Below are 214,994 nucleotides of genomic sequence, written 5' to 3'. Positions count from 1 at the left end.
GAAACCCTGTGTCTTCTGTTTGACTGGGTTTGAATGGGTTATTTTTACACCACTTTTGCAGGGAGAGGAGGGGCACTGTCTTATCATTATTACTTGGAGATTGAAGTCCAGAGTCCCCATTTGGCCTTTGTTGACACCTGAAGGGCTGGGGCTTCTCCTTCTGCTGGGCAGACCATCCCACTGGTCCCCACTGACACTGCAGGGAATGGGGAAGAGCCTAATGACTGGTCTGTGGGAACTGGCCTCTCTGACATACCCCAGCGTGTGGTGTCTTGTTACAATCTCATGAGGTTGGAAGTCTAGGTTTCCCTCTTGGCCTTTGCTGGTGTGGATGTGAGTGGCTCCACAGTTTTTCAGTGGGCGTTTGGCTGGAACAGAGTGTTTATTTTTTATTTTTATTTTTTTGTAGACTACCCCCTTTCTGTTTTTTTGGCTAGATGGCAGACTTCATCAGAGCTTATTTTTTGGTCTATGCATGCTGGTGCTTCCAGGTTGCTGACCTAGCATCAAGTCTGGGATGCAAAAGGTAAAAAGAAAACCCATGGAATTCACTACCTTCTTGTTTGTTGGGTCGTAGCCAGTGTGCTTTCTGTTTTCCATCTTTCAGAATTCTTCTTATGTTTGTTCTACATATAATATCCAGGGTTTTCAGTTGTATTTAATGGGAGAAATAGAGAAAAGTATGTCTATGCCATCTTCTCCCAAACAGAAGTCTTCTTCCAAACAAACAAGTCAACATACAAACATATTGTATATCTGTGTATGCTATAGATGTTTAGGAAAAATCCTGAAAAGGGAGAAAAACCACTAATTTGGGGAAATACTCCCAAGTCAAAAAAACTTGAATTGTTTTTTCCTTTCTTCCATTCTTTGGGGGAAACAGGATCAAAGAATTTCTAATTGGATTTTGGCAAGGGTGACAGACCTCTTGCCTGGTGGCTCAGATTGTAAAGAATCTGCCTGGAATGCGGGAGACCCAGGTTCAATTTCTGGATTGGGAAGATCCCCTGGAGAAGGGAATGGAAACCCACTCCAGTATTCTTGCTTGGGAAATTCCATGGACAAAGAAACCTGGTGGGCTACAGTTCATGAGGTCACAAGAGTTGGACATGACTGAGCAACTCACACACACACACACACACACACACACAAGGGTGACAGATTGAATCCTCCCTGTGTTGCTGAAAATTGTAAGATTCTGCTCCAAGGAGCGATAAAGGGACCAGATGCACAGTCCTTATTGCTGTCTGAGAGGAATTCCCTGCTGTGTGTCCAGGCGATAGAGTTAGGTATCCAAATGTACATTGGGTTTATACGCAAACCTAAATTGGTAGTGGTGGCCATATCTAGATTTCATTACTCAGAACACTTTGAAAGCAAAGTGAGCTTTGTCCAAGTATATTAGATGGAGACAGATAAAGCTTAGATGAATCCAGGTTTTTGATTGGCTCCATCTACAAAAACATCTTTCTTCCCTTGCCCAGTTGTCTCCACCAGTGATGTCAACTGAGGGGGAAAGGATCATGGGTAAACACACTTAATAAGCCCTTCCAACTGTGCATATGTGAACGCTGTACCTTGATTTGCAACTTCCAGAGCATGGACATTTCCATTACACTGCATCTTATGTCATCAAGCTGGTTTTAGAAAAGGCAGAGGAACCAGAGATCAAATTGCCAACATCCGCTGGATCATTGAAAAAGCAAGAGAGTTCCAGAAAAACATCTATTTCTGCTTTATTGACTATGCCAAAGCCTTTGACTATATGGATCACAATAAACTCTGGAAAATTCTGAAAGAGATGGGAATACCAGACCACCCGACCTGCCTCTTGAGAAACCTATATGCAGGTCAGAAAGCAACAGTTAGAACTGGACATGGAACAACAGACTGGTTCCAAATAGGAAAAGGAGGATGTCAAGGCTGTATGTTGTCACCCTGCTTATTTAACTTACATGCTAGTACATCATGAGAAATGCTGGGCTGGTTGAAGCACAAGTTGGAATCGAGACTGCTGGGAGAAATATCAATAACCTCCGATATGCAGATGACCACCCTTATGGCAGAAAGTGAATAGGGACTAAAAAGCCTCTTGATGAAAGTGAAAGAGGAGAGTGAAAAAGTTGGCTTAAAGCTCAACATTCAAACGAAGATCATGGCATCTGGTCCCATCACTTCATGGGAAATAGATGGGGAAACAGTGGAAACAGTGTCAGACTTTATTTTGGGGGGCTCCAAAATCAGTGCAGATGGTGATTGCAGTCATGAAATTAAAAGACACTTGCTCCTCCTTGGAAGGAAAGTTATGACTAACCTAGACAGCATATTAAAAAGCTGAGACATTACTTTGCCAACAAAGATCTATCTAGTCAAGGCTATGGTTTTTCTAGTGGTCATGTATGGGTGTGAGAGTTGGACTAAAAAGAAAGCTGAGCACCAAAGAACTGATCCTTTTGAACTGTGGTGCTGGAGAAGACTCTTGAGAGTCCCTTGGACTGCAAGGAGATCCAACCAGTCCATCCTAAAGGAAATCAGTCCTGGGTGTTCATTGGAAGGACTGATGTTGAAGCTGCAACTCCAATACTTTGGCCACCTTATGCAAAGAACATCATTTGAGGGTCATTTGAAAAGACCCTGATGCTGGGAAAGATTGAGGGCAGGAGGAGAAGGGGACGACAGAGGATGAGATGGTTGGATGGCATCACCGAGTCAATGGACATGGGTTTGGGTGGACTCCGGGAGATGGTGATGGACAGGAAGGCCTGGCATGCTGCAGTTCATGGGGTCACAAAGAGTTGGACATGACTGAGCAACTGAACTGAAGTGAACTATGTCATCAAAAAACCAAAGAATCAAACCAGATAAGGAAATTCCTCTTTCCCAACTTTTCTCTCAACAAACAGCTACAAAGTAACTCAACACCTACAAAGTAAGGACATGCATATACCTAAGTGAAGTTGTGAAAGAAATTAGTTGCACAGTGAATGAGACAATAAAAACTAGATAAGATTGTAACTTGTAACATCAGTTAAATCAAATGGCTTTGGGGAATCCATGACACAGGAGACAACTTCATCTTTAAAAATGGGTTGAGAGTGTTTGCTTGTGACTGAAACAGCATCATCTTGGGAGTATGCAGGTCCTAAGTTTTGTCTTATCCTCTGTCGTCCCCTTCTTCTGCCCTCAATCTTTCCCAGCATCAGGGTCTTTTCAAATGAGTCAGCTCTTCACATCAGGTGTCCAAAGTATTGGAGTTTCAGCTTCAACATCAGTCCTTTCAATGAATATTCAGGATTGATTTCCTTTAGGATGGACTGGTTGGATCTCCTTGCAGTCCAAGGGACTCTCAAGAGTCTTCGCCAACACCACAGTTCAAAAGCATCAATTCTTTGGCACTCAGCTTTCTTTATAGTCCAGCCCTCACATCCATACATGACTACTGGAAAAACCATAGCCTTAACTAGACAGACCTTTGTTGGCAAAGTAGTGTTTCTGCTTTTCAATATGCTATCCAGGTTGGTCATAACTTTTCTACCAAGGAGTAAGCGTCTTTTAATTTCATGGCTGCAATCACCATCTGCAGTGATATTGGAGCCCCGCCCCCCCCAAGTCTGACACTGTTTCCACTGTTTCTCCATCTATTTGCCATAAAGTGTGGGACTGGATGCCATGATCTTTGTTTTCTGCATGTTGAGCTTTAAGCCAACTTTTTCACTCTCCTCTTTCACTTTCATCAAGAGGCTCATTAGTTCTTCTTCACTTTCTGCCATAAGGGTGGTGTCATCTGCATATCTGACATTATTGATATTTCTCCCAGCCATCTTGATTCCAGCTTGTGCTTCAACCAGCCCAGCATTTCTCATGATGTACTCTGGATATAAGTTAAATAAGCAGGGTGACAATAGTGTCTCAAGCAGCCTTGATGTCCTCCTTTTCCTATTTGGAACCAGTCTGTTGTTCCATGTCCAGTTCTAACTGTTGCTTCCTGACCTGCATACAGGTTTCTCAAGAGGCAGGTCGGGTGGTCTGGTATTCCCATCTCTTTCAGAATTTTCCACAGTTTATTGTGATCCACACAGTCAAAGGCTTTGGCATAGTCAATAAAGCAGAAATAGATGTTTTTTCTGGAACTCTCTTGCTTTTTCAATGATCCAGTGGATGCTGGCAATTTGATCTCTGGTTCCTCTGCCTTTTCTAAAACCAGCTTGAACATCTGGAAGTTCATGGTTCATGTATTGCTGAAGCCTGGCTTGGAGAATTTTGAGCATTACTTTACTACCGTGTGAGATAAGTGCAACTGTGTGGTCATTTGAGCATTCTTTGGCATTGCCTTTCTTTGGGATTGGAATGAAAACTGACCTTTTCCAGTCCTGTGGCCACTGCTGAGTTTTCTGAATTTGCTGGCATATTGAGTGCAGCACTTTCACAGCATCATCTTTCAGGATTTGAAATAGCTCAACTGGAATTCCATCACTTTCACCAGCTTTGTTCACAGTGATGCTTTCTAAGGCCCACTTGACTTCACATTCCAGGATGTCTTGCTCTAGGTGAGCGATCATACCATCATGGTTATCTGGGTCATGAAGATCTTTTTTGTACAGTTCTTCTGTGTATTCTTGCCACCTCTTCTTAATATCTTCTGCTTCTGTTAGGCCAGTACAATTTCTGTCCTTTATTGACCCCATCTTTGCATGAGATGTTCCCTTGGTATCTTTGATTTTCTTGAAGAGATCTCTAGTCTTTCCCATTCTATTGTTTTCCTCTATTTCTTTGCACTGATCACTGAGGAAGGCTTTCTTATCTCTCCTTGCTATTCTTTGGAACTCTTCATTCAAGTGGGTATATCTTTCCTTTTCTCCTTTGCTTTTCACTTCTCTTCTTTTCAAAGCTATTTGTAAGCCCTCCTCAGACAGCCATTTTGCTTTTTTGCATTTCTTTTTTTGGGGGATGGTCTTGCTTCCTGTCTCTTGTATAATATCATGAACTTCCATCCATGGTTCATCATGGCACTCTGTCTATCAGATCTAGTCCCTTAAATCTATTTTTCATTTCCACTGTATAATCATTAGTGATTTGATTTAGGTCATACTTGAATGATCTAGCGATTTTCCCTACTTTCTTCAATTTAAGTCTGAATTTGGCAATAAGGAGTTCATGATCTGAGCCACAGTCAGCTCCTGGTCTTGTTTTTGCTGACTGTATACAGCTTCTCCATCTTTGGCTACAAAGAATATAATCAATCTGATTTTGGTGTTGGCCATCTGGTGATGTCCATGTGTAGCGTCTTCTCCTGTGTTGTTGGAAGAGGGTGTTTGCTATGATCAGTGTGTTCTCCTGGCAGAACTCTATTAGCCTTTGCCCTGCTTCATTCTGTACTCCAAGGCCAAATTTGCCTGTTACTCCAGGTGTTTCTTGACTTCCTACTTTTGCATCCCAGTCCCCTATAATGAAAAGGACATCTTTTTTGGGTGTTAGTTCTAGAAGGTCTTGTAGGTCTTCATAGAACCGTTCAACTTCAGCTTCTTCAGCATTACTGGTTGGGGCATAGACTTGGATTACCATGACATTAATGGTTTGCCTTGGAAACAAACAGAGATCATTCTGTCGTTTTTGAGGCTGCATCCAAGTACTGCATTTTGGACTCTTCTGTTGACTGTGATGGCTACTCCATTTCTTCTAAGGGATTCTTGCCCACAGTAGTAGGTATAATGCCATCTGAGTTAAATTCACCCATTCCAGTCCATTTTAGTTTGCTGATTCCTAAAATGTCAACGTTCACTCTTGCTATTTCTTGTTTGACCACTTCCAATTTGCCTTGACTCATGGACCTAACGTTCCAGGTTCCTATGCAATATTGCTGTTTACAGCATCAGACCTTGCTTTTATCACCAGTCACATCCACAAGTGAGTGTTGTTTTTCCTTTGGCTCTGTCTTCATTCTTTCTGGAGTTGTTTCTCCACTGATCTCCAGTAGCATATTGGGCACCTACCGACCTGGGGAGTTCCTCTTTCAGTATCCTATCCTTTTGCCTTTTCATACTGTTCATTGGTTTCTCAAGGCAAGAATACTGAAGTGGTTTGCCATTCCCTTCTCCAGGGGACCACATTCTGTCAGACCTCTCCACCATGATTTGTCCATCTTGGGTGGCCCTACACGGCAAAGGATGAAATTGTTGGACGGCATCACCGATTCAATGGCCATGAATTTAAGTAAACTCCTGAGTTGGTGATGGATAGGAGGCCTGGCATGCTGCAGTCCACGGGGTCATGAAGAGTTGGACACGACCGAGTGACTGAACTGAACTGACTGAATGGAACTGAAGTTTTGTCTTGGTCTCAGATCTCTGACCTTTAAGTATCTGTACAGTGGTTAAAATTTAACCCAGTAATTTGGACCTACCTGAACCAGTAAATTTGTTTTACAGATGTATATATGTGACAATATGAATTTAAGTGTTTGATGTATAAGAGAGTCTAATGTATTAACCTTCAATGTGGGAAGTAAAGTTTTAGCCTTGAGATTTTAAGATGACTAAGATAATTTGAAAAATGTTTATGTGTGATGTATTAGACTTACAAGGTTGACTCTAGGTTTAGAAATTTTGCCTGTAGGGTTGTGTAAGCTCTCAGGCATTTAAAGTGCTTAAAAGGGACTTGCTTGGTGGTTAAGAATCTGCCTGCTAATGCAAGGGACATAGTTTTGATACCTGGTCCAGGAAGATTTCCCATGCCTCGGGGCAACTTGGCCTATGTGGCACAGCTGCTGAAGCCTTCACACCCTAGAGCCTGCACTCTGCAACAAGAGAAGCCACTGCAGTGAGAGGCCCATGCAACGCAGCTAGAGAGTAGCTCCCACTTGCTGAAACTGGAGAAAGCCTGTGAGCAGCAACAAAGACCCAGAACAGCCGAAATTAAATACAAATTTTAAAACGTGCTTTAAAATATGTGTATTAAATGCCATGTAATTTAAAATATTTAAGGAAATAATTGAGTTTTTTTTTTTTTTCACCAAAGGGTAAATCTAGCATAATGCTTAATAGCAGGGATTCTGGGAGCAGGTTTGTAGGTCAGGGATCATCAAACTATGTCCTATTGTCTGTTTTTGTACAGTCTGTAAGCTAAGAATGGCTTTGACATTTTTTAATGGTTGAGAAAAATCCAAAGAAGACTAATATCTTGTGACATTAAAAAATAATATATAAAACTCAAACTTCAGTGTCCATAACAAATTTTACGGGATGATAGCCATTTGTTGTTCAGTTGCCAAGTCATGTCCAACTCTTTGCCACCCCATGAACTGCAGCACTCTAGGCCTCCCTGTCCCTCGCTATCTTCCAGAGTTTGCCCACGTTCATGTCCATTGAATCGGTGATGTCATCCAACCATCTCATCCTCTGTTGCCCTCTTCTCCTTCTGCCTTCAATCTTTCCCAGCATCAGGGTCTTTTCCAATGAGTTGGCTATTTGCATCAGGTGGCCAAAGTATTGGAGCTTCAGCTTCAGAATCAGTCCTACCAGAGTATTCAGGGTTGATTTCCTTTAAGATTGACTGGTTTGATCTCCTTGCTGTCCAAGGGACTCTCAAGAGTCTTCTCCAACACCACAGTTCAAAATCAATTCTTCGGTTCTCTGCCTTTGTGATGTTCCAGCTCTCATACCTGTACATGACTACTGGAAAGACTATATGGACTTTTGTCAGCCAAGTGATGTCTTGGCTTTTTAATACACTGTCTGGGTTTGTCATAGCTTTTCTGCCAAGAAACAATAGTCTTTTAATTTCATGCTTGTCACCATCCATAGCCCTTCCTTTATGTACTGTCAATGGCTGCTTTCATGCTACAACTGAAGAATTGAATAGCTGTGACAGAGACATATACTTGCCAGGATGAACGTATTTTCTGCTTGGCCCTTTACAGATAAACTTTGATGACCCTGGTGTAGGTTCAAAGCACAGCTTTGTTACTTACTAGTACAAGCTTGGCACGTCACCTAACTTCTCTGTGCCTCAGTTTCCTCATCTGTAAAATGGGTATGACAATAGTTATTATCATGAGAATTAAATAAATCAGTATTTGAAAAATGCTTCAGAATAATGCCTACTGCTACTGCTGCTAAGTTGCGTCAGTCGTGTCCGACTCTGTGTGACCCCATAGACGGCGGCCCACCAGGCTCCTCCGTCCCTGGGATTCTCCAGGCAACAACACTGGAGTGGGTTGCCATTTCCTTCTCCAATGCATGAAAGTGAAAAGTGAAAGTGAAGTCGCTCAGTTGTGTCCGACCCTCAGCGACCCCATAGACTGCAGCCTACCAGGCTCCTTCGTCCATGGGATTTTCCAGGCAAGAGTACTGGAGTGGGGTGCCATTGCCTTCTCCGGAATAATGCCTGGTGCATAGTAAATGCAATGTAAGTGTTTAAAAATTGGAGAAAATTTAGCTGCGTGTTTTTGGCCAAGTCTTATTTGTGAAGTGAGACCACAATTCTTACTTCATAGGGGTACTATGCAGATTAGAAGTGTTAATGCACATAAAATGTTTAGTGGGATGTCTGGATTTTAGTAAACATTCAGTAAACATCAGTAATTATCATTGTTACCATTCTCCTGCAAGTGGCATACATAATGAGTTATTGCTAATCAGTTACTAAATGCCTAGCAGAGCTGAAGGTGATGTGTGTGCTATGCCTTGAATGGTACTGGGGTCTGGTTGCTTTGATTTTTCTGACATTCTACTGTATCAATGTGCTTTCAGTTAAACATTGCTCTGTCCAGGGATCCTCTTTTTTTTTTTCTTATTTATTTTTATTGAAGTATGATGGACTTCCCTGGTAGCTCAGTGGTAAAGAATTCACCTGCCAATGCAGGAGACATGGGTTTGATCCCTGGGTTGAGATCACCTGGAGAAGGAAATGGCAACCCATTTCAGTATTCTTGCCTGGGAAATCCTGTGGACAGAGGAGCCTGGCGGGCTGCAGTCCATGTGGTCACAGAGTCAGGCACGACTTAGTGACTAAACAACAGCAACACTGAAGTATAGTTGATTTACAATGCTGTTAATTCCTGAGCGACCCTCTTTTTAAAGTATGCACTTTTCAAAGGGGGCATCCCTTCCTCCTTGGCATGGTTTAGTTTATTTCAGTTCAGTTGCTCAGTCATGTCCGACTCTTTGTGACCCCATGAATCACAGCACGCCACGCCTCCCTGTCTATCACCAACTCCCGGAGTTCACTCAAACTCACGTCCATCGAGTCAGTGATGCCATTCAGCCATCTCATCCTCTGTCATCCCCTTCTCCTCCTGCCCCCAATCCCTCCCAGCATTGGAGTCTTTTCCAATGAGTCAACTCTTCGCATGAGGTGGCCAAAGTATTGGAGTTTCAGCTTTAGCATCATTCCTTCCAAAGAAATCCCAGGGCTGATCTCCTTCAGAATGGACTGGTTGGATCTCCTTGCAGTCCAAGGGACTCTCAAGTCTTCTCCAACACCACAGTTCAAAAGCATCAATTCTTTGGCGCTCAGCTTTCTTCACAGTCCAACTCTCACATCCATACATGACCACTGGAAAAACCATAGCCTTGACTAGACTGGCTTTTGTTGGCAAAGTAATGTCTCTGCTTCTCAATATGCTACCTAGGTTGGTCATAACTTTTCTTCCAGGGAGTAAGCGTCTTTTAATTTCATGGCTACAGTCACAGTCTGCAGTGATGGTACAGGTATTTGCTTTACAGTGGCAGCCTGAGAACAGAGTCAAGGCAAGGAGTCTCAGATTTTCCCTGCCATTCTGTTCCCCTGAGGTGTCAGAGCAGCTTCTCTACCATCAGGGACATGTTTACACAGCCTTGCCCTTATGGTCCGTTGGGGCTTCCACCTTTGAAATCTATCCCAGGGACGGGGGAGCCTGGTGGGGTCGCACAGAATCGGACACGACTGAAGTGACTTAGCAGCAGCAGCACAGCCAGGAAGCAAGCTTGGCCCAGGGCGCCACCTGCTGATAACCTTCCTCTCCTGCACCCTAGGCTGGGATGGTACTCTTTTTTTTTTTCCCTTTTGGCACAAACTTGTCCTTGCTCAACTGCCCACAGCCTTGAGCACCTCCTGCCCTTCTTCATGACGTTAGGACACCCTGGGACTTGGAGGCCGGTGAGATTTCAGGGTTTGTCTTCCAGTATCCTTGAGGTTTGACACCAGAGTCAATTTTGTGGCAGATGGTGGGACCTGAGGCTTATTCTGTGATTAAAAATCGTTTCTTGCATTGATAGTTGTGCTTTCCCAGTCTGGGACCGTGGGAATAGGTCACCACGGTGACCTTGACAGGTGGCGACAGAGGAAGGAGGGGAGAGAAGTGACTCACTGTGCACCTTCCCTGTAGGTTACCAGCTTGAAGTCTCAGGATGTGTTGGACGCTATTTTAGTCACCGGAATTTGCTGTCATTTTGTGCTATTTTCCCCAATACGCAGATGTGGCTGAGGGATTCGGGGGCAGGCCTCTGTCACCATGGAAACTGTGACGCTGTCTTGCTAGGGGCAGTTTGGAAGCGGGGAGGCCTGGAAGGCTGGGGAAGGCCTGGAAGGCTGGGGAAGGCCCCGGATTTGACCTCCACTATTCCTGCGTTAGAGCCTTTCTCTAAAACCGAGACCCAGAAAGGGAGGGAACATGCCGGGGTCACAGTGCGCCCCCCGGGAAGAGGCAGAACGATCTGAGCCCACGATCCGCGTGCTCGGCTTCCCCACAAAGCCCAGGAAGCCCTCCTTGCTCCATTCTTCTTTGAGATTTACATCAAATAAGTCCTAGCGTCCACGATCTTTTCGAACGCTCGCCTAGTCGACGCTCCAAGACTTTCTCCTTTAAGGCGCTCTTCCCCTTTAAGACCCATGACTCCGCCCATTACGCTGCGCCGCATACTTAAAGCCCCGCCCCCCTCCAACAGCTTCCGCAGGACAGCGGCGGCCGCGCGACGGTCACTGCCCCTTTAAGCCCTAGCCCCGCCCCTGGCTCCCCGCCCCCTCCGCTCCGGTCCCCTCTGGCCAGCACCAGGTGCCGGGCCTGATCGTGCGGCTCCGCGCGCGGCGGTGAGCTCTGGGCCCCGAGGGGCGCGAGGACACCTTCCTTGTCTTCCCCCCGCCCTTGCGGTGTCCTCGCGGGGCGCGGGGGCGGGGCTTGAGCTACTATCGGGGCGGGAGAGATGGGGTGCTAGGAGCGCGGGAGGGGTGGGCCACGACCGGCCGAACAGGGGGAGGGGCCCAGGTGACTTAGGGGGCGGGAATGGCCCCCCCGCGGTGCTCGCCTGGCTGCAGGGGTATGGGAGCCTGGACTGACTGCCCCGCGGCGTGCCCCCTCTTCCTTGCCCGGCCAGTTTCCGCGTACAGCTCAGCTGCGGAATGGTCACCCTTGGTTCCTAGGGGTCCAGGCCCGTCTGTGGGGGACGGTCGCCGTCCGTCCCCCTGCCTGAGACCGCAGTCGTGGAGGCCGCTGGAGAGGCCCCGGCGGAGCGCGGCAGCCTTTGAGAGGGGCGGCAGCCTTTGAGAGGGGCGGCAGCCTTTGAGAGGGGCGGCAGGAGGGCACCGGCGCCCCGACTCCTGGCAGAGGTGGGGGCAAGCCGAGAAGGCGCAGTGGCCCGCGGCCAATCACCTGGGACGGACGTCTGCCTGCCTCCCCCAGATCTGGGCAGAGTTGTGGGTTGGGGAAGGGTTTGGCTCTTGGACCTCATGTCCAAACCTCTGCCCATCAGAGAGCCGGCGGTCACCATGGCAATGCGGGAGCTGGTGGAGGCGGAATGTGGGGGTGCCAACCCACTCATGAAGCTGGCCGGCCACTTCACCCAGGACAAGGCCCTTCGACAGGAGGGCTTGAGGCCCGGCCCCTGGCCTCCAGGAGCCCCAACCTCGGAAGCGGTGAGTGCTTTTGCGGTGGAAACCCCAGTGGCGACTTGGGATGGATTGTCCAGATGCACGCTTTGGGATAAATGCTTGCTTTATTGTGTTTCAAATAATAGCAGTTACTGATGAGTCAGCTTTACTGTATTAGGCGTTGAACGACTTTGTATAGCAGAAGGCAACCATTTTGTAGATGAACAAACTGAGGCTCAGAGACGTTTTGTCACTTGCCCAAGGTCATGTGAATGGAAGAGCTGGAATTTTTACCCAGGGCTGAGTTATGGGTCTGTGGTCTTCACTACTGTATCATATCATCTCTCTTTCTTTTGTCTTAGGTCTCTAAGCCTTTGGGGGTAGCCTCTGAAGATGAGGTAAATATACCAGTCTCTCCTGTCTCATTTTTTGTTTGCTCGCTGTATTTTTACTTTAAACTTGGCTCACACGTATTTCAGTCTGCAGACTTCCCTGATCCAATGAGAGTTGCCTCAGCTTTCTTGTTTGTTTTTGCTTCTTTTTTTTAACTTATTTGTTAACTGAAGGATAATTGCTTTACAGAATTTTGCCGCTTTACGTATTCTTTGAGTGCTTCCAAATCTATGGGTTCTGAGTTTCCCTTTCCTTGTGTTTGACGTTTGTGTCCCTCATGGAATGGGCCCCTGTTTCTTGCTGGGTTCGCGTTACCATCTCTCTTCTGACAGTTGGTGGCTGAGTTCCTCCAGGACCAGAATGCACCTCTCGTGTCCCGTGCCCCTCAGACCTTCAAGATGGATGACCTCCTGGCTGAGATGCAGGAGATTGAACAGTCAAACTTCCGCCAGGCACCCCAGAGAGGTGGGTCCAGGTTCTGGTGTTAGGGAGGGGAATCACCATTTTCTGGGCAGATGGAGACAAAGGGATTTTGTATTTGGAAGCTGCTGATATTGGGGCACTGAGTTATAGAAGGAGACAAATAGAGTAGAGTGTTTTCACATGTACTCAGGGCTTCCCTGTTAGCTCAGACAGTCAAGAATGTGCCTGCCAATGCAGGAGATGTGGGTTTGATTCCTGGATCTGGAAGATCCCCTGGAGGAGGAAATGGCAACCCACTCCAATATTCTTGCCTGGAGAATCCCATGGACAGAGGAGCCTGGCGGGCTACAGCCCATGGGGTTGCAAAGAGTCGGATACGACTTAGAGACTAAACAAGAGCAGCAACAGGGCTCCTGAGGCCTGATGGAATGATGTGTATTCTCCTCAGCTCTCTCTCTCTCTCTCTCTCAAGCTCCTGGTGTGGCAGACTTGGCCTTGTCCGAGAACTGGGCCCAGGAGTTTCTCGCAGCTGGAGACGCTGTGGATGTCACTCAGGAGTATAATGAGACTGACTGGTCCCAAGAGTTCATCTCTGAAGTTACAGGTGAGGCTTGTCATGGGAAAATCTAAAATAGTTCCTGTGGTGCAGGGTTCTACACGGTTATCCTCATTGATGTTTTTTTTTTTTAAACCCGCATTCATTTTAATGTATAGAGTGATTTCAGCTGCTTATGACCTTTTTGAACCTTTATGACTTTTCTATAGGGCACTGAACCAGGTTTCTCTTAGATGGTAATAGGGAATTGAAACTTATGCAGAGGAGTGGGTTTGAACTGGTTGAGAGACTGGGAGGAGAGAGAGAACACGAGGAGTTAGGTTTTCTTCTTTGTTACCTGGAACTTTATTATTGTAGTTTGGTGGAGAGGATCCACGGATTGGATGGGTAGCAGTGTTGCCTAGGAAGAAAGAGCTGTTCACGGCATCCCTGGGGATTCTGGCATTAAGTCGTCCTGAGCGGGGCTGGAGCCTTGGAAAATGGAATTGTGGAGTTCAAAGGCTTGAAGTGTACGGTCTTGGTGATGATAATAAAAATTAATAATATTAGGTAATGTTTACTTCGCCATGAGCTAGGCTTTGTTTTAGTGCTTTAAAGGCATTGTCCATTTAATCGCCCTGAAAGCCCTTGAGGTTGTTACTGTTTTTATTCTTAGTATATAGATAAGAAAACTGAGGCTGGGGGATTAAGTAGTTTGCCCAAGGAATCATGGCTTTGTAAGTGGTGGAGTTGGAATTGGACTCTGGGTTTGAATGATTCCAGAGCTGGTAGGCTTACCCATAGCAGGCCTGCATCTTAAGCTCTTCAGGGTCCCAGCCTAATTTTCCATCTTTGAGTTGTCCAAGGTCATCGCACCCTGTGGGACTGCTTTTTCTCCCTTCAGCCTGTCTGAGGACAGGCCTGAGCAAGGGCCTTCTCTTCAGCTTTGCTTTTCCTGATTGCTCTCAAAGTGAGCACTGTTGGGCTATTTCCATTTAAGAAATCAAGAATAACAGGAGAGATAAAGGGAGAAAGTCACAAAGATTCTGGCCTCTCAGGGTCCTCCTGTCATCATAGTTACTGAATTTTCATGACACAATTAATGACCTAATGGGTGCCTCCCACCCCCGATCATTTTTATTGTCCTAAAGATAGACCTTCCTCTACGCACAGGAGAAAACTCCCCAAATCTAGCAACTAAAATAAAATAAAGCTGCTGGTCTCTTTTATCATGACTCCCTTTCGCTCTTTTACATTGGAGTTTAAGGAAGAATAGTGAGTGTTCTTGGTTTCTGGGCACTTTATATTCTCAAAGCCAGTTGAGCTTCCCAGTGACAAAAGGTAGATATTCTGCCCGCATTTTATAGGCATGGAAATTGAGTTTTGAAAGGGTTAATATTTTGTCTGATTATCATTCAGTAACAGAGATGATACTCAAACTTATGTCTGACTCTAGGTCTGTACTTAGAACCATTACACTATCATTGAGAATCTTCTTTGGAATTGCCCCAACTGGAAAATCTGAGCTTTAACCATAAAGTTCCCTCCACCAGACTAGTACTCACCGTTTTGTACAAACTTTAGCTTTAAGTGCTGTCTCTTATTACAGAGATACTTCTGTTATAACTCATGAGCATCAGTCATTTTTGATAACTCAGGATGAGTTTTTAGTTATTATTGATGAGATTTTTGTTATTACAATTACTCAAGTGCTTGGAGCCACTGAAATCTTCCTTATCCTGTAAATAAAGAGCTACTTTAGAAAACGTGTTGGACCTGTTTTATGTGTTAAATTCTCTTTGGGAGATCTCTTTCTTCCTCCTCTTGTTTCCTGGAGGCAAGGATGTGGAAAGCTGGAAAGGAAAGTTGAGCTATGTGGGATCTGTCTTCGTATAAATGCTCTGTTGCAGTAGTGTATTGCTTTGTATGTAGTGGCCCTTCAGGATTTATTGAATGAAAGAGTTGAGATTTGGCAGAAAGAACTAGAAGGAACTGACTTCCTAGTACAGTCCTTTGTGGTATCTGCAGAGATTTGGTTTCAGGACCCCTGTGGATACTCAAGTCCTTTATGTAAAATTGCGTCATATTTGCATAGAACCTAACCTCCCATATTCTTTAAATCTCTGGATTAATTATAATATCTAATACAGTGCCAATGCTTTGTAAATAGTCGCCAGCATGGGGCAAACTCACGTTTTGCTTTTGGGAACTTTTTGGAATTCCCCTGCCCCCCCACCCCCTCTGAATATTTTCCATCTGTAATTGTTTGAATCTGTGGATGTGGAATCCCTGGACACTAACCTCATAGCATTTATGGCTGATATTTTCAGAATAGTGACATAGCCTGTTTCTTTGTGGATAAGTAGACTTCAAGATGAGAGAAGGTTATATTCTTTAAATGTTTATTATTTTTAAGTCTCCATTGTAAGGATTCCAGAATCTAGTTTAAAAGGAAACAGTTTTTTCTTGTTTTAATGTTGTATTTGGAAATATAGTTCCTATGGAAGTTGCAAAATACACGTACAGAAAGTTTCTGTGTGTCTTTCCCTCTGTTTTCACCGTTGGTCATATTTTGCATTTGTTTGTTATGTGCAATATCAAAATCAGAAAATTGCCATGATCCATGTGTCTTATTAGATTTCTCCAGTTTTACTTACTTTTATTTGTGTGTTTATAGTTTCATGTAGTTTTTTCACATGCAGATTTGTGTAACTATCACTGCAGTCAAGATTCAGAATTATTCCATTACCACATGAAGCTCATTTTTTAGTCCGATGTATTTCCTGATGGAACTCCAACCCTCCCCTCTTGTTTGGCAATCTTCTGGGCCACATAACTATCTATCTTGTGATTGCTCAGCTCTAGAGACGAGAAACATCTTTAAGGGGTTTTGAGTTTAGACTGCCTCAGGTAACGTGGTGTGTGGGGTTTACATGACAGTCATGAGAGATAAAGCTGCTCTTTCATAGGAAGACCAGTGGCCAGAATTAGCAGATGGTGATTGGCGACAGCTCTCCCCTTGATAGCAGCAGAAAGGCTGTGGAATAAAAGGAATAATAATCTCATTGTGATGTTTCCACTTTTGTATGGCTTTGCCTTGAACAGGCAGGAATGATGATAGTAGCTTATACTTGTTACTCTGTGCTTTACACTGGCATTATCCCATCTGGTCTTCACAAGAATCCTGGTGAGGTAGCTATTATTATCTCTATTTCACAGATAAGGACTTAGAAACTTAGGGGGTTGACTGATTCGTGGGGAGGGAGATGTGGGGCAGGAGACGCACAGTGAGTCAGTGATAGAGTTGGGATCCGAGTGCAGGTAGGCTGACCCTAGAACCTGCCTTCTTTTTTTCTTTTTCTTTTTTAAGTTTAATGAGTTAATTTGGCTGTGTCAGGTCTTAGTTCGCGCACACAGGCTTCTCTCTGGTCATATCGAGAGGGCTGCAGAGTGCGGGATCTGTAGCTGTGGCATGCGGGCTTAGTTGCTGCGTAGCGTGTGGGATCTTCGTTTCCCGAATCAGGGATCAAACCTGTGTCTTGCGCGATGGAAGGCGGATTCTTAATGGACCGCCAAGGAAGGCCCTAGAACCTGCCTCTAGACCACTGTGTTATTTAGCAGATGTGGAAACTTCCATAGATAGAGGTAGGAAATTCTGAGTTTTTGACTGTTGAGTTGGCGTTCATGTTTCTAGATGAGATGAACACACACTGAGAATTGAAGTGAGGTGGAGGCTCTGAGTCAGATGTCTGGTATCTAGGTTAGGTTGCTGGGTATCACTCTAGGATCTCCTGACTTTGGATAGTCCCTCCCACTCAGCAGGCCTTAGGTCCTTCAATCTCACAGGCAAGCAGATGGATCTGGTTTTCTATAAGATTTTCTCAAAAAGCATTGAAGGCCAGGTAGTATTCTTTTGATTATTTTATTTTACATCCTTTGTTGGAGTAGATTCCCAATGCCAGAAAATCTTGAATCTCATGGCTAGTATGGTTAAATACCAAATTACGGCTCTTTGATGATGATGCATCTCTGGGATTTTTTTTTTTTTTCCCTAAACTTCTTGTCCATTGTAGAGTCTGGGTCATTTTGTATTTTTTTTTGTCGCTTCTTGTCCTATAAAGGAGGATTGCACAGAACTGGTGTTCTCTGTAATTCGAGGGGTATTTGTGGCCAGAATATGCTTTTGTGAAACATTCCAGCTGAAGGCATGACTGGAGGGTGAGGAGAAGGGACTGGTTATTTTTCAACAGAACAGGATAGGGGTATTAGGCATTTCCTTATTAGGTCTCCAGACTTGAGCCAACAGTCTAGCTGGGGCAAAGGAAAGAGAAATGTTGCCTGTAAAAGCCAGTGAGGGAAATCAGGATATAAATGTTAGGAGCTCTTGAAATTAAGAGACCAAGTCCATGATCAAAAAAGTTGTCAACCGTATCTTTCATTTTACTGTTAATAAGTCACTCATTATTTATGATTAGATGATATCTGTGAGTCTTGATTTTTTTTTTTCTTTTTCAGATTTTGGCATTGTTTTCTCAGATGTTGAGATTAACTTGTTGAAATTATTCAGACAGAGTGTCAGTTCAGTGGAATAGAAAGTTCTGTTATAAATCAATATTGAGAAGGTCACCTTGCCTCCTTGGTGCTAAAAGTGGTGACAGAGCTTCAAAAGACAGGATGACCGTGTGTAAGGGCAAGAGGGCAGAGCAGAAGGAAAGAAGACCACAAGCCCATCATTCACTTCGTGTACTAAATCCTTAGGGCCCCTTTAAATCCTTTAATCTGTCTGTCTCTCTCTCTCTTTATTTCTGGCCTCAGAGTAGTAAAGAGCAAAGTCCTGCAGGTTGAGAAAAGTTCAGCAGCCTCATTTGTTATGTTTATTCTGAGATTGCCTTGTTGCAACCTTTGTCACGAGAGCTTCTGAGACAATTTCTGGAATTAGACTGAAAAACGTAGCTCTCAAAACCAGTCAGAAGTGACAGAAGTCAGAATAGTGTTTATCCCGGGGTGGGGTGGTTGTGGGGGCCTGTGAGAACCCGCGAGGAAACTGGAGACGGTCCATGCCGTGGTCTGGAGTGTGTCCATAGGTAGAAATTAATGACGCAGCACACCTAAGTCTGGCCTGCTCTACATACTTTCATGTCTGTATGTTACATCTCAAAAAAAGGTCCAGTGGGCAGAGTGGACCCATACATCTCTAGGTCTGACTCCAGCATTCTGCTCCTCAGATTCTCTTGGTGGTACATTATGTTAGGATGAAATGCGAGCCTCCTGTGGTCTGGAGGGCGTGAACTGTATAGACAGAGGACAGACAGAGGCTTGATTAAGGAGTGGGAGCGCCCATGTCTCCCTGGTCCCCTGAGGTCCCCGCATCACTTCTGAGGAAGCCGGAGGCCCGGCGCCTGGTGTCTTAGTGAGCACTGTTATATTTCAGACAAAAAGGGTTTGGTCCATAACCCTCTCCTGAGCCGCCTCATTTGGTCTCCTGTCCCCAACTCAGTACATTTGTCCCCCAGGCCCCTGGGGAGTAGGTTGGATATTGAAAACTTGGTAGTGTTTTCTTTTGACCAGGGGCGTCTGTGGGATTCTGCCTTGACTTGGTTCATATTCTCCCCTTCCTGCTCCCTTGCTGACTGCTCACTTCTCTGCTCCTTGCAGACCCTTTGTCCGTGTCCCCGGCCCGCTGGGCTGAGGAGTACCTGGAGCAGTCAGAGGAGAAGCTGTGGCTGGGAGAGCCGGAGGGAACGGCTGCCGCTGATCGCTGGTGAGTCCAGCCTCTCCTCTCTGGATGGGCTCTGTGGAACGAGCAGTGGACAGTCCCCTCCCTCAACCCCCTGTCTGCTCCTGTGCCCCCAAGCTCCTCCATCCACATCCTCAAACCTACTTGCAGCCCCTTCATTACCTACCCTAAGGCTTCCACTTGTACTATTACCCCAGTTCATTTATGTTTCAAATGAAATTGAATCAAGAACCCTAAGTATTGTACCAAGAATTCATAGCTTTATCTGACGCACCTGTTTCCCTTTAATTTGGAGCCTGCTAACTGTCTGTTCCTTCTCTCTGTCCCAAAGATGGTTTGGGGAAGAGAGAGGTAGAAGCGTGTAGCTAGTGCTCTGCCCCTCCTGCCCAGAGGTCCTTCTTTAATGTAAAGTGGAATTCGTGGGAGTGTGGTCACCCTGTCTGTTCCCCGATGAGAACTCTAACTACCGCGGGTGGGGAGGGGGGAATGGTGAGGGCAGGGTAGTGCAGACCCACGTGTACAGTTAGCGCATCTTCGCCTGCTCCAGGTATGATGAGTACCAGCCCGAGGAGGACCTGCAGCACACAGCCAGTGACTTTGTGGCCAAGGTGGATGACCCCAAGCTGGCTAACTCTGAGGTGAGCTGCATCTCACCGCTGCTGCTTCATCCGAGAAGTCAGGGGAGCCCTTTCCTTACCCCCGTTTAGTTTAAACAGAAAGAGCTGGGACCCGGGGTCCAGTCCTTCCTCTCTGGGGAGCAGAGACTTAGGGCCCTGCCTCTTCCCCCGAGTCTTCTTGCCTGCACTTCCTTGCCTGCTAACCCTCTGTCCTTTCTGTGCCATCTCCCATCTTGAGAGCCAGAGATCCCCCTCTCTTTGCTCTCCGCTTTTTCCAGGGTCCTTAGCATATCTTGTCTGAAGCTAGAGGTGGTCCTCAGGGGGAGGGGTCAGCGCAGGCTCCTCTGGGCATGGTCGAGAGGGCATACCTGCAAGTCCTCTCCCAAGTGGCCTGTGTGTATCTCTGTGCCCCAGTTCCTGAAATTCGTGCGGCAGATTGGCGAGGGGCAGGTGTCCCTGGAGTCCGGCGCAGGGTCAGGCCGAGCTCAGGCAGAGCAGTGGGCGGCAGAGTTTATTCAGCAGCAGGTAGGCTCCTGTCACCTCCCAGCCCCACCCCGGAGCTGCTGGTGCCCCCGGCCGTGGGCTCTGGGGTCCCAGAGGGTGAAGGGAACCTATTGCCAGCTTGTTTGGTAGCATCCAGGTCCTGAGTGGGCGGGAAAGAGATTCTGAGAATGTTCTTCTCAGAAGTACCCAGATTGGTGGTGTCCAATGGGTGTTCATTGAGTGTTTAGTGGGTAGAAAATTGGTGGTGGTGCTATGACCAGCCTGCTTTGTTACAGGGCACGTCAGAGGCCTGGGTTGACCAGTTCACAAGACCAGTAAACACGTCTGCCCTCGATATGGAGTTTGAACGAGCCAAGTCGGCCATAGAGGTGAGAACAGCTGGCGAAGTGTGACCAAGCCAGGAGGAAATGCTCCTGTGGAGAGAGTGGGTGTCCCAGCGCTAGAGATGACAGACGTTGTATTTCATAACGTTCTGGATCATCTGTGTCAGAATTACTTGGGATGGGATGTGAGTGTGAGTGATAGTCACTCAGTCGTGTCTGACTCTTTGCAACTACATGGACTGTAGCTTGCCACACTCCTCTGTCCATGGAATTCTCCAGACAGGAATACTGGAATGAGTTGCCATCTCCTTCGCCATGGGATGGTGTGGGTGCCTGTCAAAAACACCAGTTCCTGGGCCTCCCAGACCACTGAGTCAGGATCTGGAAATAGCATCTGGGAAGAACAGCAAAGGAAAGCTCTCCGGTGATCTGAGACACGTGGGAAAGGAAGAGCTACTGCACGGGGAGCCCGTTGCAGTGGCACTGAGAGCGGGGCGGGGCCGTCACAGTGGACCTTCTTCCCTATCTGCCCTCCCTCCCTTACAGTCTGATGTCGATTTCTGGGACAAGTTGCAGGCAGAGTTGGAGGAGATGGCAAAGCGTGACGCTGAGGCCCACCCCTGGCTCTCTGACCATGATGACCTCACGTCCGCTTCCTATGACAAGGTGAGAAGTGGCTGTTTTCACATTGCAGGGTTTCCTTCTTTTATTGTCTCTCCTTTAATCCTGAATTTGAAGGGCACCCACATTTAAATAATCATTTTCTTGAGCCCCCTTCCATGAAAAGGAAGCCTGGATTACTCCCTAGCCTGCTAAGTCACTTCAGTGGCGTCCAGCTCTTTGCGGCCCCATGGACTATAGCCTGCCAGGCACCTCTGTCCATGGGATTCTCCAGGCAAGAATACTGGAGTGGGTAGCCATTCCCTTCTCCAGGGGATCTTCCCGACTCAGGGAGCGAACCTGCGTCTTTTAAATCTCCTGCATTGGCAGGTGGATTCTTTACCATTAGGGTCACTCCATGTTCTTCTCCAGTCATTGAAAGTATTCTTTATTCTTGGGATATAAAAGTTAATAACAATAATAAGTGACATAGTACCTGAAACAGAGGTTTGCACATGATGCGTTAAGAGCAAAGAAGAAGGAGCTCTGCTTTGGAGGTTGGTTGAAAGCATTTGAAGAACATTGATAGCTCCTTTGGTAGAAAATGTTAGGTAGAAGGCCATCTCTGCCCTCCAACTTAGTATCTATTTACTTATTTGTTTAAAAAAATTAATTTATTCTTTTGGCCACGCTGCAGGGCATGTGGAATTTTAGCTCCCCGACCAGGTCCCCTACACTGGAAGGCGGACTCTCAACCTCTGGACTGCCAAGGACGTCCCTGTTTTTAGATTCTTGAACCCTGTTTTGACATCATTGATACCTTGGGTGGGATATTGCAAAATTAGGATTAGAAGCATTGAATTAATGTTCCACAAAAATATGCTAAACTTTATTATCACATATGAACAATCCGGATTTTATCTGCCTTTTGCTGTTATTGAATTATATGTCAGTAGTAGTGTGTTTTTTTGTTTTTTTTTTCAGATGTGGTTCTGACTCTGTCAAGTGAATTCATGGGTCTCTGAATGTAAAGTTTTTTATTCATGGTCCTTAAATTTGCAAAACTGCAGCCATACCTTGAGCAGCTATTGTAGACTGTTAAAATGAAGGCCAAAATTCTGTGATGGAATACACTCTACTTGGTAGTGATCCTGAGTGTGCAGTATGATCCTATGAAAGTTTGAGCAGACCAGACAGTGGATCAGGCCTAATGGTTAGACTTTTTAGGCTGTAACAGTGATCCCAGGCTTAGCCTGTATCTTGTAGGTTGTCACGGGCTTCTCTGGTGGCTCAGACAGTAAAGAATCTGCCTGCAATGCAGGAGAACCAGGCTCGATTCCTGAGTAGGAAAGATTCCTGGAGAAGGGAATGGCTGCCCACTCCAATATTCTTGCCTGGAGAATCCCATGGACAGAGGAGCCTGGCGGGCTACAGTCCATGGTGTCACAGAGTTGGACATGACTTAGTGACTGAGAAACAACATCCCAAGTCCATCTCCTGTATGTCGTATTTCTTAAATCTCCATTGTAATTATTTAATTTTTATCTGTCACAAATAATTTGCATCTGATGGCTTACAGTGGTTTAGAACTTTGCTGGCAGGAATTAAGCATTTCTGGTTCTTGAGCTCTTTCACAATGATAGTGAAGAAGGGCCTCATCTATGTTCTTATTTCATAGTTTTATTCTGGTTTGTCCTTAAGTGTATTCAGAAAGGGCCTTGTCCCGTGTTTTGTATCTTGTCTTCATTCTGGTGTGTTGTTTTGTGGTGGTGACCCCTGCTCTCCTCAAAGGAGCGTTTTGTTCCCTTGTCACAGTCACACGCTTGCTAGGAATCCAGTTTACCTAACACCTCTCTGCTGCGTGGACGGCCCCAGGACAGAACTCAGCACAACAGCATCCTAACCCCTCAAATGAGAACACCTCCACTAGAACAGGATGTGGAATTTAGAACAGGATTTTGGAATTTAGCTTTCATTTACTATCAGATACAGATTAATACTAATAACTTTTAAGAATGAAACTGGAGAATAAATTAAGTTTTTCAAAGTGCTTGAACACATACTATCCTGTCAGTATGCACAGGACTCTGTGAGCTGGGTGAGAGTTGCATTTGAATAGCAGAGCCTCAAATCACATTTCCTTTATATATTATCTCACTATTGCAAGATAACAAGAAAAGCCCTTTGAATAGCTAAAGAGAGCTTATCTCATACCCTAAGCAGATCCTGTTAAGAAATGTGCTCTGTCCAGTGCTGAGGAGTCAAGGATGTGGAAATATCAGCCAATAAAGACTTCCTAAAAATAAGTTTAATTGCAGTGTGGATCAGAGTTTGCCAGGCTTTCCAGCTGCTGGGAGCAGGGTAGCAGCATGGGCTGACTTTATGTGGTTGCGGACAGTCTCCTTCATGACATGAAGGGTTTGCCAGCATTTCTCCGGATCCCTTTGTGGAGGCCCTCCGCTTCCTCTCCGCCTCTTGCCTGTCCTGGTTGTCATCTCTCATTCCCACTGCTCCGTAGCGGCTCCCTCTGAGATTGCTCCTCCTGAGACCGGGTCTCACCTGGCTCCTCTTCCTTGTAGGGGTACCACTTTGAGGAAGAGAACCCCCTGCGGGACCACCCCCAGCCTTTCGAGGAGGGGCTGCGGCGGCTCCAGGAGGGGGACCTGCCCAACGCCGTGCTGCTCTTCGAGGCAGCCGTGCAGCAGGACCCCAAGCACATGGAAGTGAGCGGCTCCTCCTTCTGACCTGATTAGAGAGGGCTCCGCCAGTCTGAGGGAGGCCCCGAAGCGGGTGGTGCACAAGGGTTAGGGTCTGGGTGACGGCCTCGGGTGGGGGCCTGGGAGTGAGATGGTGAGTCCATGGGGAGCCAGAGGAAGGGACAATGACTACACGGGTGTTGAAATCTGGCATCTTCTCTCTAGGCTTGGCAGTATCTGGGGACCACCCAGGCAGAGAACGAGCAAGAACTTTTAGCCATCAGTGCGCTGCGGAAGTGAGTACTCTGAAGAGAGGCACGGGTCAGGGAGGGGTGAGGTGGTCTTGCAGCTCTACAAACAGCGTTTAGAATGACAGGTCCTGGTCATCTTTCTGGCCACTAACGAGCTTTTTTTTCATGATGAAACTCTAAGGTTTGGAGTGAACTTGGGAATAATTGTCTCCATTCCCTCCCCAGCTTTTGGTTTTATTTGGGGGACCCTGGCTGATTCCTCAGCTGCTGAAATGTCCCCTTTCTCAGATCTGTGACTTTATTAATGACCCACCAGTAGGGAATTCCTCTGTATCTGGATGGAGGGAGTTGGCAGGTAACTCTCGGCTTGGATTGCAGGGTGCCGCTGCTGAGACCAGCCCTGTCCCTCTCGGTCCAAACAGGTGCCTGGAGCTAAAGCCAGACAACCGGACGGCCCTGATGGCACTGGCTGTGAGCTTCACCAACGAGTCCCTGCAGCGGCAGGCCTGTGAGACCCTGCGAGACTGGCTACGCTACACGCCGGCCTATGCCCACCTGGTGGCACCTGGGGAAGAGGGGGCCGGTGGGGTGGGCCTGGGCTCCAGCAAGCGCATCCTGGGGTCCCTATTGTCCGAGTGAGTGAGGGGCTCCTGGGGTGGCTATTTGTGACCAGGGAGAGGGAGGACCTGGACAGTGGAAGTTGGAGTAGATTGCCGCTCAGTTCTAGGGGATTGGGAGACTCACAGTTGGAAGGAAGGAAGGGTGCAGGTGGACGGATGCATCGTGGGCTAGTTACGGGAGTACTGGGAATATAGACGTATCCATCCACCTGCCTTTCTGCATCTTTGTCTTCCTCACCCAGCTCCCTGTTTCTTGAAGTAAAAGAGCTCTTCCTGGCTGCTGTGCGCCTGGACCCGACATCCATCGACCCTGACGTGCAGTGTGGCCTGGGGGTCCTCTTCAACCTGAGCGGGGAGTATGACAAGGCGGTGGACTGCTTCACCGCTGCGCTCAGTGTCCGCCCGGACGTGAGCATCTGGGGAGGAGGGGAGAGAGGCCCTGACTCCGTGTCCCAGGGAGGTGTCATTTGATGGGACCTTAGTGTCACGGGGTGTTTCCTTCCAGTTCTGCGTCCTGGTTTCCTTGGGAGAATTGGGAAGGGAAGGGTGGGAGTCCAAGCTCATCTGGGCTTAGGGGAGTCTGCAGGGGTGAGTGGAGACAGGAATGGGATCGTAACACGCTGGAGAAATAGAGTGGGGAACCAGGGGAGATGGGGCAGAGTTGGATCTGAGCCTGGCTGGTGTTTCTAACCCTTGGCCATCTCTGTCTTAGGACTATTTGCTGTGGAATAAGCTAGGGGCCACCTTGGCCAATGGAAACCAGAGTGAAGAGGCAGTAGCTGCATACCGCCGGGCCCTTGAGCTCCAGCCTGGCTATATCCGGTCTCGGTACAACCTGGGCATCAGCTGTATCAACCTTGGGGCCCACCGGTAAGAGTGTCTGCTGAGGAGGGAATGAATGAATGAATGAATGAACAAATGAACAAATGAGTGAGTGAACAAATGAATGAGTGACTGAATAAATGAATGAATGAGTGAATGAACTCCTCCCTGCCATGGGCCCTGGCTCCTCCTTCTCTGATCTGTTACTTGACCACCAGGCCCAGCTTGCTTTCTCCCCTCGCCCACTGACTTGCCTCCTTCCCTGGGTGTCCTCTCACCAGCTCTCATGCTTCTGCCCTGCAGGGAGGCTGTGGAGCACTTTCTGGAGGCCCTAAACATGCAGAGGAAGAGTCGGGGCCCTCGGGGTGAAGGGGGTGCCATGTCAGAGAATATCTGGAGCACCCTGCGTCTGGCCTTGTCCATGTTAGGCCAGAGTGATGCCTATGGGGCAGCCGATGCCCGGGACCTGCCCACCCTCCTGGCGATGTTCGGCCTGCCCCAGTGACAGTGGGATGAGCTGCCCTGCGAGTGTCTGCTTGGAGGGGTCCCTGCGCTGGACATGATTCCCTCTCCCCAAATGGGCCTACCAAGGGGGCGGGCTGATGACCACAAGCGGTACCGCCTCTCAGGGACCACCTCCGCGTAGGGGTGGGTAGTCTGCATTCTAGTTCCTGCATAATTGTAGGAAAGGGAGCCGTGTCATTGGAGCCCTTGGTAATTCAAGGGCTGTCCGTCCAGCTCCCTATCTCTGCTCATCATGCCCTTTCTTGGTGCTGCTTTTTGGTTAGGACCCAAAGATAGAGGGTAACTGTTGTCATCAGCTGCCGTTTCTGATGGGTCTGCCACATTTGTAACATCTGTCCTCCCCCGACCTTTCCCAGGAGTTGATAATCACGCAGCCTCCTCAGGCAGTGGTGTGGGGCAGGTCCTACCGAGCACCTCTGTGATGACCGTGTCTAGGGCGGCATATGACATTGAAGTGTTGATCTGGCTCAGCGGAGCCAGGTTTTTAGGGGTACCTGTGGTTCTGTCATCCTTGGACCTCCCCTGGGTGCAGCTTGGGTTTCCTGTTTGCTGCTGCACACAGTGATGGGCATCATTGCAGGAGGGGTCTTCAGGGGCTACCGGGGTCAGTTGCTGCAGAGTGTTTGGGTGGGGGGAGTGGGGAGCAAGGCTTGTTGTGGACTGAGCCTCAAAGGGACCAGATGGGCTCAGGTCCAGGGCTCTGGTCTGGGGCCTGTGGAGGGAGGACAGAGCAGGGACGAGGACCGTCCCGAGTATGGCCATCCCCCTCCGCGTAGAACGGCCTGTGAGTCAGAATTGAGCCAGCTCTTCTGGCAAGCTAGTTCAGAAATTGCCACCTTGTCAGATCCCCAACAAAGAGAGGATTCAGCTTTACCTTGAGCCTCTGCCTTCCTTCTTCCCCCGTACCACCTCCACAGGGGGAGAGTGAGCATGGATTCTGCCAGGAGACACACTCACCCCAAAAATGCCTGAGGTGGCCACGAAGCCGCTTGCCTTGTCTTCAGTAGCTAATGACCAGAGAGATTTTTTTTTTAAACTACCATGGTCCCAAGGTTCCATCCTGAAATTTATTTTTCTTTGTATGAATATGTGTAAATGATTTAAAAAATAAAGGTGTAAAATATTTGTATGAAGAATAAATGAAACTGACATGGCTTTGAGTCCTGCTACTGGGTGTGCAGCTGGTGTGGTGGGAGGGGAGTCGCTGTTTGAAGTTGGTGTTCAACAGTTTTTCTCTCTTTATCTTTCAAATTCTCACTGGAACATTGATTACCCAGCATCTACCCAGTAATTATTCAGCACCTAATACACGGGAGGTACACAGATGAGACGGTCAGGGTCGCTGTGTTCATGGTGCTGATGGTTTAGCAGGAGAGTCAGGTGTTTAGCAGTCACGCATTTTTTACTTGTGTTACTTCAATACAGAAAAATATGGGGTACAATATAATTGCTTCGTATTTTTTATTACAAATTACTGCATGGAAAGACTTCAGTAGTCTTTTTCAATGCTTAGGGCATTGAGATGCCAGCATTTCAATGTGGGCTTCGCCGGGTTTTATCAGAAACTAGAGACATATCAAGATGGGTCTGTATCCTAGGGAAAAAAATTTAAAATATGCATATTTATATTTGGAGGTAAATGTCTATGGCCATGTTAGAATTTGAAATGTCTAAAAGAGAACTGGTTCAGTAATCCAGACAGTGAAATATTATTTAGTTATTTAGTTATATTTAGGGAACAACATCCAACGACAAAGCTAACAATATAATGAGAAAGAAAAGGTTAGCAAACATTTTACAAGTCATCTCAAGAAGAAAATGCATTGAAAAGAAGAAATTACCAGTATGTTAAATGTGTCAAGATTGTGAGGAACTTTTGCCCGGCTTTGTCATACTTCTCTTTAATTTACAAATTTCCTTAAGTGCGTGTGTAATACTTTTATAGAAAAAAAACAACATTATGGGGAGGAGAGCAGCTGTTGCTGCCACCTGGGTCTCTGAAGGGCAGTGGTGCAGGGCCCACAGGTCTGGGAGTGGGCTGGGCAGGCTGATACAGAAGTTTGTGGTGTGGAGATAAGGAGACGTGTCTGGCAGAGTAAATAGCCTAGGAGTTGAGTTAACTTCTGGTTTAAGCAAAATCTCCAGGTTGATCTGCTTGCCTTGTGTTTGGCAGCATGAAGATGTCCACGTGGATGCTTTTCTCATCAAGGCCAGATGCATCTTGAGGCACATCAAATTCAGCCAGTATTTATTGAGCCCCCATCATGAACCAGATGCTTTTGGGTACCAGGGATGCAATTCACAAGGCAGACAAGGTCCCTGCTCTCAACTAGTTGGCTAATGTACTAGTTGAAGGAGCAACAGAATAAACAAGTAAATAAAACCTCAGGGACCTCTCTGGTGGTTCAGTGGCTAAAACTCTATGCTTCCGGTGCAGGGGTCTTGGGTTTGATCCCTGGTCAATGAACTAGATCCCACAGGTTGCAACTAAAGATTTCTCATGCTGCAGCTAAGACCCAGGGCAGCCAAATGCACAAATAAAAAGAAAACCTCAGTCAACGTGCTTTGAAGAAACAAAATCGCACATTGCACTAGAGAGTACAGTGGAGGGTTTGTGGGGGCAACGTTAGACAGTGTGGTCAGGAAAGGCCTTTGTCAGGAGGTGGTCTGAGTGGGAGGAGCCAGTGGTATGAGGGGTTCTGGTGGGAGCCTGGTCGAGGTCCCAGGAGGAATGACAAAGTCTCTGATCTGAAGCTAGAAGAGCCGGTGCAGTCCAAGGGGAAGGAGCTGGAGTGCAGGGAGAGGAGGAGTAGCAGACAGGACGGAGGTGGTCAGGAGCAGTGATAGCTGGGCTCTTTTTAATTATGGTGGAGAATTTCAAGCTTATTCTAAATTCCACAAGAAAACACTAGAGAGTTTTAAGCAGAAAAGTGATATGGTATGATTTAGTTTTAAAGTCTGGGAGTGTCCATGGTGGCTCAGTGGTAAAGGATCCGCTTGCCAATGCAGGGGACACAGGTTTGATCCCTAATCTGAGAAGAAGCCACATGCTGCAGAGCAACTAAGTCCCTGCGCCACATATATTGAGCCGGTGCTCTAGAGCCCAGGAGCTGCAACTACTGAGTCCACATGCAGCAACTCCTGAAGGCCGCATGCCCTGGAGCCCATGCTCCCCAATAAGAGAAGCCACTACAATGAGAAGCCCGAGCACCACAGTTAGAAGGTAGCTCCTGCTCACCACAACTAGAGAAACCCCGTGCCACAGTGAAGACCCAACACAACCAAAAATAGTAAATAAAACAGACAGCTCTGGTTGCAGGGTCTAGGCTGGAGATGGTGTGAGGATAGGGATGGGTGGCAGAGAGATGGAGGAAACAGGATGGATTTTGTAGGTACAAAATCCAGGTACAGCTGTTAGAACTTGCTGCTGGACTGGATATAGAGGGTGAGGGCAGGAAGTGAAGGCTGACTCCTTGGCTTTTGGCCTCAACAACTGCAGGAATGGTGTTGCCCTCAGTAGAGAAAGGGGAAACTGGGTGGAGCAGATTTGGGAAGGAAAATACCAAGTTCTATACGGAACACATGTGATGGAGGCAGAGATCTCTCCAAGTATAGCCATCAAGAATCGATAGATGAATTGTGTATGTAAGTCTCGGGAAAAGTCAGGGCTTGGTATACAAATTTCAGAGTCTTATTTATATAGATGGTGTTTAAAGCCCCAAGACTGGATATGTTTGCCTAAAAAATTCATCTAATTTCTTCCTCCCTACTGGCTCTTTTAGGCTTTCCTGCTGGCTCAGTGGTAAAGAATCACCTGCCAATGCAGGAGATGTGGGTTCAATCCCTGGTCCAGGAAGATCCCCTGGAGACGGAAGTGGTGACCCACTCCAGTATTCTTGCCTGGGAAATCCCATGGACAGAGAAGCCTGGCGGGCTAAAGTCCATGGGGTTGCAAAAGAATCAGACATGACTGAGCAACTGAACAACAACTGGCTCTTTCATTTCATTAAATAAGCATGTGCAATTATTTCTCATGCTAAACGGGACAAAAGTGGAACCGATCCCCTGATCAATCAGCCAAACAAAATAATCTTTTCTCAGCCATGAATACCCCCACCCCCAGCCTGGCCCCTATCTCAAGAAGCCAAGCTCCTTCAGGATCCATGCTGAGTCTGATGGAGCAGGGCTTGCCTTGACCATCAGGGGTGTTGCGGAGGATGCTGACAGATGATGAGCTGCTCCCTGGCGACTGCGGGTGTTGCATGCTTGTTGGCCCTGCTTTCATTTATATGGGCTAGGAGGAAGGGGGAGAGTATTGGAACAGAGCTCGTCCATGGCTGATTGATAAGACAGTCAGAAGAGAGCTTCACAAACCACACACAGGATTCTCAAGAAAATGTCAATAGAGCCCAAAGGACTTCTTCGGACTAATAAACATTATTTTTTAAAAAAATTTATTGAGGTATGGTTGATTTGCAATGTTGCGTTAGTTTCTGCTGTACAGCAAAGGGAATCATTTATACATATACATATATCCACTCTTTTCTTTTCCCACATAGGTCGTTACAGATTATCGAGTAGAGTTCCCTGTGCTATACAGTTGTTGTTCAGTTGCTCAGTCGTGTCTGACTCTTTTGCAACCCCATGGACTGTATCCCGCCAGGCTCCTCTGTCCATGGGATTCTCCAGGCAAGAATACTGGAGTGGGTTGCCATTTCCTCCTCCTGGGGATCTTCCTGACCTAGGGTGGGCCCACATGTTTCCTACACTGGCAGGCAGATCATTAACCACTGAGCCTCCAGGGGAGCCCAAATACAGTAGGTGCTTATTACTTAACTATTTTGTATATGGTAGTGTGTACATGTCTATCCCAATCTCCCCATTTATCCTCCCCCTTTGCCCCTGGTAACCGTAAGATTAATAACACGATTTTCTAAGTGAAAATAAAATAGAGAAAAAGAGGACGATCCTACTGAGAACCAAACTGATGGTCTGAGAAGCAAGCAGAAACTGTAGAAAGTTGTAAAAAAGCAGACATAATAATGAGGGGAAAGACAAGGGATTGGCTTGACAGATCTAGGAAACCTAATGTGTAAAACTTAGAAATTGCAAAAGAAGAATAAATGAATAAGTAAATTAAATGAATAATGAAAATTGTCCTGGGGCTCATGGCTCAATTAAAAAGCTCTTACAGGATCCTACCAACCCAACTGACGCCAGGAAGCACAATTTTTAATTAATCTTAAAAGCTATACTGAGCCATATATAAGATTAATTGAAAATTGTGCATCCTAGCGTCAGTTGGCATGATGGTAGGAATAGCAGAGGCTGTTTGGAGACACTTAATCGTAAGAGCAAGGCAGCCATAATCACTGTAATAGATGGCAAGGTTGGAGTGGAAATCGGGTGACCCTGACCCATAGGAAACTAGGGCAATAACTAACAGACCGTAGCGTTCCATGGAGTGAGTGGTGGATAGTCCAAGAGAGAATTGCAACTGGCTGACGTCAGTTGCTGAGATGGAAAAGCATGATCCCGTGACCAGGTTCAAGGTCTTAGTTATTGATTGAAAGGAAAGCTACTTTCTTTTGAAAGGAATCCTGCAATGCTACCACAAATACATTGAATAAATACTCTCCAAATCCTCTCTGAAGAGACCTGTGGCCTTATATCAGAGTACTCATATACTAGGCAAAGGAGAACACCCAGATTTTCAAGGGACCTGCAATGCCGGCAGTGATCTTGCCTGGTAAACTGAGGAGTGAATGGAAGCTGGGAGTAAATGGAGTTGGGACCCAAATCTTCCTCCTAGTCGATCTAATGTGTTTCTTTCAGCATCTAGCTTTTCCTGACTAATGCAATTAGGTAATAACTAAAACCATCCTTCCCTCTAGTTTCCCAGATTGGAAACCTTCCTTCCCAACTCTCCCTCACTCCCACATCCCATCAGTTACTAAATTGTGACTGAGCCTTCCTTATTCATTGTTTGAAATGATCAGTTATGTAACTCTTGCTACAAAGACTTCATTCAATTTAACATATAATTTATGAACACAATCAAGAAATTCCTTTTAACTTCACAAGAATGCTATCAATGACATTGAAACTCTGTGCTTCCCTCTGTTTTATCTCCCTGCCTTTTCCTCCGAAGTACCCATTATCCTACTTTTCACAAAATATTTTATCACACATTTATGCTTCTCTAAACAGTAATGTGTTTATTTTAGAGTTTTCTAAAAATGATATTCTATTGTAGTTTCTGAGATTAGCTTGTCTTCATTTAACACAGTATTTTGCAACCATTCTTATTTTGGTGCAAAGCTGAAGTTCACAAATATTACTCAAGTTCTTTGTTCATCCTTCTGTTGATTAATATTTTGGTTGCTTCCACTTTGGGCTATAATGAATTAATTATTGCTATAAAATATTCTTGTTGCTGCCTCCTGGTGCACATGGGCAAGAGATTTTTGAGAATATCCCAAAGAGTAGAATTATGAATGTTTAATCTATAAGATAATGCTTAATTGTTTCAAAATTGAGTGTGCCAACTTCCATTACCACCGGCAGTTTGTAAGAATTCCCGCATACAGGGTCTCATTGCTATCTTTCTAAATTCCATATATATGTGTTAGTATACTGTATTGGTGTTTTTCTTTCTGGCTTACTTCACTCTGTATAATCGGCTCCAGTTTCATCCATCTCAACAGAACTGATTCAAATGCATTCTTTTTAACAGCTGAGTAATACTCCATTGTGTATATGTACCACAGCTTTCTTATCCATTCATCTGCTGATGGACATCTAGGTTGCTTCCATGTCCTGGCTATTATAAACAGTGCTGCGATGAACATTGGGATACATGTGTCTCTTTCAATTCTGGTTTCCTCGGTGTGTATGCCCAGCAGTGGGATTGCTGGGTCATATGGCAGTTCTATTGGCAATTTTTTAAGGAATCTCCACACTGTTTTCCATAGTGGCTGTACTAGTAAAAATCGAATCACCAGTCTATGTCCAATGCAGGATACAGCATGCTTGGGGCTGGTGCACGGGGATGACCCAGAGGGATGTTGTGGGGAGGGAGGTGGGGGGGGGTTCATGTTTGGGATCGCATGTACACCCATGGTGGATTCATGTCAATGTATGGCAAAACCAATACAGTATTGTAAAGTAAAATAAAGTAAAAAAAAAAAAAAGAATTCCCACTGATCTGTATTACCCCCATACTTAGTGTTGCTGGATTCCAACGTGTTCTCTAACTTGGTATTAACCCTTGTTGTTCAGTAGTTAAATGGTGTCCAACTCTTTGTGACCCCAAATGCAGCATCTTAAAGTTTTACTCAGGCTGTGCAAATGGGCTAAGTTAGTAGTCTATGGAATTTATACTAATGACTAAATTAAGAAAATCATTAAAAAAAAGACATTATTTGAATAATTAAATTTAAATATTAATAGAATAAACTTATTTAAACATCCATGTGCCCACCTACATACTTTTATATGCTCTTAATAATGACAAAGGTAATAACTTAATCTCTAAAGCAAGTATAAGTAATTTAGGATGTTTTATTTAATCTAGGCTTTTAGAGAGAAAAATTCAAAGTCTTACATAAGGGTTAATGCCATATTTGCATTTTTATTTTACAATGTGGGAAAAATCAGAACAAAAATATACAGAAATCTTGTATGTCCAAAGTTCATATACCAATTTACTTCAATTTGAGTGAATTTGGATTAAAATTTAATTCTCATTTATTTTTGCTATTGTAACTTCTATTTTTTGATTTTAAGATCTTAGGACAAGAAGATTTTAAAATATCTTTCAATTTGCAACAATACATTTGAAGGGAATTTAGACCTGAAATCTTCTGTATTCAGTTTTATTTTCTCTTCAGCCGTTTATGGCTGATTGCCCATTAGCTTATTGTCCATTTATATTTCTTTTGCACTTTTTTTGGGAACAGTGTGGGAACCCTGAGCTCATAAAACCAAAGTAACATTTCTTTGTTTTTATCCAAATGCCCTTTAAAGGATATTTATAAAGAATTTATTAAGAATTTGTTAGTTTATATACACGTGTCCATACGTATCTAGTTTTTTCTTCTTGTCAATGTAGTATTTACTTCTAATCAAAGGATTTAAAATTCAAAGCATTTCAATGTTTCATTTGAAAAATTCTTTTCCAAGTAGAAAATCTCATCATTTTAAGATTTAGTTCTATGGGAATTCCCTGGCAGTCCAGTGGTTAGAACTTGACGCTTTCACTACCAGGGTCTGGTCTGGGTTCTATCCCTGGTTGGGGAACTTAAGATTTAAAAAATGAGTTAGTCTTATGAACTATTAGTTCATAGGAGATACTAATATATTTAATATATTTGGGCAAACTGGAGTGTAGCAACGTAGACCGTACTTTCATTTTCCAACTAGAAAGTGAGTGAAAGTGAAAGTCGCTTAGTCATGTCCGACTGTGATTCTCTAGGCCAGAATACTGGAGTGGGTAGCCTTTCCCTTTTCCAGGGGATCTTCCCAACCCAGGGATCGAATCTATGTCTTCTAGTATTGCAGGCGGATTCTTTACCAGCTGAGCCACAAGTGAAGCCCAAGAATACTGGAGTGGGTATTCTATCCCTTCTCCAGGGCATGTTCTTGACCCAGGAATTGAACTGGGGTCTCCTGCATTACAGGTGGATATTTTTTTACCAGCTGAGCTATCAGGGAAGCCCTTTCAACTAGGAAACTTCTCAAAGAGCCGGTGTACTTAAAGTTTGGTTGGATATTTAGATTTTGTTCAGGTCAGGTCAGTTCAGTTCAGTAGCTCAGTCGTGTCGGACTCCAGTCCTAAAGAAAGGCAATGCCAAAGAATGCTCAAACTACTGCACAATTGCACTCATCTCGCATGCTAGTAAAGTAATGCTCAAAGTTCTCCAAGCCAGGCTTCAACAGTACATGAACCATGAACTTCCAGATGTTCAAGCTGGATTTAGAAAAGGCAGAGGAACCAGAGATCAAATTGCCAACATCTGTTGGATCACTGAAAAAGCAAGAGAGTTCCAGAAAAATATCTACTTCTGCTTTATTGACTATGCCAAAGCCTTTGACTGTGTGGACCACAACAAACTCTGGAAAAGATTTTGTTGGAAGATGTATTAATTTTCTTTCGCTGCAAAACAAAACAAAACAAAACAAAAAACACCCCAAAACTTAGTGGCTTGAAACAACAACAATGCTTGATTTCTTCTTCTTTTTTTCTTTTTAACATATGTCTCCTCCCTCCCACCTCCCAACCCACCCCACCCCTCTAAAATCAGGTGCTCTGCGCTTGATTATTTCTCACGATCTGGGGGTTGGCAGCCCAGACAGTTCTGCTGTACTTACTTGGGTCCCTTCATGGGGCTGCCCACAGTCATCTGATGGTTCACGCAGGGCCCATGATTGTTCAGGGTGTCAAAAGGGAACCAATAGGAATTACAAGACCTTTTATGACCAAGTTTCTGGGGCTCACACAGTCTGACTTCTGTCACTCTTTACTGGTCAATGCAAATCATTTATTTTACAAAATTATACGTGAAATGTCGATTCAAAGGTGTGAAGAAATAGACTTTGTCTCTTGATGAGAAGCGGTGACACATTACAGAGACGTAGACACAGGAAGTGTGAGTTCTTTTCTGGTTTTCAATATAACTCATTTTTATTATGAGCCAAACTCATGAGTAACTTTCATTATACCTGAGCTGCTTTATTTACTCCACAATAGTTTAATAGATGCTATTCAGAAAAAAATAGTGCTTGAGTAAGCATGACATATTTTGTCCCCAAATATATAGTCAGAAAGTTTGGAAAAAATATGAGTAAAATTAACATCTATTATAAATCAAAACATGTCTTTTATAATTGCCAGAGAAGAAACTCCAGAAAAAATAATATTATTCACCCATTGCTAGATAAAAAAAATCCAAACTAATCAGAAGAATGACATTTTAGCTATGAAAACATAATATTTAAGACAATTAAGTTTCAAGTTTGTATTCTAAATTTTTTACAAAGGGTGAAATATAAATACAGATTTAAGATAGTAATCGCAGTTACTATCACATGTGAATCCTCAGGAAGTGTGTTTTCTTTGAGGACTGTGTTACAATGATCTACCACAGTAGCCTTTGAGATTTCTTCCAGGATATATGTAGAATGCTTAATGGGCTTTCTTATATCATCCATAGCAATTGAGGCATTTCTTGGCCTTTAAATTTAAAAATATTCTAGAGACAGGCAAATGAATCTCAATCAAATTTTCCTTTAGTGGAGAATATACAAATGGGTTTTGTTCAATTTATCATTTCTTATTTTTTTAAATCGTTGCTGTTCAGTTATTAAATTGTGTCCAACTCTTTGTGACTCCATGGACTGCAGCATGCCAGGTCTCCCTGTCCTTCACTGTCTCCTGGAATTTGCTCAGACTCATGTCCATTGAGCTAGTGATGCCACTAGAAAAAAATTTAAATTGAAGTGGTAGTTGATTATAATGTTTTATTAGCTTCAGGTATATTGTACAACAGAGTGAGTCAATTTTTTTGCGGATTATACTCTATTAAAAGTTATCACAAAATAATAGCTATATTTCCCTGTGTTGTACAAAATATCCTTGCTGCTTATCTATTTCATACAGTATAGTTTTATCTCTTAATCCAATACCCATATCTTAATTTTCTATATCTGTGATTCAGTTTCTTTTTTCAATTTACCCATTTCTTTTCTCCAGAAATATATCACCACTGCAGATACTGCTTTAGAGTCCAAAGGCTGGAGTTCCCTTGCAGTCCTGAAATTGCAGTTTTCTGCTCACTGTCTTTCAATGTTCCCAGGCACTCATATAGGGAAACCAACTCCCAGTTGTTCAAACAATAGATGAAAATTATTAACGTTTGGTCACATTGGCCATTACAGGGAGTCTTGTGTTTCAAAGAAAAGAAAAGAAATAGTCCAATCAGGGGGAAAATCCTTGCCCATAATTTCAGGAAAAAATACTTAAACAGAGTGTCCTAGGATTTCTAATAAATCACACATTTATCCCACACTTTAATGCAGTGGGGCCCTTGTCGTGAGAAAAGGCTGTCACCTAAAGTTGTGTCTTTTGTTCTCCTTTAAGTTCTATTTTGGGCTTCCCAGGTGGCTCGGTGGGAAAGAGTCCACCTACCAGTGCAGAAGATGTGTTCGATCCCTGGGTCGGGAGATCCCCTGGAGGAGGAAGCGCCCTGGGTTGGGAGATCCCCTGGAGGAGGAAGCGGTGACCCACTCCAGTATTCTGGCCTACAGAATCCCACGGACAAAGGAGCCTGGTGGGCTACAGTCCATGGGGCTGCAAAAGAGTCGGACACAACTTAGTGACTAAAGAACAACAGCAACAAATTCTATTAATATTCCAGTAAAAGTTTCCTAGCAGTCTGGGAACACTCACACCTCATTCCTGCTGGGCAACTTAATCACAAATGTCACAAAGAAAGAAATTATTTGTCTCAAGTTGAATAAATGTGTATCTAACTTGATAGCATCTTCAAATAATTTTGAAAAAATTCAAGAGGACAGAGCTCAGATCACTTTTCCTCTAAACTTGACTCCACAGGCTTCATCGGTTCAAAATATTTATGTGCTGATGCCACGAACGACATCTGGGAACCCCCACTGTGCAGAAGAAAACTATGACTGCACCACTGTTATATATTTGAAGTCCTCTTACATGCTGATGGTTCTCAAAGCCAAAGTAATTTCAAGTTCTTTGGACCAGGTTAAGGTAAGCACAAGTCAGACCAGCTCCAAAACTCACAGAGGAAAACTCATTTTGGAATCATCATCTTCTGCCTTTTAATCCTTCCCAATTTAATCAACCAGTTCAAGGAACCATAGGTTAAATTAGAACCAGTTAATCTCAGTCTCTTTATTTGAATAAATGATCCAAACATAAGAAGAAAATATCACATGTTTATGATCCAATAAGAGGAAGAAAAAACCATTAGAAGGAATCCAGACCGTTTGCTAGTGCCAACCCCGAATCAACAGCAGATGGCGCCAGAGGACTTTGGTAGGACCCAATAGCTTTGCTACCATCTCCAAGATTACCTTCTATTTCCCACACCATCTACCCAGGATTTCTAGGGAAGGAGTCATGGTTCAGATCATAGACTGTGGAGTCAGACTGCCTGGCTTCACAATACCGCATTTGCTAGCTGGGTGACCTTGGATGAGTCTTGAACTTGGTTTTCTTCTTTGTAGAATAGAGATGTTAAAAGCTCTATCTTGCAGGATTGCTGTGAAGATTATGTGAATACTTACATATAATCACAGCCAATGGCTTCTTGTGTATAATAACCTTTCAAAGTGTTGTTTGTTAGTGGACACACAATATAAAAGGAGGCTCCCTGGTGGCTCAGAGGTTAAAGCGTTTGCCTGCAATGCGGGAGACTAAGGTTCGATCCCTGGGTCGGGAAGATTCCCCTGGAGAAGGAAATGGCAATCCACTCCAGTATTCTTGCTTGGAGAATCCCATGGACGGAGGACGGTGGGCTACAGTCCACGGGGTCACAAAGAGTTGGACACGACTTCACTTTCACACAATATAAAAAGAAGTTCTGTTGCTAGAGCAAAAGCATAATATTTAGGAGGGTGAGCAAAAGGGTAAATTTTGCGGAAGATCGAAATTAAGTTGCTATCAGAATAAAATTGACTGTCAGTTCTCTCTGTAAAGTGTCTTTTGTAAGCTTCTTGAAAACCAAAAAGTAAAAACCTACTTCAGACACGCAAAAGGTAGAGACTGCTAAGTCGCTTCAGTCGTGTCTGACTCTGTGACCCCATAGACGGCAGCCTACCAGGCTTCCCCATCCCTGGGATTCTCCAGGCAAGAACACTGGAGTGGGTTGCCATTTCCTTCTCCAATGCATGAAAGTGAAAAGTGAAAGTGAAGTCGCTCGGTCGCGTCCGACTCTTAGCGACCCCATGGACTACAGCCTATGAGGCTCCTCCATCCATGGGATTTTCCAGGCAAGAGTACTGGAGTGGGGTGCCATTGCCTTCTCCGAAAAGGTAGAGAGAAGGTAGAGAGAAGCACATCAAAGCACACCATCCTCCAAAATTATCAATTCACAAAGGAAGGAAGTAAGGAAGCAAGGAAGAAGCAAGGAACTAAAATTTGGGGGCAAGAAACCAATAGGATGGGATTAGTAGTTCCTCAGTTCAGTTCAGTCCTTACCTATCAGTAATTATTTTAAATGTAAATGGGTTCAATTCTCCAATCAAAATAGAGTGGCTGAATGAATAAAAAAACAAAGCCCAGCTATATGTTGCTACAAGAGAGTCAGTTCACTTTTAAGGATACATATAGGCTGATTAAATAGATGGACAGTGATATTCCACGAAAATAGAAACCAAAAGAGAGCCAAGGTCCTATACTTATATCAGACAAAATAGACCTTAATTCAAAAGCTATAAAAAAGAGACAAAGATGGCTATTATGTTAGAGTAAAGGGTTCAATTTATCAAGGATAATCAATCATCACTATATATATACATCCAACATCAAAACATCTAAATATAAAAGCAAGTACTAACATCTCTAAAAAGAGAAATAGATTACGCTACAGTCAGGAGGCTAAGAATAGTCAATGGGGAGAGGATAGTCTTTTCAACAGAAGGTATTGGGAAAACTGGATAACCTTGCGCAAAAGAATAAAATTGGATCCCTATCTTACTCAACACAAGCATATCGACTTGAAATGTGTTAATATTAAAGACTGAAATGTAAGATCTGAATCTATAAAACCCTAAAAGAAAACATAGAGGAAAACCCCATAACATTGGTTTAGGCAATGATTTTCTGGAAATGACACCAAAAGCAAAAATCAAGTGGGACTACCTCCAGCTGAAAAGCTTCTGCTTTTAAATGAAAATGAAAAGGCAGCCTGTGGAAGGGAGGAATATATTTTCAGACCATATATCTGACAGCAGGTTATTATCCAAAATATGTGAGGAGCTAATATTATTGCATGGCAAAATAATAAATAACCTGATTAAAAGATCTGAATAGACATTTTTCCTCCACCAGAAAAAGACATACAAATAGCCAAGAGATACACAAAAGGATGCTCAACATCACTAATCATCAGGGAAATATGCATTAACGCACAGTAAGATATCATCTCACATTGTCAGAATACCTGTCATCAAAAAATCAGGAGGTAAGTGTTGGTGAGAATTTGGAGACAAGGGACCCTTTAAGCACTTTTGGTGAAAAAGTAAACTATTGCAGCACTATGGAAAATGGTTTGGAGTTTCCTCAAAAAATAAAAGCAGAATTACCATGTGATTCAGCAATCTCACTTCTGGATATATATTTAAAGGAAATGAAATTATTATTTTGGAGAGGTATTTGTAACACCATGTTCATTGCAGCATAGTTCATAATAGGCAAGACAGGGAAACAACTTGCGTGTACATCACTGGAAGAATGTTAAGGACAATATATACATGTACATAAATATATGTGTGTGCACATACACACAGAGTGGAATATTATGCAGCCATAGAAAAGGAAATCTTGCCATTTGAGACAACATGGTGGGACCTTGAGGGCATTATGCTAATGTAATAAGTCAGATCAAGAAATAAAAATAGCTTTTTTCCCACCTGTTCTCTGCTGGCTATACTTCTGCTCCCCAGGTTGTTCTGGCATCTGGGCCCTGCTCGCTCACCATATCCTGCTTTCACCATATCCAGCAACTCACTCCGCATCTTGAATCTCCCCAAGGCTTGGAGCATCTTGGTGGTGCGTCTTTGTGGTGCCACCCCAGCTGAGGCCTGGAGTGTGTAGTGAGTCAGTGCAGACCCAGCCCTGCGTCTCTGCAGCTCCATTGAGGCCACCCCCTCGAGATGCCCCGGGAAGTGCTGGGTGGCCGCCATGGGCCGTTGGTACTGTAGGCTGCTCCTGCTGCTGCTATTCCTGGTGCCAGGCTCCAGCAGCGCCCCCGAGAGCACCTTTGAGCTGCCTGACAATGCCAAGCAGTGTTTCCACGAGGACATCACGCAGGGCACCAAGGGCACCCTCCAGTTCCAGGTAATCACTGGTGGTCACGGTGATGTAGATTGTTGATTAGAAGATCCTGATGGTAATGGTTTGTACAAGGAGATGAAGAAACAGTATGATAACTATACCTTCACAGCCTCCAAAAACAGGACATACAAATTTTGCTTCAGCAAAGAATTTTCTACTTTCACACATGAAACTGTATATTTTGATTTTCAAGTTGGAGAAGATCCACCTTTGCTTCCTGGTGAGAACCGAGTCAGGACTCTTACCCAGATGCAATCTGTCTATGTTTCAATTCAGGAAGCTCTGAAATCTGTCATTGACTATCAGACTCACTTCCAACTTAGAGAAGCTCTAGGCCGAAGCCACGCTGAGGATCTAAATACAAGAGTGGCCTACTGGTTAGTGAGAGAAGCCCTCATTCTTCTAGTGGTTAGCATAGCGCAGGTGTTTCTTTTGAAAAGCTTTTTCTCAGATAAAAGAACCAGGACAACTTGCGTTGAATCTTAACTACGTTTTGAGAATTGATGCACCATTGCCATTGTAATATTGCTGTCCTCTAATTAACTTTAGGTAGGAAGAACTTAATATTGGGAACATTTTTAGAATCTTACTCATAGACTTGTGGGGTTGGGGGGAGGGATGTACAATGCATATCCCCAAGCTGTGGAAAGGACACCTTTTTTTTTATTTGTAAAGGTAGAAAAACTCTGGGGCTTATTTTGGGCTATTCAAAAATAGTTAACACAACGATCTACACTTTTCTGGGTTGTTTCTATCTACTCTTTGCACACTAAACTTTGGTCATTTTGACACCTTTTAGCTATTTAAGAGTACTTTTCTTGTAAGTTGTGGATATTTTAAAAGCCTCTAGTTTAATGTCAACATGTGTTGTGGAGGAAGAAAATTACCTTTTAGTCGTTTATAGTAAATAAAGTTTTGTTTTTAAGAAAACCAAATGTGATTAACTGTAGCCCAAGCCCTATTCTTCACTATTTTAAATCTACCATAGAAATGTTAGTTAATATTGATAAAATTTTAAATTGACACATCACGGTTTAATTTTTTTCTCAGTAGCTTGGAAAATGTCATTTTTGTTCTTTAGGTTTATTCTATGATCTATATAACCAGTTATGTTATTTTTTTTTCATAAAGATATTCTGACCTCATAGGAGCAAGTATGTTTCAGTAACATAATAGAGTTTACACAAACCTTAAAAGTCAGACTGAATCGCCAGTCTATGTCTGACGCAGGATACAGCATGCTTGGGGCTGGTGCATGGGGATCACCCACAGAGATGTTATGGGGAGGGAGGTGGGAGGGGGTTTCATGTTTGGGAACACATGTAAGAATTAAAGATTTTAAAATTAAAAAAAAAAAAAGTCAGACTATTGTTAACAGGTAGAATAATTACAGAATAATTTAAGACACTACAATGGGGAGCAAATGACATGAGAAAACTTTTAGTGAGTTATCAGCACATGTTACATTTTCAGTGCTTTTACAAAGAAAAAAGGTGATCTGTTTCATTATAAACATTTGACTTGACTAGTTCTTGCTCTAATGTGGCTTTAATGTCTGTTGTTAATATAAAAGTAAAAGTGTAAAAGTGCCATACATTTTATTCTAGTGGGTGTGATGCACTGAGAAGTTAGTTTCTGTGGTTTTTTCTTTCTTTTTCTTTTTGTTGTTATAGTTTTTATTTTTTTTTTTGTCTTGCACATGTAATTTATACAATCTCTGATTTAGCAGCCCTATGGCAGAAAGTGAAGAAGAACTAAAGAGCCTCTTGATGAAAGTGAAAGAGAAGAGTTAAAAATGTTGGCTTAAAGCTCAACGTTAGAGAACTAAAATCATGGCATCCGATCCCATCACTTCATGGCAAATAGATGGGGGAACAGTGGCTAACTTTATTCTTCTGGGCTCCAAAATCACTGCAGATGGTGATTGCAGCCATGAAATTAAAAGACGCTTGCTCCTTGGAAGGAAAGTTATGATCAACCTAGACAGCATATTAAAAAGCAGAGACATCACTTTGCCAACAAAAGGCTGTCTAATCAAGGCTATGGTTTTTCCAGTGGTCATGTACGGATGGGAGAGTTGGACTATAAAGAAAGCTGAGCACCAAAGAATTGATGCTTTTGAACTGTGGTGTTGGAGAAGACTCTTGAGAGTTCCTTGAACAGCAAGGAGATCAAACCAGTCCAACCTAAAGGAGATCAGTCCTGGGTGTTCATTGGAGGGACTGATGTTGAAGCTGAAACTCCAATACTTTGGCCACCTGATGTGGAGAGCTGATTCATTTGCAAAGACCCTGATTCTGGGAAAGATTGAGAGCAGGAGGAGAAGGGGACAACAGAGGATGAGGTGGGTGGATGGCATCACTGACACAATGGACATGGGTTTGGGTGGACTCTAGGTGTTCATGATGGACAGGGAGGCCCTGGCGTGCTGCGGTTCATGTGGTTGCAAAGAGTCAGACATGACAGCGACTGAACTGAACTGAAGATGATTTAACAATTTAGAATGTTGTGCGTGTTTTTCTTATTTGGTAATCTTCATTGGGTTCCTTGGGTTGTACTGCATTAATGAGTATTAAATGGTGCATTTTCTGTACACCATAGGGTTTAGTCTGTGTTTGTAGTTTATAACTTGTATAGATTGAGCTGATTGAAATAAGATTTTGCTCCAAGTACTCTAGGATAGAATACAAGATGATGCAAAATTGTGTTTAAAGCTCTTATGCTGTTAAAAAAAAAATTACGACGGCTTTTTCCATGTTTCTCTTCCCCACCTAAAAGTGAAGAGTGCTGGCAATGTGAATGGCATATTGTTAGGACTTTGGTATGTGGTGCCAGAGAACACTGATTGGATAGCAATTTTAGTCACTTACCACCATGGACTAGAAGTTAGCTCTTTATTCTTAGTTGTCTTAAAATGCACATACACGTCTACATATAAGGGCAAGATGAATTCAGGTTGTTCTGCTTGCTAATTTAAAATGCTACAGTGTAGCAAAGGATGAACATATTTTCAACCCTTTAATTCTAAAATGTTTGAAGACCAAATAGCTGCTCCTTGAACAATATTTATCAATGGATTAAGCACTGAAGTTTAAGATTTTGCAGATTTCTCTGTTGGGGTTCTTATATTGGAGTTGTCCTACAGCTTTTTAAGTGTCCCTCTATATTTAGATATGCAAATTTTAAACAGTAATGTTAAAGTGATAAACCTGAGAGTATGTTAAATGTCGTTTTCTGGTTGCCTGCCTACTCTGTTGTGTTCAGATAGAAAGTGAAAGTGAAAGTGAAGTCGCTCAGTTGTGTCCGACTCTTTGCGACCCCGTGGACTGTAACCCACCAAGCTCCTCTGTCCATGGGATTCTCCAGGCAAGAGTACTGGAGTGGGTTGCTGTTTCCTTCTCCAGGGGATCTTCCTGACCCAGGGATCGAACCCAGGTCTCCTGCATTGCAGGCAGACGCTTTAACCTCTGAGCCACCAGGGAAATTAAGATAGTGTGTTCAGATAGTTACACCATAAGTTTGGCATAGATAATGCATTTATTTAATCTGTGCCTATCAAAACTTCATGATATTTAAAGATTATTACCACAAATAACCTGTGATGAAACTATTGCGGTATATTAAAAAGTTTTAAATTACCACTGTTACTTGTTGTAGAAAATAATACTGACTTAATCTAGTCTGTAACTTGTTACAGTTTGATGGCTTGTCTATACTTAATAGGTATGTATATAAAAATTAGAAAATACATATCTACCTGCATTTGATTACTATGTAAACTTTTCCTTCTCCTATAGAATTTGTAGCTCATCTTTTTTCTTTAATCCTTTCATAACTTGTTGCAACAGTTTGAATTTCTCAAATGTTTATATTTAGACACATGGCTGAGAATACTTGCTTAAACATCATTAGCTGTATGTATTTTTAAAGTAGAATAAATAATGGGAAGGGACTTGATATGCAAGTTTATACTAAAATTCCAACTGTGTGAAGATACATTTAAAGATATTACTTTGCTAATAATCTAAACATTCTTTTTATTAAAGAAGCAGGTGGTCTGGGGTTCACAGCTTTCTTCCTGGTTTGATGATAATCAACTTTGAAAACACAGTGGACTGAAAAGCAATTTTATTCTTTTAAAGATTTCCTTTAAATCTCTGTACTATCCATTTTTGCTTCAGTTTGTAAATGTGTAACATTTTTTTGTTAAATAGGACAAAGCAGACCCTATGACTATTGTTTTCAAAAATTAAACAAACATATATATATATATATATATATATATATAAAGAAATAAAAATGCAGTACGACTGTTTTGCAGAAAGTTTTCACTTTTGTCTCAGGTTCAAAAGATTTTTTAGCAAAATAAGCCACTCATTCTGTACAAATAAATAATATTTTTTAGAGAATTATCTAGCTTACTTTCAACATAATAACATTAAAAGAAAAGAGAAATAGAAGAGGACACATCACTAAATCGGTTTTTGACCAACATCCAGGCTTAAACAGCGCTGGAAAGTCCTGTGACACAGCACATCTGGAATCCCCACTGGGAAAAGGTCCTAGGCAGCCCATCTGTCCATTCCACGGGTGAGGCTTCGGACTGCTGTCTGTGGGCTCCCGCTTACAGTCTCCAGGCTGCAAATGGTATCACCAGCCTGTGAGCAAAACTGCAGCTCTGCTATTACATTAATTATTATTATTATTTTTTACAATGCTGTTTGCTTTGGTCTGCAAATCTGGGAATGTAGTTAAGTCCCCAGTTGGCTAGATTCTCTCCAGGGGCTCAACAAACCCCGAGATCCGCCCTCTGTCTATCTATGGTGCCTCTCAGCCAGCACTCACAGCAGGCATGGCTGACACAGGAGTAGTCAGGGCCGGGTCAAGCAGGTTAGAAGCAAGGTCTGAGGCCTGCTCTGCTTTGCCTCTGAAGCCTAAACAAGACTATCTATTTAATTTCCCTCACTTATATGTGGGATCTAAAAAAGCCAAACTCATAGAAACAGAGCCTAGGATATTAATTGACAGGAGCTGGCTTTGGGGGAAATGTGGAGATGTTGACAAATGGGTACCGATTTCCAGTTATAAGATGAATAAGTTCTAGGAATCTAATGGACAGCATGGTGACTATAGGTAACAATATGGTATTATATACTTGAAAGCTGCCGAGAGAGTAGATCTTAAAAGTTATCATTGTAAAATTAAAAAATGGTAATTATTGTATTGTATGTGAAAATCGCTTGGTTGTGTCCAACTCTCTGCAACCCCATGGACTGTAGCCCACCAGGATCCTCTGCCCATGGGATTCTCTAGGCAAGAATAGTGGATGGGTTGCCATTTTCTCCTACAGGGGATCTTCCTGACCCAGGCATCAAACCTGGGCTCCCACATTACAGGCAGATTCTTTACTGTCTGAGCCACCAGGGACATTTTGCAATATTTACTTATATCAAATTATCATGCTGTACATCTTAAACTTACAAATAGGTCAATTATATGTCTAAAGAACTGGGGAAAAAAAAGAGTTCCTATTTTATTTTAGGATGGGGAAATGTTATATCGCATGGGGCAGAAGCTTCTGGGTACTGAGAGGCTGGGTATGGAGGTTTTACTGGGCTAGTCATGCTGCTTAAGAGGGCTGAGGACCCCATGGATTTGGATGGTGACTATTAACATATAGTTAATGATATCAGCTCAGCAATACATGAACCATGAACTTCCAGATATTCAAGCTGGTTTTAGAAAAGGCAGAGGAACCAGAGATCAAATTGCCAACATCTTTTGGATCATTGAAAAAGCAAGAGAGTTCCAGAAAATCATCTATTTCTGCTTTATTGACTAAGCCAAAGCCTTTGACTGTGTGGATCAAATAAACTGTGGAAAATTCTGAAAGAGATGGGAATACCAGACCACCTGACCTGCCTCTTGAGAAATCTATATGCAGGTCAGGAGCAACAGTTAGAACTGGACATGGAACAACAGACTGGTTCCAAATAGGAAAAGGAGGATGTCAAGGCTGTATATTGTCACCCTGCTTATTTAACTTCTATGCAGAGTACATCATGAGAAAGGTTGGGCTGGAAGAAGCACAAGTTGGAATCAAGATTGCTGAGAGAAATATCAATAACCTCAGATATGCAGATGACACCACCCTTATGGCAGAAAGTGAAGAGGAACTAAAAAGCCTCTTGAGGAAAGTGAAAGAGGAGAGTGAAAAAGTTGGCTTAAAGTTCAACATTCAGAAAACTAAGACCATGGCATCTGGTCTCATCACTTCATGGGAAATAGATGGGGAAACAGTGGAAACAGTGTCAAACTTTATTTTTTTTGGACTCCAAAATCACTGCAGATGGTGACTGCAGCCATGAAATTAAAAGACGCTTACTTCTTGGAAGGAAAGTTATGACCAACCTAGATAGCATATTAAAAAGCAGAGACACTACTTTGCCAACAAAGGTCTCTCTAGTCAAAGCTATGGTTTTTCCAGTGGTTGTGTATGGGTGTGAGAGTTGGACTGTTAAGAAAGCTGAGCACCAAAGAATTGATGCTTTTGAACTGTGGTGTTGGAGAAGACTCTTGAGAGTCCCTTGGACTGCAAGGAGATTCAACCAGTCCATTCTAAAGGAGATCAGTCCTGGGTATTCATTGGAAGGACTGATGCTGAAGCTGAAACTCCAATACTTTGGCCACCTCATGCGAAGAGTTGACTTATTGGGAGAGACTCTGATGCTGGGAGGGATTGGGGGCAGGAGGAGAAGCGGATGACAGAGGATGAGATGGCTGGATGGCATCACCGACTCGATGGACAAGAGTTTGAGTGAACTCTGGGAGTTGGTGATGGACAGGGAGGCCTGGCGTGTTGCAATTCATGGGGTCTCAAAGAGTCAGACATGACTGAGTGACTGAACTGAACTGAATGATATTGTGCTGTGTATTGGAAGTTGCTAAGAGAGTAGATCTCAGAAGTTCTCATCACAAGAAAAAAACTGTAGCTATAGTGTGATGGATGTTAACCACACTGGTGCTAAACATTTTGTAACATATGCATTCAGTAATCCCCACTTAACTGCAGTTTCCCTTTCTGGTGGTTCAGTTACCACCAGAAAATAGCAAATGGAAAATCCCATAAATAAATAAGTTAATAAGTTGCAAACCATTCACTGTCCTGAGTAGGATGATGAGATCTTGCACCTTCTTCCTTCCTCCAACCTGGTGTATGAATCAACCATATGCAGTTGTAGGTGCTACTCACCATTCATCGCTTAACAACCATCCTCAGTTACTAAATTGACTGTCTGGACATCATCATGCTTGTGTTTAACTTATGTTACTTAAGGGCTTCCCTGATAGCTCAGTTGGTAAAAAATCCACCTGCACTGAAGGAGATTCTGGTTTGACTCCTGGGTCTGGAAGATCTGCTGGAGAAGGGATAAGTCACCCACTTCAGTGTTCTTGGGCTTCCCTTGTGGCTTAGCTGGAAAAGAATATGCAATGAGGGAGACCTGTGTTCAATACCTGGGTTGGGAAGATAGAAAAGGGAAAGGCTACCCACTCCAGTATTCTGGCCTGGAGAATCTCATGGGCTGTATAAGTGGATGGGGTCGCAAAGAGTCCGATATGACTGAGCGACTTTCATTTTATGTTACTTATAATGGCCCCACAGCACAAGAATAATGATGCTTGCAATTCAGATATTCTCTTACTGTGCCTAATTTGTAAATTAAACTTCATCACACATAGGTATATATAGGAAAAAGCAGTTTGTAATAGGATTTGATACTGTCCATGGTGCAGGTATTCTCTGGGGGTCTTGGAATGTATCTTCTGAGAATAAGGGGAGACGGCTGTATATCAAATGATTATGTTGTACACATGAAATGAACATACTATTATATGTTAATTGTAGCTCAATTACAATAAAAATCAGGGAATAGAGACAATGGCTGAAGGGGCATCTAGGGTCAGAGACCCCGTCTTCATGGGTGAGACAGAGTCGTTGAAGTACTGGAAGGTGAAGTGTTGGCCTCCTCCTTAAAGTGTTATGATGGTAAATCTCCTTAGTATGGGGACCAGAGTGGATTGCATCTGGAGAATCTCACCAGAAAATAATTCAGAAATCCTCAGGGCATCAGGAAACGGATTTGGTCCTAAGCCATGCAGCTTCCAGAAAGCTACAGGTTGGATTCCTCACCCTAGCCTCCTCCAAACGCCCTCACTTTCTTCCAGTGAAGCACTCTTGGGACAGAGAGAGGTTCTTCACTATTAACCTGTGTTCCAGGGACTAAAGCACTCCGTTTCTGTAACACACAGTTTATATTCTTCTTACTTCTCACTTGACACTTTTTCTACCATCCTCTAAATAATCTTGAGCTTCTGGTATTGATGAGGTTTGGTACAGATGCTTCACTGGTTGTATTGTTTACCCAGGCTTCAGCCCATCGTCCTATGGTGGGAGGAGGCAGATTCAGTTTTAGTTGCAGTCTGTCCATATTGACCATACCATTCAGGCATCTGCCTTCCTTCTACTTGAGGAATACCACTTTTTTTAAAACATGTATTTTGTGTGATGTGAGGATTTCCATGGGCTTTCTCTTCCTTCAGGAATCATTCTGATAAATTCATATAAAAGATGATTCTGGATTTCTAGCTGGATTCTATAATTCACTCTCTTCTGGGTTTCAATATCTTGATTCTTTCTTTGTCCTTGTAGCTCTTTGTCTCTGGAAAGTGATATTTAGGACCCATAATTCTTTGTGCTAAATCTCCCTGACTGTTTTCCCCAAACCCTCCAAGTACCTTTCTGCTAAGAGTGTGGATGGTATGGTGGCATATTCTTGGTATTTCTACTGAATGCTTTGGTAAGCTAAGTTGGTTTCTTGTTACTATATATAAATTTTACAGTTTACCAGTTTTGGAAAAGTTCATATAGAAAAGCCTTACCAGCCACTCTGTTTCCTAAAATTTGGAAAGTCATGCAAATTCATGGCCAAAAAGAACTGAAACTGGACTTTCCTGGTGGTACAGAGGATTAAAATTTGCCTGCCAATGCAGGTGACACAGGTTCGATCCCTGGTCTGGGGAGATTCCACATGCCGTGGGTAACTGAGCCTGAGTGCCACAACTGCTGAAGCCTGGGCAACCTAGGGGCTCTGCTCTGCAAAGAGAAGCCACCGCAATGAGAAGCCTGCGTACCAGAATGAAGAGTTCTCACTGCAACTAGAGAAAGTGATCACGTAGCAACAAAGACCCAGCACAACCCCAAATAAATAAATTATAAAAAAGGGGATATGAGACTTTAAAACAGGTTATCATTTTTTAAAAAAAAAGAACCCAAACTTCCTGTATTTGATCATGAACATCTGTGAAATTCAGACGATAGAGCCAATCAGTCAATTAATTAACTAATTAATTATTACCTTCCCTATAAGGTTGCCTGTCTCTGCAGTCTTACTTGGATGGATGCCTCAAAGCCCTGTTTCCTGGCCCTCTCTCATACTTTGATTTCTTTCCTTCCCTTCTCACAGTTAAGGCTACATCCTGCTACATGACCTGAGTTAATGTAGTGACGTGTGTGTATGAGCATTTAATTTCATCTTTAATGACTAATTTCTCTCTGCCTTGGGAAAACAGCAATAAGTTACAGATCAGGGAGGTCCAGACTTCTTGGGCCACTGAGTCTCCTGGGAAAATCCTAGCAATTTGTCGGGACTAATATGTCCTGTCTCTGTAGCCTGACCCTCCTGCTCCTCCTCTGACCGGTTGTGCAGAGCAGTTGAGCTGTCTGGGTTCTAGGGCATTCTTTGAGATCAGATCCAGAGGGCTCTCCTCTTGTAAAGTGAAAGACTAATGAAGCTGTTTTTGTTTTTAAGCAAAAGAACTCTTCCTGCTCATCTTCTTCCTGATGTTACATAGATGAGGCTGCAGTACTTTTTTAATTGCAGTTTTTCTTCCTGTGATGTTCCTGTGTGGTTTTTACTTGAAAAGTAGCCAAATGATAAATCACATATAAATATCCTGTCTCCTCTATCAGATCTGATAAGACTTAGTAAGAAGCCACATGGCCTCCACCTTCTGGTATATTGTGGTTTGTCTTGTATATCTTTCGAACCTGAGATTTGCAGAACTGGTTGTTACGTTAGCAACAAGCTGCTTGTTTTTGAACATTAAATTTGCCTTACTAATTGCTGAAATCCTATGTTTTTTAAAAAAGTAATTATTTACTTATTTTTATTTTGGATTGTGCTGGGTCTTTGTTGTTGCACAGGTTTTTCTCGAGGTGCAGTGAGCAGGGCTACTCTCTCACGGGCTTCTTATTGCAGCGGCTTCTCTTGTTGCAGAGCTCGGGCTGTAGGGCTTGCGGGCTTCAGTAGTTGCAGCTCATGGGCTCAGTGGTTACTGCTCACAGACTCTAGAGCACAGGCTTGGTAGTTGTGGTATACGGGCTTAGTTGCTCCAAGGCATGTGGGATCTTTCGATCAGGGATAGAGCCTGCGTCTCCTGTATTGGCAGGTGGATTCTTTACCACTGAGCCACCAGGAAGCCCCTGAAATCTTATATTTTTAAAGTGAAAATAGCAATAACCTATGTAATGTCCTAAAAATATTCCTTCTTATTTAAGGGAATTCCTTTTAAATGTCTAGCACAGTGCCATTCAGTCATTCAATAGACATTAGTTGTGGTGGTGGTGGTTTAGTCCCTAAGTTGTGTCCGACTCTTGTGATCCTGTAGACTGTAGCCTGTCAGGCTCCTGTCCGTTCGATTCTCCAGGCAAGAATACTGGAGTGGGTTGCCATTTCCTTCTCCAGGGGATCTTCCTGACCCAGGAATTGAACCCAGGTCTCCTGCATTGCAGGCAGATGATTTACCAACTGAGCTATGAGGGAAGCCCCCTGACATTAGTTGCTGCTACTGCTGCTAAGTTGCTTCAGTTGTGTCCGACTCTGTGCCACCCCATAGACGGCAGCCCACCAGGCTCCGCTGTCCCTGGGATTCTCCAGGCAACAACACTGGAGTGGGTTGCTATTTCCTTCTCCAATGCATGAAAGTGAAAAGTGAAAGTGAAGTCACTGAGTCGTGTCCAACTCTCAGCGACCCCGTGGACTGCAGCCTACCAGGCTCCTCCGTCCATGGGATTTTCCAGGCAAGAGTACTGGAGTGGGGTGCCATTGCCTTCTAGTTGAGCATCTATTAAATTATAGAGAGTGGCAATACAGAGCCAGTCTCCTCGAAATCTGGTTTGGGAGATTAAGTGGCACATAGCAAAATGAGCTGTAAATTTCTGGGGCAGGAAAGAGAGACACTAGGGAGTCATACTCAGACTTTTCATGCCTCCACTTACAAGTGACACAGGTGACACCACCCACGTTTCACTGGCCAGAATGAATCACCGAGGACTAGAAAAATAACTATTTGATGAGCATTACTGTCTAAGCCACATCCTTCAGTACAACCCTTGGTAGCACTGCTGTCAGCTTTTTCATGCCTTGGAGAAGCTTCTGAGGTACAGCTTTGTGCAGAAATTGAACGTGATCTGACCCTCCCCGAGTAGGATTTGAAGGCTTTTCTCTGTGATTCCTTTGGCTGGTGTGTCTCTGACTGCTTTGGTAATAATTATCTCGCCGATTCTAGGTTCACACTCCCTGCTGAAATCAATTTTTCAGCAGACATCTTTGCTGTTTATCCTTCCAAGATGGTGTTTGGGACAAGGGGGTTTCTTACTCCCCAGTGGCAGTGGGGAAGTGTCCTTGCTCTGCGTGCTCTCCACTTAGAGTCTGCTTGTCTTTGATTTAGTAGGTTTGATCTGGTCTGGTCTCTGGGCATCTGATGCTGGACCTGTGGAGAAATGAATGAGGTCAATTCAGGGCCAAGCTTTTTGTTAGATGTTGCTGATCATAGAGTACAAAGGGCTGAACAAGGATGATGGGCTGGACCTCAGCCAGCTCATGACCTTGCTCTCTCCTTCACGCCCTTGTGATGAAGTGGTCTTTGGTAAGGGAGCTTTTACTAATCCTGGTACCATCCATGCAAGGAACACAGATGGTGAGGTGGGTCTCCAATAGTTTGGTGTAATATTTCAATTAATTATTTCCTTTTAAAGTTATATAAATCATTTTTAAGTCAAAACTATTTTGTAATTTAGTCACTGATTTGTCCTGAGGAAATGTTGCTCACCAAGGATGCTTAATTATTACCCTCCTCAGGAAAGAGACTAACTTAGCATCTTAAACTTCCATTTTTGAATGTGCAAACTGGGAATAATACTGCTATATTACAATGTTGTTGTAACATATTGTACTGCCTTCCAGTCCACCAGGCCAGTTAAAGTTGTCTTAAGTCAAAGAACAGAATTCTCTCTGCTCTTTACTTCTGCACTTCTCAGTACAGAAACTGTTGAACAAAATGTTTTTTAAAACAAAATTTTCTTCCTGTTACAGTCACGTGTGGTTTGGATTGAAAATGTGACAAATGGTAAATAGATCAACATCCTGCCCTCTTGGCCATATCTGATTAAGACCAGAACATGAGACTTCATGGTCTTCACCTGTCAGTGAGCTCTGGTTTGTCAGCTGTATATTTGGATACACAGATATGTGCTGCATCTATGCAGTTTTAGAACTGGCTGTCTCAGCACTGCTCTGAGAATGGAGTTACCTTTGTTTCTGGTTATTGGAATTTACTGCATTCATTGCAGAAATGTCAAAGCTGTATTGAACTGTACATAGCTCGTACCATTTAATAGTATTGAAATGCCATTACAACAAATGATGTAAATTGCATTGTGCTTTTAAGCCCTCACAACAAGTTGAATTATGTTTTCGAAACAATTCTTTTTGATAGGGATGATTTGTGTAAAACACTTCTCAATATCATTCATTCATTTATTCAACAGACATCATTTGGCATTTTAAATTATCCAGGCACTGGGGATATGGGGTTAAATTAGACACAGAACTTTTACCAAGTATATTCCAGCTTATAAAGCAAAATGAGCAAGTGCACAACTTAATTCATGACAGTGCACAGATGGCAAGATAGTTTCATGAGCAGTACAATGGTGGCACAGGCTTCCAGCGTGGCTCAGTGGTAAAGAATCCACCTGTAATACTGGGAAACGTGGGTTTGATCCCTGGATCTGGACGATCCCCTGGAGGAGGAAATGGCAGCCCACTCCAGTATTCTTGCCTGGAGAATTCCATGGACAGAGGAGCCTGGTGGGCTACAGTCCCTGGGGTTGCAAAGTGACTGAGTGACTAATGCTTTCACTTTCACTTTTCTGTCTGGGGCAGTTCCTTTAACTTATATTTTGTATCTTCTTTAGGTATGCTTTATAGTACAGCTGTGTTCAGAATCCTACCAAATCAAACCCTCAACATACAAAGGGGGAACATGTGCAGTTTAGAAATGCTTCGTCTTTCTAAATTATGTATTTTCTTCTTGGGACTCCAAAATCGTATTTTGGAGGGCTAGAGTTGAATGATGACTCTTACTTTCTCTTTATTTCCCATAACAATCTCTTTCTCTCCCTGAAACCTCATTTGGTGACTAGCTGAAATGTAATAAAAGGAAAGGGATTTAGCATGTCTAAAAGCCCCTTATAGATAATGGCATTGAAACGTGTATACTATCATGTAAGAAACGAATCGCCAGTCTAGGTTCGATATAGGATACAGGATGCTTGGGGCTGGTGCCCTGGGATGACCGAGAGAGATGATATGGGGAGAGAGGTGGGAGGGGGGTTCAGGATTGGGAACTCATGTACACCCGTGGCGGATTCATGTCAATGTATGGCAAAACCAGTACAGTATTGTAAAGTGAAATAAAAAAATAAATAAAAGCCCCTTATATATACATATTGTGTCTCTGTATTTATGTATCAATATATTCATCTATCACCATCAATCCATCCTTAAATCTACCTAATCAATTTCTTTAGTATCTATATTTCTATTGTAATTTATTTCTTCATAGTTCAAACAATGAAATTCCAATGTCTTCATCAACAGACCATTCTAAGATGTTTAAATATGAAAATAATATTGTGATCATTTAAAAAATACCATGCACTTAGATTTCACTTGACCCTACCTTCCAGGAATTTGTCATTCCCAGCTCTGCCGCCTTGTGGTCTTCCTGTAAACTGCATGCTTACAAAGTGGAACCTGATAGCGATTGATATTCGCTGAGCAAGGTAATGCTCAAAATCCTTCAAGCTAGGCTTCAACAGTACGTGAACTGAGAACTTCTAAATGTACAAGCTGGATTTAGAAAAGGCAGAGGAACCAGAGATCAAATTGCCAACATCCACTGGATCATAGAAAAAGCAAGGGAATTTAAAAAAATCTACTTCTGCTCTATTGACAATGCTAAAACCTTTATGTGAATCACAACAAACTGGGGAAAATTTTTAAAAAGTGATAGGAATACCAGACCACCTTACTTGTCTCCTGAGAAACCTGTATGCAGGACAAGAAGCAACAGTTAGAATAGGACATGGGACAATGGACTGGTTCCAAATTGGGATAGGAGTACATCAAGGCTGTATATTGTCACCCTGCTTATTTAATATATATATACAGAGTACATTATGAGAAATGCCAGGCGGGATGAATCACAAGCTGGAATCAAGATTGGTGGGAGAAATATCAACAACCTCAGATACGCATGATGATACCACTCTAAAGGCAGAAAGTGAAGAGGAACTAAAGAGCTTCTTGATGAAAGTGAAAGAGGAGAGTGAAAAAGCTGGCTTAAAACTCAACATTCAAAAAGCTAAGATCATAGTATCTGGTCTCATCACTTCATGGCAAATATATGGGGGAAAATGTGGAAACAGTGACAGATTTTATTTTCTTGGGCTCCAGAATCATTGTGGATAGTGACTGCAGCCACAAAATTAAAAGATGCTTGCTTCTTTGAAGAAAAACTATGACAAACCTAGACAGTGTGCTAAAAAGCAGAGACATCATTTTGCTGACAAAGGTCTGTATAGTCAAAGCTATAGTTTTTCCAATAGTCATGTATAGATGTGAGAGTTGGACCATAAAGAAGGCTGAGCTTTGAAGAACTGATGCTTTTGAATTGTGCTGAAGAAGACTCTTAAGAGTCCCTTGGACAGCAAGATGATCAAATCAGTCAATCCAAAAGGAGATCAATCCTGAATATTCATTGGAAGGACTGATGCTGAAGCTGAAGCTCCAATACTTTGGCACCTGATGTGAAGAGCTGACACATTGGAAAAGATCCTAATGCTGGGAAAGACCGAGGGCAGAAGGAGAAGAGGGTGGTAGAGGATGAGGTAGTTGCATAGCATCACTGATTCGATGGACATGAATTTGAGCAAACTCTGGGAGATAGTGAAGGACAGGGAAACCTGGCATGCTGCAGTTCATGGGGTTGCAAAGAGTTGGGCATGACTTCGCTACTGATCAATATCCATGTAAGAAGCTGAAACCCTCATGTGTTGGGCAAGTGCACTGATACAGTGAGTGGACTATGATTTGACCTTGGACTTCTCTTGTAAAAGTTAATTTTTACGTATTCGGAACTCAGAAGGCTAGCGCCCACCGAGGACTATGTAGGGAACTAGGTAGAGACTATGCAGCATGTCTACCTGAGTAGCGGGCCAGCAGTGAGCCCTGGAAAATGTCAGAGGCACAGACTGAAAGGAGCCATCAGCATAGACGTCTCCTCTGCCTGGAAAACTCCAACCCTGCCACTCCTGGGAGAGACAGTAACCTGGACCTGGAGTGGAGTGAGAGAGGGAAGCTTATTTTTTCCTTTTGCTTTTTCAAGAAGGTTGAGTGATTCATAGGAGAACAGATAGACTTCTGGGTGCTATATGGCAATATGGTAAAAAATGTAATATTTCTGAAAAATAATGAATTTCTATTCTGCAAATATAGTAATTTCTGTTCTGAGTATCAGTTTTAAGTAAATAGTCTGGACTGTGGACAAAAGTTATGTTAAGCAATTTTTATGGTAACAGGGGATGTATGCTAAGTCACTTCAGTTGTGTCCTATTCTATGTTACCCTGGGGACCATAGCCTACCAGGCTTCTGTCCATGGGATTCTCCAGGCAAGAATACTGGAGTGGGTTTCCATGCCCTCCTCTAGGGAATCTTTCTGACCCAGGGATTGAACCCATGTCTCTTGAGTCTCTTGCATTGGTCGGTGAGTTTTTCAGTTCAGTTCGGTTCAGTCACTCAATCGTGTCCAACTCTTTGTGACCCCATGAATTGCAGCACGCCAGGCCTCCCTGTCCATCACCAACTCCCAGAGTTCACTCAAACTCACATCCATCAAGTCGGTGATGCCATCCAGCCATCTCTCCTCGGTTGTCCCCTTCTCCTCCTGCCCCCAATCCCTCCCAGCATCAGAGTCTTTTCCAATGAGTCAACTCTTCACATGAGGTGGCCAAAGTACTGGAGTTTCAGCTTTAGCATCATTCCTTCCAAAGAAATCCCAGGGCTGATCTCCTTCAGAATGGACTGGTTGGATCTCCTTGCAGTCCCAGGGACTCTCAAGAGTCTTCTCCAACACCACAGTTCAAAAGCTACCATTAGATTAATTACATAAAAATGAAGATATGGAATTTTCCTTTCCATCTTCCTTCATATCCTTTTCAGTTTTTCCTTTTTCTCTCTGATAATGATTGATAAATTATTACCATTAATGGAGCTAACTATTAATACAGTAAATCCCTTACATATGAACCTTCAAATTGTGAACTTTGAAAGATGTGGACATGCATTCCCATGTCCAAACACGTAAGGTAGTTCACCTGTCTGTTGTACATTGTCAGGCGCGTGCATCCTCTACAAGTGGTTGTGCTTTTGTGTCCTTTATTGTACCTGTGTAGAGTATAGGCTTCCCTGGTGATCAATTGTAAAGAGTCTGCCTGACAATCCAGGAGACACACGAGATGAAGTTGCCATCCCTGGGTCGGGAAGATCTCCTGAAGGGGGAAATGGGACCCACTCCAGTATTCTTGCCTGGAGAATCCCATGGACCGAGGAGCCTGGAGGGCCAAAGTCCATGGAGTCTCAAAAGAGTTGGACATGACTGAGCCCACATGTACGTGATCCAGGACCCAGTCTCCAGATCATTCTGAGAAGGAGGGAGAGACCAACAATTTCATCCCCCCAACTTGATGGTTCCCATCTCTCCCTCTCCACACTCACCTGTGGATTCTCATGCTTTTTTTCTGCTGGCCTGATAATTATTCTTGAATTTCAAGCCTTCTTGGAGTTCTCTGCTTCCACCCAGAGCTCAGTCCCAGGGAATATCAGTGCCTGATTCCACCAGAGATAGTCTATACAGGCCAACCAATCCCACACCCTGACCCTACCAGATCTCATAGTTTGTGGGGATCAGCCAGGATGATCAGGGGAGAGAGAATCACTCATGCTTTTTGATGTGACTTTTCTACGCCACCCTGGTCATGGCACCTGGTTCTCCGGGACCACAGAGGCAGGAGGTCAAAGGACCGTGTTGCTCATATAAGGAGATTTTGAAGATTCAGAAGCTCATTGGTGTCTGAGCTGCAGAAAGGGGCAGATGCAGCCTCTGATAGTGCCTGAAATGGTGAGAGGTGTCGCTATTGGCTCTCAGGAGGAAGGGTGTAAGGGGTGGTCTATATAGACCCCAGTTGGCACCCTGACACCTTCCCACAGGCTGATCCTGCAGCTGGGACTGTGACCTTGAGGACGTGGGGTCAGGATGGCTCTGGGCAGACACCTCTCCCTGCGGGGACTCTGTGTCCTCCTCCTCGGCACCATGGTGGGTGGTCAAGGTAAGAGCTGCCCTCTGTTCTGGGTCCACAGCAGGAGTGGACCCCTTGGTGAAGGGAAAGGTGTCTGGAGTTCTGGAGCTGAGCCTCAGTGTTTTTGACTAAAAAGGAGCCACGGTGACTGTGAATACTGGTCTGTCTCCTGTGCGGGGTCCACTGGTCATAGCAGCAGATTTTACAGAGCAGTGGGGTTTTGTCTGGACTGAGCTGGGTCAGCCTGAGTCCCCTCCACTGTCTCCCTTGTTCTCAGGGAGCTTCTAGGGTCCCAGTGGCTCCCAGTGTGTGGAAGGTCCAGCGACTGACCCCAGCTGGGACTCTGGGCTGTTCCCACACGCTCCACGTGCCTGGTGTGTGAGCACTGCCCCTGGGTCCCCGTGTTTCCTGTCTATGCTCCTGTGGGCTCTGTGCTTGTGTGCGCGCTCGCGTGTGTGTGTGTGTGTGTGTGTGTGTGAGAGAGAGTATGTGTATGAGGGTGACTGAAGAGTGTGTGAGGGTGAGTGAGGAGTGTGTGAGGGTGAGTGAGTGTGTGTGTATGTGTGTGTAAGGGGGGTGGAGCCTGTCTGTGTGAGAGGATCTGGGCTGCTGAGCAGGGACTGTGTCTGTTGGTCTGTGAAGCACACAGGGTCCCACAGGGCTGGGTGTCACGGCCACTGCATGTGACCAGATCAGAGATATTTTGCACCTGCCTGCCTCTCTCTGGCTCCTCTCCCCCATCCCCTGGGCTCTCCTTTGCTTGTTGAAGTGTCTGCCCAGCACTGGGCTCTGTGAGAGACTCTGCCTGCTGGCCTCGCCTGTCCCCACCAGGTGTCCACTACAGAGCAGAGAAGCCCGTGTTCAGGAGAGGGGACCTCTTGTCTGTAGAGATCAGTTAATGTGCAGCCCAGGTGTATAAATTCCCGAGTCTCTGCCCTGGTGTCTGTGACATTTCCTGATGTGCTGGGGGCCTGGGATGGTCCTTTCCCCTCCCAGGATCTGCTGTGGCTCTGTAGGAAGCTCTTTCTCTCTCGTGCCCTCTCCTGTCCCTCCCTGGAGCTGGTTTCCCTGAGTGAGAGAATGGCAGGGGTCAGGGATGGGGCTGCAGAGAATCTGGTCTCCAGCCTGGAGGAGGCGGCTCTCAGATGTGGGTGCTGGTCTGCTGAGACTCAGTGCTGCCCTGTCTTGTCTCAGAGCTCACTGTTGTCCCCTAGACCTCAGCCTCCAGTCCACAGCTCTCCTCAGGAAGGCCCCTCTCTTCTTGTATCTGCTCCTTGAGTGCTGAGCAGATGCTCAACAGTCTCCTTCTGAGGACCTCTGGTGGGCAGAGGTGGGTTTTGGTTCCATGAAGAGGAAGATAATGGATGTTCTGATACAAGCTCCCTGTCCTTACTAGGCAAACTGTAGACCATTTCCTCAGTAGCTTTTTAAGAAGCAAGAGTGTTTCACCAAAGCCCTTCATTTTCTTTGAAACAATACCATTTAGAGTTATCCTACTAAAATTTTAGTCTTCATACAACATTGGACTTGCTCCCTTTAATATGATAGTCTTGGTTTTTCTGAGCATCTGATGATTTCTGAGCTGGGCACACATTATAGAAGTCTATTGAAATTCATGTTGGATGTAGGCATAAAATTATCCTGCAGATGCAATTTATGCCATTAGACACAAAAGCTTAAACCCTCAGTATTAAATAATTTAATATTAATATATATTATTTTGTAACCTGTTTCTACAATCAGTAATATATTTTGGACATTTTTCTATATCATTACCTATTCTTTTACACACTAAAATGTTTTATTGCAGAATTTAAAAATACAGGATATAATAGAAATACTATTGAAATTTTTAATTGCCTCCAGTTAATTCATTATATGACTGAAATGCAATATACTCACTTAACCATCTCTATTGGAAACTTAGTTGTTTTCAGTGTTTTTGCCATTATGAAAAAAGTTGCTTTGTACTTCTTTACATTTAAGTAAGGACCATCCAAAATTGTTTCTCTTAATAATATACTAAAAGTGGAGTTTTGATTTGCATTTCTCTAATAATGAGCAATGTTGAGCATCTTTTCACGTGCTTATTAGCCATCTGTATATCTTCTTTGGAGAAATGTCTCTTTAAGTCTTCTGCCCACTTTTTGATTCTGTTTTTTTTTTTCTTCTGGTATTGTACTTCATGAGCTGCTTGTATATTTTGGAGATTAGTTCTTTGTCATTGTTTCATTTGCTATTATTTTCTCCCATTCTGAGGCTTGTCTTTTCACCTTGCTTATATTAATAGTTTCCTTCATTGTGCAAAAGCTTTTCAGTTTAATTATGCCCCACTTGCTTATTTTTATTTCCATTACTCTAGGAGGTGTATCATAGAGGATCTTTCTGCGGTTTATGTCAAAGGGTGCTCTGCCTATGTTTTCCTATAAGAGTTTTATAGTTTCTGGCCTTACATTTAGGTCTTTAATCCATTTTGTATTTATTTTGTGTACGGTGTTAAGAAATATTCTAATTTCAAATTTCCCAGCACCACTTATTGAAGGCACTGTCTTTCTTTATTGTATATTTTTGCCTCCTTTTTCAAAGATAAGGTGCCCATCAGTTCAGTTCAGTTCAGTCACTCAGTCGTGTCCGACTCTTTGTGACCCCATGAATCGCAGCACGCCAGGCCTCCCTGTCCATCACATTTCTCCCGGCAATCTTGATTTCAGCTTGTGTTTCTTCCAGCCCACCGTTTCTTATGATGTACTCTGCATAGAAGCTAAATAAGCAGGGTGACAATATACAGCCTTGATGTCCTCCTTTTCCTATTTGGAACCAGTCTGTTGTTCCATGTCCAGTTCTAACTGTTGCTTCCTGGCCTGCATACAGATTTCTCAAGAGGCAGGTTAGGTGGTCTGGTATTCCCATCTCTTTCAGAATTTTCCATGGTTTATTGTGATCCACAGAGTCAAAGGCTTTGGCATAGTCAATAAAGCAGAAATTGATGTTTTTCTGGAACTCTCTTGCTTTTTCCATGATCCAGCAGATGTTGGCAATTTGATCTCTGGTTCCTCTGCCTTTTCTAAAACCAGCTTGAACATCAGGAAGTTCACGGTTCATGTATTGCTGAAGCCTGGCTTGGAGAATTTTGAGCATTACTTTACTAGCGTGTGAGATGAGTGCAGTGAATATATATATGGAATCTAGAAAGATGATATTGATGAACTTATCTACAGGGCAGCAGTGGAGATGCAGACATAGGGAACAGATTTATGGTCACAGTGGTGGAGAAAGAAGGTGGATGATTTGAGAGAATAACACTGAAACATATACATTACCATATATAAAGTAGGTAGCCAGTGGGAATTTGCTGTATGACACAGGGAACCCAAAGCCGGTGCACTGTGACAACCTAGAGGGGTGGGATGGAGAGGGAGGTGGGAGGAAGGTTTAAGAGGGAAGGGATACATGTATACTTATGGCTGATTCATGTTGATGTATGGCAGAAGCCATTACAATATTGTGACTGTTCAGTTGCTCAGTCCTGTCTGATTCTTTGCAATCCCATGGACTGCAGCATGCCAGGCTTCCCTGTTTTTCACTAACTCCCAGAGCTTGCTCAAACTCATATCCATTGAGTTGGTGATCCAACCACCTCGTCCTCTGTCGTCCCCTTCTCTTTCTTTCTGCCTTCAATCTTTTCCAACACCAAGGTCTTTTCCAGTGAGTCGGCTCTTCACATCAGGTGGTCAAAGTACTGGACTTTCAGCTTCAGCATCAGTCCTTCCAATGAATGCTCAGGACTGATTTCCTTTAGGATGGACTGGTTGGATCTCCTTGCAGTCCAAGGGACTCTCAAGTGTTTTCTCCAAAACCACAGATCAAAAGCATCAATTCTTCATGTTTAGGTAAAAGACAACCAGGACACCAAAAGGGTGTCTAACAGGCTTTTAATGGTTAGCACTACCGGGCGGGGTTCCCGGACCCGAACGAGGCAGGTCGAGGAAGTCTGCGCCCCGGCCGTGTTGGGGGTGGTTTATATACATTTGTTTCGAGGGATGGTCAGGCTAGATCGCTGAAAAAGTTACGGTTAATGGACGGGGGTTTGGATAGGTTGCCAGGCTGAGGTGTCGCGGGCTGACAGGTCCTTCTACGTGGTAGGGGTGGGGTGGCTTTAGCTGGCGAAGTGTGCTGTCATTGATCCCCAGGATCTGGGAGGCTCCTTCCATTAGGGACTTCCCCCGCCCGCGGGAGAGAGGAGGGGTGGCCCATGATGGTCCCGGGGTCCGGCCTTACACTTCGGTGCTCAGCTTTCTTTATAGTCCAACTTTTGTATCCATGAAAATGTTAGCTTCCACATAACCTCACCAACTTTGTCTTCTTAGGAAGTTTTAAAGTCTTAGCTTGTTTTTATAGCAAAAACTCATGTATATTAACTAATTTAATCCTTTATTTGTGAATTATTTTCTCATGACATTTGTTCTTTTCAACTTGCGATGTTTCTCATATTTTATTTTATGACTTATATAGAAGCTCTTTAGACTACTACTATCTACTACAACTACACTACCACCTATACTGCATTCACTTATATGAACTCATTTGAGTGCACAACAATCCTACAAGGAAGAATATACTTTTTATCCCCCGAAATAGATCACTGAGGCAAAGCAAAGTCACTTGCCCAAGGTCAGTCAGTTATAAGAAGTACAGGCAAGACTTGAACCCAAATAGTTTGGGTGCATGTCTTTGTCCTTATTGAATTATTCCATTTATAGGCTGAAGATGTTTCTTTCAGTCTATTGTTTCATTTTATCTTTCCCTTGTTTTCAGTTTCATGGGATTTGCTTTTTCTTTTCCTTTTGGCTTGTACTACGTGGCACGTAGAATCTTACTGTCTGAACCAGAGATTAAACCTGCACCCCCTGCAGTGAAAGTGCAGAGTCCTAAGCACTGGATACTAGGTAAGTCCCTCATGGAAGTTTCTAATAATATTAATTGCCTATTGAAATTTCCTGTTGGTTAGCATCACTGACTCAATCGACATGAGTTTGAGCAAGCTCCAGGAGATGATGAAAGACAGGGAAGCCTGGTGTGCTGCAGTCCATGGGGTCGCAAGAGTCGGACATGACTGAGCAACTGAATAACAACAAAAATTTCCTGTATTTGTTTTTACTTTCAGAGCCTTGTTATGACAATTCTTTACCACATCAAGTTTAAGAAAATTATTTTATCCTTACTCTTATAATTTTGTGAATATATTTAAATATATTTCAATACTAAATAACTGTGTAAGTTATTTTACATATGATGTCAAGTTCTATCTAATTTTATTTTTTCTATATCATACCTGAATGGTTTCTTATTCTTTTCTCACTGATTTTAATGCCACAGAGAAATGCACTAAATCACATCATTTCCACATGTTCTTTTTGGAATTTATTTAGACTTTCACCCACAAATGTTTATTGATTTAAAAATGGGCTGTGTGCTCAGAGGCTCAGTTGTGTCTGACTCTATGACCCCATGGACTGTAGCCTGCCCGGCTCTGTTCGTGGGATTTCCCAGGCAAGAATTCTGGAGTTGGGTGCCACCTCCTACTTCAGGGTATCTTCCCGGCCCAGGGATAGAACCTGCATCTCTTACCTTTCCTGCGTTGGCAGGAGGATTCACTCGTGTGGTATGAACTCCATACCCTTTGCAGTTCCCCAGATGCTGAGGCCCCCGTGGTGATGAATGAAGTTCCTGGCTCATAAAACTTATAGTCTAGTGCAGCTGGGCACCAAAACAAGAATTTATAATAAACTTTGATAACTGCCATCAGTTGGGACATCAGCAGGCTTACTTAATCTAGCTGGGAGAAGCAGAGAAGGTGTCCCTAAAGAGGCAAAATTTAAACTGAGACTGCATTCTAGAAATGAAGTTATTCATTTAGAATTTATAGTAGTGACAGTAAAGCTTTATATATAAACTCATATGCATGAATGTTTAGTATATGTCAATTGTATATAATATAATTTATCTAAATTGCTTATTTCAAGTATTAAAGGCTGAGAAATATATTCCAAGCTCCCATTACCATTATTCCTCTGTCAATTTTCCCTTACATTCACAAAAGTTTTAGTCTATATCCAAGCTTTATTGGGATATAATCACCATATAATAAGGTATAATTGTAAGGTGTACGGTGTGATGGTTTGAAATACATATATACATTCTTCAAGGAAGATATACAGGTGGCCAAAAAACAGGTGAAAATATGCTCAATGTCACTGATTATCAGAGAAATGCAAATCAAAACTACAATGAGGTGTCACCTCACACTGGTCAGAACTGCTGTCATCAAAAATCTACAAACAATAAATGCTGGAAAGAGTGTGGAGAAAAGGCAACTCTCCTACACTGTTGGTGGCAATGTAAATCGGTGCAACCACTATGAAGAACAATATGGAGATGCCTTTACAAACTAAGAATAGGACTACCAGCTGGTCTGGCAGTCCCACTCCTGGTCATGTATCCAGAGAAAACCATAATCTGAGAGTATACACGCACCTTGGTGTTTATTGCAGCACTATTTACAGAGGCAAGACATGGAAGCAAGCTAAATGTCAATCAACAGAGAAATGGATAAAGAAGATGTGATATTATACAATGGAATATTACTCACTATAAAAAGAATGAAATAATGCCATTTGCTGCAACATGGGTGTAGGAGATTATCTTACTAAGTGAAGTAAATCAGACAGAGAAAGATGAATATCACATATATACAGTGGTACATTACTCAGCCACAAAGAGGAGTGAAATTGGGTCATTTGTAGAGATGTAGATGGATCCAGAGACTGTCATACAGGTGAAGTAAGTCAAAAAGAAAAATGAATATCATGTATTAAAACATATACATGGAATCTAGAAAGGTGGAATAGATGATCTTATTTGTAAAACAGAAACAGAGACACAGACATAGCGTGGACACTGGGGTGGGGGGAGAAGGGGCTGGGATGAACTGGGAGATTGGGATCGACATATATACACTATTGATACTCTGTATAAAATCGATAACTAATGAGAACCTACTCAGGGAACTCTACTCAGTCCTCTGTGGTGATCTAAATAGGAAGGAAATCCAAAGAAGAAGGGATATATGTATACATATGGCTGATTCCTTTGCTGTACAGTAGAAACACAACATTGAAAAGCAACTATACTCTGATTAAAATTAATTTTAAAGCCATACAAATGAACTTATTTACAAAATAGAAACAGACTTATAGATACCAAAAACAAACTTATGGTTACCAAAGGGGAGACACCGGGAGTAGGGGAGAGACATAAATCAGGAGTCTGGGATTAACACACACACACCCTTCTATATGTAAGACAGATAACTGCATGAACCTACTGTATAACACAGGGAGCTCTGATCAGGATTCTGTGATAATCTATACAAGAAAAGAATCTAAAAAAGAATGAATATACATGTATATAAACAAATCACTGTGCTGTATACCTGAAACTAGCACATTGTAAATCAACTATACTCTAGTAAAATTAAAATATTAAAAAAGAATATATGTATTATGGAATGATTACCACAATTAAGTTTACTAACACATCTATCACATCATATAATTATTTTTTCTGTGTGTGTGTTACAAGTACTTTTAAGGTTGACTTTATTAGTAATGATCACGAATACAATCCAATATTATCAGCTAGTCACACGTACATTCCAGCCCCAAAGCTTATTTATGTTATAAGTAGAAGTTTGTACCACTTGATGATCATCATTCATTCCTCCCACCCTCATTCCTGCCTAGGCAACTACCAATTTACCCTCTGTTTCTATGAATTTAGTTTTTTTTAGATTCCACATATAAATGAGATCAAAGAATGTTTTCCTTATTTCATTTAGCCTCCTGCCCTCCTACATTAGTTATATGTTGCTTCAGACTACTACAAAACTTGGCAGCTGAAAGCGGAAAACCTCTAGCATCACATGATTTCTGTGGGCAGGAATTGACATGACTTACCCGGGTCTCTGACACATGATGTCTCACAAGGTGCAATCATCTGAAGTTTCAACCACTCAGACCAACTCACCTGGATGTCAGCAACGTTCAGACCTTGCTGGACTGTTTAACTGAGAGCCTCAGTCCCTTGCTGGCTGTTGGTTAGAGGCCTGCCTCAGGTCCTCGTCATGCAGGTCTCTCCATAATTAGGTCATACCATGGCAACTGGCTTCAACAGAGCAAGACAGAGAGCAAGACAGGTAGCAAGGGGGAAACCAGAGTCGTCTTGAATCCTAATCTCTCAAGTGACAGTGTTTTTGTTGTTCAGTCACTAAGTCGTGTCCAACTCTTTGGGATCCCATCAGGCTCTTCTGTCCATGGAGTTCTCCAGGCAAGAATACTGGAGTGAGTTGCCAATTCCTTCTCCAGGGGATTGTTCCAGTTCAGGGATTGAAACCCTATCTCCTACATTGATTGGTACACAGATATTTATTTTTTATACATTGAGCTGCCAGGCAAGCCCTTTAAGTAACATAGCTTTTGTCAAATTTCATTCGTTAGATGCATGTTACTAGGTACATTTGAGTGTGGCGATTACACAAGGACATGAACACAGGTGGCAGGAATAACTGGGACACTGTAGAGCCTGTTCCCCAGCCCTCTGTTTCTGAGCTGGATGAGATGCTCCCTATGAACAGGGAAGGAGAGGGAGGGTTCTTCCCTGGATCCCGGGCTACGAGCTGTATTTGAGATGGGGAAGCTGTGCCCTAGTAGCCTTGGGCACATCTACAGGGAGGGCAGCATCCAGAGTCTCTGAAGGCCTGTCCTCGGTGGTGTCCCTGGAGCTGGTTCTACAGGCTCCTGAGAAATACCTGGTACCTCCCGTCCTGCTCCATGTTCAGTGATGGCACACTGAGAGTGAAAGGTTGTTGTTGAATTCCGACGCCAGGATTCTTGCCCCCCGGAGGAGAAGAATTCAGTCCTGGGGCCAAGAATCCCGGCGTCGTAATTCAACAACAATCTTTCATCTTGGGGGCTCGTCCGGGATCCTTCAGGACAAGGTAAGGATGCTTGGAGCTCTAGTTCTTTGTTCTCTTAGCGAACATGTTTTCTGCTGTGCTTTACTAACTCTATGGTGTGCTTGTGTGAATGAATGACATGCCCTGTGCAAAGCAAGTGAGGAGCCTTGCTCTGCGGTTCCACGGTGATCTCATACGGCTTATGGCAGAAATCTGTCAAGGGTTTATACTGACCTGCCAATGCCAAGAGGCAGCCAATGACTCCTTTAGGAACCGACCAGAAATGGGCAAAGCATGTGGACCAAACTCTCCTTTCTTGGTCAAACTTTTCAGTCTCTTTGACCGTTTCATAACTAAGTTGGCCTAAAGCTCAACATTCAGAAAACAAAGATCATGGCATCCTGTCCCATCACTTCATGGGAAATAGATGGGGAAACAGTGTCAGACTTTATTTTTTTTGGGCTTCAGAATCACTGCAGATGGTGACTGCAGCCATGAAATTAAAAGACGCTTACTGCTTGGAAGAAAAGTTATGACCAACCTAGATAGCATATTAAAAAACAGGGACATTACTTTGCCGACTAAGGTCCATCCAGTCAAGGCTATGGTTTTGCCTGTGGTCATGTATGGATGTGAGAGTTGGACTGTGAAGAAGGCTGAGCGCCCAAGAATTGATGCTTTTGAACTATGGTGTTGGAGAAGACTCTTGAGAGTCCCTTGGACTGCAAGGAGATCCAACCAGTCCATTCTGAAGGAGATCAGCCCTGGGATTTCTTTGGAAGGAATGATGCTAAAGCTGAAACTCCAGTACTTTGGCCACCTCATGAGAAGAGTTGACTCATTGGAAAAAACTCTGATGCTGGGAGGGATTGGGGGCGGGAGGAGAAGGGGATGACCGAGAATGAGATGGCTGGATGGCATCACGGACTCAATGGATGTGAGTCTGAAGGAACTCCGGGAGATGGTGATGGACAGGGAGGCCTGGCGTGCTGCGATTCATGGGGTTGCAGAGAGTGGGACATGACTGAGCGACTGAACTGAACTGAACCTAATCTATCAGATCATAGACTTTCAAGGGACTTGTGATCTATACTGTTACTGTGTACTGTGGCTTAGGTCCCAAACTTGGATTGGTAGTCAAGAAAGCGCCTAGCCTCGCTAGGAATCGAAAGTTCAGAAGCTAGATGGAGCTCTAGCCCCAAGAACATCCCGGACGAGCCCCCAAGATGAAAGGTTGTTGTTGAATTACAATGCCGGGATTCTTGGCCCCCAGAGGAGAAGAAATCAATCCGGGGCCAGAGATGAGGCTTGATCGCTGAGAGCTTTTGTGTAACAAAGTTTTATTAAAGTATAAAGGAGATAGAGAAAGCTTCTGACATAGGCATCAGAAGGGGGCAGAAAGAGTACCCCCCTGCTAGTCTTTAGCTGGATGTTATATAGTCATCAGCAGTCTGTTAATGAAAGAAAGGAATGTCTCAAAACTTAGAATGGCACCAGGCCCCTCACCCATAAGATGTATTTTGGGATAATCTTGGCTCCAAATGGTCATCTTGGGCCATAAAAGGATTAACTTGAATCTTGAAGAAGGGCAGAGCACCATACAAATAGTGTCGTTTACATAGATTAGAGTATAACAGACTGGTTTATCAAGTAGGTTCTGAGCCCAAAAGGTGGAACCGACTTGAAGACAGAGTTTGGGGTAAATGCATAGTACATTAGCATAGCTTAAGATAAACATTTCCATAAGATAAAGGCATTGGTTAACTTCAAGTGAAACCAGGTGTCACTATGGCAACACAGAATTTTAAGAGAAACCTCTTTTTAAATTTATATAGAGAAGGAAAAAAATATCGCTAGTTTGTTTCTTCCTGCCGCTTAAGGGAGATAAAAATGTCTGACACTTGCAGGCTATTTCCTCCATTTGGAGACCCCTGGCCTTCCTGCCTGTTACCCTCTCAAGAGCTTAGAGTTGGACATTGTAGGAATATTTGTACCACAGAAGTCAAGAAATGCTATTCACAGGAATTTTTCCTCTCGGACAACTCATTTTTAAATACTTATCAGCACACCACTACATGGTCTCCTAAAATCTCTCCTGTGTCCTGTGTCTGTGTCTCTCTAGCAACTCTGGAGCTGAGGTTAAAGGATGGAGCCCACAGCTGTGAGGGGAGAGTGGAAGTGAAGCACCAAGGAGAATGGGGCACTGTGTATGTTCAGTACTGGTTTCTGGAGGATGCAAATATGTTGTGCAGACACTTGGAATGTGGAGTTGCCACTGATGCTCCCAGAGGGTCTTATTTTGGACCAAGACTTGGCACTATCTGGTATTTCTATCTTTTCTGCAACAGGACAGAGCCTGAATCAACTTTGAATATCAATAACTGTGTTCAACCTGATTTTAAAAACTATACTCATATCTTGTCTCATGACCAGGATATTGGAGCAGTCTGCTCAGGTAAGCCCTGTCTGGTCTGGGAGGGGATATCCAGCAGGAAAGACCTTGGTCTCATTCCCAGAATGATCATGGGAAAACCAGATCACAGACTTTAGAGTGTCCTTGGGGGAAGACTCTGGGCACGGTGGTTCCTGGATCGTGAGGTCCTCAAGAGAGTGAAAGGGCTTGCTTGGCCCTGGACAGTATAGGCTTCAGACCTGTGGACAGTTGGACTCTTCACATCTCTATGATGTGTCGTAAGAGGCAGGGAGGTGAAGTCAAATGTTACAAAGAAGTACAACCGCTGAACTGTACTTTTATATAAAAGTATGATGAATAAGTTTCATCTTGGTAACTGCTTTTTATTCTTTTGGGATGACCAGTCAGGTTTGGCCACAAGAGAGGACATAAGAGAGGGGCAGGCACACATGGTTTGGTATGCTCTCTGGTCTTAGAGAAACAGGGTCACCAAAGGAACGAGGGAACCATATCAGGGAGGCTGCAAGGGAGCTGTCTCAAGAAAGCACGGAGAGCCAAAAGAAAGAGTCACACAGACAAGTGACAAGTGACAACACTGGGGTCAGCGTGCAGTTACACAAGGAAAAAGCACGAGGGTATTTCACTGGTTCACTTGAATGTCACTAGATCACATTCAGGGCCAGAAGGAGGATTTGTGGCAGCAGCTAGAGTCATCTTACAGGTGCACCTGGGTGGGGAGCTCACATCCCATTAATGGGGATGTTGGCACAACAGGGAAACATGACTAGCAAAACACGTACTAAGGGTAGTGGGGCTAAGAGGACCTGAATGACTCATGAGATGTGTTCAGGGCTAAGTGTGTTTGACCTGTGTCAGGGTGGAGGCAGTGAAGACAGCAGTGAAACTAGGGTTTGAGGAGTCATCACAGTATCTCCCCGAGATGTTTCCAGTTGTTACCACAATGGTGGAAGAGACACCATAGACATTATTCCCATTAGACCAGGTGAACTAGAGGAAAATCAGGTTTCACAGTGAATTCCTAATGTAGGTGGTTGAGTCTTTGAAAATGGTCAGCCATCTGGTGGGTGGGACAGGGGGAGCCCTGAGAACATCTGCAGTAGGTTTCTAGCAGCTCGTAGCCAATCAGCTCTTTTGGGGATGATCTCTGCAGAAGTGATTTTTCCAGTCTCACCCTCAGCAGATCTTTGATGATACTTGTTGAGACCCCCTAAGAAAAGAATTATTTTCATTTTTAAGTTACTTTGAAGTATGGATGACATACAACTTGAAACTTAGGGAGGTAAGTATACATCTGTGAAATCATTACCATGATGTGTGCATACACCTATTCATCACTGCAAATATTTTCTTCTGTTATTATTATTAAAAATAATTATTTTCAAGGGGCATTTGAATTTCAGAAAGAAAATTTTCTTTTACGAAAACCTATTTTCTTGCATTTCAAGTAACATTCTTTATTGTCACAATGCCCTAATCATGATTCCAACTGCAGGCGAACTGGTGGAAACACTATATAGCAGTCTCTGCTTTATTTTGATTAATCAGCTTGTAAATGAAAATGGAGTGTGCAGTGTTTGAACTTTGTGAGATATTGAAGCCTCTAATATTATTATTTTAAGAAAAATGATGTCTTGATGGGCCTCCCAGGTGGCGCTAGTGGTAAAGAATCTGCCGGCCAATGCAGGAGACATAAGAGATGTGGGTTCGATCCCTGGGTCAGGAAGATCCCCTGGAGGAGGAAATGGCAACCCACTCCAGTATTCTTGCGTGGAGAATCCCATGGACAGAGGAGCCTGGTGGGCTAAAGTCCATGGGGTCTCAAAGAGTTGGACATGACTGAAGCGGCTTAGCATGTAGGCATGTAATGTCTAGATATTAATTTCTGGTTAAGATACACTTGAAAATTAAAAGGATGTTCTGGCATTTAAACCTTGATAACAGTTTTTACTTCTTAACACTGCTTTACTTTAGGCTTTCACGTACTTATGAACTGTTTTTTTTTTTTTTTCCTCTCTCTGCTAATCTCTTCATCAGTTTTCTCTCTCTGGTCTATCCCTTCTATATTTTCAGAAACATGTCTTAGTGATGTTTGAGTGGAGGTAGGCCAAAGTGGAAGAAGAGAATAGCATGTCTGTTCAGTTCTCTAAATGAAACTGAAGTCTTGGAGTTTCTTCTTCTTCTCAATTTTAGGAAAGTGGATGTGAAGGAGAGTTTCATCCCCTTTACTGGATTTTTGGAAGTGAAGTACTATGTTTAGGAGAAATCCAGAGCAGAAACATGACCTGAGAAGGATGTAGAGGGGCTTGCATGAAATACAGAGAGGACTTCAAGAGGTTCAGAGAAAATTTGGGAGGGGCTTCACAAACTGAGGACTGTGGTGCTGAAGTGCAAAATGGTGAGGAGATGAAGACGCAAGGATTGCAGGAAGGGAGGTTGGGAATCAACATCCAGGTCAACTCCCACATTCACCACAGCCTCCGTGTTACACTTCCTTCTGCTCTCATTCCTTCCTGCCCTCCCTGTCTTTATTTTGATGTGGGAGTCGTTTCTGAGCTCCATGAAAGAGCTGGCATTTCAAGGCTGCAATTTTCATTGTGAGACATTTCTGTAGTAAGGATTCTATTTCTTTAACAAATACAGGACTGCTCAGATTTTCCAATTTTTGGTAGTTGTATTTTCAAGTAGTTTTTAAGGACTCAGACCAGTTTTCAAATTGGGATAAAATTTTGTTTATATCTCATATCTTTTAAATATTGGTAACGTCTATAAGGGTTTCCCTGCTGGCTCAGCCAATAAAGAATCTGCCTGCAGTGCCGGAGACCTGGCTTCGATCCCTGGTTTGGGAAGATTCCCTGGAGAATGGAATGGCAATCCACTCCAGTATTCTTGCCTGAGGAATCCGTATGGACAGAGGAGTCTGGCAGGCTACAGAACAAGGGATCACAAAGAGTCGGACACGACTGGGTGACTAACACTTCAAATTCAAAGATCTAAAATGTTAACCCCTCTTTCATTTATGGTGGCATTAAATTTGTGTATTCTCTCCTTTTTTTTTCTTGATTGAATTTTTTTTTGCTAGAGGATTATCAGTTTTATTATCCTTTCAAAAAGAATTACCAATTGACTTTATTGATTTTATTTTTTGTGTATGCTTCCTATTTCATTGATTTCTGTTAGTTTTTACTCTTCTCTTTTGTTTTGATTTCCTGTATTTTTATAGATTCTTGAGATGGAATCTTAGATCATTTGCTCTCAGTTTTATTTTCTATTATAACATAGGTATCAAGGAAGCATCAAAGCTATAAATTTTCTTTTAAACACTATATCAGCTGCATCACACTGATTTTGAAGCTACATAATTTCTTTTGCATTTTGTCATCGTGAAATGTTCCTTTTTTCTCTCTGAATATATTCTTTGTTCTATAGTCTTACTTTGTACAATATTAACATAGATAGTATAGTTTTCTCTGATCAGTGTTTGCATGGTTTATCTTTTTTGACCTCTATAATATGTTTCTGTGTTTATGTTTGTTTTTGTATACAGTTTATGATTTTTTCTTATTTTTGTCTAGTCTGATTATCTTGCTTTTATTTGGAATGTTTAAATTATTTAAATTTAATACAATCCTTTATATAGTTGGGTTTAAGTTTACTAACTTGCTGTTTGTTTTGTTTTCTTTGTTCCTATTTTAATCTTTAATTGGATGTTTTTAATATTTTATTTTATGCACTTTATTGGTGTATTAGCTATGCTTCTTTTTTCAGAGTTTACCATAATGTTGAAATTGTTACTCTTTAATCACATTTTTCTTTAAATTATATCATGTCTCTTATTATATAATGTAAGACCTTGCTATAGTATACTTCTGTTTCCCTGTTCTTATTATTTGTGCTACTATTGTCACACATTCTACTTGTAAATATATTATGAATTTTATAATATAATGCAATTGTTTTTGTCTTAAATATTCTAGTCTTTTAAAAATGAGGAAAAGATTTTCAAATATTTACTTGCAGAATTATCATTTAGAACCACTCTTGTAGCTTTGGGGAGATTCAAGTTTTCTTCTATTTTTAATTTCGTTTAACTTTTAGACTGTTAGATAACATTTTTGTGTAGTATAAGTCTGGTGGTCTCAAATTCTATCATCTTTTATTCATCTGAAAATACTTTTTCTTTCAGTTTTGAAAGTTATTTTCAAAAGTGTCTGAATTCTAAGTTAATGTTCCCCGCCGCCCCCACCCCCATACTTTAAAGATGTTTTTGCATTATTGTTCGGCTTGCATTACTTCAAACAAGAAGTTCAGTAATACTTAAATTTTTTCCCTTGTACATAGTATGTCAGTTTTTCCTGACTACTTTTAAGATTTGTTTTGGTTTATGAGTGGGTTTCAGCAGTATATTATCAAGTGCCCTAGGTGGTTTTATGTTCATCTTGCTTGAGGTTTGTTTAGCCTCTAGGATCAGTGGGTTTATAAGTGGGTTCATTAAATTTGAAAAAATTCCATCTATCATTGTAAAATATTTTTTCTACTCATACCTTATACTGAATCTCCAAATAACATATCTTACTGAAAGGTTGTTGCTGAATCATGACGCCGGGATTTTTGGCCCCCGGAGAAGAATTCAATCCGGGGCAAGAGATGAGGTTTGATCACTCAGAACTTTTGTGTAATAAAGTTTTACTAAAGTATAGAGGAGATAGAGAAAGCTTCTGACATAGGCATCAGAAGGGGGCAGAAAGAGTGCCCCCCTGCTAGTCTTCAGCTGGATGTTATATCGTCACTAGTAGTCTGTTAATGAAAGAAAGGAATAAAACTCAGAATGGCACCAGGCCCCTTACCCATAAGATGCATTTTGTGATAATCTTGGCACCAAATGGTTCATCTTGGGCCGTAAAATGATTAACTTGAATCTTGAAGAAGGGCAGATCACCATACAAATAGCTTCATTTACATAGATTAGAGGAACAATATCTGAGTATACCATACTGGTTTGTCAAGTAGGTTCTGAGCCAAAAGGCGGAACCGACTTGAAGACAGAGTTTGGAGTAAATGCATAGTACATTAGCATAGCTTAAGATAAACATTTCCATAAGAAAAAGGCACTAGTTAACCTCAGGTGAAACCAGGTGTCACTATGGCAACACAGAATTTTAAGAGAAACCTCCTTTTAAATTTTTATACAGAAGGAAAAAATATTGCTAGTTTGTTTCCTCCTGCCACTTAAGCTAAGTCACTTCAGTCGTGTCCGACTCTGTGCAACCCCATAGACGGCAGCCCACCAGGCTCCCCCGCCCCTGGGATTCTCCAGGCAAGAACACTGGAGTGGGTTGCCATTTCCTTCTCCAATGCAGGAAAGTGAAAAGTGAAAGTGAAGTCGCTGAGTCGTGTCCAACCCTCAGCGACCCCATGGACTCCAGCCTTCCAGGCTACTCTGTCCATGAGATTTTCCAGGCAAGAGTACTGGAATGGGTTGCCATTGCCTTCTCCGCTTAAGAGAGATAAAAATATCTGACACTTGCAGGCTATTTCCTCCATTTGGAGACCCCTGGCCTTCCTGCCTGTAACCCTCTCATTACATGGTCTGATATTCCGCATGCCACTAGTTTTCCACTCATATGTTTCTGCCTTTTTTCTCTATTTCAATTTGGATAGTCAATTGCTATGTATCAAATTTTCAGTTCTTTTATTCTGCAATGTCTAGCTTCTTGTTAAGTTAATCCAGAAAATTTTTCATTCCAGATATTGTATTTTCCATTTTGGAAGCTCAATTTGCTTACTTTTTTCTAGTTTTTTTCTCTATTTGTTTTTATACCTCACTGTGTGTGTTAGTTGCTCAGTTGTGTCTGACTCTCTCAGTTCAGTTCAGTTCAGTCGATTAGTTGTGTCTGACTCTTTGCAACCCCATGAATTGAAGCATGCCAGGCCTCCCTGTCCTTCATCATCTCTTGCAGCTTGCTCAAGCTCGTATCCATTGAGTCAGTGATACCATCCAATCATCTCATCCTCTGTCATCCCTTTCTCCTCCTGCCTTCAATCTTTCTCAGCATCAGGGTCTCTCTTCCAATGAGTCAGTTCTTTGCATCAGGTGTTCAAAATATTGGAGTTTCAGCTTCAGCATCAGTCCTTCCAATGAATGCTCAGGACTGATTTCCTTTAGGATGGACTGGTTGGATCTCCTTGCAGTCCAAGGGACTCTCAAGTGTCTTCTCCAACATCACAGTTCAAAAGCATCAATTCTTTGGCGCTCAGCTTTCTTTATAGTCCAACTCTCACATCCATACATGACTACTGGAAAAACCATAGTTTTGACTAGACAGACCTTTGTTGGCAAAGTAATGTCTCTGTTTTTTAATATGCTGTCTGCTGCTGCTGCGTTGCTTCAGTTGTGTCCAACTCTGTGCGACCCTATGGACAGCAGACCCCCAGGCTCCTCTGTCCAAGGGATTCTCCAGACAAGAATACTGGAGTGGGTTGCCATTTCCTTCTCCCAATATGCTGCCTAGGTTGGTCATAACTTTCCTTCCAAGGAACAAGCATCTTTTAATTTCATGGCTGCAGTCACCATCTGCAGTGATTTTTTAATCCCACAAAATAAAGTCTGTCACTGTTTCCACATCTATTTGCTATGAAGTGATGGGACCAGATGCCATGATCTTCGTTTTCTGAATGTTGAGCTTTAAGCCAACTTTTTCACTCTTTTCTTTCACTTTCATCAAGAGGCTCTTTAGTTCTTCTTCACTTTCTGCCATAAGGGTGGTGTCATCTGCATTTCTGAGGTTATTGATATTTCTCCTGGCATTCTTGATTCCAGCTTGTGATTCATCCAGTCCAGCATTTCTCATGATGTATTCTGCATATAAGTTAAATAAGCAGGGTGACAATATACAGCCTTGACATACTCCTTTCCCAATTTAGAACCAGTCTGTTGTTCCATGTCCAGTTCTAGCTATTGCTTCCTGACCTGCACGCAGATTTCTCAAAAGGCAGGGCAGGTGGTCTGGTATTCCCATCTCTTGAAGAATTTTCCAGTTTGTTGTGATCCGCACAGTCAAATGCTTTGGCATAGTCAATAAAGCAGGAATAGATGTTTTTCTGGAACTCTCTTGCTTTTCCAATGATCCAATGGATGTTGGCAATTTGATCTCTGGTTCCTCTGCCTTTTCTAAATCCAACTTGAACATCTGGAAGTTCACAGTTCACGAACTGTTGAAGTCTGGCTTGGAGAATTTTGCACATTACTTTGCTAGATTGTGAGATGAATGCAATTGTGTGATAATTTGAACATTCTTTGGCATTGCCTTTCTTTGGGATTGGAATGAAAACAGACCTTTTGTCTGACTTTGTGTGACCCATGGATTGTAGCCTCCACGCTCCTCTGTCCATGGGATTTGCCAGGCCAGAATAGTGGAGTGGGTAGCTATTCCCTTCTCCAGGGCATCTTCCCAGCCCAGGGATTGAACCTAGGTTTCCTGCATGGCAGGCAGATTCTTTACTTTCTGAGGGCTTCCCTGATAGCTCAGTTGGTAAAGAATCTGCCTGTAATGCAGGAGATCCTTGCTTGATACCTGGGTCGGGAAGATCCTCTGGAGAAGGGAGTGACTCCGGAAGATGGTGATGGACAGGGAGGCCTGGCGTGCTGTGATTCATGGGGTGGCAAAGAGTCGGACACGACTGAGTGACTGAACTGAACTGATTTACTGGAAGGACTGATGCTGAAGATGAAGCTTCAATACTTTGGCCACCTGATGCTCAAAGTGGACTAACTATAAAAGACCCTGATGCTGAGAAAGATTGACGGCAAAAGGAGACGTGGTTGGCAGAGGATGAGATGGTTAGATGGCATCACCGACTCAATGGACATGACTCCAAGCAAGCTCAGGGATATAGTGAAGGACAGGGGGGCTTGAAGGACTAATTTCCTTTAGGATTGACTGGTTTGATCTCTTTGTAGTCCAAGGGACTCTCAAGAGCATCAGTTCCTTTTGGTGTTCAGCCTTCTTTACGGTCCCAGGCTCACATCAGTACTTGATTTGTTCCTCTAACTGTTATGCCCAAGTCGCGAAATCTCCCAATGACCACCAGGGAGCCGATATCCGATGCAAAAGCAAGAGTTTTTATTACCAAGCTCAAGCTGGGGCTCCCACCGATACTGACACAGCGGCTATAGGGAGGAGCCCCGGGTTTTGGATTACATTGCTTATATAGGGAGTAGACATGGAAAAAAAGGATTTCTAGGTAGGGGAACATCTGATTGGTTACTTTCTTTCAAAGGGTTGTGTGTTGATTCTTGATTGGTCCCTATTGTCTAGGTAGGCCACAAGTTCCTGAGCGTTAAGTCAGGAGATTTTGGTCTGGGGTCCGATTGGCTCATGGGTGGTGGGGTGAGGTCAGGTGATTTCCAAAGGCTCTTAGATTTCCAAAGGCTCTTTTCCCAGAACCTTACAAAATGGAGTTTTTCTATTAACAAAATGGAGTAGCTTAGGTCCTTCATTTCCCCCTTCTCTAGGATCCAAGACAGACCCAATCATGGGCCTGGGGTCAGCTCTATATTGTCTTGTGCTAAGGGGACCATTGGTAGGGCCACATATTGGGATCTGAGTACCATGAGCTGCACCGTGTTGATGTGGCTTTTAATGAAGGCCACCAGTTTGTTTAGTAAGCATGGCCCGAAGGTGAGTATTAGTAACAAGATAATCAGGGGCCCCACCAAGGAAGATATGAGAGTTGCGAACCAGGGGGATGAATTGAACCAGGATTCAAACCAGGTTTGAGACATTTCTCTTTTTCTTTTTCTCTGACTCAGCCCTTCTCTTTTCTTGGCCAGGGACTCCCTGACTACTCCCGAGTGATTCACATAAAAACAACATTCTTCTCCTAAAGCAGCACATAGGCCCCCTCGTTGGAGAAAAACCAAATCCAACCCCTTTTTATTCTGCAGTACCACTTCCACCAGAGAACTCAGTGACTTTTGGAAGTAGCTGATTGAGCTTTCTAGTCTTTTAATATCAAGATCAATGGCTGCTCTTAGGCTAGAATAGTGTCGATTCTGCACTATTAAAGAGGATATCTCAATTCCTGCCCCGCCCGCCCCTAACCCCAGTAGGACTGTGAGGGTTAAGGCTGAGACTGGCTCTCTCTTGGACCAGTGTGAAGCTTCTAGTTTCGGGAGGATTTCATCATTGGAGTGATAGAACAGTCGGGGGACTAATAGTACCAATACGCAGAAATCTTTGGAGTCATTTAGCACCTGCCTGTGAATACAAGGGGCTAAGCCTGTGGAGCAGGCCCACCAATTTTCCTGGGGAGGCACCAGGTACCCAGTTGTCACTATAGAATCTGTAGAATTGCAGAGGTGTTGGTAGGTTTGGAGGACATTTCCTATGCAAAGGCCCCGCCCGGTTACTCGTTGGAGGGTTAATCTGGCGTCTCCTTTCTGCTGCCATCAGCAAGCTCTGTGGTTTTTGGTTTGAATGTAAACTCCCGGGACAGCTATACCTTCATAATAGGGGGGTTTGATGTCATAACATAACTGGCAACTGCTAGTCAGGTCTGGGCGAGTGGAATTTAGGACCCGATAGGAGTTGATTATCATATTAAATAACGGGTCCTGATCGTCCTTAATGTTAAGTCCCGTAAGGCTTACTGGAGGGGAGTTGTTTGTATTAATAATGTAGGGCCTGGGAGGGGTTTGGGTAGGTTCTCGAGCAGGGGTGTGGGTGGGCTGAATGGGGGCATGAGTAGGGTCTCATGGCACTAGGACTGAATTGGGCCCTATGCCCTGATTTGGACCAATCTGTATGGGTCCTACTTTCAACCTGATGGTAAACAGCAACCCATTGTCATATCCTGACTGATATAGCCGGAGGCCCCAGGATTGTCCGGCTTCCCAACCGGGGAATTTTTTCCTTCAGTTGAGAATTTGAGCCTTACCGGATTGCAAAGAAAGTTCATACAAAGCCCAGTTATGAGGGACCCCCTTCCATGTCCTCCAGTTGACCCAGTGGGCCCCGGAATGTGACCCAAGGTAATCAAGTCACCACGAATAGGGGGCTCCCAATCGACCATCCCCGTTGACTTGCATCCCCAATCGGCACAATAAAACTTGTCAGCCCCCCAGCGGTTATTGACGGTCGCCCGGTCCCGTCTCCCTCCAGGGCACACGTAGAAGTGTGTTTCCCATAAGCTTGCCCATTGGATGTAGTGGCTGCACCCAGGCCCTGAGTTAGTGGGGGGCCGAGTATTACACTTATTAATGCCAGCCCCACATTCGGGCTTGCTGGGCATCTTTACCTCCCATTTGCCAATGTCCCAAGATCCCGCGGCCAGAAGACAGAGGTCGAATTCCAAGTCCGGCCACCAGGTGTTTTTGGGATGAATGGCCGAGGTGGAGTTAATTACTTCTCCTGTAGTTGCGCTTAGAATCATCCAAGTCAGGTTCATTGGTTGATGAGGGTTAGTGGCAGCACTAAGCCATAGAGACAACAGTATAAACAGTACTTTTATTGCCTTTGTAGCTTGAGTTTGAGTGGATTTGTTTTGTCGAGCTTGGTCTTCCACTGGGGGACGAATTCTTCCCTTAGGGCGAGCAGGTCCGCAGGCCGTACATGGGTGTATTGAACCCAAGTGGATATGCCATCAACCTTGAGAGCAGTGGGTGTCATCAAGACAACTAGGAAGGGCCCTTTCCACCTGGGTTCTAGGGTCTCTTGATGATGGCAGCGCATGTACACCCAGTCTCCTGGCTGGTAGCGGTGGGGTTCAGGTGGTGGGCCTGATTCATATAATGCCTTGAGCCTCTTCCACGTGTCCCTGTGGGAGTATTGTAAGGACCGGAGACGAAAGAGTAATCTTTAATCATCTATCTCTTTTAGCACCTTTATTTTTAGGTTAGGAATTATTGGGGGAGGTATCCCATACATAATTTCGAAGGGGGTAAGTCCCAGTTGGTAGGGAGAAATTCGCACCTGGTATAGGACAAAGGGGAGGAGAGTCATCCAGTCCCCGCCAGTCTCAGCAACTAGTTTTATTAATGTTTCTTTGAGTGTTCTATTCATCCTTTCTATTTGTCCTGAGCTCTGGGGCCTATAAGTGCAATGCAACTTCCCCCTAGCCCCCAAAGCCCGGGCTACCCCCTGGCTTACCTGAGATACGAAGCCTGGCCCATCGTCCGACCCCACCTGTGCAGGAAACCTGAACCGCAGCAAGATGTCTTCAATCAGCTTTTTGGCCACCACCTGTGCTGTTTCTCTCTTGCTGGGGAAAGCTTCTACCCACCCTGAGAAGGAATCTATGAATACCAGTAGATATTTGTATCCATATTTACCCGGTTTTACCTCGGTGAAGTCCACCTCCCAGTATGCTCCTGGCCAACTCCCGCGTTCTCTAGACCCGTGGTTGGCTGGATGATGGGCAGCGTCGGTGAGCTGGCAGGCCTTGCAGGTTGATACGATATTTTCTATCATTGATCTGACGTCTCTCATGGTAATCTTGGCATGTCTAATCAGGTCCTGCATCTTGCGGGTTCCCAGGTGAGTGGTGTGATGCATCCCTAGTAACACCTGCTTTCCTAGTTCCTCCGGGAGGATCAGGGAGCTGTCCGCTGCCCACCACCTGGCCAGTTGTTGGGTCACAGGCAAACTTTTTATCCAGTCTGTCTCTTGGTGAGTAGTTGGGTAAAGCTGGCAGAACAGGGCTCCCGGGGTCAGGCAATTGAAGGGTGGCTTCTATCACGGTGCCCTGGGCTGCATCTCGGGCTGCTCTGTCTGCCAAGTTGTTTCCCTTTGAGGTCAGGGTGTCTGACTTTTGGTGTCCTGGGCAGTGTGTTATGGCTAGTTTTTTAGGCAGCCATAATGCAGCGAGGAGGGCTTTTATTTCTTCTTTGTTTTTGATCGTTTTACCCTTGGCCGTGAGGAGGCCTCTCTCTGTAGATGGCTCCATGTATATTATGGGCAGTAGCAAAGGCATATTGGCTATCGGTAATGATGTTAAGTTTTTTGTCCTTCCCCAACTGGAGGGCTTTTGTTAGGGCGATTAGTTCAGCCCTTTGAGCCCAAGTGCCCAGAGGTAGTGCTTCCGCCCACACGATTTGGGTTTCTGTGGTTACGGCTGCCCCTGCATACCTGAGCCCATCTGGGACAAAACTGCTTCCATCCGTATACCAGGTAACTTCAGCATCCGCTAGAGGGCGATCTTGCAAGTCCTCTTGCGTTCCATGTACCTGGGCTAGTATGTCGCTGCAGTCATGGATTGGGGCTTCCAAATCCAGGTTAGGAAGCCGTGTAGCCGGACTGAGAGCAGTAGGCTGCAGAAAGATGATTCTGGAGGGGTTTAGCAGTAATCCCTGGTAGTGGGTCAGCCGAGCGTTGCTGATCCACCTATCTGGGGGTTGTTTTAGCATGCCCTCAATGGCATGGGGGGCGGTGATATGCAGCTCTTGCCCCAGTGTCAGTTTATCTGCATCCTTGACCATTAGGGCCACTGCTGCAATCATGCGGAGGCATGGGGGCCAGCCTGACACCACGGGATCTAGGCGTTTCAACAAGTAAGCCACCGGCTGCTTCCAAGGTCCCAGATGCTGCATCAGTACCCCTTTTGCCACTCCTTGTTTTTCATCTACATACAGGAGAAAGGGTTTTGTAACGTCAGGCAACCCTAGGGCGGAGGCTGACAGCAGGGCCATTTTAATAGTCTTGAAAGCGGTCTCCATCCGCTCCATCCAACTGAAAGGGGTGGTACTTTTTGTGGCTTCATATTAGGGTTTAACCAGTTCCGCCTAATTTGGCATCCAAAGACGGCAGAACCCAGCGGACCCCAAAAATTCTCTCACCCTTCGAGGTGAATCTGGGGTAGGGATTTTAAGTACCATCTCCTTTCGTGCCTCTGACAGCCATCTCTGTCCTTCCTTTAATACATACCCTAAGTAGGTGACCTCTGGTTGGCATATCTGAACCTTTTTGGCTGAGGCTCAGTACCCTAATTTTCCAAGGGTCTGCAATAGTTCTAGGGTGCCCATAAGGCAAGTCTGTTGGTCCTTTGCTGCAATTAAGAGGTCATCTACATATTGTAACAAGGTTAGTTGGGGGTGTTGTTGTCTGAACTCACCCAGGTCCTCATGGAGGGCCTCATCGAAGATGGTGGGAGAATTCTTAAATCCCTGTGGCAGCCAGGTCCAGGTCAGCTGGCCGTTGATTCCTTCTTCCAGGTCAGATCATTCAAAATCAAAAGGTCCTGGCTCTTGGATGCCAGGGGGAGGCTGAAGAAAGCATCCTTTAAATCTAAGACCGTATACCAGTGATGGTCCGGTGGGAGAGAGCTCAGGAGGTTGTATGGGTTCGGCACAGTAGGGTGAATATATAAAACTCGGTAGTTGACTTCTCGTAAATCCTACACTGGCCGATAGTCACAAGAATTTGGTTTTTTGACAGGGAGCAGGGGGGTGTTCCAGGCCGACTGGCAGGGTCTCAAGATTTTCTGGGCTAGGATCCTGCGGATATGGAGGGTGATCCCCTGTCGGGCCTCCAGGGTCATGAGGTATTCTCGGACTCGGACGGGGTCGGCCCCTGGCTTGAAATCTATATATATAGGAGGGCGGTGCCTGGCAAAACCGGTTCCCCCTGTCTCGGCCCACGCCTCGGGGAATTCATCTAGCCATTTTCGAATGTCTACTGGAGGCGGTATAGGTTTCTGGTGCAGCCGATATTCATCTTCTAATTGGATGGTCAGTACTTGGATTGGTCTGCCTGACTGGTTGAGTATTTTAATTTCTCCTGGGAGGAAATGAATCTGGGCCCCCATTTTGGTCAACAGGTCTCTTCCCAACAGTGGGAAGGGGCATTCCGGAATGACCATGAAAGAGTGGGATACCCGGCCTGCACCCAAGTCCACTGATCTTCGGGTAGTCCATTGGTATTGTTTCATTCCAGTAGCCCCCTGCACCCAAGAGGTCTTTCTGGCCAGTTTTCCCTGGGGCTCTAGCAAAACTGAATATTGAGCCCCTGTATCGACAAGGAAGTCAATTGGGGTCCCCTCCACTCTTAGGGTTACCCTGGGTTCGGGGAGGGGCACTGAACCCTGTCCTCCCTAATCGCTCAGTTCTTCAATGGCCAGGATGGAGGTCTTTCGTGGTTCCCTCTTTTTCTTAGGGCATTGCTTGGCCCAATATCCTTCCTCTTTACAACATGCACATTGGTTTTTTCCTAATGCTGGTCGCGTACGGGGACAGTTCTTACCTTCAGCAGCCAGGCGGAGCTACTGGCGCTCCCTCTCTCCTGAGTCAGGAACTGTTGCAGCCAGCAGGATGCGTGCCATGTTATGGGTTTGACGATCTGCCGCTTTGGCTTGTTTTTCCTCGGGGGTTTCTCGGGTGTTGTAGACTCTTTCTGCTACTGTTATTAAATCCTGGATACTCTTTTCACCCAGGCGTTCAAGTTTTTGTAACTTCTTCCTAATGTCGGGAGCCGCCTGGTTGACAAAATGCATTATCAAAGCAGCCTGAGTGCCTTCTGCTTCTGGATCCATGGGGGTGTATTGTCTAAAGGCCTCCATTAGCCTCTCCAGGAAGACTGCTGGACTCTCGGTGGGGCCCTGCTGAACATCTCCCACTTTAGCTAGGTTAGTAGGTTTCCATGCAGCTGCCTTAAGCACCCCCAGAAGAGTCTGGCGGTAGACCCGGAGCCTCTCCTTACCTCGTGCCATATTGTAATCCCAGTCAGGTCGCGATAGAGGAAAGGAGGTGTTAATTCCATCTATATTAGTGGTGGGTTCTCCATTTGCCCCTGGGACCCTTTTATGGGCCTCATTCTCTATTCTCTCTCTCTCTTCTGTGGTGAAGAGAATCTGGAGCAGCTGTTGGCAGTCATCCCAGGTGGGCTGATGAGTAAAAAGCAGTTTCTAGAAGATTGGTTAAATCTCTCGGGTTGTCTGAGAACTTAGCACTTTGGGATCTCCAGTTATATAGGTCACTAGTAGAAAAGGGCCAGTATTGATGAGGTTGGTTTCCTGCCTCATCGGGGGGGCCGGCCACTCGTAAGGGGAGGGCAACGGTTGAGTCTGCCGGCCCCTCTGGGGACCTGGCTCGCCGATGGCAAGTATTTTGTGTGCCCCCCCTCCCCCACCGTGTGTTTCGTCCCTGGGTGAAGGAATGACAGGGGCCGGTGGCGGTTTGGGGGGTTGGTAAGGGGGAGGAAAGAGAAGTTCTTCTTCTGGTCCCCCCTGCAAGATAGGGTATAGCAGTGCTGTTGGTTCAGGTTCCTTGGGATTCTTCAGGTTCTTTCCTACATGTGTCACCAACACCTGAGGGGTAGAAAATCCCTGTTGAGGCAAAAAAGGTTTTACCCAAGAAGGGGGGCGCAATATGATATTTTCCCACACTATGATATAGGGAACTTGGTCAGGGTGTCTGATCCACGGTCGGAAGATGATATCCTGGGCTCGGTGTACAGTTCCCAAGTCAAAGATGCCTTCTGAGGGCCAGCCTACATGGAAAGTTGGCCATTCTGTGCTGCAAAAAGTGATTAATTTATTCCTTTTAATTTCTACACTGAGGTCATGAGCACGCATCTTGACCTCCTTAAAATTATCAGTAACCAAGGATAGAGGTGTGGGGCTAGAATGGTGTTGCCCCATCATCCCTGGATCAGTCAGATGTTGGTAAATTAACACAGACAATATGAACAGCCACACAGACAGACAGAGAGACAGGAGAAATACACCTCTGGGAGTCTGGAGGCAAAACCGAAAGATGATGGCCTCCGGCTGTTCAGCGGGAGCGACCCACTGTCGTCTACAGAGAACAGGGGGACTCCGTCCCCTCCGAGAGGGTCGGGGACGTCTCCCAACGACCCCCACCAGTGACCCATCGGCGCGTCCGCCTGAGTCATATACTGGTCTCAGAAAATAGGCCCTGTCAGAAACGAAAAGAAAGACAGAAAAATCTTACTGGTTGCAGATGACTCTCCAGATCGGTCTTCCCGTGGAGCCAGTGGGAGATCCCGGACGAGCCCCCAAATGTTATGCCCAAGTCGCGAAATCTCCCAATGACCACCAGGGAGCCGATATCCGATGCAAAAGCAAGAGAGTTTTTATTACCATGCTCGAGCTGAGGCTCCCACAGATACCGACACAGCGGCTATAGGGAGGAGCCCTGGGTTTTGGATTACATTGCTTATATAGGGAGTAGACATGGAAAAAAAGGATTTCTAGGTAGGGGAACGTCTGATTGGTTACTTTCTTTCAAAGGGTTGTGTGTTGGTTCTTGATTGGTCCTTATTGTCTAGGTAGACCGCAAGTTCCTGAGCGTTAAGTCAGGAGATTTTGGTCTGGGGTCCGATTGGCTCATGGGTGGTGGGGTGAGGTCAGGGGATTTCCAAAGGCTCTTGGATTTCCAAAGACTCTTTTCCCAGAACCTTACAAAATGGAGTTTTTCTGTTAGCAAAATGGAGTAGCTTAGGTCCTTCATAACAGGACAATTTGAAATAACCTGTTCTTAAGTTTGGAGAAGGCAATGGCACTCCACTCCAGTACTCTTGCCTAGAAAATCCCATGGATGGAGGAGCCTGGTGGGTTGCAGTCCATGGGGTCACTAAGAGTCTGACACGACTGAGCGACTTCACTTTCATGCATTGGAGAAGGCAATGGCAACCCACTCCAGTGTTCTTGCCTGGAGAATCCCAGGGACGGGGGAGCCTGGTGGGCTGCCATCTATGGGGTTGCACAGAGTTGGACACGACTGAAGTGACTTAGCAAAGCAAAGTTTGGTGATCCTTGGTTTTGCATGATACAGTTTGCTTGAAGCACTCTGTTGAATTTTTCACTTCAGTTATTGTATCCTTGAATTCCAGAAATTCTGTCTGGTTTCCTTTTGTGTTTTCTGTTTTTCAGTATATGTCCTGCCAAAGCGAGCACTGTGTTTTCCATTTATTTATTTTTATTAAACTTTGCCATTTGTTCGTGTACTCTTTTCCTGATAGTACTTGATTATCTGTTTGTGTTCACTTACAGTCACTGAGTTTGACACAATGATTTTAAATTTTTTTGTCAAACAGTTCATAAATTTTCATTTTTTGCAGGGTAGGTTGCTGGAGACTTACTGGTTTCCTTAAGTGGTGTCATATCTTCCAGGTTCTTCATGATCTGTGTAGGCTTGCATTAGTGAGTGTGCATTTGAAGGAGCAGACACTTCTAGAATTAACAGAATGATTTCAACAAATAAAGATCTACTGCCTTGTCCTTGAACCGATAGGACTGCCCCTGGTCTTGTGGTCCCCAAAGCTGGAGTCAGGTTACATGGCTGCTGTTGGGGCTGCTGTTGCGTCTCTGGTCAGTGGCCCTGTTCGCAGGTGCATGGATGGGTGTTGCTTCCTCTGGGTGCTGAAGTGGGCAGGATTGCCTCCCTTGTGTGGTAAAGTGAGGCAGAGCCTAGGTTGCAGAGTGCACTAGAATCTGCACTCACACTCACGTCCACAGTTGACAATCCTGTTGCCAGGGATGCCAAATGGTGTGGCATTTGGATGTCTGGGCAGAGAGGACTGCCCAGGACCAAGTGGTGCAGGGTTGGCGCCACATCAGGGAGCAGCTTCTGTGTTCACAGTTCTGTCTGGAGTTGGCAGGCATGTAGCTGGGGACACTGTTTCTGTGGGAGAATGAGGGTTGGGGAACCTTCGTTTTTGTCATCTCACTGATGTAAGATATAAACACAGAATTAGCACAATGATAGAATTAAAATCAATTAATATCACTCCTTAGCATTTTCTATACTTCCTGTCTCAGAAGAAAAACCTGTATTAGGAGCTTTCTGGCAAACTCACTGTAAACTTACACTCTTGCAAACTCATGTAAACTTCAACTCAGAACTCACTCTCTCCCAGGTTCATTGACAAATCCCAGGGTTTTAAGAGAAATATCTAAGACCACCCCTTGTCTCTCCTGTGACTCTCTGAGCTTACTTAACATAACAGATTAATCTTTTCTCCCATTTAGGTCATCTAAGAAATTCTTGGAATATTTTGCCATCAAAAATTATCAGAAAAATAAAATTCAGTAGCATAAAAATGGATTAGTTATTATGTCAGTATTTCTTCTCTTGGGCCATCATCCATCTACAGGTTGGCATGCATACATGGATCCAACCTTTATGCTTTTCTCTACCCCAAGCCACTTGAGGAGTGGCTCATGGTGGAGAAAACTGATCAGACTATTAGCCCCACAAGTCTTAGGAAAGCTTTCTAACTTTGTCTAGATGATAGGTCTCTACTGTCTTATAGCCATTTTGCTCTGGGTTAGTTCTGTTCTTCATGTCTCTATACTCAAGTTTGAGTGCCCACACATTATGCATTATATCTTTGGGCTCTATAGGTCCCAGGCTCCTAAATGAAAAATATACTTCTCCAACTAATGCTAAAATATACATTCCTGGTGTTCAGCGATTACAGATGATCTGTCTTGGGCCCTGTAGTTTCCTGGCCTCTAGATAAGGAATTCATATTTCTAATCAACATCAAAGGATATATTTTTGGGATTCAGTCATTCTAAGCTGACCCTGCTTCTGGGTTTCTTTTCAGAAACTTGCTCATGAAAATGCAACTCTGACAGTGACTTTTAAATTCTTTCTTTATGCTCCACTCCTGGAAAAGAAAAGCTTTCACATCATTGCCTGTGACATATTGTTTTCAATTGTCAAGCCAGGATCATGAATACTTACTGGGTTTTTTATTGTTTTTCTCTTAGGATTTGTGCGTTTGGCTGAGCACAAATGGACCCTGCTCAGGACGAGTAGAAGTACGTTCTGGAGAAGACTGGATCCCAGTGTCTGATGGGAACTTCACACTCCCCACTGTGCAGGTCATCTGTGCAGAGCTGGCATGTGGCAAAGCTGTGTCTGTCCTGGAGCACATGCCCTTCAGAGAATCAGATGGCCGGGTCTGGGCTGAAGAGTTCAGGTGTAAAGGGGAGGAGCCTGAGCTCTGGTCCTGCCCCAGAGTGCCCTGTCCAGGGGGCACCTGTCACCACAGTGGAGCTGTTCAGGTTGTCTGCTCAGGTGAGATGCAGATCAGGAGTTTAACTTCCCTGCACTCTCTGTTAAGGTGAGAAAACATGAGATTTAGTTGAAATTTTGTCTTTTCTAACCAGCATACACAGAAGCTCAGCTCATGAAAAATGGCTCTTCTCAGTGTGAGGGGCAGGTGGAGATGAACATTTCTGGACGATGGAGAGCGCTCTGTGCCTCCCGCACTGGAGTCTGGCCAATGCCAATGTTGTCTGTCGTCAGCTCTGCTGTGGAGTTGCCATCTCCACCCCAAAAGGAGCAGAAGGAAGTGATTAGCTCTGGAAAGCCCAATTTCACTGCTTGGGTAATGAGTCCTTCCTGTGGGAATGCCCTGTGTTTGCCCTGGGTGGTCCTGACTGTTCCCATGGAAACATGGCCTCTGTGATATGCTCAGGTAAGAGAGAGAAGGGCTACTGGTACCCAGGATGCTCATGGAGTGAAATGTCCTCAAGAGCAGAGAGAGAGGGAAAACTGGCTTCAGAAGTTTGAAGTTTCACAATGAAATACAGGTTCCATTGTTATTCACTCATTTTTCAGATCAGGGGCAAGAAGCATTAAGGGCAACACATTTGTTGAGTAAACATGGCTATTTAAGTATAATCATGGAGAGGGATGTATAAGAAATAAGTATATATATCTCAGTCAAGGTAGTTTTTTTTTTCTTTCCTGCTGAATCATGTGAGAATTACCATACCCATCAGATTCCTTTACCATTTATCTCACCATGTATTTCTTAAGTACAAAGACATTATTCAATTTCAGGAAATTCTGATTTCACAAGTTATTATTAACTGTTTTTTTTTTTTTTCTGAAATACATTTGAACCTGAAGTTGTTTTCTTTTGGTTTCATAGTAGGAAAATTTAAATACAAATTCTGTATTTTTTAATAAGTCAGAATTATTCAGATTTTCTGTTGGTTCTTGTGTCATTTAAACTGGTACTATTCAAAGAATTTTCACTTTAGCTAAATGTTTAAGTCTTGGTAAAGAGGAAATGATGTCAGCATCATGGTGGTATAAGATATCCCTCCATTTGCTTCTCTCTATAACAAGTAATTAACCATACATCCACGATTAAAAGAGCTTCTGTGAAAGTTGTGGGATCCAACATGAAAATGATCACCCACCTGGGCATCCAGTAATAGGCAGATAGACATTGGTACAGATTGGACTCAGCAGAAACTAGTGAACCTGTCCCAATCCCCTGGGCTATGGTCATGCAAAATCTGGAAAAACCTGGTGAGTGCTGACTTGGTTAGTCACCTAGGAAAACTGTTAGAAGTCCAGGATTCCTGAAGGGAGATTTCAGTACTCTGTTGAAGCCAAATAAAAATTTGAATGATTGGAGAGGATTAAAGAATTTTGCCAGTGCTGCCCCTCACTCCAAGGTGACACAGCATAAACTTGAACTATCCAGTGGGGCATCTCCAATGGGGGAAAAGGAGAACAGTGAGCTAGTGCCCACTCAGTACTTCTGGGGAGACCAATTTCTCTCAAGCAAAACCCAGAGTTCTGGGGTTGAACCTCCTTGACTGTGGGCAAAGAGGAAACATGAAAGGTCATTAAAAATGGCAAAGGGAGTAAAAGGGATGCAACTTAGTACTGACTATGCTCAGGGCTTGAGCAGGAAGCCCATCCACAAGCCTCTAGGAGAATGTCAACAGAAGTCTCCCTCTCTAGGCCTGTGGATACTAGAATTCCCTGAGTACTAAACTCATACTTACTGTCACCGTTCTGACAGCTGCTTTTGTATGTTCCCAAGTGTGGAAATGAGAGCAAACTCCGGTACATGGAGTGATCTTGAAAAAATAGACTAGAGTCTGTGGGCAAGGAGGTAACCATAGACTTGAGATGTAGCACAACATTCTGCAAAACAGAAGAGAGGTTTCCAACTGCCTGGTGAGTTGTAAGCATCAGACAAGGCATAAAAGCTTGTTTCTGTTACAAGAAGGAACAAGAAATGTAGAGCAAGTGAGTCTATATAAGGTCAGAGAAGAGTACACACTCCCTTAAGGTAATTAGTAAAGATTTGATGGGGTGTCTTCTACATCTAAAGTGAAAGCAGCAGGGAAAAATTGCAAGGAACTTGAAGAATCAAGGAAAGATGTCATCGCCAAAGAGTAACAGTAACTTTGCAAAACTGACAAAGATACACATGTCAATGACATGGAACTTTGTGATCCAGCTCGTAAAGAATCCAACATAGCTGTTTTGAGGAAACTGAATGAACTACAAGAAAAGACAGAAAGACAATTCAATTAAGTCAGGGAAATAATAGATGAACAAAATGAGAAATTTAATAAAGAGAAGTTATAAAGAGAATGAAATAGAAATTCTGGTGCTGAAGAATTTAATAAATGAAATGAAAAAAAATGCAATAGAGAGCATCTACAACAGAGCAGATCAAATTCAAGACAGAATCATTGGCTATAGGGTATAACCTTTGAAATAATCAGTCAGTGGAGAACTAATGGAATAAGTAAAAAAGAACAAAGATATCCTATGTGATTCATGGGTCTCCATCTGACATATAAATATTATTAAAGTAATTGGGGGTCTAGAAGAAGAGAGAGAGGGTGGGAGAAAGTGTATTTAAATGAATAATAGCTGTGAACTTTTCTAACTTGGGGAGAGGCTTGAAAATTCAAGTTGATAACGCTAATAGGTCACCCTACAATCCGAATGCAAAAGACCTTCTCTCAGAAACACTATAATTAAACTGTAAAAAATCAAAGATGAAGAGTCATAGAAGTAGCAGAAAAATTACTGAATAAAGAGGAATAACTAAAGGAATATAACGTGCTGTTTTAAATCTGAAACTCCACTGGTCACATGCAGGACTAGCTTGTTCACATTTCTTAGGGCCGTAGATTGATGACTTATATATAGTTTATCCACATACACAGACTGTCTTCATGAATGATCAATGAAGCATAAAGCAAACATAAGTGGTTTTTTTTTTAATAGTAGCAAAATATAGGGAAAATTTGGAAAAATTCCACTTATCATAGTATAAAAAAGTGAAGTCGCTCAGTCATGTCCAACTCTTTGGGACTCCATCTACTGTAGCCTACCAGGATCCTCTGTCCATGGGATTTTCCAGGCAAGAGTACTGGAGTGGGTTGCCATTTCCTTCTCCAGAGCGTCTTCCTAACCGAGGGGTTGAACCAGGTCTCCCGCATTGCAGGCAGACTCTTTACCATCTCAGTCATCCGACTCCCTTTATCATAGAATGAAGACTGTTGAATATGTAGGAAGAAACTTAACAAAATATCTAAAGGACTTTACATTGAAAGTCACAGAGCATCTAAGAAAAGAAAGATGTATACCAGGTTCATGAATTTGAAAACATAAGAGGGTTGTCAATTCGCTTCAGCTGATCTATATGATCAATCTAATACTAATCAAAATCCAAGCAATATTTTTGTAGAACTTTATAACTCAATTCTAAATTATATACTTAAATGTGAAGGAACTAGAATGGACAAAACAATTTTGAAAAAGAAGGGCAAAAATAGAAGCAAACTAACTTCAAGTTTCCTGCAATGTATCCAGAGCAATGTAGTCATTGAATAAGGATAGCTAAATATATCAACAGAACATAAAAGTTCAGCAATAGAGATCCAAATCCATATATAAGTTGAAATTCTACAAAGACACAGAGATATTTCAAAGGGGAAAATATAATATTTTCAAAAAATCATCTGCTAACTGAATATCTGCATGGGAGAAAATGAACTGTTATACTTATTTCACATTGTTAAGTCCCATTCCCCCATCTTCACTCTGCAGAAAACCCCCAATCCATCAAAGTAGCTGCAATAAATGGTTATTCTCATAAAAATTCAATTATAAAACTTGTAGTAGAAAATATAAGAACAACTATCATGATCCTGGAGAAGGCATTAATCGTTAAAAAATGAGAAGTGATTTTCATCAAAATTAAAATGCTTTTCTTTTTAAAAGAAAACATTAAGAAAACGAAGAGGCATTCCACTGATAGGAAGAAATTAATTGCAATAAATATGTCTAACAAAGGACTTGTATCCTGAGGAAGCGAAAAATTTATAACAGAAAAATAAGAAATACCCAGTTTAAATGTGGGCAAAAGGTTAAGAAAGATAATTCCCTAAAGATGATATACAAATGGCCAATAAATAAATGAAAAGATACTCAATATCACTAGTTATTAAGGAAATTCAAATTAAAGCATGAGATAAATTCACAAACTAGAATGACTTGAGTTAAGGAGACTGACAATTCGAAGTTTGGAGAAGGATACTGATCCACTAGAACCTTCATATACTGATGATTATAATGTATAAGAAAACGGCTCTTAGACAACTTTATGTTACTCAAAATTTCTATTACCCAAGAGGAATGAAAAGATATGTCCATAAAAAATTTAAGCTAGAAAAGTCAGAATATTTTTATTTAAAAGAATAATATACCACTCTAATTTTCTTTAGAGAAAGAATGGAAAACAAATTATGGCATATTCAACAATGTGAAGGTTTAAACAATACAAAGAATAAACTATTCATAAATCCAACTACACAGAAACTCTCAGTGCGTGCTAACTGAAAGAAGCCATGTGAAAGGGATTACCTATTGTATGATTTTATTAAATCTTAGAAAACACAACTAATCTATTGTTGTAACCTGGAAAGGTTAGTTTAAAATTTACATTGAATCTTCCTGTGTGACTTTAACTCTTTTTTGTTATTGTAAACCTATATGATGGCCTGCCTCAGGGAGATAACTTGAGTTGTCCACCTGTGAAGAAACGCTGGGCTGGATGAAGCACAAAATGGAATCAAGATGGCTGGGAGAAATATCAATAACCTCAGATATGCAGATGACACCACCCTTACGGCAGAAAGTGAAGAAGAACTAAAGAGCCTCTTGATGACAGCAAAAGAGGAGAGGGAAAAAGTTGGCTTAAAACTCAACATTCAGAAAACTAAGATCATGGCATCTGGTCCCATCACTTCTGGGCAAATAGATGGGGAAACAATGGAAACAGTGACAGACTTTATTTTGGGGGGCTCCAAAATTACTGCAGATGGTGACTGCAGCTATGAAATTAGAAGCTGCTTGCTCCTTGGAAGAAAAGTTATGACCAACCTAAACAGCATATAAAAAAACAGAGACATGACTTTGCCAACAAACGTCTGTCTAGTCAAAGCTATGGTTTTTCCAGTGGTCATGTATTGTTGTGAGAGTTGGACAATAAAGAATGCTGAGCGTTGAAGAATTGATGCTTTTGAACTGTAGTGTTGGAGAAGACTCTTGAGAGTCCCTTGGACTGCAAGAAGATCCAACCAGTTCATCCTAAAAGAAATCAGTCCTGAGCATTCATTGGAAGGACTGATGCTAAAGCTAAAACTCCAATACTTTGACCACCTGATGTGAAGAACAGACTCATTGGTAAAGACCCAGATGCTGAGAAAGATTGAAGGTGGGAGGAGAAGGGGACGACAGAGGATGAGATGGTTGGATGGCATCACTGACTCAATGGACATGAGTTTGAGTAAATTCCAGGAACTGGTGATGAACAGGGAGGCCCAGTGTGCTGAAGTCCACAGGGTCACAAAGAGTCGGACATGACTGATCGACTAAACTGAACTGAACTGAACTGAAGGAAATGAAACTAATACATCCCCCTGCCTAAGGACAGCCATTGTAGGGGACATTTGCAAGGGTTGATAGTTTTTTTACTTTGTTTCCTCACCTCTCCCTCATCTCTGATCCATAAAAGAGCCTGACAACCAGGCCCTGACAAGATGCTTATTTTGAGGTGCTAGCCTTACACCTCCCCACCCCCGCAACTGTCTTCCCCATTAAAGTCTCTTCCTTGTCTCAACAGCTCGTCTCTTGGATTCATTGTTCTGTTGTGCGGTGAGCAGAGTGAGCTTGGATTCAGTAACACTGTGATAGAAGATGGATCAGTATTTGCCTGGGTCTGCGTTTGTTGGGCTTTTATTGGTTGCAAAAGGCATGTAGGAACTTTTGGGGTAATCCTATATATGCTGAATTTTAATTGTGGTAGTGGTTACACTGGCACATGTGACTGTCAAAACTTATGAAAATATGCTCAATATATTTTGTTGTGTGAATATTATACCTCAGGAAAGAAGGTTTTACTATCTGTCTTCTGTTTTAGCTTAATTCCACTTTAGTAAAAAAAAATATTAAAAAAATGATTTTAGTCCTTAAAATGTTTTTTGGATCCGACTTTTTGTATATGATAAGCCCTAGTAAATGACCTGTAAGTGCTTGGAATAAGGTGTATTCTGTAATTTTGAGATGTATGTTTGTTAAATGTGTTAGCTTAAAAAATAGTCACAACCTAAAAAAAAAAATGTCACAACCTAGAAGTTAAGAGTTATGTTCTATTTGGTGGGAATTCTCAAGACTTTGAGCCTGGCGGACAGCATGTCAAGCAGCCTCGAGAAACTGCTCCAAGGAGGTGGGGAAGGAGTCAGGTTATATCGAAGTTGCAACAAAGGAGGCGGGTAGTCTGAACATCCAAGATTATTGTTCATTAAGGAAAACCAGATAACTTATCACTCTTCTGTACATGGGAAGATGCAAGCAGCCAGGCTCACTGAATTCATTCTTTTTATATGCATCTCAGCTATCCGGGGCCAGGATCCAGCTTCTTGATTTTATTACATCCTTAGTTCTCTGCTCACTGCTCACTGTGGGGAGTTGAGGTAGCTGATAGCTGCTGGATCACAGGCATTATTCTTCCTTTGGGGCTTCCTTTGTGGTGCCCTCCAGGCTCAGAGATTCACATTTGGAGGCTTCCAATTGCTGATGGCTCTGACATTCCTGTTTACTGATGTGGCAGGACATACTCCATTTTGTAATCACACCGTTCACATCTTCTAAATATTTATTGATTGGTTTTACTGCTTCACTACTGAGTTATTGAGGCTGAGAGTGTTTTCTAGTTACTGTTCCCATGAAACAAAATTACTTTAAAATCTAGTCACTTAAAGCGACCATTTTTTTCTGCATAAAACAGATCACCGTGCATTTTTCCTTCAGCCCCAGTGGTATTTCCTCACTTCCTTTCAGTCCTCATTGACAGCACTGCCCAAGCCCATCAAGTTTCTGCTAATAATCTCCTCCACCCCATCTAGCTTCTGCCTGTTACTTTGGCCCAAAAGCAATGTCACCAGTTTTAGGTGGCATCCCAAATTTGAGTCATTATGGATAAAGATGCTATGCATATGCATATACAAGTCCTTTTGAACACAATACACACACTTTATTTGTCTTCATAAATTCTTAGTGATATAGTAAGTTTAAGTGTTTAGTTACTATTGCTGCATAACAAAATTTCCCTCAAAACTTACCAGCTTAAAACTCCTTTTAATCTTTTCTCATGATTTCCTGCGTAAAGAATTAGGGATGTGCTCTGATTTGTATTGTCTTGGAGTCTTATCAGGTTGTAGCCCAGTATCAGCTGGGGCTGACATCATCAGAGGACACAACTGGGCTGGGGATGCAGGATGGTTCATGGACAAGCCTGGCAGCTGGGTTGAACTGGATGCCCAGAGACCTGCACATGACAGTCTCTGCAGGACAGTCTCAACAAGGTAGATTTGCCCTAAAGCAAAGTCCCAAGTGATTACACAGGAAGCTGCCTGAGTTTTCAGACCTCCTGCTGAGAGTCAAGCAATGTTACTTTCACTCCCTTCTATTGCTTACTGCTGCTGCTGCTGCTGCTAAGTCGCTTCAGTCGTGTCCGACTCTGTGCGACTCCACAGACAGCAGCCCACCAGCCTCCCCCGTCCCTGGGATTAGGCAAGAACACTGGAGTGGGCTGCCATTTCCTTCTCCAATTCATGAAAGTGAAAAGTGAAAGTGAAGTCACTCAGTAGGAATTCACAAAGGTCAGCAGAGCTTCAAGAGAAGGAGTCATAGATCTGAATTCTCAGTGGATATGACAGTAAAGATTTTGTGGATATGTTTAAAAACTTCCAACTCTCCCAGCCCTCTGATCATTGCTGTTTCTGCAGGAAACCAGACCCAGGTGCTGCCCCAGTGCAACGACTTCCTGTCTGAACCAGCAGGCTCTGTGGCCTCAGAGAAGAGCGCCCCCTACTGCTCAGGTGAGGGTCCCCTACTGCTCAGGTGAGGGTCCCACAGGACAGAAGACCCTTTTCATTCCCGGGTTCAATGCCCCATCGTCTCATTTCTCTCTCCTCAGACAACAGAGACGTCCGCCTGGTGGACGGAGCTGGTCGCTGTGCCGGGAGAGTGGAGATCCTTGACCAGGGCTCCTGGGGCACCATCTGTGATGACGGCTGGGGCCTGGACGATGCCCACGTGGTGTGCAGGCAGCTGGGCTGTGGAGAAGCCCTTAATGCCACGGGGTCTGCTCACTTCGGGGCAGGATCAGGGCCCATGTGGCTGGATGACCTGAACTGTGCTGGAAATGAGTCCCACGTGTGGAGGTGTCCTTCCCGAGGCTGGGGGCAGCATGACTGCAGACACAAGCAGGACGCGGGGGTCATCTGCTCAGGTCTGCGCTGCACACTGTCCTGTCTGAGGGTTGGGTGGAACCCTGGAGTACGGGGGTCTGAGCCCTGAGGGAGAGATGCTGAAAGGACCAGAGTAGAAGGCTTCCTCCCATTGAGGCTGACTTTTCAGCAGACGTGAAGACGAGGTGCTTTCACTTCCTCCTGCAGCAGCTGAGATTCTGGTCTTTTCTTCCCAGTAGTGTTTCCTGGCAGAGCCGTTTCTCAGTTTCCCCGTGAAAGCAGGGCTCTTTCCTCTGTTCCCTGTAGTAGTACAGTCTGGAGATCCTGTTGATGTTTTAATGAAAGCACAGACTTACTCTGTTCAGCTCTGTATGCTAGGAGTCTGACGAGGGTCTCTGTGGGCCAACATCCCAGTGTCCACAGGGCTGAGTTCCTCCTGGAGAGTCTGGGGAGGACTCCTTTCCCAGCCTTTCTTGGGTTCAGCGTGGCCTCATTCCTTGTCTCAGAGCCCTCTTTCTTCTTCTTCAGACAACATTCTCTCCTCTGACCTTTCTTCCATGTCTCATCTCCCTCTAAACACAGTCAAAAAGAGAATTCCAGTTTTGCAGATGGTAGGTCTAAGGATGTGATTGTGTGTATGCATGTTGAGTTTCTTAGTCATGTCTGACCCTTTGTGACCCCATGGACTATAGCCCGCCAGGGTTCTCTTGTCCATGGAATTCTCCAGGCAAGAATACTGGGGTGGGTTGCCATTCCCTTCCCCAGGGGATTTTTCTGACCCAGGGATAGAACCTGAGGCTCCTGCATTGTAGCAGATTATTTACCATCTGAGCCATCAGGGAAGCCCAAGAATATGGTTATATTGGGTTTACTTGGTTAATGTATAATGTTTCAGGTTAATATCACCATCCCAAGGTCCTAAGTTTCTAGTCTATCTAAAACTATCTGCAAAGTCTCTTTTGAAATGAAAGGTAACATTCACAGCTTCCAGGGATTAGGACTTAGACAATTGTGGTTTATTATTCTGCCCATCTCCCCAATATCCACATCACTTCCCTTTCACATACTCTTTTAGAGGTTTTTTCATAAAGCATGATTCAGCTCCCCTCCCTATAGAAGTCCAGGTTGGTCTTCCTCTCTGTTTGTATCCACTACATCATTGTAGTAGAAGTAGAAAGACAGACATTAAAGACAAAGTCAGTTGAACTGGAGACAAATCTTGTCTTCAGTCCTGTCACCTAGTGGGTATCTCCTCCTCAGCAGCATCAGGAATTTATGGTCACAGTTTCTTGAGAGGAAACCCAGAGCACCAAGTGGAGTGCTGACTGTGTCCTTTCTCCTCCTATTTCAATCAGAGTTCCTGGCCCTCAGGATGGTGAGTGAGGACCAGCAGTGTGCTGGGTGGCTAGAAGTTTTCTACAACCGGACCTGGGGCAGTGTCTGCTGCAGCCCCATGGATGATGTCACCGTGTCCATCATCTGCAGTCAGCTTGGCTGTGGGGACAGCGGAAACCTCAACTCATCTGTTGCTCTTAGGGAAGGTTCTAGACCCCAGTGGGTAGGTGGAATCTGGTGTCAGAAAGCTGATACCTCTCTCTGGCAGTGTCCTTTTGACCCTTGGAAATACACTTCATGCTCTCCAAAGGAGGAAGCCTATATCTCATCTGCAGGTGACTTACTGTCTGTTTCTGTGTCTGTCCCAACCATGTAGGGTGTTGTTAGACTGATTTTATATTTTCCAATCTAAGGGATGAGTTGAAACTGAGTCTACAAAATGTGCATGTGTGTGTTTGTGTGTCTCTGTGTTTGTTTGTTTGCTTTTGTTTTGGGATGTGGAGACTGGTAAACAAGTAAATAGAGAAATTTTTTTCAACAGGTGCAAAGATGCAGTGAATGTCTCAGCCAAGTAGATAATGAGCCTATGTTTACACCTGTTGTTTGGACTGAGCCAAGGACCTTAGATAATATTATTTGGGGACAGGACCACCTCCAGCTATTCCTGCTCCAGTGTTTCCTTGCTGTTTGCAGGAAGAAGACCCAAGAGCTATCCAATTGCTGCCCCCTGCACAGGTACATCAGTCCTGCCCCCTCCCCTGTGGCTCCCAAGGTCTCCTTCCTCCCACCAGGGCAGTCACAGGAGGGGCTGCTGCCTTTTCAGACAGAGAGAAGCTCCGACTCAGGGGAGGAGACAGCGAGTGCTCAGGGAGGGTGGCTCCTGGGGCACCGTGTGAGATGACTTCTGGAGCCTGGCAGAGGCTGAAGTGGTGTGTCAGCAGCTGAGCTGTGGCCAGGCCCTGGAAGCCATGTGGGCTGCAGGGTTTGGTCCTGGAAATGGGAGCATCTGGCTGGATGAGGTGCAGTGTGGGGGCCGGGAGTCCTCCCTGTGGGACTGTGCTGCGGAGCCCTGGGGGCAGAGTGACTGCAAGCATGAAGAGGATGCTGGCATGAGGTGCTTTTGTGAGTGAGGGGCTCGGGGTCCACCCTGATTGAGCTGGGGCATTATGGGGAGTTTGTATCCAGACAATGTCCCAATGCTCGATGACCTTGTGACATGGAAGGAGGGTCTTCTGGGCAGCCCAGGTGGGTGTCTCTGCCTGCCCTCCTCGGACTTCTGGTTGTCACCACCCACTAGCTGTACACGTCTTCTCAACATCAGCAGACTCCACTCATGCCCCAGGCTCACAGAGGTGTCTCTTCAAAGTGGCAGGATGGCCTCTCACAGCCCTGTGAGCCCCAGCCTCTGTCTACACTGCAAGAGCCAGGCCTGTCCCTTCTCAGCCTTAACACTGGTCCCGTGGGTGTGGGAGGGTCATTCTGTGTGTTGTTTTTCTCCACTTTAGGCTTCCTGTCAGATGGTGAGGACAACAATGACTCCAGATCTGCTCCAGGTAATAGAGGTGGACCTGCTTCAGCTGAGTGTTGTGGAGGAGAGTTTCCCTTCTCATAGAGAGGAGATGTAAGGGGAACAGTCTTCCTCTGATGGACCAGAGGGATCCCCTGTGTCCAGATAGGGTCTGTCCTTCTCCTTCTCTGGCTGTTCTGTGATGTCTCACATCTGGGTTCTCTGTGTTCAGAATCATAAGTGACACACACTGGTTTTAAAAATAACATCTGTAAAGCAGTTTATCAAAATATTTTAGTAATGTTCAATGGTGGGAGAGTTGCTTTCAGATATATATTTTCAAACATGAAATATTAAGATATGTAAAATCATGTTTTGGTTTATGGACACATCAAAATGCAACATGGTCTTAGAGAAAAAAATCTTTTGAAACAAGGAGTGACTGGTGCCTCTATTTAGCAGCTCAGAAACTCTGGGTCAGAAGGGATCTTAGGTATTTCCCAGACCAACCCACTTACTGTGGTTTCATCTGACCACTGCTCTGCCCTCAGAAGCCCCAGATCAGAGGACTGATGCCCCTGGTGAGGATTACAATGATGCTGAAGAGGTACCAGTGCCTGGGGCTCCTCCTGCCTCTCAGGGGAGCAAGGAAGAAGTGTCCCAAAGAAAGAAGGTGGGATGAGGTCTCAGACACATGAGTAGGATTAGCTGATCCCCTATAATCTTTGGTCTCTGTCTGGGAAACGGTGAATTTGAGCTCCTCAAGGCCAAGCCTCTCTACAGTTTCAAAACATGGGTAATCTCGTGCATTTGATGGGCTTCCCTGGTGGCTTAGGTGGTAAAGAATTTGCCTGCAATGCAGGAGACCGAGGTTTGATACCTGGATCAGGAAGATCCCCTGGAGAAGGGAATGGCTATTCTCTCCAGTATTCTTGCCTGGAGAATCCCAATGGACAGAGGAGCCTGGCAGGTTACAGTTCATAGGGTTGCAAAGAGTCAGACACAGCTGAATAACTAGCACTTCACTTCACAACCGTATGCTATCTTTAATGATGTCAGACTCCTTGGGGATGAGGAATCACTGTATTTTTAGCATTTATGTCTCCATAATGCATGGAGATGGAGAATGCAATGGCAACCCACTCCAGTATTCTTGCCTGGAGAATCCCAGGGACAAAGGTGCCGGGAGCCAGCGTGGAGAATCCCGCCCATGGCAAAGGTCATGAGGAAGAGGCGTGACTGGCAAGATCAGGCCTTGAGGGACATCCCCTGGACCTTTTCGAGCATCTACCCCAGAGTCTGTCTGCTTTATTGTATTATGCCTGTCACCAACGTTTCTGACATTAACAGGGGCCTATCCCCCGCCACCTTTCTCTGGAAAAAGTTAACTTAGAGCTCCAGTTAATAAGCCTCCTGGGCCTAATAAGAGTGTTTCAGTCTAAAAACCTGCCTGACAAGTTTATCTGGACTGTCACAACCACATGTAATTGTTCACAGCCTCCCAACTGTGAGACGCACAAGACGCTTTAAACTTTCTAAATACAAAGCCTTTTGGGAAGTTAGAAATTGTTAGTGTAGTATTAGTGAATGGTTAGAATAATGTCGGTGGAGGGTTTCATTGTGAGCCAATATTTGCTGCTAAGTCTCCATATCCCTTGCCCTCTATATACATTAATTGATATAGCTGATATATGGAAAAAATAAATAATATATCTTTGATATTAATCCCGTTAGACCTTAGGCTAGTAAATTCTTTTCTTGATTATAGCCCACTACACCCTTACCCTATAGGAATGTAACCTTATCTAGTGCTTTCGAAGAGTGGCACCTGACTTAAGAAAAGTCACCTTTGGAGAAAATAAGTTTTCTGGTTGACTAATCATCTTCAGAAAGGGTCATAAAATGTTAGCAGGCCTCTTGGCCAGAAGATGATGTAAATCACCTGAGAACTTTGTATATTGGAAGGAATGCAGAAAGAAAGCGTAGTCTCAATAAGGGTCAGGACTGCTGACCCTGCATGACTTTGTATTATCCATTGAACTCTATATATAACTTAAAGTATAAAAGCTTCCCTGGAAAATAAAGAGACAGACCAGTTTCTTGGAAATCTGGTTCCCCCCATGTCTTCTTTTCTTTCTCTGCTTTTCAGGCTAATTCCTGCCTGGAGCACAGAGGCTCGCGGTGTCTACTTATTTGCCTGGGCTTCTAAGACCTGAACGGGAAGGCGCTCTGCATCTTCACTCCCTCGGGAGACTGGGAGGGCGCCTGCAGCCTACATAGACAGTGCAAGTCCCTTGTCTCAGGGCTTTATTGGCTTCCTGTGTAAACCAAGGAATTTCAGCCTCTTTTCTCCTCTATTTTCTCCACTACACTATTCTTTCCTAATCTCTCTTTCTATCTCTAAATAAATAATCTCATCTAATCACCAACGCCGTCCACGCTTCAGATACTCTGGATCCAACCGGAGCTGGACCCCGGCACAAAGGAGCCTGGTGGGCTGCTATCTAAGGGGTAGCACAGAGTCGGACATGACTGAGGTGACTTAGCAGCAGCAGCAGCAGCAGCAGCAGCAATGCATGGAGAAGGGAATGGCGACCCACTCCTGTACTTTTGCCTGGAAAGTCCCATGGACAAGGAGCCCAGTAGGCTACAGTCCATGGTGTTGTAAAGAGTCACACTCGACTGAGCAACTTCATTTTCACTTTTCACTTTCAGGGATTGGAGAAGGAAATGGCAACCCACTCCAGTATTCTTGCCTGGAGAATCCCAGGGACAGAGAAGTCTGGTGGGCTGCCATCTATGGGGTTACACAGAGTTGGACACAACTGATGCAACTTATCAGCAGCCACAGCTCTATAATGCAACATAAATTTTCACTTTATATGTGATATGCTTGCATTAAAATTTATAGATTAGGGACTTTTCTGGTAATCCAGTGTTTAGGACTCTGCACTTTTACTGCTACGGCCTGGGTTCAATCCTTGGTCAAGGAACTAAGATCCCACAAGTATTGCGTAGTGGCCAAAAGAAATAGATCGCTTATAGATTAATTGAGCATATTTACCAAATCCAAAAATAGACAAGTGTTTTTATAATATCTCTGTGCTTCCCTGTATATGAAAGATAGAGATTTTAAAAATGTATTGCAGTATTGAAATTTGTGAGGCATTCTGATAATTTAAGATGTGCTCTGTTTATAAGGTTGCAATGACATGTACAAAGTCTATGGTATATGGTGGCCTTAACATTAAGCCATGTTGGTGGATCATTGTGTCAGGAAGTGTGTGATTTCCTTGGTTCTGTCTCACTGCAGCAAAAATTTGAAGTGACAGATGGACCAGAGTTACAGCTCAGTTATATTTGGCAAGCAAAAGAAAATACATCCTGGAGGTGTGAGGGCAGGTTGACCCGAAAGAAGCAAAGAGAGGCAATGAGAGAGGCTCAGTTTTGGCTCCTCTTTTTATGTTTTGTCTCCTCCCCTGAGCCTGCCCTATGTAAATTGGGCTAGCCAGCAGGGCTGTTTGTTTCACCTGAGGTTCTCACTCCAGTCCTTGGACCTTCTTTTGTTCTATCTTCATGGGTTTTTCTCTTCTTTGTCTTTTAGACATCGCTATTCTTGACTCCTTTTCCCCATTCTAACTACCTAACAATTGATTCAGAGTTTGTGATCAGCTAAGGTCTAATTTCCTCCAGATATTTTAGTGGTCAAGAGAAAACATTCTTTCTCTGGAAAGGAGTATTTCTCCATCTGAGGGCCTGTGTGGTCCCTGGGGAGGGGCCATCTGTGGATGCACCCGTGATACTATTTGCGGACATTTAGGAACATGCATCAAGGCTACTAAGAGCAGAGTTGGTTTGTGAGTGAGGAACTCAGAACTTCCTGTCTCCACTCTCCATCTAATTGTGGTTTCATGTTTGTCAGCTGTGAAAGGAGAACATTTAAATTCGTTGTTATGCTCTTACCATTCCTGGGCACTTTGTTGCTGATTGTGTAGCCTGAAGGCAGGTCTTCACAGAGCTCCTGTGTGAGCACAGGTCTCCTGTGATGCAGGGTTTCCACATGAGCTGAAGTCCCAGAGAGCACATGGACTGGATCTGAGAGGACAGCTGGGATCCATCCTCACTGTAACTGATGTGAAATAGTCTGAGCCTCCCTGCCCACCCCTGGGTCCCAGGGATGGTTTGTTATCACAACTTGCTTAACTAGCTTCCACTGCACTGTTTGGTCCCCTTGTCTCAGTTCTAATCATAGTTTTCTTTACTACTTCAGGCTCTTTCTGAATGTCTTTAGAGAGGAAGCTGATCCTGGGGAAGGAGAAGAGAGCCCCTGGCTGCTCCAGGGGGAGAAAAGGGACCCTGGATACAATGATGTTAAACTCAGTGCCCCTGGAACTTCCAGAGTGACTTTCCTGTGATTTGTATTAAATACAAGATGATGCCTCAGATATTCTAATTGTCTGTATTCAATAGAGTAGTGCTGACTTGTGATTGTGTTATATGGAAATTGCTCAAAGTGAAATATTCTGAATAAAGTAGCTTTTTTTGCTTTGTTAATTATTACCAAGCTCCATGTCAAATGCTTTTAGAGGATTGGTCTTAAACACCATTTTCCTCAAAGGAAATACATGATGAGTGCACTGCCCTGATTTCTCACCTCCTTCAAAGGCTAGTGAGGGCATGAATTTGCCCAGGATCACAGATGCTCCAGGTCACTCTTGCTTAGAAAAAGCATCTAAACTTGGTCCACATTCACACCCTCCTTCCTAGCAAGATGACTTTGTTGACCAAAAAATATAGTCAGAACCTGGTAGAGTTATTTTATTTGGTGGGAATGCTTAGGACTCTAAGCCCTGGAGTGCTGGGAGCCAGCGTGAGGAACTCCGCCCATGGCAAAGGTCATGAGGAAGGAGGCCTTGGCAAAGGAGGGATCGAGCCTCAGGAAACCCCTGTTCCTGAGCATCTACCCCCGAAACCAGAGTCTACCTACTTTACTGTTTTATGCTCTCACCTATACCTCTGACTTTATGGGGGGCTGACCCCCATTACCTCTCTCAGAGAAGGAGTTAACTTACGGCTCCAAGTCAATAAAAATTCCTGGGCAGGACAAGAGTGTTTCAACTTACGAACTCCTCTGAAGGTTATCTAGCCTGCCTGTACAGGTTCGTCCGGCCACATGTGATTGTTTACAGCCTCCCAACAGTGAGAGGCACGAAATGTTTCAGACTTACTAAAGGCAGATTCTCTTGGGAAGTTAGAAATTATTAGTATAGTGGGTTGATTAGGAATTATATTGGTGAAGGGTTTTTCATTTGTTGTGCCAATAATTGCTGCTAATTCCCTGCCCTGGGTATGACAAACCTCTCTGCTGACAGACTAGCTTGTGTGACAACGTCTCAACCATAACAGCACAGAGAGCTTGGAGTATTTTGAAAGTCTTAATTAGCATAGGGCTTTTCTCATTGTTGAGTCAATGATTGCCGCCAGGCATTCATATCCTTAGGCACCTGGGAATATATTAATGTATTTGGAATATAGAAAAGGAAATATAGTAGTTTTTAATGTTAGCAACACTAGACCTTTTGAGTTAATGAATTTTCTCTTTCGTTATAGATCACTGTAATTTTTTATAAATCACTGTGTCCTTGCTATTTAAAAATGTAACTTTATCACTATCTTAAGACTAAATAGATCTTAAGGGGAACATCGGTGAAGTGTTTTCATTTGTTGGGCTGATGTCTGCTGCTAAATCTCCATATTCCTTGCCCTTACTATGAATACAACTAGCATATAGGAGAAATAAGTATTAACCTTTAAGATTAATCATGTTAACCTTAGGTTAAATAAATTCCTTTCTTAGTTGTAACCCACTACACCATCACCCGATAGGAATGCAACTTTATCTGTTACCTTTGGAAGGTGGAGCCTGGTTTAAGAAAAAACACCCTTGGAAAAAATAAGTTTTTTGGATATCAGAAAGAAAGGATCATAAAATGTCAGCAGGCCTCATGGCCAGAAGATGATGTAAAACTCCTAAGACCTTTTTTTTTATACATTTATGTGAAGCACCTGATTTTGATAAAGGTCAGGACTGCTGACCCCCACGTGTCTTTGATATTTCCATTTGTCTCTATGCGTAACAAAAGGTTACCCCAAAATAAAGAAATCGGATCAGTTTCTGGAAAAACTGGTTCCCCCGTGTCGTTCTTTCTTGCTCCCTGTTTTTCTGGCTGAATTACCATCTGGAGCGTGGGTGCTCACCATGTCTACTTACTTGCCCTGGCTTTTAAGTTCCACACGAGAAGGAGCCCAAGGAGGGGCACCTTCCGATATTCAAGTGGCGCCGGTGGCCCAATGTAGATGGTGCAAATTCCTTGGCTTGGAATTTTATTGGTTTCCCATGTAAACCAACTTATTCAGCCTCTTTTTCTCCACTAATATTTCCTACTACATTATCTGTTTCTAATCTCTCTATGTATCTGTAATTAAATAAGTTGTTTCCTAGGACGCTGACTCTGTCCCCGGTTCTAATTACCCTGGACCCACCGGGGCTGGACCCCATCACTGGAGACAGCATCTCAGTAGCTCTGAGAAAACTGCTCCAAAGAGGCAGCAGGGGAAGTCAGGCTATATACAAGTTTGCAACAAAGGGAGCAGGGAGTCTGAACATCAAAGATCGGGTATCAAGTTAAGGAATGTAGCGTTCTATGTATGGGAAGATGCAAGCATCTGGACTCACAGGATTCAATCCTTCCACATGCAGCTCAGCTATCTGGGGCCAAACCTGGTTCCTTGTTCACCTTAAGGAGCAGCAGACGGCTGCTTCTTGCATTCCCCAGCTCCTCAGCAATCACCATGGGAGTTGGCAGCATCCCCTGGATCAGTTTTGGGAGCCCTCATTCACAACTGGAGACCAGAAATCACTGATGGCTGTGACGTTTCTTGTTTATTGATATGGCAGGAGATATTTTCATTTCACAAACTCATGGAAAAAACCCAATCCTGAACATTCCTGTATGTTCTTCCCTGAGATGTCACATCACCTGTTTTTAACTTGTTCTTGGGCACCAGACTAGGATGTGGGTTTCAAAGTGGGAATTTGCTGGTGGGAGAGAATGGATATAGCTTTCCTTATCCTGCCTAAGTGTTCATGGGTCAATTAAAACTCTAACTCTAGGTAACTACCTCTGCCTTTTCATCTTTCTTTCCCTAGGTTACTTCATCGGTTTACTCAAGCAGATATAGATTTCTCCCTGCTCTTCTCCCATGTCTAGTTGGTTATCAAATCCTTATGAATCCAGTCTTTCCATCCCTGCCTACAATTTCTTCAGAACGTTGCCATTTCTTTTCTGCCCAATAATCTATCCTTCTGAGTAAATTATATCAGCTCATATCTCTCGCTAGTTGATGGAGGGCAAATTGGTGCTCATTCACAGCCTGAATCCACGTGGGACAAGAGGGCAAGAAAGTGGAGACCTAGACAGAGGGGATCCAGAAGAAGGGATAGTTGTAAAAATCAGGTAGTTTTGTCTATTTACGTCTCAAAGATGTGGATGGAGGGGCCTGATATGATTGAATTCTTAAAGGAAGAATTTCAGACTAATGGGCTCCTCTGGAAACAAACTGTTTCAAGATTACTTTAACCTGGTTATGACTGAAAAAGTAAATGTGATCCTGCCTGTGATTCTTCAGGGTAGAGAGAGCTGTCATGTTCAGTTCTGTTCAGTTCAGTTCAGTCACTGAATCGTGTCTGACTCTTTGCAACCCCATGAATCGCAGCATGCCAGGCCTCCCTGTCCATCACCAACTCCCGGAGTTCACTCAGACTCATGTAAAGCAAGTCAGTGATGCCATCCAGCCATCTCATCCTCTGTCGTCTCCTTCTCCTCCTGCCCCCAATCCCTCCCAGCATCAGAGTCTTTTCCAATGAGTCAACTGTTCGCATGAGGTGGCCAAAGTACTGGAATTTCAGCTTTAACATCATTCCTTCCAAAGAACACCCAGGGCTGATCTCCTTCAGAATGGACTGGTTGGATCTCCTTGCAGTCCAAGGGACTCTCAAGAGTCTTCTCCAACATCACAGTTCAAAAGCATCAATTCTTCGGTGCTCAGCCTTCTTCACAGTCCAACTCTCATATCCATACATGACCACAAGAAAAACCATAGCCTTGACTAGACGGACCTTAGTCGGCAAAGTAATGTCTCTGCTTTTGAATATGCTATCTAGGTTGGTCATAATTTTTCTTCCAAGGAGTAAGCCTCTTTGAATTTCATGGCTGCAATCACCATCTGCAGTGATTTTGGAGCCCAGAAAAATAAAGTCTGACACTGTTTCTACTGTTTCCCCATCTATTTCCCATGAAGTGATGAGACCAGATGCCATGATCTTCGTTTTCTGAATGTTGAGCTTTAAGCCAACCTTTTCACTCTCCATTTTCACTTTCCTCAAGAGGCTTTTTAATTCCTCTGCACTTTCTGCCATAAGCGTGGTGTCATCTGCATATCTGAGGTTATTGATATTTCTCCCAGCAATCTTGATTTCAGCTTGTGTTTCTTCCAGTCCAGCATTTCTCATGATGTACTCTGCATGTAAGTTAAATAAGCAGGGTGACAATATATAGCCTTGACGTACTCCTTTTCCTATTTGAAACCAGTCTCTTTTTCCATGTCCAATTCTAACTGTTGCTTCCTGGCCTGCATACAGGTTTCTCGGGAGGCAGGTCAGGTGGTCTGGTATTCCCATCTCTCTCAGAATTTTCCACAGTTTATTGTGATTCACACAATCAGAGGCTTTGGCATAGTCAATAAAGCAGAAATTGATGTTTTTCTGGAACTCTCTTGCTTTTTCAATGATCCAGTGGATGTTGGCAATTTGATCTCTGGTTCCTCTGCCTTTTCTAAAACCAGCTTGAACATCAGAAGTTCACGGTTCACATATTCCTGAAGCCTGGCTTGGAGAATTTTGAGCATTACTTTACTAGCGTGTGAGATGAGTGCAGTTGTGCGGTAGCTTGAACATTCTTTGGCATTGCCTTTCTTTGGGATTGGAATGAAAACTGACCTTTTCCAGTCCTGTGGCCACTGCTGAGTTTTCCAAATTTGCTGGGATATTGAGTGCAGCACTTTCACAGCATCATCTTTCAGAATTTGAAATAGCTCAACTGGAATGTAGGAGTGGCTAAATAAAGATTACATTTCACAACAACTCCCTCTCTGACAATTACATTGTGGACATGTGGAGAGGCTGCTGAACTAATATAAGACCTGAGAGTGATGGCCTGGTTGTGAGTTGAACCCACCCAGTTCCTGGCTGATGGCTCTGCATGGTGTCCAGGGCTCCGACCTACAGTCACGCTTGCAGTCTTCATAGTTCTAGGCTGTGCTTGGGGATTAGAAGATGTCCAGGAGTTCTCCCAGGGCAGCTCACATGGCTATTCACCACTGGGAAGTGATGAAATAAATGACGTATGATGAAAGAAATAAAGTATACCCACCAAGAAGCTCAGGGAACTCCAAAAAATGCAGATAGACGATCAAATCCAGGGAAAGAATATGTGAACAAAATAAGATTAAAAATTGATCATTTATTATTATTGTTTTCAATTTTTGGTTTCCCTGGGTCTTTGTTGACACCCGTGGGCTTTCTCTAGTTTCGGCAGGTGGGCCCTGCTCTTCTTTGTGGACAGCAGGCCTCACCGTGGGGGCTTCTCTTGCTGTGGAGCACAGGCTCTAGGTGCACAGGCGCCCGTAGCTGTGGCATGCCGGCTCCTATTGGCAGTGGGCGGGTCCCAGAGTGCAGAGTAGTTGTGCCCAGGCTCTGAGGTGCTCTGCAGAATAAATTCAGTTTTTTATTTATTTATTTTTCTGTACAGAGACTGAAATCACAAAAACGGAAGCAAACAGGGAGTTTGCTGATGGTTTAGTGGTTAGGATTCGATGCTTTCACTGCTGTGCCTGTATTCTATCCTGGTCAGGCAACTGTGCAATGAGGCAAAAAAAGAGATCCCTCAAGCTGTGCAATGAGGCAATGAAAGAGAAGGAACCAAACAGAAATTCTGTTGCTTAAGATTACAATGAATGAAATGCAACAAAATAAAAAATGCTGCAGCGAGCAGCAGCAACAGCAGAAGAATCTTTGAAGCACAAGACAAGAACATTGAAATTAGCCAGCCAGAGGACAAAGAAGAAAAAAGAATGAAAAGGTGTGAAAGAACCTGTGTGAACTTTGGGATAATGTTCACAGTAATAACCTGCACATTATTGGAGTCCCAGAAGGAGAAGAAAGGGAGAAAGGGACAGAGATTGTACTTAAAGAAATAATAGCAGATAAGTCACACATCTGATGAGACTTAGGCATCCAAGTTCATGGAGCTAATAGGTCACCCCTCAGAGTTCACTCAAAATGATCGTCTCCAAGATACATTGTTTATAATCAAGCCAAAGAGAGAATTTTAGAAGCATCAAGGTAAGAGCAAATGTTCACAAAAAAGAAATTCCCTTGAGAATATCAGTGGACTTCTGAGAAGAAACCTGTCAAGCCAGGAGAGAAAGGGATGATATATTCAAACTGATGAACGTAAACCTGCCAGCCAAGAATACTTTTCTCAGGAAAGTTGTCTGTCAGAAATGAAGACGCAATAAAGACTTTCCCAAACAAACAACAGTTGAGGGAGCTCACCAACACAGGTTTGCCTTACAAGATTGCCGAAGGGAGTTCTTCAAGCTAAATGAATGATGTTAATTATTACATGAAAGAAGTGAAATTATATAACAGACTTGTAAATGTAAATATGTAATCCAATACAGAATACACTGAATATGGTAGTGTGTTAACCAGTTAGCTCTAGTCTAGAAAGTGAAAGTGAAAGTGAAGTCGCTTAGTCGTGTCCGACTCTTTGTGACCCCATGGACTGTAGCCTATCAGGCTCCTCCGTCCATGGGATTTTTCAGGCAAGCGTGCTGGAGTGGATTGCCATTTCCTTCTCCTGGGGATCTTCCTGATCCAGGAATCGAACCCAGGTCTCCTGAATTGTAGGCAGACGCTTTACTGTCTGAGCCACCAGGGAAGTATTAAAATAACTATAGAGAAAGATATTTTGTTAGTGATATACAATATAAAGAGAGGTAAATTCTGACATCAAAAACAGAAAGTGTAGGGAGGGGATCAATAGGTAGAGCTTTTGTATGTGATTGAAATTAAATTTGTTATCAGTGTAATAGAGACTACTGTGTCTATAAGATATTTTATGTGAACCATGTGGCAATAAAAATGTAAAAACCTACAGTAGATTCACAGAAAGTAAGGAGAAAAAAATCAAAGCACATCATTATCCAAAATCATCAGTTCACAGTTCTAACTGTTGTACAGAACAGTCGAGTTGTCCTGCTCTCTACAGCATCCTTCAAGATCAGCCCCAGAGGACTCTCCTTTCACAAAGTGAAAAACTAATTAGTCTGTCTGTTATTATAAGCCAAAGAACACTTTCTGCACCTCATCTCCTTCCATATATCATATAGATGGTGCAGCTGTACTTTTTTAATTGCAAATTTTCATCCTGTGACATTCCTGTGTGGTTTTTATTGAAAAACTGCCAAATGATAAATCATCCCAATACCCTATCTCTGTTGGTTCTGGTTAAGACTTAATAAGAAGCCACATGTGAGTGTGTTGTGGTTTGTTTTGTGTATCCTTAGACACAGAGATTTGCAGAGTTTGTTGTGATGTATCTGGTGGTGATATGCACCTTCTTTTTGAAAATCAAAGTTTGCCCTGTTAATTGCTGAAAGCATTTGCCTTAAAAAAAAAGGTATCAATTAGCTAAATGATGTCCTCAAAACTAGTTCTTTATATTTAAGATACTTTCTTTTAAAAGTCTCGCATAGTACCATTCAGTCATTCAGTGAACATTAGCTGAGCATCTATTAGTCAAGGCTATGGTTTTTCCAGTGGTCGTGTATGGATGTGAGAGTTGGACTGGGAAGAAAGCTGAGTGCTGGAGAATTGATGCTTTTGAACTGTGGTGTTGGAGAAGACACTCGAGAGTCTCTTGGACTGCAAGGAGATCCAACCAGTCCATTCTAAAGGAGATCAGTCCTGGGTGTTCATTGGAAGTACTGATGTTGAAGCTGAAACTCCAATACTTTGGCCACCTCATGCAAAGAGCTGACTCATTGGAAAAGACCCTGATGCTGGGAGGGATTGGGGGCAGGAGGAGAAGGGGATGACAGAGGATGAGATGGCTGCATGGAATCACCGACTCGATGGACATGAGTTTGAGTGAACTCTGGGAGTTAGTGATGGACAGGGAGGCCTGGTGTGTTGCGATTCATGGGGTTGCAACGAGTTGGACATGACTGAGAGACTGAACTGAACTGAACTGAGCATGTTTTAACTTATAGAGAGTGGAAATACAGAGCTTATACACAAGAACAGGCCTCACTCCAATCCTGGGCCTTGGCAGTGCCTCAGCAGATGCCTGCAGCTTGTAGGAGCCTTGGAGAGCATGCCCAGATGCGGAAGGATTCAACGATAAGGAAAAGAGAATCTGTTCACAGACTTTTAGATTTTAAAGGAGGAACACATTTTGCTGTGTTTCCAGTGTTCTTAAGCTGTTCTGCAGCCTGGACTCAGCTGCACCAAAGCTCCATGTGTAATAGAGCATCAGTTCATAGAGTTCAAGTCTGAGCAACCACTCAGCCTTTGAACTATGAGTGCCATCCCAGTGGCACTAATCTTAGGTTTAAGAGGCTTAAGAATGACCACCCACAGGAGCTCAATAGCTCTGGAGTTGGTCATTACATCAACTCTGAGCAGAGGTGGATTAATCATGAAGCTAATGAAGCTTCACTTTCACAGCCTCTCCTTACATCAGCCCCTTCCAAGTCCCATGAGGGAAGCCCTAGGGCTGTGCTCACAAGGATATAGGTTTTGAAAACAGCCATTTTCTTGAGATGAGGAAAAAAATCTCAGGAAAATCATTTCTTAACCAAATGTGAAGTAGTTTATTCAGTGTGTGGAGCACTAAATCCAGGAATCAAATTTGTTCAGGAAATCAAGAAAAGACAGGGGGCTTAGAAAGTACATGCTGCTTTTTCATTAGTACAAGATTGGTAGAAGGTAAAAACAGGATCAAAGATGATGAAGTGACTAACTCAGAGGAAAGAAGAGCTGTTTAAGGATGAAGGTCAAGGTGCTAAGCGACAAATTCGGGAAACTGAGCCTGACTGTCAGCACAGAGTGATGTAAAGGGAACAGGAGATGCACCAGGGGCGGGTGCAGTTAGACAGGACTTGCATTAGTTGTTGGTCAGTCAGAAACGGTGACTGAGAAACAACCAAGCCCAACAGAGGAAGCAAGGTGGGGCCTGAGGGAGCAGCGTGGGATGAAGACACAGAAGGAAGGGGAGATCCAGGAACGGACCTGCTTCATGTGACAGATTCTGTCTTCTTTTCAAGTCTTTTTTCTCCTCTGTATCCATCAGAAGAGACTCTGCTCTGCTGCTGGAAAAAGTGACCCGCAAATCTCACACATACACACACACACTCACGCACACACACACTCACGCACACACACACAGACACAAATGCACACATATACACACACTCATATACACATACACACACACACATTCATCACAACCTACAGGTGTTTGTGATCAGTGTGACTCTTGCACATGCACCATCTGGAACATGCAGCCTCTGGGGCAGGAAAAAGAGAGAGACTAGAGAGTCACACTTGGGCTTTTCCGGCCTCCACTCAGAAGTGACACAGGTGACAACACCCATGTTTCATTGGCCACAATGAGTCACCGGGGAGTAGAAATGCAGCTATTTGATGAGTATCACTGGAGAAGGAAATGGCAACCCACTCCAGTATTCTTGCCTGGAGAATCCCATGGACGGAGGAGCTTGGTGGGCTACAGTCTATGGGTCGCAAGGGTCGGACACGACTGAGTGACTTCACTTTCACTTTCACTTTAGTTTCACTGTCTATTCACATCCTTCAGTAGAACACTTGAGAGCAGTGTTGTCAGTTTTTTCTCACCTTGCAGAAACTTCTGAGGTACAGCTTTGTGCAGAGATTGAACGTGATCTGACCTTCTGGAGTGGGCCTGAAGGCATTTTCTGTTTGGATCCTTTGGCTGGTGTGTCTCTGACTCCTTACTCCACCTCAGTCTGTGCCGGGTGGGGTCAGTCAGATTTGTGCCCCCACCACCCTTCCCCACTCAGTATCACTCACTGCATAGTGATTTTCAGCATTTGTTCATGCATTCATTTCTTATCCAATGTTTGTTAAACTCTTTCTCTGTGTCTTTATTTGACCTTACAGAAAGATTGAAGAACAAGACACAATACTTGCTCTCAAGAAGCCCCCACTTTAGAGACAACAAGAAAGTTTTTACAGATTGAAGAGACACAGCAGTAATTTTGAGCTGGAGGAATTAGAAAGAGTTCACAGAGGTGCCAACTCTGTGCATCTAAAAACAGGGAAAGATACACATATTTTCTTTCTGTAGTGGGCTTGAAAATACGTCCTGTAGAATTCAAATATGCATAAATGTAATATTCACTAGTTTTATAACTGATTTCATCTTGTGCAGTAGCAAGTGGTGTTTGCATGGGTTGAAAGTTCCACAAAGTTAACACAGACTCTCCCATTTAAAATTTGTCCCCCAAGTTAGCTCAGGTTTATGGTAATAATATTCTTGTCAACTCTAGTGGAAGCTCCCTGCTGAGACTGGTTTTTCTGTATTTAAGGAGACATCTTCTTGTCTCTCCTCCCCCAGATGGTGTCTGGGGTGGGAGGGTTTCTTCCTTCCCAACAGCAGTGGGGAAGTGTCCTTGGTCTGCATGCTCTCCACTTAGAAGCTGCTTGTCTTTGATTTAGTAGCTTTGATTGCTCTGGTCTCTGGGTATCTGAAGCTGCACTATGGAGGAATGAATGAGGCCAATTCGGTGCCACTCTCTCTGTTAGATGTTGCTGGTTATAGACTGCAAAGGGCTGAAGAGAGATGACGGGCTGGACCTCAGCCTGCTCATGACCAAGCTCATCACATGCCCTTGTGATGAAGTGGTCTTTAGTAAAGAAGCCTTTACCAACCTTGGTCTCATCCATACAAGGAAAACAGATGGTGAGGTGGGTCTCCAAACGTTTGGTGTAACAGATCAATTAATTGTTCCCTTTAAAAGTTGTATAGCTATTTCTTGGGCTTCCCTGGTGGCTTAGAGGGTAAAGCATCTGCTTGCAATGCAGGAGAACTGGGTTCGATCCCTGGGTCGGGAAGATCCCCTGGAGAAGGAAATGGCACCCCACTCCAGTCCTCTTGCCTGGAAAATCCCATGGACGGAGGAGCCTGGTAGGCTACAGTCCATGGGGTCACAAAGAGTCGGACACGACTGAGTGACGACACCTTATAGCTATTTCTTAATCCAAAAATATTTTGTATATTAGTCACTCTGATTGGTCCTGAAAATGTCCCTCTACCAAGGATATTTAATTATTAATTTTCCCAGCAAAGAGATTACTGAACCTCTGAAACCTCCATATTTTCATGGTGATTTGGGCATAATAATGCTACATATTGTATTGCTTTACAATCCATAAGAAGAAATAAACAGTCTAAGTTAAAGAACAGGATTCCTCCTGCTCTTTACTTCTGCACTTCTAATTCAATACAGAAGCTGTTAAACTAAATTTTTTTATGACAGAATTTCTTCCTGTTACAGTTATGTGTGGTTTGAACTGAAAATATGCCAAAAGATAAGTATATAAACATCTGGACCACATGGCCATATCTGATTAAGACCAGAACAGGAGGCTTCATGGTGTTCACCTGTCAGTGTGCTGAGGTCTGTCTTCTTTATCTTTGGATATAAAAAGATGCAGCATTTATACATGTTTAGAACTGGCTCTCTCAGCACTGCTCTTGGAATGGGGCTAGCCTTGTTTCTGATATTGCACTTGACTGCATTCATTGCAGAGAAGTATAGAAGTGAACCATACCTAGCTTATGCCATTTAGTCATATTGAAATAGCATTACAACAAGTGACACAACCTGTATTGTGCTGTTAAGTCCTCACACCAAGTTAAATTATATCTCAAAAGATTTCTTTTGATTGAAATGATTTGTGCAAAATACCTGGCTGACATTCATTCATTCAGGTATACAATAGACATCAGTTAGGATTTTTAATTAGCAGGCATTGGGGATAAGGAGGTGAATTAGACACAGAACATTTACCAAGTCCATTTATAAAGTAAAAGTAGCAAGTAAACAACTTAATTTATGAGGTTCACAGTTGGTAAGGTCGAGGTTCATGAGCCTCTCTCTGGGGCACAGGGAGAAGGGGCGATGTGTGGAAGACTCACAACTCTGGCCCCAATCACCGTCACAGCGTGTGGTTCCTGGGAGAGTTCTGACAGCTCCAGTCAAGGCTCCAGGTAACAGAATTGAATTCCCATTCTAGAGTCCTGGGATTCCTGGGATGGGATGGAGAGAGGGGCCCTAATATTGCTTCTCTGCCAAGACGAGGTACTACCGTTGACTAGTGGTTATATCTCTTACTAATGCCAACTCATTTAATTCTAAACAAAACTCTGTCATCTATACACAAGTATAACTCTCCTTTTACAGACAAAGCCACCATACAGAGAGTGTAAGGACCCTGTTCCAGGTCACACACAGGGTATGTGGCTGAGCTCTGAGTCAGGCCGGGGCAGACTGGTTCCTGAGCCTGTTCTCCTGACCCCTGGAGTTCACATGGACACAGCTAGGTTAGTGTCCTCCCTAAAGCTTTCCTCCTTCAAATCTTGGATGAGATTAGACCCTGAGATTTCCTTATGTGTCAGAGAAGACGAACCTTCATCAGAGGGCGAGTTGGTCCCTGCTGACCCTGCATCCCCAGCTCTGGGGTAGAGGGTGCTCCCTGAGCACAGCCTGCCAGTGCTGGCTTAGCCCCTCCTTCCAGCCCACTCCATCCTTATAGCAGGGTATGGAGTCCCTAACAGTATGTTACCTGCGAGGTCTCCATCCTGAGGTGAGACCATGTGTACCTGGTTCACTAAATGCGTCCCTGTGTCATCCTGTGGGAGGAATGACTGGACTCCAGGAAGCGCATCCTGTATCTAGGTGTCTGTCTGGTGGTTTCTGGTGATGCTGTGGAGTGGAGTCCATAACTGGGTAAAGAGTGGTGACTCTGGGCCCCAGGGGGAGTAGAGCATCGACTCTAGTGACTGAGCATGTCCTGTTCCTACTCCAGCGCCTGAGTTTATGTTCTGGTTCTGACATTTATAATCAGTGATTATCACTCCTGTGTTAAGCATCCAGAAGGAGATGGGGTTCATGTACAGATGGGGGCTTGGAAGTCAGAGGAACACAGGACAAGGAAGTGTTATAAAATAACAGGTTAATATCACCATATTTAGAGGGAGAAAAGCATGTGTTCAGTTGACTTTTCCCCCTTTCTGTTTACCTGAGTCTCAAGTAGGAAGGATGGGTATGGCAGGACAGAGAAGCGGTGTCTGCTGACCGGGATGAAGGGTCCTGCCAGTGGGGGATGTGACAGGCCTGTGGACTGGTCCACAGCTTCCCTCCGTGTTGGCTTCATGAGACCTTCAGGTGTGGGTGGGGGAGGGTGTGAAGCCGTGTCGGGGCTCTGGTGGGCACTCCGGGGCATGTGTGTCACAGACGGGTCCTTCCCAAGTTTGTGCTGAAATGAAGAGAGTCAGGGTGAGGGGGCCTCAGGGTGGGTTCGTGTGGACCAGAAGGTGCATCATGAGAACCTTTAGCCCTAGGGAGTATGAGGAGTGAGGCAGTATGTTAGTGACCTTGAATTTCGATGGGGGAGCTCTGTCTTTCATTGTTACTGCCCTTCTCAGTCTCTATACTCATCCCTGGGCTGCTTTCTGGAGAGCATCTGGGAGCTTCTCTGATCAGTGGGACACGGCAAGGCAGCAGTGGCCACTCTGGACATCAGCCCCTTCTTTGGCTCTATGCCCTCAACCCACCTGGGCTTCCATTCTTGCCACCACCTTCCCTCTTGAGCTCAGAACGAATGATCCCTCTTCTCTTTTCTGCTTCATTCGCCTCTTCTTTGCCCCTTGCCTGCAGCCACTGTGCAGCAGAATACTTTCTATTTATCCTTCTGTCTGGGGGTGGTTCACTTAAATAATAATTTGCATCTTCTTTAGTTATGGCTTATAACACAGGTGGGTTCTAAATCCTATCAAACAAAACTCTCAATATCCAAAGGGGGAAATCGTGAAGTTTAGAAAACGTTAATCTTTCTAAGCTACATATTTTCTTCTAGAGATCCTCACTCCTATTTTGGAGGGCCAGGGTTGAATGATGACTACTCCTTTCTCTTTGTTTCCTGTAGCAGCAATCTCTTTCTCTCCTGAAGCTTCATTTGTTGACTAGGTGAAAGGGGTATTTCACATAATAGGAAATGCAATAAGGGGAAAGGGATTTAGCCTGTGTGAAAATCCCTTATAGGGTTTCCCAGGTGGTTCAGCAATAAAGAACCTGCCTGTCAATGCAGGAGACACAGGAGACATCGGTTTGATCCCTGAGTCTAGAGGAACCCCTTGAGAGGAATCCCATTTCTAGAGAAATGGCTACCCACTCTAGTAGTCTTGCTTGGGAAAGCTTATGGACAGAGGAGCCTGGTGGGTTACAGCCCAGGGGTCACAAAGTGTAGGACAGAACTGAGCAGAAACACACCTTCTCCAGGACCCAGTCTCCAGATCATTCTGAGAAGAGAAGAAAGACCTGCAGTCTCATTCCCTCAACTTAATGGTTTCCACCTCACCCTCTCCATGGTCACCTGTGAATTCCTGCAATCCTTGTCCTCATTTTCTGCTGGTCCAATAAATATTCTTGTATTTCAAGCCTTCTTGTAGTACTTTGCTTCCAGCCTGAGGTCAGTACTTGGAAGATCAGTGTTTGATCAGAGTTATTCCCCACTGGCCGATTGATTCCACAACCTGACTCTGTGAAATCTCACAGTCCTTGGGGATCGGCCAGGGTAATCAGAGGAAAGAAAGGTTTTCTACGCCAGCCCTGATTATGGGGCCCGGCTCTCAGGACCACGGAAGCAGGAGGTCAAAGGACCGTGTTGCTCATATAAGGAGATGTTGAAGATTCAGAAGCTCATTGGTGTCTGAGCTGCAGAAAGGGGCAGATGCAGCCTCCAATAGTGCCTGAAATGGTGAGAGGTGTCGCTATTGGCTCTCAGGAGGGAGGGTGTAAGGGGTGATCTATATAGACCCCAGTTGGCACCCTGACACTCCTCACAGGCTGATCCTGCAGCTGGGACTGTGGCCTTGAGGACGTGGGGTCAGGATGGCTCTGGGCAGACACCTCTCCCTGTGGGGACTCTGTGTCCTCCTCCTCAGCACCGTGGTGGGTGGTCAAGGTAAGAGCTGGCCCTCTGTCCTGGGTCCAAGGCAGGGGAGTGGACGCCTTGATGAAGGGAAAAGTGTATGGAGTTGTGGAGCCTCAGTCTTAGTGTTTTTGACCAAAAAGTCGCCACTCTGACTGTGAATACTGGTCCGTCTCCTGTGTGGGGTCCACTAGTCATAGCAGCAGATTTTACAGAGCAGTGAGGTTTGGTCTGGACCGAGCTGGGTCAGTCTGAGTCCCCTCCGCTGTCTCCCTTGTTCTCAGGGAACTTCTAGGGTCCCAGTGGCTCCCAGTGTGTGGAAGGTCCCGCGACTGAGCTCAGCGGGGACTCTGGGCTGTTCCCACATGCTCCACGTGCCTGGTGTGTGAGCACTGCCCCTGGGTCCCCGTGTTTCCTGTCTATGCTCCTGTGGGCTCTGTGCATGTGTGTGTGTGTGTGTGTGTGTGTGTGTATGTGTGCAGGTGAGGAGTGTGTGAGGGTGTGTGTGTGTGAGAGTATGAGGAGTGTGTGTGTGTGAGTGTGTGAGGAGTGTGTGAGTGTGTCTGTGTGTGTGAGGAGTTTATATATTTGTGTGTGTGAGGGTGTGTGTGTGTGAGTGTGTGAGGAGTGTGTGAGTGTGTCTGTGTGTGTGAGGAGTTTATATATTTGTGTGTGTGAGGGTGTGAAGAGTGTGTGAGGGTGTGAAGTGTGTAGGTGTGTGTGTGTGGAATATGTGAGAAGTGTGTGAGTGATGTATGAGGATGTGTGAGGAGTGTTTGAGTTGCGTGGGAGATTGTGTGTATTTGTGTGAGAATTTGCGTGTGTATGTGGGAGTGTGTGAGGCTGTGTGTGCAAAGGGGATGGAGCCTGTCTCCGTGAGAGGAACGGGGCTGCTGAACAGGGACTGTGTCTGCTGGTCTGTGAAGCACTTGGGTGTCCACAGGGCTGGGTGTCACGGCCACTCCTTGTAATTGGATCAGAGATAATCGTGCCCCTGCCCGCCTCTATCTGGCTCCTCGCCCCCGTCCCCCAGGCTTCCCTCTGCTTGTTGACATGTCTGCCCAGCACTGGGCTCTGTGAGAGGCTCTGCCTGCTGGCCTTGCCTGTTCCCACCAGGTGTCATTAGGGAGCAGAGAAGCCCGCGTTCAGGAGAGGGGCCTCTTGTCTGTGGAGATCAGCTGATGCATAGCCTCAGGTGTATAAGTTCCGGAGTCCATCCCTGGTCCCCGTGACTCACTTCCTGATGTGCTGGGGGCCTGGGACAGTGCTTTCCCCTCCCAGGATCTGCTGTGACTCTGTAGGGAGCCCTTTCTCCGTGCCCTCTCCTGTCCCTCCCTGGAGCTGCTTTCCCCTGAGTGAGGGCGGAGTGTGTTTCTAATCCTTCCTCATGGTCTGCAGGGTTTCTTTGGACAAATCCGCTGATCTCCTTATGGGAGTCCTCTTGGGTGACAGAACTTTTTCCTTCCCTTTGTACTTTTAGAATTCTCTCTTTCTCTTTGCATTTGAACAGTTTACTTGGTGAGTCTTGGAGAAGGTTGTTTTGGCTTGAAATTTTGGGGTGACTTATTAGCTTCTTGAACTTAGATGTCCAGATCTTTCCCCAGGTTTGGAAATTCGCAGCCTGTCTTTCTGTTTTAATTATTTACTTTTGGCTGTGCTAGGTCTCCTTGCTGCCGGCGGGCTTTCTCTCGCTGCGGTGAGCAGGGGCTGCTCCTCGCTGCAGTGCACAGGCTTCTCATTGTGGTGGCTTCTCTTGGTGCAGAGCACAGGCTCTGGGTGCACAGGGTTCAGCAGCTGTGGCACGCTGACTTAGTTGCTCTGCAGCATGTGGCATCTTCCTGGACCAGGGATTGAACCCATGTCCCCTGCATTGGCAGGCGTATTCTTATCGACTTCACCACCAGAAAAGTCATCAGCCGTTACTTCTTTTTTCCTTCACTTCTCCTGTGACTCCATTCAATACATTGTTTCTTTTTATGGTCTACATAGGTCCCACTGCTTTCTATATTCTTTTCATTCTCTTTTGGTTTCTCTAATTGGATACTTTCAACTGATCTTTCTTCTAACTTTTTCCTTCTTTTTCTCCCCTTTTCCTTGGTCAAGTTTGATGTTGAATCTCTGTATTGAATTCTTCAGTTTACTCATTGTATTGTGTTCATGCTAAATCGCCTCTGTCATGTGTGACCCCATGGACTGTAGCCCACCAGGGTCCTCTGTCCATGGGATTCACCAGGCAAGAATACTGGAGTGGGTTGCTATGTACTCCTCCAGGGTAGCTTCCAGACCAAGGGATCGATCCCGTGTCTCTTACATCTCATGCACTGGCAGATGGGTTCTTTACCACGAGTGTCACTTGGAAAGCCCATTCATTTATTATTCAGCTTCAAAATATCTGGTTAGTTCTTTTTTTTTTTTTTTAAGTATATGTATTTATTGCTCTTATTTTATTTGTATTATTTTCCTGTTATCAATAAATATTTGAATTCTCTTGTAACTCTCTGAGCATCTTTTGAAGTATTATTTTGAATTCTTTGTCAGGCAATTCTTGGATCTCCATTAATCTGAGCTGGTTACAAGAGGTTTACTGTATTCCTTTGGTGGGATTTTGTTTCCTGGATTCTTCTTGATGTCTTATTCTCTTGTAGATGTCTGCACATTTAAAAAAGCTGTCACCTCTGCCAGACTCTATGTCCTGATTTCAGTAGGGAAAGCCTTTCACTTCTGGGTAGAGGAACACTGGAATGTCCTCCAGGGTGCCAAGTGCAGAGGCATAAGGTGGCATTGGGTCTGGGAGGGCATGAGGCTGTTTGGCTCAAGCTGCTGACATTCACAGCATCGACAACTGTGTGGTGTTTGGCAAGTGTTGCAGGGGGTCTGCTGTCACTGGAATGGTAGTTAGTGTTCTCAGCAGTGCCTCCGGCTCCAGAGCCTAGGGATCATGGCCAGCAGTGCCGGTGGCCAGAGCCAATGGTGTGCACACACTTGGCTTTGGGGGCCTGTTGCAGGTGCCTCTGTGGGGGAGATGATGGTTGCAGGTGCTCAGGTTGTGGGAAGGCCTAGGAAGGCAGCAAAGACTGAGACCAACAATGGTTCATTGCTCAAACTCATGTCCATTGAGTTGGTGATGCTCTCTAGCATCTCATCCCGTGCTGCTCTTCTCCTTGTCCTTCAGTCTTTCCCAGCATCAGGGTCTTTTCCAACAAGTTAGCTCTCTGCACCAGGTGGCCAAATTATTGGAGCTTCATCTCCAGCATTAGTCTTTTCAATAAATAGTCAGGGTTGATTTCCTCTAGGATTGATTGGTTTTATCTCCTTTCTGTCCAAGGAACTCCCAAGAGTCTTCTCTAGCACCACAGTTCGAAAGCATCCATTCTTTGGTGCTCAGCCTTATTTACTGTCCAACTCTCACATCCATACATGACTACTGGGAGCCATCATCTGTGCTGGTTATTAATTCTTTCAGGGGTAAAATCTGCTGCCTCTGTCTGCAGAGCAGGTCACTGTGAAGTGTGATTTCTCCTGCCATGTGGTTTGTATTGGTCCTTTGCTCTTCTTTCTTATGCCTAGCCAGCTCTATAAGACTGGCTCATCTTTGCAGGTCTGCATGAAGAGAACCTGAAGCAGGACTTTCATATGGTTCCCCTAAAGGCTAGGGACACTGGTTACTCAGCCTGCTCTTACCCTCCTGGTGAGAGGAACTCTCCTGGCACCCTTGACACTGAGTGATTCTGGTTTGGAGGATGTAATGATGCCTCCAAAATGATAGCATCTTGGCGTGGTCAAACTTCTTAGGGTACTCCAGATCTTTCTGGAGCTGTTTTTGTTACTGATCGCTGTCTAAGTTTGGTCTTTTTTAAGAGGATGGAGGCTGCTGTCTCCTACATCAGCATTTTGGTAATGGTACATTTGAGGTCTTTATTCTTTGAGTGTAGAATTTGAGATTGGCAATTTTTTTTTTCTTTCAGTAAATCTAAGGCTTCAGTCTACTCTACCCTGACATCTGTTTTTGTTCTTGGGGTTTTAGATGTTAGTATAGATATTTCTCAATTTTATATACCTGGTCTTTATCTTAGTAATTTTCTTTCTGTCAATTTTCTGCCATTATTTCCCATTTTAGTGAAAGTAAGCTAGGTATGGTGTAGTAAAAAAACAAGATGTGTCCTTATATAACATGTTCTGTTCACTTTGGCAGGACTTCTGCTATCGTAATTCTTCAAGCACTCAGGTTGTTGAATTCTCCACCATTGTATTATGCTCCCACTGCAATACAAGGCTGCAGTATTTGCTGTGGTAGAAAAATATACTGGCTCTTAAATGTTTCCATGTGGAAGTGACATCATTTGTTCTGCCACTTTGTTGAATGAGGCAGATCACATGGTTATGCTTAACTTCAAATAAGTAAGGAAGTATTACTATTTCCACATGCTCACAGAAAGAGAATTTTAAATGTTGCTGAACACTAGTATTGTCTCCATCTATAATATTCCTACAAATGAACTCCTTTTTAACACAGAAACCAGAGTCGTCTTAAAACTTAATCGCTAAACTGACATCTGATAACTTTTGTCAAATTCCGTTTGTTAGATGCATGTTACTAGGTACATTCGAGTGTGGATTACACAAGGACATGAACACCAGGCAGCTGGAATAATTGGGACACTTCAGAGCCTGTTCCCCCAGCCCTCTGTTCCTGAGCTGGATGAGATGCTCCCTATGGACAGGGAAGGAGAGGGAGGGTTCTTCCCTGGATCCCAGGCCATGAGCTGTAACTGAGATGGGGAAGCTGGGCCCTAGTAGCCTTGGGCACATCTACAGGGAGGGCAGCATCCAGAGTCTCTGAAGCCTTGTCCTCGGTGGTGTCCCTGAAGCTGGTTCTAGAAGATCATGAGAAATACCTGGTGCTTCCCTTCCTGCTCCAGGTTCAGTGATGGCACATTGGGAGCTTTGAGTTGGCCATGGTGGGAATGTTTATATCACAGAGGTCAAGAAATACTATATCCCATGCACTCTTTCACTCCTCAGAGAACTTAGATTTTAAATATTATATCACTTCAAGCCTCCTAAAATCTCTCCTGTGTCCTGTGTCTGTTCTCTCTTGCAGCTCTGGAGCTGAGGTTGAAGGATGGAGCCCACCACTGTGAGGGGAGAGTGGAAGTGAAACACCAGGGAGAATGGGGCACGGTGGATGATGACCGCTGGAGATTGGAGGATGCATCTGTAGTGTGCAGACAGCTGGGGTGTGGAGCTGCCATTGGTTTTCCTGGAGGGGCTTATTTTGGGCCAGGACTTGGCCCCATTTGGCTTTTGTATACTTCATGTGAAGGGACAGAGTCAACTGTCAGTGACTGTAGGCATTCTAATATTAAAGACTATCGTAATGATAGCTATTACCACAACCGGGATGCTGGAGTAGTCTGCTCAGGTAAGTCCTGTTTGGTCTGAGAAGGGATCTCTAGCAGGAAAAGCCTCTGTCTTATCACCAGAATGACTCGAGATTATGGATTATAGCCTTTAGAACATGCTTGGGTGAAGGGTCTGTGTGATGTGTCACAGAAGGTAGAGAAGTCAGGTCAAAAGTTTCATATAGATACAGCTGCTGTGTTTGACCTCTGTGACATCATCTTATCATGGTAATTGTTCTGTATTCTTTGACATAATGGTCAGTACGGTGTGGCTACACGGTGGGGGAGGGGTGGTCACAGGAGAGTTGTAGGCAACAAGGTTTATCATACTCATAGGTCCTAAAACTCAGAGTCACACACTCCATCAGGTTGGTATGTGGGGAATGTGCCAATAGAATAGGCTCAACCAAGCAATGGTGACACAAAAGGGCATGTGCAGCCGTGGATAAGTGACTATACTGGGGGTCAGGGTGCAGTTACACAAGGAAAAGGTGTGAAGGGTTTTTGCTGGTGCATTTAAATGTCTCTAGGTCAGAGTCAGAGGAAGCCAGAAGTGGGACTTGTGGCAGAAAACAGTCTCATCACCCTGGTGCACCTGATCAACTGAGTGGGGAGCTCACACCACATTTGCAGGGATGTTGAGGGAGCAGGGAAATGCAGTCTTGAAGTTTACAACACAGCAGCTGAAGCGCATCACGTGTAAGAGGCAGTGAAGCTCAGAGGACCTGAAGCGACTCCTATGAAGTGCTCAGTGCTGTCTATGTGTTTGATGTGCCAAGGTGGATGCAGGAAAGACAGCAGTGAAACTAGGGTGTGAGTGGGTGGTCACAGTATTTGGCAGAGGCTTCTAGGTGTTATCATAATTGTGGATTGGATGTCCAGGATATTAATCCCATCAGAGCAGCTGGACTGGAGGAAGATATTGTCAGTTATCACAGTGAGTTCCCTCAAGTAGGAAGCTGGTCTTAGGCAAGAATCACCCCATCTGATGTGATCATGGGACAAGGGAGCCCTGAGGACATCTGCAGTAGGTCCTTAGAAGCCACAGCCAATCAGCTCTTGGGTGTTTATGTTGAAGATTATCATTGGAAAATTGATCTTTTCTAATCTCACCTTCAGCAGATCTTTGATGACTGTAGTTGAAGCCCTTAAAAAAACAATTCTTTTCCTTTTTAAAAGGTACTGTATTGAGGTATGACTGACATACAGAATTGCTTGATAAGTATGCATTTGTGAAACCATTATAGCATTTATATCATAAATCTATTCATCTCTTCAAAAAGTTTTCTTCCATTCTCTTTATCATTCTTATTAAAAATAATTATTGTCAAGGTGCTTGTAAATTTTAGTTAGAAACTTTTGTTTTAGGCAAACCCATTTTCTGGCATCTCAAGTAACCCTCCTCATTGTCACAATGTCCTAATCATGGTTCTAATGCGGATAAATTTGTGGAAACACTACAGGTGTCTCTACCATATATTGATAAATCAGCATCTGGATGAAAATGGAGTGTGTGATGTTTGAACTTTCTGTGAAATTAGAACTCCCAATGTTATTATCCTAAGAAGATTGATGTCTAGTTATTAATTCCAGTTAAGATACACTTAACAGTAGAGAAGTGGAGAGTGCTCTGATATTTAAACCCTGATTGTGGTTTGTACTCCCTGACTACCATTGCTCTAACTTAGGCTCTCATATTTTTATGAATGGTTCCAGGTTCCTTCTATTTTTCTTTTTGTCACAGTTTCCTCCTCTTGGTCTGTCTTTTCGGTATTTTCAGACATGTTTTAATGATGCGAAGATAAGTTAAAGTGGTGGTGATTTAGTAGAGATAAGATTAGAATAGCTTGTCTTTTCATTATCTCAATCAAAATTGAACTCTTGGAGTTTCTTCTGCTTAATCTTAGGAGTCAGGTACACAAGAGAAATTTCAGCCTCAGTAGTGGATTGTTGGAAGTGGAGTGCTGTGTTTAGGAGAAATCTAGAGTGGAAACAATGGCCAGAGAAGAAGGTAGAGAAGCTTGTTTGAAATAAGGAGGAGATTTCAATGAGGGGCTAAACAAATTGAGAAGGACTGTGGTGCATGTGTGCTAAGTTGCTTCAGTCGTGTCCTACCCTTTGTGACACCATGGACCCTAGTCCACCAAGCTCCTCTGTCCATGGGATTCTCCAGGCAAGAATACTGGAGTGGGTTGCCATTTCCTTCTCCAGGGGATCGTCCTCACCCAGGGATCAAACCTGGGTCTCCTGCATTGCAGGCAGAGTCCTGATTATCTTCTGAGCCACCAGGGACTACAGTATTGAAGTGCAAAATGGTGAGGGGATGAAGATGCAAGGATTGCTGGAGGGGAGGGTTGGAAAGATGCAGGTCAGCTTGTACATTCACCACAGCCTCTGTGTTACACTTCCTTCCTGCCCTCATTCCTTCCCTCCCTCTCTTCTTTTATCCTGTTGTGGGAGTCATTTCTGAGCTCTGTGGAGCTCATTTGGAGGTTGCAGTTTTCTTAGAGGAAAGTTTTTATAATATGGATTCTGTTTATTTAACAAATATAAATTTACTCATATTTTTCTCTTTTTTTGTATCAGATTTCGGTGAGTTATATTTCACAAGTAATGCGTTTTCAAGGACTGGTCCCACTTTACAAAAAATTTTCAAATTAGAATAACACTGGTTCATAATCTCTTATCTTTAGATGTCGGGAAGATCTATAATGACATTCCTCCTTTTGTTACTGGTGGTGTTAGTTTGTGTTCCGTCTTTTTTCTTAATTGGTTTTGCTAGAAGATTATCTGTGTTAACGTTCTTTTTAAGAGAATCACTAGTGGACCCTATTGATTTTTTTGATTTGTATTTGCTTTCTGCTTAATTGATTTCTGTACTCAGTTTTCACTCCTCTTTTTCAGTTATGATTTTCCCTGCTAGCTCAGTTGGTGAACAGTCTGCCTGCAATGCAGGAGACCCCTGTTTGATTCCTGGGTCAGGAAGATCCCCTGGAGAAGGGATAGGCTACCCACTCTAGTACTCTTGGGCTTCCCTTGTGGCTCAGCTGGTAAAGAATCTGCCTGCAATGCGGGGCACCTGAGTTCAATCCCTGGGTTGGGAAGATCCCCTGGAGAAGGGAAAGGCTACCCACTCCAGTATTCTGGCCTGGAGAATTCCATGGATTTTACAGACCATGGGGTCACAAAGAGTCAGACACGACTGAGAAACTTTCACTTTCCAGTTATGATTGTTGTTGCTTTTATAGATTCTTGAGCCTTGGATCATTTTCTTCTGTTTCTATTTTTATTCTAATGTAGGCATTAAGGAAGCATCAAGATTCTAAATTTTCTTCTGAGCATCACTTTATTAAGCTACCAGTTTAGCTAGTATATAATTTTTTTTGTATTTTATTACCATAAAATGTTTCTTTTTCTCTGAATGTATTCTTTGTCTTATAGTCTGACTTTGTATGATATTAATATAGATACTGTATACAGCCTTCTCTGATTTGTGTTTGCATAGCATATAATTTTTTACCTTTTTAATATGTTTCTGTGTTTATATTCAAACACATATATATTTATAGACAGTATACTGTTATGTCTTATTTTATCTGGTCTGATCATCTTGTTTTTATTTGGAGTACTTAAATTATTTACATTTAATGTAATTATTGATATAATTGGGTTTAATTGTACTTGCTTGCTATTTGTTATATCTTTGTTCCTATTTTAATCTTTGAGTATATTATTTTATCTTAAAACTCTATTGGCTTATTAATTGTATCAGAGTTTTAGGTGATAATAATTTTGAATTATTTTTTTAAATTTTAAAATAATTTTTATTTAATTTTGGCTGTGCTGGGTCTTCATTGCTGCATAGGTTTTTCTCTAGTTGCAGAGATCAGAGGCTACTCTCTAGTTGCAGGCATGAGGTTCTCATTGCGGTGGCCTCTCTTGCTGTGGAGCACAGGCTCCATGGTGCTCAAGCTTCGGTAGTAGTGGCCCCCGGGCTCTAGAGCACAGGCTCACTAATTGTGGTGGACGGGCTTAGTTGCTCCGTGGTATGTGGGATTTTCCTAGACCTGGGATCGAAACCGCATCTCCTGCATTGGCAGATGGATTGTTCACCCCTGAACCACTGGGGAAGCCCACGTTGAATCACTAATCTTTAATTACATTCTACCTTGAAATGATGTTACGTCACAACACGCAATGTCAGTCACTGTAGTTTTCTTCCACTTTGGTCATTGGTGCTATCACTGTCACACATTCTACTTATAAATTTATTATGAATCTTATAGTTTGTTGCTAATATTTTTGCCTTAAATCTTCTATCAGAGAATCAACATTTAGCAGAGACTCTATACCTTTGAGTGGATCCCTGTTTTCATCTGCTGTCATCTCCCTTTAGCTTGAAGAACTTCTGAGGCGGTTTTGTGTAGCTGTGTCTCCTGGCTTCCAGTTCTATCATTTTTCATTTACCTGAAGTCAACTTAATTTTCATTCAGTTTTGAAAAGTATTTTTATAGGTGATTCAATTCTAGAGTAACAAGTGCCCAACCCCAATACTTTAAATATGTTTTTACAATGTCATCTGACTTTCACTGCCTCCAGCAAAAAGTCAGTAAATAATACTTATCCTTTTGTTTGGCTGTATATAATCTGTCAAATTTCCCTGGCCGCTCTTGGATATTTTTGTTTGTTTGTCTGCCACTGAATTTCAGTATTTACATTGTCATGTTTTCTGAGAATGATTTCATTACCTTTTTCAGGGTTTGTTTAGCTTTTTGAATAGGTGGGTTTATAGTTTTCAATAAATTTGCAAAAAATTTCATTTATCTTTTCTTAATATTTTTCAGCACAGCCCTTATTCTGAATCTCCAAATACACATATTTTATATATATTTTTATTATCCTTATGCACTGTGTTTCCATTCATATTTCTCTGCCTTTTTACTCTCTTTGGTTCAGTTTAGATAGTCTCTACTGCTGTGTTTTACTTCCCAGTTCTTTTATTCTGCAATGTCTAGTCTCTTGTGTAACTAATCCAAATAATTGTTCATTCCAATGGTATATTTTTTCAGTTTTAGAAGTCTCTTTTGTTTATTTTTCCTAGTTTTCCTCCCTGTTTATTTTATTGTTCATTAAGCATATTGATATTAGTGGTTTAAAGATCTCTTCAGCCAATTCAGTCATTTCTGTAATTTCTGAAGTTGATTTAAATGATTATTTTTGGAAATTCTAATAATTTTTTGGTTGGATGTTGGGCATCACTAAGCAGTCCTTTACCAGTAAGAACTTTAGAAATAAATAATCAGAATACAACTAAAAATCAGGGAATTGTACTTGATGAATCAAATAAAGTTTTTTCATTGGGTTATTTTCATTCTGTCCAAAATGTGTTCCTCTGATGACCAAATGATGAACTTTGATTTTGGTTTCTCTCCTTTAGTTTTAAAAGTTCCTTGATCTCACCTTGCCTGCCATATGCCCCACCTACACCCTACTTCTACAGCAGTAGCTATCCTTTCTGATTTTCTTTTCCATTCATCTGTGTCTTTTAAGATTGTATTTGCTTATCTGAAGTGGGAGAAATGAAAAAGGATAGCAGATTAAGTGGTAGATGGGAGGAGCAGAGGGTGATGTAATATGCTAACAACCTGTTCAACAAGTGTTTCCCACAAATATTTACATATTTTGTCCGTATTGAGGCTTTTTGAACTTGGAACTCTCCAAATTATGGCTTGTTCGCTCACTTCCTCCTCCTTCTCCTTCTTCTTCCTCCTTTTAGAATTGTAAAACATCTATGAAAGAAATTAAAGACACCACATTAACAAATTGAAAAATAAAAGCAATATGATTATCTCAATAGATGCAGAGAAAGCCTTTGACAAAATTCAACATCCATTTATGATAAAAATTCTTCAGAAAGCAGGAATAGAAGGAACATAACAACATAATAAAAGCTATATATGACAAACCCACAGCAAACATTATCCTCAATGGTGAAAAATTGAAAGCATTTCCCCTAAAGTCAGGAACAAGACAAGGGTGCCCACTTTCACCACTACTATTCAACATAGTTCTGGAAGTTTTGGCCACTGCATCAGAGCATAAAAAGAAATAAAAGGAATCCAAACTAGAAAGAAGAAGTAAAACTCTCATTGTTTGGAGATGACATGAACCTCTACATCAGTTCAGCTCAGTTCAGTTGCTCAGTCATGTCCGACTCTGGCGACCCCATGAATCACAGCACGCTAGGCCTCCCTGTCCATCACCAACTCTCGGAGTTCACTTGGACTCGCGTCCATCAAGTCAGTGATGCCATCCAGCCATCTCATCCTCTGTCGTCCCCTTCTTCTCCTGCCCCCAATCCCTCCCAGCATCAAAGTCTTTTCCAATGAGTCAACTCTTCGCATGAGGTGGCCAAAATACTTGAGTTTCAGCTTTAGCATCATTCCTTCCAAAGAAATCCCAGGGTTGATCTCCTTCAGAATGGACTGGTTGGATCTCCTTGTGGTCCAAGGAACTCTCAAGAGTCTTCTCCAACACCGTAGTTCAAAAGCATCAATTCTTTGGCGCTTAGCCTTCTTCACAGTCCAACTATCACATCCATACATGACTACTGGAAAAACCATAGCCTTGACTACACGGACCTTAGTCAGCAAAGTAATGTCTCTGCTTTTGAATTTGCTATCTAGGTTGGTCATAACTTTTCTTCCAAGGAGTAAGCGTCTTTGAATTTCATGGCTGCAGTCACCATCTGCAGTGATTTTGGAGTCCAGAAAAATAATTTCTGTTTCCATTGATTCCCCATCTATTTCCCATGAAGTGATGGGACCAGATGCCATGATCTTTGTTTTCTGAATGTTGAGCCATAAGCCAGTTTTTCACTCTCCTCTTTCACTTTCATCAAGAGGCTTTTTAGTTCCTCTTCAATTTCTGCCATAAGGGTGGTGTCATCTGCATATCTGAGGTTATTGATATTTCTCCCGGCAAACTTGATTCCAGCTTGTGCTTCTTCCAGTCCAGGATTTCTGATGATGTACTCTGCATATAAGTTAAATAAGCAGGGTGACAACATACAGCCTTGACGTCCTCCTTTTCCTATTTGGAACCAGTCTGTTGTTCCATGTCCAGTTCTAACTGTTGCTTCCTGATCTGCATATAGGTTTCTCAAGAGGAAGGTCAGGTGGTCTGGTATTCCCATCTCTTTCAGAACTTTTCACAGTTTATTGTGATCCGCACAGTCAAAGGCTTTGGCATAGCCAATAAAGCAGAAAGAGATGTTTTTCTGGAACTCTCTTACTTTTTCCATGATCCAGTGGATGTTGGCAATTTGATCTCTGGTTCCTCTGCCTTTTCTAAAACCAGCTTGAACATCAGGAAGTTCACAGTTCACGTCTTGCTGAAGCCTGGCTTGGAGAATTTTGAGCATTACTTTACTAGCATGTGAGATGCGTGCAATTGTGTGGTAGTTTGAGCATTCTTTGGCATTGCCTTTCTTTGGGATTGGAATGAAAATTGATATTTTCCAGTCCTGTGGCCACTGCTGAGTTTTCCAAATTTGCTGGCATACTGAGTGCAGCACTTTCACAGCATCATCTTTCAGAATTTGAAATAGCTCAACTGGAATTCCATCACCTCCACTAGCTTTGTTCATAGTGATGCTTTCTAAGGTCCACTTGACTCACATTCCAGGATGTCTGGCTCTAGATGAGTGAACACATCATCATGATTATCCGGGTCATGAAGATCTTTTTTGTACAGTTCTGTGTATTCTTGCTACCTCTTCTTAATATCTTCTGCTTCTGTTAGGTCCAGACCATTTCTGTCCTTTATCGAGCCCATCTTTGCATGAAATGTTCCCTTGGTATCTCTAATTTTTTTGAAGAGATCTCTAGTCTTTCCCATTCTGTTCTTTTCCTCTATTTCTTTGCATTGATCGCTGAAGAAGGCTTTCTTATCTCTTCTTGTTATTCTTTGGAACTCTTCATTCAGATGCCTATATTTTTCCTTTTCTCCTTTGCTTTTCCACTCTCTTCTTTTCACAGCTATTTGTATGACTTCCCCAGACAGCCATTTTGCTTTTTTGCATTTCTTTTCCATGGGGATGGTCTTGATCCCTGTCTCCTGTACAATGTCATGAACCTCATTCCATAGTTCATCAGGCACTCTATCTATCAGATCTAGGCCCTTAAATATATTTCTCACTTCCACTGTATAGTCATAAGGGATTTGATTTAGGTCATACCTGAATGATCTAGCGGTTTTCCCTGCTTTCTTGAATTTCAGTCTGAATTTGGTAATAAGGAGTTTATGATCTGAGCCACAGTCAGCTCCTGGTCTTGTTTTTGTTGACTGTATAGAGCTTCTCCATCTTTTGCTGCAGAGAATATAGTCATTCTGATTTTGGTGTTGACCATCTGGTGATGTCCATGTGTAGAGTCTTCTCTTGTGTTGTTGGAAGAGGGTGTTTGTTATGACCAGTGCATTTTCTTGGCAAAACTGTATTAGTCTTTGCCCTGCTTCATTCCGCATCCCAAGGCCAAATTTGCATGTTACTCCAGGTGTTTCTTGACTTCCTGCTTTTGCATTCCAGTGCCTTATAATGAAAAGGACATCTTTTTAAGGTATTAGTTCTAAAAGGTCTTGTAGGTCTTCATAGAACCGTTCAACTTCAGCTTCTTCAGCATTACTGTTTGGGGCATAGACTTGGATTATTGTGATATTGAATGGTTTGCCTTGGAAACAAACAGAGATCATTCTGTCGTTTTTGAGACTGCATCCAAGTATTGTGTTTTGGACTCTTTTGTTGACCATGGTGGCTATTCCATTTCTTCTGAGGGATTCCTGCCCACAGTAGTAGATATAGTGGTCATCTGAGTTAAATTCACCCATTCCAGTCCATTTTAGTTCTCTGATTCCTAGAATGTTGACGTTTACTCTTGCCATCTCTTGTTTGATCACTTCCAATTTTCCTTGATTCATGGACATAACAATCCAGGTTCCTGTGCAATATTGCTCTTTACAGCATTGGAACTTGCTTCTATCACCAGTCACATCCACAGCTGGGTATTATTTTTGCTTTGGCTCCATCCCTTCATTCTTTCTGGAGTTATTTCTCCACTGACCTCCAGTAGCATATTGGGCACCTACTGACCTGGGAAGTTCCTCTTTCAGTATCCTATCATTTTGCCTTTTCATACTGTTCATGGGGTTCTCAAGGCAAGAATACTGAAGTGGTTTGCCATTCCCTTCTCCAGTGGACCACATTCTGTCAGACCTCTCCACCATGACCTTCCCGTCTTGGGTTGCCCCAGGGGCATGGCTTAGTTTCATTGAATTAGACAAGGCTGTGGTCCTAGTGTGATTAGATTGACTAGTTTTCTGTGAGTATGGTTTCAGTGTGTCTGCCCTCTGATGCCCTCTTGCAACACCTACCATCTTGCTTGGGTTTCTCTTACCTTGGGCATGGGGTATCTCTTCATGGCTGCTCCAGCAAAGCACAGCCGCTGCTCCTTACCTTGGACGAGGGGTATCTCCTCCCACTGCCCTTGATCCTCTATATAGAAAACCCTAAAGACTCCACCAGAAAAGTGCTAGAGCTAATCAATGAATATAGTGAAGTTGTGGAATATAAAATCAACACACAGAAATCCCTTGCATCCCTATACACTAATAAAGAGAAAACAGAAAGAGAAATTAAGGAAACTATTCCATTCACCATTTCAATGAAAAGAATAAAATACTTAGGCATATATCTACCTAAAGAAACTAAAGACCTATATATATAAAACTATAAAACACTGGTGAAAGAAATCAAAGAGGACACTAATAGATGGAGAAATATACCATGTTCATGGATCAGAAGAATCAAATTAGTGAAAATGAGTATACTACCCAAAGCAATCTATAGATTCAATGCAATCCCTGTCAGGCTACCAATGTTATTTTTCACAGAGCTGGAACAAATAATTTCAAAATTTGTATGGAAATACAAAAATCCTCGAATAGCCAAAGCAATTTTGAGAAAGAAGAATGGAACTGGAGGAATGAACCTGCCTGACTTCAGACTATACTACAAAGCCACAGTCATCAAGACAGTATGGTACTGGCACAAAGACAGAAATATAGATCAATGGAACAAAATAGAAAGCCCAGAGATAAATCCATGCACCTATGGACACCTTATCTTTGACAAAGGAGGCAAGAATATACAATGGATTAAGGACAATCTCTTTAACAAGTGGTGCTGGGAAAACTGGTCAACCACTTGTCAAAGAATGAAACTAGAACACTTTCTAACACCATACACAAAAATAAACTCAAAATGGATTAAAAATCTAAATGTATGATCAGAAACTATAAAACTCATAGAGGAGAACATAGACAAAATGCTCTCTGACATACATCACAGCAGGATCCTCTATGATCCACCTCCCAGAATTCTGGAAATAAAAGCAAAAATAAATGGGACCCAGTTAAACTTAAAAACTTCTGCACAACAAAGGAAACTATAAGCAAGGTGAAAAGACAGCCTTCAGAATGGGAGAAGATAATAGCAAATGAAGCAACTGACAAACAACTAATCTCAAAAATATACAAGCAACTCCTGCAACTCAATTCCAGAAAAATAAATGACATGATCAAAAAATGGGCCAAAGAACTAAACAGACATTTCCCTAAAGAAAACATGCAAATGGCTAACACATGAAAAGATGCTCAACATCACTCATTATCAGAGAAATGCAAATCCAAACTACAATGAGGTACCATTTCATGCCAGTCAGAATGGCTGCAATCCAGAAATCTACAAGCAATAAATGCTGGAGAAGGTGTGGAGAAAAGGGAATCCTCTTACACTGTTGGTGGGAATGCAAACTAGTACAGCCACTATGGAGAACAGTGTGGAGATTCCTTAAAAAACTGGAAATAGAACTGCCTTATGACCCAGCAATCCCACTGCTGGGCATACAAACCGAGGAAACCAGAATTGAAAGAGACACATGTACCCCAATGTTCATTGCAGTACTGTTTATAATAGCCAGGACATGGAAACAACCTAGATGTCCATCAGCAGATGAATGGATAAGAAAGCTGTGGTACATATACACAATGGAGTATTACTCAGCCATTAAAAAGAATACATTTGAATCAGTTCTAATGAGGTGGATGAAACTAGAGCCTGTTATACAGAGTGAGGTAAGCCAGAAAGAAAACCACCAATACAGTATACTAACACATATATATGGAATTTAGAAAAATGGTAATGATAACCCTGTATGCGAGACAGCAAAAGAGGCACAGATGTATAGAACAGTCTTTTGGACTCTGTGGGAGAGGGTGAGGGTGGGATGATTTGGAAGAATGGCATTGAAACATGTATAATATCATATATGAAATGAATCACCAGTCCAGGTTTGATGCATGATGCTGGATGCTTGGGGCTGGTGCACTGAGATGGCCCAGAGGGATGGTACTGGGAGGGAGGAGGGAGGGGGGTTCAGAATGGGGAACGCGTGTATACCTGTGGTGGATTCATGTTGATGTATGGCAAAACCAATACAATATTGTAAAGTAATTAGCCTCCAATTAAAATAAATAAATTTATATTAAAAAATATTCTGTGATAACCTATATAGAAAAAAATCTGAAAAAGAATGAATATATTTATATGTATAACTGAACCAGTTTGTTGTATGCTTGAAACTAACATAACACTGTAAATCAACTATAATCCAATAAAATTTTAAAGGGAAAAACAAAGAAATTAAAGACAATATAATCAATGGGAAGTCATTCTGTGCTCTTGTCCTGGTGAACTAATATTGTTAAAATGCCTGTACTTGTCAAAGTGATCTACAATTCCTATCTAAATAGTAATGCAATTCCTATCTAAATCCCAATGGCATTCTTAATAGAAATAGAGAAAACAGTCTTAAAATAGGAGTGTGTGGTTTAATTTTTATATATATATATGAATTTCCTGTTTCCTTATCACTATTGAGTTTTAGTTCCATTCCATTATGGTCATGAAAGATACTTTGAATTATTTTAATATTTTTGAATTTGTTAAGACTTATTTGTAACCTAGCCTGGAGAATATTCCATTTGTGCTTGAGAAGAATGCCTATTTTTCTGTGGTTAGAATTAGTACAATGATAGTATTAAAATCAATTAGCATTTTCTATGAGTCTTGTTTCAGAAGAAAAACCTTTAACAGGAGATGATCTGGAAACTCAGCTGTCTGGTAAGCTCCCACTGAGAACACACACTCTACCAGGTTCCTTGACAAATTCTAGGATTTCCAGAGAGATGGCTGGGCCTCTCTCTCTATGACACTCTGACTTTTCTTAACTCATCTTCTTTCCCACTAAGGTCACTGAAGAAATTCATGGAATTTTTGCCATTGAAAAGACAAGATGTGATGACATAAACATGAATTAGTGATAGCGTCTATATTTCTTCTCTGGAGCTGTCACCCAACTACAGGTTGGCATCCCCTCATGGATCCAGCTTCAAGACTCTCCCTCACCTAAGTCACTTGAGGACTAGCTCCTGGGAGAGAAAACTGATCAGAATATTAGCCCCGCAAGTTCCAGGAAAGCTTTCTAAGCTTGTCTGGATGCTAGGTCTCTCATCTCATAGTCCATGTTCCTCTGGGTGGGTTCTGTTCTGCATATCTCTACTTTCAAGTGCCTGCATATTACACATTATCCTTGGATCTGTAGGTGCTAGGCTGCTAAGTGAGAAATTTACTTCTTCAACCAACTGAAAGATGTGTTTCCAGTACTCAACCATTCCAATGATCTGAATTGCACTCTGTAGTTTCTAGGCTCCTAGACCAAGGAATTCAGATTTCTAACCAGTCTCAAAGTGTATGTTCTTGGGATTCAGCCATTCTAAACTGACCTTGTAATCCTCCTGAATTTCTCTTTAGAAACCTGCTCAAGAAAATTCAATTATGACACTAACTGTCAAAGACTCTCTACATGCTCCACTCCTAAAATGAAAAACTTTCACTCCACTGCCTGTGACATGTGGTTTACAGTTGCCAAGTTAGTACCATGAGCACTCACTGGTTTTGTGTTTCTTCTTAGGGTTTGTGCGTCTGGCTGGAGGGGATGGACCCTGCTCAGGGCAAGTAGAAGTGTATTCTGGAGAAGCCTGGATCCCAGTGTCTGATGGGAACTTCACACTCCCCACTGCCCAGGTCATCTGTGCAGAGTTGGGGTGTGGCAAGGCTGTGTCTGTTCTGGGACATGAGCTCTTCCGAGAGTCCAGTGCCCAGGTCTGGGCTGAAGAGTTCAGGTGTGAGGGGGAGGAGCCTGAGCTCTGGGTCTGCCCCAGAGTGTCCTGTCCAGGGGGCTCTTGTCACCACAGTGGAGCTGCTGAGGTTGTCTGTTCAGGTGAGCTGCAGGTCAGGCCTTTCACCTCTGTGAACACCCTGTTCAGGCGAGAAAGTCATGTGATTTTGCTGAAACTCTGTCTTCTTCTACCAGCATACTCAGAAGTCCGGCTCATGACAAACGGCTCCTCTCAGTGTGAGGGGCAGGTGGAGATGAACATTTCTGGACGATGGAGAGCGCTCTGTGCCTCCCACTGGAGTCTGGCCAATGCCAATGTTGTCTGTCGTCAGCTTGGCTGTGGAATTGCCATCTCCATCTCCAGAGGACCACACTTGGTGGAAGGAGGTGATCAGATCCTAACAGCCCGATTTCACTGTTCAGGGGCAGAGTCCTTCCTGTGGAGTTGTCCTGTGACTGCCCTGGGTGGTCCTGACTGTTCCCATGGCAACACGGCCTCTGTGATCTGCTCAGGTAAGAGCGTGGGACAAGGGCTACTGGTACTCAGGATGCTTCTGGAGTGAAATGTCCCCAAGAGCAGAAAGGGAGGGAAAATGGACTTCAAAGTCAGATATTTTGTGGTGAAATATGGATCTTCTCATTGTTCCTTCATTTTTCAGGGCAGGGCAAGAAGTGTGAAGGGGAATAATATATTTTTAAGCTACATTGTTGCTCACATGTAATCATAGAAAACAATGTATGAGCAGTAAGTATAGACCTCAGTATGAACCCCAGCCCAGAGCAGCAAAGAGAATGTCACTGTCGTCCCCTCTCCTCGACAGGGAAAAGTGCTTACCGAACTTCTACTAATGTAGACAGTTTTATCAATTTCTGAACTTTATATGAAATGATGCAGCATGTTGCAACTTTTGTATCTAATTTCTTAGACTCAAAATTATATTTGGGATTCACTCATGATGTATATTGTAGTACTTTATTTTTTTTCATTACTGTAGAGTATGCCTTTGAATGATCACATGGCCATGTACTGATCAATTCTACAGACAGTATAAATCTGAGTTGTTTCCAGTTCTTGACTATTACAAATATGATACTACAACTTACCATGACAATGTCTTTGGATGCAAATATGTGTTACTTTCCATGTTTAACCCTTAGTCATTTATTTTCTTTTTCTTAATGAAATGTTGTCCTTTGACGAACTCATTTCTTAATCTTTTGGAAACATAACTTGCCAACTTTTCCCTGTACATTTAATGCTTCTTATAGCCTTTAGCAAAGAATGTTTGCCTGCTCCAAGATCATGAAAACATTCTCTAAGAGTGTCTTATGGAAATTTTATTATTTTTCTCTTGCATATAATTGTCCATTCCTTCTGGGATTGATATCAGTGTAAGATAAGGGTCAGGTTTCATATGGACATCCAATTGGCTCAATCTTTTCCTGAAAAGATTCTTTTCCCCACTTCAGTGCCGCCTTCATCATAAGCAGGAGGGCAAATATGTCTGTCCTTTTAAAGACTCTCTATTCTGTTCCATGTTATCATTTGTCTATCCTTGCACCAATACTGCATTTTCTTAATTATCACAACTTTTTCGTTGTTGTTGTTGTTCAATCGCTAAGTCATGTCTGACTCTTTCTGACCCCATGAACTACAGCTCACCAGGCTTCCATGTCCTTCACTATCTCCCAGAGTTTCAAACTTTGTAGTAGGTCATAATAATTTTAATTTACAAGAGTTACTTTATATTAACTCCTCTAACTTTGTTGCTTTTCTTACCAACTGTGATGGTCATTCTTGGTTGTTTGTATTTTGTATAAATTTAGAAATCAGCTTGTCATTTTCACCAAAAGAAAAGCTTAAGGGTATTTTCATTGAGATTAGATTTAAAAATTTGAGAGGAGACAAAGAAATTTGAGGATGACTGACACTGACAACGCTGAGTTTTCCAAATCATTGACATAATACATCCCTCCATTCAGTTAGATCTTGAATTTCTCTCAGAGATTTTGCCCATCTTCTACTAGGATTTCTCCTAGGTATTTTATTTTTGATATTATCACTACTTTTTTTGTGAAAGTATCCTGGCAATGAATTCTCTTTGTGTTGTTTTCATCTTTTAGTTTTTTAAATTTTGATGTCATTTGAGACATTAAAATGTTGGGAAAGTAATATAAAAATTCCTTTATGACCTTTACCTGGGTTTCTAAATGTTAGTATCAATATTTTGCTTTAATCTCTGTGTGTGTGTGAGTGTCTTTCCTTCTCGATTCCCCTTCTGCCCCATTTCTTCCTGAATAGGTAAAATCTTTCTGAATTAAGTTGAAGCCATGATGTTCCTTTACCCTTAGGACACTTCTGGGAATTTCCTTATAGAACCAGAGTTCAGTCAAGTCTTTAAATGACTTCAGCCCCAGGTGACATCTAATTGCAGCACTGAAAGACCCAACTGAAAGACTGTCAAACTGAGTTTATTCCTGATTAGTGACCCAAAGGCATAAGCAAAATGAAGTATATATTCTTTTTCTTCAGCTAAAAGTTTTGCCTTATTATATTGATCAAATTGCTAACATCCATTGAATCACAGAAATAGCAAGAGAGTTCCAGGAAAACATCTACTTCTGCTTTATTGACTATGCCAAACCTTTGACTGTGTGGATCATAACACACTATGGAAAATTCTTAAAGAGATGGGAATACAAGACCACCTTACCTGGCTTCTATATGCAGATCAAGAAGCAATAGTTAGAACTGGACATGGAAAAACAGACTGGTTCCAAACTGGGAAAGGAGTATGTCAAGGTTGTATGTTGTCACCCTGCTGTGAAGTCGCTCAGTTGTGTCCAACTCTTTGCGATCCCATGGACTGCAGTCTACCAGTCTTCTCTGTCCACGGGATTTTCCAAGCAAGAATATTGGAGTGGGTTGCCATTTCCTTCTCCAGGGGATCTTCCTGACCCGGGATTGAACGCAGGTCTTCTGCATTGCAGGCAGACGCTTTACTCTCTGAGCCAAAGCGTCTGCCTATATGCAGAGTATATCATGTGAACTGCTGGGCTGGATGAAGCATGACCTGGAATCAAGATTGCCAGGAGAAATATCTATAACCTCAGATATGCTGATGACACCACCTTTATGGCAGAAAGCAAAGAGGACCTGAAGAGCCTCTTGATCAATGTGAAAGAGTAGAGTGAAAAACCTGGCTTAAAACTCAGCATTCAAAAAACTAAGATCAAGGCATCCAGTCCCATCACTTCATGGCAAATAGATGGGGAAACAATGGAAACAGTGACAGACTTTATTTTCTTGGGTTCCAGAATCACTGTAGATGGTGACTGCTGCCATGAAATTAAAAGACATCTGCTCCTCGGAAGAAAAGCTATGACAAACCTAGACAGCATGTTAAAAAGCAGAGACATTACCTTGCTGACAATTATCCATTTCGTCAAATCTATGGCTTTTCCAGTAGTCATGTATGGATGTAAGAGCTGGGCCATAAAGAAAACTGAGTGCTGAAGAACTGATGCTTTTGAACTGTGGTGTTGGAGAAGACTGTTCAGAGTCCTCTGTACTGCAAGGAGATCAAACCAGTGGATGCTGATGGAAATCAGCCCTGAATATTCATTGGAAGGACTGATTCTGAAGCTGAAGCTGCAATTCTTTAGCCACCTGATGAGAAGAACTGACTTGTTGGAAAAGACCCTGATGCTGTAAGATTGAGGGTGGAAGAAGAAAGGGATGACAGAGGATAAGATGGTTGGATGGCATCACCGACTTGAGGAACATGAGATTGAGCAAGCTCTGGGAGTTGGTGATGGACAGGGAAGTCTGGTGAGCTGTAGTCAATGGGGTCACAGAGTTGGACATGACTGAGTGACTGAACTGAACTGGGCTAAATTTTGGGGGAAAATCTTCCATACAACAGTGTAACCAGAACTCTTGTTATGTGACCTGAATTTCTAGATAGTAGAATATCCTCTGATCTTGCACTGTGATATTTCTATTTTATGCTGAGCTAGTGCACAGCTACTATTATTCTTTAGTTCTTAATTTCAGCTGACACATTTTAAAGCTTTAGAAGTACTTCACTTATGTTATCATTTCTCTGCAAAGATACACATTTTGTCTATTATTTCCATAAACACTTTAATTGTGGCTATTTAAGTTCTCTGTCAGGTAAATCTAGCAGCTGAAAAATCTGGGAAATTCTTTCCAATGTCTCCTTTTTCCTTTCTGTTTTTCACGAGATCTATTTTTATTTAAGTGTTTGTTTTAAAGTTAGACATTGAAGAAATTGTAGAAATGCTTCAGAAGAATTTTGTTTTGCTTTTACTTAAGGATAGATTTGGCCTTCCCGGGTGGCTCAGATGGTAAAGAATCTGCCTGCAATGCGGGAGACCTGGGTTTGATCCCTGGATTGGGAAGATCCCCTGGAGGAGGGCATGGCAACCCACTGAAGTATTCTTGCTTGAAAAATCCTATGGGCAGAGGAACCTGGTGGCTATAGTCCACGGGGTTCACAAACAGTCTGACACGACTGAGCGACTGAACTAACTAACTAACCAGGTCATCATTTCCCTTATTTCAGTTTCCTGTTCTTCATCCCTTCCAGACTTCTGATCATTGTTGTTTCTTCAGGAAACCAGACGCAGGTGCTGCCCCAGTGCAACGACTCCCTGTCTCAACCTGCAGGCTTTGTGGCCTCAGAGAAGAGCGCCCCCTACTGCTCAGGTGAGGGTCTCACAAGACAGAAGACTCTTCATTCCCCAGGTCAAGGCCTCATTGTCCCATTTCTCTCTCCTCAGACAGCAGGCAGCTCCGCCTGGTGGACGGGGGAGGTCCCTGCGCCGGGAGAGTGGAGATCCTTGACCAGGGCTCCTGGGGCACCATCTGTGATGACGGCTGGGACCTGGATGATGCCCACGTGGTGTGCGGGCAGCTGGGCTGTGGAGAAGCCCTCAATGCCACAGGGTCTGCTCACTTTGGGGCAGGATCAGGGCCCATCTGGCTGGACGATCTGAACTGCACAGGAAAGGAGTCCCACGTGTGGAGGTGCCCTTCCCGAGGCTGGGGGCGGCACGACTGCAGACACAAGCAGGACGCGGGGGTCATCTGCTCAGGTCTGCGCTACACACTGTCCACAGGCTGGGAGAGGGGTGGGGCCCTGGAGGACTGGGTCTGAGCCCTGAGGGAGAGATGCTGAAACGACCAGAGAAGGAGGCTTCCTCCCATGGAGCCTGTGTTTCCATTCCAGCAGACGTGAAGACGAGGTGCTTTCACTTCCTTCTGCAGCAGCTGAGGATCTGGTCCTTTCTTCTCAGCAGCCTTTCCTGGCAGAGCCGTTTTTTACAGTTTTTCTTGAAAGCAGGGCTCTCTCTCCAGTTACATACAAAAATTTTAAACCCATGATAATAGGTTCCATTTGCTTCAGTAACAGTTTACCAATTAGTGGGTTGAAACAACATATATTTATTTCCTTAAACTTCTGTAGCTTAGATGTCCAGCAGGGATCTCACTGGGCCTGGATCAAGGCTTCAGCAGGGCTGCATCACTTCTGCGGCTCTGGGGGAGAATCTATTTCTTGTCTTCTCAATCTTCTAGATAAAAAACAAAGAAAGTTAGTCACACAGTCGTGTCTGACTCTTTGCGATCCCATGGACTGTATCCTGCCCTGCCCCTCTGTCCGTGGAATTCTCAAGCTCCTAGAAACTGCCTACATCCCTTGGTTCACAGCCTCCTTCATCCATTTTTAGACCAGCAATGCTGCAGAGCTAAGTAATGTATTCCATGTTTAAGGATAGTGGGTCTAAGGATGTGCTCAGACTGGGCTCACATTGTTAATACAATATTCTAGCTTAATCTCACCATCTCAAGGGCCTTATCTTAATCACATCTGTGACTCCCTTTTGTCAGGTGTTGTAACATATTCACAGGTTGCAGAGATTGGGATGTGGACATTTTTGGATTAATTACTCTGCCTGTCTCCCTAATATCCACATCAAATCCCTTAACATAGTCTTCAAAGATTTTGTTAGGAAGCAGGATTCAGCTGCCCCTCCCTGACTAGCACCCACACAGTTTGGTCTTCCTCTCAGTTCATATCCACTACACCACTGTGGCAGAAATAGAAAGACAGACACAAATGGACAAAGTCAGTTAAAAGGGAGGTGATGTCAGTCTTGTCATCTAGTGGGCATCTCTTGAACAAGGTCAGAGATGACTGTTCACCATTTCTAGAAGAAAGGAAAACCTAGAACATCCAGCCAAGTTTTCACTGTGTCCTGTCTCCTCCCCTTTCAACTTTAGAGTTCCTGACCCTCAGGATGGTGAGCGAGGACCAGCAGTGTGCTGGGTGGCTGGAAGTTTTCTACAACGGGACCTGGGGCAGTGTCTGCCGCAGCCCCATGGAAGACATCACTGTGTCCGTGATCTGCAGACAGCTTGGCTGTGGGGACAGTGGAACCCTCAACTCTTCTGTTGCTCTTAGAGAAGGTTTTAGACCCCGGTGGGTGGATGGAATCCGCTGTCGGAAAACTGACACCTCTCTCTGGCAGTGTCCTTCTGACCCTTGGAATTACACTTCATGCTCTCCAAATGATGAAGCCTATATCTCGTGTGCAGGTGATTTACTGTCTTTTTCTGTGTGTCTGTCCCAATCCTGTAAGATGCAGTGAGATTTGATATTTTAAAATCTAAAGTGAAGAGCTTAATTTGGGTCCACAAAGTGACATTAAGTGAAAATGTTAGTGTCCGACTCAGTTGTGTCCGACTCTTTGTGTCTGCATGGACTATAGCCTGCCAGACTCCTCTGTCCACAGAATTTTCCAGGCAAGAATACTGGAATGGGTTTCCATTCCCTTCTCCAGGGGATCATCCCAACCTAGGTATCGCAATTGAGTCTCCCACACTGCAGTCAGATTCTTTATTGTCTGAGCCACCAGAGAGCCTAAATGAGGTAAGGATGAAATTAATTTTATCCAGATATTCTAATCTTGTTTGTTAAATTTTTAATTGAGATGTAATTCTTGTAACATTATATTAGTTCTAAGTGTAAAACATAGTGTTTAAGTTTTTGTACATATTGGTAAATCATCACCACATGTACAGTAATATCCATCACTACATGTAGTTACAATTTTTTTTCTTATGATACCACAAGTAAGAATTTGCATGCTTCAACTAAGAGCTAGGACAACCAAATAAATAATTAATTTTAAAACAGAGTGTTATTCTCTTCATCGGCTTGACATGAGAACATGCATCATGGTTTTTTTAAATTTTTTATCCACATTTGGGCTTCCCTGGTGGCTAAGCTGGTAAAGAATCTGCCTACAATGCAGGAGATCAGGGTTTGATTCCTGGTCGGGAAGATCCACTGGAGAAGGGATAGGCTACTCACATCAGTGTTCTTGGGCTCCCCTGATGACTCAGCGGGTAAAGAATCTGCCTGCAATGTGGGAGACCTAGATGCGATCCCTGGCTTGGGAAGACCCCTGGAGAAGGGAAAGGCTACCCACTCCAGTTTTCTGGCCTGGAGAATTCCATGGACTGTATTCTCCATGGGGTCATAAAGAGTTGGACATGACTGAGCGACTTTGACAAACACTATATACCAAAATACTATCTTCTTTCCTATATTAGTTTTAAGATATAATTTATGACAATATTTTTTCTTCTAGAATGTTTTAAAAATTTTTATTTATTTATGGGAACTCTCTATAAACAAAGATCACTTCAGTTCAGTTGCTCAGTTGTGTCAGCTTCAACATCAGTCCTTGCAATGAACACTCAGGACTGATCTCCTTTATGATGGACTGGTTGGATCTCCTTGCAGTCCAAGGGACTCTCAAGAGTCTTCTCCAACACCACAGTTCAAAAGCATCAGTTCTTACGTGCTCATCTTTCTTTATAGTCTTTTAAAGAAACACCACTTACTCTTTCTTAAATATTTTTGTAAATATTTCCCCCATTTTTTGCGCATATGTTTAAGGTTATGTATGTGAATGGGGGGGGGGTTATGTTATCGAATGTATAATGGTTTACTTTTTTGACTTCTGCCTTTAATGAAATGTTTCAAATGCCATTCTTAATCTCAAAATAACATTGAATCAAGTTTTATTTTCTGCAAATAATTTTACAGTTCCACTAAAGAATATTCAAAACCTAATTTTGATTTCACTTATTTATCTGAATTTATTTTATTTATTTATATGAATTTATTTTAATATGTGTGATTGTATAATATCATTACCAGATAAGAATTATATTTTAGATATGTGAAGCTTCATCACAAAATGAAAACACATTGCTTCATGATTTCATGGATATGATGTGAAAAGTACAGGCAACAAAGCAAAAATAGACAAGGGGGAATATATCAAACTAAAAAGCTTCTTCAAGCCAACAGAGTGAAAAAGCAAGCTAGCACAAATTATATAAGGTATTAATTTCCAAACAAATAAGGAACCCCTACAACTCAAGAAAAAAAAACCCAAAACTTAATAATGCAGTTAAAAAATTGGCAAGGGCTTGAATAGACATTTCTCTAAAGAAGACATACAAATGGCCAATGGGTATATGTAAAATGCTTGACATTGTCAATCATCAGGGAAATGTAAATCAAAACCAGAAAGAGATATCATCTCACACATGTCAGAATGACCGTTTTTTTTTTTTTTTAAAGACACAAGTGTTGGCAAGGCTGTGGAGAAATTGACACTTTTTGTGTACTTATCCACATTAAATGTATAAATTATATTAATAAAGCTATGCAATCCAGGGGTTAAATCTCTGGACTTTCACTGTCATGGTCCAGGTTCAATCCCTGACCTGGGAACTAAGATCCCACGGGCCACAGCACAGCCAAAAACAAACAACGACACAAAACCTATGACCAAAAAATCTGTATGATTTATAATGATGTCCCTTTTCGTTCTTGGTATTGTTAACTTATTTTCTCTCTGCTCTTCATTGGTATTGATCAGTGTTCCTCAGTTTTCAATGAGCCACCTTTAAAGGGTTTTCTTCTATGCTTTCTATCTTATGCTTACCTTGTTTTCCGTCCATTTTTGTTCCTTTTTTAATTAACCCCAACATTCTATATTCTTTAGGCTTTCTCATCTCCTAGTTTCTTAATGGAAGCTTACATTTTTTTCACTTTCGGTCTTTCCTCTTCTCTAAATCTAGGGTATAAATTTCCCTATAGGCACTACTTGAGTTTCATTAGAAGAATTTACGATAATATCATTATTTTGTGTTTATTATCATTATTATTGTATTTTTATTATCATTATTTCACAATATTTGGTAAATTTTAAATTTATTCCCAGACTCAGGTGTTTTTTGGCAGGATGTTGCTGAATTTCCCAAAATAGGGATGGCTAACAATATTTCTTTTTCATTCTTAATTTTATTCCACTGTGGTCAGAGTAAATACTCTGTATGAATTCAAAGAGTGAAAGATTTTGTCCCGTTATGTGGTCGTTTTGGTAAACGTTCCGAGTGCATGTACAGTAATGTGAACTCTTGCGTTGCTGGGTGCGTTGCTCTATGTGTTACTTGGTTAAATGTGCTGACTATGTTGTTGTACATCTACTGTATCCTTTGTTTTTTGTATGCCTGGTCTGTATGCTATTGAAAAAGATACAGTAAAAATCCCCCATTTTGACTGTGATTTTGCCTATTTTTTCTTTTCATTCTGTCAAGTATATTTCAAAGCTATGTTCTGTTACCTTTCTTGAATTTTGATGTCTATATGTTTATTAAGGGTGCACCTCCTTATGATCATGAAGATTCCCTCTTTAATTCAATTAGTGTTCAGTTCAGTTCAGTTCAGTTGCTCAGTTGTGTCTGACTCTTTGTGACTTCATGGACTGCAGCACTACAGGCCGCCCTGTCCATCACCAAACCCAGAGTTTATGCAAACTCATGTCCATTGGGTCAGCGATGCCACCCAGTAATCTCATCCTCTGTCACCCCCTTCTCCTTCTGCTCCCAATCTTTCTCAGCACCGGGGTCTTTTGAAATGAGTCAGCTCTTCACATCAGGTGGCCAAAATATTGGAGTTTCAGCTACAACATCAGTCCTTCCAGTGAACACTCAGGACTGATCTCCTTAGGATGGACTGGTTGGATCTCCTTGCAGTCCAAGGGACTCTCAAGAGTTTTCTCCAACATCACAGTTCAAAAGCATCACTCCTTTGGTGCTCAGCTTTCTTTAAAGTCCAACTCTCATATCCATACATGACTACTGGAAAAACCATAGCCTAGACTAGACGGACCTTTGTTGACAAAGTATTCTCTCTGCTTTTAATATGCTGTCTAAGTTGCTCCAAGGAGCAAGCGTCTTTTAATTTCATGGCTGCAGTCACCATCTGCAGTGATTTTGGAGCCCCCAAAATAAAGTCAGCCACTGTCTCCACTATTTCCACTATTTCCATATCTATTTGCCATGAAGTGATGGGACTGGATGCCATGATCTTAGTTTCCTGAATGTTGAGCTTTAAGCCACCTTTGTCACTCTCCTCTTTCACTTTCATCAAGAGGCTCTTTTGTTCTTCACTTTCTGCCCTAAGGGTGGTGTCATCTGCATATCTGAGGTTATTGATATCTCTCCCAGCAATCTTGATTCCAGCTTGTTCTTAATCCAGCCCAGCATTTCTCATGAGGTACTCTGTATGTAAGTTACATAAGCAGGGTCACAATATACAGCCTTGACATCCTCCTTTTCCTATTTGGAATCAGTGTGTTTTTCCATGTCCAGTTCTAACTGTTGCTTCCTGACCTGCATACAGGTTTCTCAAGAGGCAGGTCAGGTGGTCTGGTATTCCCATCTCTTTCAGAAGTTTCCACATTTTATTGTGATCCACACCGTCAAAGGCTTTGACATAGTCAATAAAGCAGAAATAGATGTTTTTCTGGAACTCTCTTGCTTTTTCCATGATCCAACAGATGTTGGCAATTCGATCTCTGATTCTTCTGCCTTTTGTATAACCAGCTTGAACATCTGGAAGTTCACAGTTCATGTATTGCTAAAACCTGGCTTGGAGAATTTTGAGCATTACTTTACTAGCGTGTGAAATGAGTGCAATTGTGCGGTAGATTGAGCATTCTTTGGGATTGCCTTTCTTTGGGATTGGAATGAAAACTGACCTTTTCCAGTCCTGTGGCCACTGTTGAGTTTCCAAATTTGCTGGCATACTGAGTGCAGCACCTTCACAGCATCATCTCTCAGGATTTGAAAGAGCTCAACTGGAATTCCATCACCTCCACTAGCTTTGTTAATAGTGATGGTTCCTAAGGCCCACTTGACTTCACATTCTAGGATGTCTGGCTCTAGGGGAGTGATCACACCATCGTGATTATCTGGGTCATGAAGATCTTGTTTTGTACAGTTCTTCTGTGTATTCTTGCCACCTCTTCTTAATATTCTGCTTCTGTTTGGTCCATACCATTTATGCCCTTTATTGACCCCATCTTTGCATGAAATATTCCCTTGGTATCTCTAATTTTGCTTTTTTGTATTTCTTTTTTTCTTGGGGATGGTCTTGATTTCTGTCTCCTGTACAGTGTCACAAATCTCCATCCATAGTTCATCAGGCACTCTGTCTATCAGATCTAGTCCCTGAAATCTATTTCTCACTTCCACTGTATAGTCATAAGAGATTTGCTTCAGGTCATACCTGAATGGTGTAGTGTTTTCCCCCACTTTCTTCAATTTAAATCTGAATTTGGCAATAAGGAGTGCCTAATCTGAGCCATAGTCAGCTCCTGGTCTTGTTTTTGCTGCCTGTATAGAGGTTCTCCATCTTTGGCTGCAAAGAATATAATCTATCTGATTTTGGTGTTGACCATCTGGCGATGTCCATGTGTAGAGTCTTCTCTTATGTTGTTGGAACAAGGTGTTTGCTATGATCAGTGTGTTCTCTTGGCAAAACTCTATCAGCCTTTGCCCTGCTTTATTCTGTACTCAAGTCAAATTTGCCGGTTACTCCATGTGTTTCTTGACTTCATACTTTTGCATTCCAGTCCCCTATAATGAAAAGGATATCTTTTTTTGGGTGTTAGTTCTAAAAAGTCATGTAGGTCTTCATAGAACCATTCAACTTCAGCTTCTTCAGCATTACTGGTTGGGGCATAGACTTGGATTACTGTGATATTGAATGCTTTGCCTTGGAAATGAACAGAGAGATCATTCTGTTGTTTTTGAGATTGTACCCAAGTACTGCATTTCAGACTCTTTTGTTGACTATGGTGGTTACTCCATTTCTTCTAAATGATTCCTGCCCACAGTAGTAGATATAATGGTCATATGAGTTAAATTCACCTATTACAGTCCCTTTTAGTTCACCGATTCCTAGAATGTTCACTATTGCCATCTCCTGTTTGACCACTTCCAATTTCCCTTCATTCATGGACCTAACATTCCAGGTTCCTAGGCAATATTGCTCTTTACACCATTGGACCTTGCTTCTATCACCAGTCACATCCACAACCGGGTGTTGTTTTTGCCTTGACTCCCTACCTTCATTCTTTCTGGAGTTATTTCTCCACTGATCTCCAGTAGCATATTGAACACCTACTGACCTGCGGAGTTCATCTTTCAGAGTCCTATCTTTTTGCCTTTTCATACTGTTCATGGGGTTTTCAAGGCAAGAATACTGCAGTGGTTTGCCATTCCCTTCTCCAGTGGACCACATTTTGTCAGAACTCTCCACCATGACCCGTCCGTCTTGGTTGGCCCTACACGGCATGGCTTAGTTTCATTGAGTTAGACAAGGCTGTGGTCCATGTGATCGGGTTGGCTAGTTTTCTGTGATTGTGGTTTCAGTCTGTCTGCCCTCTGATGTCCTCTCTCAGCACTACTGTCAATTAGTGCATCTTTTCTTAACGTCTACTTTCTGGGACATTGATAAAGCTACTCCCATTTTCTTACAGTTAGTACATTTTCCCCATCATTTTACTTTCAATCTTTCTTTGTTTTCATAGTATAAGGCGATCATTTTGCGAGTAACGTTTGCATCAGGTTTGTTTTATCTTAATCCATTCACTGTAAATGCAATTACTGATATTGATTTGATGTTGGTCTCTGCCATTTGCTTTTAATTGATGCACATGCTTTATGTTCCTTTTTCTCTCCCTTTTTTTTCTTCCTTTAGTTTTAAATAAATCTGTTACTATTTCAGATTTCCCTTTTTCCTTTTGATTTTCTGCAGCTTTACTTGGAGTGGGGATTTTCATACTCTTTTTTTATATTAAAAAATTCTCTATCATTATATCTTCAAATATGCCTTCTGTCGTTCTGCCTCTCTGTCTCTGTATGTCTTCTCCCTCTCCTACTCTTTCTTTTCCTTCTCATGTCTCATCTTTAGGACTCCTCTAAATCACTCTATTCTAAGTTCTATCTAAAATTTGTTTGACTTATTCATTCACTTTTTAATACTAGATATTTTATTTTAGGTTGGGAATGATTCCATTGCCATTTTTATTTGCTTATGATTATTTGTTAATTTTTTTGTCTTTTCCCCTGTATATTCTCCCCTTCTCTCTTTTTCCCTAAACACATTGGTCGTAGTTAAAATCCTTATGCATTTCTATCATGTGTGTCTCTGCATTCTCTCATCTCTTTTTTCACTTTGGTCTTTTGTCATGTTATCCTAACTTGTGAAATGTCATGCCAATTTTTTACTGAATGCTATAAATTATATATGAAAAAGTAAGATACTCCTGATACATTTTCTAATACCTGAAAGGATTTACCGCTTGTTTTGCTAGGCAGATAGGGGGAAGGGGTGTATATCACTCAAACATCTAAATATAACCTAAAACTGAGCTGTAATAAGTGTGGGTTGCAGCTTTGGTAGCATTCAGTCCACCTCTGATTTATTGGCCCTATGACAGGGGCTTTTGGAGATTTCAGTTCAGAGCCTGGATTCTTTGGTAGCTCAGTACCCAAGAGAATGAGAAAGACTCTGCTTTTCAAGTCTTTTTATGTAGTTCTTCAGCCTCCTGTCCTTCACAGTTTATATACTGGGCAGATATTTGAGGAGAAAACGTGCTGTGTGAGAGAGGCTCTCAAGATTCTAATTTTGTCACTCCAGCTCCAGGTAACCCCCAGATTATGCTGGCTTCCTGTCACAACAATAGTCCTCTGCTTGCCCAAGCCCAGATTCTGAATCATTAAATTATGCAATGAATCAGCAAATTCCCAGAGAAAAAGAAGTATAGATCCTTGGCTAACATTGAAATAACCTCCACACTTTAGAATTTTAGCATATTTAGTCCATGTTGTGTTAACAAATGTTGAATACATTTCAGTTCAGTTCAGTTCAGTTCAGTCAGTCGTTTCCGAGTCTTTGTGACCCCATAAATCACAGCACGCCAGGCCTCCCTGTCCATCACCAACTCCCAGAGTTCACTTGGAGTCACATCCATCGAGTCAGTGACGCCATCCAGCCATCTCATCCTCTGTCATCCCCTTCTCCTCCTGCCCCAAATTCCAATGAGTCAGCTCTTCTCATGAGATGGCCAAAATACTGGAATTTCAGCTTCAGTATCATTCCTTCCAAAGAACACACAGGACTGATCTCCTTCAGAATGGACTGGTTGGATCTCCTTGCAGTCCAAGGGACTCTCAAGTGTCTTCTCCAACACCACAGTTCAAAAGCATCAATTCTTCGGCGCTCAGCTTTCTTCAAAGCCCATCTCTCACATCCATACATGACCACTGCAAAAACCATAGGCTTGACTAGACAGAGCTTTGTTGGCAAAATAACATTTACTGTATCTTAAAAAACTTTTTTCAGCTTTTTAAGCTGTGTGCAGCAAGACCCAGCAAAACACATTGGCCTGCTGTGAACTCCTCCATTCTCCATGGAAGTGGAAAATTTTAGGTTTAATGCTCTACTTCATCATTTACTTAAAGAACAACATCGATAGACATTCTTTAACCTTTCTTTACATCACTTTTATGTATAAAAGGAGAGGAGAATACAGTGAGCTTGTTAATGTTATTTGTTCAAGGGGCTGCAGGATGTGACCTATTTCTGCTCAGTGATAGAACTAGAAGAACTTTGCTGGTGGCTCAGCTGTAAAGAATCCACCTGCAATGCAGGAGACACTGGTTAGATCGCTGGGTCAGGAAGACCCCCCTGGAGGAGGGCGTGGAAATCCACTCCAGTATTCTTGCCTGGAGAATCCCATGGGCAGAGGAGCCTGGTGGGCTACAGTTCATAGGGTCTTAAAGAGTTGAACATGACTGAAGTGACTAGGCAAACATACACACTGCTGCTGCTGCTAAGTCGCTTCAGTCATGTCCAACTCTGTGGGACCCCATAAACGGCAGCCCACCAGTCTCCCCCATCCCTGGGATTCTCTAGGCAAGAATACCGGAGTGGGTTGCCATTTCCTTCTCCAATGCATGAAAGTGAAAAATGAAAGTCAAGTCATTCAGTCGTGTCCCACTCTTAGCGACCCCATGGACTGCAGCCTACCAGGCTCCTCTATCCATGGGATTTTCCAGGCAAGAGTACTGGAGTGGAGTGCCATTGCCTTCTCCTTCCCCCTAAAGATCAGATAACTCCAAAATTTGAACAACAGAGATTCTTGACACAAAGTCCAAGGAGGGATTATATTTTTGGGGGAGAGGAAGCAACATTCTATGTTTTCCAGTGGAATCCGGCCAGTGTCAATGTTCCCTGACATCATCTCTCATGCAAAGCTGTTCAGTCTACTCAAAGAGATCACACTGTTTGAAAGTAGTATCCAGATCTGAAGTCTGAAGCTTAGAACCGCAAATGAAATATTCTGGGGTAAACCAAGATATCACAGAATCCATTTGTTTTTCAGCTCTGAATGACTGTACCAAGGAGAAGGATTCTAATGATAGAGGATTCATGATTGCTATCTGAGGCATCTGATAAGGCCCGTTCCTGACTCCACTCCCTTTAATCAACCCCTTTAACTCTTAGGTCAACAGCATCAAAATGTGTGTGCTTTGAAAGGAATCCATCCAGCTGCCAGCTCATTCCTGTGACTCTGAACTCATTTAACTGCTCCGGGTAGAGAGACTAACATTTCCTGTAAATCTTTCTCTAATGCTGTGCAGAACTCTACAGATCAGAATGTTAACTCTGATAGGACCTTGTACTACCTTCTGTCTCAGACTACTCACTAGAGTGTTTTCAACTTAATATTTCCTGTTTTATTTTCTTCCTATTTTTCAACCTTATTATTCTCTTGCCACTGGTATAAAAAACCAGCCCCAGCTGCTGCCCCAGTGTAATGACTCCGTGTCTGAACCAGCAAGGTCGGCAGCTTCAGAGGAGAGCGCCCCCTACTGCTCAGGTGGGGGTCCCACAGGACAGAAAACCCTTCTCAACCTCTGGTGTCATCACCCATGTCCCATTTCTCTCTGCTCAGACAGCAGACAGATCCGCCTGGCGGACGGAGGTGGTCGCTGCTCTGGGAGAGTGGAGATCCTTGACCAGGGCTCCTGGGGCACCATCTGTGATGACGGCTGGGAACTGGAAGATGCCCGCGTGGTGTGCAGGCAGCTGGGCTGTGGAGAAGCCCTCAGTGCCACGGGGTCTGCTCCCTTCGGGGCAGGATCAGGGCCCATCTGGCTGGATGAAGTGAGCTGCAGAGGAGAGGAGTCCCAAGTGTGGAGGTGCCCTACTTTGGGATGGCGGCAACACAACTGTGTTCATCGGGAAGATGCAGGCGTCATCTGCTCAGGTATGGTCAGTTCTTTGTCCACCGGCTGAGAAAATGGAAAGTTCCAAGAAAGCTGGTGTCTGATCAGCAGGGTAATGGGAGATAGGTGGGCTAGAGAGGACTGAGACACCTACCCATCCTCCCTGAGTGCACCGTGGCTATGAGTGCTGAGCTTCATATACTTTCCTCTTATAAGTCTCTGTCATTGTTTTGATCTCCAGTGCACTTACCTGATGCTAAAATAGCTTTATTCATTCTCCCAATTAAAAAAAATCCTCATAATTTTTTTTCATATTTCACTTTTTGTAGTGTGAAACATTTGTTAACTGCCACATACACATTCTCTTTGCACAGGGAGGCTATGCGAAGGAGGGACAAAAATGAGGAAGTACTCTCCTGGGTGGAGTTGTTTCTGTACAAACAATGTGAGATATTATTTAACACTAGGCTAGTAGGAGTGGAGGCTACTCTTACTATAGGAGGATATCATTTACATGTATAGAGGTGATCCCTAAAGCGATATCATTTAACAAATCAGAGATTCTTATGGATTTGTGGCAGATTTCAAGTTTCCTTTGCAAATTTAGACATAAATGTTCATAGTTCTTTGATGGTAGAACTAGAGAACTGTGAATGAAATGCATAAGTCATATATTCTTTCACTAGTACTAGAAAAGTCTCTCTCCCCGATTCTTCCCTTAAGATATCTGTATAAATGCAAACTTTGGAGGAACACTTAGCCTTGCTCTGGCAAGTCAAAGGTGGAGGTAATAAAACATGAATTTGTGTGTTTTATGATAAGAGATTAAAAGTTTATATTTGATGATTTCTATGATATAAGAGACTTGTGTTTGGGAGACTTATTTGGAGCAAGAAGACAAATGTAATTTTGAAGAAAGTGGAGCAGGTTTTATAGAAGCTGGGAGGAAGGGGAATGGCGATGGGAGCTGATGAAGGCAACAGTGAGGTTCTCTGAGCAGCACTGAAGGTCCATGTGTGGTGTGGAAGGTGCTATGTGTGCCTAAGGACACAAGATGTCGACACAGCAAGAGACCAGACAAGGATAGATCTTTATTATATTTAATATCTTTACTCATTCACATCAATTCAGTTCAGTTCAGTGCTCAGTCATGTCCGACTCTTTGCGACCCCATGAACTGCAGTACAGCAGGCCTCCCTGTCCATCACCAACTCCCGGAGTTCAGTCAAATTCTTGTCCATCGAGTCGGTGATGCCATCCGGCCATCTCATCCTCTGTAGTCCCTTCTCCTCCTGTCCCCAATTCCTCCCAGCATCAGAGTCTTTTCCAATGAATCCACTCTTCACATGAGGTGGCCAGAGTACTGGAGTTTCAGCTTTAGCATCATTCCTTCCAAAGAAATCCCAGGACTGATCTCCTTTAGAATGGGCTGGTTGGTTCTCCTTGCAGTCCAAGGGACTCTCAAGTGTCTTCTCCAACACTACATTTCAAAAGCATCAATTCTTCGGTGCTCAGCTTTCTTCATAGTCCTTCTCTCACATCCATACACGTCTACTGGAAAAACCATAGCTTTGACTAGACAGACCTTTGTTGGCAAAGTAATGTCTCTGGTATTCAATATGCTATCTAGGTTAGTCATAACTATCCTTCCAAGGAGTAAGCGTCTTTTAATTTCATGGCCGCAATCACCATTTGTAGTGATTTTAGAGCCCATAAAACTAAAGTCTGGCACTGTTTCCACTGTTTCGCCATCTATTTCCCATGAAGTGATGGGACCAGGTGCCATGCTCTTAGTTTTCTGAAAGTTGAGCTTTAAGCCAACGTTTTCACTCTCCTCTTTCACTTTCATCAAGAGGGTTTTTAGTTCCTCTTCACTTTCTGCCATAAGGGTGGTGTCATCTGCATATCTGAGGTTATTGATATTTCTCCCAGCAATCTTGATTCCAGCTTGTGTTTCTTCCAGCCCAGTGTTTCTCGTGAGGTACTCTGCATAGAAGTTAAATAAGCAGGGTGACAATATACAGACTTGATGTACTCCTTTTCCTATTCAGCTTTCTATTTAATAATTTTCTTAGAATTTTCACATAGTTATTCTTCTATGTAAGTTTTAAAATCAAGGAGAAAATAAGAAAGAAATAATATATCTCAGAAGTCTCTATCCTAATATGTCCTAAGACTATATTGATTATCCAGCACATATTTGAATATGTAACTTTTATCAGGGTATATAAAACAGAATACAAGAAATACTTCTCTGTCTTTCTAAATTTTTAATCTTGTGGAATTAATATGATATCAACAGCCTCAGATATGTGGATGACATCACCCTAAATGGCAGAAAGTGAAGAGGAACTAAAAAGCCTCTTGATGAAAGTGAAAGAGGAGAGTGAAAAAGCTGACTTGAAACTCAGCATTCAGAAAACTAATATTATGGCATCCTGTCCCATTGCTTCATGGCAAACAGAAGGGGAAAAAATGGAAACTGTGACAGACTTTATTTTCTTGGGCTCCAAAATCACTGTGGACAGTGACTGCAGTCATGAAATTAAAAGATGCTTGCTCCTTGGAAGAAAAGCTGAAAAACCTAGACAGTATATTAAAAAACAGAGACATTACTTTGAGACAAAGGTCCATCTAGTCAAAGCTATGGTTTTTTCAATAGTCATGCATGGATGTAAGAGTTGGACCATAAAGAAGGCTGAACACTGAAAAAGTGATGCTTTTGAATTGTAGTGTTGGAGAAGACTCTTGAGCGTCCCTTGGACTGCAGGGAGATCAAACCACTCAGTCTGAAAGGAAATCAACCCTGAATATTCACTGAAAGGACGATGCTGAAGCTCCAATACTGTGGCCACTTGATATGAAAAACTGATTCACTGGAAAAGACCCTGATGCTGGGAAAGATTGGAGGCTGGTGGAAAAGGGGACGACAGAAGATGAGATGGTTAGATGGCATCACCAACTCGATGGACATGAGTTTGAGCAAACTCGGGGAGATAGTGAAGGACAGAGAAGCCTGTCATTCTTCAGTCCATGGGGTAGCAAAGAGTCGGAACCGACTGAGTGGCTGAGCAACAACAACAGCAACAACCAGTCAAATAACAATTGTTTATCTAGAGTGTGTAGCCTGTGACCAAACTCCCAGCCAGTATAGATTAGGGGTCCTAACCTGGGCCTCTCTGGGGAGATGGAAATGGATAAATAATATAAGGCAAGCAGATCATCCTCTCTCTCATCATTCATTCGTGTATGTGTGGTCTATCTAATCCTTAAATTCTTTAATTTCTGCAGTGCCTTTTCTGTTCTCTCCTGCTCTGTATGCTGCTGCTGCTGCTGCTTCTAAGTCGCTCGAGTCATCTCTGACTCTGTGCGACCCCATAGACAGCAGCCCACTGGGCTCCACCGTCCCTGGGATTCTCCAGGCAAGAACACTGGAGTGGGTTGCCATTGCCTTCTCTGCCTGCTCTCTATAGTAGATTTTTATTCTGTTACATCATTCTTTTTGAGGCTTCAAAGTTCACAAACTTATACAATCAGATTCCTTTACCAGAACAAATTCCACCATGTACATAAATAATTCTGAGCACACTCAGAAACCAGGAAAATGATTTTAAAAGTTGTTCTTTATGATTTGCAGGTTTTTTCCCCATTGGATTACCTTTTCTCTGTCCAAATATGGTCCCTGAAGGATGAAATCATGATTACGAGTCTTTTCCTTTGTCTCTTTCTCATACTCCATCCACTCCCCGTTTAACCTGCCCCTCACCCCAGCTCACTCCCTACAGAAGCTCTTCCCTTTTGGAGTCTCCTTTCCATCTATTTGTAGCTCTTAAGCTTGTCTTTTCTTTGCTGCATTGGGAGAAATGGGAAAGGGTAGCAGGGTTATGTGGCAAATGGGAGGAGCACAGGGGATGAAAAGTGTTAAAATCTTGTTGAACGAGTCTTTTTTTCCCCCCAAATCTTTCTATGTTTCATTCCTATTGAAGCTTTTGCAATTTAGAAATCTCTACAGTATATATTAAAAGACGCTTACTCCTTGGAAAGAAAGTAACCTTCCTAGACAGCAACCTAGTAACCAACATAGACAGCATGTTAAAAAGCAGAGATATTACTTTGCCAACAAAGGTCCGTGTAGTCAAGGCTATGGTTTTTCCAGTGGTCATGTATGGATGTGAGAGTTGGACCCTGAAGAAAGCTGAGCACTGAAAAATGGATGCTTTTGAACTGTGGTGCTGGAGAAGACTCTTGTGAGTCCCTTGGACTGCAAGGAGATTCAACCTGTCCATTCTAAAGGAGACCAGTCCTGAGTATTCATTGGAAGGACTGATGCTGAGGCTGAAACTCCAATACTTTGGCCACCTTATGTGAAGAGCTGACTCATTGGAAAAGACTTTGATGCTGGGAGGGATTGCGGGCAGGAGGAAAAGGGGACGACAGAGGATGAGATGGCTAGATGGCATCATTGACTTGATGCACACGAGTTTGGGTGAACTCCAGGAGTTGGTGATGGACAGGGAGGCCTGGAATTTTGCGATTCATGGGGTCACAAAGAGTTAGACACGACTGAGCAACTGAACTGAACTGAACTGAAAGTATATATGGCTTGTTTGCTGTCTGCTCTCTTTCTCTCATTCTCCTTTTTTTATAGCTTGCTGGCTTATCTCAGAAATCCAAATAGGAAAGGCATATGTAGTTAGCATATAGATAAGGATAGAATACATTAAATTATCATTACTCTTTCACATTTGCTGAGAATCTCATGTCTAGTGTGAAGTAATCCACTAAATCAATTGTCTTGCATAATCCCACTGAGATCTCACTTTCTCCCAGGTGTCTTTTAAATCCTAAGTTTTCATGAAAGATGGCTAGGACCATTCCCTCCCTCTCCTATGACCCTCTGAGCTTTTGTCATTTCTAAACTTACCTGTGGACAACTTCTTTCACAATTAGATTAGAATCCCTGCACTCAGATCCAGCCCGTGTGATTTTCCCTGTCCTCAGTGACTTGAATATTGGCTCTCAGAGAAAACTGGCCAGAATTTTATCTCCAGAAATCTCAGGATGGTCCTGTAAACTTCTCTGGCTCTTAGGCCTCTAACCTCTTGAATCCCATGGACCGTTTTCACTCTCAGTTCAGGTCTGCACCCACGTTTGAATGTCCACCACTGTGCAGTTTCTTTGGGCACTGTAGTTTCCAGGCCCTAGATAGGAATTAAGATTCCTAACCATTATATGTTCTCGGGATTCAGCCATTCTGAACTGATCCTTCAATCCTTCTGGATATCTCTTCAGAAACTTGCTCATGAAAATGCAGTTTGACAATGACAGTCAAATTCTCTCTTCTTATCCCCTCTTATTCCACTGTTGGAAAGAAAAGCTTTCACACCATCTCATGCCTGTGAATGTTGTTTCCAATTGTCAAGCCAGGCTCATGAACACTCACTGGGTTTGTTGTTCTTTGTTTCTCTGCCGGGAACCAGCGTGAGGAGCTCCGCCCATGGCAAAGGTCATGAGGAAGGAGGCTTGGCATACGCAAAGGCGTGATCAAGCCTCAGGAAACCCCCTGTTTCCGAGCTTCTACCCCAAAACCAGAGTCTGTTTTGTGTTCTCACCTACACCTCTGACTTTACGGGGGGCTCTCCCCCATAACTGTTTCTCTCGGAGAAGGAGTAAACGTGCAGCTCCAAGGCAATAAAAATTCCTGGGCGTGACAAGAGTGTTTCAGTTTACGGACTCCTCTGAAGGTTATCTAGCCCACCTGTATAGGTTCGTCCAGCCACATGTGATTGTTTACAGCCTCCCAATCTGAGAGGCACAGAGATGTTTTAGGCTTACTAAGGGCAAATTCTTTTGGGGAGTTAGAAATGATTAGTATAGTGGGTTGGTTAGGAATTATATTGGTGAAGGGTTTTTCATTTGTTGTGTCAATAATCGCTGCTAATTCCCTCCCCTGGATGGGACAAGGATGTCTCAGGTCAAACCTCTCTGCTGACAGACTAGCTTGTGAGACAGGATTATCCATACTCCTGCCACATGATTGTTTACTACCTCTTAACCATAAACAGCACAGAGAGTTTTGAAGTATTTTGAGAGTCTTAATTAGCATAGGGCTTTTTCTTCTTGTTGAGTCAATGATTGCCACCAGGCCTCCATATCCTTAGGCACCTGGGAATATATTAATCAATGTATTTGAAATATAGAAAAGGAAATATAGTAGTTTTGATGTTAGCAATACTAGACTTTTTGAGTTAATGGATTTTCTCTTTTGTAATAGATCACTGTGCTTTGTTATAAATCACTGTGTCCTTGCTATGTAAAAATGTAACTTTATCACTATCTTAAGACTAAATAGATCTTAAGGGGAGCATTGGTGAAAGGATTTTCATTTGTTGGGCTGATGTTTGCTGCTAAATCTCCATGTTCCCTGCCCTTATAATAAATATAACTAACATATAGGAGAAATAAGTATTAACCTTTAAGCATATAGGAGAAATAAGTATTAACCTTTAAGATTGATCATGTTAACCTTGGGTTAAATAGATTCCTTTCTTGATTGTAACTCACTGCACCCTCACCCTATAGGAATGTAACTTTATTTGGAGGGTGGTGCCTGGTTTAAGAAAAAGCACCCTTGGAAGAAATAAGTTTTTTGGTTATCAGAAAGAAAGGATCATAAAATGTCAGCGGGTCTCATGGCCAGAAGATGATGTAATATTCCTAAGACCTTTTTTTATACATTTATGTGAAGCACCTGATTTTGATAAAGGTCAGGACTGCTGACCCCCACGTGACTCTGTATTCATCCCTATGTGTAACAAAAGGTATATAAGCAAACCCCAAAATAAAGAAATCGGATCAGTTTCCAGAAAGACTGATTCCCTCATGTTGTTCTTTTCTGCTCCCCGTTTTTCTGGCTGAATTTCCATCTGGAGTGTGGGTGCCCTCCAGGTCTACTTATTTGCCCTGGTTTTCAAGCCCACACGAGAAGGAGCCCAAGGAGGGGCACCTTCTGATATTCAAGTGGCACCGGTGGCCTAGCGTAGATGGTGCAAATTCCTTGTCTTGGAATTTTATTGGTATCCCACGTAAACCAAGTTATTCAGCCCCTTTTGCTCCCCTACTATTTTCTGGCCGAATTCCCATCTGGTACAGGGGTACCCACCAAGCCTATTAATTTTGCCTGGGCTTCTAAGATCGGACCGGGGGGGCCTCAGTGCCTCCTCTCCTTTGGGAGAACGGGAAGATGCCTGCGGCCTACGTAGGTGATGATTGGTATCCCATGTGAACCAAGTTATTCAGCCTCTTTTTCTCATTAATCTTCCAATCCCTCTCTATCTGTAATTAAATAAGTTATTTCCAAAGACACCGACGTCGTCCCCACCTTCGAATTCCGTGGATCCACCGGGGCTGGACCCAGCAAGTGGCGCCCGAACAGGACACTCACTGGGTTTGTTGTTCTTTGTTTCTCTTAGGATTTGTTCATCTGGCTGGAGGGGATGGACCCTGCTCAGGGCGAGTAGAAGTGTATTCTGGAGAAGCCTGGACCCCAGTGTCTGATGGGAACTTCACACTCCCCACTGCCCAGGTCATCTGTGCAGAGCTGGGGTGCGGCAAGGCTGTGTCTGTCCTGGGACATGAGCTCTTCCAAGAGTCCAGTGCCCAGGTCTGGGCTGAAGAGTTCAGGTGTGAGGGGGAGGAGCCTGAGCTCTGGGTCTGCCCCAGAGTGCCCTGTCCAGGGGGTACATGTCATCACAGTGGAGCTGCTCAGGTTGTCTGTTCAGGTGAGATGCAAGTCAGGCCTTTCACCTCTGTGAACACCCTGCTCGGGTGAGAAAGTCATGTGATTTTGCTGAAACTCTGTCTTTTTCTACCAGCATACTCAGAAGTCCGGCTCATGACAAACGGCTCCTCTCAGTGTGAGGGGCAGGTGGAGATGAACATTTCTGGACGATGGAGAGCGCTCTGTGCCTCCCACTGGAGTCTGGCCAATGCCAATGTTGTCTGTCGTCAGCTCAGCTGTGGAGTCGCCATCTCCAGAGGACCACACTTGGTGGAAGGAGGTGGTCAGATTTTAACAGCCCGATTTCACTGCTCCGGGGCAGAGTCCTTCCTGTGGAGTTGTCCTGTGACTGCCCTGGGTGGTCCTGACTGTTCCCATGGCAACACGGCCTCTGTGATCTGCTCAGGTAAGGGCGAGGGACAGGTGGAGATGGGCTACTGGTACTCAGGATGCTCCTGGAGTGAAATGTCCCCAAGAGCAGAGAGGGAGGGAAAATGGACTTCAAAGTCAGATATTTTGTGGTGAAATATGGATCTTCTCTTTGTTCCTTCATTTTTCAGGCCAGGGCAAGAAGTGTGAAGGGGAATAATATATTTTAAGCTACATTGTTGCTCACATGTAATCATAGAAAACAATGTATGAGCAGTAAGTATAGACCTCAGTATGAAGCCCCGCCCAGAGCAGCAAAGAAAATGTCACTGTCGTTCCCTCTCCTCAACAGGGAAAAGCACTTTCCTAACTTCTAACATAGAGAGTTTCATCAATTTTTGAACCTTCTATAAAATGATGCAGTATGTTGCATGTTTTGTATTTAATTTCTTAGACTCAAAATTATGTTTGGGATTCACACATGATGTTGTATATTGTAGCACTTTATTCATTTTTTTCATTACTGTAGAGTATGCCTTTGAATGATCACATGGTCATGTACTGATCAATTCTACTGACAATATAAATCTGAGTTGTTTCCAGTTCTTGACTATTACAAATATGATACTACAACTTACCATGACAATGTCTTTGGATGCAAATATGTGTTACTTACTTTCCATGTTTAACCCTTGGTCTTTTATTTTCTTTTTCTTAATCAAATGGTGTCCTTTGATGCACTCATTTCTTAATCTTATGGAAACATAACTTGCCAACTTTTCCCTGTGAATTTAATGCTTCTTATAGCCTTTAACAAAGAATTTTTGCCTACTCCAAGATCATAAAAACATTCTCCAAGAATATCTTATGGAAATTGTATTATTTTTCTCTTGCATATAATTGTGCATTCCTTCTGGGATTGATATCAGTTTAAGATAAGGGTCAGGTTTCATATGGACATCCAATTGGCTCAATCTTTTTCTGAAAAGACTTTTCCCCACTTCAGTGCCTCCTTCATCATAAGCAGAAGGGCAAGTATGTCTGTCTTATTTGAGACTCTCTGTTCTGTTCCATGTTATCATTTGTCTATCCTTGAACCAATACTGCGTTTTCTTAATTATCATAATTTTGTCGTTGTTTTGTTCGATCGCTAAGTCGTGTCTGACTCTTTGTGACCCCATGAACTACAGCTCACCAGGCTTCTGTGTCCTTTACTATCTCCCAGAGTTTCAAACTTTGTAGTAGGTCATAATAATTTTAGTTTACAAGAGTCGCTTTATATTAACTCCTCTAACTTTTTTGCTTTTCTTACCAACTTTGATTGTCATTCTTGGTTGCTTGTATTTTGTATGAATTTAGAAATGATCTTGTCATTTTCACCAAAAGAAAAGCTTAAGGGTATTTTCATTGAGATTAGATTTAAAAATTTGAGAGGAGACAAAGGCATTTGAGGATGAATGGCACTGACAATGTTGAATTTCCCAAATCATTGACATAATACATCCCTCCATTTAGTTAGATCTTGAATTTCTCTCAGAGATTTTGCCCATCTTCTACTAGGATTTCTCCTAGGTATTTTATTTTTGATGTTATGAGTATTTTTGTGAAAGTGTCCTGGCAATGAATTCTCTTTGTGTTGTTTTCATCTTTTAAGTTTTTAAATTTTGATGTCATTTGAGACATTAAAATGTTGGGAAAGTAATATAAAAATTCCCTTATGACCTTTACCTGGGTTTGTACATGTTAGTATCAATATTTCATTTTAATCTCTGTATGTGTGTGAGTGTCTTTCCTACTCGATTCTCCTTCGGCTCCATATCTTCCTGAATATGTAAAATCTTTCTGAATTAAGTTGAAGCCATGATGTTCCTTTACCCTTAGGACACTTTTGGGAATTTCCTTATAGAACCAGAGTTCAGTCAAGTCTTTAAATGACTTCAGCCCCAGGTGACATCTAATTGTAGCACTGAAAGACCCGACAGAAAGACTGCCAAACTGAGGTTCTTCCTGATTAATGACCCAACGTCATAAGCAAAATGAAATATATATTCCTTTTCTTCAGCTAAAAGTTTTGCCTTTTCATACTGATCAAATTGCTAACATCTGTTGAATCACAGAAAAAGCAAGAGAGTTCCAGAAAAACATCAATTTCTGCTTTATTGAGTATGTCAAACCTTTGACTGTGTGGATCATGAGAAACTGTGGAAAGTTCTTAAAGAGATGGGAATGCAAGACCACCTTACCTGCCTCCTGTATGCAGATTAAGAAGCAACAGTTAGAACTGGACATGGAAAACCAGACTGGTTCCAAGCCGGGAAAGGTGTATGTCAAGGCTGTATGTTGTCAGTCTGCTTGTTTAACTTATATACAGAGTACATCATGTGAACTACTGGGCTGGATGAAGCATGACCTGGAATCAAGATTGACAGGAGAAATATCAATAACCTCAGATACGCTGATGACACCACCTTTATGGAACAAAGCAAAGAGGACCTGAAGAGCCTCTTGATGAAAGTGAAAGAGAAGAGTGAAAAAGCTGGCTTAAAACTCAGCATTCAAAAAACTAAGATCAAGGCATCCAGTCCCATCACTTCATGGCAAATAGATGGGGAAACAATCGAAACAGTGACAGACTTTATTTTCTTGGGCTCCAAAATCACTGTAGATGGTGACTGCAGCCATGAAATTAAAAGACAACTGCTCCTTGGAAGAAAAGCTATGACAAATCTAGACAGTATATTAAAAAGCAGAGACATTACCCTGCTGACAATTGTCCTTTTAGTCAAATCTAAGGCTTTTCCAGTAGTCATGTATGGATGTAAGAGTTGGACCATAAAGAAGGCTGAGTGCCAAAGAACTGATGCTTTTGAACTGTGGTGTGGGAGAAGACTGTTCAGAGTCTCCTGGACAGCAAGGAGATCAAACCAGTGGATCCTAATGGAAATCAGTCCTGAATATTCATTGGAAGGACTGATTCTGAAGCTGAAGCTGCAATACTTTGGCCACCTGATTAGAAGAATTGACTCATTGGAAAACAGCCTGATGCTGTAAGATTGAGGGTGGGAGAAGAAAGGGATGACAGAGGATGAGATGGTTGGATGGCATCACCGACTTGATGGGCATGAGTTTGAGCAAGCTCCAGGAGTTGGTGATGGACAGGGAAGCCTGGCGAGCTGCAGTAAATGGACACAAAGAGTTGGACATGACTGAGCGACTGAACTGAACTGGGCTAAATTTTTTGGGGAAATCTACTATACAACAATGTAACCAGAACTCTTGTCATGTGACCTGAATTTCTAGATTTCAGAATATCCTCTGATCTTGCACTGTGATGTTTCTACCTTATGCTGAGCTAGTGCACAGCTACTATTATTCTTTAGTTCTTAATTTCAACTAACATGTTTTTCAGCTCTAGAAGTACTTCTCTTTTGTTATGATTTCTCTGCAAAGATACACATTTTGTCTATTATTTCCATAAACACTTTAATTGTGGCGATTTAAATCCTCTGTCAGGTAAATCTAGCAGCTGAAAAATCTGGGAAATTCTTTCCAATGTCTCCTTTTTCCTTTCTGTTTTTCACGAAATCTGTTTTATTTAAGTGTTTGTTTTAAAGTTAGACATTGAAGAAATTGTAGAAATGCTCCAGAAAGAATTTTGTTTTGCTTTTACTTAGGGATAGATTTGGCCTTCCTGGGTGGCTCAAATGGTAAAGAATCTGCCTGCAATGTGGGAGACCTGGGTTTGATCCCTGGATTGGGAAGATCCCCTGGAGGAGGGCATGGCAACCCACTGAAGTATTCTTGCTTGAAAAATCCTATGGGCAGAGGAGCCTGGTGGGCTATAGTCCATGGGGTCACAAACAGTCTGACATGACGGAGCGACTAAGCACAGCACAGGGATAGATTTAGGGATACAACAACTTACTTAACTCATTCTTATAGCAACACTTGGGTTAAAACAAAAATTGCGATACTGTCAGAAGCAGAACTCTACACGGAGAAGGTGAACAACAAGAGTATGACAACTTTATTGCTGGGTCACAGCTTTCATAGCAAACCTCCTCTTCCAACAACACAAGAGAAGACGCTACACATGGACATCACCAGATGGTCAACACCAACATCATATTGATTATATTCTTTGCAGTGAAGGATGGAAAAGCTCTATACAGCAGCAGAAACAAGACTGGGAGCTGACTGTAGCTCAGATCATGAACTCCTTAGTGCCAAATTCAGCCTTAAATTGAAGAAAGTGGGGAAAACCACTAGACCATTCAGGTATGACCTAAATCAAATCCCTTATGACTATACAGTGGAAGTGAGAAATAGATTTAAGGGACTAGATCTGATAGACAGAGTGCCTGATGAACTATGAAATGAGGTTCGTGACATTGTACAGGAGACAGGAATCAAGACCACCCCCAAGAAAAAGTAATGCAAAAAAGGAAAATGGCTGTCTGAGGAGGCCTTACAAATAGCTGTGGAAAGAAGGGAAACAAAAAGCAAAGGAGAAACGGAAAGATAAACCCACTTGAATGCAGGGTTCCAAAGAATAGCAAGGATAGATAAGAAAGCCTTCCTCAGCAATCAATGCAAAGAAATAGAGGAAAACAACAGAATGGGAAAGACTAGAGATCTCTTCAAAAAAATTACAGATACCAAGGGAATATTTCTTGCAAAGATGGGGTTAATAAAGCATAGAAATGGTATGAACCTAACAGAAGCAGAAGATATTAAGAAGACATGGCAAGAATACACAGACTGTACAAAAAAGATCTTCATGAACTGGAAAATGATGATGGTGTGATCACTCACAGTCACTTAGAGCCAGACATCCTGGAATGTGAAGTTCAGTGGGCCTTAGGAAGCATCACTACTAACAAAGCTAGTGGAGGTAATGGAATTCCAGTTGAGCTACTTCAAATCCTGAGAGATGATGCTGTGAAGTGCTGCACCCAGTATGTCAGCAAATTTGGAAAACTCAGCAGTGGCCACAGGACTGGAAAAGGTCAGTTTTCATTTCAATCCTAAAGAAAGGCAATGCCAAAGAATGCTCAAACTATCACACAATTGCACTCATCTCATTGCTAGTAAAGTAATGCTCAAAATTCCCCAAGCCAGGCTTCAGCAATACGTGAACCGTGAACTTCCAGATGTTCAAGCTGGTTTTAGAAAAAGCAGAGGAACCAGAGATCAAATTGCCAACATCTGTTGGATCATTGAAAAAGCAAGAGAGTTCCAGGAAAACATCTATTTCTACTTTATTGACTATGCCAAAGCCTTTGACTGCGTGGATCACAATAAACTGTGGAAAATTCTGAAAGAGATGGGAATACCAGACCACCTGACCTACCTCTTGAGAAACCTGTATGCATGTCATAAAGCAACATTTAGAACTGGACATGGAACAACAGACTTGTTCCAAATAGGAAAAGGAGTACATCAAGGATGTATATTGTCATCCTGCTTATTTAACTTCTATGCAGAGTACCTCATGAGAAATGCTGGGCTCGATGAAGCACAAGCTGGAATCAAGAGTGCTGGGAGAAATATCAATAACCTCAGATATGCAGATGATACCACACTTATGGCAGAAAGTGAAGAACTAAAGAGCCTCTTGATGAAAGTGAAAGAGGAGAGTGAAAAAGTTGGCTTAAAGCTCAACATTCAGGAAACTAAGATCATGGCATCTGGTCCCATTGTTTCATGGCGAATAAATGGGGAAACAGCGGAAGCTGTGGCTAACTTTATTTTTTTGGGTCCCAAAATCACTGCAGATGGTGACTGAAGCCAAGAACTTAAAAGACGCTTACTCCTTGGAAGGAAAGTTATGACCAACCTAGACAGCATATTAAAAAGTAGAGAGAATACTTTGTCAACAAAGGTCCATCTAGTCAAGGCTATGGTTTTTCCAGTAGTCATGCATGGATATGAGAGTTAGACTTTAAAGAAAGCTGAGCACCAAAGAATTGACGCTTTTGAACTGTGGTGTTGGAGAAGACTCTTGAGTGTCCCTTGGACTGCAAGGGGATCCAACCAGTCCATCTTAGAGATCAGCCCTGGGTGTTCATTGGAAGGACTGATGAAGCTGAAAATCCAATACTTTGTCCACCTGAAGTGAAGAACTCTATCCCGTGAAAAGACCCTGATGCTGGGAAAGATCGAGGGCAGGAGGAGAAGGGGACAACAGAGATTGAAATGGTTGAATGGTATCACCGACTGGATGGACATGGGTTTGGGTGGACTCCGGTAGTTGGTGATGGACAAGGAGTCCTTGCATGCTGCGGTTCATGGGATTGCAAAGAGTCGGACACGACTGAGTGAATGAACTGAAGTGAACTGAATACAGCTCTCATATGAGCTCCATTAGGAGGGATTGGGGGCAGGAGAAGGGGACGACAGAGGATGAGATGGCTGGATGGCATCACCGACTCGATGGACGTGAGTTTGAGTGAACTCCGGGAGTTGGTGATGGACAGGGAGGCCTGGCGGGCTGCAAATCATGAGGTCGCAAGAGTCAGACACGACTGAGCGACTGAACTAACTAACTAACCAGGTCATCATTTCCCTTAATTCAGTTTCCTGTTCTTCAACCCTTCCAGACTTCTGATCATTGTTTTTTCTTCAGGAAACCAGACGCAGGTGCTGCCCCAGTGCAACGACTCCCTGTCTGAACCAGCAGGCTCTGCGGCCTCAGAGAAGAGCGCCCCCTACTGCTCAGGTAAGGGTCCCACAGGACAGAAGACCCTTTTCATTCCCCAGGTCGACGCCCCATTGTCCCATTTCTCTCTCCTCAGACAGCAGGCAGCTCCGCCTGGTGGACGGGGGCGGTCCCTGCGCCGGGAGAGTGGAGATCCTTGACCAGGGCTCCTGGGGCACCATCTGTGATGACGGCTGGGACCTGGACGATGCCCACGTGGTGTGTAGGCAGCTGGGCTGCGGAGAAGCCCTCAATGCCACAGGGTCTGCTCACTTCGGGGCAGGATCAGGGCCCATCTGGCTGGACGACCTGAACTGCACAGGAAAGGAGTCCCACGTGTGGAGGTGTCCTTCCCGAGGCTGGGGGCGGCACGACTGCAGACACAAGCAGGACGCGGGGGTCATCTGCTCAGGTCTGCGCTACACACTGTCCACAGGCTGGGGGAGGGGTGGGGCCTGGAGGACCGGGTCTGAGCCCTGAGGGAGAGATGCTGAAAGGACCAGAGAAGGAGTGTTCCTCCCATGGAGCCTGTTTCCAGCAGAGGGGAAGACGAGGTGCTTTCACTTCCTTTTGCAGCAGCTGAGGATCTGGTCCTTTCTTCTCAGCAGTGTTTCCTGGCAGAGCCGTTTTTTACAGTTTTTCTTGAAAGCAGGGCTCTCTCTCCAGTTACATACAAAAATTTTAAACCCATGATAATAGTTTCCATTTGCTTCAGTAACAATTTACCAATTAGTGGGTTAAAACAACATAAATTTATTTCCTTACACTTCTGTAGTTTAGATGTCCAGCAGGGATCTCACTGGGCCTGGATCAAGGCTTCAGCAGGGCTGCATCACTTCTGTGGCTCTGGGGGAGAATCTATTTCTTGTCTTCTCAATCTTCTAGATAAAAAACAAAGAAAGTTAGTCACACAGTCGTGTCTGACTCTTTGCGATCCCATGGACTATATCCTGCCCTGCCTCTCTGTCCATGGAATTCTCAAGCTCCTAGAAACTGCCTACATCCCTTGATTCACAGCCTCCTTCATCCATTATCAGACCAGCAATGCTACAGGCCTCCAGATATTATCCAGAGTCACATTTCTCTCTCTAGGCAGAGCTAAGAAATGTATTCCATGTTTAAGGAGAGTGGGTCTAAGGATGTGCTCAGACTGGGCTCACATTGTTAATACAATATTCTAGCTTAATCTCACCATCTCAAGGGCCTTATCTTAATCACATCTGTGACTCCCTTTTGTCAGATATGGTAACATATTCACAGGTTGCAGAGATTGGGATGTGGACATTTTGGGCTTAATTATTCTGCCTGTCTCCCTAATATCCACATCAAATCCCTTAACATAGTCTTCAAAGATTTTGTTAGGAAGCAGGATTCAGCTGCCCCTCCCTGACTAGTGCCCACACAGTTTGGTCTTCCTCTCAGTTCATATCCACTACACCATTGTGGCAGAAATAGAAAGACAGGTACAAATGGACAAAGTCAGTTAAAAGCGAGGCGATCTCAGTCTTGTCATCTAGTGGGCATCTCTTGAACAAGGTCAGAGATGACTGTTCACCATTTCTAGAAGAAAGGAAAACCTAGAACATCCAGCCAAGTTTTCACTGTGTCCTGTCTCCTCCCCTTTCAACCTTAGAGTTCCTGGCCCTCAGGTTGGTGAGCAAGGACCAGCAGTGTGCTGGGTGGCTGGAAGTTTTCTACAACGGGACTTGGGGCAGTGTCTGCCGCAGCCGCATGGAAGACATCACTGTGTCTGTGATCTGCAGACAGCTTGGCTGTGGGGACAGCGGAACCCTCAACTCTTCTGTTGCTCTTAGAGAAGGTTTTAGACCCCAGTGGGTGGATGGAATCCGCTGTCGGAAAACTGACACCTCTCTCTGGCAGTGTCCTTCTGACCCTTGGAATTACACTTCATGCTCTCCCAAGGAGGAAGCCTATATCTCATGTGCAGGTGACTTACTGTCTGTTTCTGTGTGTCTGTCCCAACCCTGTAGGATGCAGTGAAATTTGATATTTTAAAATCTAAGTGAAGAGCTTAATTTGGGTGCAGAAAATTACATTAAGTGAAAATGTTAGTGTCCGACTCTTTGTGTCTGCATGGGCTATAGCCTGCCAGGCTCCTCTGTCCATGGAATTCTCCAGGCAAGAATACTGGAATGGGTTTCCATTCCCTTCTCCAGGGGATCATCCAAAGCTAGGTATCGCAATTGAGTCTCCCACACTGCAGTCAGATTCTTTATTGTCTGAGCCACCAGAGAGCCTAAATGAGATAAGGATGAAATTAATTTTATCCACATATTCTAATCTTGTTTGTTAAATTTTTAATTGAGATGTAATTCTTGTAACATTGTATTAGTTCTAAGTGTAAAACATAGTGTTTAAGTTTTTGTACATGTTGGTAAATCATCACCACATGTATGGTAATATCCATCACCACATGTCATTACAATTTCTTTTCTTATGATCCCACAAGTAAGAATTTGCATGCTGCAACTAAGACATAGGACAACCAAATAAATAATTAATTTTAAAAGAGAATATTATTCTCTTCATAGGCTTGACATAAGAACATACATCATGGTTTTTGTTTTTTTATCCACATGAGGGCTTCCCTGTAGCTAAGCTGGTAAAGAATCTGCCTACAATGCAGGAGACCGGGGTTTGATTCCTGGGTCGGGAAGATCCACTGGAGAAGGGATAGGCTACTCACTTCAGTGTTCCTGGGCTCCCCTGATGACTCAGCGGGTAAAGAATCTGCCTGCAATGTGGGAGACCTAGGTGCGATCCCTGGCTTGGAAGACCCCTGGAGTAGGGAAAGGCTACCCACTCCAGTTTTCTGGCCTGGAGAATTCCATGGACTGTATACTCCATGGGGTCATAAAGAGTTGGACACGACTGAGCGACTTTGACAAACACTATATACCAAAATACTATCTTCTTTCCTATATTACAGTTGTAAGATATCATTTATGACAATATTTTTTCTTCTAGAATGTTTTAAAATTTTTTATTTATTTATGGGAACTCTCTATAAGCAAAGATCACTTCAGTTCAGTTGCTCAGTTGTGTCAGCTTCAACATCAGTCCTTGCAATGAACACTCAGGACTGATCTCCTTTATGATGGACTGGTTGGATCTCCTTGCAGTCCAAGGGACTCTCAAGAGTCTTCTCCAACACCACAGTTCAAAAGCATCAATTCTTTGGTGCTCATCTTTCTTTATTGTCTTATAAGGAAACATCACTTACTCTTTCTTAAATATTTTTGTAAATATTTCCCCCATTTTTTGCACATATGTTTAAGGTTATGTATGTGAATGGGGAGGGTTATGTTATCGAATGTATAATGGTTTACTTTTTTGACTTCTGCCTTTAATGAAATGTTTCAAATGCCATTCTTAATCTCAAAATAACATTGAATCAAGTTTTATTTTCTGCAAATAATTTTACAGTTCCACTAAAGAATATTCAAAATCTAATTTTGAATTCATTTATTTATCTGAATTTATTTTACTATGTGTGATTGTATATCATCACCAGATAAGAATTATATTTTAGATATGTGATAGCTTGATCACAAAATTAAAACACATTGCTTCATGATTTCATGGATGTGATGTCAAAAGTACAGGCAACAAAGCAAAAATAGACAAGGGGGAATATATCAAACTAAAAAGCTTCTTCAAGCCAAAGGAAATACCAACAGAGTGAAAAAGCAGGGTAGCACAAATTATATAAGGTATTAATTTCCAAACAAATAAGGAACTCCTGCAACTCAAGAAAAAAATCCAAAACCTAATTACGCAGTTAAAAAATTGGCCAAGGTTTTGAATAGACATTTCTCTAAAGAAGACATACAAATGGCCAATGGGTATATGAAAAATGCTTGACATTGTCAATCATCAGGGAAATGTAAATCAAAACCAGAAAGAGATATCATCTCACACATGTCAGAATGACATTTTTTTTAAAAAAAGACACTTAAGTGTTGGCAAGGCTGTGGAGAAATTGACACTTTCTGTGTACTTATCCACATTAAATGTATAAATTGTATTAATAAAGCTATGCAATCCAGGGGTTAAATCTCTGGACTTTCACTGTCATGGTCCAGGTTCAATCCCTGACCTGGGAACTAAGATCCCACGGGCCACAGCACAGCCAAAAACAAACAACAACACAAAAGCTATGACCAAAAAATCTGTATGATTTATAATGATGTCCCTTTTCGTTCTTGGTATTGTTAACTTCATTTACTCTCTGCTCTTCAATCGGTATTGATCAGTGTTCCTCAGTTTTCAATGAGCCACGTTTAAAGGGGTTTCTTCTATGCTTTCTATCTTATGCTTACCTTGTTTTCCATCCATTTTTGTTCCTTTTTTAATTAACCCCAACATTCTATATTCTTCAGGCTTTCTCATCTCCTAGTTTCTTAATGGAAGCTTACATTTTTTTCACTTTCGGTCTTTCCTCTTCTCTAAATCTAGGGTATAGATTTCCCTATAGGCACTACTTGAGTTTCATTAGAAGAATTTATGATAATACCATTATTTTGTGTTTATTATCATTATTATTGTATTTTTATTATCATTATTTCACAATATTTGGTAAATTTTAAATTTATTCCCAGACTCAGGTGTTTTTTGGAAGGCTGTTGCTGAATTTCCCAAAATAGGGATGGCTAACAATATTTCTTTTTCATTCTTAATTTTATTCCACTGTGGTCAGAGTAAATACTCTGTATGAATTCAAAGAGTGAAAGATTTTGTCCCGTTATGTGGTCGTTTTGGTAAACGTTCCGAGTGCATGTACAGTAATGTGAACTCTTGCGTTGCTGGGTGCGTTGCTCTATGTGTTACTTGGTTAAATGTGCTGACTATGTTGTTGTACATCTACTGTATCCTTTGTTTTTTGTATGCCTGGTCTGTATGCTATTGAAAAAGATACAGTAAAAATCCCCCATTTTGACTGTGATTTTGCCTATTTCTTCTTTTCATTCTGTCAAGTATATTTCAAAGCTATGTTCTGTTACCTTTCTTGAATTTTGATGTCTATATGTTTATTAAGAGTGCATCTCATTATAATCATGAAGATTCCCTCTTTAATTCAATTAGTGTTCAGTTCAGTTCAGTTCAGTTGCTCAGTTGTGTCTGACTCTTTGTGACTTCATGGACTGCAGCACGCCAGGCCACCCTGTCCATCACCAAACCCAGAGTTTACGCAAACTCGTCCATTGAGTCAGTGATATCATCCAGTAATCTCATCCTCTGTCACCCCCTTCTCCTGACCCCAATCTTTCTTAGCACCGGGGTCTTTTGAAATGATCCAGCTCTTCACATCAGGTGGCCAAAATATTGCAGTTTCAGCTACAACATCAGTCTTTCCAGTGAACACTCAGGACAGATCTCCTAGGATGAACTGGTTGGATCTCCTTGCAGTCCAAGGGACTCTCAAGAGTTTTCTCCAACACCACAGTTCAAAAGCATCAATTCTTTGGTGCTCAGCTTTCTTTAAAGTCCAATGCTCATATCCATACATGACTACTGGGAAAACCATAGCCTAGACTAGACGGACCTTTGTTGACAAAGTATTATCTCTGCTTTTAATATGCTGTCTAAGTTGGTCATAACTTTCCTTCCAAGGAGCAAGTGTCTTTTAATTTCATGGCTGCAGTCACCCTCTGCAGTGTTTTTGGAGCCCCCAAAATAAAGTCAGCCACTGTTTCCACTATTTCCATATCTATTTGCCATGAAGTGATGGGACTGGATGCCATGATCTTAGTTTCCTGAATGTTGAGCTTTAAGCCAACTTTTTCACTCTCCTCTTTCACTTTCATCAAGAGGCTCTTTAGTTCTTCACTTTCTGCCCTAAGGGTGGTGTCATCTGCATATCTGAGGTTATTGATATGTCTCCCAGCAATCTTGATTCCAGCTTGTTCTTCATCCAGCCCAGCATTTCTCATGAGGTATTTTGTATGTAAGTTACATAAGCAGGGTGACAATATACAGCCTGACATCCTCCTTTTCCTATTTGGAACCAGTGTGTTTTTACATGTCCAGTTCTAACTGTTCCTTCCTGATCTGCATACAGGTTTCTTAAGAAGCATCTCTTTCAGAATTTTCCACAGCTTATTGTGATCCACACCATCAAAGGCTTTGGCATAGTCAATAAAACAGAAATAGAAGTTTTTCTGGAACTCTCTTGCTTTTTCAATTGTCCAACAGATGTTGACAATTCGATCTCTGGTTCCTCTGCCTTTTCTAAAACCAGCTTGAACATCTGGAATTTCACGGTTCACGTATTGCTAAAACCTGGCTTGGAGAATTTTGAGCATTACTTTACCAGCGTGTGAAATGAGTGCAATTGTGCGGTAGATAGAGCATTGTTTGGGATTGCCTTTCTTTAGGATTGAAATGAAAACTGACCTTTTCCAGTCCTGTGGCCACTGCTGAGTTTCCAAATTTGCTGGCATACTGAGTGCAGCACCTTCACAGCATCATCTCTCAGGATTTGAAAGAGCTCAACTGGAATTCCATCACCTACACTAGCTTTGTTAGTAGTGATGGCCCACTTGACTTCACATTTCAGGATGTCTGGCTCTAAGGGAGTGATCACACCATCGTGATTATCTGGGTCATGAAGATCTTGTTTTGTACAGTTTTTCTGTGTATTCCTGCCACCTCTTCTTAATATTCTGCTTCTGTTAGGTCCATACCATTTATGCCCTTTATTGACCCCATCTTTGCATGAAATATTCCCTTGGTATTACTAATTTTCTTGAAGAGATCTCTAGTCTTTCCCATTCTGTTGTTTGCCTCTATTTCTTTGCACTGATCGCCGAAGAAGGCTTTCTCATCTCTCCTTGCTATTCTTTGGAACTCTGCATTAAAATGGGTATATCTTTCCTTTTCACCTTTGCTTTTTGCTTCCCTTCTTTGCACAGCTATTTGTAAGGCCTCCTCAGAGAGCCATTTTGCTTTTTTGTATTTATTTTCCATGGGGAGGGTCTTGATTTCTGTCTCCTGTACAGTGTCACAAACCTCTGTCCATAGTTCATCAGGCACTCTGTCTATCAGATCTAGTCCCTGAAATCTATTTCTCACTTCCACTGTATAGTCATAAGGGATTTGGTTCAGGTCAAACCTGAATGGTGTAGAGTTTCCCCCCACTTTCTTCAATTTAAATCTGAATTTGGCAATAAGGTTGCCTAATCTGAGCCATAGTCAGCTCCTGGTCTTGTTTTTGCTGCCTGTATAGAGGTTCTCCATCTTTGGCTGCAAAGAATATAATCTATCTGATTTCGGTGTTGACCATCTGGTGATGTCCATGTGTAGTGTCTTCTCTTGTGTTGTTGGAACAAGGTGTTTGCTATGATCAGTGTGTTCTCTTGGCAAAACTCTATCAGCCTTTGCCCTGCTTTATTCTGTACTCAAGGTCAAATTTGCTGGTTACTCCAGGTGTTTCTTGACTTCATACTTTTGCATTCCAGTCCCCTATAATGAAAAGGATATCTTTTTTGGGGTGTTAGTTCTAAAAAGTCATGTAGGTCTTCATAGAACCATTCAACTTCAGCTTCTTCAGCATTACTGGTTGGGGCATAGACTTGGATTACTGTGATATTGAATGGTTTGCCTTGGAAATGAACAGAGAGATCATTCTGTTGTTTTTGAGATTGTACCCAAGTACTGCATTTCAGACTCTTTTGTTGACTATGGTGGTTACTCCATTTCTTCTAAATGATTCCTGCCCACAGTAGTAGATATAATGGTCATATGAGTTAAATTCACCTATTCCAGTCCATTTTAGTTCACCGATTCCTAGAATGTTCACTGTTGCCATCTCCTGTTTGACCACTTCCAATTTCCCTTCATTCATGGACCTAACATTCCAGGTTCCTAGGCAATATTGCCCTTTACACCATTGGACCTTGCTTCTATCACCAGTCACATCCACAACTGGGTGTTGTTTTTGCCTTGGCTCCCTACCTTCATGCTTTCTGGAGTTATTTCTCCACTGAACCTCCCGTAGCATATTGGGCACCTACTGACCTGGGGAATTCATCTTTCAGAGTCCTATCTTTTTGCCTTTTCATACTGTTCATGGGGTTTTCAAGGCAAGAATACTGCAGTGGTTTGCCATTCCCTTCTCCAGTGGACCATATTTTGTCAGAACTCTCCACCATGACCCGTCCGTCTTGGTTGGCCCTACACGGCATGGCTTAGTTTCATTGAGTTAGACAAGGCTGTGGTCCATGTGATCGGGTTGGCTAGTTTTCTGTGATTGTGGTTTCAGTCTGTCTGCCCTCTGATGTCCTCTCTCAGCACTACTGTCAATTAGTGCATCTTTTCTTAACGTCTACTTTCTGGGACATTGATAAAGCTACTCCCATTTTCTTACAGTTAGTACATTTTTCCTATCATTTTACTTTCAATCTTTCTTTGTTTTCATAGTATAAGGTGATCATTTTGTGAGTAACGTTTGCATCAGGTTTGTTTTATCTTAATCCATTCACTGTAAATGCAATTACTGATATTGATTTGATGTTGGTATCTGCCATTTGCTTTTAATTGATGCACATGCTTTATGTTCCTTTTTCTCTCCCTTGTTTTTCTTCCTTTAGTATTAAATAAATCTGTTACTATTTCAGATTTCCCTTTTTCCTTTTGATTTTCTGCAGCTTTACTAGGAGTGGGGATTTTCATACTCTTTTTTTATATTAAAAATTCTCTATCATTATATCTTCAAATATGCCTTCTGTCGTTCTGCCTCTCTGTCTCTGTATGTCTTCTCCCTCTCCTACTCTTTCTTTTCCTTCTCATGTCTCATCTTTAGGACTCCTCTAAATCACTCTATTCTAAGTTCTATCTAAAATTTGTTTGACTTATTCATTCACTTTTTAATACTAAATATTTTATTTTGGGTTGGCAATGATACCATTGCCATTTTTATTTCTTTATGATTATTTGTTAATTTTTTCATCTTTTTCCTGTATATTCTCCCCTTCTCTCTTTTTCCCTAAACACATTGGTCATAGTTAAAATCCTTATGCATTTCTATCATGTGTGTCTCTGCATTCTCTCATCTCTTTTTTTCACTTTGGTCATTTGTCATGTTATCCTAACTTGTGAAATGTCATGCCAGTGTTTTACTGAATGCTATAAATTATATATGAAAGAGTAAGATACTCCTGATACATTTCCTAATACCTGAAAGGATTTACCCTTTGTTTTGCTAGGCAGATAGGGGGAAGGGGTGTATATCATTCAAACATCTAAATATAACCTAAAACTGAGCTGTAATAAGTGTGGGTTGCAGCTTTGGTAGCACTCAGTCCACCTCTGATTTATTGGCCCGATGACAGGGGCTTTTGGAGATTTCAGTTCAGAGTCTGTATTCTTTGGTAGCTCAGTATCCAAGAGAATGAGAAAGACTCTGCTTTTCAAGTCTTTTTATATAGCTCTTTAGGTTCCTGCCCTTCACAGCTTATATACTTGGGCAGATATTTGAGGAGAAAACGTGCTGTGTGAGAGAGGCTCTCAAGACTCTAATTTTGTCACTCCAGCACCAGGTAACCCCAAAATTATGCTGGCTTCCTGTCACAACAATAGTCTTTTGCTTGCCCAAGCCCAGATTCTGAATCATTAAATTATGCAATGAATCAGCAAATTCCCAGAGAAAAAGAAGTATAGATCCTTGGCTAACATTGAAATAACCTCCACACTTTAGAATTTTAGCATATTTAGTCCATGTTGTGTCAACAAATGTTGAATACATTTCAGTTCAGTTCAGTTCAGTCACTTAATCATTTCCGAGTCTTTGTTACCCCATAAATCACAGCATGCCAGGCCTCCCTGTCCATCACCAACTCCCAGAGTTCAATCGGACTCACGTCCATCGAGTCAGTGATACCATCCAGCCATCTCATCCTCTGTCATCCCCTTCTCTTCCTGCCCCCAATCCCTCCCAGCATCAGAGTGTTTTCGAATGAGTCAGCTCTTCGCATGAGATGGCCAAAATACTGGAATTTCAGCCTCAGTATCATTCCTTCCAAAGAACACCCAGGACTGATCTTCAGAATGGACTGGTTGGATCTCCTTGTAGTCCAAGGGACTCTCAAGTGTCTTCTCCAACACCACAGTTCAAAAGCATCAATTCTTCAGCACTCAGCTTTCTTCACAGTCCATCTCTCACATCCATACATGACCACTGCAAAACCATAGGCTTGACTAATCAGACTTTTTTGGCAAAGTAACAGTTAGTGTTTCTTGAAAAACTTTTTTCAGCTTTTTAAGCTGTATGCAGCAAGACCCAGCAAAACACATTGGCCTGCTGTGAACTCCTCCATTCTCCATGGAAGTGGAAAATTTTAGGTTTAATTCTCTACTTCATCATTTACTTAAAGAACAACATCGATAGACATTCTTTAACCTTTCTTTACATCACTTTTATGTATAAAAGGAGAGGAGAATACAGTGAGCTTGTTAATGTTATTTGTTCAAGGGGCTGCAGGATGTGACCTATTTCTGCTCAGTGATAGAACTAGAAGAACTTTGCTGGTGGCTCAGCTGTAAAGAATCCACCTGCAATGCAGGAGACACAGGTTAGGTCGCTGGGTCAGGAAGACCCCCTGGAGGAGGGCGTGGCAATCCACTCCAGTATTCTTGCCTGGAGAATCCCATGGTCAGAGGAGCCTGGTGGGCTACAGTTCATAGGGTCTTAAAGAGTTGAACATGACTGAAGTGACTAGGCAAACATACACACTGCTGCTGCTGCTAAGTTGCTTCAATCATGTCCAACTCTGTGGGACCCCATAAACGGCAGCCCACCAGTCTCCCCCATCCCTGGGATTCTCTAGGCAAGAATACCGGAGTGAGTTGCCATTTCCTTCTCCAATGCATGAAAGTTAAAAAGAAAGTCAAGTCATTCAGTCGTGTCCCACTCTTAGCGACCCCATGGACTGCAGCCTACCAGGCTCCTCTATCCATGGGATTTTCCAGGCAAGAGTACTGGAGTGGAGTGCCATTGCCTTCTCCTTCCCCCTAAAGATCAGATAACTCCAAAATTTGAATAACAGAGATTCTTGACACAAAGTCCAAGGAGGGATTATATTTTTTGGGGAGAGGAAGCAACATTCTATGTTTTCCAGTGGAATCCGGCCAGTGTCAATGTTCCCTGACATCATCTCTCATGCAAAGCTGTTCAGTCTACTCAAAGAGATCACACTGTTTGAAAGTAGTATCCAGATCTGAAGTCTGAAGCTTAGAACCGCAAATGAAATATTCTGGGGTAAACCAAGATATCACAGAATCCATTTGTTTATCAGCTCTGAATGACTGTACCAAGGAGAAGGATTCTAATGATAGAGGATTCATGATTGCTATCTGAGGCATCTGATAAGGCCCGTTCCTGACTCCACTCCCTTTAATCAACCCCTTTAACTCTTAGGTCAACAGCATCAAAATGTGTGTGCCTTGAAAGGAATCCATCCAGCTGCCAGCTCATTCCTGTGACTCTGAACTCATTTAACTGCTCCGGGTAGAGAGACTAACATTTCCTGTAACTCTTTCTCTGATGCTGTGCAGAACTCTACAGATCAGAATGTTAACTCTGATAGGACCTTGTACTACCTTCTGTCACAGACTACTCACTAGAGTGTTTTCAACTTAATATTTCCTGTTTTATTTTCTTCCTATTTTTCAACCTTATTATTCTCTTGCCACTTTTATGAAAAACCAGCCCCAGCTGCTGCCCCAGTGCAATGACTCCGTGTCTGAACCAGCAAGGTCGGCAGCCTCAGAGGAGAGCACCCCCTACTGCTCAGGTGGGGGTCCCACAGGACAGAAAACCCTTCTCAACCTCTGGTGTCATCACCCATGTCCCATTTCTCTCTGCTCAGACAGCAGACAGATCCGCCTGGCGGACGGAGGTGGTCGCTGCTCTGGGAGAGTGGAGATCCTTGACCAGGGCTCCTGGGGCACCATCTGTGATGACCACTGGGACCTGGAAGATGCCCGCGTGGTGTGCAGGCAGCTGGGCTGTGGAGAAGCCCTCAGTGCCATGGGGTCTGCTCACTTCGGGGCAGGATCAGGGCCCATCTGGCTGGATGAAGTGAGCTGCAGAGGAGAGGAGTCCCAAGTGTGGAGGTGCCCTACCTGGGGATGGCAGCAACACAACTGTGATCATCGAGAAGATGCAGGAGTCATCTGCTCAGGTATGGTCAGTTCTTTGTCCACCGGCTGAGAAAATGGAAAGTTCCAAGAAAGCTGGTGTCTGATCAGCAGGGCAATAGGAGATAGGTGGCCTAGAGAGGACTGAGACGCCTATCCATCCTCCCTGAGTGCACTGTGACTATGAGTGATGAGCTTCATTTACTTTCCTCTTATAAGTCTCTGCTATTCTTTCTTCTCCAGTGGACTTACCTGACGCTAAAATAGCTTTATTCATTCTCCCAATTAAAATAAATCCTCATAATTTTTTTTCATATTTCACTTTTTGTAATGTGAAACATTTGCTAACTGCCACATACACATTCTCTTTGCACAGGGAGGCTATGCGAAGGAGGGACAAAAATGAGGAAGTACTCTCCTGGGTGGAGTTGTTTCTGTACAAACAATGTGAGATATTATTTAGCACTAGGCTAGTAGGAGTGGAGGCTACTCTTACTATAGGAGGATATCATTTACATGTATAGAGGTGATCCCTAAAGCGATATCACTTAACAAATCAGAGATTCTTATGGATTTGTGCCAGATTTCAAGTTCCCTTGCAAATTTATATGTAAATGTTCATAGTTCTTTGATGGTAGAATTAGAGAACTGTGAATGAAATGCTCCGAGTCATACATTCTTTCACTGTTACTAGAACAGTCTCTCTCCCCAATTTTCCTTTAAGATATCTGTACAAATGCAAACTTCGGAAGAACTCTTAGCCATGCACTGGCAAGTCAAAGGTGGAGGTAATAAAACATGAATTTGTGTGTTTTATGATAAGAGATTATGTAGTTTATATTTGATGATTTCTATGATATAAGAGACGTGTTTGGGGGGCTTATTTGGAGCAAGAAGACAAATGTAATTTTGAAGAAAGTGGAGCAGGTTTTATAGAAGCTGGGAGGAAGGGGAATGGCGATGGGAGCTGATGAAGGCAACGGTGAGGTTCTCTGAGCAGCACTGAAGGTCCAGGTGTGGTGTGGAAGATGCTATGTGTGCCTAAGGACACAAGATGTCTACACAGCAAGAGACCAGACAAGGATATATCTTTATTATATTTAATATCTTTACTCATTCACATCCACCTTCTATTTTATTATTTTCTTGGAATTTTCACACTTATTCTTCCATGTAAATTTTTAAATCAAGTAGATAATAAAAAAGAAATAATATATCTCAGAAGTCTCTATCCTAATATATCCTAAGACTTTCTTGATTATCCAGCACATATTTGAATATTTAACTTTTATCAGGGTATATAAAACAGAATACAAGAAATACTTCCCTCTTTTTCTTTCTAAATTTTTAATCTCATGGAATTAATATAACAACATCAACAATCTCAGATATGCAGATGACATCACCCTAAATGGCAGAAAGTGAAGAGGAACTCTTGATGAAAGTGAAAGAGCAGAGTGAAAAAGCTGCCTTGAAACTCAGCTTTCAAAAACCTAAGACATGGCATCCTGTCCCATCGCTTCATGGCAAACAGATGGGGAAACAATGGAAACAGTGACAGACTTTATTTTCTTGGGCTCCAAAATCACTGTGGACAGTGAGTGCAATCATGAAATTAAAAGATGCTTGCTCCTTGGAAGAAAAGCTATGACAAACCTAGACAGTATATTAAAAAACAGAGACATTGCTTTGAGACAAAGGTTCGTCTAGTCAAAGCTATGGTTTTTTCAATAGTCATGAATGGATGTGAGAGTTGGACCACAAAGAAGGTTGAACACTGAAAACCTGATGCTTTTGAACTGTGTTGTTGGAGAAGACTCTTGAGAGTCCCTTGGACTGCAAGGAGATCAAACCACTCAATCCTAAAGGAAATCAACCCTGAATATTCACTGAGAGGACTGATGCTGAAGCTGAAGCTCCAATACTTTGGCCACCTGATATGAAGAACTGATTCATTGGAAAAGACCCTGATGCTGGGAAAGATTGGAGGCTGGTGGAGAAGGAGACGACAGAAGATGAGATGGTTAGATGGCATCACCAACTCGATGGACATGAGTTTGAGCAAACTCTGGGAGATGTTGAAGGACAGGGAAGCCTGTCATTCTTCAGTCCATGGGGTAGCAAAGAGTCGGACATGACTGAGTGGCTGAGCAACAACAACAACAACAACAACCAGTTAAATAAAAATGGTTTATCTAGAATGTGTAGCCTGTGACCGAACTCCCAGCCAGAATAGATTAAGAGTCGTAACCTGGGCCTCTCTGGGGAGATGGAAATGGATAAATAATAAAAGGCAAGCAGATCATCCTCTCTTACATCATTTATTCTTGTATGAGTGGTCAAGCTAACCCTTCAGTTCTTTAATTTCTGCAGCGCCTTTTCTGTTCTCTCCTGCTCTCTATGCTGCTGCTGCTGCTGCTAAGTCGCTTCAGTCATCTCTGACTCTGTGCGACCCCATAGACGGCAGCCCAGCGGTCTCCACCGTCCCTGGGATTCTTCAGGCAAGAACACTGGAGTGGGTTGCCATTGCCTTCTCTGCCTGCTCTCTATAGTAGATTTCTATTCTGTTACATTATTCTTATTGAGGCTTCAAAGTTCACAAACTTATACAATCAGAGTCCTTCACCAGAACAAATTCCACCATGTACATAAATACTTATGAGCCCACTCAGAAACCAGGAAAATGATTTAAAAAGTTGTTCTTTATGATGTGCAGGTTTTTCCCTATTGGATTACCTTTTCTCTATCCAAAATAGGGTCCCTAAAGGATGAAATCATGATCATGAGTCTTTTCTCTGGTCTCTCTCTCGTACTCCATCCACTCCCCATTTCACCTGCCACTCCCTCCACCTCACTCCCTACAGAAGTTCTTCCCTTTTGGAGTCTCCTTTCCATATATTTGTAGCTCTTAAGCTTTTTTTTTTTTCCTGCATTGGGAAACATGGGAAAGGGTAGCAGGGTTATGTGGCAAATGGGAGGAGCACAGGGGATGAAAAGTGTTAAAATCTTGTTGAACAAGTCTTTTTTTCCCCCAAATCTTTCTATGTTTCATTCCTATTGAAGCTTTTGCAATTTAGAAATCTCTACAGTATATATTTAAAGACGCTTACTTCTTGGAAGGAAAGTTATGACCAACCTAGATAGCATATTAAGAAGCAGAGATATTACTTTGCCAACAAAGGTCCGTGTAGTCAAGGCTATGGTTTTTCCTGCGGTCATGTATGGATGTGAGAGTTGGACTGTGAAGAAGGCTGAGCACCGAAGAATTGATGCTTTTAACTGTGGTGTTGGAGAAGCCTCTTGAGAGTCCCTTGGACTGCAAGGAGATTCAACCTGTCCATTCTAAAGGAGACCAGTCCTGAGTGTTCATTGGAAGGACTGAGGCTGAGGCTGTAACTCTAGTACTTTGGCCACCTCATGCGAAGAGTTGACTCATTGGAAAAAACCCTGGTCCTGGGAGGGATTGGGGGCAGGAGGAAAAGGGGACGACAGAGGATGAGATGGCTGAATGGCATCACTGACTCGATGCACATGAGTTTGAGTGAACTCCGGGAGCTGGTAATAGACAGTGAGGCCTGGCATGCTGTGATGCATGGGGTTGCAGAGTCGGACACGACTGAGTGACTGAACTGAACTGAACTGAACTGAAAGTATATATGGCTTGTTTGCTGTCTGCCCTCTTCCTCTCATTCTCCTCTTTTATATCTTGCTGGCTTCTTATCTCAGAAATCCAAATAAGAAAGGAATATGCAGTTAGCATATAGATAAGATTAGAATACATTAAATTATCATTACTCTTTCACATTTGCTGAGAATCTCATGTCTACTATGAAGTAATCAACTAACTCATTTGTCTTGCATAATCCCACTGAGATCTCACTTTCTCCCAGGTGTCTTGATAAATCCTAGGTTTTCAAGAAAGATGGCTAGGACCATTCCCTCCCTCTCCTATGACCCTCTGAGCTTTTGTCATTTCTAAACTTACCTGTGGACAACTTCTTTCACAGATTATAATACCTGCATTCAGATCCAGCCCGTGTGATTTTCCCTGTCCGCAGTGACTTGAATATTGGCTCTGAGAGAAAACTGGCCAGAATTTTAGCCCCAGAAATCTCAGGATGGTCCTGTAAACTTCTCTGGCTCTTAGGCCTCTAACCTCTTGAATCCCACAGACCTTTTTCACTCTCAGTTCAGCTCTGCACCCACGTTTGAATGTCTACCACTGTGCAGTTTCTTTGGGCACTGTAGTTTCCAGGCCCCCAGATAGGAATTAACATTTGTAATCAAAATATATATTCTCGAGATTCAGCCATTCTGAACTGATCCTTCAATCCTTCTGGATATCTCTTCAGAAACTTGCCCATGAAAATGCAGTTTGACGATGACTGTCAAATTCTCTCTTCTTATCCCCTCTTATTCCACTGCTGGAAAAAAAGCTTTCACACCATTGCCTGTGAGATGTCTGCAATTGTCCAGCCAGGTTCATGAACACTCACTGGGTTTGTTGTTCTTTGTTTCTCAGGATTTGTGCGTCTGGTTGGAGGGGATGGACCCTGCTCAGGGCGAGTAGAAGTACGTTCTGGAGAAGCCTGGATCCCAGTGTCTGATGGGAACTTCACACTCCCCACTGCTCAGGTCATCTGTGCAGAGCTGGGGTGTGGCAAGGCTGTGTCTGTCCTGGGACAAGTACCCTTCAGAGAGCCTGATGGCCGGGTCTGGGCTGAAGAGTTCAGGTGTGAGGGGGAGGAGCCTAAGCTCTGGTCATGCCCCAGAGTGCCCTGTCCAGGGGGCACTTGTCACCACAGTGGAGCTGCTCAGGTTGTCTGTTCAGGTGAGATGCATATCAGGACTTAACCTCCGTATACAATCAGTTCAAGCTAAAAAGAAGTCAGATTTTGCTGAAATCCTGTCTTTTTCTATCAGTGTACACAGATGTCCGGCTCATGACGAATGGCACCTCTCAGTGTGAGGGGCAGGTGGAGATGAACATTTCTGAACGATGGAGAGCGCTCTGTGCCTCCCACTGGAGTCTGGCCAATGCCAATGTTGTCTGTCGTCAGCTCGGCTGTGGTGTTGCCATCTCCACCCCAAATGGAGCAGAAGGCAGTGATCAACTCTGGAAAGCCCGATTTCACTGCTCAGGGACTGAGTCCTTCCTATGGAAATGCCCTGTGACTGTCCTGGGTGGTCCTGACTGTTCCCGTGGCAACACGGCCTCTGTGATCTGCTCAGGTAAGACAGGGAAGGGCTACTGTACTTAGGATGCTCCTGGGGTGAAATGTCCCCAGAGCAGAGAGTAAGGGAAAACAGGCTTTAAAAGGAAGATATTCTGTAGTGAAATCATGGAACTCAGGTTTCCTCTGCTTATTACTCAAGAATCCAACACTGAGAGACAAGTGTGGGGTAAATTTAAAGATAGCATTATTGAGGAAACCAGGAGTTCTGAGGAGACAGAGGATTAATGTACCAAAGAACCAGCTCCCCCTTGCTGATCAGGGACAAGAATTTTTAAACGGGAATTTCAGGAGTGCACAGGTGGAGGTAGGGGACAGGTTACCTGCAGAATAACACAGCTAGCTCCAACAATCATCTTGGAATAGGTCTGATCGGTGTCACCTTAATTGTTTGAAATGCAGTTAATTATCAGTTCTAGTGCTGGTTTTTCCCCGTTTCCTTGCGGCTGATTCTTGGAATTGTGGAAGGTGATGATTATGGGCTTCCCTGTTGGCGCAGATGGTAAAGAACCTGCTTGCAATGCAAGAGACTCAGGCTTGATCCTGGGTTGGGAAGATCCCCTGGAGAAGGAAATGGCATCCCACTAGTCTGGGCATCATGTATTTACTTCTACCACATGGTTGGGATTTCGGCATCTGCAAAACAGCTCAAAGGATATGGCTCAGAATGTTAGCTATAGCCATGAGGAGGAACCAAAAATCCTTGACTTTGTTTAGGGTTAAACTAATATTATTTTGTCCTATTTGACTGTTTTCCTTTGTTTCTGAAATTTTTTCATTTCTGTGTTTAAATTTATTCTTTGGCTAAGGTTTTTCTACAGACAGAAGCAGGTGGAGGACGTGAGGGTGGTCTGTCCTGAGAAGGCTCTGTAAGGTCCTGCTCCATAGCATTCTCATGGTTCACTCATTTTTTCAGGGGAAAGAAGTGCTAAGAAATGCTAAGAAGTGCTATGTCAGGGAAAGAAATGCTTAGATGAATAATGTTTTAATGAAACATTATTGTTTAAGGATAATAATAGAGAACAAAGTACAAACAATAAGTGTATACCTAGGTCATGTTCTCCAACCCAGATCTACAAAGAGAACATTGACAGCACCACAGAATCACTATTGCCTCCCAATAGCCATGTCCTCCTCTCCAGGGAAGCCTGCTTACCTAAGACTTGTACTGCCATAGAATATTTTCTCAGTTTTTGAACTTTATGTATAACCATACAGAATGTTTTCTTTCATGTCTAATTTTTTTTTATTTCAAATGTGTGTGAAATTCACTCGTGATGTTGTTTATGGCAACACTGTATTCATTTTTATTACTATAGAGTATTCCTTTGAATGATCACATGACCATGCATTGATCCTTTCAACTTGTGGCAGAGATTTGAGTTTGTTGCCAGGTCTTGACTATTACAAACACAATGGGGCAAATGACCATGATGATGACTTTTGGAACAAATATTTATTACTTTTTTTGTGTGTTTAATTCTGTCTGATATTTTTATTTTCTTAATGGTATGGTGTACTTCAATGAGCCAAGTTACTCATCTTAAGTTAATTCATTCACCTTTTTTACTGTACATGTAGTGCTTCTTCAGTCAGTCAGTTCCATTCAGTCACTCAGTCATGTCTGACTCTTTGCAACCCCATGGACTGCAGCACATCAAGCTTCCCTGTCCATCATCTCCCGCAGCTTGCTCAAGCTCATATCCATTGAGTTGGTGATACCACCCAATCATGTCATCCTCTGTCATCTCCTTCTTCTGCCTTCAGTATTTTTCAGCATCAGGGTCTTTTCCAGTGAGTCAGTTCTTCCCATCAGGTGGCCAAAGGATTAGAGCTTCAACTTCAGCATCAGTCCTTCCATTGAATATTCAGGACTGATTTCCTTTAGGATTGACTGGTTTAATATCCTTGAAGTCCAAGGGACTCTCAAAAGTCTTCTCCAACACTACAGTTCACAAGCATCAATTCTTCAGTGCTCAGCTTTCTTTATGGTCCAACTCTCACATCCATACATAACTACTGGAAAAACTATAGCTTTGTTGGACCTTTGTCGGCAAAATAACGTCTCTGCTTTTTAATATGCTATCTAGGTTTGTCGTGAAGATCCCTTTTGTACAGTTCTTCTGTGTATTCTTGCAACGTCTTCTTAATATCTTCTGCTTCTATTAGGTCCATACCATTTCTGTCCTTTATTGAGCCCATCTTTGCATGAAATATTCTCTTGGTATCTCTAATTTTCTTGAGGAGATCTCTAGTCTTTCCCATTCTGTTCTTTTCCTCTATTTCTTTGCAAGGATCACTGAAGAAGGCTTTCTTATCTCTTCTTGCTATTCTTTGGAACTCTGCATTCAGATGCTTATATCCTTCCTTTTCTCCTTGGCTTTTCGCTCCTCTTCTTTTCACAGCTATTTGTAAGGCTTCCCCAGACAGCCATTTTGCTTTTTGCATTTCTTTTCCATGGGGATGGTATTGATCCCTGTCTCCTGTACAATGTCACGAACCTCATTCCATAGTTCATCAGGCACTCTATCTATCAGATCTAGGCCCTTAAATCTATTTCTCACTTCCACTGTATAATCATAAGGGATTTGATTTAGGTCATACCTGAATGATCTAGCGGTTTTCCCTGCTTTCTTCAATTTCAGTCTGAATTTGGTAATAAGGAGTTTATGATCTGAGCCACAGTCAGCTCCTGGTCTTGTTTTTGTTGAAAGTATAGAGCTTCTTAATCTTTGGTGGTGTGATCACTCATCTAGAGCCAGACATCCTGGAATGTGAAGTCAAGTGGACCTTAGAAAGCATCACTATGAACAAAGCTAGTGGAGGTGATGGAATTCCAGTAGAGCTATTTCAAATCCTGAGAGATGATGCTGTAAAAGTGCTGCACTCAATAACCAGCAAATTTGGAAAACTCAGCAGTGACCACAGGACTGGAAAAGGTCAGTTTTCATTCCAATCCCAAAGAAAGGCAATCCCAAAGAATGCTCAGACTACCGCACATTGCACTCATCTCACATGCTAGTAAAGTAATGCTCAAAATTCTCCAAGCCAGGCTTCAGCAATACGTGAACCGTGAACTCCCTGATGTTCAAGCTGGTTTTAGAAAAGGCAGAGGAACCAGAGATCAAATTGCCAACATCTGCTGGATCATGGAAAAAGTAAGAGAGTTCCAGAAAAACATCTATTTCTGCTTTATTGACTATGCCAAAGCCTTTGACTGTGTGGATCACAATAAGCTGTGGAAAATTCTTCAAAAGATGGGAATACCAGACCACCTAAACTGCCTCTTGAGAATTCTGTATGCAGGCCATGAAGCAACAGTTAGAACTGGATATGGAACAATGGACTGGTTCCAAATAGGAAAAGGAGGATGTCAGGCTGTATATTGTCACCCTGCTTATTTAACTTATATGCAGAGTACATCATGAGAAACTCTGGACTGGAAGAAACACAAGCTGGACTCAAGATTGCCGGGAGAAATATCAGTAACCTCAGGTACGCAGATGACACCACGCTTATGGCGGAACGTGAAGAGGAACTGAAAAGCCTCTTGATGAAAGTGAAAGAAGAGAGTGAAAAAGTTGGCTTAAAGCTCAACATTCAGAAAATGAAGATCATGGCATCCTATCCTATCACTCCATGGGAAATAGATGGAGAAATAGTGGAAACAGTGTCAGACTTTATTTTTTGGGGCTCCAAAATCACTGCACATGGTGATTGCAGCCATGAAATTAAAAGACGCTTACTCCTTGGAAGAAAAGTTATGACCATCCTAGATAGTATATTCCAAAGTAGAGACATTACTTTGCCGACTAAGGTCCGTCTAGTCAAGGCTATGGTTTTTCCAGTAGTCATATATGGATATGAGAGTTGGACTCTGAAGAAGGCTGAGTGCTGAAGAATTGATGCTTTTGCACTGTGGTGTTGGAGAAGACTCTTGAGAGTCCCTTGGACTGCAAGGAGATCCAACCAGTCCATTCTGAAGGAGATCAACTCTGGGATTTCTTTGGAAGGAATGATGCTAAAGCTGAAACTCCAGTACTTTGGCCACCTCATGAGAAGAGTTGACTCATTGGAAAAGACTTTGATGCTGGGAGGGATTGGCGGCAGGAGGAGAAGAGGACAACCGAGGATAAGATGGCTGGATGGCATCAGTGACTCGATGGACGCGAGTCTGAGTGAACTCCGGGAGTTGGTGATGGACAGGGAAGCCTGATGTGCTAGGTATCATGGGGTTGCAAAGAGTCAGACACGACTGAGAGACTGAACTGAACTGATCTAGGTTTGTCATAGCTTTTATTCCAAGGAGCAAGCATCTTTTAATTTCATGGCTGCAGTCACCATTTGCAGTGATTTTGGAGTCCAAGACAATAAGTGCGTCACTGTTTTCATTGTTTCCCCATCTACTTGCCATGAAGTGAGGGGACCAGATGCCATGATCTTCCTTTTCTGAACGCTGAGTTTTAAGCCAACATTTTCACTCTCCTCTTTCACCTTCATCAAGAGGCTCTTTAGTTCCTCTTCACTTTCTGCCATAAGAGTGGTGTCATCTGCATATCTGAGGTTATTGATATGTCTCTCAGCAATCTCGACTCCAGCTTGTGCTTCATCCATCCCGGCATTTCGCATGATGTGCTCTGCATAGAAGTTAAATAATCAGGGTGACAATATACAGGCTTGACGTAGTCCTGTCTCAGTTTTGAACCAGTCTATTGTTCCAGTCCATAGAACTCCTTAAATCCTTCTAGAAAGAACTTTGTCTACTCCAAAATCAAAAAAATGTTCCCTGAGAGTATCTCACAGAAGTGTAATTACTTTTGTTTTACATATAATTTTACACTGCTTCCAGGATTGATAACTGCGTAGTGTAAGGGTCAAGTGTCATGTTTTCATATGGGCATCCAGTTGACTCAGAATCTTTTTCTGGAAGACTATTCCCTACTGCAGTGCCACCTTTGTGATAAACGAAAGGGCACATATGTCTGGGTACTTCTTTTAGACTCTCTATTCTGTTCCACTGTGTCATTTGTCTATCCTTGCACCTGTACCACATTTTCTTAATTATTGTAACTTTATAGTAAATCTTGAATCTTCCCTAGTGGCTCAGATGGTAAGGAATCTGTCTGCAAGGCAGGAGACCTGGGTTTGATCCCTGGGTTGGGAAGATCCCCTGGAGAAGTGTATGGCAACCCACTCCAGTATTCTTGCCTGGAGTGTCGCCATGGAGAGAGGAGCCTGGCGGGCTATAGTCCATTGGGTCACAAAGAATCGGACATGACTGAGTGACTAAGCACACATAGCAAGTCTGGGTAACTTTAATGTAAAGAAGTTATGTTGTTGCTGTTCTTCCTAACTGCCTTGGTCATTCTTGGTTTTTGTATTTTGTGTACATGTTTGAGCTGAAGCTCCATACTTTGCCACCTGATGTGAATCACTGACTCATTAGAAAAGACCCTGATGCTTAGAAAGATTGAAGGCAGGAGGAGAAGAGGACAACAGAAGATGAGATAGTTGGATGGCATCACTGACTCAATGGATATGAGTTTGGATAAACTCTGGGAGTTGGTGATGGATAGGGAAGCCTGGTGTGCTGCAGTCTATGGGGTTGCAAAGAGTCAGACATGACTGAGTGACTGAACAACAACACAAATTTTGAGTCATCTTGTCATGTTTCACACACACACAAAAGCATTAGGGAATTTTATTGAGGTTAGCTTTAATCTGTATATAAACTTGAGAATGGTTTATTTTGACAACATTGAGTTTCCCAATTCATTGGCAAAATATATCCCTTCATTCAGTTAGGTCTTGAATATCTCTCAGATGTTTTGCACATCTTTACCTAGGTTTTCTCCTAGGCATTTTATGGGTTTGATGTTACTTGTATTTCCTTTAGTGAAGGTTTTCTAGGAATGAATTCTCTCTGAACTTTATCTGGATTCCCCAAATGTTAGCTTAGTATTTTGCTTTAATCCTTCTTTCTTTCTTTTCTCTCTCTCTCTTGCTCTAGTTTTCTCTCTTTTTCTCTGTCTTGTCCTAGCTTTCCCTCTCTCTCCTCCTTTGTCCCTCTTGTGCCCCATTTCCCCCCTGAGTATGTAAAATCTTTCTGGATTAAGTTGCAGACAGGATGCTCCTTTATCCCTTCCCCTTCCTAACAAAAAAATACTTCAGGGAATCTCCTTACATAACCACAGTTCAGTCAAACCTTTAGAGATATCAGCCCCAGATAACATCTAAGTGCAGCCAAATGAGACCCCAAAGATAGAGCTGCCAAGTTGAGTCTTTCCCAAATTACTGAGCATAAAATTATGATCAAAATTTAAAAAAAGTCCCTCAACTGCTAAGTTTGGGGGGAAACTTTGTTATACAGTATTGTTAACCAGGCACTTGCCATGTAACCAGCTTTTCTATATAGAGGAATATTTATCCTCTCATCTTCCATTTTATTATTTCTACTTTATATTGATCTAATGTGCCGATAGACTCATTCTCTAGCTCTTAATTTCAGCTGTAGAATTTTCATTTGTTTTTGTTATCATTTCTCTGCCAAGACACACATCTTGTTAATTAATTATTTGAAGACTTTAATCCTGGCTATTTAAATTCTCTGTCAGACTATAAAACTCTTAGAGGAAAACATAGGCAGAAGATTCTTTGACATAAATTGCAACAAGATCTTTTTTGACCAACCTTCTAGAGTAAAGAAAATAAAAACAAAAATAAACAAATAGGACCCGATTAAACTTAAAGAGTTTTGCATAGCAAAGGAACCCATAAACAGAACAAAAAGACAACTGTCAGAATGGGAGAAAATGTTTGCAACTAAAACGAAACAACTAACAAGCGACTGATCTTCAAAATGCACAAACAACTCAATATCAACAAACCAAACAACACAATTGAAAAATGGGAAAAACAAACAGACGTTTCTCCAGACATACAGATGGCTAACAAATATATGAAAAGATGTTCAACAGCACTAATTACTAGAGAGATGCAAAACTACAGTCAGGTATTACTTCACACCAGTCAGAATGTCTATCACTAAAAAATCTACAAGCAATAAATGCTGGAGAGAATGTGCAGAAAAGGGAATCCTCCTACATATGGGTGTGTAAATTGGCACAACTACTATGGAGAACAGTATGGAGGTTCCTCAAAAACTAAAAATAGAACTATCGTAGGACTCAGCAATCCCACTCCTGGGCCCACACCTGGAGAGAACCGTCATTCAAAGAGACACATTCATCCTGATGTCCACTGCAGCACTATTTACAACAGCCAGGACACGGAAGCAATCTAAACGTCCCTTACAGGAGGAATGGATAGAGATGTTGTACATATATAAAATGGAATATTACTCAGCCAGAAAAGAATAAAGCTGTAAAATTTGCAGAGACATGGATAGAGCTAGAGATTGTTATGTTCGGTTTAGTTCAGTTCAGTCTCTCAGTCATGTCCGACTCTTTGTGACCCCATTAACTGTAGCACAAGAGGTCTCCCTGTCCATCACCAACTCCTGGAGATTACACAAATGAGAAGGCAGTGGCACCCCACTCCAGTACTCTTGCCTGGGGGACCCCATGGGTGGAGGAGCCTGGTAGGCTGCAGTCCATGGGGTGGCTGAGATTCGGACACGACTGAGCAATTTCACTTTCACTTTTCACTTTCATGCATTGGAGAAGGAAATGGCAACCCACTCCAGTGTTCTTGCCTGGAGAATCCCAGGGACAGCGTAGCCTGTTAGGGTGCTGCCTATGTGGTCGCACAGAGTCGGACACAACTGAAGCGACTTAGCAGCAGCAGCAGCATGTTCACTGAGTTGGTGATGCCATCCAACCATCTCATCTGTGTCGTCCCCTTCTCCTCTCACCTTCAATCTTTCCCAGCATCAGGGTCTTTTCAAATGAGTCAGTTCTTCACATCATGTAGCCAAAGTACTGGAGCTTCAGCTTCAGCATCAGTCCTTCCAATGAACCTTCAGGACTGATTTCCTGGTTGGATCTCCTTGCAGTCCAAGGGACTCTCAAGAGTCTTCTCCAACACCACAGTTCAAAAGCATCAATTCTCCGTTGCTCAGCTTTCTTTATAGTCCAACTCTCACATCCATACATGACTACTGGAGAAACATAGTGTTGACTAGATGGACCTTCGTTGGCAAAGTAATGTCTCTGCTTTTTAATATGCTGTCTAGGTTGGGTCATAACTTTTCTTCCAAGGAGTAAGTGTCTTTTAATTTCATGGCTGCAGTTACCATCTACAGTGATTTTGGAGTTCAAAAAAATAAAGTCAGCCACTGTTTCCACTGTTTCCCCATCTATTTGCCATGAAGTGATGGGACCAGATGCCATGATCATTGTTTTCTGAATGTTGAGCTTTAAGCCAACTTTTTCACTCTCGTCTTTCACTTTCACCAAGAGGCTCTTTAGTTCTTCTTCACTTTCTGCCATAAGGGTGGTGTCATCTGCATATCTGAGGTTACTGATATTTCTCCCAGCAATCTTGATTTCAGCCTGTGCTTCATCCAGCCCAGCGTTTCTCATAATGTACTCTGCATATAAGTTAAATAAGTAGGGTAGCAATACACAGCCTTGACATACTCCTTTTCCTGTTTGGAGCCAGTCTGTTGTTCCATGTCCCGTTCTAACTATTGCTTCCTGACTTGCATATAGGTTTCTCAAGAGGCAGGTCAGGTGGTCTAGTATTCCCATCTCTTGAAGAATTTTCCACAGTTTATTGTAATGTACACAGTCAGAGGCTTTGGCATAGCCAATAAAGCAGAAATAGATGCTTTTCTGGAACTTTCTTGCTTTTTCAATGATCCAGCGGATGTTGGCAATTTGATTTCTGGTTCCTCTGCCTTTTCTAAAACCAGCTTGAACATCTGGAATTTCACGGTTCACGTGTTGTTGAACTGTGGCTTGGAGAATTTTGAGTATTACTTTGCTAGTGAGATGAGTTGCAATTGTGCGGTAGTTTGGCATTGTCTTTCTTTGGGATTGGAATGAAAACTGACATTTTCCAGTCCTGTGGCCACTGCTGAGTTTTCCAAATGTGCTGGCATATTGCTTGCAGCACTTTCACAGCATCATCTTTTAGTATTTGAAATAGGATTGTTATGTAGAATGAAGTAAATCAGAAAGAGAAAAACAAATACTATATAACATCACTTATATGTGGAATCTAGAAAAATGGTAGAGATGAACTTACTGCAAAGCAGAAATAGAGACACCAACTTAGAGAACATCATATGGATACTAAGAGGGGAAATGAAGAGTGGGATGAATTGGGACGTTGAGATCGACATATATGACATATACACACTATTGATGTGCTGTGCTGTGTGCTTAGTCATATCCAACGTTTTGCAACCCCATGGACTGTAGCCTGCCAGGCTCCTCTGTCCACGGGGATTCTCCAGGAAAGAATTGTGGAGTGGGTTGCCATACCCTCCTCCAGGGGATCTTCCCAACCTAAGGATCAAATCCAGGTCTCTTGCATTGCAGGCGGATTCTTTACTCCTCAGACACCAGACTCAGAAACCCTACACTATTGATACTAAGTATAAAATAGATATTGCCTGGAGAATCCCATAGACATGGAACCTGATGGGCTACAATCCATAGTGTCACAGAGTCAGACACAACTGAGGTGACTTAGCATGCACACATACATAAACTTTGCTAACAAAGGTCTATCTAGTCTAGGCTATGGTTTTTCCAGTGGTCATGTATGGATGTGAGAGTTGGACTATAAAGAAAGTTGAGCACCAAAGAATTGATGCTTTTGAACTGTAGTGTTGGAGAAGACTCTTGAGAGTCCCTTGGACTGCAAAGAGATCCAACCAGTCCATCCTAAAGGAAATCAGTCCTGGGTGTTCATTGGAAGGACTGATGTTGAAGCTGAAACTCCAGTACTTTGGTCACCTGATGCAAAGAGCTGACTCATTGGAAAAGCCACTGATGGTGGGAAAGATTGAGGGCAGGAGGAGAAGGGGACAACAGAGGAAGAGATGGTTGGATGGCATCATCGACTCAATGGACATGGGTTTGGGTGGACTCTGGGAGTTGGTGATGGACAGGGAGGCCTGGCGTGCTGCGGTTCATGGGGTCTTTATGAGTCAGACACTACTGAGCGACTGAACTGAACACATAAAACAGATAAATAATAACCTATTGTATAGCACAGGGAACTCTACTCAGTGCTCTGTGGTGATCTAAATAGGAAGTAAATCCAGGGAAGAGGGGATATATATATATATATATGTGTGTGTGTGTGTGTGTGTGTGTGTGTGTGTGTGATTGTTGTTTGGTCGCTGAGTTGCATCTGACTCTTTTGTGACCCAATGGACTATAGCCTGCGACACTCCTTTGTCCATAGGATTTCCCAGGCAAGAATACTGGAGTGGGTTGCCATTTCTTTCCCCAGAGGATCTTCCCAACCAGGGATGGAACCCCAGCCTTCTATTTGGCAGGCAGATTTTTCTACCACTGAGTCACCTAGGAAACCCTTACATGTATATATAACGTATTAAATTTGCTGTGCAGCAGAGGCTACCACAACGTTGTAAAGCAATTATGCTCAAATAAAAATTAATGAAAATAAATAAAATAAACTCTCTGTCAGGTAACTCTAAGAGCCAAATACCCTGAGAAATTTTTTAAATGTTTCTTTTTCCTCTTGTTTTCCATGAGATCTCTTTTATATAAGTGTTTTTAAAATCACAAACATTGTAGATAAAAAACTGTGCAAATCCTTCAGAAAGGATTTTGTTTTGCTTCTTCTATTTAGGGGTAGATTAAGGATAGAGCAACTTATTTAACTCATTCTTAGGGGAAAGCTTGGCTTTAAACAGGAATCGTGGCATTGTCAGGACCAGGGCTGTTCATAGAGAAAGGGAACACTAAGGTTATGGTAACTTTTTATTGGTATGTTACAGCTTTCATCTCAGCTCCATCACTAGGTCGTTATTACTATTCTTATTATTTTTTCAACTTTTTACTTTGTGTTGGGTTTAGCCGATTAACAATGTTACAGTTTCAGGTGAACAGACAGGGACTCAGCCATACATATACATGGATCCATTTTCCCCCAAACTTCCCTCCCCTCCTAAAAATTATTTTGCTTAACTGAGTTTCCTGTTCTTCAACCCTCCCAACCCTCTAATCATCGCTCTTTTTTCAGGAAACCACTCCCAGGTGCTGCCCCAGTGCAATGATTCCGTGTCAGAACCAGCAGGGTCTGCAGACTCAGAGGAGAGCGCCCCCTACTGCTCAGGTGAGGGTCCCACAGGACAGAAGACCCTTTTCATTCCTCAGGTCAAGGCCTCATTGTCCCATTTCTTTCTCCTCAGACAGCAGACAGCTCCGCCTGGTGGACGGGGGCGGTCCCTGCGCCGGGAGAGTGGAGATCCTTGACCAGGGCTCCTGGGGCACCATCTGTGATGACGGCTGGGACCTGGACGATGCCCGCGTGGTGTGCAGGCAGCTGGGCTGCGGAGAAGCCCTTAATGTCACGGGGTCTGCTCACTTCGGGGCAGGATCAGGGCCCATCTGGCTGGACGATCTGAACTGCACAGGAAAGGAGTCTCACGTGTGGAGGTGCCCTTCCCGGGGCTGGGGGCGGCACAACTGCAGACACAAGGAGGACGCGGGGGTCATTTGCTCAGGTCAGCACTCCACACTGTGCACAGGCTGGAGGAGAGGAGGGCTCAGGAGGACGGGGGTCTGAGCCCTGAGAGAGAGATGCTGAAAGGGCCAGAGAAGGAGGCTTCCTCCCATGGAGCTTGTCTTTCCAGCAGACGTGAAAACCAGGTGCTTTCACTGCCTCCTGCAGCAGCTGAGACTCTGGTCCTTTCTCCTCAGTAGTGTTTCCTGGCAGAGCCTTTTCTCAGTTTTCCTTGAAATCGGGGCTCACTCTTCTGGTACATATGGTAGAGAAGTCTTAAAGCCAAGGTGCTAGTTTTTTTGTTTTGTAACAAATTACCACATAGTTAATGGTTTAAAACAACACATTTACTTCCTTACACTTCTGTAGCTTAGATGTCCAGCAGGAATCTCACTGGATGGGGATCCAGGTTTCAGTAGGGTCACATCACCTCTGAGCCTCTGGGAAAGAATCTGTTTCTTTTCAAGCTTCTAAAAACTGCCTGCCTGCCTTCGTTCATAACCCCCTTCTGTTCATCATCAGAGCAGCAACGCTCCGCCTCTCTAACTGTTATCCATATTCACATCTCCCTCTAACCAGAACGAGGAAAAGTGTTCCACCCTAAAGGATAGTGAGTCTAAGACTGTGATTTGACTGTGCTCAGGTGGTTAATCCATCATATTTCAGGGTAATCTCAGTCCTTACCTTAATCACATCTGTAAAGTCCCCTTTTCCAGATAAGGAAACAGTGACAGGTCCATTACTCTATCTGCCTCCACACTGTCCACATCACATCCCTTTCATACACTCTCTTAGATGTTTTGTCAGGAAGCAGGAGTCAGCTTCCACTCCCTGCAGGTGTCCAGGTTGGTCTTCCTCTCAGTTCATATCCACTACATCACGGTGGTAGAAATATTTAGAAACACAGACACAGATGGACAAAGTCAGACAAAAAGGAGACAGGTTTCACTCTGGTCATCTAGTGGATTTGCTTCCCCAGCAGGGTCAGAGATGAGTGCTCAAAAGTTTGGGGAGAGAGGAAAACCCAGAGCACTGTGTGGGGTGCTCACTGCGTCCTGTCTCCTCCCTTTCAATCTCAGAGTTCCTGGCCCTCAGGATGGTGAGCGAGGACCAGCAGTGTGCTGGGTGGCTGGAAGTTTTCTACAATGGGACCTGGGGCAGTGTGTGCCGCAGCCCCATGGAAGACATCACTGTGTCCGTGATCTGCAGACAGCTTGGCTGTGGGGACAGTGGAAGTCTCAACACTTCTGTTGGTCTCAGGGAAGGTTCTAGACCCCAGTGGGTAGATGGAATCCAATGTCAGAAAACTGATACCTCTCTCTGGCAATGTCCTTCTGACCCCTGGAAATACAGGTCATGCTCTCCAAAGGAGGAAGCCTACATCTCATGTGCAGGTGACTTATGTCTGTTTCTGTGTCTGTCCCAACCCTGTAGGAAGTTATTAGTGAGATTTGATATTTTAAAATCCAAGTGATACGTTTAAGTTGAGTTTATAGAATGAAGTTGGATGGATCTAATTTAAGCCACATGTTCCAAACTTGCTTTATTAAAAGTTTTTAATTGATATAATTGACATAACATTACATTGTTTGCTGTGTACAACATAATGCTTATATATATGTATATTGATAAATGATCACTACAGTAAGTCTAGTTATATCCATAACCATATATATAGTTAAATATTTTTCTTATATGATGAGGATGTTTAAGATGTATTTTCTCATCATCTTTCAAATAGACAGTATGGTATTCACTATAGTCACCATGCTGTAAGTTATATCTCTTCACCTATTAATTTCATAACTCAAGTTCATACCTTTTGACTACATTTGCCCACACCAAATTCCCCACCTCTGGCAGCCACCAACTACTCAGTATCTCTGAACTTGCTTTTTGTTTTAAGATTACACATATCAATGAGATTTTATGGTATTTTTCTATCTCTGTCTGATTTGCTTCACCTAGCATAATGCCCTCAAGGTCCATCCTTGTTGAAACTGGCAACATTTTCTTCTTTTTTATGGGTGGATATATGTCTGTATTACATTTTCTTTATCCATTCATCCATCAGTGAAGACCTACCTTGTTTGGCTCTTGTATATATTGCTATAAAATACTAAAAAGTAATGCTGTTAAAATGCTACAGTCAATATATCAGCAAATTTGGAAAATTCATCAGTGGCCACAAGACTGGAGAAGGTCAATTTTCATTCCAGTCCTGAAGAAGGGCAATGCCAAAAATGTTCCCACTACTGCACAATTGTGCTCATTTCACATGCCAGCAAGGTTATGCTCAAAGTCTTTCAAGCTAGGCTTCAGCAATAAGTGAACTGAGAACTTCCAAGATGTACAAGCTGGGTTTAGAAAAGGCAGAGGATCCAGAGATCAAATTGCCAACATTTGTTGGCTCATAGAGTAAGCAAGAGAACTCCAGAAAAAGATCTGCTTCATTGACTAGACTAAAGCCTTTGACTATGTGGATCACAACGAACTGTGGAAAATTCTTAAAGAGATGAGAATACCAGACCACCTTACCTGCCTCCTGAGAAACCTGTTTGCAGGTCAAGAAGTGACAGTTGGAACTGGACATAAACAACCGACTGGTTCAAAATTGGGAAAGGAATTCGTCAAGGCTGTATATTGTCACCCTGTTTATTTAAGTTATATGTAGAGTACATCATGGGAAATGCCAGGTTGAATGAATCAGAAGCTGGAATCAAGATTGCTGTGAGAGATACAAACAACCTCAGATATGCAGATGATATCACTCTATTGGAAGAAAGAGAAGACGAAATAAAGAGCTTCTTGTTGAGGGTGAAAGAGGAGAGTGAAAAAGTTGGCTTAAAGCTCAACATTCAACATTCTAAAAATTAAGATCATGGCCTCTGGCCCCATCACTTCATGGCAAATAAAAAGAGAGAAGTTGGATACAGACAGATTTTCTTTTCTTGGGCCCCAAAATCACTGCTGACGGTGACTGTAGCCATGAGATTAAAAGAGGCTTGCTCCTTGGAAGGAAAGCTATGACACACCTAGAGAGTATTAAAAAGCAGAGCCATCACTTTGCTGACAAAGGTCCATATAGTCAAAGTTGTGTTTATTTCAGTAGTCATATATGGATGTGAGAGTTGGATTATAAAGAAGCTGAGTGCCAAAGAGTTGATGCTTTTGAATTGTGGTGCTTGGATGCCACAAGTGAATTGTGAGTCCCTTGGACAACAAGGAGATCCAACTAGTCCATCCTAAAGGAAATCAACTCTGAATATTCATTGGAAGGACTGATGCTGAAGCTGAAGCTCCAGTACTTCTGCCACCTGATGGGAAGAGCTGACTCATTGGAAAATACCCTGATGCTGAGAAAAACTGAAGGCAAAAGGAGAAGTGGGCCACAGAGGATGAGATAGTTAGATAGCATCACCAGTTCAGTGGACATGAATTTGAGCAAACTCTGGGAGATAGTGAAGGACAGAGGAACCTGGAGTGCTGCAGTCCATGGGGTTGCAAAGAGTCAGACACAACCTGTCAACTGAACAAATATTGCTGCAGTGAACATTGGGTTTTCAAGTTAGTGTTTCCTTCAGATAAATACCCCAAAGTGAAATTGCTAAATCGTATGGCAATTCTGTTTTTAATTTTTGATGTACCTCAATACTGTTTCCATAGGGGCTGCATCAACTTACATTCCCTCTAACTGTGCAAAAGCTCTCCTGTCTCTTCACATTCTCCTCAAGTCCTGTTATTTCTTCTTTTTGATAAAAGCCTTTCTAGAGGATATGAGGTCATATCTCATTGTGGTTTTGATTTGTATTTTCTGATGATTAGTAGTGTTGAGCATGTTTTCATGTACCTATTGTCAAGTTGCATGTATTCTTTAAAAAAAATATTTATCAGTTTCTCCGCCCACTTTTGGAAAGTCATATTGTTTGATTTTTGCTGCTGAGTTGTGTGAGTTCCTTGTGTATTTTGGATAATAATCTTTATCAGACATATAATATGTAAATATTTTCTCCAGTTCCATAGGTTGCTTTTTCATTTTGTTGATGGTTTCCTTAACTGGCCAGAAGCTTTGTAGCCTTATGTGGTCCCAACTGCTTGTTTTTAGTCTTGTTCCCTTTGATTTTGGTGTCAAATCCAGAAAATCCTCACGAAGACTGATGTCAATGATTTTATTTTCGTATTTTTTTTTTCCTGTAGAAATTTTATGGCTTCAGGACTTGTGATCAAGTCTTTAATCTATTTTGAGTCAATTTTTGTGTGTGGTGTAAGATAGTGGATCAGTTTCATTCTTTTGCATGTGGCTGTCCAGTTTTCCCAATGCCATTTACTGAAAAAACTGTCCTTTCCTCATGGTATGTTCTTGGCTTCTTTGTCAAAAATTAATTGACCATACAAATGTGGGTTTATTTCTGAGCTCTCTATTGTGTTCCATTGATCTTTGTGTCCATTTTTATACCAACAACATACTGTTTTGATTAATATAGCTTTGTAATATAGTTTGAAAACAGGAAGTATGACACTTCCAGCTTTATTACTCTTTCTCAAGATTGCTTTGGTATTCAGCGTCTTTTGTGGTTCCATGCAAATTTTAGGATTGTTTGTCTATATCTGTGAAAATTTCCATTGAAATTTTGGTAAGGATTGCAGTGAATCTGTAGAATGCTTTGGGTAGTAATGGGCATGTTAATAATATTAGATTTCCAATCCATGAGCACAGAATATCTTTCCATTTATTTGAGTCATCTTGAGTAACTTTCATCAGTATCTTATAGTTTCAGTGTACAGGTCTTTCACCTCCTTGGTTAAATTTATCCCTAGATATTTTATTCATTTTCATGCAAATGTAAATAGAATTGTTTTCTCAGTTTCTCCTCATGGCAGTTTTGTTGTTAGTGCATAGAAATGCAATTGATTTTTGTATATAGATTTTTCATTCTACAACTTTACTGAGTGTATTATTTCTCATATTTTTGGTGAAGTCTTTGGGGTTTTCTATATATAATATCATGTAAGGGAGTCTTCTTCCTCATGACTCTGATGGCAAAGAATCCATCTGGAATGCAAGAGACCCGGGTTTGATCCCTGGGTCGGGAAGATACCCTGGAGGAGGGAACGGCAACCCACTCCAGTATTCTTGCCTGGAGAATCCCAATGGGCAGAGGAGCCTGGCAGGCTGCAGTCTTTGTGGTCACAGAGTCAGACACGACTGAGCGACTAACACTTCACTTTTCGATCTGCAGATAGTGTCAGTTTTGCCTCTTCCTTTCAGATTTGGATGCCTGATTTTCTTTTCATTGCCTGATGGATCTGGACGGGACTGCCAAAACTAAGTTGAATAAAAGTGGTGAGAGTAGATAATTTTGTCTTGTGTCTGATTTCAGAGGAAAAGCTTTCGGTTTTTACAGTCAAATATGATGTTAGCTGTGAACTGCTCATATGGCCTTAATTATATTGAGATGCAATCCTTCTATAACTACTTTGTAAAAGAGTTTTTGTCATAAATGGATTTTGAATTTGTCAAACATTTTTTCTGCATCCTTTGAGATATGATTTTTACCTTTGTTCTCTTTATTTGGTGTATCACATTGATTAGTTTGTGAATGTTGAATTATCCTTGCATCCTTAGAACAAACATCACTTGATCATGGTGTATGATTCTTTTAGTGTATTGTCAAATTCAGTTTTCTAATATTTTGTTGAGGATTCTTGCTCCTATATTTATCAGAGTATTAGCCTGTAATTTTATTTTCTTGTGGTGTCCTTATCTGGTTTTAGTATCAGAATAATGTTGGCCTCATAAAATGAGTTTGGATGTATTTCTTTCTTCTGTTTTTGGAAGAGTTTGAGAAGGCTCCACCACTAAATATTGTTACACTGAGAATTGGGATTTTGAAAATAAATGTTGAATGAAATAAATAAATGTTGGAGATGGCGACAAATAGTTAAACCATAGCACCTTACTTCCTTCAACATTTCTCTCTCTCTGTTTCTCTCTCTCCTTCCCTCCCCCTCCACATACACAAACACACACACCCCATTCAGGTACACCTTGAATGGTATGCTGGCTGTTGCCTGAAACCCACCGCTAAGAATATGGCGAGAGATATTTCAAAAGCAGAGGCTCAATCCCTTCCTTGCCTCTCTTTTTTCATCTCTTTGTCTTTTCCATTTGAGGCCAAAGAGGCATTAAACTATTAGACTTTTTACTGATGACATTTTTCCTACAATTAAACACTGAGAATGGAGAGGTGGTAAAGTCTTTGACCATGAAAATGAGCAACCCGCTCACAAAGGTCCTGCCATCATTTTCTCAGAGATTCTCTGCATAGAGTGGGTAGGAGGTTTGATAGGATGATCTGGAAAGAATATACAAATTTTGATACTTTACGACAGGTACTATTTACGCTTCTGTTTCTTTGTGTTGCTTTGAATTTGTATTTATTTCTCTCAGCTTCAATTCTTTTATATATACTTTTCAGTCTTTTGTTTTTATTTCTGCATTTTCTCAATACAGATTTTTCTCAGTAGGTTTTTTTTTTACTCTATTGCAAAAATTTCTGCCTTACTCAGTGTGTACATATATGTGTACATATATCTTAGAATTCTACTAAGTCTTTCCTGTATATTTCCTTTTTAAGAGATCCTAACCAACACTATGGGCTTTTCTGGTGGTTCAGACAGCAAAGAAACTGCCTGCAATGCAGGAGACCTGGGTTCGATTCCTGGATAGGGAAGATCCAGTGGAGAAAGGAATGGCAATCTACTCCAGTATTCTTGCCTGGAAAATCCTATGGACAGTGTAGCCTGGTGGGCTGCATTCCATAGGTCACAAAGAGTCAGCCACAACTGAGCAACTAACACACACACACATAACCAACACTGCATTGTAGATCAATTATCTTCCAATTAAAAATAAATTTAAAAAAGAGTTTCCTTTTACAACAGTAGTCTTCACTTGCCCACTTGTCACACTGAATAGTAGGTAAGAGCAGCTTATAATCTATTTAATAGTTTTCCATTAAAATTACGTATGTGAGATTTCGGAGAAGGCAATGGCACCCCACTCCAGTACTCTTGCCTGGAAAATCCCATGGGCGGCAGAACCTGGTAGGCTGCAGTCCATGGGGTCGCTAAGAGTTGGACACGACTGAGCGACTTCACTTTCTCTCTTCACTTTCATGAATTGGAGAAGGACATGGCAGCCCACTCCAGTGTTCTTGCCTGGAGAATCCCAGGGACGGAGGAGCCTGGTGGGCTGCCGTCTATGGGGTCGCACAGAGTTGGACACGACTGAAGCAACTTAGCTGCAGCCGCAGCAGCAGCATGTGAGATTTTGAGTATAAATTAACTGGACTGATCATTTTTACTATGAGCTATTATCATAGGGTATTACCAGTCACTGATATTTGGTTTACTATTTCACTGATTAGCGTGAATTTAAAGAAGTTTTATTTTACTGAATTTTATTCATCTATTCATTCATTCAATAACTATTTATCAAGCCCTTATCTAGGTATTTAGAAAAGGTTTTCCATAGATATTTGTTGAATGAGTGCATACAATGTGCTGGCACTGTCCTAATAGCAGAAACATGGTGCATATAAGATATACAAGGTCCTTCTTCTAATGGACCTTTTATTCAGAGGGGCGTATGTGTACATTTGTAGATGGCTGTGTTTATATTTGCTGTGGGATGTGAAGACTGATAAACAAGTAAATATTTAAAGTAATTTCAGCTGGTGATCAGATGCAGTGAAAGTTTCAGCCCAGGAGTTAATGAATGAGCCTGTGTTTTCATGTGTCATTTGCACTGACCCAAGGGCCTTAGATAATCTTATTTTGGGACAAGACCAACCCCAGCTATTCCTGATCCAGTGTTTCCTTCTTGTTTGCAGGAAGAAGACCCAAGAGCTGTCCAACTGCTTCCCCCTGCACAGGTATGTCAGCCCCGCCCACTCCCCCTCCCGTGGCTCCCAGGGGCTCCTTCCTCCCACCAGGGGAGTCACAGGAGGGACTGCTGCCTTTTCAGACAGAGAGAAGCTCCGGCTCAGGGGAGGAGACAGCAAGTGCTCAGGGCGGGTGGAGGTCTGGCACAGCGGCTCCTGGGGCACCGTGTGCGATGACTCCTGGAGCCTGGCAGAGGCCGAGGTGGTGTGTCAGCAGCTGGGCTGTGGCCAGGCCCTGGAAGCTCTGCGAGCGGCGACATTCGGCCCTGGAAATGGGAGCATCTGGCTGGACGAGGTGCGGTGCGGGGGCCGGGAGTCCTCCCTGTGGGACTGTGCTGTGGAGCCCTGGGGGCAGAGCGACTGCAAGCACGAGGAGGACGCTGGTGTGAGATGCTCTGGTGAGCGAGGGGCTCGGGGTCCACACTGGGTGAGCTGGGGCAGCGCGGGGGCAGTGGGTTGGACCGGGCATGGTGGGGAGTTTGTATTCAGACAGTGTCCAGGTCCTGGGGCTATGATCTAGGACGGGGGAGCTGGGAGGACGGGACACTGGTGTTGTGGAGACTGAGGTCTGATTTTAGGCTCAGGAGGGAAAAATGGGTTTGCCCTGCATCCTGGCCAATTCCCTTTCCTCACACTGCTACTTTTCTCTTTAGGTGTAAGGAAACCATTGCCCCCGACTCCAGCAGGTACTGTGAACATCCATGGGCAGGAGAGAATACGCAGGTCTGGGGACCTGTTCTGTGGCTCTCTGACAGCTCAGGAGAGGAAAGAGCCTGAGGAGCCCTGGCTGGTGGGGAGGAGCCCAGGGCGTTATGTTGGGGAACTCCTCTGCCTTGGTTCCTGGGGCCACATTTTTCTCATGACTGGGGTCCAGGGGAGACTGGTTCCTGTGTTGCAGAATCTAAGGTTCTCCCACCGGCCTCTGAGTGTTGCTCCTCATCGGTGAGGTGTGGGTCCTAGGACTGTTTGACGCTCTGTCTCCTGAAGCCCAAGGAGAAGAGATGAGCCGGGTCCTCAGAGGCTGTCTCAGCAGGGCAGCTCCCTGACAATCCCCCAGGGCAGCTCCCTGACAATCCCCAGCTCTGCTTTGGGGCCACACTGGCTGGCGTGGAGCTGACCCATCTCAGGATGAGACCCGGGGGAGCCAGGTCACTGTCAGTGCACCTGTGTCTGAGGCTGGGACGCCATTGTCTGGAGTCCCTGGAAATGCTGGCACAGGGGGTTTCTCTGTGCCCAGGACCTTCTCCCCACCCTGTTGCCTTGTTCTCTTTAGGGTCCAGACCAGTTTCAAGTCATCTCCCTGGCATCTTCTCCTTGGCTGGGGTCCTCTGCCTCATCCTGGGGTCCCTTCTCTTCCTGGTCCTCGTCATCCTGGTGACTCAGGTGTTCAGATGGAGAGCAGAGCGCAGAGGTGGGCGGCAGGGAGAACTGGGGACCAGGGAGAGTGTGTGGAGGCAGGAGATGGGGCAGTTGTTAGGAGGGGAACCTGGGCCAGGTCTCTGTTGTGAGTCTGAAGAGCTCCATGCACTCTGTGCTGAGCTCTAAGGGGTGAGTAGACAGATTCTTAGGACTGGGGCGTGAATCTCATAAGTCATGGCCTCTCCTATGAGAGCAGACAGAGTCGGGGCTAAGCTGTGAATTCAGGTCAGACGTCCTGACATGGTGCACGGGGTGGAAGATGATGCAGAGGTCCAGGCAGCTTCCGTGTGAACATCAGGAGATACAGGGTGGGCCTGCTGGACCGGGGTGTCTGGGGTGGCACCTCTGATCTGCTAGGGGATCTCTCAGCCTGCTGGATCAGGGTGTCTGGGGCAGCATCTCTGATCTGCTGGGGGATCTCTCAGCCTTATCCAGCTATGAAGATGCTCTTGCTGAAGCCATGTATGAGGAGCTCGATCACCTTGTGACTCAGAAGGAGAGTCTTCTGGGCAGCCCAGGTGGGTGTCTCTGTCTGCCCTCCTGGGACCTCTGGTTGTCACACCCACTGGGTGTGTGCATTTCCTCAGCATCTGCAGACCCCATACGTTCCCCAGGCTCACAGAGGTGGCTCTCCAAAGTGGCAGGATGGCCTCTCACAGCCCTGTGAGCCCCCAGCCTCTGTCTACACTGCAAGAGCCAGACCTGTCTCTTCTCAGCCTTTACTCAGGTCCTGTGGGTGTGGGCAGGGTCATTCTGTGTGTTGTTTTTCTCCACTTTAGGCTTCCTGTCAGATGGTGAGGACAACAATGACTCCAGATCCGCTCCAGGTAATAGAGGTGGACCTGCGTCAGCTGAGTGTTGCGGAGGAGAGTTTCCCTCCTCATAGAGAGGAGATGTAAGGGGAACAGTCTTCCTCTGATGGACCAGAGGGATCCCTTGTGTCCAGATCGGGTCTGTCCTTCTCCTTCTCTGGCTGATCTGTGATGTCTCACATTTGGGGCTGGGCTCTCTGAGTTCAGAATCACAAGAGACACACACTGGTTTTAAAAATAACATCTGTAAACACAGTTTGTCAAAATACTTTAGTAATGCTTGATGGTGGGAGAGTTGCTTTGAGATATATATTTTCAGTTAGGAAATATTGAGATATGTAAAGTCATGTTTTGGTTTATGGACACATCAAAATGAAACATGGTCTCAGAGAAAAAAATCTTCCTTAACAAGGAGTGACTGGAGCCTCTATTTAGCAGCTCAGAAACTCTGGGTCAGAAGGGATCTTAGGTATTTCCTAGACCAACCCACTTACTGTGGTTTCATCTGACCCCTGCTGTGCCCTCAGAAGCCCCAGATCAGAAGACCTATGCCCTTGGTGAGGGTTATGATGATGCTGAAGAGGTACCAGTGCCTGGGGCTCCTCCTACCTCTGAGGGGAGTGAGGAGGAAGTGCCCCCAGAGAAGGAAGATGGGATGAAGTCTGAGATAGGTGAGTGGGGTTAGCTGATCCCATGTAATCTTTGGTCTCTGTCCTGGAAAGGGTGAATTTGAGCTCCTCAATGTCCAGCCTCGCTACAGTTTCTCATGCATTTGATGGGCTTCCCTGGTGGCTCAGATGGTAATGAATCTGCCTGCAATGCAGGAGACCCGGGTTTGATCCCTGGATCAGGAAGATCCCCTGGAGAAGGGGATGGCTACCCACTCTAGTATTCTTGCCTGGAGAATCCCATGGATAGAGGAGCCTGGCGGGCTACAGTTGATAGGGTTGCAAAGATTCAGACACAACTGAATAACTAGCACTTCAGTGCCTGGAGGCAGGTCTTCTCAGAGCTCCTGTGTGAGCACAGGTCTCCTGTGATGCAGGGTTTCCACATGAGCTGAGGCCCCAGAGAGTAAATGGACTGGATCTGAGAGGACATCTGGGATCCGTCCTCACTGTAACTGATATGAAATAATCTGAGCCTCCTGCCCACCCCTGGGTCCCAGGGGTGCTTTGTCATCACCACTTGCTTAACTTGCTTCCTCCTCACTGTCTGGCCCCCTTGTCTCTGTTCTAAATCGTACCTCTCTTTCCTCTTTCAGGCTCTTCTCTAAACATCTTTAGAGAGGGAGCTGATCCTGGGAAAGGAGAAGAGAGCCCCTGGCTGCTCCAGGGGAAGAAAGGGGACCCTGGGTATGATGATGTTGAACTAAGTGCCCTGGGAACATCCACAGTGACTTTTCCATGATGTTGTATTAAATACAAGATCATGCCGCAGATATTCTAATTGCCTGTATCTCAATAGTATGATGCTGACCTGTGATTGTGTTATATGGAAATTGCTCAAAATGAAATATTCTGAATAAAGTAAAAAATTTTTTTTTGCTTTGTTAATTATTACCAAGTTCCATGTCAAATGCTTTTAGAGGATTGGTCCTCAAACACCATTTACTTCAGAGGAAATACACGATGAGTGCACTGCCCTGTTTTCTCACCTCCTTCAAAGGCTAGTGAGGCCATGAATTTGCCCAGGATCACAGATGCTCCAGGTCACTCTTGCTTAGAAAAGGTATCTAAGCTTGGTCCACATTCACACCCTCCTTCCTAGCAAGATGACTTTGTTGACCGAAAAGTATAGTCAGAACCTGGTAGAGTTATTTTATTTGGTGGGAATGCTTAAGACTCTAAGCCCTGAGACAGCATCTCAGTAGCTTTGAGAAAACTGCTCCAAAGAGGCAGCAGGGGAAGTCAGGCTATATACAAGTTTGCAACAAAGGGAGCAGGGAGTCTGAACATCAAAGATCAGGTGTCAAGTTAAGGAATGTAGCGTTCTATATATGGGAAGATGCAAGCCTCTGGACTCACTGGATTCAATGCTTCCGCATGCAGCTCAGCTATCTGGGGCCAACCCTGGTTCCCTGTTAACCTTAAGGAGCGGCAGACGGCTGCTGCTTGCATTCCCCAGCTTCTCAGCAATCATCATGTGGGGTGGCAGCATCCCCAGGATCAGTTTTGGGAGCCCTCACTCACAGCTGGAGACCAGAAGTCACTGATGGCTGTGACATTTCTTGTTTATTGATATGGCAGGAGATATTTTCATTTCACAAACTCATGGAAAAAACCCAATCCTGAACATTCCTGTATGTTCTTCCCTGAGATGTCACATCACCTGTTTTAACCTGTTCTTGGGCACCAGACTTGGATGTGAGTTTCAAAGTTGGAGTTTGCTGTTGGGATAACAGGGATACAGTTTTCCTTAACCTGCTTAAGTGTTCACAGGCCAATTAAAACTCTAACTCTAGGTAACTGCCTCTGCCTTTTCATCTTTCATTCCCTAGGTTACTTGATCTGTTTATTCCTCAAGCAGATATAGATTCCTCATTGTTTTTCTCCCATGTGTAGTTGGTTATCAAATCCTTATGAATCCATTCTTTCCATCCCTGCCTACTATTTCTTCAGAACGTTGCCATTTCTTATGTGTCCAGTTATCTATCCTTCTGAGCAAATTATATCTGCTCATATCACTGTCTAAGTTGATGGAGGGCAAATTGGTGCTCACCCACAGCCTGAATCCACGTGGGAGAAGAGGGCAAGAAAGTGGAGACCTAGACAGAGGGGATCCAGAAGAAGGGATAGATGGGGAAATCAGGTACGTTTGTCTATTTACATTTCAAAGATGTGGATGGAGGGGCCTGATATGATTAAATTCCTAAAGGAAGAATTTCAAACTAGTGGGCTCCTCTGAAAACAAACTGTTTCAAGATTGTTTTAATCTGGTTACTACTGAAAAAGTAAAGGTGATCCTGCTGTGATTCTTCAGGGTAGAGAGAGCTGTCATGTAGGAGTGGCCAGGTAAAGATTACATTTCACAACACCCCCCTCCCCCCCAGTTCCATTGTGGACATGTGGAGAGGCTGCTGATATAAGACCTGAGAGTGATGGCCTGGTTGTGAGTTGAACCTACCCAGTCCCTGGCTGATGGCTCTGCATGGTGTCCAGGGCTCCGACCTACAGTCACGCTTGCAGTCTTCATAGTTCTAGGCTGTGCTTGGGGATTAGAAGATGCCCAGGAGTTCTCCCAGGGCAGCTCACATGGCTACTCACCACTGGGAAGTGATGAAATAAATGACATATGAAAGAAATAAAGTATACCCACCAAGAAGCTCAGGGAACTCCAAAAAATGCAGATAAACAATCAAATCCAGGGAAAGAATACGTGAACAAAATGATTGAAAAATGATTATTTATTATCATTGTCTTCAATTTTTGGTTTCCCTGGGTCTTTGTTGACACCCGTGGGCTTTCTCTAGTTGCGGCAGGCGGGCCCTGCTCTTCTTTGTGGAGAGCAGGCCTCACCGTGGGGGCTTCTCTTGCTGTGGAGTACAGGCTCTAGGTGCACAGGCGTCCGTAGCTGTAGCATGCCGGCTCCTATTGGCTGTTTGCGGGTCCCAGAGCGCAGAGTAGTTGTGCCCAGGCTCTGAGGTACTCTGCAGAATAAATTCAGTTTTTTATTTATTTATTTTTCTGTACAGAGACTGAAATCACAAAAACGGAAGCAAACAGGGAGTTTGCTGATGGTTTAGTGGTTAGGATTCGATGCTTTCACTGCTGTGCCTGTATTCTATCCTGGTCAGGCAACTGTGCAATGAGGCAAAAAAAAAAAAAAAAAAAAAGAGAGAGAGGGAACCAAACAGAAATTCTGTTGCTTAAGATTACAATGAATGAAATTCAACAAAATAAAAAATGCTACAGAGAGCATCAGCAACAGCAGAAGAATCTTTGAGGCACAAGACAAGAACATTGAAATTAGCCAGCCAGAGGACAAAGAAGAAAAAAGAATGAAAAGGTGTGAAAGAACCTGTGCGAACTTTGGGATAATGTTCACAGTAACAACCTGCACATTATTGGAGTCCCTGAAGGAGAGAAGAGGGAGAAAGAGACAGAGATTGTACTTAAAGAAATAATAGCAGATAAGTCACACATCTGATGAGACTTAGGCATCCAAGTTCATATAGCTAATAGGTCACCCCTCAGAGTTCACTCAAAGTGATCATCTCCAAGACACATTGTTTATAATCAAGCCAAAGAGAGAATTTTAGAAGTATCAAGGTAAGAGCAAATGCTCATCACAAAAAAGAAATTCCCTTGAGAATATCAGTGGACTTCTGAGAAGAAACCTGTCAAGCCAGGAGAGGAAGGGATGATATATTCAAACTGATGAACACAAACCTGCCAGCCAAGAATGCTTTTCTCAGAAAGGTTGTCTTTCAGAAATGAAGACGCAATAAAGACTTTCCCAAACAAACAACAGTTGAGGGAGCTCACCAACACAGGTTTGTCTTACAAGACTGCCAAAGGGAGTTCTTCAAGCTAAATGAAGGATGTTAATTATTACATGAAAGAAGTGAAATTATATAACAGACTTGTAAATGTAAATGTGTAATCTAATACAGAATACACTGAATATGGTAGTGTGTTAACCAGTTAGCTCTAGTCTAGGGGAAGTATTAAAATAACTATCAGTTCAGTTCAGTTCAGTCGCTCAGTTGTGTCCGACTCTTTGTGACCCCATGAATTGCAGCACGCCAGGCCTCCCTGTCCATCACCATATCCCAGAGTTCACTCATACTCATGTCCATCGAGTCCGTGATGCCATCCAGCCATCTCATCCTCGGTCGGCCCCTTCTCCTCCTGCCCCCACTCCCTCCCAGCATCAAGTCTTTCCCAATGAGTCAACTCTTCAGATGAGGTGGCCAAAGTACTGGAGCTTCAGCTTGAGCATCATTCCTTCCAAAGAAATCCCAGGGTTGATCTCCTTCAGAATGGACTGGTTGGATCTCCTTGCAGTCCAAGGGACTCTCAAAAGTCTTCTCCAACACCACAGTTCAAACGCATCAATTCTTCGGCGCTCAGCCTTCTTCACAGTCCAACTTTCACATCCATACATGACCACAGGAAAAACCATAGCCTTGACTAGACGGACCCTGGTCGGCAAAGTAATGTCTCTGCTTTGGAATATACTGTCTAGGTTGGTCATAACTTTTCTTCCAAGGAGTAACCGTCTTTTAATTTCACGGCTACAGTCACTGTCTGCAGTGATTTTGGAGCCCCCCAAAATAAAGTCTGACACTGTTTCTACTGTTTCCCCATCTATTTCCCATGAAGTGATGGGACCGGATGCCATGATCTTCGTTTTCTGAATGTTGAGCTTTAAGCCAACTTTTTCACTCTCCCTCTTTCATTTTCATCAAGAGGCTTTTTAGCTCCTCTTCACTTTCTACCATAAGCATGGTGTCATCTGCATATCTGAGGTTAGTGATATTTCTCCCGGCAATCTTGATTCCAGCTTGTGTTTCTTCCAGTCCAGTGTTTCTCATGGTGTACTCTGCATATAAGTTAA

At 43.1% G+C, this 214,994-nt stretch overlaps 1 protein-coding gene and 2 pseudogenes across 2 annotated transcripts; all 3 read left to right on the top strand.

Annotated features, from left to right (window-relative positions):
* The first annotated feature begins 11,027 nt into the window (after positions 1 to 11,027).
* Positions 11,028 to 27,018, top strand: PEX5 (peroxisomal biogenesis factor 5). 2 transcript variants are annotated; one of them, XM_068971256.1, is made up of 16 exons: positions 11,028 to 11,064; positions 11,724 to 11,886; positions 12,204 to 12,239; positions 12,567 to 12,699; positions 13,130 to 13,261; positions 18,848 to 18,953; positions 19,477 to 19,567; positions 19,961 to 20,071; positions 20,326 to 20,418; positions 20,920 to 21,039; positions 23,553 to 23,696; positions 23,895 to 23,965; positions 24,343 to 24,555; positions 24,783 to 24,948; positions 25,253 to 25,410; positions 25,666 to 27,018. In XM_068971256.1, the coding sequence occupies exons 2-16, from the start codon at positions 11,740 to 11,742 to the stop codon at positions 25,865 to 25,867; spliced, it is 1,923 nt and encodes a 640-aa protein (XP_068827357.1). In that variant the 5' UTR covers positions 11,028 to 11,064; positions 11,724 to 11,739; the 3' UTR covers positions 25,868 to 27,018. The 2 variants fall into 2 exon arrangements, with proteins under 2 accessions (XP_068827357.1, XP_068827358.1); XM_068971257.1 differs by lacking the exon at positions 19,961 to 20,071.
* On the top strand, positions 26,642 to 41,464 carry LOC138078781 (transmembrane emp24 domain-containing protein 7-like; annotated as a pseudogene).
* A 17,233-nt stretch (positions 41,465 to 58,697) lies between these two features.
* LOC138077643 (antigen WC1.1-like) lies at positions 58,698 to 210,842 on the top strand (annotated as a pseudogene).
* Positions 210,843 to 214,994: the final 4,152 nt, after the last annotated feature.

The sequence above is a fragment of the Capricornis sumatraensis genome, chromosome 4, assembly GCF_032405125.1.
Source record: "Capricornis sumatraensis isolate serow.1 chromosome 4, serow.2, whole genome shotgun sequence".
In the NCBI taxonomy this organism is placed as follows: Eukaryota; Metazoa; Chordata; class Mammalia; order Artiodactyla; family Bovidae; genus Capricornis; species Capricornis sumatraensis.
The sequence above is the reverse complement of the archived record's forward strand: the minus strand, read 5'-3'. Positions and strand labels throughout refer to the sequence as shown.

Excerpts from the sequence above, each read along its gene's own strand:
- PEX5 (XM_068971256.1), top strand. The coding sequence starts at position 11,740 with ATGGCAATGCGGGAGCTGGTGGAGGCGGAATGTGGGGGTGCCAACCCA. Across the intron at positions 18,954-19,476 it reads ACGGCTGCCGCTGATCGCTG|GTATGATGAGTACCAGCCCG; the intron begins GTGAGTCCAGCC and ends CGCCTGCTCCAG. Across the intron at positions 23,697-23,894 it reads AGGACCCCAAGCACATGGAA|GCTTGGCAGTATCTGGGGAC; the intron begins GTGAGCGGCTCC and ends TCTTCTCTCTAG.